Consider the following 288,358-nt stretch of genomic DNA (forward strand, 5'->3'; position numbering starts at 1 on the left):
CTTTTGGCCTTTAGTTGAGCGTTCGCCGCTGTGAGGAAGGCTTTGGGTTCTGTACCCTAGCCGAGACATACCAACGTCTTTAAAAATGGTAGTTGCTACTCCTGCTTAGCGCTCAGCATATTTGGAGTGGGACGACTGGTTCGCCCGTTGTCAGTATAATGTGACCGGGTGGGGTGTGCTGCTGGGTGTCTTCGGCAGTATGCTTCAGTGAGGAAGCACTATAAATCGGCAAGGAGACTTAACACGAACATACCGCAGCCTCCCAAAACACACATACGCACTCACCACACGCATGCATGTCGCACGCACGGGAGGCCGTCCTTAAATGACCTTAGCTGTTAATAGGACGATAAAAAAAAGAAACCAAACTAAACCAAATACAGTCGAACCCGGTTATATTGAAATGCTCGGGGAATGGAAAAATACTTCAAATTAACCGGTTTTCAATATAACCGGGATCCAGCCTTTTGCCGACATATTTCAGTACCGCGTTACGTCAAACAACACACCATTGTTCAATATAGTTGTTTTTACTTTGTCAGTATTTACAATCGGTGCCAAAATGATAATAGTTTCACAGTTTATTAAAAATAATGTTAAGTTCGACGGGAGAAGTCTTCGACTGTTGCTTGTTTTTGTTGAGTTCGCGGACACACGTGAGAACAGTTTCCGGTACATCCGGGCTACTTTCCAAGAAACTACCGTCTGAAATCGGACATGTGCGTCGATGATAGATGGATTTTCACGAATTGTTTGAGGGTCGTTGTCAATATCACTGTTCTGGTTACGTTGTTATCATTTTCTGCCGGATCCCTAAGAATGGCCTCGTCATTTGTAATTGTCTCGCGTGTAGTTGAATGAGAGTCAATTTCGATGTATATATGTATCAGTAGCCAAAATAAGCTGTGTCCCTCAAGGTATTTTCGTAAACAAATACAGATTCATGCTCATAACGAACGCAGTTAATGATTAAAAGTCACAATTTATTTGTATTGTGTAAATCAGAATTTCATTTTACCTATCTATTGATCGGACGCACGTACCGTAACGGCCGGTAATTATATAATCTACATTTTTTGTAAGCCTGTCGTGGCGACTTTCAATTTAAGCGATACATAAACAATGGTTTAGCATAGCCGGGGGCAATAATTTCCTTTCAAATAAAGCGATTTCAAAATAACCGATGAAACAATACAAAGACAAAGAAGGCATTTGGACGGGGATTTTATTTCACTTCAAATTAAACGATATTTCAATATATCCGATTTCAAATTAAGTGGGTTCGACTGTACTATAACCTACGAAGCAGCAGTTTTTTTCTTGCTCGAAAGCGACTTATTGATGATAGACTGAAGGGCAAAAAATGGCATCTACCGTACCTAAGTCAGAACGAAAACCAAACTGGCCATCCGTATTACTGTAATTGTCAGCCCATTGCACTAATCTGGTTTTCAGAATACAGGTAAATAGTTTCAGGACATTACTAAGTAAACTAATTCCAAGGTAGCTACCAAGGTCTGATGTGTTACCTTTTTTCAAAATAATTACAATCAGGGCCTTAGATAAGAATACACGTTCTTTCCTTTTTTTCAGTTTCTCAACAGCATCTTCTATCTCAACTACCAGGATTTCATAATCTGATTTCTCGATTAAAGTATTTGAATCTTCGATTTCCTGTATATCACCATCTTCTGTAGAAGGAATAGTTAGAAATTTTGATAACATTCGTCAATACAGGCGTTAGCCTTTGATTTTAACCTTTTTTGAATTTCTTGTCAAATAACTTGGGGTTATGAACGTTGATATAGCCCATCATATAACACTGCACGTTCAAGTAAATTACGGGTTAGTCTACGCTCCGTTATCTTATAAACCCCTTTACTAGATACTAGGCGCTCTTGATTTACACTCGATGGGTCGGCGTTTTCAACTCCCGCATGTAACACCTACCCTGCTAAAACTTGAAATCATTGTCAAACCAAGGTTTGTCACTGAGCTGTCTCGGACCTTGTCTGTGATCTTGCCTCACAACGGGATTGTGGAATGAAGAGGTGTCATAAGATCAGTGATGACGTCAATAAAACCAGAACAAATAACAATCCTTTATACCCTGACTAATAACTCGTATCATTATCCACCACTAAATTCTCAAAAAATATGACGATTGTTGACTATTATAGCATGGCTCTTTTCAGTGTCATGAGTATTCCAACGAAACAACTTATGACTACAACGTACATGCGTATCGACGTTGTTTTATCTATTCAGATACCAGCGTTGTTACATATAAACGGGCGTGGTCTGAAAAAGTGTTACAACTGCATGTAATAAATTTGGTAATGCAAGACAAAAAACCTCGTTGTTACAATATAATCAACAGCGCTACAGCCCCGTGAGGCCACAATACGTAAAGCCATTAGGAAAAGAATCCGGGTGTCCATTCAAAATTTCAATGCCATGTTTATGTTCGATAGAGAACGACTGACATGATCACATGAAAAATTAGGAATATTAAAGTTAAAATCCTTCTCTGTCCAGCACTCGTGTAGGCATACAATGTCATAGGTACTAATGTAGTTCGGTGAGCTTATGTTCTAGTCCCTCTTTAATGTTCCATACTAGGTTTTTTAGCCCCGACACGTCCCCTGTACTACCCTCCTGTCTCCTATGCGTTACTGGGCATTGAGCTAACCTTCCTGTGCTTCCCCACTTCCCCTTGGCGCGAGGTTGTACCCGCGACTGAAAATGTGACTGTTCCTGCTGACCTGAAACAGGGAGGGGTACCTCCACCTTGTTATCATATAGTCTGTCCTTCACGAGGCCCGCACGACCCCCTCTATCCCTTGGCCTGTCTGAACAATGGGTATAGGGTTCGACGTCATTCCTGCAACTCCGCGGATATCTGTATACATGTACTGTAAACGTGGAAATTTAAGCCAGTGGGAATTTACGCAAATTACGCGGATCCCTTTTGATCGCGAAAATTTCCCCCGCGTGTATTATTTTGATATCAATTTGAGTATACTCGAACTACAAACGAAGGTTGGTCAATCGCGAAAATTACCCCCACGCGTATAGTTTACGTATCGAAATCGCGAAATTAACCTCCCGCGAAAATAACCATGTTTACAGTACCCCAAGAGGAGTACCCTTGAGCGTCTTGGGGGCTGCTCTCATGATCTCTTGATCTTTAAACATGGTGAAACGTGCCATTATAAAACTCTCTGGGAACCCACCAACGTTTTGGTCCGATTCTATGGACACGGTCAAAATAGATAGCGGTGTTCACTTTCAAATTGATGACCTGGTCTTCCATCAGATCATTTGCATGCACATGAGAATAATCTCTCTGTTGTTTGACTTGCTTTCATACGAGGTTGACTACGGAGAATATTGAAGAGAGCTTATCAGAACAGGTAAAATAGATCTTGTAAAGTTCTAAAGATATATTGACGATAAACAAAAACATGTTGATCAGATATACCCAGTAGAACTTGAAATCAAGGACACTACAATCTTCATCAACAGTCGCGTACCGCGATCTTTACTTACGCTGTAACCAGCAGGGAAAGCTTACAACTAATCTATATGATAAGCGTGATAATTTTAATTTCCTAAATGCTAATTTTCAATATCTAGAAGTTACATCTCTCTTTTTTTCTACCTACGGTGTTAATATGCCCAAGTTGATTCTATATTCACTGACTGTTCCCGGGATCACGATTCCCGTGACAGAGTACAAGTTGATTCTATATTCACTGACTGTCCCCGGGATCACGATTCCCGTGACAGAGTACAAGTTGATTCTATATTCACTGACTGTCCCCGGGATCACGATTCCCGTGACAGAGTACAAGTTGATTCTATATTCACTGACTGTCCCCAGGATCACGATTCCCGTGACAGAGTACAAACGGAACAATTAACAACACAAGATATCTAGATCTAGGGTTAATTAATACTATAGACACAGTTTATAGTGGACTTCGTGATCTAATTTGGAAATAGTCTATTTACAGGATACAAAACCAGACTTGTTCGATTATGTTTTAGTATGTCTCGTCGATGAGTCAGAAGACGCTTACCTTCAGGAACACCTTATCTGATTCTCCTTGTACTTTAAATGATCTCCATGCAGATATCTGGCTTTGTTAATATTTTGCCCTAGTTTTTTTTAGTTTAAACAATACTTTATTTGAGAATAAGTTGAACAAGACAATAAATCAAAACTGTACAAGAGGCATTTGATAACAAGCTTAGAGATCATGTACATGTAAAACCATCTCCTTTATCGATTTGAATTAGAATTACGGTTTCGTTAAAGCCACATACTCACGAAGAAACATATAGGCCTATCAATGTTTACATTTTGAGCTTTTTACAGTTTTCGAACTTGATACATACCTAACAGATTATCGTGAATCACAAACTGATAGTATACGGGGAATTCCAAAAAAATAATAACTGTGGCTGCCGGACCAAGTTTCTCTGAAAATTAGTCCCACAATGCAACGGTGGGTTTTACAGTCCATACAAAATGGCGGAACGCCGCAAGCGTGAAACTGCGAAACGCAGACAGATTCTGACAAAAAAAGACACAAAAGTGTGTGGAATCGGCAAAACCCGAGTTATTCCTTAGGAAAGGAAATGATTCGTTGGAACTTCACGAGATAAGAAAAAGGTATAGACTCGAATTCTGATTTTTCCGGACGTCTATTGGATTGCTGGTTGGCTTTTGAACATTGTCAACTTCACGGATTTAAGATTTTATCGATGTTTTGTTGTATGCATATTGCTACATTTTAAAGATAATTAAGTATTTAAATGTAAACTATGTTTGTTTATTTTGTTCAGTTACCTGGGTATTACGCGAATATTCTGTTAATATGTTTAAATGAAAGCATTATTAGGCAAAGCTCACGTATGCTTGATATGTTAGCAACGGCCATGTGCAGTGCACGTTGTTATAGCCTCGTTCTCGGCTCGTTATAAATATAAATGCGCCGAGTTATTTTTATACACTGATGTCTCAAGGACTCCCCAGGTCAAGTGTCCAGGCCAGTGGTCATTTTAATGTTAGGAGAGCATAAATGAGCATCTTGGATTGCCATTAATACACGTGTGCAACTAGAAGTTTAGGTTGTTCGGAAGTATGTGGCTTTAATATGTCGGTATTCCCTGTTGTATTTATAGAAATTATTGAAACATGCATAACATTTTGAGTACATGTATCTGTAATCTTATCTTTCATTAATAACCCAGATAGACCACAGAGAATTGATAATAACACTTTATTAGATATGCAACTTTGAGATTGAATGTTAAAGATTGCATATTAACATTCAGTTTCCTATTTTTGTTTATTTTGATTATCATTTAAACTTTTCGATTTCCGGAAACCATTCTAAACGATTTAGGCAAGAACTGATGCCGTCGATTCTTGTAATTATGACGAAGTATTTCCATAAAAAATAATTTGAGGCAATAATAGATTATGTTTATGTTTGAGATGTGTTTCGGTAAATATTTACATTTCCGATGTGTGTTCATTATATAACTTAATAACGAAAACATTGTTTACAAGTTTGTAAACATCAAATATGACGCGAAGGAATATATTGTTCAAAGCCAGACCGGTGCACACATGCGCAATTAGTGTAAATGTGCAATGACTATTTTCGTTTCTGTTTTGCACGGAAGCCAGTTAGGGTCACAGTAAAAAAAATATATATATATTATGTCGTGATACTTAAGTAGCGATTTCTGAGTATCTCGTAATAATGACATAGCTAATTCGTTACTACGAGATACTAAGTCGTTATTACTTTCGTTCGCTGTGACCCTAACTGGCTCCCGTAGTTTTGACTTTTTTTTCCAAATAAAATATGAATGGAATATGATAGAATTAACTAAACTATAAAGATGAAAAAATTGTTTAAAATATATTACCGGATTCGAATAAAAACGGTGCTACTGTGGAACTTTATTTGTTTTTTTCCCTGTAGGTGACAACCTTTCCCGCCAAAAATTGGAATCAGTTGTTTAGCGATTCCGGTAATTGCCCGGCTATTATGTCTATTTGTCTAACCCCGAAAAAAGATTGCCAATTTAATCTTTTTATGCATTAAATAAAAACACATGTTAACATGTAAATGTAAGGAATGCTTTTTGTTTTTATATCGTTTACTTGTGTGTAAACTTTATCAATTAAAAGATTTTTCAACAAAATATCTGTAAAAAAAAATCAGTTTGCACACCAGTAAACGATAAAAACAAGACTTATTCCTGAACGCTTATAACTAGATCTGATTTAGTACAACATTTACATTAGTCCAGTAATTGTATACACCCGACAAGTGTAGAACATGGTATATGGAGCAATGTCCGGTAACCGGTTTATTGTATATACTTGTACTAGATTATTACTTGATTAAGCTTGTGAGGTATGTACAATATACTAATACAGAAACTAGTAAATATAAAATTATATAATCATTAAGCATGCTGCGTTCTGATTTGTCGGTGATTTAACATAAGATACAAGCTAGGGTCATATAGACGCTTAGCCAAGCTAAACGCCTTAATCAATTTGGGTTCCTATAATACACACATGTGTAAGCCAATTTAACATTTTGCAGAATTCATTGACCTATCTTCAAGTTCTAAATGTATCCTTTTGTATAATGTATCTAATACAGGTCACATGACATGGGTTGTCGTATTTTGTTCTGTCCCTTTGTCGCTCTTATCTAAATACAATTTCTGTTTTCAAGTCGTCCGTCGTGCGGTGTTCGTCCGTTAACAATTTCCATTTTCGACTTTGACGGGGGACAGAGTGGCGGGTCCAAAAGCGGTCAAATTGACTCAAATTTAAAAAAGAGGAAAAAAACAGAAAAATCAATATAAGATTGAATCAAATACTCTTCATAGATGGAAGGGTCTTAATGTGATTTACCAAAATTGTGAATTTCATAACCTTTGGGCTTCAAGTTTGTCCCTAGAAAGGAGGTAAAGTTTACTATAGTTTATACAGGGAAATTAAATTTTGACAATCATTTGTTTGATTTCTATTGGAGTTCATTCTAACTTGGTGAAAATTAGCAATCTGGAATGTAAGTTTGATGGTATGCCAATGTTTAACCTGACTAACCCCCTGGGCTGCATGGGGTGGAATAAATCCTAAACGCGTTTTGATTGGTTGACACAGTGACCTTTGACCCAAACTGCAATTGTTATTAACGTCATCAGTAATCGAATGACGACGTCACATCATCGGGTACTTGCCGTCACGCGTAAACCTTATTTGCATACGCGAAATTACACTTGGCCACGTTCCCCTTTGATTTAAGCCGATATCATTGTGGTAGAAACAGGTCGCACGATTCGTGATTTTTGAATATGGAATTTATTTCACACCCGTAAGTTATTTTTAAAAGTTACAAAAGACACTCTCTAAAGCTCGTGTTTTTTGTAACTTTAAGTTACTCGAGTGAAATAAATTCCATATCCAACAACCACTCGTGTAACCTCTATATACATAATAGATGTAAGCCGACTTGCTATACATCCTTGTTTAATCTGTGAAAAGGCATGCCATTAAGAATTCTGATATAGGTTAACGCGGCAGAGGAGTACATGAATTGATATACTTATTAATATTGCTACATGTTTGCCGACATATTCAGTACATGTACATGTACATATACTTTTTAGTTTTTTGTTTTTTGTTTTTGTTTTTGTTATTTTTGTTTTTGAATTAATATAAATCATATAATTAAGTAAATGCACTCTTTAGTTTCGGGCAAATCCATAGTGCTACGGACCTGCTCTAAACTATACCCCCACGGCCTTCGGCCGCTCGGAATATTGTCCAGGGCCTTCGGCCTCAGGGAATATTGTCCAGGGCCTTCGGCCGCTCGGAATATTGTCCAGGGCCTTCGGCCTCAGGGAATATTGTCCAGGGCCTTCGGCCTCAGGGAATATTGTCCAGGGCAGGTTTGTAAAACCACGGATTGCCCTCAACCAAATTCTGTATTTGTAAAGAATAATATACTGCAATACTAGTACCGGCATGGATTTATAAAACAGGGCTTACTGTTTTGGTTTTTATATACAAATGTATTATCATATTTGAGGGATATTTGTTGGAACTTTAAATTGTTTTAAAGGGATTTAAAATGTTTTTAACAGTGTTTGGAAATACCCTTTGCATTGAGCTAAACGGTTCTCATACACAGTCTCAAATTTATATTGGAAAGCGCAAGGGAGTAAACAAGGTTTTTTTGATAAGTTGTGCTATTGTTGTAACATAAATGGAAATTTGTATTAGATGAAAATTTGAAACAGGGAACAAATACATTGGAGTACAAAAACGAAAGCTATTCAATTGAAACTTTGACAAAACAGTGAGCAGACATCTGATTGGATGATTAGACGAACGAAGTCACACCCTGGACCAATCAAGGTAACACAGTGAACCACGGGTGTGAACACGTACAGACAGACCAGGATACACTAACAGTAAGCATGATACCTGTATAGTCGCTAGCCCGAGTTTCCTCTGGACCCTGACACCATGTCTGGTGTAGGCATACATGGTGTCAGGGCCAGAGGAAACTCGGGCTACATAGTCGCTTGATATTGGACTAGATCGAGGACAAGCATGTCTTTAAAAACTCCACAGCGATTCCGACCATTGGCGACAGTAGAATAAAACGTCATGTTTATACGTCTTAAAACTATGATGATGGAATTTTCCCAACACACAATGATATATCCGCAGATATTCCTTGCTTTGCTTTTTCCTGTTGGTGTCGCCTTGACGTCCGTCTTTTAAAAAAACTAATGTAACAAGAAAAGGTGCTGTATAAAGAACAAAAGATATTATAGCCTTCTCTCACCGTAGTGGAGTGATTTCATTGTCCGGGGTCGTGTTTCTAAAGCTCGAACACCATAAGATATCCCTGTGGGTAACTTGACTGAAGCTGCTGTCGGAGAAAACTAGTTAAATCAGATAAATACATGGCACACAACATATCCGAAGGGAAGAATTACCATAAACGGAAATAAACTGTTCCCGGTCGGACGTAGTAAACACAAACCAAATTACAATTACTCCAATCCTCCGTGCCATAATGACGTCATACCATGCTAAGGTGGCAATATTAAGAGGAAGAAAAACCCTGTGAATGGTTATGGAAAGGCTATTGTTTTAGACGAATTGTCTACTTCTAACCAAACAATAGGACGGGGGTGTAAGTTTGACACGTCTCGTCTTTCACGGGGTTGGAATGTGTAACGGTTAGTTAAGGGATGCCTATTTATCATAAGGTTTTGTGGAGCATGTAGTATATATATGTATTACCTAGGTTATCAAGTGTACTGTGCTGTAGTACAGTAGATTATATACTCTCCAGGGCGACCGACCGGTTCTGTACACTGACACTCAAATTTGAAAAATATTTCTATGGAGCAAACATTTTGATGCTTCGAATTGCGGTTAAACTGTAATTGATTAATTTCCAAGGCTTAAAACAAAAATTTAAACAATTACAGACACATACTTTACACAGAAAGATTAATACACATTTATTTAAGACAGAAACTTTAATGTAGTAACTCTACTTTTGCCTGTTTTTCTCTGGCTGCAAGAAGACAATTGTTTTCTGGAATACAAAGGATATTGAATAGTTTACCGTTGAATATCACATATATGTACTATACGAGTCATTAAATTGTCTTCCTTCGTCATTTATTTTACTAAGTTATAAATCTAATTATGTGTTGTTGATCCGAAGGTTAAATATTTGACTCCTATCGTAGCTGCACTGTGTTGAAATATCATCTAATAGACGAGTTATCACTATGATTATGTCAGAGTGGCGCAGTGGTATGAGCTGCCGGTATTTCTGGCTAGGCGATTAGGTGCCGTATATATCTTGAGTTCGAGGTCCGGTCAGGCCACGAGTGATAACATGCCGTCGTCATGTGTGTCTCTATACTCTATATACATCACGAGTATGACAGAATGTTGATATTTTACATGAAAGGTGAAAGCTTGCCATACTGAAATTAATCAGTAAATCGGTCTGTTTCTCATTTAAACATTTCCTGGTGTCGAAATAGCAGGAAAATCAGTAATAAAACCTTTGATGTCGTGTAAAGGTGTCGTTACGTTTGACAAGATAGCGTCGCTTGAATCTTGTTCATGTCGGTAAGTTTTTTCGATATCAATAAAAGTTCAAACGACGCAATGTTGTCAAACATATGCGAATTTGAGTGCCTTCCATTCGGTGAATAGAAAGCATCGTTCTGTTAACAGTTAATGCCAAACGTTATTTAATAACTATTGTATTGTGTTTAAGCATTGAAATTGTTTTTGTGTGGTATTTATGATCCATTTGAACGCCAGAGCTTTGTCAGCAAACACAACAATACTCGATAGCTCTTGAGTTCATATCGATTATAAATACCATCAAAAACAATTAAACGCTTATATTTACATTCCTCTTACTTAAAACCATTCGCTAAAAGATCATATCTAAAATTCATGATTCCAGCCTTAACGGCAATCAACACAATTTTTGGCCAATAGAGGAACGCCAGGAACATTGTCGCGTGCTTCGTCTCAAATGATAAATCTAGGGGAATTTAAGGAACAAATCTACCTGCTGTCTCGGTTGCTTTACCAGGATATCTATCGTTTCCTCCCGTTTTCTGTTCTTTCTTTCTGAAATTTGAGTTCTTTGTTGATCTCCCCAAAGACAGCCGTTCTCTTACAACCCTACCTGTGTCTATGGGGACACCAACAGCTAGGGTTGAAAGAGAGCCATAGACATCCGTTCTCTTACAACCCTAGCTGTTGGTGTCCCCATACACACCCGTTATCTTACAACCCTAGCTATTGGTGTCCCCATAGACACCCGTTATCTTACAACCCTAGCTGTTGGTGTCCCCATAGACACCCGTTCTCTTACAACCCTAGCTGTTGGTGTCCCCATAGACACCCGTTCTCTTATAACCCTAGCTGTTGGTGTCCCCATAGACATCCGTTCTCTAACAACCCTAGCTGTTGGTGTCTACATAGACACACGTTCTCTTTCAACCCTAGCTGTTGGTGTCCCCATAGACATCCGTTCTCTAACAACCCTAGCTGCTGGTCCCCATAGACACCCGTTCTCTTACAACCCTAGCTGTTGGTGTCCCCATAGACACCCGTTCTCTTATAACCCTAGCTGTTGGTGTCCCCATAGACACCCGTTCTCTTACAACCCTAGCTGTTGATGTCCCCATAGACACCCGTTCTCTTATAACCCTAGCTGTTGGTGTCCCCATAGACATCCGTTCTCTTATAACCCTAGCTGTTGGTGTCCCCATAGACATCCGTTCTCTTATAACCCTAGCTGTTGGTGTCCCCATAGACATCCGTTCTCTTATAACCCTAGCTGTTGGTGTCCCCATAGACACCCGTTCTCTTATAACCCTAGCTGTTGGTGTCCCCATAGACACCCGTTCTCTTATAACCCTAGCTGTTGGTGTCCCCATAGACACCCGTTCTCTTATAACCCTAGCTGTTGGTGTCCCCATAGACACCCGTTCTCTTATAACCCTAGCTGTTGGTGTCCCCATAGACACCCGTTCTCTTATAACCCTGACTGTTGATGTCCCCATAGACACCCGTTCTCTTGCAACCCTATCTGTTGATGTCTACATAGACACCCCTTCTCTTTCAACCCTATCTGTTGATGTCTACATAGACACCCCTTCTCTTTCAACCCTAGCTGTTGGTGTCCCCATAGACACTCGTTCTCTTTCAACCCTAGCTGTTGCCAGGCCCGGTTTCATATCAATGTTCCTTAACATTGAAAATTCTACAGTAAAGCATTATTGGAATTTTTTTCTCACAAAATAAGAAAATATTGATGAAACTTTATTGACGAGACTTTAAACCGAAGTCAGGACAATTGATACTTCCAAATACCTCTGCATGGTTGCGGATTTTATTTAACGTGACTCTAGCAATGTAAAGAAATGGCTAAACAAATAAACAGTTCCAGTAAAAGGGCACGTGTGTACGATAAACTGTGAATAACAACGCTAAGACGTGTCAAGGTCACTACTAATGTTACGGTATTAACAGGTGGGACTCTATCACGTGACCTACAAATGCATTTATGTCAAGGTGCTTCATCAAATATCGAATACAAATTAAATAACATTTGCCAATAAAATGTCAAGGTGATGTCAGCGCGTCCTCACGGGAGCTGTACGTAGTCAACTTTGATAAGTGCATTTGACCTGTCATTTCCGGCATTAACTCTTCAGTTGCATTCACTTCAGTGATCGATTTGATCGTTAATGCACACTGGTGTTTTATCTACATACTAGTACATAGACCCTGGTGTTTTATCTACATACTAGTACATAGACCCTGGTGTTTTATCTACATACTAGTACATAGACTCTGGTGTTTTATCTACATACTAGTACATAGACCCTGGTGTTTTATCTACATACTAGTACATAGACCCTGGTGTTTTATCTACATACTAGTACTATAGACCCTGGTGTTTTATCTACATACTAGTACATAGACCCTGGTGTTTTATCTACATACTAGTACATAGACCCTGGTGTTTTATCTACATACTAGTACATAGACCCTGGTGTTTTATCTACATACTAGTACATAGACCCTGGTGTTTTATCTACATACTAGTACATAGACCCTGGTGTTTTATCTACATACTAGTACATAGACCCTGGTGTTTGATCTACATACTAGTACATAGACCCTGGTGTTTTATCTACATACTAGTACATAGACCCTGGTGTTTTATCTACATACTAGTACATAGACCCTGGTGTTTTATCTACATACTAGTACATAGGACCCTGGTGTTTTATCTACATACTAGTACATAGACCCTGGTGTTTTATCTACATACTAGTACATAGACCCTGGTGTTTTATCTACATACTAGTACATAGACCCTGGTGTTTTATCTACATACTAGTACACAGACCCTGGTGTTTTATCTACATACTAGTACATATACCCTGGTGTTTTATCTACATACTAGTACATAGACCCCGGTGTTTTATCTACATACTAGTACATAGACCCCGGTGTTTTATCTACATACTAGTACATAGACCCTGGTGTTTTATCTACATACTAGTACATAGACCCTGGTGTTTTATCTACATACTATAGACCCTGGTGTTTTATCTACATACTAGTACATAGACCCTGATGTTTTATCTACATACTAGTACATAGACCCTGGTGTTTTATCTACATACTAGTACATAGACCTTGGTGTTTTATCTACATACTAGTACATAGACCCTGGTGTTTTATCTACATACTAGTACATAGACCTTGGTGTTTTATCTACATACTAGTACACAGACCCTGGTGTTTTATCTACATACTAGTACATATACCCTGGTGTTTTATCTACATACTAGTACTATATACCCCGATGTTTTATCTACATACCAGTACATAGACCCTGGTGTTTTATCTACATACACAAACTAGTAAATCTAATTGAGGTGTTTTCTGGGTGTTTCTGTATTGCTGTATTTCAAAATTATCTTAATTCGAAGGACTTATAATGGGCCGCAAATCCCAACTTTACAAATTTTGTCTTTGAGTAAAAAAAATGAGATTTGTCTTTTTTAAACTTTATTTCTTTCCCAACTGGAAAGCTAGTTTTTCAGCCTGAATCAATCATTCTTGTCGGGCCAGGTGGGTGTACGCAGAGTGTATTACATTGGGACGAAATCGCAGTACGCTGAGAAATCCCACTTTAGCTTTGACAGTGCCTTTGGTAAAATAACATTTCTTTGAGGAGGATGGCATGTCAAATTATAGCCGATAGAATGCTCTTTACTCATTGATACAGGATGTTAGTGGACATTACCTTTAGGTTGTCTTGGAAACCAGTAGACAGAGGAGCCACTCTATGCTGTACTATTGAATTTTTTTTAACCTTAAATTTTACGCACTAAACAAATCGTATGCCATCTCCGCAAAATTAGGCAATAATTATCATTTCAACATCCCATGATAATTTTGATAATTTATGTAGTACAAAATAAGTTATTTACGCAAATCATGAATCACCAGGCCCGGCCAGGATTTTCGAAAGGGCGGGTGGTCCAGTAATTTAGTAATAATGCGAGCGCCGTAGGCGCGTGCCGATTTTTTTACGAGGGGTCTGAGGGGCCGCCCAGCGGGTCCAGGGCAGCGCCCTGATAAGGGGTTCAAGGGGGTCTAAGCCCTCCGCGGAAAATGAATATAGCACATTTCCAATAATTCGGGATCAGGCGCGGATCCAGGAGTTTTCGAAAAGGGGGTCCAGTAATTAAGTGATCATGCGAGCGCCGTAGGCACGATCCGATTTTCCCCCCCTTTTTGCGAGAGGTCTGGGGGCCGCCCAGCGGGTCCCAGGGTGGCGAAGCCCCCCTGTGGATCAGCAATCGAAAGGGGGGGGGGGGGGGCAGTAATTTAGTGATAAAGCGAGCGCCATAGGCGCGAGCCGAATTTTTTTTGTATTTCCTCGTACCTGTCGGTAATTAGTATCAATCTATTCACGTTAAAACCGCGCATTTTTATTCATGTTGTGTTTCTGTCTTGTTCTCATTATGAACTCAATTAACTTCACAAATTATCATCAACTTATTGAATCTATGTGATGAAGTTAAGCAAAATTTCGTATTAAGATATAAATATTGACTTACCAGGCTATTGCAGACGACCGACACACAGGTCTGAGGATTGATATACTAGTATAAAGGTCGGAATGTTCCGGATGTACAAGATACAGTTTTTATCGTTGCCTTCAAGAAAACATTATCGGTTCGAAAATATACAGATATTTATCGAAATGAATATATAAATTCGTGTTTTTTCCCCTTTTTTAGATTTTGGATGTCAAAAAGTGGGGGGGGGGGGGGGGGGGGGGGGGGGGGGGGGGGGGGGCAAAAAGATATGTTTGCCCCCCCCCCCCCCCCCCCCCCACTGAAAAAAGTGGGGGGGGGGGGGGGTGCAATTGCCCCCCCCCCCCCCCCCGCTTCCTACGCCACTGCCTAGTTAGTATTAGGTCGACAATTTCGCCTAGCGCCTGTAGACGTAATACTCCCCATTAGAAGTAACACACAATTTAGAAGTCGCTTCCCAGAAATGGACAAGTCAGCGTTACAAATATGACATGATAATTAATACGCCATCGATTTGACAATGACACTTCATAGGAATGTGATGTCTAAAGGTAGGGTCACATAGAAGTATTGTTATAGTATTATATTTTGCATTGAATACATTACTTTTTGCACGAGTAAGATTTTAACAACATAAGTATTTCTGGGTACTTACAATGTATTTGTCGTATTTGCTTTATCTGTTTGTTTGTTTTTTTGCTTTTGTTTTTGTTTTTTTGTTTTTGTTTGTTAGTTTATTTTTTCTCTCAAAACATGGAGTCTATTATCATATGTTTGAGGACCAAGCACATTCACCAAGAACACTGGCCTTGTGTTCTAGAACAACTAAGAACGTTAAACTACCGTCCAAAAACACTCGCCTACACAGTAGACATGTGTCATGAAGTTACCGCCCGGCAATCGCCAGTTCAAATAGTAACGATTATCATTGCAAACATAGCAACGCTCTTGGTCCGGATTCGTCCTCTTCCTTTACCACTTCTTACGGAATATTTCAACATTGTTTGATCACGTATCAAATACCAATTCACAAACAATGACAAAACTTTGTCCTCACTGCACAACTGGAAATATCCACGCTTGACACACCTAGCACCACTAATGGTCTTTGTAATCAAGATTTCCGTTACCGACTCGAGTCAACATACTGTGCGGTATTTCGAATGGTACAGATATTTCCCAGTTTGTTTAATCAATAATAAGCAACACCGACTATAAAAACATGTTTCATTGGATACCAAACGCCGTTGATTTATGGTCAGATTCTAAAGCAAAATCAACACCATCAGTGGTGTGATAACAAGACGTTGTCGGTATCAGGTGATTGGTATCCCATAATAACAAAAATCACGTGCAGAACGCAAGACAGCCAAGTCCAAGGTCATTGGGTGCAATGAAGATAAACATATTTTTCATCGGTTAGGAATGTGACACATCTAAATCAAAGCGTGCAGTAGCTATGATTTGTTTGTGTTTCGGGGTTGGAAGGGTTTTTCCTTGCATAACGCAATGTATGAAGTTGTATCGAAAGTCACGCGTGTTATTTTTATTCAATTCAAACATTAAAATTTATCACATTAAATGATAGAAAACAGCATTTACTTTCTCTGAACCAATGCAGTTACCAAAATAGATCTCTTAAAATGAAACTGTTATATCTTAAGATTTTACCCCAACGAAAGTTTTAAAATTTCAATTCAGAATCGAAAATTGCTGTAGAAACGGCGGACGAAGGCGTTTGTCATGACTGAATTTCAGAAGTGCTAGTATCGTATCACATGAGGCGGGAGGACAAGAGTCAAAATGTCACTGATCCTATTGCTTTCATAACTCTATGAATGTAACTTAATCAAGGTTCATGTAAATAGTAAATTGAGTATTATTTTACCAGAATGTTATCAATATTCTGTTGCAATTAGACAGAAATAATTTGACAAATTGTTAATACATGTATGTATCATGGCTATCCATGGGTCTTGATTTTGACGTTTAATTTGTTAAGCTACCTGTTAATTTCGGCAAAACATGCGTAAACTGCAAATTTCAGGTGGACAAAGAAAGCTCATGCGGATCACAAATATTGCGTAAAATAACAATTAATGTCGTTATGCTCACAAATGTCTATAGCAGGTAGCACTACACAAACACAATCACAAACACGCCAAAGAGCTAAAGCACTAGTTAACACGTTATTTGAAGCGCCAGCGCGACATTTTACCGCACCTTAACGCCTTCGCGCCTTGTCGCGGTTTAAATACATGCCAAGACAACATCTTGTCTAATAAATCTCGCTAGTGGTACCGTTTGAGAACGCGCCAAAGCAATAGCGAGCCCACGCGACAAGCCAAGTTGTCATTTATTCGTGGAGCAATGTTGATCCAGTATTTTACCGCATTATATAAGATATCTTATATGTTTATGAGATATCTTATATGTTTATGAGATATCTTATGTGTTTATAAGATATCTTCGCGACCACGATCGGCTAGGCACGAAGCAGATGTCGTATTCGAGCAAACATGAATATATGGCAATTATAAATCTGTTTCAAACCATTGTATGTAGTTTCAGCTTCATCAGGCTCGGCTCCTTCATCCAGTGGAGGAGAGTTCATTATCTCAAATTCAAATTTCATTCTTATATAATCGAATTATATAAGATATCTCATATAATTTCCTTTATGTAATCTATAACATATCTTATAAAATATATAAGATATCTTATTTAATTTTCTTTTATCTTATATCTTTTATTAGATATCTTATAAAGAAAAGTATGTAAGATATTTAATTTATTATAAGATATCTTATAAAGTATATATAAGATATCATATAAAATATAAGATATCTTATGAAGTTTATAAGACATGTTATATAATTATATAATATCATATAATTTGGTAAAATCCTGGATCAACGTACAAATGTTGCTCGTGAATAAATGATAACTTGGCTTGCCATAACAAAGCGCCACCACGATCTATATGACCGTATAAACCCTGAATCAGCGAACAAATAATTGAACGAATTTCATTTTTCATAAGTCGAGTTCGAATGAAAAGATCTACCTTCTTCTCAAATGTACTATAGAAACATCATTTAAAGACAGACATGTCATACATTAAAATCTTTGTTTTATAAAACAAAATTTATAAAGCTCAAACGAGAAAAAATGCGACTTATTCTTTGTTATAATTATCAGTTTTTGTCATAATTATTTTATTTCAGGATTTATGTATCTTTTTAACTATACGCAATATTATTATGAAGATGATAAACATGCCGACTGGAGCCTATGAATTAAATTATGAGCATACTGCATGTATTTGTTGAATATGTGAGGAACTATCGACAAATGACTGATTTGTACAATATTAACTATAGAACTTGTATTTTTGACAATTATTTTCAGCTTTATGCCCAAGTTGATTATTATTCTTAATTCAAATCGTGTCGGTGTTTCTCTCATATACTGTACGGTACCTATACCGGTATACCGTGTGTTTCCCCGGGTACTCCGATTTCCTCCCACAGTAAGACCCCTCGCGCGCTTCTATCCGGGCCAACAAGCGTGATTAAAATCAGTTCATGCTACTTGTTTCGCAATCGTTGTAAAATAAGTAAAGTTTACATATAGTATCCTGATATCGTAAATGAAAGTGCGCGCACCCTTAATAAAACGACATAATATGCATAGAGTGATCTCCCTTTACCGGTTGTAAGATTGAATGTGGGAAATTTGAAGATGGCGAAAAGAAAGGGAAAAGAGGAGGACAGGTTGTCGTGTACTTTCGTTTTCGATGGCACATTGCATTCAAGAGTACGAGGATCACTGGTTATTGAGCTTATCAAGTATCTTCTTTACGAAAGACAACAGATCCCTCTGCCAATCGACTACGTGAAGCAGGAACTGAAAAAACTCTCAGAAAGTCGTCCTGAAAACGATCAACAGGTGCGCGTGCTCCACTAGTACTGTAGCAAATGACCTATGGCGATTTAAGATCTACGGAGTATTTTGTACTAGTGCATTTACTTAATCAAAATATCTTAAATTACTCTAGGCAGTTTAAGTTATTAGGCAGTTAAATTTGGGACTCGACACATCATGTTACTTTCTCTACAATTCTGATTAACGTTAGTTATAGGCCTATATTGATCATGGTTAGAAACTGTATTACAATTAGATTATATACGGTACTGTACGTATGTTGCTCTTACGATTCTTTGGTGGCATATGTGCTTTTGGTAAAAGATGAGATGAAACCATCACATATTATTAATCTGAACACAGACATTTGGTGTATTATATATATTTCCATCTGAAAATGGGATATAGATGTGACATTGAAATTTATTACAATTTATTATGGTCATTTGTGTGTTATTTAAGTTTATTAGTTTGTATCAACCATAATGTATATAAAGACATTAATCTGAATTCTCAGACGGATGAAGGGAGATAATTCCTATCAAATTTGTAAACCAGAAACACTTTTTAAAACTTCCCAAAGGAAAAAAATCTCAATGCAATGCAGTCCACTGTTTTAGGTTAAAGTATGAGGATAGTATTTGTACAGACCTGGGGTATAAAACTCATGACTGACCCTGACTTTTCTTTTTAAAAAAAAGATGATTTCAATCAATTAAAAAATGAAATACATGTATAATTAATTAGATACTGTTCCTGTACATGTATTCACCACAATGGGGTTTTTTTGTGGATATTTTTTCAAATATATAATTTTGCTATGTAGAGAAGAATATTATCTTTTATGCAATTGATAGAATTTATTTGTATTAGTTAATACTTAATCACTGATCATGATAATGTCAGCTGTAAATAATTTATACTCTCAAAGGTTTTAATTACAATATATATATGTCAATTACTATTGTTTTTGATATACATTACCTACATATGTAGGTACTTGCATTGTGTCACTAAGATGGCGATATCGTCGAGGGTAATATATAGGGATTCAGGACGTTTGTATTGTTATGAACGTGGCGGATGGCGGTATGCAAGGGTGGCGAACTTAACGAGGGAATTATATAGAAGGGAAATCCGTTCTAGGGGTGTAGGTGGCGGTATGCGAAGGTGGCGGTAGATTCGGGTGGCGATAGGTCGAGGGTACACTGTATGTGATTATATCATGTGATTGAAATTGTATTCTCTGTGTCTTGAGAAAGGGGCGGATTGCCATAATTTATCAGAATCCCCAAACCAGCTGACTGTGGTAAGGCTTACTTCCGTGCATCCTAAATTCCTTCCTTGGAAGTGATTGCATGTGTTGAAATTTTCAAGCCAATTAACCGTACATTTACAGAACCCCTTTAGACAGATTGATACATTACTACAACTATATCTTTTAAGCTGCCCTTTAGTGTAAACAATATGAAAGTATTAATGATAATTTGTCTAAAATTTGGGTCCAAAATCGAGAGTCTTTGTCCAAAATAATCAAGGTTGGCAAGTGTGTCAATTTCACTAAGGCATGGTGTGTAATATATACTTTACCAATCTAGCATTGTGACATGTATGTATTTTATTTCCAATTACTAATAGTGTAGAAGATGAGCCATTGTTATTACTGCTTAATCTATATTTTATTTTGTTTACCTTTCAGAATGGCACAAGAAAACCAAAAAGTCGACAATTAAACAAATTAGAGATGAAAAGAGCCACAAATACAGTGAAGAATTTAGATGAGCTATCATTGCATGTGCTGCAAGTTTTTGAGGTGTGTCCGGAGATCCATCAAGTTCTACTGATGTTTGGAGGAACATCTGTAAGTCCAAAGGAATCATATCTGGTTAATCTACCAGGGATTAACCCAGAAGCAGAAGGTCTCCCTCTGAAAACTTGTGTTAGATCCTTGTACAGACAGCTTGTATCACAAGACATAATGGGTAGCTCTAAGCAAATCGGACCAACATGTTTGAGGGTGTTACTTCATGCCCCAAGGGATTCAGGAGTAGAATGGTTCCTTCCCAAACCAACATTCAGAGTACCAATGAGGGGAAAGCAATATGTTTTGAATATTAGTGGCAAACATTCACCGTCCTACAGTCAAAATATCACTAAAGATGAATATGAGATAGAAATATCAGGAATTGAACCATTGGAATGTTCCAATATGAGTATACCTCTTGAAGATGGCATTGATGACACTCTGTCATTCTTTTCGAACAAATGGCTTCATGATAGCACAGACAGTTACAATAATCAGTCCGAGGACAGTGTGTTAACAAACGGTACACCCTCGACGGACGTGATCACTCAAAGTGTTGAAAACATGCAGTTTAATGATGACCTAGGTCAAAGTGCAGATGAACAGTTATTCACGTCGAAAGAAGAACAATACATGTGGTTCCAGGCACCACTTGTGGTGAAAGGATACAAAGACAGGACTTCAAGGCAGGCCTCCATGACTGATGGCTTGATGTAAATTGTAGTGTTGGCCATATACAATATTCAACATTAAGATATAAAGAACAGTGTTGGATGCAAACACTTGTATACTACTTATAACATATGTATATCTATTTAAGTTGTGACAGAATTCAAAAGTACTAGCTAGTGTTTGCAAGATATGATATTCATATACTGAAGTAGGACATCAGAATTGTGTCAGATTCTGATTGTGATATGATTTTATGATTTTAATGTAGTGTTGATAAGATATATAAAACGAAAACCACTATAAATATCATGACTAATAATTTTGAAGGGAATTCTACTGATGACAGAATAATGAAACGAGGCATTTATAAAGACTGCAATCACTGATGGTTTAACTGATTTGATGTAAAATGTATTAATGACAGATTTTGAAACCCTGACATCAAAACATTCCTTGTGACTGTTGTTTTGTATTGGTGTCAATTCTGTGTCCATGACAGATTATGAAAACCTGGTTAAAGTGTCAATTCCTTGTCTATGACAGATTCTGAAAACCTGGCACTCTGTGACTGTTGGTTTGATTTGAAATTGTATAGGTGGCATGACCTTGATACAAGGCACCAATTCAGGTCACTATGACTGTTGGATGCTAATGGATAAGTATAAATACTCACAGGATATTCTGTTACAATGAACATAGGTCATCTATGACTGTTGATTTTATCAGTCGATGTAATTTGTTCAGATTTAAGACGCTACCATCATGACTGACAGTACTGGTTTTTTAGTGGAAATTCATCTACATTTTCTTGTGGCACAAGCAACCAGGCAGGCCTCTTGATATATATTTTCCAGAAAACAGCATTGGTGACAGGATTAATAGCTCTTCAGTAAAATAGGAAAAATATACATCTAAATATGTATATATAATATTGAAGACATAGTGTGCAAGATGTATTAAAGCAGTCACCAACTGTGTAAGTGTTTCTGTTTTAGTTTCTGATCTATCCTCCTTAATACTCTTGGGGTTACATTCACTTTTGCTCCCTACACCCCCGGATGGGAAGCCTATATATATGAAGGTGACATAACTATATATAGATGGCAGGAAAAAGAAACCTGAAAAAACTCAAAACTCATTCTTTTCTTTTGAATATAACAGAGAAGCGACATTCCATTCAACGTATGATAAAATATTCTGTATGATATGCTTGATGTCATGCATCAATTGATCAAAGTAGTCTTTTCTTATCAACAGGATTGAATATAACCCGAGGGTCTCCTGGAGTATCAAGGATTTATTATTTGTGTATATTTTTAATCTCACCATGAACAACTGACATCAGCTTGGCCTCTAAACACTGGATCTGAGTTTGACAATTTGTAGCTCGTAATTATCAATACACATGTTAAATAAATGCAATAGTATATATTAAATGGTGTTTATCTTATATTGCATGTTAATTATTAGCTCACTTTAGCCTATGATCATCAGTGGATTGAAAGTACTCAAGTTGCTGTTCTCACTGGGTTTATTTCCTGTGAATAGCCAAGGATACACTTGTTGTAGTTGGTGACTACCATGCTGAACAGCATATGTGAGGCTCGTCACATGCCATCCAGAACAATTAGGGTAAAGTGCCTTTCCCAAGGACACAACCAAGACAGTACAGACCAGCTGTTTCTCAGCTTTCTGAGAAACAAAAACCAACACGGGTAGAGAATGTCACCTCAGGTGTCTCGGATCTACACATGAGGTTACGTGGCCAGTGCTCTAATCGATTGAATTCACAAGCCAGGTTAAACTTTTTATAAAACAGCATTGTGTCAGATCATTACACATGGGGATACGGCTTAGATATCTCACATGTGTGTTCCTTGTGAAAAGACCTTTCCATTAGAACTACATTTGTAGACCTGTCAACTTTGACATTGACCTTTGACCTATTTTCAAAAAACTTAAACAGTATATTAACCACACGATAGGGCTTTCATATTTGATGTCAGATATATAAAAGGTAAATTATGTCTGTGAAAGAACAAGGAAAACTCATTCCTGCTGAGTATCCCGAAAGGAATCAAACCTGGTTCTCTGGTGTGATAATCCATACATAGTTCTGTACCTATTTGCCAAAGATGCATGCTCAGTCAGCTGAGCGAAAAAGATTGTATGCCTACAATGTATAAATGTACAAGCCACACCTATCTGCTCCTTTAACATGTCCAAAAATATTTGTAAATCTTCTCAAGTTTCATAAGATCCAGCTTGGTACCAATATTCGGTCAATCAAAATCAGTTACTATGGTAATGCTTTAGAAGTTTCCAAATCAAAATTGCATTTTTTTTCTTAATGTCATCGGTTTGTTATCCTTACATAACATCCACAATTTCCTGAAATCATACATGCTCACAATACTGTAATTATTTAACTAAAAAATTCATGTGTACATGTATGATCGATTATTATTAGCTCACCTGGTCCAAAGGACCAAGGTGAGCTTATGCCATACCGTGGCGTCCGTCGTCCGTCCGTCCGTCAACAATTGACTTATTTGACTTCTTCTTCATAACCGCTGATCGGAATTTGAACAAATTTGGTCAGAAGCATCCCTATGGGTAGGGGACTCAAAATTGTACAAATGATGGGGCTGACCCCCCTGGGGGCCTCTGGGGCAGGGCCAAAAGGGGTCAATTTGGCGCTATTGATATAAACGACTTCTTCTATGAAACCAAGCAATGGCTATCTCTCATATTTGCCTGGTAGCATCACTATGGGGTGGGGATTCAAAATTGTACAAATGATGGGGCTGATCCCCCAGGGGCCTGAGGGGCGTGGCCAAATGTGGTCAATTGGGCTATATTGATATAAACGACTTCTTGTCTGAAACCGAGCAATGGCTGTCATTCATATTTGCTTAGTAGCATCACTATGGGGTGGGGATTCAAAATTGTACAAATGATGGGGCTGACTCCCCAGGGGCCTGAGGGGCAGGGCCAAATGTGGTCAATTGGGCTATATTTTATATAAACGACTTCTTCTCTGAAACCAAGCAATGGCTGTCGCTCATATTTGCCTGGTAGCATCATTATGGGGTGGGGATTCAAAATTGTACAAATGATGGGGCTGACCCCCCAGGGGCCTGAGGGGCGGGGCCGAATGTGGTCAATCCGGCTATATTGATATAAACGACTTCTTCTCTGAAACCAAGCAATGGCTATCGCTCATATTTGCCTGGTAGCATCACTATGGGGTGGGGATTCAAAATTGTACAAATGATGGGGCTGACCCCCCCAGGGGCCTGAGGGGCAGGGCCAAATGTGGTCAATTGGGCTATATTTTATATAAACGACTTCTCTGAAACCGAGCAATGGCTGTCGCTCATATTTGCCTAGTAGCATCATTATGGGGTGGGGATTTAAAATTGTACAAATTATTTTTTTTTGATGGGACAAGCATCGATATTCTTGTTTCATATCTCATGAAACCAGGTGAGCGATACAGGCCCTCTGGGCCTCTTGTTGATATCATCTTCAAGCTCTTCGTTTTTAATGGAGAAAGTGCTGATAACTTGTTTATTTTACTTTAAATAATTTCGATGTCTGTCGCCTTATTCAATGACAATCCGGCGTATTAGTAACGCTTTTGGTTCATTTTTTACTCATTGCAGTGTAACTTCCGGTATACGCTGAGCAGCTCAATGTTTCGTAAGGTAGACACCGTTACATTGAGTGATCATGGGGTAGTCAAATATTTTCAAGGTTGATTTGCGGTGAAGTGTTGTAAGTAGATATAAACTATGTATACTTATCTATCTGGCGTTCTTTGAATGATACAGCACATGGCTAGCGCATCGTTTCGGGATTTTGAGTGACACGATTTGAGAGATTTAACCAAACCGGGCCAAACGGTTTGTAATCACTGATGAACCCTTTCACGAATGTTTTGATGTGGTATATTTGTTATGGGATAGTTACAAAAACATTAAAACAGATATTTCAATACCAAATTATTTGAATCATTATCAGATAAAATGGCTAAGTTTATGATTGGTACATAATCAGAAACTATAGAATTCAGAGAGCTTACCTAAAATATTTTTTTGTGAAGCAGTTACAATGATCATTATTTTTGTGTTTATCTATGTCGTGCAAGGTTTTTTCAAAGGATCAAAATAGTGTTGTATTAATAATTTTCATGATAAAAACGGCTAGTTATATTCATGTAAAATGTTATATTCTAGGGGAAAAAAAACAAAAAACCTGGCACGACATATATGTAGATGAACACTGACATAAAGATATTGTAACTTTAACACAAAAAAAATCAAAATTTAGATAGGCTCTGTGAATTCTTTAGCTTTACATTACACACAAAAAAAGGCGTGCAAGTTATAACCAGACATATATGTAAGCATGTTGCTAACCCATGTAAACTTATTCCAGGTGTCGACACACTCGATCTATATATATAATAGCTAGTTACTTGTGCATGTGTGTTGCTATTCAGAGCAACCGTTCGTTGACTAGTCAACTTTTCTCACATTTTCATACAAAAGTTTTTTCCAATTACTGATCAACATTATATATATTTAGTCATTCATTGATATCAACTAGTTGGCATAAATATATCATATTATATACTCTTAGGATTTCATTATTATAATTGATGATATTGAATATTTACGCTGACATAATATGGGGAGTACGAGTGTCATGATCCACCTTAAACATAGGCACTTTTATCTGGTAATTAACAAAATATCCATTATAACTCTGGTTGTTAATTACCTGATACAAGTGCCTATGCACTTGTATCATGTGTTTTACAACACTTACGTATGGGCCTGGAGTCATGTTGAGCCATGTACATGTACATACAAAATGTATGCCTGTGACTCACCATAACATCTTTTCTGTTTATCATGCCTGTCACAAAAGAGAAGACGGATTAATATAAGTACTTATTAATCAGTACTTCTTTCCGAATTTTCTGTTATTCTCTGTTTATGTGTTGTCTTATTATCATTTTGAACAAATAAATACTGTTTAAACCAAGTGCCTATGCCTTAATATACATCAATTAATAACCACAACACAAAATTAAGTATTCATATACATATATTACATTCTGAAACCTTATAGTAATTGGGGTTATCGATGTATAAAAATGGAGAAGAGGCCGATAACCTAGATTTCAAATAGCCAGAATTACCTATATATATATATAAAGACAAGGGAATCAATGATTGCCATTGTCATAATAATTTTTTCTGACTATTTTAAATACGCCCCTGCACTTGTATGTTACTGCTGTAGGTACTGTTCTATACGTATACAGTACAAATTTGTTGATGATGTTGCAAAAAATAAGCAAATATGCCAGAACTTCTTACGTACAAAGCAAGCAGCTTTCAAGTCAATGTTGACATCAGAACCCTTTGGAACATGTTGTAGGTAACGACCAATCATATTTTTGCATTATTTATCCAAGATATAAAACACGATGTATAAGCCTATTAAACTTTTAAGTTGGTTTTCCCCATCCTGATGAAAAAGGTGCATGTACATGTTAACATCCAATATCCCTAATATGCAGGATACGTACATAACAAGTGCCTGTGTCAGGAGCATTATGTCTTTACATGCTTCTGCTCTTGGTCATGGGGGTCATCTAGGTGAAGCTGTGTGTCATGTACTGAAAGTAGATCACTGTTACCTACATATTGTAATTTGGATACATTAAAGGACAAACTTGTTTGGGCTTCATCTTCACTTTTTGTCATTTGAGCTTGTTACTTTGGGCATGATGCATAGGTTGACTTGCATTGAACTTGAACTGATATCGTCTGCTAAGATATATAAGTAATACTGTATTCCTGTATTCATTTACATTAATACCATCAAATGAAATTTGAATGAAGCAAGTCTGTCAAACAGTTATAATTAGTGTGTAGAATTAGTACCAACATGAATTCATCATCTATGCATTTTTGGCATAAATTTCATATATATTATGGTGATTGACTGAAATTCACAGAAATGTTATTATTGCAGATTGGAAGACGAGCAGTAAGAACATGAGTTTAACAGCAGCTGTGTGTGGGTGTGTAACCAGGACAACAATCAGATGGCATCATCCCAAGATTTATAGCTGGCCAGCAGTGCTAATAGTCAGGTGATTATATACAAAAAAGTGTCCACGATCAGTGATCAAACTACAATTAATTTTCATCAGTCCATTTCAACTGTGTTGTTAAAAGCAACGAGTCACACAATGTTAAATTGATATCTCCAGAAGTTCTGTAAGATCTATCAAAATGAATACAGGACTTTGGACTTACCATTTATATAATATATATATTAAAAAAAAAAAGAACTCAGTAATGTAATATAATGTAATAGTCTGTCATACGAGTGAAATATATGTTATACATGTATCTAATTATAACAAGAAACCATTCAATTTTCTTTTTTGGACTTAGAAAATTTTTGCGTTAAGTTTTTTGGTGTTGAAAGGGACGAAAACATCACTTTATAATTGTACTAGGGTGCTGATATTTGGCAATAGAGTCCCTCTAGAGTTAAAATATCCCCTGCTGGAGTTAAACTTAAAGATTGTTTTGAAAAAAACCCCAGATTTTTCAAATTTTTGTGTTAAGTTTTTGGTGCAAGTGTTAAAAGGTTTTAATACATCACTTTATAATTGTACTAGGGTGCTGATATTTGGCAATAGAGTTCCTATGGAGTAAGACTATCCCTTCCTTTATATTGCGAGTGTTGGAAGGCATAAAAATACATGGTATTAGGTTCCCTGTGGAGGTTAAACTATCCCTTGCAAGAGTTAAACTGAAAGATTTTTTTTGGGGAAAAAACAAATTTTAAAATTTTTTGTGCAAGTATTGAAAGCTATGAACACATCAATTTATGATTGTACTATAGGGTGCTGATATTTGGTAAAAGAGTCTCTCTGGAGTTACACTTTCCCTTTTCGGAGTGAAACTGGGGGAAAAAAATGTGAAACCGGTCCGCATTTTTCAAGGGAGACAACTCTCATTAGGATATTTTATCAAAAAAATGAAGAAATAGGTTCAAAAGCATTTTAATATATTTATTCAATCTACAACAGCATAGCTTGTCTCGCGAATGTTTGTCAATAAATAATTTACATTTATATATAAATTGGTATGGTTTTGAAAATTGCATGAATACACAAAACACAATCTGCTCAAGTAAACAATATAAATATTATTTATGCAATTTGCGAAACCATACCAATTAATATATTTTAATAATTTATTGACAAACATTTGCAAGACGAGCTATGCTGTTCTCCAACAGCTCTTGTTTTCTGGAGTTGACACTTTGCTGTTACTTGTTACTTTGTGTGGCTTTATCATATTCGACTACTACTATTGAGTTTGAACCATGTGTCAAAATTTTTATTACCAGTAGACATGTGTTATTTGTATTTGTCATTGCAAATTTGCATAGTTAACCATTTTTCTGACATTTATTTGCTACCGCTTGCAACATTAATTTGTAATTTAGAATTTGGCTTTGTGATAATAGATAACAGTGTTAATTTGAACCCCTCATGACATCCTTGATGTACCTGTATAAGATTTTACTGTGTATCCAGTTAATACAGGTATTACAACTACAACATCCTTGACATACCTTTGTGAGATTTTAATGTATAAGATGTTACAGGTATTTCCATTATGACATTATTGAGATGCCTGTGTACCATTTTTATTGTCTAATATGTTAAAGATATTCCAACTATAATATCCTTGGCGTACAGCATATCTTTACAAGATTTTACTTCGCAAATGTGTATTACAGGTATTCCAACTACAACACCCTTGATATGCCCGTGTACAATATCAATGTGTGTACTGTTACAGGTATTCCCATTATGATGTTCTTGGTGTACCTTCAAATGCCACACAGAAAGATATAAAAGCTGCCTTCATAGATAAATCAAAAAAGGTAAAGTATTTTAATACAGAGGAGCTTACAATACATGTGTTTTGAGCATGTTTTTTTTTTATCATAGAGATAGTTTATAGTGGAAGGAGTCTAATTTTAATTTTACTGAGTCTTTGCTTAATGTTTAGATGTCATATCAACTTAATATTATATTAATAGGTCCTTTACACACTCCAATAGATATCATTGTGAGGTAATGTACAATGTTAAAAAAAAATCTAATTAACTCACCCTTTAAAGAGCTCGTCGATTCAGGTTAGCACATATTATCATGGATGTACATTTGTAGTTGATAATATTGTTGACTTTTGCCCGTCGGAATTCCTCTTTCTCTGGACCTCTCTGTTGTGTTTCTTATGATTGCATTTAGTATGTTGTAATTTAGAAAAGGAACATGGATGTGTATGTGTAGAACATTACCTCTTCACTGCAGTACCATCCTGACAGAAACTCCGATCCTAATGCAAAGAAAATGTTTGCCAAATGTGCTGAAGCCTATGAAATTTTGGGGAAAGAAAAATTGAGATCCGAGTACGATGCTACATTAAGGGGAACATCAAACCATTCTTGGCAGTCGGCAGGAGCAGCCCCAGATCCATTCCAATCTGCAACAGGCTTTAATCCCAGACAGAAGAGTCGCCCTCGAGGTTCATACTCTAATAGGACTGGATATGATAGGTAAAATAACTAGATCTCATGTACATTTGTTAAACTGTAATCTAGAAGAATGGTATGCAGAACTAAAAATTTGGTTATTGTTTTATTCTCCTTCATCAACTATTGATCGGTTTGTTACAATCAGTTAGCAGTTGATCCTGTATCAGAATTTTCACATTAGAATTACAGATTTATTGTTCAATTGTTATGAATGAAAAGAAAGTGATCAAACAACAGACTAATAATATCATATACAGAGTATTGCTCAAATAGAAAAGATGTTAGGTATTTTTCACTTCAATCAATTGAACTTGACAATGATTTCAAAGTTTATAAAATCCTTTATAGCTAAGGGGAGAAAACTCTAGTTATTTTTATATTCGTTGAAAAAAATCCTGCCGTTTGCCAAATCATTTAAGTGATTATTTTATTATTTCATTTGTAGTTTTGGCTGGAATCCTTATGCCTCATATGAGGACGTATATTTTAGGAAAGGACGTCATAGAGAAAAACAGTATTGGAAAAAAGACTATGACAAAAAGTCAAAAAGCATTGATCCAAGAGAGGCTGAAAAGAGAGAGAAACGAATGTGGCGTTATATTGGCATAATTTTAGGTGTATTTGTGACGATGCAATTCCTTGTAGAATCTTCCCGTGCTACTAAGAGGTAAGTAACATTAATATGTAAGGCTGCTACTAAATATTATCACCAATACTGATTTTGCAATTGTTTATACTAGACTGGAGTAATGCTGCTCTGTGCTAAGTTCTATACCTTTCAGTATGTGCACTGGTTTTATTAATAAGTCATGTTTCATTGTAGAAAGTTCTTGTTTTTCACAGAATTAAGCGACACCGGGAAATCGAAAAACGCATTAAGGAAAGGGAATTTCTAGCAAAATTAAAGAAGTCAGGTAATGTTTCAGTTATGTGTCTTTGGGCAAAAATGAGTACACATTTATATATATGGATGGGGTGTTCTCTGAACGCCAACATTTTTTTAAACAATAGATAGGTGTTGTTTCAGGAAACAATGGGGATGCAATTATATACTGTTTCATATAAGTTGTCCTTTTTTACCTGTACAGTCAACTGAGATTTACATGTGTTTCACTAGGAATATATCATAAATATATTTTTCCCCAGCTTTTTGTACATGCCCACATTCAATAAATGGTAACAAATATATGATACAATGTACCATGTAATAACATCATGTTTTTATATATATGTACTTATACAGATCACATTTACTAGAAATGTTCAAAGAGTTAAATATAGTTTACTTAGCTTGATCCTCTAAACGTTGTTTGATCAAAGGTAATAAACTGAGGAGCAAGTCGCATCCATATAAAACCCAATCCAAGTTCAAAAAGTTCCTGTTTTACAAACTCTAGCTAATTAGATTTTGGATAAGCTTTTTCAATTTCTTGAGACAAAAATCTGTAAATTTCATTCAAAATACAATATGTACAATTATCATGATTTAACAACAAACTAATATTTTATGTGATTAAAAAACGTGGTTATTTCTTAATCTTAAAAACGGAGATAGATTATCGCCTAGTCGGACCCCGGAAGAACTAAAAAATACAGTTGAGAATACACCATCTTTACTTACTTGGGCCTTGATACAATTGTACAAATTTTTAATAATTCGAAAACATTTGCATCGATGTTATTGATATTATTGATCAAAGATTTATTCCAAAAAAGACCAATTCGCCATACACTATCAAACGCCTTTTCAAAATCTATAAAGGCGCAAAACAATTCTTCGAAACCCTTCCTGATTTTCGAGAATGAGTTCAATTTTATTAGCATATTCATTTAAACGGGGATCGAACAAACTAAAAAAATGTACCATTATTTTTAAAAACAGGAATAATAGATAAGAAAAATAATTTAAGTAATGGGTATACCTTTGATATTAGTATTGTCACATCAGAGAAGATTACTGAGGCTGACATCAATTCTGTGAAAGGAACAGAGCTCATCGAGAGCGAAGATGACGATGATGATGGAACTGACCCGGAAGTTTACATGCGTCACAGATCACGAGGCCCTCGAATGCCTTGACAACATGAAACGTGTGCACATGTGCTGTGCGTGCATACATGGTGTTGCACATTGGAAATACGACCCCACATAATACGAAACCCGTATAGTACGAAAACATTTGAGGGGTCCCCTGAAATTCGTCATAGCCGGGTTGGACTGTATACATAATCACGTTTTGAAAAGTAGGAAATTTAAAAGTAGGAAAACATCTTCTCTTAATATTTATTTTCAAAAATTCCAAAGAAACTGTTAATGTTATATATCTAAATGGAGTTCATTTGAAAATCGTACGCTTTGCATAAGCATCTAGTATTTGTAAACTACAAGACAAAAACACATTACGTTATAAAGATGGCAAATATAAATGATATATTAGCTATTTAAAAGTGATTTTCTCCTAAGCTTAGCATGAATCAATATCTTCCAAAATTCCGTTACTTTGTAAACCGATGGTCGGTAATAAAAGTATGAGTAGATATATTGTAACTCTTGATTCTGAATAAATTGACACAACAATATAAGATGATTTTCATCTACATCTTAATAACTTTCACATGGCGTATCTACCAGTATTAAAATTCAACGAATGTGCACTCAACTTATATGTACAGAGTGTATAATTATATGTATATTGCTGTTTGGATATACTTTTCTATATAAAGCTGTATATATTTCACTATTTCATTTATCGCATTAAACATTTTTTGGGGAAAATAAACAGTTATAATTAAAGACTTTAATTTTAAGACTGTGATAAATTCAAATAATAATTTTTGACATAAAAATCATATTCAGAAATATAATATTGTATTGCATTTTTTTTAGAAATGATATATTAAACTTTAGAAAAAAATACACATATAAGTATATGATGTTTAATTTAAAATCCTTCAATTTACCTACAAGTGAGTATCAACAGTAAACATTTACAGGTAAATTTACCTGTTGACATTGAGACTCCTTTTTGGAAAAAGACTATAATCACTATCAAAACAAACTGCCCTACAGGTGAATTCAAAATGTTGGCGTTCAGAGATACACCCATATGGATATGGTATGGCAATATTGTGGATACTAATGAAATTTTGGTTATAGGCTGAAAGTTCAGGTCATCAATAGAAGTTGTTTCTTGTAGAACTTAATTGTAAATCAGTGGATTTGATATAACTTTAGGAAATATTGGAGTATAGAATATCTCACATGTTGAGTGGTGCTACATAACTAAGCAGCTTAGGTATGTTGATTTTAATTTTAAAATATCGTAGCTATCAAGGTATTCAATAAGATTGTCTTTAATTGAAAGATTTACACTGTATACAATAGCCAAGTGTGTAAGAATACCTGGTACTGTGAAGTTTGTATATCATAGGGTTTTATGACCAAGGTTTAGGTTTTCTATGTAAAAGAAAATATTTATGTAGCTGACAAACTCCGTACAAAAAAATGAAAAAAAAAAAAAATCAGTGTTAGCATATTCAACTCTAATAGAAATGAAAAGGTGTTATGGAATTCTTAATCAGAGAACAAATTAGCTGAAGCAATTCATTACAAAGTTCTTTGACTGATGTCACATGATTTTGTGTCATTGTGATGCCCTGTTTAAAAGACCTTTTTTTTTAAATTTTCAGATGAAAAATAGCCTGAATACTTTGGCTGGAGACATTTTAGTTGGCAGATGTGTAATGTGTATTCCTTTGGCTTCTACACAATTATAAAACGTGGTGATGAGAGTGTTTAAACATAGGAACATATTTGACCATAGATTCTGTGCTCCTTCTTTTCAGACAAACTTTAGATATAATGCTTCATCTTCTTATGCCTATGTACCGTATGTGTAGAATCTGTATTCTTATGAATACTTCAAAGTTAACAATTTACATGTAACACATTCTCAGACACATTACGGCATCAATGGATTTGTGAACCTACAATATATGCAACATAAAAAATTAACAAGAACTGCATTTAAGGGCAGTTAGCTTGTGCCTTAGTTTAGGAATGACAACCAGAATTTAGATACTTATGCATATCAAAATTGTTTTGTATGGCTGCATTGCCCATCTGTTTAAAATTTGCTCTAAACTTGTTTGGCTGCTCTCTCAGTTTTCTTATTACTTTAAACTTTGGTTTTCATATGACTTGCTTTCCAGAGAAGCATTAATTTTGAGTTCAAATAGTAGCCCCCTTCTTTTTTTCAGAATTTCAATTTTTTCTGGGTATGTCCTCTTTCAGTATTGAATTATTTATTTTATTCTTGTTTTTTTTTTTTTTTTTTTTAAATAATTCATTTTGATGAATTTTGATGTACTTTGCTACAAGAATGTACTGGATAATCTTCCTTTGGCAAAGCACATACATATATTGTTCATTGTATAGCTTTCTTAACAATACAATATGTTGGTTTTAATTAAGTAAGGATCATCAATTGACTTAAAGACTCTGTGTATGAAATGTAAATTTATTCCTGATCATTCTTGATTTGCTAACTAAGTTTGAGGGGAAACATGTTGTTATAGATGTATAAAAATTGTTAATTTGTGATAAAAGCATCTTGAAGGAACTATTTATTAAAAAATTGAATTTAAGAATTGTTTACTTTTTGAGTCTTTTGAATCAGAAGTGTACATTTCTGTACATTCCTAATTGGGTCATCTGACCCGAAGAGACCTATAGTCATCTGGCATTGAAGGTGCATTGACCGTCGTCGTCCACCGTCAGCTGTCTGTCGTGCATAAACCTTTCACATTTCCACCAGTGGGATTCAGCTCAAACTTACCAGAAATGATACTGAGATGGTTCTTATCAAGTGCTGTTATTATTTTGGTTGATCCAAAGTCCAGGATGGTTGCTATGGCCAGCAGTGACATTATACAGATGACTTGTATGTAAATCAACTCTGAGGCCAGAAGAACGATGTGGTATTCCACAACACTATCAGATTCATGCAGTCATGGAAGTTGAACTAAAGGATACATTCCCTTTAATATGTAAATAACAATGTACCATGATATAAAAATTCCCCCTGGACATCTTTAGAAACACAAATCATCTGGAGTAGTAAGGGAGAGGAAGAAAGTGGGAAAGGGAAACTGACATTAGAATTCTGGGTAAGAAATCTATTACAACAGTACAGAACCATATGGTACCAAATCAGAATGTATATATAGACCTTGTCGACGGGATTTGCTAAGTTACCATGTTTATTTTTCTTTAATATAGAGCGACAATTTGATCTTAAGCTCTGGCACATTAAACTTTGCCTTGGCACTTGGTATTTGTCATTGTTTCAAGTTTAATCTCACCTTGTCCAAAGGACTGGGTGTGTATCGGAGCATCCTTGGGTGAAGGGGAACCAATAGGTCCGGCTCCCCTTGAACTATAGCAGGGGCAGGGTCCAATAGGGACAAGAGGCCTCAACAGTCATCTGACAAACATTTACAGCAGAGACACACCCCTCACACGCTACTCCATAACCCTTTGGTGGATTTCATCCAAATTTGGTGTGAAACATCATTGGCGGAAGGCAATCATATTTCATATAAAGGAGGCTGGTCCAATCCCTAGGGACAGAGGGGCAGGGCCCAAAAAGGAGAATTTTGCTAAATTTTGCTTTGAAACCCTACACCTCCTTAACCCTTGGGTGGGTTACATCCAAATTTGTTGTGAAACATCATTAGGGGAGGGCAATCATATTTTATATAAATGAGGCTAATGCAATCCCTGGGAACAGAGGGTCGACACCCAAAAAGGGGAACTTTGCTGAAATTTTGCTTTAAAATGCTACTCCTTAATTGAATACAACCAAATTTGGTTTGAAACATCATAAGGAGACAGCAATCATAATTTTATAAATGAGGCTGGTTGGGCCACATGGAACAGAGTGGTGAGGCCCCAAAACGGGAACTTAGCCAAAATTTTGCTTTAAAATGCTACTCCTTCTTAATGCCTTAATTGATTACAACCATATCTAGTGTGAAACATCATTGGGGAAGGGCAATCCTAATTGATATAAATGAGACTTGTCCGACCCATGGGGACAGAGGGCTATTGACAAAAAATGGTAACATTGGTGAAATTTTGCTTTTAGATGCTGCTCCTCCTTTATCCATAATAGATTAAAAACCAAATTTGATCTGAAGCATTACTTGCTGCGTATAGACAATTTATGGTAATGATGCTAGATTGAGGGGTATGTCCCTGCTGTAAGTGTTTGTGAGATGACTGTTAATTAAGGCCCATGGGCTTCTTGTTTTTTTATGTTCGTTAATTTCTTTTTTATTTAGGTATGATCCATGCTCTAAAAAGTTTATATTGCTTATAAATTACTAGGCTCAATAAGTTCTTTTATACAATTACAACATGTAGAAATATAGTTTATCATTTGCCAGTAGATTTGTTGGAATCTATTGTTTCAAATAAAAGTACTTTAAAGTGTCCTGAAATTTGAATATTTACAATACATTTTATAAGTTGATGGTCCCAATAAAAATATAGACCGACATGTTCTTGGGATATGTATTATTGTCCCAATTGAAAATATAGACTGACATGTTCTTGGGATATGTATTATTGTCCCAATTGAAAATATAGACCGACATGTTCTTGGGATATGTATTATTTTGGTGTGACATTATGACATGCATGTTGTTGCCTAATGTACATTAAGAGCACTTTATTAAAGTCCTACTTCTGCTTTTTGGATATGGATATTGTTTTCTTAGCATGTGAATTTTAGTTAAATTTCTGCAGTATTACTGAATCCATGGCACTCCATTTCAGATTCTTAGGTGGCATGTTGAACCTTAAAAAAGCATTTTCTCTTTTGGGCCCTTGGTCCCATTCATCTTCACAATATTGAAATGACAGATCACTTGAAACTTTACACAAACATTGGATATATAAATGTCTGTACAGGTACCAGTGTTTTAAAAGCACTCCAACTCACCGTGGTTTGTGTAATATGCAACTGATTATTTTTCATAAAGCATCAATATAAAACTGGATAAAAACAAACAACTTTAATTACCTCATCACCAGATAAAATTATCTTCATGATAATGTAATATTTACACTTATGTACATCATCAACATTGTTTATCAAAATATCATAAACCTCTGACTTTGTATAATAAGACAGTAAAAATTTACCGATGTATCTGTGACATTTTTTAGTCTATTAATTTCTGATATCTTCAGCTGTGACATTTACATTTGTATACAGCTATAAAAACAGGTATCTGACATTAAGTCTACAAAACCTTGGAGTCTGTGACATCTATATAACATTACTATGAGTCTTGAGACCTACAGTTTATATATTTTTCATCACTTGACAGTTCCAGTGTCCATCAAATAGTCCACCTTCAATATAGACAACTTCTAGTTCTTCTGGAAGTCATCATATTGATGAAGAATTAAAAACAAATCCCAACTCTGAAATAGAAAAACAGAGAACACATTATGTCAAAAAGTAACGTTCATAGAGCCACATTATTCTTACTCTCCTACACACAGAGTAACTATACGGTACTGTACATCACCTACACACAGAGTAACCATACGGTACTGTACATCACCTACACACAGAGTAACTATACGGTACTGTACATCACCTACACACAGAGTAACTATACAGTACTGTACATCACCTACACACAGAGTAACTATACGGTACTGTACATCACCTACACACAGAGTAACCATACGGTACTGTACATCACCTACACACAGAGTAACCATACGGTAATGTACATCACCTACACACAGAGTAACCATACGGTAATGTACATCACCTACACACAGAGTAACCATACGGTACTGTACATCACCTACACAGAGTAACCATACGGTACTGTACATCACCTACACACAGAGTAACCATACGGTACTGTACATCACCTACACACAGAGTAACCATACGGTACTGTACATCACCTACACACAGAGTAACCATACGGTACTGTACATCACCTACACACAGAGTAACCATACGGTACTGTACATCACCTACACACAGAGTAACTATACGGTACTGTACATCACCTACACACAGAGTAACTATACGGTACTGTACATCACCTACACACAGAGTAACCATACGGTACTGTACATCACCTACACACAGAGTAACCATACAGTACTGTACATCACCTACACACAGAGTAACTATACAGTACTGTACATCACCTACACACAGAGTAACTATACAGTACTGTACATCACCTACACACAGAGTAACTATACAGTACTGTACATCACCTACACACAGAGTAACTATACAGTACTGTACATCACCTACACACAGAGTAACTATACGGTACTGTACATCACCTACACACAGAGTAACCATACGGTACTGTACATCACCTACACACAGAGTAACCATACGGTACTGTACATCACCTACACACAGAGTAACCATACGGTACTGTACATCACCTACACACAGAGTAACCATACGGTACTGTACATCATAACATGTATAAACTAGTAACTGTATTAAAGTTGACAGACAGGAAAATATATGACATGGGTTTCATTTTTCCACAGAAATTTAAAAGGCCAGGGCTAGAAATAGGGGGTAGCCAGGCATGATTATCTAGGAGTTGATTTCTGACAGCTTCATAGGTATAAAAACACTGGTAGGTGGATAAAAAATAACAAAAAAAACAGGTATAGGTACACAACATAAGTGTTTGATGATGACATGTCAAATTAATTCTGAAATGATGTCAACTAAATTCATAATAAACTACACAGTTAACAATATAAATCATCATTTTAAATAACTTACCTTTACCAATAATCCAAATGTTGTCTTCCTGTTAATTATTGATTATCTAGTTCCATGTCTGTAAAAACAAAAAAAACTTATGTAAAAAATCCTCAATTATAAACCGATAGGAAGGAAAAATTGCACAAATTTGTAATTATACAATGATCATGTAGATAACTTCATTGTCTTGATAGTTCATTATCACATACTCCAGTTCCTAAAATGGATTAGGGAAGCAAAGTTTCTATCAGGGAGACTGTATGTATCGGGAGACTGTATGTATCAGGGAGACTGTATGTATCAGGTGACTGTATGTATCGGGAGACTATGTATCAGGTGACTGTATGTATCGGGTGACTGTATGTATCAGGAGACTGTATGTATCGGGAGACTGTATGTATCGGGTGACTGTATGTATCGGGTGACTGTATGTATCGGGTGACTGTATGTATCAGATGACTGTATGTATCGGGAGACTGTATGTATCGGGAGACTGTATGTATCAGGTGACTGTATGTATCAGGTGACTGTATGTATCGGGAGACTGTATGTATCAGGAGACTGTATGTATCGGGATACTGTATGTATCGGGAGACTGTATGTATCAGGTGACTGTATGTATCGGGTGACTATGTATCGGGAGACTGTATGTATCGGGAGACTGTATGTATCGGGAGACTATGTATCAGGAGACTGTATGTATCGGGAGACTGTATGTATCGGGTGACTGTATGTATCGGGTGACTGTATGTATCGGGTGACTGTATGTATCGGGAGACTGTATGTATCGGGTGACTGTATGTATCAGGAGACTGTATGTATCAGGACACTGTATGTATCGGGAGACTGTATGTATCGGGAGACTGTATGTATCAGGTGACTATGTATCAGGAGACTGTATGTATCGGGAGACTGTATGTATCGGGTGACTGTATGTATCGGGTGACTGTATGTATCAGATGACTGTATGTATCGGGTGACTGTATGTATCGGGAGACTGTATGTATCGTGTGACTGTATGTATCAGGAGACTGTATGTATCAGGACACTGTATGTATCAGGTTACTGTATGTATCGGGAGACTGTATGTATCGGGAGACTGTATGTATCAGGTGACTGTATGTACATGTATCAGGTGACTGTATGTATCGGGAGACTGTATGTATCAGGTGACTGTATGTATCAGGTGACTGTATGTATCAGGTGACTGTATGTATCAGGAGACTGTATGTATCGGGAGACTGTATGTATCGGGTGACTGTATGTATCGGGAGACTGTATGTATCAGGTGACTGTATTATCAGGTGACTGTATGTATCGGGAGACTGTATGTATCAGGTGACTGTATGTATCAGGTGACTGTATGTATGTATCAGGAGACTGCATGTATCAGGGAGACTGTATGTATCAGGAGACTATTTTTACAATATGTATCGGGAGACTGTATGTATCAGGAGACTGTATGTATCGGGAGACTGTATGTATCAGGAGACTATGTATCGGGAGACTGTATGTATCAGGTGACTGTATGTATCAGGTGACAGTATGTAACAGGTTGACTGTATGTATCGGGAGACTGTATGTATCAGGAGACTGTATGTATCAGGTGACTGTATGTATCAGGAGACTGTATGTATCAGGGAGACTGTATGTATCAGGAGACTATTTTTACAATATGTATCGGGAGACTGTATGTATCAGGTGACTGTATGTATCGGGAGACTGTATGTATCAGGAGACTGTATGTATCAGGAGACTGTATGTATCAGGTGACTGTATGTATCAGGAGACTGTATGTATCAGGTTACTGTATGTATCAAGAGACTGTATGTATCGGGAGACTGTATGTATCAGGAGACTATCAGGGAGACTGTATGTATCAGGTGACTGTATGTATCAGGTGACTGTATGTATCAGGTGACTGTATGTATCAGGGAGACTGTATGTATCAGGAGACTATTTTTACAATATGTATCGGGAGACTGTATGTATCAGGAGACTGTATGTATCGGGAGACTGTATGTATCAGGAGACTATGTATCGGGAGACTGTATGTATCAGGTGACTGTATGTATCAGGTGACAGTATGTAACAGGTTGACTGTATGTATCGGGAGACTGTATGTATCAGGAGACTGTATGTATCAGGTGACTGTATGTATCAGGAGACTATGTATCAGGAGACTGTATGTATCAGGGAGACTGTATGTGTCGGGAGATTGTATGTATCAGGGAGACTGTATGTGTCGGGAGACTGTATGTGTCGGGAGACTGTATGTATCGGGAGACTGTATGTATCAGGTGACTGTATGTATCAGGTGACTATGTATCAGGAGACTGTATGTATCGGGAGACTGTATGTATTGGGAGACTGTATGTATCGGGAGACTGTATGTATCAGGTGACTGTATGTATCAGGTGATTGTATGTATCGGGAGACTGTATGTATCGGGAGACTGTATGTATCAGGTGACTGTATGTATCAGGTGACTGTATGTATCAGGAGACTGTATGTATCAGGGAGACTGTATGTATCAGGAGACTATTTTGACAATATGTATCGGGAGACTGTATGTATCAGGTGACTGTATGTATCGGGAGACTGTATGTATCAGGAGACTGTATGTATCAGGAGACTGTATGTATCAGGTGACTGTATGTATCAGGAGACTGTATGTATCAGGTTACTGTATGTATCAGGAGACTGTATGTATCGGGAGACTGTATGTATCAGGAGACTATCAGGGAGACTGTATGTATCAGGTGACTGTATGTATAAGGAGACTGTATGTATCAGGTGACTGTATGTATCAGGAGACTGTATGTATCAGGTGACAGTATGTATCAGGAGACTGTATGTATCAGGTGACTGTATGTATCAGGTGACTGTATGTATCAGGTGACTGTATGTATCGGGAGACTGTATGTATCAGGAGACTGTATGTATCGGGAGACTGTATGTATCAGGAGACTATGTATCGGGAGACTGTATGTATCAGGTGACTGTATGTATCAGGTAACAGTATGTAACAGGTTGACTGTATGTATCGGGAGACTGTATGTATCAGGAGACTGTATGTATCAGGTGACTGTATGTATCGGGTGACTGTATGTATCAGGAGACTATGTATCAGGAGACTGTATGTATCAGGGAGACTGTATGTGTCGGGAGACTGTATGTATCAGGTGACTGTATGTATCGGGTGACTATGTATCAGGAGACTGTATGTATCGGGAGACTGTATGTATTGGGAGACTGTATGTATCGGGAGACTGTATGTATCAGGTGACTGTATGTATCAGGTGATTGTATGTATCGGGAGACTGTATGTATCGGGAGACTGTATGTATCAGGTGACTGTATGTATCAGGTGACTATGTATCAGGTGACTGTATGTATCAGGAGACTGTATGTATCAGGAGACTGTATGTATCAGGTGACTGTATGTATCAGGAGACTGTATGTATCAGGGAGACTGTATGTATCAGGAGACTATTTTTACAATATGTATTGGGAGACTATGTATCAGGTGACTGTATGTATCGGGAGACTGTATGTATCAGGAGACTGTATGTATCAGGAGACTGTATGTATCAGGTGACTGTATGTATCAGGAGACTGTATGTATCAGGTTACTGTATGTATCAGGAGACTGTATGTATCGGGAGACTGTATGTATCAGGAGACTATCAGGGAGACTGTATGTATCAGGTGACAGTATGTATCAGGTTACTGTATGTATCGGGAGACTGTATGTATCAGGTGACTGTATGTATCAGGTGACTGTATGTATCAGGTGACGGTATGTATCGGGAGACTGTATGTATCAGGTGACTGTATGTATCGGGAGACTGTATGTATCAGGTTACTGTATGTATCGGAAGACTATGTATCGGGAGACTGTATGTATCGGGAGACTGTATGTATCAGGTGACTGTATGTATCGGGAGACTATGTATCGGGAGACTGTATGTATCAGGTTACTGTATGTATCGGGAGACTGTATGTATCAGGTGACTGTATGTATCAGGTGACTGTATGTATCAGGTGACTGTATGTATCGGGAGACTGTATGTATCAGGTTACTGTATGTATCGGGAGACTATGTATCGGGAGACTGTATGTATCGGGAGACTGTATGTATCAGGAGACTGTATGTATCAGGGAGACTGTATGTATCAGGACAATTTATGTATTTATTTATCGTAGATTGTACCGGGTAAGCCCAGGGATCAATACATTTTATAAACTTTCAATGTTTGAAGGTAAGTTCATTAAACGACATTAAAATGGCAGCTGGTAGTCTTTTTAACTGAACTTCACCAACAGACATTGGGTTTCTGGGATGTTTGCAAAAAAGAAATGACCATGACCCATATTCAAGGTCACAGGGGTCAAATTTGTTTAAAAATCAAAGCAACATCTTCTGATTAACCCAAGTAAAAGCCAAGAGGCATGATGTTTGGCTGATAGTTTTTTTTATAAAGACAAAGACAAATCACTATAAACAATATCAGGTAAGAGATGGAGGCCCATTGGATGCCAGGTATACCCATCAAACCATCCTGCTTTAAGTCATATGGCTCAACTCTCAACAATGAAGTTTTCATTGAAATGGTTTATCTTTTAACAGATTAAAAAACCCTCATATGGTAGTCAGGTATGAGGATGCCTTATAATTAAATGAGTTTGTCCTACCCAAGGATCTCTTACCTTCACTGTGCTGTACAGTATTTAAGTACTTCAACTGTTTTGCCCTTTCTGAAATTAATATAAACGGTTTGTTCAGCAGATGTTGATAATAACATAAAACACTTCCAAGCTTTTAAAATATTCTTTTAACATGGATACAGACAAGGTCATTTTATAACAATCACTGAACAATGCTATACAAATGTAGTGTCCTTAACTGAGTGAATTTTAAATCACTTCGTGGAGTCTTTCGATGTCTTCTTGAAAGATTCAGATCATATTTATTTGTATTTGTGGAGTAATACAGTTTTCTAGAACAGAACAAAATACAGCAGTATTCCTTAACATGCTTCCAATATTTATGCTGGTACATGTAGTTACATTGTATATAAGTTGTGTCCATGCAGCCTTTGGCCTCAGTTTAGATATCAGCACTTTTGATCAAATGATATAACTACCTCTAAATGATACTAAATCAATGTTTAGTTATACTACACCAATATTTGTGATCTCTTGAACATAACTTTATTGACTACCTTGCTATTCGCTGTGATTGAGGGAAGTCCAAGTTTAGAGTATGTTGTGACATCAAGTAACAATTTTACACTATTTTTTTTTTAAACATCAAACAAGAGGTCCAATGGTCCTGAATTGCTCACCTGATAATCACTTCTCTGATGATTTTCTGCTTTTTAATTTTCAATTTTTTTTTTCAATTTTTCTTTTCAATTTTTTAAAACTTTTTTAAACAGTACTGGACATAATACATTTTCAATTCTTTTTCCATACACACACTCATTACATTTCTTGTCATTATCTGAAATTCAACACTATGTTTAAGACAATATTATCTTAATGATCTATTGTGTAACTACTTATAGTTGTGATATGTACTGTTTTTAAGAAAGAAAGAACAAGAAATATAAGGAACTAAATGAAAGGCAGAAATAGAACCAGCACTAAGATTGAAAAGTTGAATAACAGGGAGAATAGCTACATATAGTGACTGATTGACTTTGATGTATCTAAAAAGAAATAAATGAATCTATACTTGAATTCCTGGGTAATGTCTCTCATTTTTATTGTCATATTAAAGCTGATACTGTAGGGGACTTTAAACAGATGTGTGTCAACTATACATCTGAATTATAGTAACCAAGGGCATTAACTCTTACAGACAACACAACTATCAAATTCCAAAAGTTTACTATAACATTGTAGTTAATTAATATGATATCAGTAAGACTATAAGAAGTGATCACAAGGCAAATAAAGCTATGCAGAGGAGCTATGAAGAGGAACAGCATTGAAAACATATACTTGTATCTCGTAAGATTCTGAAAACAGGAGCCTCTAAACATGTTTGTAAATCACCTTGAGACCAGTAATCTTTCCCATTTTTTCCAATCATTATATAAGATGACAGAATAATTTTCAAAGCTGATTAAGACAATCACTTCTCTGTTGATTCTCTGCTTTTCAGTTAATCAAAAGCATGTTTCTGTTCATTAACAAATTTAACCCCTGTGACCCTGACCTCAAGGTAATTTTGCTGTCATACTTTGTTGGCATTATCCCAGGAACCTACCATCCAAATATCTTCATTAGGGTCCCTTTAGTTAATCAGTAGAAGTCAATTGAGGCTTTTCACAAATTTGATCACTATGATCTTGAATACAGATCAAGGTTTTTTTTTATGTCGGTATCATCCCAGGGAACTACCAGTAATATATATCTTGCTCCTTAGGCTTGAATGACCTTGAATATGGGTCAAGATAATTTCTTTTTTGCAAAGTTGTCTGTCTTCATCCCAGGAACCTACCAGTCTTAGACAAATATTATTATAACCCTTAAATTTTCTGAGAATTTAACGTCGACACTGGACAGATGTCACACGGATGACAGACGATTGAATGCTGCACCACAGCATCAGCTCACTTGGCCCTTAGGCCAGATGAGCTAAGAATGATAAACTGTATGACAAGTATACAACTTGGATACATGTAACTATTGTAGAATTGATCAACTGACCATCTTACCTCTAGATACATTGTTTTTATTTTCGTCAATGTCTTCTATATGTGAAGATGGTGGTAATATAATGTTGTTATTGATACTGCAAAAAAAAACCAAAAAAACATGCAATATTAAAATATCTTTTCATTTATAAAAATTGCAAATTAAATACAATATCTTTTTTTAAAGTTGAAAGGCAACAAACAGTGAATATATGTTACACTATAACTTGGGAAATGCTGATTAATATATTTATACTTATCTCACCCAACAAGTCGATACACAACAAATTTATTTAGGTAATGTAGATTCCATATTAGGTATTATACAAAGAGATATAAAACATATGGTAAGGATGTAAATAAATGATACTTCTGTTTTGTAAACTGATTGAAAGATAAATTCAAAACACATGTACTACATACAAATCTAATGCTTTGATAGTTTTGCGACCGTGAATTGTGTTGACTTTAGATCATATATTTCAACTAACCTTTCTTTATGTCGAGCGATGACAACAATGACAACGGTCAACAATGTCATGACTGTCAACATGTCCATGAACATCCTATAAGGTGTCGTGATGGTCTCCTCATCCTCCGGCTTAAACTTTATCCCACGACGAACATCAAAATATTCTTCTTCACTTATATTACTACTGAAATTCAATAATTGGCAAGGATCACAATAAACGATGATGTATTAGTTGTTTGATTGATTATTAATAAACATCAAGTGCAAGTCTGTTCTTATGTGCAGTATTTTGCATATCGCTATGTATTTTGTTGGTGTCAATTTATCCACAAGCTTTTTATATATAGATACTGTTAAAATTTGATGATGCAGCAACATTTGACATCTATATATTTCAACTGACAAAAATATGCTGGTAATCATTTTATAGTGAAAACACAGAGAAAAGTATCTTAACTATATAATCCCTTATTCAATAAAAAAAAATCAATTTCAAAATTCCAGTTACCTCTGAAATTTATATACATGTACAATAATGTAAACATGCCATTGCTTACATGTAGATATCCATTCAAATACCAATGAAATAATAATGGGACAATATGAAAAATAACAAACTTGTGCACCAACAAAATAATTACATTAAAAAAATTGAAATTAACAGATCTTTGAAGTAGAATCAGTTTTTTTTTATCTGATATGTCAGAGCAATACAAATGTTGCCATTCTACACATTTGAATACTCTCTCTCTCCTTTTTTTTTTTTTTTTTTTTAAATTTCCACTGGTGTAAGACAAGGTTCTCCAATTTGGTCATTATGTTTTTGTGGAATAAATAAATAGATTGTAAAAAAAAATAAAAAAAAATAAAAAAAATAAGAAGGACTTGACTGGAATATTTTGATTATGTAACATATCATCTAAATAACGGTTCTTTATCAGTATCTGTCAAAGAAAATATCAAACAAGCGGAAACAAATTCTAGTTGTTGGTCTAGAGTTTGGTGTGGGTGTCTTAATACACTGTAGGGTACTCATACTTAAAAGTTATTATGCTCTAAGTAATTTTGACACAATACCATTGCAGTTATAATATTATTATCAATTTCAATAATGTATCTAGATATACTATCTAAAGGTGCATTACTTGCTTATTTCAAATTGTATTTGGTTTTCAGCTGGTTAAAATTAAAAAGTTTACTGCAAATATTCACCACTACAAGCATAACTGCATGGGTGGGCTGGCATAAAGTTGATTGAAAATGGACAAATAAAAATCCACTTTGATGTTCATGACCTTAAAGAAGCATGATGAAGGTTAAAGTGAAATTAAACAGTACCTGTAATATGTCGACCTACTATCAAATTCTTCCCAAAAGGAGGTATTAGGTCGATGAGCTTTGGTAAATAAGCTGGAGTTGGAGACATAACTGTTATCATAGGACTTTCTGGACTTCGGGTTGCCAAGGACTTGATAAGCCTCCGAAACTTTAGTGAACTGCATCTGTGCATTAGCGTGTGTGCTGACATCCGGGTGGTGCTGAGCATGGTGAAAAGAAAATTAAAGTGTAGTACATATCAGATGTCAACAAGAATTTTTAAAAGGGCATATATTTATCTTTATCAAACAGGTATCAATTTTCTGAAATATTAATCATCTAATTAAAACAATTAAAATAAATCATTATGGTTGTATACCTTATACTAAACAATTAAGGACCCAAATCGAATCGCTCACCTGCAATGCAGTGATCTTTTCACATATGAATCCCGCAGTTATTTGAAAGCATGTTACAGGGCCAATATAATGTCTCTCGGCACTTTGGCTAATCAGAAGTCATTAAAGATTTAAGCATACTTGACCGACGTGATCTTGAATGTGTGTCAGTGTCATTCATTTGAACAAACTTGGTAGCCCTTCATCCCAGAATGCTTCCGACCTAATATCAACTCCCTGGGACTCTCAGTTATTGAGAAGAAGTCGTTTTAAAGATTTTAGCCTTTTTGACCCTTTTCACCTTGAATGAAGGTCGAAGTAATTCATTTCAACAAACTTGGTGGCCCTTCATCCCAGCATGCTACATATATATACAGACCCAAAATCAACTCCCTGGGACTCTTGGTTATTGAGAAGAAGTTGTTTAAAGATTTTAGCCTTTTTGACCCCTGTGACCTTGAATGAAGGTCAACGTTATTCATTTGAACAAACTTGGTAGCCCTTCACCCCAGCATGCTACAGGCCCAATATTAGGTGTTTGGGCATAAGCTCACTTGCCCCTCGGGCAGCTGAGCTAACAATTAGTGACAAAGTTATACTGTTTTTTACCTTTTTGGATAACTGTATGTAGGCACTCTTGATTTCCTGTTGAGTAGCAGATTTCTTTATTCCCAGTGTTTCATAGTAACAACTTGAGGATCTGTAGCATACAATATTAATACATGTATATGACAAAATAAAAATAATGATAATATATGTCTTGCAAATCATTAAAATGCTTAATAACATATTAACTTTAAAGTTGCATTTGAGAAAAAAAAGTCTTGAAATGATTGAACTAGACCACTCAACATATATAAGGAAGCTACATGTATATTCTTCATTTAAATCTCTGTATCAGTTGAAGTTAAATCTCTTTACTTGAGGAGTAGAGTATGATTTTAACTCCCATTTCCCACATGACTATGTAGGGATATTTCACTCTGAACAGTAAATAAAATGTAGATTAAATGTGTTTTGTTTGTGTGTGTGTGTTTTTTTTTATGTTTTTTTTTTTTTAATCGAGTCACTAATTCTCTACATGCTGATCATGATGATGCACTGATCTGAGTCATGATGCAGGAATTGGATTTACATTTGGTCAAACCAAATCTGATGTCTTTTCAAAGGTTTTTCATTGACCCAAATGATTTTTTTCCAGGGAAATGTTCATTACAGAACAATATTTTTTTCTTATTTTTTTTTCATTAACAAATTTGCTATGCCCATTGCTTCAAAATGTTCACATGTTTGCCCATTTAATTTGCATATTCATATTTACTGCAAACTGCAACTTTTAAATTCAATGACAATCTTTCAACATGAATTGAAACATATGTTTTCCCTATTCCAATTTCACACATGAAACACTGAATTGCAAATTAAAGGACTTTAATTAACAAGACAACAGCTAGGCCATGAATTCAAGGACTTAACACGACAACAGCTAAGCCATGGCCAGGATTCAAGGATTTTCAATGCCACATTGCAAAATTATAAGACAATTTAATCATTATAGACCCATCCAATCCTTGGCAAAAACAATATTATAAGGGAAACTACATTTTAAAACTATAAGATGATTCTAGACCCATCCAATCTTCTGGCAAAACCAATATTATTATGGAAACTACATGTATTTTCAATCTTTAAATTATAATATTAGTGAGATTTTTATGTTAAATTACATGTATTCATAACTTCAACATTCCAAAGAGTCCACAACTACATGTAAATCTTAATTTCATGGATGTACTACCAGGGTAGGAACATGCTTCAACACATTAATATGTCCAAATGAAATCTAAATTTCAACACACTTAATCTCCAGAATGGAAATTTCTGAAAATTGTCAACTATATATGATTTCAATGTTAATGCCCCATATCATCTAAATGTTACTTTAAACAGAAGGGTACATCTATTCATTATATTTTTACAATTGAAATAATGAAAACAATTAAATCTATAAAAGGGAAATTTGCAAGTGAAAAATATTACTTTTTCTGATTGACCAATTAAAACACTACTTACAAACGACCATGGAGAAATTAAAAGCTGACCCGGTAGATTTTAATTGCTATGAAAATCTAAAAAATGTGATAAACATAATATCTAACAGCTGCACACTTGTGAAATATATCAAAATATTAGCTCCACTCGTGAAAAATATCTGGTATTACTGAAGACACTGTCAGATATATCCTCTATCTGTTTGAATTGTAATGGAAAGTACATCCTCCAACACTCATCTCTCTGCCTATCAAAACTGTCACTGAATGGCACATTCAAGGACTTTTCAATATCAAAGACCATGATTTAATTAAAACTTGAATTTCAAAGACAGGAGTATATATATATATATGTATGTGTAAGTACCCTATAACTGGCATAATAAAATTTATAAGTGTATGTGTAAGTTTTGTAACTGTTGTAATTTATAAGTGTATGTGTATAAGTATTCTGTGACTTGTGTAATCTATAAGTGTAATGTTTAATTACCCTAGCTGTGACTGTTGTAATTTATAAGTGTATGTATGTATCAGTATTCTGTGACTAGTGTAATTTATAAGTGTATGTGTCAGTACCCTGTGACTAGTGTAATTTATAAGTGTTTTATAAGTGTATGTGTAAGTACCATGTGACTGTTGTAATTTATAAGTGTATGTGTAAGTACCCTGTGCCTGTTGTAATTTATAAGTGTTTTATAAGTGTATGTGTAAGTACCCTGTGCCTGTTGTAATTTATAAGTGTATGTGTATAAGTATCCTGTGCCTGTTGTAATTTATAAGTGTTTTATAAGTGTATGTGTCAGTACCCTGTGACTAGTGTAATTTATAAGTGTATGTGTCAGTACCCTGTGACTAGTGTAATTTATAAGTGTATGTGTAAGTACCCTCTGACTGTTGTAATTTATAAGTGTAAGTATCCTGTGCCTGTTGAAATCTATTTAGTGTATGTATAAGTACCCTGTGACTGTTGTAATTTGTTGTAATTTATAAGTGTATGTGTATAAGTATCCTGTGACTGGTGTAATTTATAAGTGTATGTGTATAAGTATCCTGTGCCTGTTGTAATTTATAAGTGTATGTGTCAGTACCCTGTGACTGTTGTAATTTATAAGTGTATGTGTGTAGCGGAACTGGACCGGATCGATCATCGGCGACCAGGTAGCTCAATTGGTAGAGCATCCGGCTAGTGTTCGGAGGGTCCCGGGTTCGAACTCCGGTCTGGCCGCTACATTTTTCCACTCCTACTACATTTGGTGCCTGTGACCAAACCTTGTTTCAAGTGAGGTGAATACTTGACAAGGAGATATACCCAAACCTGTGTTGTGAGCTGTGAAGTCTTCGGGGTCGAAGACTTAAAAAAATAGGAGGGAAGATTGTAGCGGGAACTGGACCGGGTCGATCATCGGCGACCAGGTAGCTCAATTGGTAGAGCATCCGGCTAGTGTTCGGAGGTCCCGGGTTCGAACCCCGGTCTGGCCGTGCATTTTTCCACTCCTACTACATGTGTATAAGTATCCTGTGACTGTTGTAATATATAAGTGTATGTGTATAAGTATCCTGTGACTGTTGTAATAATATATAAGTGTAAGTATCCTGTGACATGTAATTAAATTAGAAGTGTACCTCGTTTTGAATCCGCAGTAGTATTGCCATGACCTGCAATGTCTCGCCAGGAGAGTTGCAGCTCCATTATATATCCTCATGGCCCCACTCCTACCATCTTGTTATGTACATGTATACTAAATTAAACAAAATCAGAAAATTACACATGTACAAATTAAAATGTTGATAGTCATGCAGTTCATCAGTCATTGTTGGTGATTTATCTCAGTACTTAGCTTCATGTACAAATAAACGTGTATCTTCATAATAATTTCATTAAGTGATCTATCAAGCTACATTAACATCACAGATAAAATAAGAACGATATTTAACAATCAAGTTGACGTATCGTGACCCTCGCTATTTGATACATGGCCTTGGTATACCGATAAACCGCTGGTCATAAAATATATTTCACGTTATAGAGATATACTGTAAGATCACGTAAGCAGATCCACCCTGGCAAAATCTACAAATTGATCATCTGGTGAAAGCAAAACATTACCTATACACTTGTACATCCTCCTTCTGCTGGGAGAATGGCTGGTGTCACCTTGTTTACGTCTAAGTCAAACACACGCTTTAACGGTATACGCCGTTGATAACAAACGTTTTTGAGACTTTAAAAATGTTATACAACAAAAATATCTTAAGGCATTTTGTAATATATCAGCAAAAAAAAACAATATTAAATATTCTTTTCGAAAGATAACTCACAAAGCAAAACAGCATATAATAGTCTATATTATTTAGTACAAATAAAAGCGCAAAATTGCATCATGTAAGTTCCTGCCACTCACTGTTAGAGGACCAACAACTGTACAATATGTTTACGTATAGATTCTAAGCCTGTATTTCCGTTTCTGGTTATACAGGCATAAGTGACGTATATGTCTCTGTAAATATTGATTCTTTTCGTTTATTCAGTCAGAAAAGTGAGCCAAAGATAATTGAAAATTTTCCGAAATAACGCAAATATAACGTGTGTGCTTCCTTAATCAATTGCTAGTTGACTGCAAGTCTCTACAATGTTTGTTAGATACAGCAAAAGAAAGCCGACAAGCGTGAAAGCGTATTTTTGACACTGACTATTACATGATAACCTCTGAGATGTCTGTCGACTGTGTTTTGACAACAAATGGTAAGTCGGATTGTCTTCCAGTTAGCTGCTAACATGATTTAGCATATTTTGCCGTAATAAATGTTCATTAATAACAACAAAATGTCACTGCAAGACGTTGTAGGGAACGCTTAATATTATCCCGAATTTCCTCTGACCACCACACCATAACCAGAGACATATATCTGTATATATGTCTCTGCCATAACTGACCATGTCTGCAGGACATGAGATACAAGAAACTTTATATAATTATCTTACGTCGAGTATACACACCATAAGCTCGAAAGAGCTTGTATTTCGACAAACATGACTTAAAACAGATATACAAACAACATAAATATATCACACCACTAGTTAGATATGATAATAGCCACATATTAGCTTAGATTTAAATTGAAATACAGAAGAATAAAATAAAAACTTGAGACAAAATATTACGAGACACAAAGCGTAATATATCAAGTGCGGAAACATCACAAGTCACATTTCTGAAAGCACTCATACAGAGTGTATGGAATAAATAAACATAATAGCGTACACCACAGGACAGAGGTTAAGCATGGTGTCAAGGCCAAGGGAAAATCAGGCTACTTAAAGCTAGGTTTTGCCTAAAAATTATATAAATATATTAGGCTAGTAGCCTAATATATTTATATAATTTTTAGGCAAAACCTAGCTTTAAGTAGCCTGAGTTTCCTCTGGACCTGTCAGCTGAAAGGCTGTAATAGCAGTTGTAAAACCTGTTCAATGAATAAATAAACCTGGTCCTGACAGTTACATTTCCAGACATGGTGTCAGCTAGCGCTAGGGCCAGAGGAAACTCAGGCTAAGCTGTAAGCTGCTAAAGGCTAACATAAGTTGGGTTGTCTTTAGCTAGCTGCTCTAACCTCTGCCAGATCGGGGATCACTCTACCAACACATGTGCCTGTGTCTGTAATATCACTTTTAATTCATTCAAATGAAATTAAAATCACCTGCTCTTTGTCTGCATATCATATACTTGCTGGATATACGTACTGTTTAGCATTTTTTGCCATGCTGTTTTTTTTATTAATACATGTATATATCTAAACTCACTGGTACAGATCCTTTATCTCTCGCTTTGCTGGAGTGAATCATAGTGATTGGAAGGCAGGAACGGGGACCAGAGCTTTGATCTTAATTTGCTCGTCCAAGTTTCCCCTGGCTCAGCTAGCTGACACCACAATTGTCATGTCTGGTGTAGGGCCAGAGCACCCTACTATATGAAAACGTGGAATTCTCCAACACTGTTTGGTGTCGCTAAGATTTAGATGCAAACACAATAACATCAACAGACAGAATAAAACACTGATAGATAGGCGTTTTTGGGTAAGTAAATATCTCATTTATCCATATATATAAGGTAGGTGTAAAAAATATGTTATGTCACGCCCGATTTTATTGTGTTTGCACCAAAATCTTAGTGACACCAAACAGTGTCGGAGAATTCGAACTCCACGTTTTCATATAGAAGCTATATATATACTTGTATATATAGTGCACTCTGGCCCTAAACCCGACATATAGTGTCAGGTCCAGAGGAAACTTGAGCCAATTACCTGAACATGTTGTAGCTGCACCTATAATGTTAATGTCAAAACTTTTGAAAGGAACAATTTAGTCAAGTTTGTTTACTTTTTTATCATGTCAAAATTCTTTCATGAAATTGTACTTTAATCTGTACTCCTTATAATATACTATACATGTCAATATATTGATACAAGCTTATATTTTATATTCATTTTTGAAAAATCGATTGGAAGGGGATCTTAATTGTTTCACCTCTTGTTGTAGCTGGCTTTGTTTTATACCACTGCAGTTGTTCAGGAATACAATATATGTTATAGAATGCTCTGAGGGATTCAAGGTTCATGAACAAATAATGTTTTGGGTTTGCTGACACTGATTCTTGTTCCATAAATATAGAACTATATAATATTACTTACACTGGGTCATTTAATTATGCATGAAAATACAAAAACTGCAAATATGATTTTGTTGCCATGGCTTTTTAACATTAGTATATTTTGCAGGGTCCATCAGATGTGAGCTGTACCTATTGCTATGAGTGAGACATGAAGTCACTGGCACCAATTGTTGGTCTAACTAGACCGGGGAAGAATCTATATATTAATACAACATGGTTTCTCACAAGGTAATTGTAAATTAGATAACTATAAAAGCACTCTTTTTCATGGTTTTCATGATTATGCTTATTGCTGTGATACTAAAAATAATAGTATTGACTGAGACTGAGAAAAATGTTTGAAGGAAATCAGATTCTTCAGTAATTTCTAAATATATTGCCATTAATTGGTTCAAACTAAAGTATTATATTTGATGGTATTGATTGATGTATTCTGAAAATTTTACTTTCAGGTCCATGTCAACTCACTATGATACCTTGGGAATTAAAAGGAATGCCTCAAATGATGATATAAAAAATGCTTTTGTAAAGTTATCTAAAAAGGTATGGTTTACATTGTGATATCATTAAGTCATATATGTATAGTGAGCTTAGAAAGTCACGTAATTATACTTTAATTATTAGTAGTTATGATTTTAATGGAAGCAGTATACAAGCTCAACAGATTTACCAGAGAGTATAGAAAGTCATTGACAAAATTGTTTTTTTACAGCATAGTTTTTCTTTTTCAAAAAGAATGATCTTTCCTTGTATAGTACCATCCTGATGTCAGCGCCCACAAAAATACAGCACAGAAGTTCTCGGAGGTTGCAGAAGCGTACGCTGTCCTAGGGAATGACAAATCCAAGAGGATATATGACAAAGTACATAACTCAGTGCCATCCTCCAGTTACTCAGGAAACTACGGTAGCGGAGGAGAACGTGTCGTATACAGATCTAGTGATCCAAATGATAACAGCTTTCACGATCTTAGGTATGTACATGTATTGCTGGCAATGCTACTTTTCTTTCTGTACATATATTGCTGCCAATGCTACATTTCTTTCTGGCCATCATGGGAAATTGTCACTTGGTGAAAAGTAGTGATTAATTAAGCAGCGAGAGCAAAAAATTAGGGGAAAAAAAGAACCCATGTAATCGCTGAAGATTGTATCTTCACATGAAAAAGGACCTTAATTTAACAACACATTACAGAAAGAGGCTATACATTCTAACATTCTCACACGGACATATATTTACATTCTGCGTTGCATTTGTCCATATGTCGTTAGTAAACCAAATTGCATTAATGAGGCTGTATACTACAATTTACAGTGATTCGGTCAGTGTATAGGCATATAGCTCCAGGTGTTGTAGGTTAAACAATGACTGCCAGTTAGGCCTACTTTCGGCCTAGAGAACTTTTGAATGCTAGCATTTATTTACAGATGCCACAATGAAAAATAAATCAACGTCACAAGTGATGAGAGTATTATTTTATAATTAAAAAAAAATGTAGTCAACACAAAATTACTGCAGTATTAGGCCCATTCTTGATCCATACGAAATTATCAAATTGTAAATGTTGTCACACTCACAGGTACTCGTTTCTGAATTTTCAGAAATGCAGGACACGCCAACATTAAACGTCAAGTAGATATCTATTTATCAAAAAAATATTGTAAAAAAATCGGGAGTATGGACATGGTTTCCGGTTATGTATACTGGATTTTAGTTTTGTGGTTATTCACTGATATCTAAGGCCTTCCTTACAAAATCAAGACCCTGTGAAGTTGAAAATTGTCTGCTAAGTTAACATCACTGATGTGACCATTTAGAATTTAAGAGCTGATATTTGCCTGAAAATAACGTAAATCCAGTTGATAGATCGAAACATAAGTGTTTCCGCGTAATCGAGTCTGCCCTGTGCAATGCCCGTTCAACGCTGTATCACTTCTAAATGTTAACTTATATCATTACGCAGAAATGCAATTTTAAACAATCAGAAATTATGCAATTGTGAACAATTTGACGATACCTACAGACGTATATGAAATATAAAATAAAGCCAAATTTGTGCAAAAAACATTTTATGTGTTTGCTATTAATAACGTCATGAGGGACTATATTATTCCTTCTGGAAATTTCGACTGTTCCAGTATTTGAACTTGATGACGTCAGTGATAGGGTAAGCGGCAAATTTAAATGCGTCATAACCTACAATAAATAAAAAATCTTTATGAATGTAAATATAAGCATTGAACTGTTACCAAATGGTAGTATACAGTCGATATGAATACAATGTGGGTGACAGATAAATATTTCATGTCGCCCTAACAGGCAACATTCTATTTATCTGTCACCCAAATTGTATTCTTATTGACTGTATACTACAATTTGGTAATAGTTCATTGCTTAAATAAACATACCAACTGAACATTCTCACACAGACATATAAACATACATACCAACTGAACATTCTCACACAGACATACAAACATACATACCAACTGAACATTCTCACAGACATATAAACATACATACCAACTGAACATTCTCACACAGACATAAACATACCTACCAACTGAACACTCTCACACAGACATATAAACATACATACCAACTGAACACTCTCACACAGACATACAAACATACATACCAACTCAACACTCTCACACAGACATATAAACATACATACCAACTGAACATTCTCACACAGACATAAACATACCTACCAACTGAACACTCTCACACAGACATATAAACATACATACCAACTGAACACTCTCACACAGACATACAAACATACATACCAACTCAACATTCTCACACAGCTATACAAACATACATACCGACTGAACATTCTCACACAGACATACAAACATACATACCGACTGAACATTCTCACACAGACATACAAACATACATACCAACTGAACACTCTCACACAGACATACAAACATACCCACCAACTCAACACTCTCACACAGACATATAAACATACATACCAACTCAACATTCTCACACAGACATACAAACATACATACCAACTGAACATTCTCACACAGACATACAAACATACATACCAACTGAATACTCTCACACAGACATACAAACATACATACCAACTGAACATTCTCACACAGAAATATAAACATACATACCAACTGAACATTCTCACACAGACAAATAAACATACATACCAACTGAACATTCTCACACAGACATACAAACATACATACCAACTGAACACTCTCACACAGACATATAAACATACATACCAAATGAACATTCTCACACAGACATACAAACATACATACCAACTGAACACTCTCACACAGACATATAAACATACATACCAACTGAACACTCTCACACAGACATACAAACATACATACCGACTGACCACTCTCACACAGACATATAAACATACATACCAACTGACCACTCTCACACAGACATATAAACATACCCACCAACTGAACACTCTCACACAGACATATAAACATACCCACCAACTGAACACTCTCACACAGACATATAAACATACATACCAACTGAACATTCTCACACAGATCAGCATATAAACATACACCAACTGAACACTCTCACACAGACATATAAACATACATACCAACTGAACACTCTCACACAGTCATACAAACATACAAACCAACTGACCATTCTCACACAGACATACAAACATACATACCAACTGAACATTCTCACACAGACATATAAACATACCTACCAACTGACCACTCTCACACAGACATATAAACATACATACCAACTGAACACTCTCACACAGACATACAAACATACATACCACCTGAACACTCACACACAGACATACAAACATACATACCAACTGAACACTCTCACACAGACATACAAACATACATACCACCTGAACACTCTCACACAGACATATAAACATACATACCAACTGAACACTCTCACACAGACATATAAACATACATACCAACTGAACACTCTCACACAGACATATAAACATACCCACCAACTGAACACTCTCACACAGACATATAAACATACCCACCAACTGAACACTCTCACACAGACATATAAACATACCCACCAACTGAACATTCTCACACAGACATACAAACATACATACCAACTGAACACTCTCACACAGACATATAAACATACATACCAACTGAACACTCTCACACAGACATATAAACATACATACCAACTGAACATTCTCACACAGACATATAAACATACATACCAACTGAACACTCACACACAGACATACAAACATACCCACCAACTGAACACTCTCACACAGACATACAAACATACATACCAACTGAACACTCTCACACTGACATATAAACATACATACCAACTGAACATTCTCACACAGACATATAAACATACATACCAACTGAACATTCTCACACAGACATACAAACATACATACCAACTGAACATTCTCACACAGACATACAAACATACCCACCAACTGAACACTCTCACACAGACATACAAACATACATACCAACTGACCACTCTCACACAGACATATAAACATACATACCAACTGAACATTCTCACACAGACATATAAACATACATACCAACTGAACACTCTCACACAGACATACAAACATACATACCAACTGAACACTCTCACACAGACATACAAACATACATACCAACTGAACACTCTCACACAGACATATAAACATACATACCAACTGACCACTCTCACACAGACATACAAACATACATACCAACTGAACACTCTCACACAGACATATAAACATACATACCAACTGAACACTCTCACACAGACATACAAACATACATACCAACTGAACACTCTCACACAGACATACAAACATACACCAACTGAACATTTTCACACAGACATATAAACATACATACCAACTGAACATTCTCACACAGAAATGCAAACATACCCACCAACTGAACATTCTCACACAGACATATAAACATACATACCAACTGACCACTCTCACACAGACATACAAACATACCCATCAACTGAACACTCTCACACAGACATATAAACATACCCACCAACTGAACACTCTCACACAGACATATAAACATACCCACCAACTGAACATTCTCACACAGACATATAAACATTCATACCAACTGAACACTCTCACACAGACATACAAACATACCCACCAACGGAACACTCTCACACAGACATATAAACATACATACCAGCTGAACACTCTCACACAGACATACAAACATACATACCGACTGACCACTCTCACACAGACATATAAACATACATACCAACTGAACACTCTCACACAGACATATAAACATACATACCAACTCAACATTCTCACACAGACATAAACATACATACCAACTGACCACTCTCACACAGACATACAAACATACCTACCAACTGAACACTCTCACACAGACATACAAACATACCCACCAACTGAACATTCTCACACAGACATATAAACATACATACCAACTGACCACTCTCACACAGACATACAAACATACCCACCAACTGAACACTCTCACACAGACATATAAACATACATACCAACTGAACACTCTCAAACAGAAATATAAACATACATACCAACTGACCACTCTCACACAGACATATAAACATACATACCAACTGAACACTCTCACACAGACATATAAACATACCCACCAACTGAACATTCTCACACAGACATATAAACATTCATACCAACTGAACACTCTCACACAGACATATAAACATACATACCAACTGAACACTCTCACACAGACATATAAACATACATACCAACTGAACACTCTCACACAGACATACAAACATACCCACCAACTGAACACTCTCACACAGACATATAAACATACACACCAACTGAACACTCTCAAACAGAAATATAAACATACATACCAACTGACCACTCTCACACAGACATATAAACATACATACCAACTGACCACTCTCACACAGACATATAAACATACATACCAACTGAACACTCTCAAACAGAAATACAAACATACATACCAACTGAACACTCTCACACAGACATATAAACATACATACCAACTGAACACTCTCACACAGACATACAAACATACATACCAACTGAACACTCTCACACAGACATACAAACATACACCAACTGAACATTTTCACACAGACATATAAACATACATACCAACTGAACATTCTCACACAGAAATACAAACATACCCACCAACTGAACATTCTCACACAGACATATAAACATACATACCAACTGACCACTCTCACACAGACATATAAACATACCCACCAACTGAACACTCTCACACAGACATATAAACATACCCACCAACTGAACACTCTCACACAGACATATAAACATACCCACCAACTGAACATTCTCACACAGACATATAAACATACATACCAACTGAACACTCTCACACAGACATACAAACATACCCACCAACGGAACACTCTCACACAGACATATAAACATACATACCAACTGACCACTCTCACACAGACATACAAACATACCCACCAACTGAACACTCTCACACAGACATATAAACATACATACCAACTCAACATTCTCACACAGACATATAAACATACCTACCAACTGAACACTCTCACACAGACATACAAACATACCCACCAACTGAACATTCTCACACAGACATATAAACATACATACCAACTGACCACTCTTACACAGACATACAAACATACCCACCAACTGAACACTCTCACACAGACATATAAACATACATACCAACTGAACACTCTCAAACAGAAATATAAACATACATACCAACTGACCACTCTCACACAGACATACAAACATACCCACCAACTGAACACTCTCACACAGACATACAAACATACATACCAACTGACCACTCTCACACAGACATACAAACATACCCACCAACTGAACACTCTCACACAGACATACAAACATACATACCAACTGAACACTCTCAAACAGAAATATAAACATACATACCAACTGACCACTCTCACACAGACATACAAACATACCCACCAACTGAACATTCTCACACAGACATATAAACATACATACCAACTCAACATTCTCACACAGACATACAAACATACATACCGACTGACCACTCTCACACAGACATAAACATACCCACCAACTGAACACTCTCACACAGACATATAAACATACACCAACTGACCACTCTCACACAGACATATAAACATACATACCAACTGAACATTCTCACACAGACATATAAACATACATACCAACTGACCACTCTCACACAGACATACAAACATACATACCAACTGAACACTCTCACACAGACATACAAACATACCCACCAACTGAACATTCTCACACAGACATACAAACATACATACCAACTGACCACTCTCACACAGACATACAAACATACATACCAACTGAACACTCTCACACAGACATACAAACATACCCACCAACTGAACATTCTCACACAGTAATATAAACATACATACCAACTCAACATTCTCACACAGTCATATAAACATACATACCAACTGAACACTCTCACACAGACATACAAACATACATACCAACTGAACACTCTCACACAGACATACAAACATACCCACCAACTGAACACTCTCACACAGACATACAAACATACATACCAACTGAACACTCTCACACAGACATACAAACATACCCACCAACTGAACATTCTCACACAGACATACAAACATACATACCAACTCAACATTCTCACACAGTCATATAAACAAACATACCACCTGAACACTCTCACACAGACATATAAACATACATACCACCTGAACACTCTCACACAGACATATAAACATACATACCAACTGAACACTCTCACACAGACATATAAACATACCCACCAACTGAACACTCTCACACAGACATACAAACATACCCACCAACTGAACATTCTCACACAGACATACAAACATACATACCAACTGAACATTCTCACAGACATATACACATACATACCAACTGAACATTCTCACACAGACATATAAACATACATACCAACTGAACACTCTCACACAGACATATAAACATACATACCATCTGACCACTCTCACACAGACATATAAACATACATACCAACTGAACACTCTCACACAGACATATAAACATACATACCAACTGAACATTCTCACACAGACATATACACATACATACCAACTGAACACTCTCACACAGACATATAAACATACATACCAACTGACCGCTCTCACACAGACATACAAACATACATACCAACTGAACATTCTCACACAGACATACAAACATACATACCAACTGAACATTCTCACAGACATATACACATACATACCAACTGAATACTCTCACACAGACATACAAACATACATACCAACTGAACACTCTCACACAGACATATAAACATACATACCAACTGAACATTCTCACACAGAAATACAAACATACCCACCAACTGAACATTCTCACACAGACATATAAACATACATACCAACTGACCACTCTCACACAGACATATAAACATACCCACCAACTGAACATTCTCACACAGACATATAAACATACATACCAACTGAACACTCTCACACAGACATACAAACATACCCACCAACGGAACACTCTCACACAGACATATAAACATACATACCAACTGACCACTCTCACACAGACATACAAACATACCCACCAACTGAACACTCTCACACAGACATATAAACATACATACCAACTCAACATTCTCACACAGACATATAAACATACCTACCAACTGAACACTCTCACACAGACATACAAACATACCCACCAACTGAACATTCTCACACAGACATATAAACATACATACCAACTGACCACTCTCACACAGACATACAAACATACCCACCAACTGAACACTCTCACACAGACATATAAACATCAATACCAACTGAACACTCTCAAACAGAAATATAAACATACATACCAACTGACCACTCTCACACAGACATACAAACATACCCACCAACTGAACACTCTCACACAGACATATAAACATACATACCAACTCAACATTCTCACACAGACATATAAACATACCCACCAACTGAACACTCTCACACAGACATACAAACATACATACCAACTGAACACTCTCACACAGACATACAAACATACCCACCAACTGAACATTCTCACACAGACATACAAACATACATACCAACTGAACATTCTCACACAGACATACAAACATACATACCAACTGAACACTCTCACACAGACATATAAACATACATACCAACTGAACATTCTCACACAGACATACAAACATACATACCAACTGAACATTCTCACACAGACATACAAACATACATACCAACTGAACACTCACACAGACATATAAACATACATACCAACTGAACACTCTCACACAGACATATAAACATACATACCAACTCAACATTCTCACACAGACATACAAACATACATACCAACTGAACACTCTCACACAGACATATAAACATACCCACCAACTGAACACTCTCACACAGACATACAAACATACATACCAACTCAACATTCTCACACAGACATACAAACATACCCACCAACTGACCACTCTCACACAGACATACAAACATACATACCAACTGAACATTCTCACACAGTAATATAAACATACATACCAACTCAACATTCTCACACAGTCATATAAACAAACATACCACCTGAACACTCTCACACAGACATATAAACATACATACCACCTGAACACTCTCACACAGACATATAAACATACATACCAACTGAACACTCTCACACAGACATATAAACATACCCACCAACTGAACACTCTCACACAGACATACAAACATACCCACCAACTGAACATTCTCACACAGACATACAAACATACATACCAACTGAACATTCTCACACAGACATATAAACATACATACCAACTGAACACTCTCACACAGACATACAAACATACATACCAACTGAACATTCTCACACAGACATATAAACATACATACCAACTGAACATTCTCACAGACATATACACATACATACCAACTGAACATTCTCACACAGACATATAAACATACATACCAACTGAACACTCTCACACAGACATATAAACATACATACCATCTGACCACTCTCACACAGACATATAAACATACATACGAACTGAACACTCTCACACAGACATATAAACATACATACCAACTGAACATTCTCACACAGACATACAAACATACATACCAACTGAACATTCTCACACAGACATATAAACATACACCAACTGAACACTCTCACACAGACATATAAACATACATACCAACTGAACACTCTCACACAGACATATAAACATACATACCGACTGAACATTCTCACACAGACATATAAACATACCCACCAACTGAACATTCTCACACAGACATATAAACATACATACCAACTGACCACTCTCACACAGACATACAAACATACCCACCAACTGAACACTCTCACACAGACATATAAACATACATACCAACTGAACACTCTCACACAGACATATAAACATACATACCAACTGAACACTCTCACACAGACATATAAACATACCCACCAACTGAACACTCTCACAGACATATAAACATACATACCAACTGAACACTCTCACACAGACATACAAACATACCCACCAACTGAACACTCTCACACAGACATATAAACATACATACCACCTGAACATTCTCACACAGACATATAAACATACCCACCAACTGAACATTCTCACACAGACATACAAACATACATACCAACTGAACACTCTCACACAGACATACAAACATACATACCAACTGAACACTCTCACACAGACATATAAACATACATACCAACTGAACACTCTCACACAGACATATAAACATACCCACCAACTGAACACTCTCACACAGACATATAAACATACATACCAACTGAACATTCTCACACAGACATATAAACATACATACCAACTGAACACTCTCACACAGACATATAAACATACATACCAACTGAACACTCTCACACAGACATACAAACATACATACCAACTGAACATTCTCACACAGTCATATAAACATACATACCAACTGAACACTCTCACACAGACATACAAACATACCCACCAACTGAACACTCTCACACAGACATATAAACATACATACCAACTGAACATTCTCACACAGACATATAAACATACATACCAACTGAACACTCTCACACAGACATATAAACATACATACCAACTGAACACTCTCACACAGACATATAAACATACATACCAACTGAACACTCTCACACAGACAAACAAACATACATACCAACTGAACACTCTCACACAGACATACAAACATACATACCAACTGAACACTCTCACACAGACATATAAACATACATACCAACTGAACATTCTCACACAGACATACAAACATACATACCAACTGAACATTCTCACACAGACATACAAACATACATACCAACTGAACACTCTCACACAGACATACAAACATACATACCACCTGAACACTCTCACACAGACATACAAACATACATACCAACTCAACATTCTCACACAGACATACAAACATACCCACCAACTGACCACTCTCACACAGACATACAAACATACATACCAACTGAACATTCTCACACAGACATATAAACATACATACCAACTGAACATTCTCACACAGACATACAAACATACATACCAACTGAACATTCTCACACAGACATATAAACATACACCAACTGAACACTCTCACACAGACATACAAACATACCCACCAACTGAACACTCTCACACAGACATATAAACATACATACCAACTGAACACTCTCACACAGACATATAAACATACATACCAACTGAACACTCTCACACAGACATATAAACATACATACCAACTGAACACTCTCACACAGACATACAAACATACATACCAACTGAACATTCTCACACAGACATACAAACATACATACCAACTGAACATTCTCACACAGACATATAAACATACACCAACTGAACACTCTCACACAGACATACAAACATACCCACCAACTGAACACTCACACAGACATATAAACATACATACCAACTGAACATTCTCACACAGACATATAAACATACACCAACTGAACACTCTCACACAGACATACAAACATACATACCAACTGAACATTCTCACACAGACATATAAACATACACCAACTGAACACTCTCACACAGACATACAAACATACCCACCAACTGAACACTCTCACACAGACATATAAACATACATACCAACTGAACACTCTCACACAGACATATAAACATACATACCAACTGAACACTCTCACACAGACATACAAACATACCCACCAACTGAACACTCTCACAGACATATAAACATACATACCAACTGAACACTCTCACACAGACATACAAACATACCCACCAACTGAACACTCTCACACAGACATACAAACATACCCACCAACTGAACATTCTCACACAGACATATAAACATACACCAACTGAACACTCTCACACAGACATACAAACATACATACCAACTGAACATTCTCACACAGACATATAAACATACACCAACTGAACACTCTCACACAGACATACAAACATACCCACCAACTGAACACTCTCACACAGACATATAAACATACATACCAACTGAACACTCTCACACAGACATATAAACATACATACCAACTGAACACTCTCACACAGACATACAAACATACCCACCAACTGAACACTCTCACAGACATATAAACATACATACCAACTGAACACTCTCACACAGACATACAAACATACCCACCAACTGAACACTCTCACACAGACATATAAACATACATACCAACTGAACACTCTCACACAGACATATAAACATACATACCAACTGAACACTCTCACAGACATATAAACATACATACCAACTGAACATTCTCACACAGACATATAAACATACATACCAACTGAACACTCTCACACAGACATACAAACATTCATACCAACTGAACACTCTCACACAGACATATAAACATACCCACCAACTGAACATTCTGACACAGACATAAACATACATACCAACTGAACACTCTCACACAGACATACAAACATACCCACCAACTGAACACTCTCACACAGACATATAAACATACATACCAACTGAACATTCTCACACAGACATATAAACATACCCACCAACTGAACATTCTCACACAGACATACAAACATACATACCAACTGAACACTCTCACACAGACATACAAACATACATACCAACTGAACACTCTCACACAGACATATAAACATACATACCAACTGAACACTCTCACACAGACATATAAACATACCCACCAACTGAACACTCTCACACAGACATATAAACATACATACCAACTGAACATTCTCACACAGACATATAAACATACATACCAACTGAACACTCTCACACAGACATATAAACATACATACCAACTGAACACTCTCACACAGACATACAAACATACCCACCAACTGAACACTCTCACACAGACATACAAACATACCCACCAACTGAACATTCTCACACAGACATATAAACATACACCAACTGAACACTCTCACACAGACATACAAACATACATACCAACTGAACATTCTCACACAGACATATAAACATACACCAACTGAACACTCTCACACAGACATACAAACATACCCACCAACTGAACACTCTCACACAGACATATAAACATACATACCAACTGAACACTCTCACACAGACATATAAACATACATACCAACTGAACACTCTCACACAGACATACAAACATACCCAGCAACTGAACACTCTCACAGACATATAAACATACATACCAACTGAACACTCTCACACAGACATACAAACATACCCACCAACTGAACACTCTAACACAGACATATAAACATACATACCAACTGAACACTCTCACACAGACATATAAACATACATACCAACTGAACACTCTCACAGACATATAAACATACATACCAACTGAACATTCTCACACAGACATATAAACATACATACCAACTGAACACTCTCACACAGACATACAAACATTCATACCAACTGAACACTCTCACACAGACATATAAACATACCCACCAACTGAACATTCTGACACAGACATAAACATACATACCAACTGAACACTCTCACACAGACATACAAACATACCCACCAACTGAACACTCTCACACAGACATATAAACATACATACCACCTGAACATTCTCACACAGACATATAAACATACCCACCAACTGAACATTCTCACACAGACATACAAACATACATACCAACTGAACACTCTCACACAGACATACAAACATACATACCAACTGAACACTCTCACACAGACATATAAACATACATACCAACTGAACACTCTCACACAGACATATAAACATACCCACCAACTGAACACTCTCACACAGACATATAAACATACATACCAACTGAACATTCTCACACAGACATATAAACATACATACCAACTGAACACTCTCACACAGACATATAAACATACATACCAACTGAACACTCTCACACAGACATACAAACATATATACATACCAACTGAACATTCTCACACAGTCATATAAACATACATACCAACTGAACACTCTCACACAGACATACAAACATACCCACCAACTGAACACTCTCACACAGACATATAAACATACATACCAACTGAACATTCTCACACAGACATATAAACATACATACCAACTGAACACTCTCACACAGACATATAAACATACATACCAACTGAACACTCTCACACAGACATATAAACATACATACCAACTGAACACTCTCACACAGACAAACAAACATACATACCAACTGAACACTCTCACACAGACATACAAACATACATACCAACTGAACATTCTCACACAGACATATAAACATACATACCAACTGAACATTCTCACACAGACATATAAACATACATACCAACTGAACATTCTCACACAGACATATAAACATACATACCAACTGAACACTCTCACACAGACATAAACATACCCACCAACTGAACACTCTCACACAGATCAACATATAAACATACATACCAACTGAACACTCTCACACAGTCATATAAACATACCCACCAACTGAACACTCTCACTATCTAGTTATGTTACCCAGATTAATATTTGCAAAGACAGATTTGCATGTACATTTGTAGGCAAAGTGAATTTAGAGATATGCTGCTCTTCGTAAGATAACATGTTGCGCAAGGTCATCTGACTAAATTAATTCAAGGTCAGCGTGGACATCAAAACATGACAGTTTGCACAGGAAATGAAAAGATACATGAAAGTAGCAAATAACAATGGGTAGCATATAGAAGACATGGCGTAAACCCAAAAGAATATATTATGTTTGGTGCATTATCTGATATGAAGAATCTATTTGTAAATGAATCGGTCCTAAGGTATCGGCACATTTGGACATTGATCAGTATGATTGTCCATCTTTTCAATTGTGCATGAATGTACGATATTGTTGTGTTTACTTCAGGCAGCGGAGGTATCAGCAGGTTAACTACCATAAAATGCAGTTTTCACAGGACAGAGCAAGCCAAGATCAATTTTTTGCCCGAGGACAAGCGTATATGGCAGTAACATTAGGTGTGTCTCTAGGATTTATGACCTTCATTCTTGTGTAAGTACAATCTTATCAAACCTGTATAAGTGTTGTTTGTGTGCAATAACCACCCTCTTGTATACGGTATGTGTGGGCTTTTACAGTTCAGTCCCTCAGGTGAAGATCAGAGGAGCGTGACTCGATGTTTCTTACCTGAAGGCTAGCAGTTTGTGTTTCTCAAGAAGCTTAGAAACGAACCAGTCTGCCATGATATGGCATTGTCCTTGGGCAAGACACTTTACTCTAACTGCTCTTGATGGCAAGGGTTGTTGTATTTATTGCGCCGATGTTCAGTGAGGTAGCCACTAGCTACTACAAGGAGGTCCTGCCTCAAAATCACCTGGCAGTTCACAGGGCATTAAATCTAACAAACAATGCCTAGATGGTTGACTATATTTACTTGTTTATGTGTAAGACAAATTATAATCATATGTGAGTCCATTGATTTTCCAATAGCTAGGGATTGAACTTCAAATTTGTACATATGGATCACTGACAGTACTTTTCTGATTGAGCTTGAGAAACTTGCTAATTTGGTAAGAAACAACTAGCATTTATCAGGATGACACATGCAGATGAGCCTTGTACACAATATTTTTAGTTGTTCATATGTAATCAGTCCAAAAGGAAAATTGAATACAATGTATGTTGCAATTTTTCAAAGTGAATGAATTTGCTGGTGATAATGGTGACTACCTGTACTTCAACAAAATTATTCACCTCACTGATAATATGTTAATGTCTTTGTTGAACTACTCTCAATTGAATGAAACTTAATATTATTAGCATTTACATTATTGTGAAAACAAGCTAAGTTTCAGTCACTAATGTTAGTAAAATATTACAATATTTAACTTGGATGAGTTTAACTGAATTTTTCAAATATGTGTAAAAAAGTGTTAAGAAACATCTAGATGACAGATAATCTTTATTTCTGTACTCAATTGATAATAATTGCAAAGAGTCAATAATAATGAATGTGCTGTGTTCTGATTTTAAAGGAGCACTGAATTACTTTTCTTTTTCTTTCCCAAAGGGTGCGAAAAAACACATCAGAAAGCTTACAGGTACGGGAGCAACGAGCATTGGAGATGCATCAATTAGTTACTGGGTATGTATTACAGTAGGGTGACTATGTATTACAGTAGGGTGACTATGTATTATAGTAGGGTGACTGTATTATAGTAGGGTGACTATGTATTATAGTAGGGTGACTATGTATTATAGTAGGGTGACTATGTATTATAGTAGGGTGACTATGTATTACAGTAGGGTGACTATGTATTACAGTAGGGTGACTATGTATTACAGTAGGGTGACTATGTATTAGAGTAGGGTGACTATGTATTACAGTAGGGTGACTATGTATTACAGTAGGGTGACTATGTATTACAGTAGTGTGACTGTATTATAGTAGGGGGACTATGTATTACAGTAGGGTGACTATGTATTATAGTAGGGTGACTATGTATTACAGTAGGGTGACTATGTATTATAGTAGGGTGACTATGTATTACAGTAGGGTGACTATGTATTATAGTAGGGTAACTATGTAGTATAGTAGGGTGACTATGTATTACAGTAGGGTGACTATGTATTACAGTAGGGTGACTATGTATTACAGTAGGGTGACAATGTATTACAGTAGGGTGACTATGTATTACAGTAGGATGACTATGTATTACAGTAGTGTGACTGTATTATAGTAGGGTGACTATGTATTATAGTAGGGTGACTATGTATTACAGTAGGGTGACTATGTAGTATAGTAGTGTGACTATGTATTATAGTAGGGGGACTATGTATTACAGTAGTGTGACTGTATTATAGTAGGGTGACTATGTATTATAGTAGGGTGACTATGTATTATAGTAGGGTGACTATGTATTACAGTAGGGTGACTATGTAGTATAGTAGTGTGACTATGTATTATAGTAGGGGGACTATGTATTACAGTAGTGTGACTGTATTATAGTAGGGGGACTATGTATTACAGTAGGGTGACTATGTAGTACAGTAGGGTGACTATGTATTACAGTAGGGTGACTATGTATTATAGTAGGGTGACTATGTATTACAGTGGGGTGACTATGTATTACAGTAGGGTGACTATGTATTACAGTAGGGTGACTATTTATTACAGTAGGGTGACTATGTATTACAGTAGGGTGACTATGTATTACAGTAGGGTGACTATGTCATACAGTAGGGTGACTATGTATTACAGTAGGGTGACTATGTATTACAGTAGGATGACTATGTATTACAGTAGGGTGACTATGTATAACAGTAGGGTGACTATGTATTATTGTAGGGTGACTATGTAGTACAGTAGGGTGACTATGTAGTACAGTAGGGTGACTATGTATTACAGAAGGGTGACTGTATTACAGTAGGGTGACTATGTATTACAGTAGGGTGACTATGTAGTATTACCATTCTTCACTACGCTGAGCTACTGACCTATAGCTATTGGCAGTAATTATGTAACTGGGTATGTATTATAGTAGGGTGACTATGTAGTATTACCATTCTTCACTACGCTGAGCTATTGACCTATAGCTATTGGCAGTAATTATGTAACTGGGTATGTATTATAGTAGGGTGACTATGTAGTATTACCATTCTTCACTACGCTGAGCTATTGACCTATAGCTATTGGCAGTAATTATGTAGGGTCATCCTAACCTTGTCAGTAGATAATCAAGCTATTATTGGAGGTGTGTGGTTAGATCTTAACCTGGGCAGTTGGTGTTTCTCAGGAAACTGAGATCATAGACCGTTGGGACGACTGCCATGGTCATTATAATGTGACGGGCTGAGGTTAGTATACTGCTTGATGTCTTCAACAGTATGCTTCAGTTTGGTAGCAGTATTAAGTTGACATCAGTTTTGCCCTGTCACAACGATACAAACATACTGCAGCCCCCCCCCCCCCCCCCCCCCCTCCAAAACACATATACATTAACCTTACGTATACTCATGCATCTGACAGACAGGGGAGGCCATCCTTAAATGACCATAGGATACACCATGTTGATAGTTGATAGGAGGTTAAACAATACTAAACTAAACCATACTTTTTGTGCTGGTTGTATCTTAAGGTCAGCCACTTTACCAAAATTGGTCATGATAGAATATAATTGGTCTCTCACTTGTTCTTTGAAGTAGCCACAAGTTACTACAATGAAGCCCAGTCTATAAATGACCTTGGGTGATCATGGGCCAATATATCCAGCATGCAAACAGTCATCAGACATGGAAAATGTGTTCAATACATGATTTATTTGTAGACAAGTAAGCATGTAGCTGTAAACTGAGTGGTTAAATATTGCACTGATTTTATATAATATTAATTTTCTTTTCTTTTTATTTCTAGGAAAAGTGTTTTACCATTTGAAAAGGTAAGTTGTTGTCTTTGTTATACTGATATGCCACGTAGTTGTATAGCTTTTGACAACATTTTTCTTGTTGTCTCCTCGACGTTATATAGTTGAATGTATTGTCTTTCTGTCTGTCTGTCTGTCTGTCTGTCATACCCTTTGTCATCACTCAGGTGTTCATGTGTATTTGTAGATTTGTATGGTACAATTGTATTTCAACGGTATGTTATATTACCTTGGACAAATTTGAATATCAATATGATCAGTTAACATGCAGTTGTAAATGTTTATCAAAACTAGAATTTTGCCATAAAAATGTTCATCATCACTGATTTGAATGATGCTTCATAGGTAAGTTTCACTGGGGACATTCATGAACAGGTACTTTAAATTAGTTATTAACTTTAAGTCTGACTTTATTGGTCAGATGTCAAGGTCAATAGAACTTCAGTGAACATTAACAGGTACTGTATAATAAAAATGATAAGAGTACAAGATAATAAAGTTTCATGTTATGTATTGTCGCCTTCAACATGATTCTAATATTTACTAACCAGGAATGTTGACACAGTGACCCAAAAGTCAGAGGTAATGAAATTGAAAATCAGAAGCATATCAATTTCCGTGGTCAGTTTTGTCCAGAATTGGTTGGTACAGGGTAACTTTTCTTTCAAGATATTGATGAAACTTTATACAAAAGTCAAGACTTTTGCAAATACAGTAAATCTTTATTTCTAACTCTGCTTAAATCAAAGAAAAAATCAGTTTTGTAAGTAAAATTCTAGGGATGTGGGGGAATACAAAATTATTGGATTACAGACATGTGTTTATTCCATTGCAGATGAATCTTGACAGACCAATAGAAAGATCACAAGAAAGAGCATCAGAAAGGCTACGAGAGTTTAAAATCTAAGGGAGATAACTGTGATTTTTATAGCAGCTAACTTGGGTGAGAAGTGTTTTCCAATATCTTATATAAACTCCAGTTACACAGACATCAAAAATATAACTATATCATTATAATTAGTGATATTTAGATATTGTTTATATCTACATCTATGCTCAAACTTAGTTCCTCAGCAAAGTTAAGTGTGGCTCGATATTATAGCCAGCTGTTTTAATCATTGTTCAAATTTGAATGATCAGTTATCAGTTTCCCTGAGCTAATCAGTGATTGATTTATAATAAAAATTATTAAAGGAAATGCTATGATTTCTTTATACTCTTCTGATTCAACAAAGCTATTGCTATCATCTGCCTTGATTAGTATGATTATGGAAGTTATTCCCCTTCAACCACTGAATTTGTTGCTCCAGTAGAAATTGTTGGTGACATGGTTGAAATGATAAATGCTAGAAACACATAATATATATATTTATCATTGTATATAGTAAAGTATCCCTCAACTCAATATACCTATAAACAGTGACCTGTAAATTGGATATGTTTGTGAAGTCAAGCATTAGTATACAGGGTTGACACATGTTACCCTATTAGACAGGTGTATTGATATGGACACGTGTTACTCTATTAGACAGGTATATTTATTTGGACACATGTAACCCTATTAGACAGGTGTATTGATATGGACACGTGTTACTCTATTAGACAGGTATATTGATATGGACACATGTTACTCTATTAGACAGGTGTATTGATACATACACATGTTACTCTATTAGACAGGTATATTGATATGGACACATATTACTCTATTAGACAGGTGTATTGATATGGACACATGCTACTCTATTAGACAGGTGTATTGATATGGACATGTGTTACTCTATTAGACAGGTATATTGATATGGACACGTGTTACTCTATTAGACAGGTATATTTATTTGGACACATGTTACTCTATTAGACAGGTGTATTGATATAGACACATGTTACTCTATTAGACAGGTGTATTGATATGGACACATGTTACTCTATTAGACAGGTGTATTGATATGGACACATGTTACCCTATTAGACAGGTGTATTGATATGGACACATGTTACTCTATTAGACAGGTATATTGATATGGACACGTGTTACTCTATTAGACAGGTATATTGATATGGACACATGTTACTCTATTAGACAGGTATATTGATATGGACACGTGTTACTCTATTAGACAGGTGTATTGATATGGACACATGTTACTCTATTAGACAGGTGTATTGATATGGACACATGTTACTCTATTAGACAGGTGTATTGATATGGACACATGCTACCCTATTAGACAGGTGTATTGATATAGACACATGTAACCCTATTAGACAGGTGTATTGATATGGACACATGTTACTCTATTAAACAGGTATATTGATATGGACACGTGTTACTCTATTAGACAGGTATATTGATATGGACACATGTTACTCTATTAGACAGGTATATTGATATGGACACGTGTTACTCTATTAGACAGGTGTATTGATATGGACACGTGTTACTCTATTAGACAGGTGTATTGATATGGACACATGTTACTCTATTAGACAGGTGTATTGATATGGACACATGCTACCCTATTAGACAGGTGTATTGATATAGACACATGTTACTCTATTAGACAGGTGTATTGATATGGACACATGTTACTCTATTAGACAGGTGTATTGATATGGACACATGTTACCCTATTAGACAGGTGTATTGATATGGACACATGTTACTCTATTAGACAGGTATATTGATATGGACACGTGTTACTCTATTAGACAGGTATATTGATATGGACACATGTTACTCTATTAGACAGGTATATTGATATGGACACGTGTTACTCTATTAGACAGGTGTATTGATATGGACACGTGTTACTCTATTAGACAGGTGTATTGATATGGACACATGTTACTCTATTAGACAGGTGTATTGATATGGACACATGCTACCCTATTAGACAGGTATATTGACATGGACACGTGTTACTCTATTAGACAGGTATATTTATTTGGACACATGTAACCCTATTAGACAGGTGTATTGATATGGACACGTGTTACTCTATTAGACAGGTATATTGATATGGACACATGTTACTCTATTAGACAGGTGTATTGATATAGACACATGTTACTCTATTAGACAGGTGTATTGATATGGACACATGTTACTCTATTAGACAGGTGTATTGATATGGACACATGTTACCCTATTAGACAGGTGTATTGATATGGACACATGTTACTCTATTAGACAGGTATATTGATATGGACACGTGTTACTCTATTAGACAGGTATATTGATATGGACACATGTTACTCTATTAGACAGGTATATTGATATGGACACGTGTTACTCTATTAGACAGGTGTATTGATATGGACACGTGTTACTCTATTAGACAGGTGTATTGATATGGACACATGTTACTCTATTAGACAGGTGTATTGATATGGACACATGCTACCCTATTAGACAGGTATATTGACATGGACACGTGTTACTCTATTAGACAGGTATATTTATTTGGACACATGTAACCCTATTAGACAGGTGTATTGATACATACACATGTTAGTCTATTAGACAGGTATATTGATATGGACACATGTTACTCTATTACACAGGTGTATTGATATGGACACATGCTACTCTATTAGACAGGTGTATTGATATGGACACGTGTTACTCTATTAGACAGGTATATTTATTTGGACACATGTTACTCTATTAGACAGGTGTATTGATATAGACACATGTTACTTTATTAGACAGGTGTATTGATATGGACACCTGTTACCCTATTAGACAGGTATATTGATATGGACATATGTTACCCTATTAGACAGGTGTATTGATATTGACACGTTAGTTTATTAGACAGGTGTATTGATATTGACATGTGTTACTTTATTAGACAGGTGTATTGATATGGACACATGTTACCCTATTAGACAGGTGTATTGATATTGACACGTGCTATCCTATTAGACAGGTGTATTGATATGGCCACGTGCTACCCTATTAGACAGGTATATTGATATGGCCACATGTTACTCTATTAGACAGGTGTAATGATACATACACATGTTACCCTATTAGACAGGTGTATTGATATGGACACATGTTACCATATTAAACAGGTGTAATGATATGAACACGTTACCCTATTAGACAGGTGTGTTGATATGGACACATGTTACCCTATTAGACAGGTGTATTGATATGGACACATGTTACCATATTAGACAGGTGTAATGATATGAACACGTTACCCTATTAGACAGGTGTATTGATATGGACACATGTTACCCTATTAGACAGGTGTAATGATATAGACACATGTTACCATATTAGACAGGTGTAATGATATGAACACGTTACCCTATTAGACAGGTGTGTAACAGATTTATATAGACAAGTTTTGTCCTATAAGACAGGTGTGTAACAGATTTATATAGACAAGTGTTATTCCTATAAGACAGGTGTGTAACAGATTTATATAGACAAGTTTTGTCCTATACATGTAAGACAGGTGTGTAACAGATTTATATAACTAAGTGTTATTCCTATAAGACAGGTGTGTAGCAGATTTATATAGACAAGTGTTATTCCTATAAGACAGGTGTGTAACAGATTTATATAGACAAGTGTTATTCCTATAAGACAGGTGTGTAACACATTTATATAGACAAGTTTTGTCCTATAAGACAGGTGTGTAACATATTTATATAACTAAGTGTTGTCTTATAAGACAAGTGTGTAACAGATTTATATAGATAAGTTTTGTCCTATAAGACAGGTGTGTAACAGATTTATATAGACAAGTGTTATTCCTATAAGACAGGTGTGTAACAGATTTATATAGACAAGTTTTGTCCTATAAGACAGGTGTGTAACATATTTATATAACTAAGTGTTGTCTTATAAGACAAGTGTGTAACAGATTTATATAGATAAGTTTTGTCCTATAAGACAGGTGTGTAACAGATTTATATAGACAAGTGTTATTCCTATAAGACAGGTGTGTAACAGATTTATATAGACAAGTTTTGTCCTATACATGTAAGACAGGTGTGTAACAGATTTATATAACTAAGTGTTATTCCTATAAGACAGGTGTCTAGCAGATTTATATAGACAAGTGTTATTCCTATAAGACAGGTGTGTAGCAGATTTATATAGACAAGTGTTATTCCTATAAGACAGGTGTGTAACACATTTATATAGACAAGTGTTATTCCTATAAGACAGGTGTGTAACACATTTATATAGACAAGTTTTGTCCTATAAGACAAGTGTGTAACAGATTTATATAACTGAGTGTTATCTTTTAAGACAGGTGTGTAACAGATATAATTACAAATTACTGTTTTGGACAGGCGTGGTTGTAATGGGGTTATATAGACACATTACCTTTTGGATAGGTGTGGTTGTAACAGTGTTATATAGACACAATACCTTTTACAGCGTGTTGTAACAGAAAAGTTTTGGCATCAGTGTTGTAACACATGTATATAGACAAGTTTGTCCTTTAAGACAAGTGTGTGTAACAGATTTATAAGACAAATTATCTTTTAGACAGGTGTTGGTTGACAGATATTAGAACAAATTACTGTTTTGGACAGGCGTGGTTGTAATGGGGTTATATAGACACATTACCTTTTGGATAGGTGTGGTTGTAACAGTGTTATATAGACACAATACCCTTTTGGACAGGCGTAGTTGTAACAGTGTTATATAGACACATTACCCTTTTGGATAGGTGTGGTTGTAACAGTGTTATATAGACACAATACCCTTTTGGATAGGTGTGGTTGTAACAGACACAATACCCTTTTGGATAGGTGTGGTTGTAACAGTGTTATATAGACACATTACCCTTTTGGATAGGCGTGGTTGTAACAGTGTTATATAGACACATTACCCTTTTGGATAGGCGTGGTTGTAAGCAGTGTTATATAGACACAATACCCTTTTGGACAGGCGTGGTTGTAACAGTGTTATATAGACACAATACCCTTTTGGACAGGCTAGTTTTAACAGTGTTATATAGACACATAACCCTTTTGGATAGGCGTGGTTGTAACAGTGTTATATAGACACATTTCCCTTTTGGATAGGCGTGGTTGTAACAGTGTTATAAAGACACAATACCCTTTTGGACAGGCGTGGTTGTAGCAGTGTTATATAGACACAATACCCTTTTGGATAGGTGTGGTTGTAACAGTGTTATATAGACACAATACCCTTTTGGACAGGCGTGGTTGTAGCAGTGTTATATAGACACAATACCCTTTTGGATAGGTGTGGTTGTAGTAGTGTTATATAGACACAATACCCTTTTAGACTGGCGTGGTTGTAACAGTGTTATATAGACACATAACCCTTTTGGATAGGTGTGGTTGTAACAGTGTTATATAGACACAATACCCTTTTGGATAGGCGTGGTTGTAAAAGATTGAGACATATGTTTCCCTGTAAGACCTATGTGGTTATACAAGTAATACTGAAAGACAGGTATTGGTTATACAAAAAATATACCAAATTCATATAAACACATATGTTACTCGACAAGTGTGGTTGTACCAGATATAGACACATGCTAAACTATAGGACAGGTTTGGATTTAACAAATTCATATAGACAGGTGTAACAGTACCAGATTTAAATAGACAGGTGTGGCTGTACCAGATTTATATAGACAGGTGTGACAGAACCTAATTTATATAGACAGGTGTGACAGTACCAGATTTATATAGACAGGTGTGGCAGTACTAGATTTATATAGACAGGTGTGGCTGTACTAGATTGATATAGACAGGTGTGACAGTACCAGATTTATATAGACAGGTGTGGCAGTACTAGATTTATATAGACAGGTGTGGCTGTACCAGATTGATATAGACAGGTGTTGTTGTACCAGATTTATATAGACAGGTGTGACAGTACCAGATTTATATAGACAGGTGTGGCTGTACCAGATTTATATAGACAGATGAGGCTGTACCAGATTTATATAGACAGGTGTGACAGTACCTGATTTATATAGACAGGTGTTACAGTACCAGATTTATATAGACAGGTGTGGCCGTACCAGATTTATATAGACAGGTGTGGCTGTACCTGATTTATATAGACAGGTGTGGCCGTACCAGATTTATATAGACAGGTGTGGTTGTACTTGATTTATATAGACAGGTGTGGCTGTACCAGATTGATATAGACAGGTGTGGTTGTACTTGATTTATATAGACAGGTGTGGCTGTACCAGATTTATATAGACAGGTGTGGCTGTACCTGATTTATATAGACAGGTGTGGCCGTACCAGATTTATATAGACTGGTGTGGCTGTACCAGATTTATATAGACAGGTGTGGCCATACCAGATTTATATAGACAGGTGTGACAGTACCAGATTTATATAGACAGGTGTGACAGTACCTGATTTATATAGACAGGTGTGGCCGTACCAGATTTATATAGACAGGTGTGACAGTACCAGATTTATATAGACAGGTGTGACAGTACCAGATATATATAGACAGGTGTGGCCGTACCATATTTATATAGACAGGTGTGACAGTACCAGATTTATATAGACAGGTGTGGCAGTACTAGATTTATATAGACAGGTGTGGCTGTACTTGATTTATATAGACAGGTGTGGCTGTACCAGATTGATATAGACAGGTGTTGTTGTACCAGATTTATATAGACAGGTGTGACAGTACCAGATTTATATAGACAGGTGTGGCAGTACTTGATTTATATAGACAGGTGTGGCTGTACCAGATTGATATAGACAGGTGTTGTTGTACCAGATTTATATAGACAGGTGTGACAGTACCAGATTTATATAGACAGGTGTGGCTGTACCAGATTTATATAGACAGATGAGGCTGTACCAGATTTATATAGACAGGTGTGGCAGTACCTGATTTATATAGACTGGTGTTACAGTACCAGATTTATATAGACAGGTGTGGCTGTACCAGATTGATATAGACAGGTGTGGCTGTACCAGATTTATATAGACAGGTGTGGCTGTACCAGATTTATATAGACAGGTGTGGCTGTACCTGATTTATATAGACAGGTGTGGCCGTACCAGATTTATATAGACAGGTGTGGTTGTACTTGATTTATATAGACAGGTGTGGCTGTACCAGATTTATATAGACAGGTGTGGTTGTACTTGATTTATATAGACAGGTGTGGCTGTACCAGATTTATATAGACAGGTGTGGCTGTACCTGATTTATATAGACAGGTGTGGCCGTACCAGATTTATATAGACTGGTGTGGCTGTACCTGATTTATATAGACAGGTGTGACAGTACCAGATTGATATAGACAGGTGTGGCTGTACCATATTTATATAGACAGGTGTGGCTGTACCTGATTTATATAGACAGGTGTGACAGTACCTGATTTATATAGACAGGTGTGGCCGTACCAGATTTATATAGACAGGTGTGACAGTACCAGATTTATATAGACAGGTGTGGCTGTACTAGATATATATAGACAGGTGTGACAGTACCTGATTCATATAGACAGGTGTGACAGACCTGATTTATATAGACAGGTGTGGCTGAACTAGATTTATGTAGACAGGTGTTTATTAGTTATCAGTTGTATGTAGACATATGCTACCCTATGAGAAAGGTGTGGTTGTACGAAAAGTAGACAGGTGTGGTTCCTGTAGCACATCTTCACCAAGATTTCTCATATGTTTGCTCTCATCATTCAACACGTCAAATGCCAAATAGACACAGGGCTGATGTCCAATTTGCAGTTAGTTTGTCAAAATCTTCATTCCAAAACCTTATCAGAGGGAACATTAAAGAAACAGATTAAATTGTTAGATAGTCTTGATACAGGTATAATCAGTATGTTGTTGACATTTGAATGTTTCAGCTATGTGCACCTGTCTAACTTGTCCCTAGTGTATATTTGCCATGACCAAGTCTGTACCCTATGGGCCATGTATGTCACGCGCTGCTATGCATGTGACTGTTAATTGTTTTATTGTTTTCTGCAGGTGCAACTCCCAGAGGCATGCAACTGGCTTGAACAGGTGTGAGGCTGATTGGCAGAAAACAAACTTTGTCTCTGGCAACTCAACAGCTTGTCACTCACTCTCCAGGGATCTGAATTAAAACAGGGAAAAATAAATTTTGAATCATGACCTAGAGAGAAACTCTCTGCCTTGAAAGAATTTAAACAATAAATTAATTTTGGAATTCCAAATCGTGATAATGATATGCTGCATTTGTTAAACATATCATTCCTGTATGATATTAATAATGTTCAATATGCAGATTATGAGTTCTAATATGATGATTATAGTAATTTTTTGTTTTATTTCATTATGTTTTCTTAAGCTATTTAAATAAGATATTACATATGCATTTACAGGTTTAACATTTTAAGGAAGCAAAATTAACAGTATTTGATACCATGGCCAGTAGCTACATGTATATATACTGTTCTTACAATGTACATAATTAGAGAAGTCCAGAAATAGGATCTTCTATATTACACGTAGATACAATCAAGAATAAAGTGATCTTTTTCTGATTGACAAAATGAAGATTTTACTGGTACTATTATAATGCATTTCACAAGGTGATTAAAAATGTTCATGGTTTTGTGACAAGAGATATTAAAAGTCTTTCAGATATTTTTTTTAGGGATTATCAAGTGTGAGTATCTGAGAGAGTAATTCAAGAATGTTTTAAAGGTTGTGTGAGACAACTCCAAACAAGAGCCTTTATTTTTAATGTACATAGGGTGCAAGATTGTGTATATACTGAAACATGTGACAGAGAATTAAAATTATACTCACTATCATATTGTGGCTGTTGTGTACTTCCTATACTTTTGATATTACTACAGCTACATGCTCTCGATGTGAGAGAAGATTTTCTTGGTGGACTGAGTGACTTATACAACATTGTCATGTTGTCAGCATTGTCACATATCTAGCATTCCATTTATCTGTCACCCAGATTGCATTGATATTGACAATAAATACAACCTAAGAAGGGTTTAATTAATTTCAAAATGTGTCGCTCAAGATGACTAATGTGTCTTGGGGACGTCCAGTTTGGATATCAGCAGAACAGATGAAGGGAACCACCAAGGTGTCGTAAGGTATTCATAATTAGGAACATAGTGTAGATTCAAGTAAAGCTCCCAAGATTTTATTGACTACAATCCACCGCGAAAGGGAAACCAAGTACTATTTGATACCTTCACACCACCTCAAATCAACGTCCATCCTAAACGTTCCTCCATCGTCATTGGTTTGATTAACTTCAATAGATTTACCTCATTCATCTCAGAAAAAAGACCTTTTTCTAGCTAAGGAATTTTGAAGCAATATTTTATGATTGGGTACTGTCTGCCTCCTCAAGCCGTGTCTTCAGACTCCCATTCTTCCATGATGAATATTCTAATTTTATCATGTGCAAACTGTGCATACCTCGTCGAAACGTTCTCCGGTTTGGGAGTTAATATGCATTGTTCAATGATCTTGTCACCTCTGCCTGTTTGACTTGACACACTCTTAATTCCATCAGTGACCTGTCCTGGATGGTTTATAAAATGTATATTGTCATAAAATATATATAGCGGAACAAGCTAAATGTAATAACTGCAAATGAAATGTCTACATGTACATACTGAAACCTGTATTATCTGAATTTTGTAAAGCTGTAAGGCACTGTAAATATATCTGTTTTAAAGGATTAGCATTTTACTATGATCGTCACTATAGGCATCACCGGGAAAATACCAGAAAACTTATCCAGGCATAGCAGACTTTAAGGAAAAGTTCCATGGAATGGGAGATATTAGGACAAGCCGTGGCCGCTTAATGCTTATTTTGGGAGAAGTTATTTCATATGATTTGAACAGATTCAATTTCAACTGTTTAATTTATTTTACAGGTTTCAAACACCAACTTGAAGTCGCACAAATCCATATTGACATAGTATTACAATGTAGCTCAACGTCACAGCAGGATCTGGAATAACCATGCACATCAAATTCAAAATTCTGTCTGCCATTGTTATGATAGATGTGATTTATTTTAGAATGACAAGTTATGATTAATGATATAAAAAAGACAATTCCAGCTAAGGCTTTCTACAAGTTCTTTTGTTTTTAAATTTAAAACCAATGCTTGATTGATGCCGTTACTTGAAAAACCCTATATCACACCTTGATAACTTAGCAGTAGTGCAGCGCTTGGAAGAACCAGCACGTGGATAAGTGATTTCACATTGTTATAGGGAACAACCAACCAATTGAAAAAAAAATTTTTTGAAAACGTTGAGCCAAGGATAAAATGTCTGGCAGCCACTGATTGGCCAGTATGTTATGAAGTGAGAAAATAGATATGTAGCCTGATAGGTAACTAACAATAAGAAATGTTGATATATTTCCCAAAAGTTCACGTAATAATAGTAAACAGGTAAACATTTAAGATTTTTGAGAATTTTTACTGCGAAATTCACCTATTTTCAAAATGGCTACCCTGGAGAAAATTTGAGCTGAAGGACCCAACTTTTTTTTTTTGATTAGGTGTTATATCGGACCCTAAACTTTTGTTATAAACCATAATCGTCATATTCAATTCAAGAATTTGAATGAAATAATCCAAAACGTTAACACTAAGGTCTATGGGAAAACAATTGGTTGGTTGGTCTCTACATAGACAGCACGTGGATAAGTGATTTCACATTGTTATATAGACAGCACGTGGATAAGTGATTTCACATTGTTATATAGACCCGGGAATAAGACATTTCATCATGTTCCACACAACTACGTGATTAGTCGGTATCACTTTGGTTCATTTTAATGTACTTGGTGAAAGCAATATTAATCAGTATTCCAATGTTTGGTGTTACGTGAATGAGCACTGTTACAATGTGTGGCGTAACTACTTAAACAGTATTACAATGTTTGGTGTTACGTGAATGAGCACTGTTACAATGTGTGGCGTTACTACTTAATAAACAGTATTACAATGTTTGGTGTTTCTACGTGAATAAGCAGAACAACAATGTTCAGCGTTTCTACATGGACAATAAGTATTACAGTGTTTAGTGTTTCTACGTAAACAAGCAGCATTACAATGTTGAGGCTACTACTTGAATAAGCAGGTAATAACAATGTTCGGCGTTTCTACGTGAATAAGCAGCATTACAATGTTTGGCGTTTGTACATAAATAAGCAGTAATAAAATGTTGGCGTTTGTACATGAATAAGCAGTATTAAAAGGTTTGGAGTTATTACTTGAATAAGAAGTATTATAATGTTTGGCATAACTACGTGAATAAACCATGTTTGGCGTAAATCAGCGATATTACAATGTTCGTGTTATGTGAATTAGCAGCATTTCAGTGGTTGATGTTACTACGTGAATAAGCGGTATTGGAATGATTTTGGCCCTACATAATTACACTGTTAGAAATCCGTCTTTTACAAAGACTAGTAAGTGGTCGCAAAGAGTATGACTTTTTTTTAAATCCTGCAGTATACATGATAATGTATACAGCCAATTCAGATCCGGCACAGGGAAGATACATCGGGGTTACAAATTATACCTCATTTACACAAAAACAAAAGTCATCACCTGGTTCAATAATTGTTTACTCTTTCGTTTTATTGTCATTCCCGATGAACACTACAGGTGAACTGAACAATTTTTAATTCCACAGACAACAATGCTACTGACATAGAGAATGATTAACAAAATAATGAATTTATAATATGAAATCGGCGAAGAGCATCTGATGAAAGTCACAACATGTTAAATATCAAAATCACTTATTGTTGTTTAGTACATTGTAACATGTTACAGTGCATTTCACATACCCTTTGTATGTATACAGGTCAAATGTATATTCAATATACATTCATATTTATTAAAACACATGTACATTAGATATAAACACACATTTAATATACATATGTATGTACACATACACTCTTTTTGTAATGTATATTAATATGTACAATATGCATTAATATCATGTATTATGTACTTATGTACAAACATAAATGCATGTTATGTACCTCCTTACATTGTAGGTTATAAATTACTGTTATAACAACAAAATTGTCAAATTGTAATGAGACTGACCTGCTTTGTTTTCAAGAGCTCTAATGCAATAAGCGTAAACAACATACAGTATATCTAAATCAGACTCCATTAACATAATGTCATATAAAACATACGTCACATACGTGTATGTCATACATCCATATTGTATGTTAACGTTGTACCAACACAAACGCTTTATCAACCAGTTAAAACCAATGCTCGTTTTCCATAAATCATAAGAACTATACATATAAGACAAAATGATCTAAATCAGTCGACCTGCTGATGTCCACCCTCCCCGACAAGATGAGACCAAAGTGACACTCTTGATGATTGTCACTATATCTTGGATCTTGATGTACATATACATCTTCTATTCACTTAAATGCACTTTTGATTTCAGTCATTATGATATTTTACCAACCAAAAATGCAAAGTAGCTGTTATCTTGCATAAATATTTGAATTACTATTATTTATAAAATATTTTTGATTCAGATTTAATTTTTGATCTGTAGTATACAGGTTTATGCTAAGTTGCTGTCTTCTGTTATTGTTATAGAGTTGCTGGTATTTTAAGTTTCATCCCAAAACACTCGATTTCACTGGCGAGGGAACTGTTTTATCCTTTAACACCCGAGTCCACTGGCGAGGGAACTGTTTTATCCTTTAACACCCGAGTCCACTGGCGAGGGAACTGTTTTATCCTTTAACACCCGAGTCCAGTGGCGAGGGAACTGTTTTATCCTTTAACGCCCGAGTCCACTGGCGAGGGAACTGTTTTATCCTTAAACACCCGAGTCCACTGGCGAGGGAACTGTTTTATCCTTAAACACCCGAGTCCACTGGCGAGGGTACTGTTTTATCCTTTAACACCCGAGTCCACTGGCGAGGGAACTGTTTTATCCTTTAACGCCCGAGTCCACTGGCGAGGGAACTGTTTTATCCTTTAACACCCGAGTCCACTGGCGAGGGAACTGTTTTATCCTTAAACACCCGAGTCGATTGGCGAGGGAACTATGTCACCCCATAACATTGGAGTCCACTGGCGAGGGAACTATGTCACCCCATAATACTGGAGTCCACTGGCGAGGGAACTATATCACCCCATAACATTGGAGTCCACTGGCGAGGGAACTATGTCACCCCATAACACTGGAGTCCACTGGCGAGGGAACTATGTCACCCCATAACACTGGAGTCCACTGGCGAGGGAACTATGTCATATATAACACTGGAGTCCACTGGCGAGGGAACTATGTCATATATAATATTGGAGTCCACTGGTGAGGAAAGTCCATTGATGAGCAAACTATATCACCCCATAACATTGGAGTCCATTGGCGAGGGAACTATGTCATATATAACATTGGAGTCCACTGGCGAGGGAACTATGTCATATATAACATTGGAGTCCACTGGCGAGGGAATTATATCACCCCATAATACTGGAGTCCACTGGCGAGGGAACTATGTCAAATATAATATTGGAGTCCACTGGCGAGGGAACTATATCATATATAACATTGGAGTCCACTGGCGAGGGAACTATGTCACCCCATAACATTGGAGTCCACCGGCGAGGGATATGTCACCCTTTAATATTGAAGTTCACTGGTAAGCGAACTATGTCACTCTATAATATCGGAGTCCATAGTTATGAGCTGATATAATAACGTTTGAACCAGAGTACTTTTTATCTGGCCTGATGAATCAAAGATTGGACAACTTGGCATATAGTAAGGTATTATCACTACAGACGGTAAAGTCCATGAAGTGCCAAGGCAACGACACTCATAATATGAAATTACATCAATTAACACTTGATGTATACGGTGTCGTATAATTCAAATCGTTAGTTTGACCATTGAACTTACAAAATTGACAAAGTGCACATGTTTTCATGTTGACCATGCAAAGTCCAACGAAGTGAACTTGTCCTAACCGTGAAACAAAATGTAATCTAAATCGACATGAACGTTTTTCGATAGCATGATACATAAACATACATTGTATAGAAATATCATAAATCAGTAAATTTGTCGATTAAAAAGGAGTTTTAAACACCATTGAAAATTTAAACAGATTTGGAGCATTACCGTATTTTGATAATAAAATCGCAAAGATTGCAACCATTCGAACATTATACTAAAATTATCAGAACGTTGCCATAGCAGTGGTATGTACAGTTATCTATTTAAAGCTTGTGAAAATATATGCATTTTTTTTTGAGAAATGAATACCTTACAGTTTTTCCTACTGCACGCCCCTTAAAATCTTTTTTTCCCCACTTGGTAATTAAGTAATCTAAGCATCGACCTGTCATTACTAAGGACGACACCTGTTACCATTGTAGTAGCTTTTACAATTTTGTTGGATCAATCTTGCAACTTGTTCTCAAGCTAGGAACTGATACCACTGAATACTTTTTGCCTTCAATAAAAGTGTCTTAATTATGAAGAGTTGAAATTAAAAAAATATAAGTCATTTTAATGACGCTATACACATTGCTTGTCTTAAAAAAATAAAACCGGTTATAAAACAATGCTACACAATGGAAAGTTTGAACATTGGTATTGTTTTACTAGAGGGTGACGACGGAAGTGACATTAATTTTATATTTTGTTATCAAAAGGTCAGTTCCTCTGATCCTGTCTCCTTCGTCAGTTATCGTAGTAATGTTTACAGGGTGTTTTAATCAATATAAACAGCTTTGGCACTAACTACAAACAATGATACTCAATACACATTACAAATAAGTACACACTGATATAATTATGTGTATGTCGGGTTACTGTATGGTCATACCTAAGCTTTCCAAAATCTAATAGTCACAATGAAACAATTTATTATATAATAATTCAATATAAAAATTATACGGGACTCTTCAATGAATATATATCTGTAAACAATTACACAAATAAGCGTGCTTTTGAAAAGCTGAAGGGCGGAAGGATATGTGTCAATGTTGCATGCATGCACACGTCACCAAATTGTCTCGCTATGCAATACAATACGTCCATAGTCTACACACATAGGTAGCACAACAATGCTTTATTCCATATCATTATCTTTCATTGTTCCGTAACTGTATAGTTCACGCACTCACCGTGAGGTTCCACTAGAAAAACTGTATGCCCCTAACCCCCCAATATTTTCACACTTGTCGTATTTCAAAAATTGCCTCTGTGCGGCAGTCATTAGCACGTGTAACTAAAGTCTTCGCGTGTAACTGAAGTCTTCACGTGTAACTTAGATCCACACGTGTAACTAAAGTCTTCGCGTGTAACTGAAGCCCTCTCGAGTAACTGAAGCCATCACATACACCTATAACGTCCGCACGTGTAACTGAAGGCCTCACGTGTAACTGAGGCCCGCACGTGTAACTGAAGTCCTTTTGTGTAACTTACAATCGCACACTTGGACTAACAGACTGTCAGCTACCAATTCACAATATGTTAGTGTAACTAGCAGCTCATCACTACAAACACTTCCTCATACACGCCGAATCCTTCCGTGTATAGCTAACATATGTTCATCTGTACCTAGCATGTTCTCATCCGGAGGTATCCGCCGTAACTAGTCATACTTCCATAGGCTATCGCATTATTAGTTCTTGTCCGTAGTCAATAGTCCTCATCTGTAGTTAGCATGTTCTCATCCGGAGGTATCCGCCGTAACTAGTCATACTTCCATAGGCTATCGCATTATTAGCGGTATCTAATAGCTATATATATAACACGTTCTTGTCCGTAGTCAATAGTCCTCATCTGTAGCTAGCATGTTCTCATCCGGACGTATCCGTCGTAACAATTCAATTAGCGGTAGATAATAGCTATATATAACACGTTCTTGTCCGTAGTCAATAGTCCTCATCTGTAGTTAGCATGTTCTCATCCGGAGGTATCCGCCGTAACTAGTCATACTTCCATAGGCTATCGCATTATTAGCGGTATCTAATAGCTATATATATATATAACACGTTCTTGTCCGTAGTCAATAGTCCTCATCTGTAGCTAGCATGTTCTCATCCGGAGGTATCCGTCGTAACAATTCAATTAGCGGTAGCTAATAGCTATATATAACACGTTCTTGTCCGTAGCCAACATCATCTATACCTAATACGTTCTACGTTTCTGTCTGTAGCCTACATGGTCCTCACCATTTAGCATCACTGCAGCCGAATATGGTTCTGTGGCCATGAATTTTAAACAAAGGAAATTCCACGCGAAGATAGTACTGGCCACTGTTCTACACTGTTAGGACTGGCAATTTGTACATTTTAATTAAAATAACCGTCGACACATGACAGTATTAGTGTTAGTACTGACACACATGATTGATACTTGACAGGTGATTGCTTCCAGTATCCGGTACGATATGTGACGTAATGACTCTGTATGATGCAGTGTAAACAACAGGGCTTCCTTTAGTACGTTTCTTGATATTGTATTTTAAGGAATTTACAACACACTGCTAAACTGTCACACATATGCAATATATAGACACTGACGACGCGTTTAAATGAATGTGTTTGCTAACTTGGTTTCAGATAATGGCTGAATGGATTGGGACCTTTCCGGTTTGGATTCTGTGGCAGAAAACTAGTATTATCTGAAACAGAATACATATTGACGTTGAATGATTGAAATACATAGAGAATAAAGCTTCCTAAAACACTAATGCAATCACATGTCTCGCTTAAATTTTGATAAGAATATGAAGACAATGGTCTTCAATACATACTGAAGATAATATACACATGTCGGCTGTTCTCGTCAATACACAAACTCTAGATAGTATACACATGTCGGCTGTTCTCGTCAATACACATGCTGTAGATAGTATACACATGTCGGCTGTTCTCGTCAATACACAAACTGTAGATAGTATACACATGTCGGCTGTTCTCGTCAATACACATACTGTAGATAGTATACACATGTCGGCTGTTCTCGTCAATACACAAACTGTAGATAGTATACACATGTCGGCTATTCTCGTCAATACACAAGCTGTAGATAGTATACACATGTCGGCTGTTCTCGTCAATACACAAACTGTAGATAGTATACACATGTCGGCTATTCTCGTCAATACACAAACTGTAGATAATATACACATGTCGGCTGTTCTCGTCAATACACAAACTCTAGATAATATACACATGTCGGCTGTTCTCGTCAATACACAAACTCTAGATAGTATACACATGTCGGCTGTTCTCGTCAATACACAAACTGTAGATAGTATACACATGTCGGCTGTTCTCGTCAATACGCAAACTGTAGATAGTATACACATGTCGGCTGTTCTCGTCAATACACATACTGTAGATAGTATTCACATGTCGGCTGTTCTCGTCAATACATAAACTATTGATAGTATACACATGTCGGTTGTTCTCGTCAATACACAAACTGTAGATAGTATACACATGTCGGCTGTTCTCGTCAATACACAAACTGTAGATAGTATACACATGTCGGCTGTTCTCGTCAATACACAAACTGTAGATAGTATACACATGTCGGCTGTTCTCGTCAATACACAAACTGTAGATAGTATACACATGTCGGCTGTTCTCGTCAATACACATGCTGTAGATAGTATACACATGTCGGCTGTTCTCGTCAATACACACACTCTAGATACTATACACATGTCGGCTGTTCTCGTCAATACATAAACTGTAGATAGTATACAAATGTCGGCTGTTCTCGTCAATACATAAACTGTAGATAGTATACAAATGTCGGCTGTTCTCGTCAATACACAAACTGTAGATAGTATACACATGTCGGCTGTTCTCGTCAATACACAAACTGTAGATGGTATACACATGTCGGCTGTTCTCGTCAATACACATACTGTAGATAGTATACACATGTCGGCTGTACTCGTCAATACACAAACTCTAGATAGTATACGGACGTCGGCTGTTCTCGTCAATACATCAACTGTAGATAGTATACACATGTCGGCTGTTCTCGTCAATACACAAACTGTAGATAGTATACACATGTCGGCTGTTCTCGTCAATACATAAACTGTAGATAGTATACACATGTCGGCTGTTCTCGTCAATACACATACTGTAGATAGTATACACATGTCGGCTGTTCTCGTCAATACATAAACTGTAGATAGTATACACATGTCGGCTGTTCTCGTCAATACATAAACTGTAGATAGTATACACATGTCGGCTGTTCTCGTCAATACATAAACTGTAGATAGTATACACATGTCGGCTGTTCTCGTCAATACACATACTGTAGATAGTATACACATGTCGGCTGTTCTCGTCAATACAGAAACTGTAGATAGTATACACATGTCGGCTGTTCTCGTCAATACCTAAACTGTAGATAGTATACACATGTCGGCTGTTCTCGTCAATACACATACTGTAGATAGTATACGGACGTCGGCTGTTCTCGTCAATACACATACTGTAGATAGTATACACATGTCGGCTGTTCTCGTCAATACACAAACTGTAGATAGTATACACATGTCGGCTGTTCTCGTCAATACACATACTGTAGATAGTATACACATGTCGGCTGTTCTCGTCAATACACATACTGTAGATAGTATACACATGTCGGCTGTTCTCGTCAATACACAAACTGTAGATAGTATACACATGTCGGCTGTTCTCGTCAATACACAAACTGTAGATAGTATACACATGTCGGCTGTTCTCGTCAATACACACACTCTAGATACTATACACATGTCGGCTGTTCTCGTCAATACACAAACTGTAGATAATATACACATGTCGGCTGTTCTTGTCAATACACATACTGTAGATAGTATACACATGTCGGCTGTACTCGTCAATACACAAACTCTAGATAGTGTACGGACGTCGGCTGTTCTCGTCAATACATAAACTGTAGATAGTATACACATGTCGGCTGTTCTCGTCAATACATAAACTGTAGATAGTATACACATGTCGGCTGTTCTCGTCAATACACAAACTCTAGATAGTATACACATGTCGGCTGTTCTCGTCAATACACAAACTGTAGATAGTATACACATGTCGGCTGTTCTTGTCAATACACATACTGTAGATAGTATACACATGTCGGCTGTTCTCGTCAATACACAAACTGTAGATAGTATACACATGTCGGCTGTTCTCGTCAATACACAAACTGTAGATAGTATACAAATGTCGGCTGTTCTACACATGTCGGCTGTTCTCGTCAATACGCAAACTGTAGATAATATACACATGTCGGCTGTTCTCGTCAATACACAAACTGTAGATAGTATACACATGTCGGCTGTTCTCGTCAATACACACACTCTAGATAGTATACACCTGTCGGCTGTTCTCGTCAATACACAAACTGTAGATAGTATACACATGTCGGCTGTTCTTGTCAATACACATACTGTAGATAGTATACACATGTCGGCTGTACTCGTCAATACACAAACTCTAGATAGTATACGGACGTCGGCTGTTCTCGTCAATACATAAACTGTAGATAGTATACACATGTCCGCTGTTCTCGTCAATACATAAACTGTAGATAGTATACACATGTCGGCTGTTCTCGTCAATACACATACTGTAGATAGTATACGGACGTCGGCTGTTCTCGTCAATACACATACTGTAGATAGTATACACATGTCGGCTGTTCTCGTCAATACACAAACTGTAGATAGTATACACATGTCGGCTGTTCTCGTCAATACACATACTGTAGATAGTATACACATGTCGGCTGTTCTCGTCAATACACATACTGTAGATAGTATACACATGTCGGCTGTTCTCGTCAATACACAAACTGTAGATAGTATACACATGTCGGCTGTTCTCGTCAATACACAAACTGTAGATAGTATACACATGTCGGCTGTTCTCGTCAATACATAAACTGTAGATAGTATACACATGTCGGCTGTTCTCGTCAATACATAAACTGTAGATAGTATACATATGTCGGCTGTTCTCGTCAATACACATACTGTAGATAGTATACACATGTCGGCTGTTCTCGTCAATACACAAACTGTAGATAGTATACACATGTCGGCTGTTCTCGTCAATACACATACTGTAGATAGTATACACATGTCGGCTGTTCTCGTCAATACACATACTGTAGATAGTATACACATGTCGGCTGTTCTCGTCAATACACAAACTGTAGATAGTATACACATGTCGGCTGTTCTCGTCAATACACAAACTGTAGATAGTATACACATGTCGGCTGTTCTCGTCAATACACACACTCTAGATACTATACACATGTCGGCTGTTCTCGTCAATACACAAACTGTAGATAATATACACATGTCGGCTGTTCTTGTCAATACACATACTGTAGATAGTATACACATGTCGGCTGTACTCGTCAATACACAAACTCTAGATAGTGTACGGACGTCGGCTGTTCTCGTCAATACATAAACTGTAGATAGTATACACATGTCGGCTGTTCTCGTCAATACATAAACTGTAGATAGTATACACATGTCGGCTGTTCTCGTCAATACACAAACTCTAGATAGTATACACATGTCGGCTGTTCTCGTCAATACACAAACTGTAGATAGTATACACATGTCGGCTGTTCTTGTCAATACACATACTGTAGATAGTATACACATGTCGGCTGTTCTCGTCAATACACAAACTGTAGATAGTATACACATGTCGGCTGTTCTCGTCAATACACAAACTGTAGATAGTATACAAATGTCGGCTGTTCTACACATGTCGGCTGTTCTCGTCAATACGCAAACTGTAGATAATATACACATGTCGGCTGTTCTCGTCAATACACAAACTGTAGATAGTATACACATGTCGGCTGTTCTCGTCAATACACACACTCTAGATAGTATACACCTGTCGGCTGTTCTCGTCAATACACAAACTGTAGATAGTATACACATGTCGGCTGTTCTTGTCAATACACATACTGTAGATAGTATACACATGTCGGCTGTACTCGTCAATACACAAACTCTAGATAGTATACGGACGTCGGCTGTTCTCGTCAATACATAAACTGTAGATAGTATACACATGTCCGCTGTTCTCGTCAATACATAAACTGTAGATAGTATACACATGTCGGCTGTTCTCGTCAATACACATACTGTAGATAGTATACGGACGTCGGCTGTTCTCGTCAATACACATACTGTAGATAGTATACACATGTCGGCTGTTCTCGTCAATACACAAACTGTAGATAGTATACACATGTCGGCTGTTCTCGTCAATACACATACTGTAGATAGTATACACATGTCGGCTGTTCTCGTCAATACACATACTGTAGATAGTATACACATGTCGGCTGTTCTCGTCAATACACAAACTGTAGATAGTATACACATGTCGGCTGTTCTCGTCAATACACAAACTGTAGATAGTATACACATGTCGGCTGTTCTCGTCAATACATAAACTGTAGATAGTATACACATGTCGGCTGTTCTCGTCAATACATAAACTGTAGATAGTATACATATGTCGGCTGTTCTCGTCAATACACATACTGTAGATAGTATACGGACGTCGGCTGTTCTCGTCAATACACATACTGTAGATAGTATACACATGTCGGCTGTTTTCGTCAATACACAAACTGTAGATAGTATACGGATGTCGGCTGTTCTCGTCAATACACATACTGTAGATAGCATACACATGTCGGCTGTTCTCGTCAATACACAAACTGTAGATAGTATACACATGTCGGCTGTTCTCGTCAATACAAATACTGTAGATAGTATACACATGTCGGCTGTTCTCGTCAATACACATACTGTAGATAGTATACACATGTCGGCTGTTCTCGTCAATACACATACTGTAGATAGTATACACATGTCGGCTGTTCTCGTCAATACACATACTGTACATAGTATACACATGTCGGCTGTTCTCGTCAATATACAAACTGTAGATAGTATACACATGTCGGCTGTTCTCGTCAATACACATACTGTACATAGTATACACATGTCTGCTGTTCTCGTCAATACACATACTGTAGATAGTATACACATGTCGGCTGTTCTCGTCAATACACAAACTGTAGATAGTATACGGACGTCGGCTGTTCTCGCCAATACCCATACTCTAGATAGTATACACATGTCGGCTGTTCTCGTCAATACACACACTCTAGATAGTATACACATGTCGGCTGTTCTCGTCAATACGCAAACTGTAGATAGTATACACATGTCGGCTGTTCTCGTCAATACACAAACTGTAGATAATATACACATGTCGGCTGTTCTTGTCAATACCCAAACTGTAGATCGCATACACATGTCGGCTGTTCTCGTCAATACACAAACTGTAGACCCCCTCCCCCCTCCCTTTGAAAATCCTGGATCCGCGCCTGGTAGACAACACACATGTTGGCTGTTCTCGTCAATACACATACTGTAGATATACACATACCAATTAACAACGTACGTTTTTATGTTTAGTCGTACTTACTTTTTAAACCCATACAATCTATCCATTCATCATGAGTTATTTTTCTGTTGTTGTCCTCATCGCAATAGCGAATGAAGTTTCGACTACATTTTCTCGTGTCCTTCCGTTTCGGTATTTGCTGCCGGAACTGCTTTAACTCTTTACGTTCTAACATCTGAAATATATAAATTCATTCTAATTGTTGAAAACAGTAGTTATTGTAGTTTACAAAATGTCCATACTGCAAAGGTTGCTTTTTCGACCGACTAAATTTTCGTGGTTTTATTAAAAGTTTGAAGCAAAAAAGTGGCATTTCCCCCGTATATGTGTATGTTGTTACTAAGTAGTATCGAAAAAAAAGTTTATGCATTTAATTGAAGTAGTCTCCCTTTGACTCACCTTTAACATGGTGTAAATCTAAGGTACATACAAAAATGACAACAGTGAATGGGACCATTAATTAAATTTGAATACAGAATATAAACTTAATATATAACAATAATAAAGCGGGAGTAAAATCATGGATATAAAGCTGAATCATATCGCTGTCATGTCCTAGGAGTCGTCAGTGATGCTGGGGACTAAGAGTCTGAGCTATATTTATATATACCGCAATATTTTATAAATTACTTCAACTAGTCTAGTTTTAATTTCTAAATATTTCTTTTGTGATTATTAATAGAATATACAGTTATATCTGTGATTAATTCCCTTACACTGATATTTTAGTATAGTAATATTCAATCTTCTAAATTTAATTTTAGATCACCTACTTCATTGTACCATTTTAATTCACACTATATTAGTGTATATTCTGTCAATTTTTACCTTTTGCTATATTAGCATTGTATGTATATTCGACTCCTTGTGCTTTAATCATGTCCTTCAGCAACACTTGTGTGATATACAAGCGTTCATTTTAAAATCATATTTAAGCTGTGATGATAATTATATATTTATTACATTGTTATATTATATCGTTATTTTAAATTATGCCATGCTTGTGTAAATATATTTGATGCAGGGCCATGTTGTAAACTAGACATTGTCTAAATATGTTACCCTGGTTAAATAAAATATATTATTATTATTATTGTTACAAGCCAACCGGTTATAAGTATTTATATATTAAAGTATTTAAAATGCTGAAGTATCCATCCACGTAAATATGGTATATCATATACACGTCTCTTCCAGAAGGTAGAAAGTTGTAGTTATCCAAACGAATCAGTCGTGGATACATTTATTATGAAGTGTTTACAAAGGGATACGATAGTAACGTGACCCTGGGGTCAGGGTCTGTTAAGAGTAGCCAGATCACACCTGCAGACCAGTCAATTTAAAAAAAAATATGCACCCTGTACATGAGAAGTACAAATATACTTGATAGAACTATCCCGTGAAGTAATTCGACTATGGTTGAGAAGATGAATTATTTATATGACCATATCCGTAAACTGTAAAACGAAAGTAACGGTTAGATCTTGCCCAACTACATATAGATTACGATACGATAGCTATGAATTAAATCAGTGTTACTTTCCATTGTAATTTAGCACAATGGTGTCTCAAAAATTGTGAAAATAATCCGGTAATATTCAATGGTCTTCTGTTTTTATTATCGTCGTGTTTTCTGGATCACGTTCTAATAACCGACGCCACGAAATGTCATACAGCTAATGGACCGAAGTGTTATCCACTCCAAACCTCCACTTATCGACTATAGATGCCTGATTCTATAGCATGTGGCCTTCCTACGTCATCAAATTCATTTCCCGCGAAATTACTGGGAAATCTAAAACAATTCTTTATATGAAATGAAGCGAAAGAAATAGAAAACGTCTAAATAAAAGCATCGTGATCAGTATTGAGTACAACGTTAAAGTTCATTGTAAATAATTGCTACTATTTGCTAACCTAAAGCATAAGTAATTTAAATCAAATTATTTTAAAATCCATATTTCGTTTCTATTATAATCTTAAAATTTGTATCACAAGATCACTTAGAAGCTTTGCAGTACTTACTCTTCCAAACGCACAGATGTTTTGATTTTAACAAAGATGGCGACCTGAAGCTGCGAGGCGGTTTGGATTGGAATTAAATTGCGTATATTTCGGCAAGTAAACATCGTACAATGTTCCCGTATGATCAGATCATCTAATTTTGTCATTATGTATTCAGAACAGTTGTTGTTTAGTCGCTACGGTCATTAACATAAAAATTCGGATTATTATATAAATACTTATTTAATTATTATGTCTGCAAATGCAGACGGGAAGTAAGAAAAAATCATAATATTTGGATATTGGATAATTTGAAAAAGAATATCTTGAACCGATGTCACTCTTCATAAAAAGAAAGACATCAACAAGAGCCAAGAACATATCAAAACAAGAAGGACACCAAAAGGAACCAAGCGGTATCGAGATAAGGAAGACACCAAAAGGAACCAAGCGGTATCGAGATAAACATAAAGACACCAAAAGGGACCAAGCGGTATCGAGATAAGAAAGACACCAAAAGGGACCAAGCGGTATCGAGATAAGAAAGACACCAAAAGGGACCAAGCGGTATCGAGATAAGAAAGACACCAAAAGGAACCAAGCGGTATCGAGATAAACATAAAGACACCAAAAAGGAAGCATGCGGTACCGAAACAAAAAAAGATTTCTGTAAAAGGGATATCGTAAATAAAAGGAAATATATCAACAAGAAGCATTGGGATATATGAAAATAAATAAGATGACGAAATGCCAATAACAAGCATATGCGATACACTAACACATTGATTTAATTGGAATATGCTTTCAATTTCACCACTTACATTGTTTGCGTTGACATCTAAAAATTTGAATTTCCACCGTGCAGCCTTTTCCTGCACCGTTAGTTCTGGGTTGTATTCTGGTCTTTTGCTGAGGAGATAAAAACGTTTGTTGACGATCGAGTATAAATCAACTATCGCTACAATTGGCTCTAGTCTTCATACAGAGTAAAGTTCTCTCAACAAAACATGTACGTATAAATTGATTAAGATTTGAAACTTGTTGATGAAGGTTAATCCTATCCCTAATTTCTCACACTTCATTAATTTGAAGTGATATAGCACATCAAGATACGTTTCATTTGTATATTCCTGGTATTTCATCAACGGATAAAACGATTGTTATTTCCGCGTCAAATATTCTGAACGTAAGGCCTTCTAAAATATTCAATGTATCCTATTTCCTGAATAATTATATTAATTTCAATGCCGTCCCATCAAACTAACAGAATTCAAACCTATTTAAAGGTATTTCATAGAGAACTAGCGAGTGATATTTTGCCACAGGCTTACAACCCGTTAATATGGGAAACTGAATCATAATGAACCATTACAATGTATTGTACACCCAAGATTGAATTTAATTAGGATGATCATGATGAAAATATGATAATTAATGACACAAATACCGAAACTCATCATTGACACATCATTAATAATCCAGATATCAAATCAACCTTACTAGTATATACATAATATTAAGATATAATATGATATAATATAAGATTTGATTAATAACCTTCAATTCGATGTTGTTGAATTGGATTATAAGTATTGCAAAATTAATTTGATTCTAAAATGCATTTATTTGCTATTCGCTAAGAGAAACATCTGAATTGTTAGTGAGAGCTCCATTCACAACATTAACAAATTTTGTGTTGTTATATAGCTCGGTTCCTTTTTCTCCTTCCATTGAAGTTAGGGTCTATATAGCGCGATGCCTTTTCTACTTCCCTTGAAGTTTGGGTCATAAACTTTATTACGCGGTTGTTTTCTCTTGATGTTGTTTTGAAATGTTGCGAAAGGTAGCTCCGTGACTGTTGAATTATCGGATTGTGTACACGTGTTGAGAGATAAGAATGGTGTTTATCTAGTTAGTACGACAGATACAACTATCTGACTACCCTTGCAGGTGTCACCCTCTCCACCATTCTCCCAAATGTTGCAAAAGCACGCTCACATGCCCACTCATGTGAGTCGAATAGGATATGGGAGCACTTTAAGTGTCCGTATTACTTTGTGAGTGTACTTAACGTTAATATGACGTTTGGTCTAATCTGAGACAAACTTTGATATGTGTTAACGAACACACTTTTTACTACATTTCGTAAAGATATGAATCATCTGTAGACTGTTTTAATAGAAGATAATAGAAAAAACAAGTTTCACAAAAGAAATATTCACCAATCGCAACAGTAGAAACAATTCACTAATCACATGTCGAAATTCCGAAAAAGCTAGTAAATAAAGTTATGAATCCTGCAGTATGAGTTCCTTTGGTCTAAGATAACGGAGTTTGATCGAACATACAGTGTAAACAATTTATTACATTGTCAGCCTTACAACAGTAAATGGACCTATGTTTCTCTTGTAAATGACACGAATATTTGCAATCAGACAATATTTGATTTCGAAGTTAGGTTATATATTTATTTAATACGGAGGTCCCACATGATATAACACCTGGTCCAGTCGACAACCACACACCTGTTCCAGAGAACCCTCAAATCCAATAGCTTTTATACATACAATGGCGCGAGTAAATCACAACATTCGCATACCGAGAATCAACTGACAATATCGTGTTACATTCAAGCTTTATAGCCTGACCATACACCTGTGTAAACTAAGCATTCCTTCCTTTATCCTAACACCTGCGAAAACGACAGCCCGGACTCTGAGCCTCGTACCAAGCAGACACGCGAAGAGAAATGAATATCAAACGCTCGACAGAAATTGTAAACATATATTTCTTACGTCTACTTATGTGACGAAATTTCTTTAAGACAAAAATCATTTAAAATGGATTTAATATAGCGCAAACGATCGATTCTGTTGGGGTGCCTAACTACTATAGGAGCGTGCTGTACCGTACCAAGTTGACGTAACGACGTGGTAGGTTAAATGCAATTTAAAAATTGGATTCTATGATAAATTGAAATCATTCATGCCAACCTGAACAATAGAAAGTGCGACTCCGTGATAGAAGCTTAGAAGTTTGGGATTAGTGATAACTAGAGAGAGGTATCAGTTATTGTCTGAAATCATGTCCACCTTTTTATTTGCCCACTAGATAGAATGTCAAATCTAGTTGACATGAACACCTCCTGCACCCTGCTACCATTTACTATAACGATTGCAGATTAGTAATCACATCGTGTAGACTATATAATACATTAAACTGTGAAGGATCTGGACGAATCGAAAGTTCGATGGTTGTTACTCACAATAAGATAATTTAAGTTATATATTGACCGATCGTACATAAGATATTTTATTTAAATCCAACGCGACTGATATGGAAAAAAAAAATTCACTCACAACAATTTAACGTAACGGAAACGTGACTACGTGATTTTGGTTCGCATGTCACTTTTACATAGGAGATATACTGTCGTTTAAACGCATAGGGTCCAGGATATTTCCACGAAAAAACGTTTAAGAAGTCAAACATGATCTTGAGATAGCTACATCGGTAGTCTAGTTTTACCTTGGTACAACCCAGCGATACGTTGTCAGTGTTATATGTAGTAAAAATACGTAGCATTTGGAGAGAAATTACCGCGAATAAAAGCAAAAAAGTTAAATTACAATATTTATATGTGTCGATAACTGTAACATTTGATATTGCAGACGTCTGGACATCATGACATCAACACCTTCGTTCACTCAAAGACGAATTCACAGGACAGTGATTTTAGAGATGCGCCGTCCTGGTGTCATTGATGTTTTATTGGCTTTGAATGTATGGGAGCTCATCAGTCTGTCTGATCACTGGCCCCGGTTAGAAAACCTGTCTTTATTTAACCTCACCCTGACAGACAACCTGTCTTTATTTAACCTCACCCTGACAGAAAACCTGTCTTTATTTAACCTCACCCTGACAGAAAACCTGCCTTTATTTAACCTCACCCTAACAGAAAACCTGTCTTTATTTAACCTCACCCTGACAGAAAACCTGTCTTTATTTAACCTCACCCTGACAGAAAACCTGTCTTTATTTAACCTCACCCTGACAGAAAACCTGTCTTTATTTAACCTCACCCTGACAGAAAACCTGTCTTTATTTAACCTCACCCTGACAGAAAACCTGTCTTTATTTAACCTCACCCTGACAGACAACCTGTCTTTATTTAACCTCACACTGACAGAAAACCTGTCTTTATTTAACCTCACCCTGACAGAAAACCTGTCTTTATTTAACCTCACCCTGACAGAAAACCTGTCTTTATTTAACCTCACCCTGACAGAAAACCTGTCTTTATTTAACCTCACCCTGACAGAAAACCTGCCTTTATTTAACCTCACCCTGACAGACAACCTGTCTTTATTTAACCTCACCCTAACAGAAAACCTGTCTTTATTTAACCTCACCCTGACAGAAAACCTGTCTTTATTTAACCTCACCCTGACAGAAAACCTGTCTTTATTTAACCTCACCCTGACAGAAAACCTGTCTTTATTTAACCTCACCCTGACAGACAACCTGTCTTTATTTAACCTCACCCTGACAGACAACCTGTCTTTATTTAACCTCACCCTGACAGACAACCTGTCTTTATTTAACCTCACCCTGACAGAAAACCTGTCTTTATTTAACCTCACCCTGACAGAAAACCTGTCTTTATTTAACCTCACCCTGACAGAAAACCTGTCTTTATTTAACCTCACCCTGACAGAAAACCTGCCTTTATTTAACCTCACCCTAACAGAAAACCTGTCTTTATTTAACCTCACCCTGACAGAAAACCTTTATTTAACCTCACCCTGACAGAAAACCTGCCTTTATTTAACCTCACCCTAACAGAAAACCTGTCTTTATTTAACCTCACCCTGACAGAAAACCTTTATTTAACCTCACCCTGACAGAAAACCTGCCTTTATTTAACCTCACCCTAACAGAAAACCTGTCTTTATTTAACCTCACCCTGACAGAAAACCTTTATTTAACCTCACCCTGACAGAAAACCTGTCTTTATTTAACCTCACCCTGACAGACAACCTGTCTTTATTTAACCTCACCCTGACAGACAACCTGTCTTTATTTAACCTCACCCTGACAGACAACCTGTCTTTATTTAACCTCACCCTGACAGACAACCTGTCTTTATTGAACCTCACCCTGACAGAAAACCTGTCTTTATTTAACCTCACCCTGACAGAAAACCTGTCTTTATTTAACCTCACCCTGACAGAAAACCTGTCTTTATTTAACCTCACCCTGACAGAAAACCTGCCTTTATTTAACCTCACCCTAACAGAAAACCTGTCTTTATTTAACCTCACCCTGACAGAAAACCTTTATTTAACCTCACCCTGACAGACAACCTGTCTTTATTTAACCTCACCCTGACAGACAACCTGTCTTTATTTAACCTCACCCTGACAGACAACCTGTCTTTATTTAACCTCACCCTGACAGAAAACCTGTCTTTATTTAACCTCACCCTGACAGAAAACCTGTCTTTATTTAACCTCACCCTGACAGAAAACCTGTCTTTATTTAACCTCACCCTGACAGAAAACCTGTCTTTATTTAACCTCACCCTGACAGAAAACCTGTCTTTATTTAACCTCACCCTGACAGAAAACCTGCCTTTATTTAACCTCACCCTAACAGAAAACCTGTCTTTATTTAACCTCACCCTGACAGAAAACCTTTATTTAACCTCACCCTGACAGACAACCTGTCTTTATTTAACCTCACCCTGACAGACAACCTGTCTTTATTTAACCTCACCCTGACAGACAACCTGTCTTTATTTAACCTCACCCTGACAGAAAACCTGTCTTTATTTAACCTCACATTGACAGAAAACCTGTCTTTATTTAACCTCACCCTGACAGAAAACCTGTCTTTATTTAACCTCACCCTGACAGAAAACCTGTCTTTATTTAACCTCACCCTGACAGAAAACCTGTCTTTATTTAACCTCACCCTGACTGAACATAGTAGGTATCGCTGAAGAAATGTGAGACGTTTATGATCCTTCTGCAAAACTGGTCAGAGTGTCATCAATATTCCATAATCTCTGGAAATTTTGTTACTTAAAATTGTCCATTGGAAAGTCTGACCGAATTTAAGGGTATTTCCTTAAATAAGGTGGTTTTCCTTATATCCAATATTGCTTGTCTATTGAAGTTTAAGGAATTTCTTAAAGTTAAGGGACGTTGATGAAGCTAAGGTTGTATTGTATTGTGTAATTGTCTTAAGGTAAATATGTTTATGTTCGTTCTTCGCTTTCTCGACCATCAGTTAGAAGGGTGTACAACAATAGATATCAACAATAAATAGGAGCCCTAACAAAACAATGAAACACATAGCAGTAAACAAGATAATGTTACACGGGGTCAAAGGTGAAAGAATGTTCGGAAAGTCATTATGACTTTATTATCACGTGGTATAATCTTGTTGTCTTTTGATGGACTAACACATTAATTGTATACTACATTACCTTGAGTCGGTACCATTATACACATAAATATCCATTTCCTGTGCTAGCTGTTCTAGCAGGAAGTTCAGAAACCTTCGCTTCTTTGGCAGTGGACAGCCTGTGAATATATGAACTGTGGTTTCTTAAATGAATTCCTAGAATATCAAATGAATGTCACAACATCCGGTCCTAAGACGATATAACTACATCAGAAAAAAATATCATCACCACACAAATATATAAACGGAAAGCAAAGGACGGACATACTGTTTGGAGACAAATATATGATATTTCCCGTTTCCCCATTTTGTTCTCATTTGTATTCATATCAAACCTTCATTTACTGAGATGGATGAAAATCCCCGACTAACTACAGCGATTAAATAAACGATGCACACCAAGAAACCACAAAGCTAATTAATTAAACACCGGTTTATGCTGATATATCTGGAAATACATATATAAACTATTGTATATTTAGCAGCCGTTATCCCTACTTTGTATCTGATTTAAAAGTTAAGATTGTATGTTCTAATATATAAACTTATACTACACTGATTAGCATGACTGAAATGTGTGTTTCTATAGGCAGATCGGCTGTTAAAGCATAATTTGTTATCCAGGTTTTTTCATCGAAACATCGATTTAACATTGCATTTTGAATTCAGCAATCATTTTGACTGAAAAATATTATCAACTACCTTTCATCTCTCTCTCGGAGTCCATATCACAGTTAGGTTGTATCTTGTGAGTTGATGTTCCAGGAATAGGGGAGCCGGTATTCTCGTCAACACACCAACAGAACTGGGACGATTTGTGGCATTGAGCTCGATTCCACTTCCCTTCTTCAGTACAAGCGGGGATGAAAGTTCCTCCATCCGGGTCTTGTTCATGCTGTCGCGCAGCCGCAGTCTGCTCATCAACACAACTCCTCGTATCTGAAAGGATAGGTCATACCATATACCATAATTTGGTTCTATAACATGCAACACAATTTTTCATAGCTTACTAATTATAAACATAACCTTATAAGGAAAATGTGTTATAACTTTAATCAGATGTCAATGGAAAGCGAAATCCCTCAAATGATTTTTAAATGAAGCAAAGCAACACTCTCTTAGCTAAGTTGAATGTGATTGCCTTCGGAATAGTTGTCAAAAAGCTCTGTCAGAAAGCCCTTCACCTTTCTAATGGGTGTCACTGGCATGTTCACACAATTGAGACGAAAGCAACATCAAGCAAAACTATGGTGATTCCACAATGAGCCAAAATATCACCAGTATTATTCAGGTTTGTACATACTTATTGATATGGAATTATTAAGACAGATCTTTTGTTTCATATAGTACCAAAATATATTCAATAAATAGTACCCAAATGATTTTAGCAGTACCCAAAGGAATTTAATAACACTGAAATGTATTTAAAAGTACCTGAATGTATTTAACAGTACCTAAATTATTTCATAAAACCTGCATGTATTTAATAGTATCCAAAAGTGTTTGATAACACTAAAATATATTTAATAGTACCTAAATGTATTTAACAGTACCAAAATGTATTTAATAACGCTAAAATGTATGTAATAGCATTAAATGTATTTAATAGTACCGATTTTTTTATACACTGTAGTACCGAAATGTATCTAATTCTATCAAAATGTATCTAATATTACCAAAATGTTTTTAATAGTACTACCATTTTTAATAGTACTAGGTCGATACTTTACATTTTCAAAATTTGACGAAATAGTACCAAATATGAACACAGTAGTACCAAATGTGTACACAATAGTACTAAAATGTACTGAAGTAATACCATAATTTGATGGAATACTGCCAAAATACGATATATCTTTATGCGACATGACATTGTCAACGAAATAATATTTATCTATAAATGTCTTTATGACAGCGTGCTTGCTGGGAGATTAACGTTATGATGAATCTTTCTTCGCACATCGAGTTTTATTTCTTATCAAAGGCACATCAAAATTGTATCCAACACGTGATTGGAGTACTATTTTCACTAAAGACTTTGGTACCATACTGTAGGTTCGTTTTAACATTTTGTCAGAATAGGACATTAAAATTAAACATACATATTTATGTACAAACTGTTTGGTGATATTGAGTCTAAAGATGATTTTGATGATTAAGCTCTGTTCAAAATCCAAGGTGACGCCCACTATTATTTAATGGTCATAGTTTAACGGCAAACACATGTCATGTAACTTTCGTTGTTTCGTTATAATTCTTCAGATAATTTCCTTTAAATCTAATCATACAAACGATACTCTTAGTAAATCAATACAAATTAGCCAAAAATAAGCAAAGGAAACGTATTTGATTACTTGAAATATCTGATTGTATTCCTGAAAATATTTCATTTAAGTTCCCGTATCCAATTTAGGACATATTAAAAATAACAATGATGAACATCTTACTGTCTTCCTTGTCAATAGGTGGCGCTGGGGTATTGGTACGACGGGGGTTAAGCCCTGATGAAGACCATCGGTTAGCTCGCGGAGGGAAGTCTACTATAATTTCAGGCTCTGTACAATACAAGAGGGAAAACGGACTAGATAAATATATACCCGTAGTGAGGCGTCATAGATAAATCATAGCGAGTATGTATGGAAATAGGTGAAAACGTTTCTCACTAATCTACTACTGAGCAGGTGTTAAAACACACAAACACACGTGAATGAAATGACTTATGTAATATGAATATGATAATGTGGTGTCTAATCGAACTTTTTGATTGAACTCGTCATACGACTCACGCTATTAAACTAGGCTGTTCAGTACGTATTTACAGGTTTATATCAATTTAGCAAAGGGAAACACTCTGCTTGTGAGAAATGTGAAACTAGTGACAGATTCATCATTAGATGCTATCTGAAGGGATTTAGTGATTAGTACATCTCTCTATATATGTTTAGATCTCTGGCTTGACATGAGAATTTCCGGTTTCATAGTTACTGAAGGCTGGTGCACTTTGTGGCATTGCCTATTCTGAAATCGAAATCCTTTGTAGTCTTTATCATAAATGTATCAAGGAGTCTAGATATTTTTCATTAGTATTTAACTCCATATAATAGAACTAAGTTTTCACATAGGAGATTTAGTTACGTGAGTCATGTCAAGTTCAATTAAAGAGTCGATCATCGACTACCAATCCACGAGAACATAAAAATCAAGGGTCTCATATTTCATTTGTAGGGGCATATATATAAACAAAATATAATCAAATATATATAGAAAGCTAAAATGGTACTATCATCAGTCGCTGTTGTAGTCCAAGTAGGATTTTCTTGCCTAAAATTAAAAGCATATACATAGCATATTTTGTCACCGATAAACTATTCCATATAATTTTCCGAAAATATAAACACATATTTGCAAACTGTGCTTAAAATTTTGATTAAAAATAAGTTTCATTTATTTCACTGACATATTCTAGCAAAAGCTGTTTGTATTACAAATTACCAGTGTCCAAAGTTAACATTCATTTGAGATATCAAAATTTTGATTAATACATTTGTACTTGTTTAAGACTCTGGCGTTATACTGTACACGTGGAACAAATAGGTACACCCTAGCGAACGGAAATTTTCATGATTTTCCAAGTTTGTCTGATTAGGCAAAAAGTTACAAATGGTAATTCGAGTTTTCACGAAAATTTGACACAGAGGAACATTTTAGATAATACACGTCTGTACAGCTTTTCAAGTAAAGATACTTGAAATTGATAAATAAAACACAATGACCGGTTCCGATTCCAAATATATCGTTATATCTAGCATAGTCTACTGTATCACGTGACCCTTTGTCTGTTTGTGTAGAGAGGTGAACGTCATATTAACATATAAAGAACATGTAAGTCTAATGATAACGTATTTGTACTAAAATGTCGTGTTGTAGGCACATTGGCATGGCGTCACTATCGCTCTGTCACTGGTTTATTTCCTTGTTTCTAATTAAAACTAGACTTGTAATGTCCGCTCTCCTACGATACACTGCAATACAAGATCTAACAACAACCCGCAGAAGGTCATCTCAGCATGACATTTGAGCTTCAAATATGAGCCAATGGAAACTGGCAAATAACGGTATTAGTCAACCAATGAAAAAAAAGTTGTATACGAGACTTCGGTTGCGTCTGTTTAGTATTGACCACACAGTGCTTGATTTATAATACTCAAAATTTCACAAACATTATTTGTGAACTTTCTTAATAGCCACGGTCATAATAAAATGTTGCTAATCTTCTGGACGTTACACGAACAGAAAACGATTATAAAATGTCTCGTCGACAAAACGAATTATGTTGCCCACTGGATTAAGAAAATCGCCAACGTACACGTTCAAATCTTTCAAACTAAATATTTTTTTCACGACGCTGTTGCCTTAACTGTCTATCTCTCGTTAGATTAAGGAAAACCACACAGGCAGTACACACATGTTAAACTATACATTGAGGGGTTCTCGGTGATGCCGGAGTTAGCGAAGCCATATTGTGTAATGTTCCTTTCGACCATTGGAACACCTCGGACACGTATGGTAAGTATGTATACTTCCGAAAAATGAAACCACGCCGACAATTTTACAGGCGGCGCGCTGATTGGTTGAGATCAACAGTCATGCTAAGATGACCTTTTACGGGGTATTGTTAGATCTTGTATTGTAGTGTATCGTAGGGGAGCGGAAATTATAAGTCCAGGTTTAATTAGGTTGCGCTAAGAGTCAATCAGGATTCAATAAGGGGAAATATCACAGACTATGTTGCCTCATACCATTATGCGACGTGTACAACAGATACAATAATTATGGTCAACCTGCAGAGACTATTCAGTATTGATAATATAAACTTTGTACCACGTGGTAAGACATATACTAGCATATATAGTTTCTGTACCAACGTGACAAATAGTCGGTAAATTACTTACGGCCGACTACAAGAGTAGAATAATACACCACGTGACGTTGTCGGTCAGAAATAGGTAATCATCATCTAGAGAGTATACTTTATCACGTGATATTGTCAGTAACAGCTGTGATAGACTATATCGAGAACAGAAGACTGTACCATGGTACATCTGATTGGTCAGATATGCAGAATATGATGGTATAAATAATGAAAAGTGATATATACCTTCGGCGACAGGGGGCTCTGGCGTCATCTGAGGAGACTGATCTTCTTCTGAGTTCAGAGATAGAAACACACGAAAAGAAACTATTATGAACTGGGTGTAAATACCCTGTTCCTATTGCTAGGGTTGTATTGCACTTGACCCGGCCTGCGGCCTGTTAGTGTTAGTAACGTCCAGACGGACAGAAGGAGAGACGATTCAGGTCAGAATCTCACACACATCCACACTATTGTCGTACTGACTGACACCCACAGATTCTAAGTTTACACTCACCTCTTTCTCTCACAGATTCAACAGATTCAACTCATTCAATTATTTCAGTCTCCGTTCAAACGTATTGCATTCACTGAATCATCATCATTTAAAAGTTTCATTCCCTTTCACACTTCTGTTACACTCGCAAATGTTTGCCACCTTTCTCGTCCCTCCAAAAAGAGAAAAGATAAAAGCAGAACATGGTCCCATAAAACATTGTCTAAATCTGTCTTTAGGATGTCAACCCAAATGTGTCCATTTGTTAAATAACATGTTTTATTTACTTGGCAAAAGATTTTCTTTTGGAAAATATAGCAATAACAAATTCTGTGGGAAAATGTATGACAATGTAAAACAATTATCACACATTTAGACATTTTCTATAATTATTGAATAATTTTAATCAAAATCGTTTTTAAGCAAAACAAATTTGGAATAAATTTGCATGACATACAAATTGTATATCATGTCAGAGGATTTTGGAATTTGATGGAATGGCTCTGGGACTTAAGTGAAGAAGACTGCAAAAAGCGTTACAAGCCGGAGGAAGTGCAACCGCAAACCAAGCGATTCGGAACTCTATAAATGGAGTGAAATTCGCAACTCTAATTTACAATCTAGCAGATGTACAGCGTCAACATAATTTATGTAAATCTTACGATTTTCGTACAGAAAATTATTTCGAATTTTGAACGCTTTTGATTGAAAAAAATCCAAATTAAATGCAATTTATTGGGCTGTTTCTTTTGTTAGATTTACTCCATCTTGTCTGATATATGCCACCTGCTAAATCGTGCTATGATTGTGTTTTGCTTTTTTTTGTTTTCATTATGTCAAATTTTGCTTAGGCTAGTAACACGCTCAGAGAAAATGTTAACAGCGGAAAATAGAAATATAATATACAGAGATTAAACACTGTAATTTATTTTGTTCAACGCAAACAAAATCACATATCATTCTGCTAAAACATCATTTTCTGTAAATATTGTGCATATTATATACAGTATACCCCAATAAAACAAATAACGACATATCAAAAATATATAAATAATATGAGGTAATAAAGTAGATAAAACGCACAGCACATAACAGGAAATTATGCTACAGCACAATGACGTGTGGATGCATTGATTAAAATAATTACGCATTAGAAGCACACATTCTTTCATTCTAGTCTAACAATGGAAAATATCATCTTTTAAAAAAAATTACAACTATGTTCGTAAGAACTTAAGGACACATTCAATGAAAGTAGGAATAATGGATCTTTGACAATAAGCATAATCTATCACTTTTTTGTTTTAAATGATAAACTACCATTAAAAATGGTATATTAAAACTAGAAATGCATGGATGAACCAGCATTTTGATAAGCATTGTTTTCTCTTTCTGACGATTGGTTGACACATATTTTAGATAAATGTGATGTGTTTCCATTGTAGACATAAGACACATGTGATTCATTTAGAAGTCTGATCCAGTCCATGTGCGAGGAAAAGAAATGCTGTCCATGACCAAACATAATTGTAAATACATAGCGGAAGTGCAATGTTGGAGGAAGTAGACAATGAGGTAACTTCATCGTGATTACTTGGTGAAATATGCTGATGAAAATACTAATATATATACAAGAAAAGTTCAATTTAATTTTAAATAACAAATATTTTGTGTTCCAAAGTGCTCCCATCATTATAGAATATTAAAGGGAGAAAGTATGAGTATCTTACTTTTACGGAAATCTGCAAACACAAAGCGAGAAATAATTGTGTAATTATACTTAACGACAAAATAATAGTCCAACTATCCCATTCAAAAGTATATCTGAAATATTAAGCTATATAAACAATTTCACTTTCAAATACAGGTTTGGAGAGATCAAAATAATGATAACCTGAATATTCCAAGAAATGTAAAATCCGTCATTTCTTCGCAAAATTAAAAATAACCAATTTGATGGATAATATATTTGTCCAACGAGGGATGCCATGTACAAAGTTGCTATATATGATTACAGAATCGTTGGAATATGCATATTCTGCGTGGTATAAGAGGTAGGCTATGTTGACCAACAGGGATAGAGGGGCAGTTGCAAGCTGTAAAGAACAGTACGATTTAAACTAGCGTGGATAGTACTACAAGCGATAGCATAGCTCCAATAATGTAGTGACTTGCAATTTTCAATAAAGCAATTGATTGTAAAATCAATGTGTTAACTTATGTAGAGCACTTTGACCAGAATTAATTATACAAAATAATCACAGGAGTAACGCAGTTTTAAGAATTGAAAACCCGGTATCTCTATCCTTATGCTAATATGATTGGCATATTCACATATCTAAAGCTCCAAAAAAGCAAGCTGGTTGGTTTAGGACAGTAGATACTCTTAAAGCTGTTTGGCTCCTGCCGTAACGTAGAAAGCTGATTGGTTTAGGATAGTAGAGACATTTGAAGCTGATTGGCTCATGACGTAATGTAGAAAGCTTATTGGTTTAGGATAGTAGAGACATTTGAAGCTGATTGGCTTTTGTCATAACTTACAAAGCTGATTGGTTGACAAAGAAGAACTTACTGGTGTCTCCGTGTTTCGCTATTTCCGTGACACTTTGGTTACCTAAGCAAGATGAACGTGTAGAGATGGGACAAACCCAGATACATATATAGTGTATAATATTTTCCTCCTTTAAAACAAATCTAGCTGCAAACCAAACCTAAGCATAATTCTCAAGAAATTATGACCAGAAACATCCCGTTATAGACATTTTAAAAAGCAAGTTTGGATAGATCTAGCTTTGATGGGTGATATGGTTAAAGTATGTGTCGTGTAAGCTTCCAAGGAATACATTGATGGGTGATATGGTTAATGTATGTGTCGTGTAAGCTTCCAATTGATAAATATAGGTTAAAGCTGAATGATGTGAGGGTCTTATCAGCAGTTTGTAAAGGCAGAATATGTATGGACTGGATAAGACTTTTGGGTGTGTATTTTAAAATATGTTGGACAGATTCAATGTCAAGAAGTCCAACATAAATTAAAACTCACAGGCTGAAACAAATAAAATGTAAACACTGAAAAATTTAAAACATTGTAAATATCATTTGACCTTAACGTGGATCAAAACATATGAATTACAAACTCAAAGTATTCCAAACTTAAATTGTAGTAATCGAAAACTGTTTGAAGTACCTTTGGAACATATCACTTACTTTTGATATCGACGCCAAGACAACTAGACCACTCCTTCCGCTCTATTCGCTTATTTTGGTCCAGATCACAATATTTTGCAAAGTTTCTTGCACATGCACGAGGTTTTATAACTTTCTTAACCATTCGTTTTAGGGATCGAACCTCCCGTCGTCTGAGTTTGTTGTCGTTGTTTTTGTCTAGTTGGGAGAATTTCCAATCCACTACACGTTTTTCCGTTGAACCCAGTAATGGATTTCCCGGTAAGCTTCCTAAAATGTTATAACTATACATTATTCATCATGAAACATGATTGTTTTACAGTGTCACTGAAATTCATATTTACTACCTTGATTACCATTAAATACCAAAAATATGCTATATCGTCAACGGAATAAACACCGCTTATCACAAAAATGCATGAAATGACACACACAGTACAGAAATAATATCTTATTATCCCAAATATAAGAAAACTCAAACGTATGGGGGGAGGGGGGGGGGGGGGGGGGGGGGGGGGGGGGGGGGGGGGGGGGTAAATAGTGAATAGAATGTAACATTGGGTATTGTATAAAGATATACAAAAGCATATTCTAGATTCCAATCGGCCATTATTGCTCTTTGTCGGAGATGTAGCAACTTTGATATTTTAACTGACTAGGCTGAAGTGTTTTAACTGACAAGGCTTCGCAGTGTCTTTAGTATTTTAACTGACAAGCTGGAAAGTATTTTTAGCATTCTAACTGACAAGGCTGGACAGTATTTTTAGCATTCTAACTGACAAGGCTGGACAGTATCTTTAGTATTTTAACTGACAAGGCTGGACAGTATCTTTAGTATTTTAACTGACAAGGCTGGGCATTGTCTTTAGTATTTTCACTGACAAGGCTGGGAAGTATCTTAAGTGTTTTAACTGACAAGGCTGGGCAGTATCTTAAGTATTTTAACTGACAAGGCTGGGTAGTATCTTTAGTATTTTCACTGACAAGGCTTCGCAATGTCTTTAGTATTTTAACTGACAAGCTGGAAAGTATTTTTTAGCATTCTAACTGACAATGCTGGACAGTATCTTTAGTATTTTAACTGACAAGGCTGGGCATTGTCTTTAGTATTTTCACTGACAAGGTTGGGCGGTATCTTTCGTATTTTAATTGACAAGGCTGGGCAGTATACAATGTATTTAGCATTCTAACTGACAAGGCTAGACAGTATCTTTAGTATTCTAACTGACAAGGCGGGACAGTATCTTTAGTATTTTAACTGACAAGGCTGGGCATTGTCTTTAGTATTTTCACTGACAAGGCTTGGCAGTATATTTAGTATTTTAACTGACAAGACTGGGTAGTGTCTTTAGTATTCTAAATGACAAGGCTGGGCAGTGCCTTTAGTATTTTAACTGGCAAGCCTCCACAGCATCTTTCAGGCAAGCGTTTTCTTAAAACAAAACACAGAACGTATGGTATTATTAGTACATGGTAAGTACTTACCTGGTTGTGTGAACCGCTGGTATTCTTGCGTAAAGGCAGCCACTAAATTCTGGTTGAATTGTATTCTATCTGTAGACTTACAGGCTGCTCAAAAAAAGAAGAAGAAAAAAAAAAAAAAAAGAATGTATATATTTAGTTTTGAAATACAATTCTTACCAGTTATATTTTTTACATTCATATTTTAAAAATAATAAATTATCTAATTATACTTCAAACCTGAGACTAATATAAATTCCACTATTATGAGAAATCACGCAATCAGGATTTCCTGATTTTACATGACAATCTGCCTTTGTTTCAGTTTGTCCGATATCACATGACAACCAGGATTGTTTTCATCTTGTCTGATTTCACATGACAATCGGGCTTGTTTCCAGTTTGTCTGATTTCACATGATGATCAGGTTTTCCCCCCAGATTGTCTAGTTTGACATGACAATCATGTCCCCCCCCCCCCAAGATTGTCTAGTTTGACATGACAATAAGGTCCCCCCCCCCCCCCCCCAATTGTCTAGTTTGACATGACAATCAGGTCCCCCCCAGATTGTCTAGTTTGACATGACAATCAGGTCCCCCCCCTCCAGATTGTCTAGTTTGACATGACAATCAGGTTCCCCCCCAGATTGTCTAGTTTGACATGACAATCAGGTTCCCCCTCCCCCCCAGATTGTCTAGTTTGACATGACATCCGCTGTTATTAAATATATTTTGTCGTCCGTAGCATTACTGTTCTTTTCACACTTCGTGAAACATTAACAGAATGCGATAGTAGTTTACGTTATTTGACGTTACATGATGAACTGATATATCGTTAGGATAAGAGATTGTAGTTTGTTGATATCAGATAGGTGTGCTGGTAGCTATTAGTTAAGGTAGTATGGCCTCATAGATTTTCAGAAACGATAATGATTTTGTATCTCCAAATCTGTAGAAATATGTGTAAAGAAGCTTCAAACTTCAAGTGTAATTATATGTGTATATATATAGAACTCAACCCCCCCCCCCCCCCAAAAAACCCCCAACAAAACAAAAACAAAACAAACAAAAACAAGCAAACAAACAAACAACAAACAAACAAAATCAAACCAAATAAACAAAGACTCTTTTTGTTATAGTGTATAAATGCAATGAAATATAAGCCAGTATCTTATCTGAATGTTGCGTTTGATCAAAACATATAATTTGCTTAATTAAAAAACGATTGAAACAGAGTAGCAAAGGAAATTAAAAATTTCTCCCGTTCTTGGAGTCAACAATCTCACCAAATAGAAACAACAAAATAAAGTATACATTTCTTGGATTGATTTAAAAATCATGCTTGTCGAAAATCATGTTCTTTTCGTCAAACATGGCACTAGTAACAATGTAACGGTGATATTTGTCAGTTGTCAACATCTAAGGTAGTGTAAGTTTATTTAAAACGCCATGAGATGAAAACAAAAAGGTAAATATCTGTAGCGTATACAAAAACCTGCACCTTATTACAGGTGTTTATAGGGGTTACGTTACAACACACTGACAGCACTGTAACAGAATCTGCTCAAACGGAAACAAGCCTTGTATATCATATATAACACTTAGCAAAAACTGTATCGGAGTCTCAACGGAAAGGTAGGCATAGTGTCACCCAGTACTACATCAGTGCTATCACCTCAAAAGATGTAACCTAAACAAAGGTCCTAAATTATCCTAATTGTCTGTAACTGCGTGTTGCCACAGTAACACAATAGCCATAGTTCTTTTTTTTCTAATGAAAAAAACTTTCTTATTACGAAATTAAATATTTAAAGGTGTGTAATATGGCGATTGTTCCATAAAAATATCCTATCTTAATTGACTTGCTATTTGCTATTTTACCTCTTTTCTTTCGCCGTGTGGATGTTCGTCTTCTATCTGTTCGGCGCTTATGTTTCTCTGATTTCTGTGGTCGTCTTCTCTTTCCTAATGAAGAGTGATGTCATAGGTTATACTTTCAATGTTCATAAAATAACACTGGAGTATAAACTCTGTATAAGAATTGTTTTCACTCTGAATGTTTATTGTAATAATTAATCGAAAAGGAAATAACAATTAAATATTTTTCAAGATACAGAAAAAATCATCACATACCAACTTAGAATACAATAGTTTGTTCGAAAACACATTTTTCTTCTTTCTTTTTTGTTTGTTTTAAATTCCAGATTCGCAATTTACTGAGTTCTTAAAGTTAATGGAACCGAGCACGCTCTCAGCACGCGCGATGTAATAACTTTTATCTCCTTGCTATATGTCGGTAATTGATTCATTTATAATACTGTATTACGTCATCTATGATTGACGAGGCGATATATGATGAAATTGACATCTGGTTTATCACAGTTTCGAAGTAGAGAAGATATAAGTGTGTGTTCGTCTCAGCCATTGGGTAAATATTTGGTATGTTTAGTAGGCTGTAATCTACGTCTTTACATATAAAATCAACATTAAAAACTCATTTGTGAGTGGTTCCGAACCGATATCAATATATATTCCCAGCATGTAGCTCTTCTTGTTTGATGAGATAGGAATCCGACTGCCGTGTTTAAAATGATATCGTACGATAGGTAAATGGTTGAATGTTTTATCATCGGAGGGGGGTGGACGGGAATATATGATGCAATGTTATGTTTATTAGTTTGTTGTGTGTTACTTTCGGTTATACATATAAGGTTCCATCATGATTATGTTGGGTGCAGTAGAGATTACTTATAAACAATGCTATATGCATTTACAGATCCAACAGAGCAATCTTTACAACGAAGTTACTGTAAAACAGGATTCACGTTTCAAGGGAGAAATATTTTGAGGCTCTCTATTAATAAACGTAGGAAGGGAAAATTAATAAGACATTACCAGTGATATCATTTGTCACTTGTGACGTTGTCAATATTTCTTTGTGACGTCACAATAAATGATATAACACATGTTGTATATAAAATGAGTAGTTGATGGTGATAAATAGCAGCACTTTATTGTCAATCATATGTAAGTAAGCGGGGTGGGGTGGGGTGAGATGGGTACAGAATGGTTAGGGAAATTATACCTAAATGCTTATGATTGAGGTCAGAGCCGAGGATCAAAGAATTTTGCCAAGGTTCTGAGGTTAATTTATGCACTCAACTGTATAATTTCCTTATATGCATTTCTGCGCTATGACTTTCTTTCTCGCAATCTTAACATGAGAAGAAAACTCAATGCTTTTGCGAAAACAAGAAAACATTGCTGAGATAAGCCAATTCTATCAATTCAAATGATTATTTTAATAATTAAGTTAATAAACAGTATAATATCATAAGAATAAGCAAATAAAGGAACGAAACGTTTGTAAAGAGTACAAATAGCCAACTTCACTGTTAAAGAATCCAGTAAGTATTCGTGAATGCAAAAAAAGACACCATTTGTACTTACAAAACAAGATACGCTAGTATTTTTTGATGGGTGGAAGATCATCGTAACCTTAAATAAGGTAAAGCAGTAAACAAAACAGCAGCATACTTATTATCACACCTGCTAGTGACTTACGTTTACATGGTGCGCTTTTGCCGCTTATTGATGTACCCGCTATAGGTTTGCCGTCATTTGTCACACACCAGCAGTATCCGGTGGCGGCATGGCATTGAATCTCGGTATATGAACCATCCTGTTTACATTCCGGTATAAAGATACCAAGGGTTGGTTTTCTCGCTATAGCTTGGGCCTCTTCCCTTTCCTGCATGCATTTTGTTTTCGGCACCGTCGACAATGCTGAAATGGTAAAATATGTAAATTTTGATATCAACACCAGCTGTATACGCTCTGTACTAGAAACTTACATCGATTATTCACAAGAGAGTAACATGAGCTCGAAAGAGCTTGTATTTCGACAAATGTAGTTGGATTGGTGCTATTAACACCAGATATGTAAGTTTCTTTGGCTAAGATAAAAATATGGTTTATATGTGAATAGTAAAAGGTTCAAACTTACAGAGGTTCAAATGTGAACAGTAAATAGTTTGTCTGTGAGGGTAAACTTAAAAAGGCTCAAATATGGACAATAAATGGTTGGTTTGTGGGGTTTTATCTTACTAAGGTTCAAATTTGGACAGTACTTGGTTGGTTTTACTGCTTTAACTTACAAAGATTCAAATGTGCATAATCAATAGTTGGTACGAACACGCACAAAGATCTGCATAGTTAGTGGTTGATTTGACGGTTTTAACTGCAGTACTTTTGCTTAGAATTATTATCAATGCTATTATCATAATACTCAAAAATGATTGAGATAGAACGACGCTACAAAAGGTGATGAGTAAATGTTTTGTTAATGGGATTAACACGGATAGTGTAAATATACACAATGGAATCTTATCATTTCATATTTTAGATCATATTGTTATAAATGGTGAGTAGATTTATAGATATGTATTGTATAAGTAATGATTTGTCCCTTTCCTACATTGTATCGGGACATTGCGATGTGAATACTTCTATCTGTTATCAGAAAACACTTGTTTTTAATTACGTATAAGTAGCTGGAGCACGCCTTAGCGTAAATTGTTAAGTAAATTAATCTAATTATATACTGTGACGGATAACTGAGGTTACCTGTTTGAAGTGCGAATAGTCCATTTAGTGTCAGGATAGTAAGTAAAAATGATCCACTGCACCCAACTGAGTTAAAAATGCATCTATTGGCATGCTGACTGGAGAGCTGTGTTAAAAGCATGATGTCATTCACCAACCTTTGCTCACTTATAACATAAACGTATTCCACATACTGCGTAATAGTATTGTTTATTGCTTCCAATATCTAAAAATAAATCCACTCTGCGTAGTGGATCACGTGGCAGCAAACGAAAACTAGGATTTTAACGTGTGATGATTTCAGTAAGAGAAATCCTCAAAAGACATCAGGGAAATAAATTTGCTTTGGTGATCCAAATTAACACTTTTGAAGTGAAGGTATACAAAGATACCACAACAGTTATACATTATCTATCTGATGTAGACAATCTTTGGGGAAGATGGAAATGTTCATCTGTTTCATCTCTATAAAACTTGTGAAAAAAAGCGTATTCTGTCGAAAATATAAATCCTTTTGTCCAATTGGTGAAATGAAAAAAGGTAAAGTCGAAACTACATGTAGAAACATTAACTATGATGAAATATCAATGAAGGTGATCCATATCTAATATCCAGAAAGGGAAATCTCAATCTGAAGACACTTATGTACAGTCCTTAATTCCCGAATTCCAAATTATAACGTTAGAATATCACAAACTTAAATCAACATCATTAGAAAATCACAAACTTAAATCAACATATGCGACCGTGCCAGTGTACAGACTGTGAGTGCCCACAGTGCCACTTTGTTACACGAGATCTCGGTAGTACCAGGTAATGTGACACAGGGGGGTGCACGTGTAGCACATTACTATGCACAGACACATAACCGAAGGTAGGCTGGGTTTTGTTAGTGATCTCCTTACTGCTTAACACGTCATTTCATGGCATTGGAACTGGCCAACTCAAAGAGAATGAGAGACAATATAACGTATTCTACATTCAAACGAAGTTAAAGGGAGAAATTTCGTGAGAACACGTATATTAAAACAGAGTCAGGCAGTGTACAGTTAGCTAGGAAAATCGGTAATATATCCGCTAATACTTCAGTCTGACACCGGTCACATGCTTCAGGGTAAGTCAACACAAATCTTGCCGACAATTTTAATCGGGATGAGGGTTTGAATAAGGCCGGTTAAATTGAATTGGTGATATAAATGTGATGTTAAAATCTCATGACATATATGTATAGACTTCTAAGTAGCGAGATCGCTATGTGTATGATACAGAATGTGCGCCCAGGTGTTCTAAATGGCTGTCTCTTGACACCTTGACATCTCATTACAAACGACAGTGCGTGCGGTATAATTTGCAGAATGCCATACAGGTAACAAAATTAATAATAACAGTAACAAATTAGTGACAATCAATTCTAATTCATTACTGATAATTAATATTAATTCAAATGTATACAATAAGCTTAATGCATAAAATAATTATGTCTAGCCGTGAAATATGTGTATGATTATTCCATATAGTGAAATAATCATATAATCAGACTTTCGCTCACAGGTATTGAATGATATATGTGTCACATCAAATTAATTGAATTGAGCTTTTATTTTTAGAGCATTCGATAAAAGCGTATAGTTTCGATATATTTGAATAATAATTATGTATTAATTTTTAAAGCAAAATTAAATTTCACAGATAAAGTGTTACTGGTTTCATTGCGCATTATTAAAATCTTTTCCAAGTTCAGTGTTATCACGAATAAACGGATGTGTGTGTGGCTCCAACTCTGCACTCTGATACCCCAGCATGGTGACATATTTATTCGAAATGCAGTGCTCAGCTGTACAAACAACTACCAATTATATATTGTTCACATACACTGAATAAGACATACACCCAAATACATGCAAAACATTAACATTACAATTAATGGTGTGCTTCTTGGAAGATTCAAATAACCATGACTGCCTGATATTTATTTCATTTTGGTCTTTCCTTCAATAAAATTTTACATCAGTTAGGCAAAGTTAGATTTTCCTTTAGTAACTGCATTCTGGCGTTTCTCCCTAGTAATATCATAAAGTCTCACAAGTAAAAAAGCTGTGTAGGTTTATTCAGTATCCCTCAATTTATTAATATTTTGATATATCAAAAGTTGTTGTGAGAGGGTGTCTTGAAAACCTTTTACTAATTATGGCTATGGCAGGTGCTTTAATGGACTTACAATGATTACTGAACCTTCTTGTAGAACTTGTCTTCACTCCGTACATCACTTTAACCAAGGACATAAGATGATTAATATCGATATTGAATTTTCACAGAAAATTTGTGTGAGATATATTTTACAAACCAAATTGTATCAGATTATGCATTCAAGATGCAAATAAACATCAAGAAAGCTAAAAGGAAACTGCATTTATTATTAATATATGTTAAATATTATAAGGAAACTCTCTAATATTTAATACTTAATATTTTCAACCAGTTGTATTACATGTATATCAATTTTGACCTCGACATTTTGTACTTTACTGTACCGTGTATTAAACACAGATGGCATTGCAAATAATAGGATATATCATTTACTATTTGCTTTAAATCTAAGGGAAAAACATTAAGAATAGATTTAATCATTAAAAATTCAATGTATATCCATGTTAGTCCAGTAGATCATCAGTACATTAATAACCGGTGCCATTTCGACGTCTCCATAGCTGACATATGTCATAAAATCATATTGACTTTCAAAATATATGATTGAGTGGAGAATTTAAAAAGAGACATGGATTTGACACTTGTCTAAAACGTCCGTTCTTATAAGCATCCGGCGTCTTGTTATCGTCCGTTCTTGTTACCGTGTTACTGGATTCTTGCCGGAGGCATTTGCATATCATAGTGAAATGGAGCTTATTTTTTTGAATGTTAACATATGTATGAAACAAAGCATTAACAGTTTCTTTCGCACCTAACACCTAAATCAAATATAACGGAGTCACACCATATTACGTCGCAGGTGCAAAATTAAATCAAGATATCTTTATTTTATTCATACAAATCCATAATTTCAATTTAGGTTTAGCATTCATCATTTCCACTCCCTTTCTTTAAAGTGTTGGTCATTAAACTTTGATTATTTAGAAGCATGATATATATTTTTTAGATAGAGATAAACAACAATATATTAATTATGGCATGGCTCTGATAAGTACGCCGCTGATTCAGCTGACTAGATACACGTTTAACATAATGGGTTGACGGGAACTAAGACTAAGCTTACCATATGCATTTGAAATTGACATAGGATCGCCATGGTACAAACTTGGTATAACAAATTATTGAATTAATTAAATGGAAAAAAATCAAGATCGGTGAATATTTCATCATCTCTTATGGGTCATCTCTTATGGGTCATCTATATAGGAGAATAATGTTAAAATTTAATCACGAATAAATAGCTTTAAATTTACACAAAACTAGACACGTCATAAACCAAAATGTTTGTCTGGACATGGAGTTTATTATGTCATGTAATATACCAAAATGATTGTTTAGACATGGAGTTTATTATAGTCATGTAATATACCAAAATGATAGTTTAGACATGGAGTTTATTATAGTCATGTAATATACCAAAATGTTTGTCTGGGCATGGTAGTTTATTATAGTCATGTAATATACCAAAATGTTTGTCTGGACGTGTAGTTTATTATAGTCATGTAATATACCAAAATGTTTGTCTGGACATGCAGTTTATTATAGTAATGTAATATACCAAAATGTTTGTCTGGACATGGAGTTTATTATAGTAATGTAATATACCAAAATGTTTGACTGGACATGGAGTTTATTATAGTAATGTAATATACCAAAATGTTTGTCTGGACATGGAGTTTATAACAGTCATGTAATATACCAAAATGTTTGTCTGGACATGGAGTTTATTATAGTAATGTAATATACCAAACTGTTTGTCTGGATGTGTAGTTTATTATAGTAATGTAATATACCAAAATGTTTGTCTGGACATGGAGGTTATTATAGTAATGTAATATACCAAAATGTTTGTCTGGACGTGTAGTTTATTACAGTCATGTAATATACCAAAATGTTTGTCTGGACATGGAGTTTATTATAGTAATGTAATATACCAAAATGTTTGTCTGGACATGGAGTTTATTATAGTAATGTAATATACCAAAATGTTTGTCTGGATGTGGAGTTTATTATAGTAATGTAATATACCAAAATGTTTGTCTGGACGTGTAGTTTATAACAGTCATGTAATATACCAAAATGTTTGTCTGGACATGTAGATTATTATAGTAATGTAATATACCAAACTGTTTGTCTGGACATGGAGGTTATTATAGTCATGTAATATACCAAAATGTTTGACTGGACATGGAGTTTGTTATAGTCATGTAATATACCAAACTGTTTGTCTGGACATGGAGTTTATTATAGTAATGTAATATACCAAAATGTTTGTCTGGACATGGAGGTTATTATAGTCATGTAATATACCAAAATGTTTGTCTGGATGTGGAGTTTATTATAGTAATGTAATATACCAAACTGTTTGTCTGGACGTGTAGTTTATTATAGTAATGTAATAAACCAACATGTTTGTCTGGACATGGAGTTTATTATAGTAATGTAATATACCAAAATGTTTGTCTGGACATGGATTTTATAACAGTCATGTAATATACCAAACTGTTTGTCTGGATGTGTAGTTTATTATTGTAATGTAATATACCAAAATGTTTGTCTGGACATGGAGTTTATTATAGTAATGTAATATACCAAAATGTTTGTCTGGACATGGAGTTTATTATAGTAATGTAATATACCAAAATGTTTGTCTGGATGTGTAGTTTATTATGTCATGTAATATACCAAAATGTTTGTCTGGACATGGAGGTTATTATAGTAATGTAATATACCAAAATGTTTGTCTGGACATGGAGGTTATTATAGTAATGTAATATACCAAAATGTTTGTTTGGACACGGAGTTTATTATAGTCATGTAATATACCAAAATGTTTGTCTGGACGTGTAGTTTATTATAGTAATGTAATATACCAAAATGTTTGTCTGGACGTGTAGTTTATTATAGTAATGTAATATACCAAACTGTTTGTTTGGACATGGAGGTTATTATAGTAATGTAATATACCAAAATGTTTGTTTGGACACGGAGTTTATTATAGTCATGTAATATACCAAAATGTTTGTCTGGACGTGTAGTTTATTATAGTAATGTAATATACCAAAATGTTTGTCTGGACGTGTAGTTTATTATGTCATGTAATATACCAAAATGTTTGTCTGGACATGTAGTTTATTATGTCATGTAATATACCAAAATGTTTGTTTGGACATGGAGGTTATTATAGTAATGTAATATACCAAAATGTTTGTTTGGACACGGAGTTTATAACAGTCATGTAATATACCAAAATGTTTGTCTGGACACGGAGTTTATAACAGTCATGTAATATACCAAAATGTTTGACTGGACATGGAGTTTATAACAGTCATGTAATATACCAAAATGTTTGTCTGGACATGGAGTTTATAACAGTCATGTAATATACCAAAATGTTTGTCTGGACATGGAGTTTATAACAGTCATGTAATATACCAAAATGTTTGTCTGGACACGGAGTTTATAACAGTCATGTAATATACCAAAATGTTTGTCTGGACATGGAGTTTATAACAGTCATGTAATATACCAAAATGTTTGTCTGGACATGTAGATTATTATAGTAATGTAATATACCAAAATGTTTGTTTGGACATGGAGGTTATTATAGTAATGTAATATACCAAAATGTTTGTTTGGACACGGAGTTTATAACAGTCATGTAATATACCAAAATGTTTGTCTGGACACGGAGTTTATAACAGTCATGTAATATACCAAAATGTTTGTCTGGACATGGAGTTTATAACAGTCATGTAATATACCAAAATGTTTGTCTGGACATGGAGGTTATTATAGTAATGTAATATACCAAAATGTTTGTCTGGACATGTAGGTTATTATAGTCATGTAATATACCAAAATGTTTGTTTGGACATGTAAGTTCTTAAAATCACCACTAATTTGCTGTAGAAGCTAACAGTTTCTTCTGCACAGTTAATTTGTGGTAAGATATAGCATGGAATAATTCTACGTCATATAAGAAATCAAATCTTAAGCACACAATAGGAACATTCGCTTGGTCGGATTTGACGTTATGTACATAAACAAAACTCTTGTTTATTTTTTACTTTGAAATGCAAATGCGGCTGTGAATAATAAAACACAAATGTGGCATAAAGGGAGGCATTTCAACTAATCAATATGCTCATATATCACAATTTTAAGACATCTGATTATCGTAAGAACGACGTTTTATGACAAATTGTAAAAATGGTGAGTTTGGGACCATTTTCAGAAATATGCATCTTTTACCCCAAACGAAGCAGTTGAACTTTTTTCCAGAAACAGGCACCTGTCATGTTCAGAGTTCTTAATTGTGTTTAATAAGAGCATTTTTGATGTTTGAAATGCCTCTTTTTGTGCCATATTTGTGTGATATTATTCAAAACCGCCATTTGCATTTCATGGTAATAATAAAATCAGTATTCATACATATTTTAAAGCCAAATTTGGTCAAACCAATGCTCCTATTGTGTGCTTAAGACACCTGTGAGCAAACCGGCATGGCCATGTTTTGCAACAACAAGGCCCATAGTTTGCCCTGATACATACGTAAAGTTGATTAAGTTACCTCTGTTAAATTACATCAAAGTATGGATTTATCGGCTTATAAAATATTACTGACATCACTGGATTTGCTATTTAGATGACCCTTAAAATGTTGCATTGATACTCCTATGAAAGTACGTCATTGTGGAACATCTTTAAATTCTGAATATATTAGATAAAAATGCACTAAGAAATATGGAATATATATTCGGAATGACGCATTGCACTAACGGTTTATCACATAGTTGACCTGTTCTGCCAAGTAGTATGTTACAAATATACACATGCAATCACACCAAATGAAAGAAATCACGCGACTGTATAGGTGACGAAAGACATACCATCCGAGTCGAAGTATGTACATGTGTCATATAGGGAAGTCAATTGAGGTTTTGTTTATCGTACTTTCACATTTATTTAAGTTAAAACCAGTCTTACACTCTTATCGAACACTAGCCTAACGGTATGTTTGCTTCAAATTACCAGTATTTAACTCAGCTTAATTAACAATATAACATGGTCATTCATGTAGGATAATCCGTGTCCTATGATGCTATTATTTCTTAAAGATAATTTATATCGTTTGACCATTCATAAATATCTGCAATAAAATGATATCATTAAAGTGTCATTATCATTAAATTACATGTATTTATGGACACTTCAGATGAAACAAATACGAAAGATCTAGAATTGCTCACAAATAGCAAACAATGCAACTTATCAATATATATATAAACCGTTAATTACTGCAAGGGTAATATTTCCTTATACCCGTGGTACATATATGCGCGCTCTCCTTTGTTTTTGAGAGGAACGGGTTGTATATAATACATTGCTTTTGTTTAAGTGTGCCAGTCATTCAAGACAATTATCATCATGAAAAACAAAATATAAATCAAAATAAGACAAAATGCCATGTCTTTGTTCGAGTAGCGTATTACTTACATTGGTAGAAAGAGTCGACATGCTTTTATTTTGGTGAAACGATCATTTTTGAAATGTAGAACAGTCACCTAGCTATTTGATTTAAATACTTGTTAATAAAAGTACAAATTAGCTACAATGTAAAAATACATTTGACGAATGAATGTTATAATTAAAACAAAAGCCCATCGGAAGGAGCTATTGAAAGATGTTAAAAAGAACAGAAAAATGAAATGATTCATTTTTGATTATATATTCAGATATACAACAAATCTCAGTTAATCTAATTCAATTAATTGTTTAATGCATTATAAAACTCTTGACACCGAGTGAGGATTTAGACAAATTAATTGAACGATCATGTGACCATTAATGTCGATTGGATATAAAAATAACTGATTGAAATTTTGCTAAATTTGCTAAATGCTACTATGCTAATTTAGAGAAATGTTATTACAATCTGTTTTATTGATTTCGTTGACAAATCTATGACATTTATATTTCTTAGCAATGAATGATTTGAATTAATTAAATTTAAAAAAGAATAAATGTTTTAGAAAAGTACACCGGACCTTTTAGCATAGGTACCAGCCGTTCACCTTACAGTTTGAATTGCGCGGTATAATGCTATTTTTTTAAAGAATTAATTGAAAACACTTACATATATTCATGTAACTTATATTTTTGTATAACAAATGTACTGTTTGTTGACAGGGCTTTATGAATTATCTAGCGAATGTGTTTGGGGACACTATGTGTTATGCGACAAACGAAAATCCTTAGCTTCGCTATTGCATTATCCAATATTCAATTACAAATACCGATTTACAAGCCAAGACGAAAACACAGTATTTCGCTAACACACTAAAAAGATCAGAACTGCAATTGTTATTACATTGTGCTATTGTAAATTATTTTGGTTAATAAGACGCAGGAGCACGAGACAATTTATGTCATCAGTTTACTGTCACGTTAAGAGTATTGACTGAATTGATAGATATTCTTCATTAATTTATGTTTATAAATTAAATTTAAATTTAAATTTAAATTAACGGATTGATATAAGTACGTAAGTACTTCTTTCCGAATTCTCTGTTATTCTCTGTTTATGTATTATCTTATTGTCATTTTGAACAAATAAATACTGTTTAAACCAATGTTTATAAAGTCATAAAGATAATTATCATTATGTCTCATATTCATCATTTTCTAGCCCAAAATCCAAAATGACTTCAGGAACCTTTAAACGAAATTTCTTTTTATTATACCATAAAGCACTTTTATCCTACAGTTTTGCTATGTTTTAATTCATAAAAGAGATAATTTTGAATAGTCTTCAAACCTTATTCATGAAATGTAGAAGCTTTGATGTGACAAGCACATTTGTAATAGCTGACATAAGCTTCGTCCTTCCATTCACTTAATGAGCGTCATTAATGTCATATAGCTATCCTCACCACACACAATTACAAATAAAAGCCACTACTTTTGCCGTACAATAACGAAATAAAAGCCAAAATTATATATAATTACAGCTTATTCCTAGAAATAGCTTGCAAAGATACTATAATTGAAACAATTACCCATTTCGAAACCTCCTGACGTAGACGTTTATTTGAAAGGGTACTTTGATAGTATGTTTATTTGACTGTAATATGTTTCCATACAAAGCAGTGAAAGGTGTTTCTGGAGAAGGAAATAGATTCAGCTAAATATGATACGATGTCAATTAACCAAGATAGTAAATATGTAATTTCTACAATTAAATGGGAATGTCACCTTGGCCTGGTTAAATTGGCTGATGTGTCGTCTGTCTGCTAGCTTTCTGTCAGGAAAGGTATTTATTTTACACGTTGTAAACCAAATAGAATAGTTATAATGAAACTTTTCTGTTTAGCGATATTTATTGCATTCATGGCCATTAATGTATGTGTATATTTAAGAATTTCATTTATTTTTATTTTTCTGTAAATAAGGCGTATGTCTCTCTCATAACGATAATTTGATAATTGATTTAAGATGGATATGTTTGCGACACCCCGAGGGGTCGTATCGCTAGTATTAACACTGCTTACCCGAGAGTAAGCTCTATACAACCTGACAGACAACTATTAAAGCTTTTTCAAATAGATGAAACGTGAGGGATCATTCGGGCTAAATGAGGATCACTTTGATGTCACATAATTAATGTGTCAACACCCACGCCGATCAATACGTTATCTGGTCCTGGACAGGTATGGCGTCATGTACGTACTGATGTAGGAGTGAATAGGCATGCGTACAATTCGGATTGATATCTTTATCTTGTTATTTAAGGTGTATCGCTAATATGTCTTTAAGGTATGGAAGTCTAAGCTCTGTTGGCAGCGGTAACGAGAAGCGAGGTGAAATGTTTCCGTTATAAGGTTAGAGGTTAAGACATTGAATTGTCAACATGGCTCATTAAGCAGCCATGCCCTACGTGGAATCTTAAGTAGAAACCAAGATGCAGTAAACAGACTAGAAATGAGTACGTAAATTACTAATTTTCCATCCGTTTCTGAATAAAAAATGGAATATCAACATGTATATGAGGACAAATCCAAGGTAAGATAAAAATGATTTACACGAAGATCACCAAACCGAGCGAGTAGAATTAAAACAAGTGTTTCACTTCTTCAACGCAACACGAAATGTAAATCTAGGTCATGTCCAAATATGGTCGAGTTCTCAGAATGATAATTGAGTTGGTAGCAACGTAAGAGTAAGGTGGAGATATGTTTTTGGTAATTCAAACAATAACTGTAAGTTAAATAGAGTAATAAATAACCTGTGATACGTGTAGAACTACAGTAACGAGCCCTGTATCCCGAAGGACATACGGAAAGCAAGTCAACTTGCATTGGTTTACTAGTTTGACAAAATGTTAAACATCTTTTAGTGATGTTGAATGATTACATGTACTAACGACATACCTGAACATACCCCTTTACTTTTGACCCTGACACGTCTGTTTTCACAACGTTTGGCTCGCTTTAGATCACATCGTGAGGAATATGTTATGCCATCTGACCCACACACTGGTCTCCGTCCCTTCCCTGTACAGTCGATACTACATTCTGTGTTCCGTAGTGACCGAAATAATACCTGTAACAAAAAAGATCTAATATAACAAACACTATTTAATATATCAAAAACGATTTGATTTAGCAAAACCTGTTTGATAAAACAAAAGTCATTTAACATAACAAACACTATTTAATATAACAAAACCATTTGATATAACAAAAAAACATCTAATATAAACAAAAAAAATAATATACACAATACATTTAATACAAAATTATTTAATAAACAAAAACCATTTAAACTATTTAATATAGCAAAAACATTTATTTAACAATAACCATTTAATATACCAAAAACTATCTAATATAACAAAAACATTTAATATAACAAAAACGATTTAAGATAACAAAAACTATTTAATATAGCAAAAACTATTTAAATTTTATATAACGAAAACATGCAAGATAACAAAAAACATTTAAAATAACAAAAAAACATTAAATATAACAAAAACATTTTATGTAACAAAAACGTTTAATATAACAAAAACATTTAGCATAACACAAACTATTTAATGTTATTATTATTCTAAATAAGGTCTCGATTGTCTTATAGCCTCGGTCCGGAGTTCTTCAAATAAATATTTCTGTACGATTTACTGGAAATGTACTTATTATAATCATAACTGCATGAAATATGTTCCAATACACAATTGGCCAAGTCACAGACATAAATATAACGATTAAACTTATCATCCTGATCATCAAAGAGTGTTTAACAATCAATTATTTGAGGGCCAGAAAACAAGGATAAATAACCCATTATACGGATATGTTTACAATTGTCTATATCAACTCATTGTAATAAGATTCCAAATTTGTTCCAAACATTCTTTTCAACACGCGTGTACAACAGGAATCAACAGGATATGTGCAATGGTCGTGCAGTAAATGAAAAGGGTTTATAAGTACACTGATGTAACTATGAGACTGAAAACTAGGCCTAATATAAGGAGAGCATGAATCAAAAACTTCATATCTTCGAAATATAGTGTTTCTAATTATCAAATCGAATATCATTTTCAATCTATATCACAGATCTTTCATTCAATTAGCATTAGTCAGGTGGCATCAGGTTATGGGTGTACCTAGCGGAATCAAGGTTAAAGAATGTGTATACGTTCAATTGTAAAATTACACCCGAACGCCACAGACATTTTACTGTAGACTTCCCTCTTATTAGTCATGGAATATACTACTCGTACCGAACATAGGTCCATAACGATTTGGTGATAGTAAACATTTCATTATATCAAAAGTGCACATATATACATACTACACAAACACAGCTATCAATATAGTATGTATATTGCATTACAACGCTATACAAATACTTATGTTTTTTAAATGAAGAAAAAAATACCCCAATCAGTTGCTGCATGTACTACTGTTAGCCTCTTGGATTACAACGTATCACATAGATCAATGAATAAATTAAAATGATGAAACGATTTTGAGAGCCCGATATTCGCTGTGGTGTTCAGCGTGTTTTTACAATCCCACGTATGCTATTTCAGAACAGGTCTCTAACCTACGATTTAAATCTTAAAGATAAAATATTTCTGCACATTTTTCTGTACTGTCAGTACAATCTGGGTCTGTAAGAGTGAGCACCCTCTGTTGAGAATTACTAACACGAGAGTACAAAGGATGTTTTATATTACGTGACAAAATACCTCCAGCATTACAGCAGTGTACCGTAGTCAAGATAATAAAAACCATATACATATTATTCTAGTGTAAAACTGCTTAGTTGATACTAGATATAGGTTTGAAACAGCCCAATAGAGATTACCGTAGCCATGACATGTAGTCAATGGTTACCATGTAGTCAATGGTTACCATGTAGTCAATGGTTATCATGTAGTCAATGGTTACCATGTAGTCAATGGTTACCATGTAGTCAATGGTTACCACAATTGAAAACAAGTTGAGAGTTAGAAGCAGTAAAGACAAAGTGAATTCAACTACACCATACAGATGTTTCGTCCTTCTAAGACCCGTCATTAAACTACACCATACAGATGTTTCGTCCTTCTAAGACCCGTCATTAAACTACACCATACAGATGTTTCGTCCTTCTAAGACCTGTCAGTGATGCCTAAAAGGCAACCGAGGAAACTCAAAGTTTAATGAAGTATTAAAATCTAGATGGGGAGTAGCAAGGGTCTCATAATTCAATAAATATCATAGTTTCATTCAAGTTTGAGTTCAAGGACTTCTGTCTATTATGAACAGCTCTACTGCCATCAAAATCAACAAAATTGATAAGCTCTTTAACATTGAATCACGTTTTGTTCGGTCCATTCTGAAAATATTTATGAGTACCTGTTTTTGAAGTGTTACTGAAACCCTTAATATTAATGGATTAAATACAGATTTGCATGTTTGTGTAATTGTCATCGAAAATTCCACGCATTATGGCCTCATCATGCTTGTTTCATTAAATAAAGAAAACAATAACCACCGAAATGACAATATGCAAAAATTTAAACAGAAAAGGAAATCTTCATGTAAATATTATTAACTATATACAGTGACAATCAATATTACTATACAGGTGAGGAGTTTTTCCAGCATGTTGATAAATCCAATATCTAATTATGCAGACAAACTTGAAGAGGTTGTTTTGTTTATATTTATCACGCTGTGTCGGTATCACCTTTCCCTACCTGTCTAGATTATAACCACGACAGATGGATAAGATAGGAGGTTAACACTGCCTCTGTTTATCATAGAACGCCATTTACAGGGTTAGGTAGGTCCGATCTGAAATCCTATTCACACGCATCTCAGTCATTACCCAATATCAATAATAACGGTAGTATAGTCATGATTCATTGACCAGCCTGTGTAATCGTCAATATTTCTCAATCAATACGAATCTGTCGTTTATTATGGTTGATTACCTCAACAGATTAATACCGGTATCAACTATAAACCATTTAAACTCGATTTACCATACATTTCGGGTTCGTTCGCGCCGGAACATTTTATTTGAATTTTTTCTTTCTCACTCTCGAGAAAAAAGGTAAATTTTCAACACTGCAGAATTTTGTTAATAAAATGCAGGTGCGTGCTTCAAAACTTACAGCACCAGGGTATGCCTTTATTTATCTGGATTGACGTAAGGAAAATGAATATTAAACAAGTTCTTAAGCGTTTCACTCGTGTAAACACCGATTCCTTCCTTAAAGTGCTTCATAATTAGTAGTGATCGTGTTGAGTATGAGATGCCATTCTAAGTCAGGAGTTCTATAATAATCCCTTATAGGACCTTATCTCTAATTGAAGACACCTGCACGAGATGGTAGCAACTTTGTTTGGTTGCTTTCTCACGTTGTACAAATGCGCACCTGTGAGTTGAGGATGGTTCGACAGTGATCATAAACCTCTTAATTATGACACGAGAACAATCGGCCATCTTCTGTCATAACATCACACCTTTTCAAGTATTTACATCCGATAAATTATAACCGTATCATTTTTTTACTTTTTTTATTTTTTTTGCGGATGGGTTAGATTTGCATCTTTGGAGTAGAATGAGTTTGAACATCTGTGTGTAATACCGAAAGGTAAGATTAGGATCCTATCTTATCTCGTGAGATTTTAAATATCTAGTTTAACTAAGACGTTCAAATCTTTTTAATAAAGAGCGTGTTTGAAGTGTACGAAGTTAAACTGTGTAAGAAGTCTGTGTATGATATTTTGACAGCCCGGATCCACAGATGATATCAAAGACGCTCTGATCTACGTTGGAGTTAGCAAACATCTCATAAACATAGGCAGTCCACAAAAAAATCAAAAAAATCCACAAATCATATATACTGTGATACGAGACCAATGGACAACGAATTCTTAATCGTTAAAACATTCCTGTATGGTTAAACCTTGTGACATAAACTTAGGATCATAAAAAAGAAAAATACTAAAGATAATCTTAATTGGTATGAAGAAAACCTGACGTTTCTAATTATACAAATTTCAGTTTTGTGTGTTCCATTAACGAAATGATGGACGCCCCACTGCGCGTGCGCGTCACGCACTCATCTACACCATCATTTCTTAAAGAGACATGATAGATACTGTAGTCGATTTCGGTGTATTGGTTATACAAATATAAAGGGAAAAAAGACAAGTATAATTCGAAGCGATGACAGTAAGATTGACAAGGAGGCCTCCGTGTTTTCCCTAAAAACTGTTGACGATAGGAAACAGTTTACATTACTGTATGTCTCAGTAGTAGCCATTCATATGAAAGGAACACGAGCGTTTAAACGAAACCGTAATTATGACGATCCATAAAACGAGGACAAAACACAGCAGACAATACCGACATGATAACGAAACCGTAATTCTAACTTTGGACCGATAAAACGAAGGTAAGAAACAGCAGACAGTACCGACATAAAAAACCCAACATAATTCTAACCTAAGGATCGGGAAACACGAAGGCCCTTGGCAAGTAAAGAGTTTTCCCTCTCAGGTTGATATCCCCCTTAACTCACTTCTAAGTGGGAGGGGGGCTTCGTAATAGTCTTCGACTCAACATTTATCCAGTAGTAAACATCAATTAACTTCTTCCATAAAGTTAATTAAACTAAGTATTCGTCGTTGTTTCACTTCCGGAACACCTGGTCTTAAGATACGTTTCAGGATTTAAATCCATCTTTTTATTGATTTAGTGTTGGAGCTACGATTCCGTTTACTCGTTAGTATACTGCCCTTGATTTTGTATATGGATTAAGGAAACCATTCACTTCCCTCCATGGTTATGAACTATAAGTAATCTTATGACGTTTTTATTTAAGTTGTTTGTGTTGACTCAGTGCCACTACCTCTCTTTACAGAAGATCATAATGAAATCTTTATATGCTCGTTAAATAATATAAGGTATGCAAGTTCATTAACCATAATCCAACTCGGCCTGAGAACAAACAAGGGAAACCCAGATGGAGAATTTTTTATGTTGCACTTTCCTTTTTATATACGAGAGAGAGGAGCAGGAGCATGCATATATATAAATATGGCATGTACTTTTCAGGGTACAAATCAATCACTGACGATAATCATAGGAACATGAATAAGTAAAAAAAAAAAGAGTATTTTTTGCGGTGTTTGTGTATTATCAGATAGCTTCATGGCGCCTTCATACAGAACACGAGTCCGTATTTTGTAGATGTGTCATTTGCAATAAGATCGGCTTCCATAATAAAGTGGTTATTCTTTTCAAAGAAATGTTCTCACGGAAGAAATATAATATTTACGACAAGTTTAATTTGAATCCCAACTAAAGCTCAATGACTGAGATATTCCAGAGAATTAAATTACATTTTTACAACGCTTTTGTACATCAACCAAAATCCAATTCATTGAAAACATAGATCTCACTGAGAAAATTAAATTGTGGTTCTCTTCTTCTCCAAGGTGATGTAACATAATAATACGCGGAACCGTCACACAAGGCATAGATATCCATCAGGAGACACGCCCCTCTCGGGGTCATTATGGGACACACCCCTCTCAGGGACATTCTCGGGAGCTTGATTAACAAAACATTGTTGTTTTTAAGAGATAGAACCTGATACAATCAGACCTGAAGCTTTCATAATTGTGTAATTTTCCCGAAATCTGTCGCTTTCATTTCAATTTGTTAACAAGGTCAGTTTGTGTAGGTAGTATCATGACGGTAAGGCTAGACTATATTGATGAAGTAACATGCCTGCTAACGTAAACCGCCCCAAAACTGGGTGTATTTCGCTATGTATACTGATAGAAAACAAAAGTACAGACATTAACGGCTAGCTTAAAATTTCTTTTTAGTTTGTATTTATGAGGTAAATAATTGTTGGCTAGTGAATCATAAAACAGGAATAATACATGTATATGAGCAAAATAGGGGTTTATCGGATAAGCATACTAGATGGTAAAAATACTTACTCCAGTCAATTAACACCGTGATCCTGCGAAAGGCGGATCAGCAGTTTGGGAGGATGCTGAGAAATAACAATTAGATTAGAGATAAATTAAAGCGAAGTGAACGATCTTAAAACCTGTATCTATTGAGAACTTTATTAACCGTCAATTAGCGGGAACATTTTGTCGCTGTGATGAACTTGTTCCCTCAGTCATGTAAGGCACTACAAACCGTATGCTCCCACAAGTTTGTGACAGGTCCGTAAAACCTTGATATATTGATAATCCAATACAAGTGCCAAAGTAGTTATTGAACAAGATGACTGAGAAATCTGACCGATAGGCTAAACCAGCACTTTGTCAAATCCTATAAGGTCCTTGTTAGTGTTAACACCTGTGGCGGGCTTATCACTCTGTCACCACCCTATTTGTTTAAGACTGAACGACAAGCTTGGAGAGCTCATTCAATATCAATAGCCATACGGGTATATGCCGATACAGAGGAGATACCAGTACTTCACCAACACCTGCACTAGATAAGGAATCTAGAAGGGAAGTTAGAGACAGTCTGTTAGTAGGGCACAAGTTCGGACATTGTGTCAATAGGATCTCATACATACGTCATGTCAATAAGGATATCAAACTCAACAAAATTCACAGATAGTCATAGTAAAAACTTACATGTATAGGATGACTGAGTGACCGTTTACTCACAGAGTCGCTCTTATCTAGTTATCCTATCATGATGATGTGTTGAACTTTTTGATTTTATATTACTAAGATCGAATACCATTTTATGTCCAACGCAAACCTACATATACGGATCGATATACAGATCGAGATCGATGATGATGTTATAAGGGACACGATGATGATGCTATACGGGACACGATGATGATGTTATAAGGGACACGATGATGATGTTATAAGGGACACGATGATGATGTTATAAGGGACACGATGATGATGTTATAAGGAACACGATGATGATGTTATAAGGGACACGATGATGATGTTATAATGGACACGATAATGATGTTATAAGGGACACGATGATGATGTTATAATGGACACGATGATGATGTTATAAGGGACACGATGAAGATGTTATAAGGGACACGATGAAGATGTTATAAGGGACACGATGATGATGATATAAGGGACACGATGATGATGTTATAAGGGACACGATGATGATGTTATAAGGGAGACGATGATGATGTTATCAGGGACACGATGAAGATGTTATAAGGGACACGATGAAGATGTTATAAGGGACACGATGATGATGATATAAGGGACACGATGATGATGTTATAAGGGAGACGATGATGATGTTATAAGGGACACGGTAATGATGTTATAAGGGACACGATAATGATGTTATAAGGGACACGATAATGATGTTATAAGGGACACGGTAATGATGTTATAAGGGACACGATAATGATGTTATAAGGGACACGATAATGATGTTATAAGGGACACGATAATGATGTTATAAGGGACACGATAATGATGTTATAAGGGACACGATGATGATGTTATAAGGGACACGATGATGATGTTATAAGGGACACGGTAATGATGTTATAAGGGAGACGATTATGATGTTATAAGGGATACGATGAAGATGTTATTCGGGACACTATGATGATAGAAGGCATCATATTCTAGGTTGACAGGGTGTAGGATGAAGGCTTGTACAGGTCAGGAGAAACTGTACATGATATACTGTTCGGTAATGGTGTGATTAATAATGTGTTTTAATGGGTCATGGCAGGTCGGAAGGTGAGAACATAGCTAGGTCGGAAGGTGAGAACATACCCAGGTCGGAAGGTGAGAACATACATAGGTCGGAAGGTGAGAACATACCCAGGTCGGAAGGTGAGAACATACATAGGTCGGAAGGTGAGAACATACCCAGGTCGGAAGGTGAGAACATACCTAGGTCGGAAGGTGAGAACATACCCAGGTCGCAAGGTGAGAACATACCTAGGTCGGAAGGTGAGAACATACATAGGTTGGAAGGTGAGAACATACATAGGTCGGAAGGTGAGAACATAGCTAGGTCGCAAGGTGAGAACATAGCTAGGTCGGAAGGTGAGAACATACCCAGGTCGCAAGGTGAGAACATACCTAGGTCGGAAGGTGAGAACATACCTAGGTCGCAAGGTGAGAACATACCTAGGTCGGAAGGTGAGAGCATACATAGGTCGGAAGGTGAGAACATACATAGGTCGGAAGGTGAGAACATACCCAGGTCGGAAGGTGATAACATACCCAGGTCGGAAGGTGAGAACATACCCAGGTCGGAAGGTGATAACATACCCAGGTCGGAAGGTGACAACATACCCAGGTCGCAAGGTGAGAACATACCTAGGTCGGAAGGTGAGAACATACCTAGGTCGGAAGGTGATAACATACCCAGGTCGGAAGGTGAGAACATACCCAGGTCGCAAGGTGAGAACATACCTAGGTCGGAAGGTGAGAACATACATAGGTCGGAAGGTGAGAACATACATAGGTCGGAAGGTGAGAACATAGCTAGGTTGGAAGGTGAGAACATACCCAGGTCGCAAGGTGAGAACATACCTAGGTCGGAAGGTGAGAACATACATAGGTTGGAAGGTGAGAACATACATAGGTCGGAAGGTGAGAACATAGCTAGGTCGCAAGGTGAGAACATAGCTAGGTCGGAAGGTGAGAACATACCCAGGTCGCAAGGTGAGAACATACCTAGGTCGGAAGGTGAGAACATACCTAGGTCGGAAGGTGAGAACATACATAGGTCGGAAGGTGAGAACATAGCTAGGTCGGAAGGTGAGAACATAGCTAGGTCGGAAGGTGAGAACATAGCTAGGTCGGAAGGTGAGAACATACCTAGGTCGGAAGGTGAGAACATACATAGGTCGGAAGGTGAGAACATACCTAGGTCGGAAGGTGAGAACATACCTAGGTCGCAAGGTGAGAACATACCTAGGTCGCAAGGTGAGAACACATAGGTCGGAAGGTGAGAACATACCTAGGTCGCAAGGTGAGAACATACCTAGGTCGCAAGGTGAGAACATACCTAGGTCGCAAGGTGAGAACATACATAGGTCGGAAGGTGAGAACATAGCTAGGTCGGAAGGTGAGAACATACATAGGTCGGAAGGTGAGAACATACATAGCTCGGAAGGTGAGAACATACCCAGGTCGGAAGGTGAGAACATACCGAGGTCGCAAGGTGAGAACATACCTAGGTAGGAAGGTGGGAACATACATAGGTCGGAAGGTGAGAACATAGCTAGGTCGGAAGGTGAGAACATACATAGGTCGGAAGATGAGAACATACATAGCTCGGAAGGTGAGAACATACCCAGGTCGGAAGGTGAGAACATACCCAGGTCGCAAGGTGAGAACATACCTAGGTCGGAAGGTGAGAACATACCTAGGTCGGAAGGTGAGAACATACCCAGGTCGGAAGGTGATAACATACCCAGGTCGGAAGGTGAGAACATACCCAGGTCGCAAGGTGAGAACATACCTAGGTCGGAAGGTGAGAACATACATAGGTTGGAAGGTGAGAACATACATAGGTCGGAAGGTGAGAACATAGCTAGGTCGGAAGGTGAGAACATACCTAGGTCGGAAGGTGAGAACATAGCTAGGTCGGAAGGTGAGAACATACCCAGGTCGGAAGGTGAAAACATACCATAGTTCTGAAGGTGAGAACATACCTATGTCGGAAGGTGAGAACATACCTAGGTCGGAAGGTGAGAACATAGCTAGGTCGGAAGGTGAGAACATACCCAGGTCGGAAGGTGAGAACATACATAGGTCGGAAGGTGAGAACATAGCTAGGTCGGAAGGTGAGAACATACATAGGTCGCAAGGTGAGAACATACCCAGGTCGGAAGGTGAGAACATAGCTAGGTCGGAAGGTGAGAACATACCTAGGTCGGAAGGTGAGAACATACCTAGGTCGGAAGGTGAGAACATACAAAGGTCGGAAGGTGAGAACATAGCTAGGTCGGAAGGTGAGAACATACATAGGTCGGAAGGTGAGAACATAGCTAGGTCGGAAGGTGAGAACATACATAGGTCGGAAGGTGAGAACATACCCAGGTCGGAAGGTGAGAAAATACCTAGGTCGGAAGGTGAGAACATACCTAGGTCGGAAGGTGAGAACATACCCAGGTCGGAAGGTGAGAACATAGCTAGGTCGGAAGGTGAGAACATACCAAGGTCGCAAGGTGAGAACATACCTAGGTCGGAAGGTGAGAACATACCTAGGTCGGAAGGAGAGAACATACCTATGTCGGAAGGTGAGAACATACCCAGGTCGGAAGGTGAGAACATAGCTAGGTCGGAAGGTAAGAACATACCCTGGTCGGAAGGTGAGAAAATACCTAGGTCGGAAGGTGAGAACATACCTAGGTCGCAAGGTGAGAACATACCCAGGTCGGAAGGTGAGAACATACATAGGTCGGAAGGTGAGAACATACATAGGTCGGAAGGTGAGAACATACCCAGGTCGGAAGGTGAGAAAATAGCTAGGTCGGAAGGTGAGAACATGCCCAGGTCGGAAGGTGAGAACATACCTAGGTCGGAAGGTGAGAACATACCCAGGTCGGAAGGTGAGAACATAGCTAGGTCGGAAGGTGAGAACATACCCAGGTCGGAAGGTGAGAACATAGCTAGGTCGGAAGGTAAGAACATACCCAGGTCGGAAGGTGAGAAAATACCTAGGTCGGAAGGTGAGAACATACCATAGGTCGGAAGGTGAGAACATACCTAGGTCGCAAGTTGAGAACATACCAAGGTCGGAAGGTGAGAACATAGCTAGGTCGGAAGGTGAGAACATACATAGGTCGGAAGGTGAGAACATACCTAGGTCGGAAGGAGAGAACATACCCAGGTCGGAAGGTGAGAACATACCTAGGTCGCAAGGTGATAACATACCCAGGTCGGAAGGTGAGAACATAGCTAGGTCGGAAGGTGAGAACATAGCTAGGTCGGAAGGTGAGAACATAGCTAGGTCGGAAGGTGAGAACATAGCTAGGTCGGAAGGTGAGAACATAGCTAGGTCGGAAGGTGAGAACATAGCTAGGTCGGAAGGTGAGAACATACCTAGGTCGGAAGGTGAGAACATAGCTAGGTCGGAAGGTGAGAACATACCCAGGTCGGAAGGTGATAACATACCCAGGTCGGAAGGTGAGAACATACCTAGGTCGGAAGGTGAGAACATGCCTAGGTCGGAAGGTGAGAACATACCAAGGTCGCAAGGTGAGAACATGCCATAGGTCGGAAGGTGAGAACATAGCTAGGTCGGAAGGTGAGAACATAGCTAGGTCGGAAGGTGAGAACATACATAGGTCGGAAGGTGAGAACATACCCAGGTCGGAAGGTAAGATCATACCTAGGTCGGAAGGTGAGAACATACCCAGGTCGGAAGGTGAGAACATAGCTAGGTCGGAAGGTGAGAACATAGCTAGGTCGGAAGGTGAGAACATAGCTAGGTCGGAAGGTGAGAACATACCCAGGTCGGAAGGTGAGAACATACCTAGGTCGGAAGGTGAGAAAATACCTAGGTCGGAAGGGTCTAGAAAGGTGGTGTGTCAGGAATAAAATGGTTGAACAGGCCTAGAGATGCCGTTCGGCCATGAAACATCAGGGTTGAATAGGTTTGGAGAGGCTGTATGATCTTGACACACACCGGTTGAATAGGTTTGAAGAGTTGGTATGGCCATGCCACACCTGAATTAGATGGGCGATAGGTTAAGAGAATTGGTACATGGAGACGGGTATGGATTGAACAGATTTCGACAGACAGTGTGACCATAACACAGCAAAGATGTACAGACCTGAGACACAGAGCTGTGTTAAAAATGTCTAGAAGTTTGGATAGAACTAGAGGAATGGCAAAGTGAAAAAATGTCCAAGTTGAACAGGTCTAAAGAAAAAATGAGTTGGTGAGGATATGTGGAGCTGTTTTTAAGAACATCGTACCGTAGTATTGCCCCCAGTACAACCATAAACACCTTTTCTTCCATCACAACCAATCTACCACACGTGCACATCTGGTGGCCTTCCTCCATCAGCACGCTCGGCGGATCAACCAACGCATGCAGTCTCAATGAGGCACGTCGGCGAGTTATCCTTGGTTTTTGCACGTGGTCGAGGCATCTGGACGACTAAGTTCAATGCAATGCTATCTTAACTAGGCAGAAACTATATAGCAGGAATGAAATTGGCAACAAATAGATTGTTGTTATTTAAAATTTGTTAAATTGATTTGACATGAAATGCGCTACTCGTCACTATTTACTGAGATGCATTCATTATTAGTTTATAATTAAGCATTGTACATGGCGTTAAGCTGACCGGTAGAGTTCGTTAAGAGGTCTAGAAGCCAAAACTCGCTAAAGACTTTTTTGGATTACTATTGGATAGTGATAAGGTTCCTGGATAGCTAACATTCCTCGAATCATTTAGGTCTAACGAGCCCATCAGTTTTGAATCAGGCACAAAACAGCTATCACATTAAGCCAAAGTGACGTTTTGAAAAGCAAGCTATGTAAGTTGCATGACGGGATGTCATGCTTTGAACCAACGGCACACTTGTACCTGTCACACATGTCATGTCATGCACTCGGTGGAATATTGCTATGTTGAACCTTTTTCACATTAAATATAACATGTTTATTGCATTTTGCCAGTGAAATATAGAAATTAATCAAACAAATAAATTTATATTTTCACTGCAGCAATGAGCAGTGAAAATATAAGATTTTGCAGTGACAATATAAGTTTTTGGTTTTTGACCAATCAGAGCGAACCTTTGTATAAACCTCAAAGAAACTTGCCGATTTTTTCCTATCGATGCGAAGCTAGATAAATTGGTTATTTTGCTGTATTTCTGAAATATTCGGCTATTTTTTTGACAAAAATACTCACTTGACGTTAGATTTTCAAGCCCAGATTCTCTTATAACATAAGAACATGCTTAAATTGCGTTGATTAGTACTTTCAAAATTGCGACGTCAAGTTGACGTTGAGTAACGACACAAAGTGATGACGTCATTAATCGTGTTACTAATTCCCACACTTTTTCACACTATTAATTTTTCGATGTTTTTAATTTTTCTTTTTCAGCAAATAAAATGCAAGAAGAAGAAAATTAAATGGTTTCCCGTTGAATATGATATATAATTCACTCGTATGACAGAATATTTCGATATTATCACTCGTGTTCCGTACTCGTGAAAAACATACGTGGGGCAGTTGCCAGGTACTGACCGTAGGCTGGTGTTTTTTCTCCGGGTACTCCGGCTTTCCTCTACCTACAAAACCTGCCACGTCCTTAAATAACCCTGGCTGTTAATAGGACGTTAAACAAAAAACAAACAAACTCGTGAAAATATCGATAATCTGTCATACAATATATGTTACATTCGACGGGGAACCATTCAATACCTCTATTTATTATCACGATGACAATCACTATCACATGATAAGCGTATATCTACATATATATACATATTCAAAGCTTCTCCTCTGTTTATTTTCAGAATTAACAGTTATATCCTTAGGTGTGCTTTCTATTTAACTCTCGTAACTGTTTAGATATCTTAAAGTATACTGTTTAGATTGTACGTGTAGAATCAGTAAACGTACGATTCTAGGATGAAATATGGGTATATTTGATATAATTTCTTTCACGTGTGGTTTTGAAAAAAAAATCTGAACAAAGAGATAAGCTAATGGGGTGTAATTAACGTCTATGAAAAATGTCAACATATTAAATGGTTGTCTTTCCATCCTTCATCACTGCCACTAAAGAAAACGACTGCCCAGATCTGTATACAAATGCTTTAGGATGTACTAGGAGTGGGAGTTTGCACTACATAAACTAGACAGTTTTGATATATGAATCCATTATATTTGACCACAGAGTTGATAAAGAATTCTATCATGACAATCATATCCCGGGAAAGGACTTTGATAAATGTTTTTCTAATGGTATATTATATTTCAGGAAAAAACCGCATCTTTAATAGCCATATTCATTTGTACGGAGAGTTTACACATGGTACCTTATCGACGCAGGCGTTTGATATCTAACCATCCCGCCACTACGTGATGTGTGACTCCACGGGAAGGGACAGTTAGAGATAATCACAACGTGTCTTACTCATTAACAGACAAATTACGAGACCAGAAGCTGAGAGCAGAATTTATGGCGAAATGTGTGGACATAAATATGAAGTAATGTGTTCTTAATGGCACAAACACTTGTACTTTTTAACCTTCATTTGGTAGAGAGTTCAGACTGTAAAGGATTGCCGTGAAGCCTATAACTCGTCTGTGTCTATTACCGTGCACAATTATATATATCAGATCGGGGGGAGGGGGGCTACATGTAAACTGCGTCTAGTGTTATACACAGAAATTAAAACCATCCATCGTCTTTTATACAAGTGAGTGTACATATATAAATAAAATTTAAAGAACCCCTCTTATATATAATAAACTAGTGGAGGTTTCATCTTTCTACAAGTCTGAGATATGAGTGTTTCAAGTACACTGTGGGGAAATCATGCTTAATTAGTCGCACGTGCGTCTTAAACACCTGTGAATCAGAGTAATTACACTGTGTGGAACACAAAGGTAGTATTTCATCATAACAACACACTTTACATGATCTATTATTAAATGGAATACTACAACTTGTGTCATGGTTCTGACTACAGTTTAACTTATATTCCTAGGGCGCTACGTCATATATAGATATTATGTTAGAATAACCGTCACGAAATAGATTTCCGTTAGGACTGTTAACATTGTTAATGTAGATTCAAAGCATCCCAACAACTCGAGAAAGTGTTATATTAATTGCCATGTGTTAAAAAAGCAATAAACATTCTGTCAGTAGACTTGTATATTTATCATAACATATATGGCACACAAGCAATATATAGCTGTACCTCATATATCAGCCACCATCAAATCGCAAGTCGCCTTGACAAAAGAAATCTTAAATTGAATTCAGTAATTGATTTGGGTTACCCCTGATACTTTTAAAGCTAAGAAAGTCAATGTGATTTGAATTACCTTGTATGCACATATCATACGAATTAAATTCGCACTAGAGTCGCGTCATCATTTTCTGTTTTGTAACCACATCACAATTTGCTTTCGTCATCAGTTTTGACCCATTGTATTATTTTCGTGATAAAACAACAAAACGGTATAAGATCGGTCATTCCTGTATTATTCGTGATTAAAAAAACAAAAACTTACCATTGAGCTTTTTGTTAAAATAACACATAGGTGGTCTATCTATGTTACTATGTACGTATTAACACATTCATCAATCACTTGCAATAAATCCCTCACGTGCAGACGAAAGAAGGTGTTAATATATGCGAGTGTTATATATTCCCATACCTTGAAGGCAAATGATGTTTTTTTTTTTTTATATAACTCACGATGAAATTAAAAATCAGAATTGTTTATGCATATCCCTGATAAATATGCAAGCATGATCTTAAGTAGTCAGAACTATAAATATTCAGTAAGCATATCCGTGCATACTCCTCACCGATAATAAATAAATCTGTTTGTTGTAGCGGTACTTGTTTATGGCTTAGCTATATCAAATAAAGGGTGTGGTCATAGGAAAGGGATGACATAAATTAAAGGAGGACAAAATCTCTTTAGCAAAAATAAAATGAAACAAAGTAAAATAAGGGTTGGTGAACATGAAAACAGTTGTCTTTCATTTTTTGGCCACAAAAAGAAATAAATGAAATAATAAATAAATGTTTCGTGTTTATATTTACAGATGTTATATGAGGACGAGTTTGGTATGTCACATGTCTTCTCATCGTGATACTTAATACATTAAGATGCTTAGTATAATTGATCATGCAGTAATTAGCTTTATTGTCGTTTTTTTTTCTCGAGGTTTAAAAACAAATTACCCAACATTCTTTACACGTTATTCATTTTAAAGTGATGGTTTTATTGGGTCCCTATACAGACGGACCCCTTTTTACACAAGTTGATCCCTTTTGTTTACGAACCACGACGGTGAAATCAGGTACGTTAAACAGGTCAGTGAAGATAGGGGTCATTAAGGGGTGACATCACGTATATACTGCATAGAAAACAAGACACTTGAAACTTTAAAGTCGATTTGTATATTATAACCACAACATTAAAAATACCTTGTTAGAGCTGTCATAGCTATACTGAAATGAATAAACAATTATCTTGTATAGGTCGATAATTAGATGTCGATTGCGAGAGCTTTTAAGTAATTAGAAAGGAACAGGTAGAGTGAACGGCGCGAGGCGATCGAGATAGGCATCAGTGTTCTGCCATCGTATTACTACGAGAAAGTTTAATTGAATAAAAGCCTAGCTGGGAATTAAATTTGATGGAAATAAATTACGAAGATCTTGTCACATCTTGAGTGCTTTAGATTTACGGTTATTTAATAATGATATAACCTTGATGACCTTGATACACTTTGACTTTATATAAAACCCTTACCTAACAACACCGATAGCGTGAATTACGACCATGAATAAAACCCACATATTATTGGATGCGAAATGACTTAGAGAGTCGAACAATATATTACGAGACAATCTGAGCAACTTTACGTCGACTGGAATTGTACGTGTCTACCCGTGTTATCTCCAACCTAATCTAAACCGAAGCCTTTATCACACGACAAACAATACAAATAAAAAAACACACCGAAAACACCGATATTAAAACAAAGCTGTAATTCTGATACAAAATCGACAAAATTGGGACAAAATACGATAAGAAATATAAATTTGCCTGAAATTTCTTGAAAGAACAAGGGAATCCGACCAGGTGTTCCGAGAGAGTAAGCGCCTCGTGCTTCAGGTCAAACCTTGGTTAAGTCACATTTTCAATAGTGGAACTACGATGGTGACAACGGAACCAGGCATATCAGCAAGCATCGAACACGTCAAACTTCATTTCACACATAGAAATAATTTAATGGAATAAAATATTGAATGTCGACCCCATAATTTTACCTTGGTCTTCGTCAAACTGTATCGCTCAAAGGCGATGTTTCTATCCTGCTTCGACCAATGTCTTAGCCTAAGCTTGATCCTATCTATAATCTACCCATATCTACGCCGAAGCTACCCGTCTAAAGACCAGTCCTAAGCCAAGTTCCGGCTTCTTTCCTCAACGCATCCTGTTTACCTGTTTCTTGAAACATTAATAATTGTAAATTGAGATTATCTTTGCCTTGATAAAAAGTTTACAAAGAATGGCAACATGCACCTTTTTGACCTTTCAAACTTCTCATTGAAGAGAACATTCTGTATTAGGATGCTACTTCACATACCCTATTGGTAGCCTGTATGTGGTACCCAGGTGTTCGCATATTTAAATTGAAATGAATGTTTATGTACATTTAACCTGAAATAGGTTTGATATAAGTGCTTTAATGTCGTTTAAGATGATTTCCGCCCGTCATTTCGTTCGCGAAGATTTGAATTTACTTTCAATTACTATGTCACTCACATGAGCACTGCTGTACCACATTATTTCGTATAATGTACAAAGATCCAGCACACATATTACGAGAAATAAATTGCAAGTAAATTAAATAATCGCAATACATATTTATATAGTGCTTCAATCGCCTTTACTTCTAGTTACGGTCTAACCGCTTTATATGAATCGCCATTATATCTGAGACGCTTGAAGGATCCGATGATGCATATTGTACGCCATAAGAGGCGATAACTGTTTGATTATTTTGGTCTTTATTGTATAATTTAAAATGACTATTAATTGAATGATGCAGATTATGTTCATCGTACGTTTTAAGAAATTACGAATATTTGACTGATAAAAAGAGACTGTGCCGTCATACGCCATTACATTGACAGCTGTCAGACTAATACATGCGGCGCCCTTTGTACGCCTTAAAATTAATTATTTGACATACATATTGCTCTCATCGTACGCATTGAGTATTGAGAGCATAGGCAGCTATGTGATACAGACTGTCCATCGTACGCTTTAAGTGTTGAGAGTTATTTTGTTGATACAGACTGTGTCAATCGCACGCCTTAAGGATGTGCTCTTTTTGTGTAATGTATAACGAAAACATGGTCATTTCATAGCAAGATTGTATCTGAAAAATGTGTCAAAATTTCAGACTTCTTATGTAAGTAGATTTGTTTTTAGAAGAATTTAAAAAAGGTCCATTTGGCGGTCATTTTGAAAATTGCTGTTTCTGGTATTTTGTGCAAGGCTGAAATTTCACATTTTGTGAATTAATTGTTTTCACTATTTTGAATGTTTCTAATTCATGTTTGCTGTAAATCTTTGCAGTGTTCAATACAATGAAAATAGTAAACAACCAAGTGGGAAATTACACAGGTTTTGTATTTTATTTTCCCATTTTCTTGAGCACTTTAAAACATTTCCCCGAAAAACTGAATAATAACAAATATTAGTTCAGAACAAAAAGGCAAGCACACTAACCCTACTTTTTTGTATAAGTATTAGAAAGAATACCCTTTTCCCATTTGATCTGCAAAATACCTTAAAATGTGTGTCAGCAGAACTTTTTATATCAAGCGTTAAATCTAGAAAAAGTGGTGAAAAATTGGGTATTGTATACTTCAAAATTTAGGTGTAGGGGTTACATAAATTGCTATTCTGATTAAAAATAATTGGTTAGATCAATTTAACTTCTAAATTTAAAAAGAATATGCTAGTTTTTTTTTAATTCCAAGAACATTCATACACATCTGATAATACACTTTTGAGATATTGCTTTGATTTGTTGTGTGTATGGTCAAAACAGCAAATTTCACGTAAAATCACAGTATTATGTCAAATTCTAATATTTGATCCACCATATCTCAAAAACAAGCACACCGACATATTATTTTCTTTTCATTTTTTATATCTCTGTACTTTCCCCTTGAAAATGAGGTATAACATGTAGAAAGTTATTAATCAGAAAATTTTGACTTTTCACCTGAGCAGATCCTTAAGTATTGAGAGCTATCGTATGTCTGATGGATTAACAGCTATTTAGTGATGCAGTCTATGTCAATCGTGCGCCTTAAGTATTGAGAGCCATATTGGTAAGTTAAGAACTGACGGCTATTTTGGTGATGCAGGCCTTGTCCGTCGTACACATCTTAAGAACTGCCAGCTATGTTCAGTGATACAGAACGCGTCAATTATACTCCTTTAATACTGACAGCAATTAATGTCTTTATTATTGACAGTTATTTTATTGACTATAAAGCCGACAGTACTAACCGACAACGCCATCTTAACCTAAGTATAAAGCCTCACGTCCTAAGCATACCATCATCACTGAAGATATATTGAAGATAGATGCATATTACAGGACGTGTGTTTCTTTGACACTTGTCCTGTTCAGTGACGTCTGTATCATACCTAGATAATTTACTTTGGTCCACGTGTACATTACCTGATTTTTGGAAGGTGAAAGATCCAATCCAATATGTGTGAGTGAACTGATTACAAAATAGCATGTCCTGTACGCTAATGAATATTCATCAACATGTAAATCAATTTGCTATTTGCTAAATCATATTAATCACAACGCCTTAAGTTATGTCAATCTAGAGAAAATAAAACCCTGCTTATTTGTTTATTTTTTTTAAACTTTTCAATGGAACGTCTGTCAATTTTTCTGTTTTGATACACAGCTCACTGAAAATGCCTGTCAATTTATGACAAGCAGCGAAACCAGTTCTTTGAATGCGTGTGTCGTGAATGCTTATACTGACAGCGTACGTCGCCTTGTCATAAACATAACGTTAGACAGCTCATCATAATTTTATGACGAACTGTCGTAAATGCAGCCAATTCATTATAAACGTCTGTATGACTGTCGCTACTGAATATATCATTTCACTCTGTCGTTGATGAAGAAAGCATGAAATAGTTAAGTCTAATCGGTCGTCATTTTTACCGTTTAAAGATTTGTTTAATATGTCATGTTCCACGCCATCGTCTTAATTATAACTAGGACGAATTTAGTATGTGTTTCAGTCAAATCATTGCACAGACTTCATTCACCGTAAATAGCTATTGATGACGTCTTTCATCGCACGGTAGTGCCACTTTGGACACATACCTCATGGCCGATTAACTTAACACAGAGATACCAAAAGGGGTTATACCCTCACAAAGCAGACATGTTATCGTCAGCACAGGGGCTGTGTTTTATACATACAATGGAGTCAGTCACTAACAAAAGTAAGACCCCTCCACAGGTGTTCAATCATCGGCTTCGATTTCAATATCACATTTTATTTACTCCACAAATCCGAAGGTATACATTTCTGCTCACTGGAAATCGAATTGTCTCTCGGGCGCGGATCCCTAATATAGACGTAAGAGTTTCCTTTTAATTGTGTTCGCTAATGTCTCAATTCTCCTTATTCAGAACTCGGTCGTAAAACGTCCCGGTTCCCTACCGCCCCGGTGTCTCTGGTCTATATGAATCCTGTTGTGTTATCACTGGACACCTGTTGATCAGGTGCTGCACGTGTATTTAAAACAAACACGTGTTGTTTGTATGTCAGGCTTACTTTGGATTGTCCTATTAGACTTATCTGAGTTAGAGTCGACATAACGTAGTATCTGTTAAGGGTTAGTATATATCCTGACGGACCGTTCGGAAATACCAAAGGTCTTGTTTTATCCAGTAAATAACACACTGGAGAATCGTACCGTTACCTAGCCGATTACCTAAACGTTTCCACAAAGGTTAGATCTATTTTCGGTGTTATAGTTGGCGCTACGTTAAAGCTTTTTGGTATATACATTGAAATCCATTAGATCGCTTCTGAAATGCTGTTACGGCTCTATAGAACATTTGGAGGTGTTTTTTTTTTTTTTATTACGTACCCTTTCCCGAATGTTTGGTAATCTTCTATTTTTACATACGAAAACTATTTTTATCGAAATAATGATTCTCGCAAACATTTTCAAATCAAATGCAACTGCTGAAATGAAACTCGAAAAACATAATTCAACAAAATAAAATGTATCTGACGAATTAATGTTTGATAATATGATAATTGCTTTGTTTCTCGATTATTACCTATTGTTTTTATCGATAAAGCGTTAAGCTGAAACTATTCTACGCCAATTATGCATTTAGTGGTTTACATGGGCTAGTGAAATGTAGTGAATATGATATATTAAACCATATCAACAGCAGTATTTTTGAGCTATACAAAGGTAAGCAATTACAGAACACAGACATTAGATATACCATGACTGTACAATATCAAGTTTATTTCGTCAAAACAAACGGATTAATATGTTTGTACTTTGATGTTTGTATCCAATAGCAGTTGTGATTAAATGCATGTAGAAATGTCTACACCTTTGAATGCCAGTTTGGTCAACCAGTCGCCCAGAAACTGTTGTGTAAATTGAATGCGACTGAGACATGTCTGAAACTCTCGCCAAATCACGTGTAGCGTGTGACCTTACGGAGTATTTGTAAGCCAGTGACGTGTCCTCCGAAGTACTAGATGGCTGTTCAAATTTGGCTAACACGTGCACATATTACGAAATGCACATTGTTCACCTTTAACTTGTCTGTTATTTGTAGTTTAAACTCCTACCGCCAAACAATGAAAACGTACGACAAGAAGACTGGAATTATCTAAAGAATGGAACGATAGCTTTGCGCCACTTTATTTGCCTTTATTACTTTTTGATGTTCATTTTCGCCGCTCTCAAGAAAGTTGTCTTTTCTTCATTTCTCCTAATATTAAGACATAGTGTGTTATTTTGATTGCTATGCATGCTTATGATTTTATTTGGTACAAAGAGAAATAGATGGAGTAATTAAAATTGATCAAAATACCTAAATAAAGAAGTTATAATCACAACCATAGACTTGGAAGACATACACAGGGAAGTTGGTATGACAATTTACCTTAATGTCGAAGATGGCCCAATATAGATGTAAAATAGAATATTGTTACGCAATATTATCAATTGCACTTGAATTGAGCACACGGTGTCGAATTCCTGCAGCAATCAGAGCATATATTAATTATGATTCTTCCTCTAATTAAATGACCTTTCCCAATAGAGTGGCATTAAAGCATGTAATCAAAGACATCATGGCGCTATTGATGTCAGTTGCTGTAATATACGTGGTGCTTGTAACACATTAGTGTATAACTAAATCTCATAAAACATAGCATTTCCTTGTAATTAAGGAAGCTTCATACCTGTCTGCCGTGCGATAAATAACGAGTTAATGTATGGAGGTGATCAATATGGTGCGACACAGTTTTACACGCTACACCTCCTACCTTCTGCATAGAAGGTTGACAACATACACAGAACATAGGCATTCAGCCTTAATGGAAACAAAATACGACCGGTGTCATCCACAGAAGACTCGATATTTATAATGTAAAACAGTTACAATCGGAAACTACTTCATTTTTTGTACTATTATCTGGTCATGATTTTAGAGGTAGAAGATCCAAATTTAAGTTTGTGATTGTCCCATTGTTTCTGATTACAGAAGTGTTCTTTGAGTTACTCTGCGGAGGGGACCAAAGCAAGGCATCAAAGCAATTATCAGCACTATACCAGTAATGGTCAACAGGTCAAGCATAATTACGAATTACGGTTTTGTACTCTATTTCGGATATGGCTTTTTATAGAACGTTACACCATTTTAAATTATAGATATATTAAAGTACATGGTGTGCGTAAGCACAAGTACTCTTGACATCGTACATCAAAGCGCAACGTTTCTAAGAGCCAATCCTAGCTATGCTGACAAAACAATGACTGGTTTTCAATCCTATCAAGCTAAAATTGCAATGATCAGCGTTCAGTACTGCCCGTATTGATTTAGCAATGAACAACGATCATCAACAACAGATTTGACAGATTAACGTTCAATACTGAACATATCGATATCGAATTGACCAGTGTTAGATGTAAGCTGCTATAGAAATTATTAGAGTTCAAGATACTGATAAAGCAGTACTCACTCTTCAAAACTTATATATTGATAAAGCAATCAGAAGCGTTCGGTATTAACATACTGATTAAATCATAATCAAACATTTAGTACTATACATATTGTTATAGAAATCAGTCTGATTTAGAAATTATCAACGATCAATACTAAACATATTGATATAGCAATCAGACTGATTCAGAAATTATAAACATTAAATACTTTCCATATTGATATATAACATTGATTAGTGATCGATACTAACAACTATGGCCTATACTGATATAACAATGATGGTCGGTCAGTACTACTGTACCTGCAATACGGCCCATACTGATATAACAATGATGGTCGGTCAGTACTACTGTACCTACAATACGGCCCATACTGATATAACAATGATGGTCGGTCAGTACTACCTACAATACGGCCCATACTGATATAACAATGATGGTCGGTCAGTACTACCAACAATACGACCCATACTGATATAACAATGATGGTCGGTCAGTACTACACACAATACGGCCTATACTGATATAACAATGATGGTCGGTCAGTACTACCAACAATACGGCCCATACTGATATAACAATGATGGTCGGTCAGTACTACACACAATACGGCCCATACTGATATAACAATGATGGTCGGTCAGTACTACCTACAATACGGCCCATACTGATATAACAATGATGGTCGGTCAGTACTACCAACAATACGACCCATACTGATATAACAATGATGGTCGGTCAGTACTACACACAATACGGCCTATACTGATATAACAATGATGGTCGGTCAGTACTACCTACAATACGGCCCATACTGATATAACAATGATGGTCGGTCAGTACTACACACAATACGGCCTATACTGATATAACAATGATGGTCGGGTTTGGCACCAGTACACTAATACATGTTTTGTTTATCAGGTCCTGGAGCATCGGTAGACAAATAATCATCGTAACTTATCAAGGTGGACGCATGTTTTCTTGTTGAAGTTATCAATCTGCAACTAATTTAAACTATTCAAAATAGTTAAAGATGCCACCAAATAACCTTTACATGTAGGTTATCAGATATAAGAAAACCAAACGTACCTTTACATGTAGGTTATCAGTTATAAAAAAAACCAACGTACCTTTACATTTAGGTTATCAATTATAAAAAACGAAAGTACCTTTTTATTTAGGTTATCATTTACAAAAAAACAAAGTACCTTTAAATTCAGATGATCAGTTATAAAAAACCAACGTAACTTTACATCTAGGTTATCAATTATAATAAACGAAAGTACCTTTTTATTTAGGTTATCATTTATAAAAAACCAAAGTACCTTTAAATTTAGATGATCAGTTATAAGAAACCAATGTAACTTTACATTTAGGTTACCAGTTATAAACCCCCCAAAGTACTTTACATTTAGTTTACCAGTTATAAACCCCCCAAAGTACTTTACGTTTAGGTTTTCAATAAAAACAAAACAAGTACCGTTACATCTAGGTTATCAGCTATAAAAACATGATGTTCTTTTTTGCATTAAAAGCTACATTGTACATGCTAGTAAAGACTATAGATGAGATTTGTTTAAAACAATGCAGAAATATTAGGACTGTTTCAGCAGATATTTATCAACACAATCTATTAATAGGCAAGTGTTTCGTCACAGAATTAATCTGGACTCAAACTGTTACTCGTGCCAAAAACAATGTGAACCAAATTAAGCTATTTAAGGTAGCACCGACTTGTTGGGATTCTAAATACTGGACCAAGAATTGATGACGCGGTTAGAGCCAAGATTACAACTTGGGTAAATCTTATGAATGTGACTTTTCAACATGTGACACGAAGGTGAGCTACGCGACGCCAAAAGCATTTTGGGACCATTGAACATTATAAATATTACAGATGGTACATTTAATACAAGTCTCCTACATTGGTAAAAATGACTGCATTGGTAAATAATTCATGCCAAATATCAGACGAGTAGTTTTAGATATAGAGGTGTACAGATATATCACGCTAGCCTAAGATAGTGCTTAACTGCCACACGAAAGGTAGTGGGTAGGTGATAGATAGTAATATATTCTGTAATATCAACAATATCACTATTTAACGTTTGGGTCAGGTGAAAGGTTGAGTACATGCAGCAACAATGTATTAGATATATAATAAAAACATCTAGGTGTACTCCCTGTTCTATTACAGAGGTCGGGTGGTGTAATTATAATGAGACGGCGGTGCGTAACCGGCATGCCACAGACGTTTTAGTTAGAGGTGTTGTAGTTCATTCATGCCCCTGGCCTTGAATTCGATACACCCCCGGTAGCTACAATCGTCGTATCTGGTAACGTTCTCGTCATCGTCAGACATTCCTGCAGAGATGTATGGATATTGTTTCGTTTTCATGGGACCATGGTAAACTAGGGGACATGTTAGTACTGCGTGGTCCCCATGGGTCCTCAGCGGTATAATGACTAACAGTCTATGGGGTTCAATACTGAAACTAAATATGTTTAATTAGGTTGCATGGTCAGGCATTGATGTCATTCATACCTCATGCAGGTTTTGATTAGTTCATGCTTTAATTGCAGAAATAATAAGAAGCCCCCCCTCAAATATATACAATTGTGTGAGCCCCACTAACACCGGGGCACTTACTTCCTACAGTAGTAATCAGTATTCTCGTTAAAGCACTAATTACACTGTTTACACCATGAATGATGATAACAAAGATACAATTTTTGAGGTGAGGCACAATGCACCTGATGGTGTAAACTATAAATATTTTCATAAGACATGCTTTTGTACATGTACGTTATATATTACCTTTGTTTTGGTACATGCAAGTTATAAATTACCTTTGTTTTGGTAAATGTACGTTATATATTACGTTAGTTTTGGTACGTGTACGTTATATATTACCTTTGTTTTGGTACATGTACGTTATATATTACCTTAGTTTTGGTATGTGTACGTTATACATTACGTTAGTTTTGGTACGTGTACGTTATATATTACCTTAGTTTTGGTATGTGTACGTCATACATTACGTTAGTTTTGGTACGTGTACGTTATATATTACCTTTGTTTTGGTACGTGTACGTTATATATTACGTTAGTTTTGGGTACACGTACGTTATATATTACGTTAGTTTTGGGTACACGTACGTTATATATTACCTTAGTTTTAGTACATGTACGTTATATATCACCTTTGTTTTGGTACGTGTATGTTATATATTACCTTTGTTTGGGTACATGTACGTTATATATTACCTTTGTTTTGGTACGTGTACGTTATATATTACCTTTGTTTTGGTACATGTACGTTATATATTACCTTTGTTTGGGTACATGTACGTTATATATCACCTTTGTTTTGGTACGTGTACGTTATATATTACCTTTGTTTGGGTACATGTACGTTATATATTACCTTAGTTTTGGGTACGTGTACGTCATATATTACCTTTGTTTGGGTACGTGTATGTTATATATTACCTTTGTTTGGGTACGTGTACGTTATATATTACCTTAGTTTTGGGTACGTGTACGTCATATATTACCTTTGTTTGGGTACGTGTATGTTATATATTAACTTTGTTTGGGTACGTGTACGTTATATATTACCTTAGTTTTGGTACGTGTATGTTATATATTACCTTTGTTTGGGTACGTGTATGTTATATATTACCTTTGTTTGGGTACATGTACGTTATATATTACCTTAGTTTTAGTACGTGTACGTTATATATTACGTTAGTTTTAGTACATGTACGTTATATATCACCTTTGTTTTGGTACGTGTACGTTATAAATTACGTTAGTTTTGGGTACGTGTACGTTATATATTACCTTTGTTTTTGTACGTGTACGTTATATATTACATTAGTTTGGGTACGTGTACGTTATATATTACCTTAGTTTTGGTACGTGTACGTCATATATTACCTTTGTTTTGGGTACGTGTACGTTATATATTACGTTAGTTTTGGGTACGTGTACGTTATATATTACGTTAGTTTTGGGTACGTGTACGTTATATATTACGTTAGTTTTGGGAACGTGTACGTTATATATTACGTTAGTTTTGGGAACGTGTACGTTATATATTACGTTAGTTTTGGGTACGTGTACGTTATATATTACGTTAGTTTTGGGTACGTGTACGTTATATATTACGTTAGTTTTGGGTACATGTACGTTATATATTACCTTTGTTTTGGGTACGTGTACGTTATATATACCCTTTGTTTTGGTAAGTGTACGTTATATATTACGTTAGTTTTGGTACGTGTACGTTATATATTACCTTTGTTTTGGTACGTGTACGTTATATATTACCTTTGTTTTGGTACGTGTACGTTATATATTACGTTAGTTTTGGTACATGTACGTTATATATCACCTTTGTTTTGGTACGTGTACGTTATATATTACCTTTGTTTGGGTACATGTACGTTATATATCACCTTTGTTTGGGTACGTGTATGTTATATATTACCTTTGTTTGGGTACGTGTGCGTTATATATTACCTTAGTTTTAGTACGTGTACGTCATATATTACCTTTGTTTGGGTACGTGTACGTTATATATTACCTTTGTTTGGGTACGTGTACGTTATATATTACCTTAGTTTTGGTACGTGTACGTCATATATTACCTTTGTTTGGGTACGTGTATGTTATATATTACCTTTGTTTGGGTACGTGTACGTTATATATTACCTTAGTTTTAGTACGTGTACGTTATATATTACCTTTGTTTGGGTACGTGTACGTTATATATTACCTTAGTTTTGGTACGTGTACGTTATATATCACCTTTGTTTGGGTACGTGTATGTTATATATTACCTTTGTTTGGGTACGTGTACGTTATATATTACCTTAGTTTTGGTACGTGTACGTCATATATTACCTTTGTTTTAGTACGTGTACGTTATATATTACGTTAGTTTTGGGTACACGTACGTTATATATTACCTTTGTTTTGGTACGTGTACGTTATATATTACGTTAGTTTTGGTACGTGTACGTTATATATTACCTTAGTTTTGGGTACGTGTACGTTATATATTACCTTAGTTTTTGGTACGTGTACGTTATATATTACCTTTGTTTTAGTACGTGTACGTTATATATTACGTTAGTTTTGGTACGTTTACGTTATATATTACCTTTATTTTGGTACATGCACATTATATATTACCTTAGTTTTGGGTACGTGTACGTTATATATTTCGTTAGTTTTGGTACGTACACACATACGCACTCACCACACGCATGCATGTCGCACGCACGGGAGGCCGTCCTTAAATGACCTTAGATGTTAATAGGACGTTAAACAAAATAAACCAAACCAAACCAAATATATATTACGTTAGTTTTGGTGCATGTACGTTATATATTACCTTTGTTTTGGTACATGTACGTTATATATTACCTTTGTTTTGGTACGTGTACGTTATATATTACCTTTGTTTTAGTACGTGTACGTTATATATTACCTTTGTTTTGGTACATGTACGTTATATATTACCTTAGTTTTGGTACGTGTACGTTATATATTACCTTTGTTTTAGTACGTGTACGTTATATATTACCTTTGTTTTGGTACGTGTACGTTATATATTACCTTTGTTTTGGTACGTGTACGTTATATATTACGTTAGTTTTGGGTACGTGTACGTTATATATTACCTTGGTTTTGGTAAGTGTACGTTATATATTACCTTTGTTTTAGTACGTGTACGTTATATATTACCTTAGTTTTGGTACGTGTATGTTATATATTACCTTTGTTTTGGTACGTGTACGTTATATATTACGTTAGTTTTGGGTACACGTACGTTATATATTACGTTAGTTTTGGGTACACGTACGTTATATATTACGTTAGTTTTGGGTAAGTGTACGTTATATATTACCTTTGTTTTAGTACGTGTACGTTATATATTACCTTTGTTTTAGTACGTGTACGTTATATATTACCTTTGTTTTGGTACGTGTACGTTATATATTACCTTTGTTTTAGTACGTGTTCCTTATATATTACCTTAGTTTTGGTACGTGTATGTTATATATTACCTTTATTTTCTCGATTTGTAAAATACAGTTTCGCGTACATGTTGACACTTCCCTTCATTCATTGTTACCTGATGAATAAAGGTAAGAGTATTTCACGGGTAATGTGTGTTGCTGTTATAATACGGTCACATATCCATTATCCATCAACAAACCATAATCACGTTTTCCTTTAGATATTCATGCTAAAAATTGTTTTAAGATAAATGCAGTATCAGCTCATCATGATAGGAAATCGGCAGTGGTATTGTAACGTTACAATGGCCGTCGGTTTACATTCACTCTGTTCTTTGTAAAATATCAATTACTTTAAATGGAAGATTATATCAATTATATGTAATTTTGAAATCAAAACTAAAATTAATGAGAAGAAATACTACTACTAAATACTTGTGTCCGTCAATGTGACTGTTGTTTGTTTGCTTACCAAGACAAATTGTTTTTGATAAGTTACCACAGAGAGATAGTACTGCTGTAGCACAAATGTTCCTGTCATTGTTGTGTACAACAGGTATGCATGGAGAATGCATTAGGAAATGTACACGTACTTTCCCGTATCGCATGTGGGAATTTCTGTATCAGTGTCGCTTGCACTATCTTACCAGCCTGTTACTACACAGTTATTTGGTGGTGACACATGTTTTACTTTAGGAGAGGGCGATGATATTAACACAAAAAACTGCTATTAAAGCAGACTTCCTCGTATGACAAACACAAAGAGACACATCCTGACCTACAAATGTACATTCTGTATTGCGTGACACGGTCATATGTCAACGTTAACAGATAGTGGCATTTAAAATAATTAAACACTTTGTGGTAGATAGTTGTTGTAGATAAGACAGGTTTGACAGAGCGCCACATGGGGCCGTGTGGCCTTTTTGTTACCAAACAAGGCCTCTTCACACCTTACGAGCCAGACAAACACTAGATTGCGTAACAGGTCTATTGCGATACCCGTGTACGCGTGTGACGGGGTAGTGGCGTCTCACAGTAGGAATCCACGTAAAAAAAGGTTGTGTTATGACCTGTATCATCATGCTGGTGAGACACATTCCTGTGCCGTATTGTCACAGGTGTGTTGAGGAATCGTGCACTACACACCATAACGGACCACTAGGCTAGATTGATCACTCTATATAACAATGTAACAGAAATTGTGCTTTGATAAGTTATATCTATTGATATAGTATCTATATTTATCGTCGACATATTTTTACACTAGACCTAAGAGATGATATATTTTTTCGACCTTCCTAAACTCGTCAGTGATGCTGAGGGTAGATGTCAAAATTGTAGAAATCTAGAACGGAAAATAACATTTGACTTAAACGTATGTCAAAATACAGAACCATGTAATTAATATGTTTTTTGTACAACTCATTGCTATAGTTGTAAATTGTGATGCATTACAGTTAATTTTGCTTGAACCATAATAAACGTTTTACAAGATTGTTATAAGCCGGTGGCCATAAAAAGTGCCATGGTGACAAAGAATGACTTTTAATGAAAAATTTATATCTATGGTGTAACAAGATTTATGATATATTTGACATTGCTAAATTTAACAAATATGCCAGTTTAAAGCAGCAAAATTTGATCCTATATCACACACGATAGTGAATTTTGTCAAAGAAGCACATCTCTTTTGCCTTCATTCGTTATCAAAATGTTGTGCAGTTATCCATTGCATACCAGGGTAGGTAAAGTGAAAGGCATGCATCAGACAGCAGAGCGATAGGTGTAAATCTATCCGACAACAGTCACAATAATGCCTTCCTCAGACGATGGATATAAAAAGTAATATCGAGATATATTAGGGATTTTCTACACATTAATGACCTATCGTTTAACTATTTACTCTCAGTTTTGCTTCATTCCTTTGCGATAAAAAGTTGTTTTCTAAAGTCGTTGGCTTAGGATATTTCTATTGGGTTCCTTTCTTTAAGTTTTGTCATGTTGACCATTGCAAAGAAAAGTACACGCGATTTAGATACCAACAAAGTGGAGTGTGAAATACCCACTATCATTTTAGATAAATTTGAAACTCTCCTAATCTTTTCAGAAATGTACGTTCTGCTATGTGGGTTCTTAAAATCAAAGACCAAAGAACTTTTTTCCCTATTTCAAAAATCGAATACAGGGTTTTAAAGGATCATAGAGGGAAAGGTTAAACATATTAAGACCATTTTGCATGGATTCATTCACAAAAATAACCAAAGTAGTAGTTCAGGATTATCACTATGAATTCTCTACTTAAAACGTATTCTGATAAAGTTTAAAAATAAATATCTTGTTTTCATCTTCGACCAAAACTGAATGATGCATATTTTCAGACAATGAAGAGTTACACGTATCTGTTGATTCTAGTAGTTAGTATCTCTACAAAATTATAATTTTCTGTTCCAATAGTTTATTGTCAATCTGTCTTCAGAAACTAAAAGGTGATACTGCCTCGTTAATACCTCTTAAGACAAAGATATATCCTTCATAATACAAGTTGTCCAATTGGTGTGTTTAAGATGAAGAGATCTCCTTTGTTGATATGTGGTGACTCGTCGCTACGTGTTTTGCCAAAGTGATGTCTTCCCTGGTATATGGTGTCCTGTTACTGCTTTTTTGCGAATTTAGGCACCATTTGTAAAAACAAGCAAAAACGTTTTGTGGAAGTGTTCTCAGACAAGATGCCGTCTCCTGCTGAAATTTGGTGTTCAATCTCTGTATATTCCGACAAACGTGTCTGTTCTTTGCTGCTTTGTGGTATTTCGTCGCTGCATCTTCAGACAAAGAGGCGTCTTTTACTGATCTGCAGTGTATCATCAGTGTCTCTGTCCCCAGAATTAACATAATATAGCAGTTATCTAGGAAAACAGCTTAAAACTGACAATGAACTGACAATAAAACCGACCCTACAAGCACTAAAATTTATAAAGTATAAAATGACTGTAGTCAGCTTTCACGAAGAAAGAGGATAATCCATAGAATATAATCATCAACATTTAATATGCGTCCGCATCCCATACAATCTGAATTATATATTCATTGTTGCAGTATATTGTGCATAAAAGAATAGTATACGTCACGCCCATCAACAGATAACGTCTTTAGAGTGTACTGTCCGTAATAAAAAAAAATACTATCAGAATGTACCGGGAGGATAACTACGTCGTGTTAAGGGCTGGTTCGTTCAGCAACAACATGAGGAAATGCGCGAACCTGATCTAAACCCATCTCAACTTTCAAATAACTTCATCTCATATTTGTTGTACGTGTCATTCACATTTTCAAAGATGATACGATCAAAATGCTTTCCCTTTATAATGAGTTTTAATGTTGTTTAATGAGGTGAAAATCGACCCCTATATTATTGTGGAGCATACAAAATGCAAGCCTTCCCGGTTTACTGAGGGATCTCTCTCACTGAAGGAGTCTGACGTAGGTCATGTCTGGCACCTTAGTAAACACATCCCTGATACATCATTGTCTGGCCTAAAAGTCCAGATCTATAAAAGAAATCCGAAACCATTAAACAATATAAATGTATGTGCTGACCAAGGTATCCATTACTCTACTGTACTACTTTCATTGTCGAAATTTGCAGTCTCTAAAACGGTTATTTCATGTAAAAAGTCTTTGTTTAACAACAATGATATTTATTAACCCACATTTCGTTTACAACGACAAACATTGACAATTATATGCCAGTTTATGGAGAAACAGCAAACAGGTGTATGCTTATTTAACAACGGTCAATGTATCTAATATGAATGTCATCATTTTGGAGACAGAAAGCTTCGGTCTTCAATTTCTCTAGGTATTCCATGGAATATATTTATTATAAAATTTAAGGATACTTTTCTAAAACGATGCATAAATTTACATTAAGGAATATTTGCCGTTTTAATTTCTGCTGATTCAAAGCCTAATAGATATCAAAGATACCGTGTGCGTCACACAGATTTGATAGCAGGTAATGACATGCATTCATTTTAATGCAGTTTTTTTTACTTATGTTACTGCAGTTCATGTCACAGTTAAGCAATGCCAACCCAGTCGAACTCGTTATCATGGCATTTTGCTTTTAATTAAGACGACAGTCTCATCATGACTGACATGATTGAGACAGGAATGTGGGTTCATTCACACAATGTCTACAAGAAAATTACCTTACTGATTAGCACACGACTCTTAAAGCGATTATTACATGTTGAATTTTATATTTAAATATTCACAAGTACGGCAAAATCATAATACAAATAGCAGGCTTTCTCAAAGAATTAAAATCAATAATATCCTGTGATTAGCTAATCTCGTCTCGACACAAATGCCAGCGATATATTGAGTTTGGATGTGCTAATACCACCGAAGTACTCAGATGGCTCCTAACCCGGATTTGACCTAGATTTTCATGGCGGGTGTCGCCAATAAATCAGAAGACGCCCACCCTTCCGGAACATCTGGTATTATTACTTTTGTATTATTTCAACAGCTATTAATGGAAATCTAAATATCTGTCCTCGTTTTTTCGAATTTCAGTAAGAATCAGGGTTTCGTGTGTATGTCAGTAAAACATGGGTTACTGGGTAAAATAGCTCTCTAAACCAGGCCCATTGATAACGTCCTATACGACACCAGGAAAGAATTAATAACAAAACACATTTTACACAGTCTAGTAAGAAAACACGCCGTTCATACATTTAATTCTATTCGGCCGATCCATTCATAACACTTCATATATACTTCAAATTAGCAGGTAAATGTACTTTGTGTATCATAAGGGAATAAACATGTCAACACTATAATTACATTTATGTAAACGGCTGAAGAAATATTAACGCATTGATATTCATAAGGTTTTTTGATGTCTATAATGAAAGTTTTCTCGCGGTGGCCGAGTGGTTAAGGTGTCCCGACCATTTATCACAAGCCCTGTGGGGCAGTTGCCTGGTACTGACCGTAGGCCGGTGGTTTATCTCCGGGTACTCCGGCTTTCCTACACCCCAGATCCTGGCACGTCCTTAAATGACCCTAGCTGTTAATAGGACGTTAAATAAACCAAATTCTTTCCTTTGTTATAGAGCAGAATGTCGTCTAGTTAAGCTCAAATCAAGACAAAGACAACATATTATTCAATCAAACTCCGTCCTTGAGAATCTTGAAGATTCTGACAACGCTCTTCTCTGGAGAAATAACATGGTTTTATATAAACCCAAGCCCTTGTAAAACAACAGGTTTATATTTATTAGCTCAACCCTGGACAAAACAACGCGGTCCCTGTTAAAGCACTTCATTAAGGAAACAACATGGTTTCTTATAAAGCTCTACCCAGAGAAACAATATTTCTTTTAACCATAGCCAAACAACATGGCTCCCGATAAGGCTCTACCCAAACAATCTCTAACAACATGCTGTCCAATAGAGCTGATATGTAGACAAACATCATACCATCTTGTTAAAGCGATCTCTCAAACACCAAAACTACCCTAAACACTCTTAAAAGTCTATCGTCTCAACCTGTTTTAGGACCTTGTTGTCGACCCGCACTATTAAAATCGCTATGTAATGTTGTACTAATTTCAACTTGTACCGGAATTATGTTTTGTTATTCCTGAGTCGTGGCATGATATTTCTGTTGTATATAGGATCGGGTGAAAGTTTCGTAACACCCACTACTATCGTTACACTAAAACATGAGAACACAAGTTTCCATTGGTATATACAAGACTCACAAATCAGATATCTTACAGGGCGCTATGACTTTTAAACATGCAACATAAAAAAGAAGATAATATGTTTTCGTCCACAGAAAGTTGAAGAAAGCTGTTCCTTGGCTTTGATTGATATATATGTCTTTATACAGTTTAGTCTGCACTCAAACAATCTGAATTACATAACAGGGAATTTTATCATTATAAACAAGAACAAATTAATATATTTCAAGATAATGTCTAAATGTGACTTTTCGAGGTAACAGAAGTATAAGCATTTCATTGTATATAATATGATCCAATTTCCCTAAAAATGTGTTTAAATGTCATAATTTGAATTTTCTTTTTGTAGTTCACCAGGTTCGAACGCCAGCAATACTGACTGAATGAACACTCCAAATATTTACCTATACATGTAATGCATACAACTTCTAAAGTAAAAATTAACTCATTGAAATGATGTATAGTCAATGTTCCTAAACTAAAGTGATAAATTGCTATTCTATCCATAGCATAATTAGAAGAAAACGCAAGACAAACATCTCCCTTCTGGAACAAGGAGACGGAACAAATTCATTTTCAAAACAACATGTTGTAAACATAAGCATGATATATTAAAAAGTTCATAAAACAATTAGACGTTTCTCATCATACATAGGTGCAATCCGTGACAACAAGCGGATTTCCGGAAATCATCTTCGCGATGAATACTGTCAGTGTCATATGTGACTGTTTATCAGTACAGAAAGACGTATGTTTATTGCACAATTATAAGAATGACAATTTAATTATACATCATAACATCGAACTTTTTTTTAAAACTGTAAACTGTAATGTGTGGAAGACCTTTCATGAGATATACGACGTCATGTCTTTGATTACCTCCTTCTATGTATTTATTTTGCATCAACTAATGACTTGTGCACAGTTATCTGTTACTGGGATCCACGATAGTGTCATGAAATTTAACTTAAGGGCTGCAAAATCATTTTATTTGCAAATCAGTAAAATCAGAACAAGTCACTAACGACACAGTGAAATAACATCCCCGTTTGCTTATATCTGGCGTGATTTGTTTCCATTAAAACAGTCTTTATCTTAACGAAACACGAGACCGATCAGGTTGTTAGGGATTATTGGAGACAGATTGGTGATATAATGCAGGAGTTTGTTATTTCTATGTGCTGTATTGTGTTATAGTTTTATATATAATCAGTCAGTGCGGCTTACCCCCCCCCCCCCCCCTGATTATTAGTGTGAGGACGTAACGTAACTAGATCTTGATCTAGACTTGCATGCTGATTTGGTAAACGTAGAAGACGTTTATTTTTACGAAACACGTGGTCTTTGTATTGGGTTGGTGGAACGTTACAGCGTGCTCCTGCATAGCTCTACTGTGTTGGTGGTCTCTTCAGACTATACATCAGCACAAACATGTCATAACTTTGTCCTTTACTGTCCCATCATGTTATTAACAAAAGTGCATGCTACACAACGAGCTTTAGTATGTCCATTGGTCGGCTCTCAATGTACATTCATATTAAGCGTAAAAAGAATCTTATCATTTTAGCCAATGAACCTTCACTACTTGTGTACGCCAGGAAAATAAATCAGTTTTCTGTCAGCAAAATATGCTCGATGCAAAGAAATAATTATGCTTTTCCATTGTATTTGAGTTGTTTATGAACATATGAACATCACATTTGTTAAGGAGGCCTACATAAGGTGAAGACGAGACCATCGTATATTTACATATTAATATACACCCAGAAAACATTAACAACTTTAAATCGTTTGCCGACTCGAGCTATATCATTTATACATGAATGTAAATATGTGAAAATGAAAATTTGCAAGAGGTAATACAGGAACAAAAAGAACAGAATCCACGAGGGGTATATTACACTGTCGTAGGGGTAAACAGGTAGGAAATGAACACTCGAGTAAGTGGACGGTACAGCCGAATGACAAAGCATAACTTCATTCGAAATATACTTGAAAGGGATTGGATGTACTTGAGCCATAAGCACAGCTGTGGGACAATCACTACACCTGTTTATATCTACAGAAGGTAAAAATACTGCATCGGCTTCATCAGTGTTTAAGTACCTAATTTGTGTCACTGAGCTGGGTTGTCAATAACTTAATATCACTTGTAAAGTTCCAGTTGGTCGCCAAGATTATAGAAAGGGGTTTTCGGCTCAATCAACCAATATGTACTATTTAAAACCCAATCTTAAATACGATACCCCTCATAGGTGTATCCTTAGTGCGTTCTTAAAAAAGACTTCAACTCAAGAAAAAAACAAATAAACCAGGAAAAACAAACTCTACAATCGAAATATTTTATCAACTCGACCCTCGAAATCACTGCCAAGTGAGGGTGATATGTTTAGGTGTAAACGTGTGAGAAAATGGATATTTTGTGTGAGTGTGCGATTAATTGTTTTTTTCTGCAGGCTTATTCCCACCCAAGAACACCACTACAATGAAACATCGCCAGCAGTCGGCGGGTATACCCAAACATGAAAGGCAAACTTTACCGCTAACCTGGATTACTTATAAAGCCATCTACTATATTTAATCGTCTATAAAATCGTCTGACCTGTGATATACACGTGTATACTGAGGCCAACTATGTTGTGTCTAGCACCTTTAGATCTATAAATAGGAAGATCATTTGCAGTAATAAATATAATACAATAAATATATGGTGTCAAAAATTATGCAAAAAATATGAAATAAAATATAACTATACTGTATCGAAAGCCATACGTTATTTCAGTAATATTGTAATATGTATTTTTGTAGCAGAAACCATATAGTCAGTGATACAATTAACTATCATTGCCAAAGCCATACAATATTTCAGTAATATTGTAAAATGTAACTGAAGTAAAGGGTGTTGTTAGGGGTCATACATATATCAGATTTACAAATCACGATACACAATGAAACCATACACCAGGAAATAAGGTCAATAACAAAATTGAAATTTTCCTGTGTAGATTGGACCTTTTCAAGTAGAAATCTAGTTTACCTAAAACATCATTACATGTGTATTGAGAAGTAAGAACAGGTTTTAATAGATATGGCTATACAGCTGTATATCATAAACTGCATTAACGACCGTGAAACTAAACTCCTTTTTTGTGATATGATCATCTTTGTTGTACTCTAGATAAATGTCAGAATTTGGAGACGACGACTTCATGATATTTCTAATTTCGAGTTCTTATTAATAAATTATTAGTTCTCGAAAACTGTCTTATAATATATCTATTGTGTTATAGATGGAATTATGTTGAATGGGGAAACTCACATGAACCGTATACAACAGGTCAATCTTCATATATTTCTAAATTTAATTGGGTTCATATCATTTTCCCAAAATAGCATTGCTAATGTCCCCAAGTTTAGGTTCTGTTGAAGATTATTGGAGAATGCCAACAACCCAGCATATTTACACCTCCGCATTAATAACTTTTAAACAGATTGGTAAATCAATCCACTTATGTTTTCTTAAAGCATGTGCTCTCACTATAGGTGTTACATTTGACATTCCTTCGGTAATTCATTCGGGCTATGTGAAATAAATCCGGATTGATTTAGTATGAAGGTGTTAGTGTTGGCGGTATAAATTATATATATTCGTCACAGTTGCCAACTCCAAACGTATGCATTTGATGCATGTGGCTGTGTGGAAATAGTGGGTGAAGATAAACTCGTGTGTCTCGTAATGATAGTGGATTTATGTCACGTTTAGAAGACTTAAACAATAAACCCATTCTGTTATTTGAATGCCTAATCGATTATTGCATATACTAATGTACTAATTATATTATGTATGAATGGTTCTCTGCATTTTTGAATCGATATTTTGTTTATCTCGAGCATATTTGACCCTGGACAAATGTATCTCTATATGAGTGTCCAGTTGTTAGAATGAAGCTGTCTAGTCTCTTCATAAGCGTTGTTACTTCACAGACAAGTACTCTCTTATATCAACAAGGAGCTTTATTTCGCATTTCCTCTTCGTCATATGACATTTTGAACTCGTGCATACCACAGCAGCTCCACCTTATTACAGCATCGGTTATAGAATTCATTTCCGTGATGTAAGGGTAACACGTCACTACGCCCCCAGCTATGAATAGATACAATTAGACTAGGCCCTTCTGGCCAGACTCATCATTTAAACAACATTGTTTGTACGCCTTAGTGAATGGAAGGTGTGTTGTTCTTTGAAGTCATTTGGAGAGTCTAAAGGTCGCAAACACTTACAGGACCAGGCCATGTATCGAAGAGGGATACATTATATCATATCATCCAATAGTGGATTTCGAGGCATATATGGCGTAATTATATCGAAACTTTTCGGAACTTAAGAACTATTTTGCTATGGTTGATGTAATCGTAATGTTACCCAATACATAACGGTCACTAATGGTTTCGTGAGGTATCCATTTTGTTAAAAAGTCTTAGGGGTGCATTTATAGCCACATATATCAGTAAGGACTAGAAGCCAGTATGTTGGATTGAGATCATCAACATAGAGTATAGGATATCAGTAAGGACTAGAAGCCAGTATGATGGATTGAGAACATGAGATATCAGTAAGGACTAGAAGCTAGTACGAGGGATTGAGAACATCCATATAGAGTATATGATATCAGTAAGGACTAGAAGCCAGTATGATGGATTGAGAACATGAGATATCAGTAAGGACTAGAAGCTAGTACGAGGGATTGAGAACATCCATATAGAGTATGAGATATCAGTAAGGACTAGAAGCCAGTATGATGGATTGAGAACATCAATACAGAGTGTAGGATATCAGTAAAAACCAGAAGCCAGTATGATGGATTGAGAACATCCATATAGAGTATAGGATATCAGTAAGGACTAGAAGCCAGTATGATGGATTGAGAACATCCATATAGAGTATAGGATATCAGTAAGGACTAGAAGACAGTATGATGGATTGAGAACATGAGATATCAGTAAAAACTAGAAGCCAGTATGATGGATTGAGAACATCCATATAGAGTATAGGATATCAGTAAAAACTAGAAGCCAGTATGATGGATTGAGAACATCCATATAGAGTATAGGATATCAGTAAGAACTAGAAGCCAGTACGATGGATTGAGAACATGAGATACCAGTAAGAACTAGAAGCCAGTATAATGGATTGAGAACATGAGATACCAGTAAAAACTAGAAGCCAGTACGATGGATTGAGAAGATGAGATACCAGTAAGAACTAGAAGCCAGTATAATGGATTGAGAACATGAGATACCAGTAAGAACTAGCAGCCAGTATAATGGATTGAGAACATGAGACCTAAAAGTCGGTATGATTAATTAAGGACCCCAGTAAAGCTCAGACACGAGATGACGATAGTTGGTGTTCGATGAGCAATGTAACGCCTACTGAAACTGTCTGTGAAATCCTAAATGTTTGGACGGTGAGAGTTATACACATATACACTTGAGGTTGACAAACGTTGCTAACAACCATGCAAACACAAACACACAATATGGAATATATTGACAAAACTGTCCCATCCCATGTCTCTCCGCCACGTGTTCCAAATGCCGACAGATGTATCGTCTACCTCTCCTCAGATCATCCCCATGCCGAAAGAGGTATCGTCTTCCTCTCCTCAGATCATCCCCATGCCGACAGAGGTATCATCTACCTCTCCTCAGCTCATCCCCATTTCGACAGAGGTATCGTCTTCCTCTCTTCAGATCATCCCCATGCCGACAGAGGTATCGTCTTCCTCTCCTCAGATCATCCCCATGCCGATAGAGGTATGTCTACCTCTCCTCAGATCATCCACATGCTGACAGAGGTATCGTCTACCTCTCTTCAGATCATCCCCATGCTGACAGAGGTATCGTCTACCTCTCTTCAGATCATCCACATGCTGACAGAGGTATCGTCTACCTCTCTTCAGATCATCCCCATGCTGACAGAGGTATCGTCTACCTCTCCTCAGATCATCCCCATGCCGAAAGAGGTATCGTCTTCCTCTCCTCAGATCATCCCCATGCCGACAGAGGTATCATCTACCTCTCCTCAGCTCATCCCCATTTCGACAGAGGTATCGTCTTCCTCTCTTCAGATCATCCCCATGCCGACAGAGGTATCGTCTTCCTCTCCTCAGATCATCCCCATGCCGATAGAGGTATGTCTACCTCTCCTCAGATCATCCACATGCTGACAGAGGTATGTCTACCTCTCTTCAGATCATCCACATGCTGACAGAGGTATCGTCTTCTTCTCCTCAGATCATCCCCATGCCGACAGTCAGAGGTATTGTCTGCTTCTTGTCTCATCTAATATACCGACAGACGGATCGTCTTTCAATCATCCCTCTTTTCTGCCTCTCGTCTAATCATCCATATATACCGACTGACAACGATATCTTTTTCTTATAAAAAATGAATGGGAAAACATTGCTCGTTCAAAAAGATATTATAAAATGACCGAAATGGAACAAAATTGCTGGTTATTTCATGGTTTGAATTGCTTAATAGCTGGTTATTTCATGGGATGACTTGCTTAATTGGTGCTTACAAGATATGTTAGAGGACATTACGGACAGTTTGAAGTACCTTGTGATTGTAATGTAAACCGTTTTTCCCTTCTTAAGCCGAGACAGCAAACACTGATGTGTCCAGGCCGATGAAAGTGACGGTAGTCGTGTCGAATTACGTCTTGTATTTGTACTTAGGATTCAAATATTTGCGTTTTCCACCCCTGTGTTTGACTGTGAGGCGGTGAGCTATGTTCGGAATGCGACATACTGATAGAAACCGTGCCCGATAGGGGGCGTGTGATATGTGTGATGACACCTTAATATAGCAGGTAAATATATACTGCAGTTCTGTCGTGCTACATTTAGTCCTGACCAAATATACCTTAGATGTAATACCCCGATATAGATGTTATATATATATAGCATGTTTGCAGGCCTTACACCATCGCCATTTCCAGCTCCAGGAAACGGTCACGGTCTTGGCATCGGAACATTCCTGAACAAAACGTATGGACATTCGAGCCTTCCGGGTAGACACGACAATGAGATTGATGAGGCAAAAATACTCTGTCTGTGCACAATTTTATTAGACCAAAACTTTCTTAACATAATTTTATTAGACCAAAACTTTCTTCAAACGTGATATTGGCGGCACGTCTACAACACCCGATCCTTTTAGCAATGCTATTGTAAGGCTGGTCAGGTCAGCGCTTTATCTTTCATTGCATTCTATTGGCGCTTCAAAGGTAAGCACTAATATAATGTTGTGATCTTTTAGTGCTTCCGAGGTAGATCCAAATACAAGTTATTCCGTTTAGTCAGTTGGATGAAGAATGTTGAATTTGATCCAAGCGTAATGTAGACTACCCCCTAACTGATGTTATTAAGAACTAGTATTTGCATTTTACCATTATGGTCTATTCCCTTGAAACATTTCTGTCTGAACCTTTGTGGGCAAGTATGACTAAAATAGCTTTCCCTTCAGACATTATCCGAACCCCAATCTTAATGCTTGTTTGAACCATTTTTTTCTCTCTCGTAGTTCAACAGTTAAAGGGGTCAACCAAATCTTGGTGAACTCAACATTTTCCTTGTTGAAGATATAAGATTACTGCCCGTATTGTTATGCTACATGTAACACCCCATCCCCCTCCCACCACCACCACCACCACCACCACATTTCCTCATACTACCAACGCCGCGCGAGGCCACACCTTATGGTCACGGGCACAAGCCACAATTGGTGGTGTAAACCTGCTGTGTAATCTAACACGTGCTCTTGTCACCGTTCACACGCCATCTGTATTGGGTGTTCGTATTTATGCATGTCAGCCCAACATGTCAGAAATATAATATCATTTTCTATCCGCTTCGTAAAGCTTAACCTCTCTCCGAAATTTTGTTTGTGAACGTGTAGTTCATCCTCATAGGACCTTCTTTACGCTTCAGATATTCAGACTCTAAGTTTGAGTACGATATTGCTATTTAATCAGGTAAATGTCAGAAATTCGATTTTTATTTTATACATAACAACACTTTTTCTGTGTCCTTTTGATTCTTTCTGATATGAACTGAAAAATATGCATATACCTACACACGTAGTAAATATTTCAAGAAACTGCTGTGTCAGTGGTGGCTGTTTTAGGAGTTTAACGCTCTCGCAACAGCCAAGGCGATGGCAGGTAGAATTTGATAAGGTCTATTATAAGGTCTATTATAGCGAGATCTGACCAAGACCTCTATGTGCCCGTCCGTATCTAAACAATATCTATATGTAAAATAGTTTTCCCTAGAAAAAGATGTGATCAGCTGCCGCCATTTCAATACTTGTAATAATATTTGTCCTTTGGTTTTTGTCCACCATTTTTCTGTTGGTGGTCAAGTGGACAACTTTTCTCTCATATGACCTTGGTAGTTTTCACGGACACAATGTGACATTTAGGGATTTAAAGGATTTAAGACTAATGAAAAACGTCTGTGTCTTAGATTTGGAATAAAAAAATTTCAAATCATGCATTTCACTGAAATATTCGTCAGAGAGTTCGAAATCCCTTTATTTTTGTCCTTAGAGCTGTCGTTGTTCAATGGCAAAGAACAACATAAACGTTTAGTAAGGTGACAAGTGTAATAACATTTCTCCTGCCAAACACATTTTTGATGAATTATTTCCTGAATATCACAACCTCAATAACATGATTTGGCGAGTGTGACACTGTTACTGACGCCAGTAGGTTCGACGTTACATGCCACCTCCAGGCCAACACGTGCTCACGTTCATTGTGTATTCTGTGGGAAGGATTGAGTTACAAAGGTGATGCACATTTCACCCTCGGGCACAATATGTAAGTATACATCTACAGTAGCAGTTTGTATCAAACTCGTCTTTAACATCGAACAAACCAACATTTATTGTCAAATATTAAAATGAGTTTTTTCTTATATAATGCACCTTATTCTTTGAAAATTCATTAGATGAATTGTACATTTTGTTGAAATGTGGACCTCCCCGCAAACCTACATGGACATGTTTGTCAAATTGTACTTTTATACATGAAAATTCATTGACATATTCAATTAAGATTTTCATATAGACATGTGGCCGCTGTCAAAATTATTGTCGTTTATAACATACTAATTTTAACGCTAAACAGGGTGTCAGTCACTGGCATTTACCTAGCAGCAGTATAACCACACCATGCAATGTACGTGGGAAAGGCATTTACCTAGCAGCAGTATAACCACACCATGCAATGTACGTGGAAAAGGCATTTACCTAGCAGCAGTATAACCACACCATGCAACGCACGTGGAAAAGGCATTTACCTAGCAGCAGTATAACCACACCATGCAACGCACGTGGAAAAGGCTGTTAGGGATCTGTTTTTAGAAGCATATATACAAAATAAAATGATAAAAGCCAAATATAATGTAAATTTAAGATTCAAGTAAATAAAATAGAGTTCACAAATGTAAACAAAACATCCCCGCGATGGCATTAGCGATGTCACACAGTGAAGTTACCGTATGTAAACGGGGAAATCTAAACCTTGGTGGAAGGCAGGAGTAACATCATTCAGATAAAAGCAACCTGTCAACAATACAAATTTTACCTTTGATTCCCTAAAATTTCTCAGTAGATTCAGAGTATACTATAGACTAAATTACCTTTATAATGAAAGGCTGTCATCACCTCTCCCATATCCTTACAACCACAAAGGCGAATGTAAGTTTAATGGGCGGATAATGGCTCCATTTCTGACGAAAATTCATCATAAATTAAAGACCTTTAGACTTCTTACTTTTGAACAATGTTGGTATGCTACACGGTAATTATCACAGGTAAATGAGAAGATGAGGCTCTCAATCATTCCACCAGAACTTCACCAACCACAGAATTCAGAACGATGCCCAAGAATTGAAAAAAAGTATTTTATTACACCAAAATACTTTCAGCAATACAAAGTCCACTTTATGATATTAAAATCTTGAAGAAAAATCAGATTATGGATCTCAATCCCTGCCGTTCCGACCCTCCACCTTGCACATGCGCGCACAGACCGTGACGAACACAATCAAATTCAAAAGCTTCCCAATGCATCCGTCAGGTAGCTGGAGAGTCTCCTCTTTGACCTTATCTAGTTTCGTCACTTGTAGAAGCGTACAAATAGCCCATACATCCTGGACGTCTGACGTTCTTAATGTCATATACTAATGGGCGAATATATAATTCAATATCTTGTATATTATCAAATTTATTGCCGGGCCACCGGGTGGAGGAGAGAATAGTCGGATAAATCAAGATGGGTGTACCGTAGGAAATTGCGTTAAACCATGACGTGTCAGCAACAGTCCAGTTCTTTCAATATTTTACCTGTGTGTTATCCTCCTTCAAACAGTGTAACCAACACATATATTCAACAATATAACTCTCTAAAACGGTTAAATGTATATAGAATTATTTAGCAACCAATTGGATAGTTCTGATAAAGTCATTTTTCTTTTGAATATCGAGCCGAACTGTTGCAACAGCTTTCGTTTTCATTTCTCCAACAAGGCAAAGTCACAGACGATGTCATCATTTTTGGGCGTTGAGCCATTGGTCATGTTTTGCTGGTTTTAACGAGAATGTTTGTGTGAAACGTTTAGATACATTGTATGTACACATAGAAGCACACTCCTTTATTCGACGAAGCTAATTCGCCCTAGACATGTTAAACACGGTTCACCTGTTTACATGTGCAACAACAAGGAGGATTTCAAAAGACCTAAGCACGTGCATGGTTATTAACCAATGAACAGTGTTTGCACGTTGCCGACATAGTAAAATATGCCATAAATTCATTTCTCATATTTCATTGTCTGATCATACTTATATATACATTAATACACTCTGTATAACGACCACCGTGCATGTTCATACTTGTATATACATTAAAACACCCTGTACAACGACCACCTTGTGCATACATGAATTTACCGTGTTACCAGTGCCAATAAGACATTCCGTGGCCTGTATGATAACGAGGTATGATGTTTAGTGAAGTGCTATGATGTAAGAGAAGTCAGATCGTAACGAGGTGAGTTATGCGTTGGCGATTTCTCTCCGGCATTAACACGATTTGGCAATCAACAGTACAACGTAATAATAACATAACTATCCGGCAGACAATCCAATCACTTCATTTTAAAACTAAATACAGACTACAGAAAACAGACATTTTAATTACTTAATTAACCTTAACTAGTGTGTACATTTCATCTCCGCGCGGAACAGTTACTGTTGCCGGGTTCTCCTAGGCTTCCGACATCCCACAGATAATCTACAGCATTTGAGAAAAAAACGATAAATGTGTTTGTCTCTTATCTGTATATAACATCTCGGTATTTCTGAGTTCTGGATGAAACAAAATTAACCTCCCGGTAATAAAATTTAAACAAACATGTGTGTTTTCCAGTAAAATATTGTAAGCTGGAATTGAACAGAAAATTGTTGAAGGCTCTACACTTCAAAGACATCCGTTCAGTAATAAAATATATTGGCAACGCTTTATGGCCATTTCTTAAATTACAAAATGTTGTAACCACTTAAAATGAAAATTGATGAAGGGAAGCTCCAGATTTGGAGATAAATTATAATTAAAGAGCTTATCTCTATCTATCGCTTTATCTGAAACTGGTATCTTGCCATCCCTGACAGATGTTGGGCTGGTGTGAAGTCTTTTTCTGTTTCTTTTGTCGCATTGATCATACCTGCTATCCCCCTTTCTTATCATCAAAAACTGCATATTCATCGCCATTCCCATCTAATCTTGATCATCAACACGATAATCGAAAAGATATATGAAAACTATTTCCCTTTTTAACCACCGATAGTAAAATGACATTTCACATCAAACAACCTTTTTTATAAATATTATATACGAATGAGAAAGATCCGTCATTTTAGGCGCGTATAAATGCTGTGATGGTATGTGAGAATTCTCCACAAAGGGATTGGGAGTTTTTTTTAGAGCCGATGTGTGATCGCTGATGTAAGTGTAGATAGACCATGCTGTGTAATGTAGTATTTACAAGGAAGATTAATCACGTCACTGTGTCGTACAATGCTAATTACAGGTGCGCGCTTAATATACGGACAATTACCGTACAAACAATTTGGACACTAATGTTCTGGAGGTGGACTAAGAAACTTGTATACCAGGCAAAAAGAGTTTAGGATATGTATGCTGACATACCTATGCTCCTTGTTATATCCCCATAGAGCTAGCTACATTGGCAATTTTATATCGAATGATTAAACATCGAAGTTAATTAAGTATTCCAAAGATATATCGAAAAAGATAAAAAAAAAATACTGCACGAATGGAACACGTCTAACAGTAGATTTGAAGTTCCTGAGATTTCGTTATCTATACTTAACACGTCTAACAGTAGATTTGAAGTTCCAGAGATTTCGTTATCTATACTTAACACGTCTAACAGTAGATTTGAAGTTCCAGAGATTTCGTTATCTATAATTCACACGTCTAACAGTAGATTTGAAGTTCCTGAGATTTCGTTATCTATAATTCACACGTCTAACAGTAGATTTGAAGTTCCAGATATTTCGTTATCTATAATTAACACGACTAACAGTAGATTTGAAGTTCCAGAGATTTCGTTATCTATAATTAACACGACTAACAGTAGATTTGAAGTTCCTGAGATTTCGTTATCTATACTTAACACGTCTAACAGTAGATTTGAAGTTCCAGAGATTTCGTTATCTATAATTCACACGTCTAACAGTAGATTTGAAGTTCCAGAGATTTCGTTATCTATAATTAACACGACTAACAGTAGATTTGAAGTTCCAGAGATTTCGTTATCTATAATTAACACGACTAACAGTAGATTTGAAGTTCCAGAGATTTCGTTATCTATAATTCACACGTCTAACAGTAGATTTGAAGTTCCAGAGATTTCGTTATCTATAATTCACACGTCTAACAGTAGATTTGAAGTTCCTGAGATTTCGTTATCTATAATTAACACGTTTGAGGTCACTGATTTATATCGTGGATAGGAACCATCCATCATAATTAATAATCTATATACTTGCACAATTAAATGCGCCGCTGAATAAATATCTATTAAAAAGACACCAATGTATATGTATATCCTGATAAATATTGATACAATGTATATAAACGTGGATAATTAATTTTCTGAGACGGTATTTATTTAAGGTAATAATTAAACAATCAGAACTAATAGAACCTGTAATGGATCAAATTGTGTCAGTTCGATAATTTCTGATATTTCCCGGTATAAGATATATATTTTTTAGATAAAGCTATGTGACAGAATTCTAGACCTGTTATTATGATATATCGCCGGCTGTAATCTAATACACTTTTTAATACAATGATCGTTTTGACATGTTTATATCTCGAGATTATGAAATAACGTAAACACATATCCGTTTATATAGGATGGAAGGGGAGGACCCCCCCCCCCCCCCCCCCCCCCCCTAATCATCCTACCTACATCTTATATATATCTGCCAGTCACCCACACTCTCCACACACAGTAGCTATGTGTTGAAGGGCGTGGTGATCACACATGGCACATACTGCCTGTTGTGCAGAAAGACAAGAGACTGAGGAGGGGGTGTCTGATACAATTATCCTCAAACTGATAAACATGTAATTAGTGTCGGGTAAAGCACGTGCTTCAGAGGTACGAGGACTTGTTTCATCAACAAGGGATAAAGTGTAGTAACTTTTACGTAAATCAGAATGATAACTGCCAAGATGTCTGACTATCTCTTAGGTGCAATACCCGATATCTCCACGTATATATCTGTCTAGATACCATATATATCTGTCTAGATACCATATATATCTGTCTAGATACCATACATATCTGTCTAGATACCATATATATCTGTCTAGAAACCATATATATCTCCACGTATATATCTGTCTAGATACCATATATATCTGTCTAGATACCATATATATCTGTCTAGAAACCATATATATCTCCACGTATATATCTGTCTAGATACCATATATATCTGTCTAGATACCATATATATCTGTCTAGAAACCGAATATATCTCCACGTATATATCTGTCTAGATACCATATATATCTGTCTAGATACCATATATATCTGTCTAGATACCATATATATCTGTATAGATACCATATATATATATATGTCTAGATACCATATATATCTGTCTAGATACCATATATATATATGTCTAGATACCATATATATCTTCACGTATATACCTGTCTAGATACCATATATATCTGTCTAGATACCATATATATCTGTCTAGAAACCATATATATCTCCACGTATATATCTGTCTAGATACCATATATATCTGTCTAGATACCATATATATATGTATAGATACCATATATATCTGTCTAGATACCATATATATATATGTCTAGATACCATATATATATGTCTAGATACCATATATATATGTCTAGATACCATATATATATATGTCTAGATACCATATATATATGTCTAGATACCATATATATCTTCACGTATATACCTGTCTAGATACCATATATATCTGTCTAGATACCATATATATCTCCACGTATATATCTGTCTAGATACCATATATATCTGTCTAGATACCATATATATCTGTCTAGAAACCCTATATATCTCCACGTATATATCTGTCTAGATACCATATATATCTGTCTAGATACCATATATATCTGTCTAGAAACCATATATATCTCCACGTATATATCTGTCTAGATACCATATATATCTGTCTAGATATCATATATATCTGTCTAGAAACCATATATATCTCCACGTATATATATGTATAGATACCATATATATCTGTCTAGATACCATATATATCTGTCTAGATACCATATATATATGTCTAGATACCATATATATCTCTCTAGATATCATATATATCTGTCTAGATACCATATATATCTATCTAGATACCATATATATCTGTCTAGATACCATATATATCTATCTAGATACCATATATATCTGTCTAGATACCATATATATCTCTCTAGATATCATATATATCTGTCTAGATATCATATATATCTTCACGTATATATCTGTCTAGATACCATATATATCTGTCTAGATATCATATATATCTCCACGTATATATCTGTCTAGATACCATATATATCTGTCTAGATACCATATATATCTGTCTAGATACCATATATATCTGTCTAGATACCATATATATCTGTCTAGATATCATATATATCTTCACGTATATCTTTATCTAGATATCATATATATCTCCACGTATATATCTGTCTAGATACCATATATATCTGTCTAGATACCATATATATCTGTCTAGATATCATATATATCTGCCTAGATACCATATATATCTTCACGTATATATTTGTCTTGATACCATATATATATATATCTTCACGTATATCTTTATCTAGATATCATATATATCTCCACGTATATATCTGTCTAGATACCATATATATCTGTCTAGATACCATATATATCTGTCTAGATACCATATATATCTGTCTAGATATCATATATATCTTCACGTATATCTTTATCTAGATATCATATATATCTCCACGTATATATCTGTCTAGATACCATATATATCTGTCTAGATACCATATATATCTGTCTAGATACCATATATATCTGTCTAGATACCATATATATCTGTCTAGATACCATATATATCTGTCTAGATATCATATATATCTGCCTAGATACCATATATATCTTCACGTATATATTTGTCTTGATACCATATATATATATATCTTCCTGGATGTATCTAATATAGGTCTAATAAAATAAGACGCTTATTAGAGTTTAGAAAATCTTAACTAACAAAAGTTTTTTGGTATACTTTATTGATTCAAAATGCGTTGTTTTGTAATTTTGTATAAAGAAGGTCCGGGACAATTCCTGGATTGTCAGGAGATCTAGATATCGTACATTATATGATGTAGATTACTGTGTCCGTGCCAATCGGGGAAATATTAGTCATTATACACCCCTATGAGAAAACAAGCCAACACTTATAAGGGCGAACAAGTCTTTCATCCATCATGTATAAAGACAGCGTCTTGTTGGCTTGATTATTATACAGAGTCTAAATTTAGTTCATCAGTAAATAGATGCACATGAAAATGTGTTTGTATTTTTCGACAAAAGAAACCATCGTGATTTTACAGACGTAATAATGATCTAAGCATATTCTTTATCATAACAAAAGATGGTAGTACCATCAAAATAGTTATAGTTTCCGACACCGACCTACTGTTATCACAAACAATGAAACTATCCTTAAATGTTAAGCATCCGACCGGACCTGTTGTTTATAACAAACAATTAAACTATCCTAAACATTCAGCCTCCGACCCCGACCAATCATACATAACAAACAGTCAAACTATCCTTAAATGTTCAACCTCCGACCCCGTCATATTGTTATCACAAACAATTAAACTATCCTAAATGTTCAGCCTCCGACCCCGACCTATTGTTATCACAAACAATTAAACTATCCTCAATGTTCAGATTACGACTCCGACCTGTTGTTTATAACAAACAATTAAACTATCCTTAAGCGTTCGGCCTCCGACTCCGACCTATTGTTTATAACAAACAATTAAACTATCCTTAAATGTTCAGCCTCCGACCCGACCGGTTGTTTAAAACAAACAATTAAACTATCCTTAAATGTTCAGCCTCCGACCCGACCTGTTGTTTAAAACAAACAATTAAACTATCCTTAAATGTTCAGCCTCCGACCCGACCTGTTGTTTAAAACAAACAATTAAACTATCCTTAAATGTTCAGCCTCCGACCCGACCTGTTGTTTAAAACAAACAATTAAACTATCCTTAATGTTCAGATTACGACTCCAAACTACCTTAAATGTTCAGCCTCCGATGGATCTACCCTTTAATTGTCAGCCTCCGAACCCGAACTATTGTACCTGTCCTTTATCACACTACAATCAATCTGCTATGTACATATTTTATTTCGTGCACACTTTTGTTCAGGTACGTCTTCTTCATCAGCACATGTATTTTGTTCGCGCTCGTTTTTATTTTTGGCAGAAATGGAGATATCTACTCTGTCCGTTTTAATTCTTGTTTAACTACTTATCCGTTTACCTTTTTTTGTGTGTGCGTACGGACAAAAATTACCAGACATTTTAACTTATTTTGACAAACGTATGTACATGGCGTCACCATTTAATTTTGTATTTATTTTCAGATTTTTAAGTAACACATCAGCTGAACCGACCTCGGCGTGACAGCTGTATGAACGACCAAGGTCTGGGGATCAGGGACGGTCAGGGGTCGGGAATATATAGGTACAATATGTATGTACACCTGTTGGGTATGATACAAGAACAGCTTATAATGCTCGTTTGTAATAAATTGATACATTTCTCTAGCTATGGAACGGATAGACCAAAGGCTATGATAACATTTTTTTGTATTTCAGTGTCAAAGTCGGTGCTTAAGAAAATCTATATCGATATGGGTACAAGTCACTTTTTGTTCGAACAGACACAGTTTTTCTTTCAAAAATTAATTTGGGATATTTTATTAATAATTGATTCAATTAGAAGGAGTACACAGTATTGCCATATTTCCCCCAATCAAACCTTACGCGACTAACGTATTTAAAACACACACGAAACGAAACTGGTATTTCCTCCAATATACTCCTATAAAAAAGCTTTTAGTAATACAAGCTATCCCGGTCTGCTCCCTAACATCTGCTGGTCGTGTATGGTAGTGGGCCTATGTACCTGCTGTGTGTATTATGGCCGGTAGATCATTGTTTATAAACGTAAAACCGCTGTACGTACTACTACACGTTGTATAAAGGTAAGCTACAATATCGTATGATGTCTAGTAGAACTGCCGACGTACGTTCAGAACATTTTATATCGTTAACATCATCCAGGAATCTTCATGTGTAATTACAGAGAAAAATACAGTTCTGTGTGCTCCAAATAAGAAATACTTGTAGACAACAGAAACGTCGAAGGATCCGAATCTTAAACTCATTTGTATTAGTTTGTGGTATCTACACTGACACATTAACTGTATGTATGTGTTGGACATTGTGTTATGCTGTACGATATGAAATAGGATTTCCAGTCAAATTTCTCTAGAATCTAAACACGTTCTTCATACCCAATACGGATAAATGTGATGAGTTTTTTGGTTATTTCTAAAATTATGAAATAAACTAAAAAGAAATCAAGAATGACAGAAGAAAAGAATGGCTCATCCCCGTGGTATCATAGTCTAATAGAATAAATCACAATACCACTCGAGAATCAGCTAGATTATCCCTAGTATCCCGTACTGATACGTAACATGTCTTAGTCTAATACATGTATAATAAATCACAATATCTCTGGAGTATCAGCTAGACCATCCCCAGTACTGATACGTAAAATACTATCCTTAATTTGTGAAAAAAATCAAAGAATACTCAGAAATTATTTACACTTTATATAAGTGTCTTTTTCAATGGAAATACACTATAGCTAAATGTTTGATAAATTGTGGCGACACTGTTTATAAGTGTTTTCTATTATATTGGAAATACACTAAATAAATGTCTGATAAATCGTGGCTACACTGTATATAAGTGCATTTTACATTAGAAATACACTATAATTAAATGTCTGATACATTGTATCTACACTGTATCCCCACTGGATTAAACCTTGCATGACAGTTTTCCCAGTAATCATAAGATATATTACAACTTAGTTATGTTACATGCAATTACATATCTTATAGATTTGGAATAATAGAATTCTTGTATTTGATAGGTTTAAATACAACATATAATAAATGTAATTAGGCGTCTCTTTAAACGTTATTACACATATTCTTACCTGTGCATTAAACCCGTTTTATGTCCTGTTTATTACCTGTCTAATTAGGAGACCTGTTACCTATAGTTAAGTGCCATATATATAAAGCAATACATTTTTTTCACATTTCATATCGCCAATATAAGTTGTCTTTTTTTGTATATTTCCATCATAATTGTATTATGATATTTACTTATATTTCCCGGTTAATAAAAACATGTGATTAGATGTCTAGATAACTTTAATTGTAAAGTAAATTTATGTCATTCAATGCATATCAAACTCCGTACTCATGGAAGAAAAAATGTAATTCAGTGTATCAGGTAAACCTTAATTACAGATGAACAACTTAAAATGTTGTGTCAGGTAAACCGTAATCACAAATTAAACAATTATTAAGATTTTTAAACTGTAATTTCTATAAAATATGTAGTAAACCGTGCACTAAGAACCTTAATTACAAAACTGATAATCTAATAAAGTATCTAGCAAGTCGTAATTATAAAAGTTATAATCTAATAAAGTATCCAGCAAGCCATAATTTAAAAAAAACTTATAATCTATTAAAGTATCCAGCAAGTCGTAATTATAAAACTTATAATCTATTAAAGTATCCAGCAAGTCATACTTATAAAACTTATAATCTATTAAAGTATCCAGCAAGTCGTAATTATAAAACTTATAATCTATTAAAGTATCCAGCAAGCCGTATTATCTAGCAATTCGTAATTACAAAAGTGATATAAAACAATTGCCTTACCTTTCCAGTCTCCTGAATTTCCGACACAGAAAGAGCCGATTCTGACGAAGTAATACTTTGACAAATGACGACAATCACCAAACTCCACAATGCCGTATTAAATCCATACCGATACATTGGGGACATGGTTGAGAGAAAAAGGGGCCCTAGACACAAAACAGCTCGTCAAATTATCCTTGGCATTACAGAATTACCCGTACATATCTAAGATAGATAAAAATCCACCAGAAACTGACCGTAACATGGTTATTCCTTTTTAACCCGATTCATTCCTAATTGGTTCTGTTGTGATACACGCAGTATAACTTCCTTATAGTTACGTCAATTGTATTATAACGTTGGTGACTGTTTAAGATTTAAAGGTGAGAGGCTTTATCATACCATCATATCGTTGATATATTGATAACATCTCTACATGGTAAATCGTGCCGGTAATAATCCATTGACGCTCCACAACACCAGACAGCTGACGAGGTAAAAAGCCCTGGCATTTATCGTCCGATTTAATACTTAATCCTGGGAGTACATGGAGAGCAGACGATTCGCTGTGCCGTGTGCGATCCTCGTGTTTATAACCGGCCCACTATACAACGTATAACAAATATCTACTCATCCGGCCAGCACCGCGTGTATTAATATAACAGCTATATATATTTATCTCTTCTATATATATTAATCAGGGAGATGTATCCCACGTGACCACACACCCGATAACGTAATTCTTCTTCACACATAAGAATGTAACCGTCTGTTTCAAATCTATCATACAATGCATGTGTTTTTTCCAACTTTTTCCGGTATGACGTCTATCGTTAGTTTTCTGTTTGTCGTTTAATTAGTGGTATGGATTGTGATCGAGATCGTTCACTGTAGGCATATCAAATAATCTAAAGCCGTTTATGTTTACAATAGAATAGGTAATGGGGGGGAATGCTGTAGAGCTACAATAGTATACGTTCCTACTGTAATCAGAGCGTTATACCAACTGGTGTTGATAGAGAATTAGTGAAAGTGTTATAATTCCTTTCCACACCATATAAGTTAACACTCGTGAGTCTTTGTGACGTGGGACTGGTGAGAAATGTTAATAATCGACTACTAATCACATACACCTTGATTCGTCACTCGCGTATTTAGTGAAACACGTTTAATGACGCCCAGTTGAAATATTTCGCCATGTACATCAGAGAAATTAAATAAATGGTGATAAATAATACATGTACACAACACTGTTTACATTCAATTAATTCTTTCAACTTTAAAACAAATTTGATTGGGCGGATTAAGCTAAGAAAAAATGAGCACTAGATATTTCAACTTATGAATATATTTTCTACCAAAACCTAATACTACATACTATTTCACAGTCAAATATTCCATTGTCATTCAGAAGATAATCAGTCACTGAGTTATAATTGGTATCACAAGTCCAGCAGTTAAAACCGAAATATCAATCACCAAAATCATTAATATTGAGATAACTTATATAATCAACCTATTCAAGGCATTTAAACAGTATCTACAGTCAAATTTGCGACCTGCATTAGTAGAGACAAGATGTAACTGGAATCTTGGAAGCATTTGTAACAAATAAAGAGAGTTGGTGTCTCTTAACATGTTAATCAATTATTACATTAAATGTATCATTATATTTCCCCCCAAATATCTAGTCAATATAATTCTAACATAAATCACAAGATGTCAAACAAGGAACACATGTCATTGAATTTGGTTTTTGGTCCATTTTTGATCAGCGTCTTATTAACAGCCAGGATCATTTAAGGCGTGTCTTAAGGAGGTGGAGGAAAGTCGGAGTACCCGGAGAAAAACCACCGGACTATGGTCAGTACTAGTCAACAGCCCAACGTGGGTTTGAATATAACTGATCAGATATCTAATACAAATCACATGTTAAACAATATAAATCACATGTTTATTGATATAAATCGCAGGTTTATTAATATAAATCACAGATTTAACAATATAAATCACAGATTTAACAATATAAATTACATGTTTATTAATATAAATCACATGTTTATTGATATAAAACACATGTTTATTGATATAAATCGCATGTTTATTGATATTAAACACAGGTTTCACAATATAAATAACGTGTTTGACAATATATATCACAGGTTTATTAATATAAATCACATGTTTATTGATATTAAACACAGGTTTCACAATATAAATCACAGGTTTATTGATATAAATCACATGTTTATTGATATAAATCACAGGTTTATTGATATAGATCACAGGTTTGTTGATATAAATCACATGTTTAACAATATAAATCACAGGTTTATTGATATAAATCACACGTTTAAAAATATTGATATAAATCACATGTTTATAAATTTAAATCACAGGTTTATTGATATAAATCACATGTTTATTGATATAAATCACATGTTTAACAATATAAATCACATGTTTATTGATATGAATCACATGTTTAACAATATAAATCACAGGTTTATTGATATAAATCACATGTTTATAAATATAAATCACAGGTTTATTGATATAAATCACAGGTTTATTGATATAAATTGCAGGTTTATTGATATAAATCACAGGTTTATTGATATAGATCACAAGTTTATTGATATAAATCACAGGTTTATTGATATAAATCACAGGTTTATTGATATAAATTGCAGGTTTATTAATATAAATTGCAGGTTTATTGATATAAATCACATGTTTAACAATATAAATCACAGGTTTATTAATATATATCGCAGGCTTATTGATATAAATCACATGTTTAACAATATAAATCACAGGTTTATTGATATTAATCACATGTTTAAAAATATAAATCACAGGTTTATTTATATAAATCACATGTTTAACAATATAAATCACAGGTTTATTGATATAAATCACATGTTTATAAATATAAATCACAGGTTTATTGATATAAATCACAGGTTTATTGATATAAATCACAGGTTTATTGATATCAATCACAGGTTTATTGATATAAATCACAGGTTTATTGATATAAATCACATGTTTAACAAAATAAATCACAGGTTTATTGATATAAATCACACGTTTAAAAATATAAATCACAGGTTTATTGATATAAATCACATGTTTAACAATATAAATTGCAGGTTTATTGATATAAATCACAGATTTATTGATATATATCGCAGGTTTTACAATATAAATCACAGGTTTAACAATATAAATCACAGGTTTAACAATATAAATCACATGTTTAACATCATAAATCACAGATTTAAAAATATATATCACGGGTTTATTAATATAAATCACAGATTTAATAATATAAATCACAGATTTAATAATATAAATCACAGGTTTAACAATATAAATCACAGGTTTATTGATATAAATCACAGGTTTATTGGTATAAATCACAGGTTTATTGATATAGATCACAGGTTTATAGATATAAATCACAGGTTTATTGATATAGATCACAGATTTATTGATATAAATCACATGTTTATTGATATAAATCACAGGTTTATTGATATAAATCACAGGTTTATTGATATAGATCACAGGTTTATTGATATAAATCACATGTTTAACAATATAAATCGCAGGTTTATTGATATAGATCACAGGTTTATTGATATAGATCACAGGTTTATTGATATAGATCACACGTTTATTGATATAAATCACACGTTTATTAATATAAATCGCAGGTTTATTGATATAAATCACATGTTTAACAATATCATTCACAGGTTTAACAATACAAATCCTAGGTTTAAAGGTCACGGTACAGCTGTATTTGTCAGAAGTGTTAGGGACATCGTACAGGTGTATGGTCATTACATAACTTGTCAGTGATGTTAGGGGCATTGTACAGCTGTATGGCAATATTTGAATTTAGGGCATCGTACAGCTGTATGGTTATTACAAAACTTGTCAGTGATGTTAGGGGCATTATACAGCTGTATGGTCATTACAAAACTTGTCAGTGATGTTAGGGACATCGTACAGCTGTATGGTCATTACAAAACTTGTCAGTGATGCTAGGGGCATTGTACAGCTGTATGGTCATTACAAAACTTGTCAGAGATGTTAGGGGCATTGTACAGCTGTATGGTCATTACAAAACTTGTCAGTGATGCTAGGGGCATTGTACAGCTGTATGGTCATTACAAAACTTGTCAGAGATGTTAGGGGCATTGTACAGCTGTATGGTCATTACAAAACTTGTCAGTGATGTTAGGGGCATTGTACAGCTGTATGGTCATTACAAAACTTGTCAGAGATGTTAGGGGCATTGTACAGCTGTATGGTCATTACAAAACTTGTCAGTGATGTTAGGGGCATTGTACAGCTGTATGGTCATTACAAAACTTGTCAGAGATGTTAGGGGCATTGTACAGCTGTATGGTCATTACAAAACTTGTCAATGATGTTAGGGGCATTGTACAGCTGTATGGTCATTACAAAACTTGTCAGTGATGTTAGGGACATCGTACAGCTGTATGGTCATTACAAAACTTGTCAGAGATGTAATTGACATCGGACAGCTCTATGGTCATTTCAGAACTTGTTATATGGTACAGCTGTATGGTTATAAGTGATGTTAGGAGCAGCGTACAGCTGGGAAAATCAAATTAAGGTAATTATGATATACATGAACCAACATATGAACCATCTAATTACGTACGATATTGGATAATTTTACAAGAATCTGACATGCGTCTGTACCGGTTTACAGTGACGACATGTGTGTATCCTGTACGTGCTTTACATGAATGTATTTCTGTTGATATTAACAACACGTTATAACTGTTATCACCATACGACAATTAACCCAATTGTACTAATAACAGTGTCGTTAACGTCATTTCCGTCAATACGTATCACACTCAAATTTACACACACTGAAAACAAACAACTTAAGTAAAAATGATTTTCTCTTCAAGTATCACCTATATATAAATGCAGACATAAGAAGCAAAGTGTATTCCTCGATCTGATAACTCAGAGGAGAGGACATTTACTCGCTGAGATCCAAGAACAATGTCTATCTGATAAATATATATATATAAAAAATCATAGAATAGACAATATACAGTACTTGTTTAGTATAAAACAGTACTAGTATAGTTTGTAACAGACAATCTACAGTACTAGTTTCTAACAGACAATATACAATAATTGTATAGTTTGTAAAAATACTAGTATAGTTTCAAACGGACAATATACAGTACTAGTATAGTTTGTAACAGACAATATACAGTACTTGTATAGGTTATAATAGACAATATACAGTACTAGTATAGTTTTTAACAATACTAGTATAGTTTATAATAGACAATATACAGTACTGGTATAGTTTGTAACAGACAATATACAGTACTTGTATAGTTTGAAACAGTACTAGTCTAGTTTGTAACAGACCATATACAATACAAGTTTAGTTTGTAACAGACAATATACAGTACTAGTATAGTTTGTAACAGACAATATACAGTACTTTGTAGTTCTAACAGGCAATATACATTGCTAGTATAGTTTACAACAGAAAATATTCAGTACTAGTTTAGTTTGTAACAGACAATATTCAGTACTAGTTTAGTTTGTAACAGACAATATACAGTATCTGTATAGTTTGTAACAATACTAGTATAGTTTATAATAGACAATATACAATACTTCTATAGTTTGTAACAGACAATATACAGTACTAGTATAGTTTGTAAAAATACTAGTATAGTTTGTAACAGACAATATACAGTACTAGTATAGTTTGTAACAGACAATATACAATACTTGTATTGTTTGTAAAAATAGTAGTATAGTCTCAAACGGACAATATACAGTACTAGTATAGTTTGTAACAATACTAGTATAGTTTATAATAGGCAATATACAGTACTAGTATAGTTTGTAACAGACAATATACAGTACTAGTATAGTTTGTAACAATACTAGTATAGTTTGTAACAGACAATATACAGTACTTGTATAGTTTGTAACAGACAATATACAATACTTGTATTGTTTGTAAAAATAGTAGTATAGTCTCAAACGGACAATATACAGTACTAGTATAGTTTGTAACAATACTAGTATAGTTTCAAACGGACAATATACAGTACTAGTATAGTTTGTAACAGACAATATACAGTACTTGTATAGTTTGAAACAGTACTATTATAGTTTGTAACAATACTAGTATAGTTTGTAACAGACAATATACAGTACTTGTATAGTTTGTAACAGACAATATACAGTACTTGTATAGTTTGTAACAGACAATATACAGTACTTGTATAGTTTGTAACAGACAATATACAGTACTTGTATAGTTTGAAACAGTACTATTATAGTTTGTAACAATACTAGTATAGTTTGTAACAGACAATATACAGTACTTTGTAGTTTGTAACAGACAATATACAGTACTTGTATAGTTTGTAACAGACAATATACAATACTTGTATAGTTTGTAACAGACAATATACAATACAAGTTTAGTTTGTAACAGACAATATACAGTACTAGTCTAGTTTGTAACAGACAATATACAATACAAGTTTAGTTTGTAACAGACAATATACAGTACTTGTATAGTTTGAAACAGACAATATACAGTACTGGTATAGTTTATAATTGACAATATACAGTACTAGTATAGTTTATAATAGACAATATACAGTACTGGTATAGTTTGTAACAATACTAGTATAGTTTATAATAGACAATATACAGTACTAGTATATTTTGTAACAATACTAGTATAGTTTATAATTGACAATACACATTACTAGTATAGTTTATAACAGTACTGGTATAGTTTGTAACAGACAATATACAGTACTTGTATAGGTTATAATAGACAATATACATTACTAGTATAGTTTTTAACAGTACTAGTATAGTTTGTAACAGTACTGTTACAGTTTGTAACAGACCATATACAGTACTTGTATAGGTTATAATAGACAATATACATTACTAGTATAGTTTTTAACAATACTAGTATAGTTTATAATAGACAATATACAGTACTTGTATAGTTTATAATAGACAATATACAGTACTTGTATAGGTTATAATAGACAATATACATTACTAGTATAGTTTTTAACAGTACTGGTATAGTTTGTAACAGACAATATACAGTACTTGTATAGTTTGAAACAGTACTAGTCTAGTTTGTAACAGACCATATACAATACTAGTATAGTTTGAAACAGTACTGTTACAGTTTGTAACAGACCATATACAGTACAAGTTTAGTTTGTAACAGACAATATACAGTACTAGTATAGTTTATTACAGAAAATATACAGTACTAGTATAGTTTGTAAAAATACTAGTATAGTTTCAAACGGATTATATACAGTACTAGTATAGTTGATAACAGACAATATACAGTACAAATATAGTTCGCAACAGACAATATACAGTACTAGTATAGTTTACAACAGACAATATACAGTACTAGTATAGTTTACAACAGAAAGTATACAGTACTAGTTTATTTTGTAACAAACATTATACAGTAGTAAAGTTTGTAACAGTACTAGTATAGTTTGTAACAGACAATATTCAATACTTGTATAGTTTGTAAGAGACAATATACAGTACTAGTTTAGTTTGTAATAAACATTATACAGTAGTATAGTCTGTAACAGTACTGGTATAGTTTGTAACAGTACTAGTCTAGTTTGTAACAGACAATATACAGTACTTTGTAGTTTGTAACAGACAATATAGAGTACTAGTCTAGTTTGTAACAGACAATATAGAGTACTAGTCTAGTTTGTAACAGACAATATAGAGTACTAGTCTAGTTTGTAACAGACAATATACAGTACTAGTCTAGTTTGTAACAGACAATATACAGTACTAGTCTAGTTTGTAACAGACAATATTCAATACTTGTATAGTTTGTAAGAGACAATATACAGTACTAGTTTAGTTTGTAACAATACTAGTATAGTTTACAACAGACAATATACAGTACTTATATAGTTTGTAACAGACAATATTCAATACTTATATAGTTTGTAACAGACAATATACAGTACTAGTATAGTCTGTAACAAACATTATACAGTAGTAAATTTTGTAACAGTACTAGTATAATTTGTAACAGACAATATATAGTACTAGTATAGTTTGAAATAGGCAATTAACAGACGAACTGTTAAATCTAAATCGGCACATTGTTTTGGATACCTTTGTGGCGAGATAAATTTCAGACTGTGCGTTTCTGCGTTGACAACGTGATGTGGTGATCGATTCTAATTATTGCTGAATATGTGATTATAAAATTTGACCGTGAGTCTATATGTACAATGTAATACACATATTTATGACGCTTCATGTAATTGTTTATAAAACAAACAACTAATTAACAAATGGCGAAAAAGAAAAGCTAGCGAACTGTAATTCTTAAGTTATTGTATAATGGTCAAAATGGATAGGGTTTTTGTCAACCCTCATCAGGTCTGGAAATAACAGCCCATTATATGGGCGGTACAATTATTAACAAAACCGAGAACCCTTGATATCGGTAACTGGTAATTCTTCACTCACAAAGAACCTCAGAATTGTACATGCTGGCCCGTTGCATGATCGTAAGAGGCGACTAAATATTGGATCTTATCTTTCAAGCAACTTTCCTCTCCTGAATGTCTTTGCTGACAATGCCTCACTCTTGGCCTTTAGTTGGGTATTCGCCACGGTGAGGAAGGCTTTTGGTCCCGTCTGGTTCAGACATACCTGAGTACCTAAAACGGTAGTTACTACTCCCGTGTAACGCTTAGCATTTTGAAAGTAGGAAGACTGGTTCACTTTTGTCAGTATAATGTGACCGGGTGGAGTGTCCTGCTGAATGTGTTCGGACGTATACGTCAGTGAGGTAGTACTTAAAAGTCGGCATCAGTTCCGCGCTATCGCAAGGACACAAAAAACAAACATACCGCAGCCTCCGCAAAACAAACTCACTACACGCAAGGGAGGCCGTCCTTAAATGCATTAGCGTAAAGAAAGTATTTCAGGTGTTCAATAGAAATCCACCAAATCTGACAATAAGACTGGATGATCCCGAAAGTAATGGTATCAGGTACCACCACAAAATGTAAAGGCGGATACACTTAAAGCCAAGAAATCAATATTGCTGAATATGAGTATAGCCAGGTTTATCGTTTTAAATTAATATATCTAAATTAGTAAATCAGCCACAAAAACTACAAGGTTTGTCACGATAGATTTATATTAAGAACGATTAATCACCTTATAAACCTGTTTGTCCGGATTTGAAAAAAAAAAAAAAAGGTATATGTATGATCATAATCAAATGTGTTGGGCACGGTGACGTTTATTTAGATGTACAAAACATAACACAATAGACACGTATCAACATAGTAAGCAACTGATATTGTCATTATATAATGATAAAATCTGGTACCACTAAACTTAGGTACATCTGTTTTAAACAATGCAATACAAAATGTTGTCAATCACTGATTCAACCAAAACCAAGGTGAACGAACTGATGACATTACAACCGATCCCTGTCTATGTTCAGCCCGTTTTATTAGAACCAACACATGTTACAGACTAACCCATTGCTGCAATCTCCAATCTAACAAGAATTCTCCATTATATGATAACGTTAGTGTAAAAAAGACTGATGGCTGACTAATCAGACCGAGCCTTGTATATGTATATTAAGAATAATTAATTGTGAATTGACAATGACTAATCTCTTAGACTAGCAGATGTGACCTTGAAGTACGTGTAGGAAATGACGTGAGGTCCGGTTTGTGAGCCTGTCTACTTATATCCTGCATGTATCGATGGTAATGCTATCGAGAGTGGACTCTTGGAGTGTTTGTGCATGACACATCTCTGTGTGTCATCTACGTACTTCACATGTAAACTGTGACAACGATACACTAAAGTATTGACTGTAAACTGTGACAACGGTACACTAAAGTAATGACTGTAATCTGTGACAACGATACACTAAAGTATTGATTGTAAACTGTGACAACGTTATACTTAAATATTGACTGTAATCTGTGACAACAATACACTAAAGTATTGATTGTAAACTGTGACAACGATACACTAAAGTATTGACTGTAATCTGTGACAACGATACACTAAAGTATTGATTGTAAACTGTGACAACGTTATACTTAAATATTGACTGTAATCTGTGACAACAATACACTAAAGTATTGATTGTAAACTGTGACAACGATACACTAAAGTATTGACTGTAATCTGTGACAACGATACACTAAAGTATTGATTGTAAACTGTGACAACGTTATACTTAAATATTGACTGTAATCTGTGACAACAATACACTAAAGTATTGATTGTAAACTGTGACAACGATACACTAAAGTATTGACTGTAAACTGTGACAACGATACACTAAAGTATTGACTGTAAACTGTGACAACGATACACTAAAGTATTGACTGTCAAATGTGACAACGTTACACTAAAGTATTGACTGTAGACTGTGACAACGATACACTAAAGTATTGACTGTAAACTGTGACAACGATACACTAAAGTATTGACTGTAAACTGTGACAACGATACACTAAAGTATTGACTGTAATCTGTGACAACGATACACTAAAGTATTGACTGTAAACTGTGACAACGATACACTAAAGTATTGACTGTAAACTGTGACAACGTTACACTAAAGTATTGACTGTAATCTGTGACAACGATACACTAAAGTATTGACTGTAAACTGTGACAACGATACACTTAAATATTGACTGTAAACTGTGACAACGTTACAATAAAGTATTGACTGTAAACTGTGACAACGTTACAATAAAGTATTGACTGTAATCAGTGACAACTATACACTAAAGTATTGACTGTAATCTGTGACAACGATACACTAAAGTATTGACTGTAAACTGTGACAACGATACACTAAAGTATTGACAGTAATCTGTGACAACGATACACTAAAGTATTGACTGTAAACTGTGACAACGATACAATAAAGTATTGACTGTAATCTGTGACAACGATACACTAAAGTATTGACTGTAAACTGTGACAATGTTACACTAAAGTATTGACTGTAAACTGAGACAACTATACACTAAAGTATTGACTGTAATCTGTGACAACGATACACTAAAGTATTGACTGTAATCTGTGACAACGATACACTAAAGTATTGACTGTAAACTGTGACAACTATACACTAAAGTATTGACTGTAATCTGTGACAACGATACACTAAAGTATTGACTGTAAACTGTGACAACGATACAATAAAGTATTGACTGTAAACTGTGACAACGATACACTAAAGTATTGACTGTAAACTGTGACAACGATACAATAAAGTATTGACTGTAATCTGTGACAACGATACACTAAAGTATTGACTGTCAAATGTGACAACGATACACTAAAGTATTGACTGTAAACTGTGACAACGATACACTAAAGTATTGACTGTAAACTGTGACAACGATACACTAAAGTATTGACTGTAAACTGTGACAACGATACACTAAAGTATTGATTGTAAACTGTGACAACGTTATACTTAAATATTGACTGTAATCTGTGACAACGATACACTAAAGTATTGACTGTAAACTGTGACAACGATACACTAAAGTATTGACTGTCAAATGTGACAACGTTACACTAAAGTATTGACTGTAGACTGTGACAACGATACACTAAAGTATTGACTGTAAACTGTGACAACGATACACTAAAGTATTGACTGTAAACTGTGACAACGATACACTAAAGTATTGACTGTAATCTGTGACAACGATACACTAAAGTATTGACTGTAAACTGTGACAACGATACACTAAAGTATTGACTGTAAACTGTGACAACGTTACACTAAAGTATTGACTGTAATCTGTGACAACGATACACTAAAGTATTGACTGTAAACTGTGACAACGATACACTTAAATATTGACTGTAAACTGTGACAACGTTACAATAAAGTATTGACTGTAAACTGTGACAACGTTACAATAAAGTATTGACTGTAATCAGTGACAACTATACACTAAAGTATTGACTGTAATCTGTGACAACGATACACTAAAGTATTGACTGTAAACTATGACAACGATACACTAAAGTATTGACAGTAATCTGTGACAACGATACACTAAAGTATTGACTGTAAACTGTGACAACGATACAATAAAGTATTGACTGTAATCTGTGACAACGATACACTAAAGTATTGACTGTAAACTGTGACAATGTTACACTAAAGTATTGACTGTAAACTGTGACAACGATACACTAAAGTATTGACTGTAATCTGTGACAACGATACACTAAAGTATTGACTGTAATCTGTGACAACGATACACTAAAGTATTGACTGTAAACTGTGACAACTATACACTAAAGTATTGACTGTAATCTGTGACAACGATACACTAAAGTATTGACTGTAAACTGTGACAACGATACAATAAAGTATTGACTGTAAACTGTGACAACGATACACTAAAGTATTGACTGTAAACTGTGACAACGATACACTACAGTATTGACTGTAATCTGTGACAACGATACACTAAAGTATTGACTGTCAAATGTGACAACGATACACTAAAGTATTGACTGTAAACTGTGACAACGATACACTAAAGTATTGACTGTCAAACTGTGACAACGATACACTAAAGTATTGACTGTAAACTGTGACAACGATACACTAAAGTATTGACTGTAAACTGTGACAACGATTACACTAAAGTCTTGACTGTAAACTGTGACAACGATACACTAAAGTATTGACTGTCAAATGTGACAACGTTACACTAAAGTATTGACTGTAAACTGTGACAACGATACACTAAAGTATTGACTGTAAACTGTGACAACGATACACTAAAGTATTGACTGTAAACTGTGACAACGTTACACTAAAGTATTGACTGTAAACTGTGACAACGTTACACTAAAGTATTGACTGTAATCAGTGACAACGTTACACTAAAGTATTGACTGTAAACTGTGACAATGTTACACTAAAGTATTGACTGTAAACTGTGACAACGATACACTAAAGTATTGACTGTAAACTGTGACAACGATACACTAAAGTATTGACTGTAAACTGTGACAACGTTACACTAAAGTATTGACTGTAAACTGTGACAAGGATACACTAAAGTATTGACTGTATACTGTGACAACGATACACTAAAGTATTGACTGTAAACTGTGACAACGATACACTAAAGTATTGACTGTAAACTGTGACACGGATACACTAAAGTATTGACTGTATACTGTGACAACGATACACTAAAGTATTGACTGTAAGCTGTGACAACGTTACACTAAAGTATTGACTATAATCTGTGACAACGATACACTAAAGTATTGACTGTAAACTGTGACAACATTACACTAAAGTATTGAATGTAAACTGTGACAACGATACAATAAAGTATTGACTGTAAACTGTGACAACGATACACTAAAGTATTGACTGTAAACTGTGACAACGTTACACTAAAGTATTGACTGTAAAGTGTGACAACGGTACACTAAAGTATTGACTGTAAACTGTGACAACGATACACTAAAGTACTGACTGTAATCTGTGACAACGATATACTAAAGTATTGACTGTAATCTGTGGCTACGACAAACAGCAACATTGGCTGAGAGCCGATATCGGAAAGGTTGTCGGAGACAAATATAATTACCTCGGTTATTCTTTCATAAAAATAATTTGTGATGACCAAATGTATGAAATAACACCATAAATTACCCAAAAACTTACATAAACTATCAATGACAGACAAACGCATTAAGAAGTGAGGTTCTTGTTTGAAAATGTTGTTTACTGAAATTGTATAACGACGTTAGATTTATTGTTCATTACAGCATATCGATATTTTCAACACATACAGGGTGTTTCAGAAAACATGTCCCCAATCTAAACCTCAATCAAAACTGTAGTATATAACTTCATTCACAAATATCATTTTCATTTTCATATACAAGGCAATTTTAAAAAGTCATCATTTTACATTGTTTTTAAAACCATGCGTCGAAAGTGGATATTAATACAACCACAATGTAACAATTGATTAAAGTACAATATATCATAACACATACTTTCATTTCATTGCTTTTTGCAACGATAAATCAGTTTAATTAATTGTATTACGCCACGTGTTTAGGATTTTCCAGTGAGGGAAATATCTCGCGGCAATCAGAATGAAAGCTATCTGTATCAAATGCCGATAAACATTATTTTTTGATGCAACTCCTTAACTCGGAAGAGGATAAGTTTGCATATAATAATTGTAAATTTGAATCATGTCACATAAAGTAACGTTTTACCCGGCACTTCCTCATGCACGATGTAATGTGACATATTTTGCCCGGAGGTTGTGGATTCCAGACGTCAATGTATTTCAGAGGTGTGCTTCCGTTCAGAGGTAATTTACTGTATATATTGTTGATTTGTCGGTGAACAGACTGCCGACGTCGGAAACTCTAACGATATGGGGGTTCAAGAGATTGACGAGGACCACGGGGAGGACTGAGACATATTTCCTTGCACGATATGAAGTAATATGTGCACTGTGACCGTTATCTCCACCCTAGTTAGAGGAAGTCACTATGACCGTTATCTCCACCCTAGTTAGAGGAGGTCACTGTGACCGTTATCTCCACCCTAGTTAGAGGAAGTCACTGTGACTGTTATCTCCACCCTAGTTAGAGGAGGTCACTGTGACCGTTATCTCCACCCTAGTTAGAGGAAGTCACTGTGACCGTTATCTCCACCCTAGTTAGAGGAAGTCACTGTGACTGTTATCTCCACCCTAGTTAGAGGAAGTCACTGTGACCGTTATCTCCACCCTAGTTAGAGGAAGTCACTGTGACCGTTATCTCCACCCTAGTTAGAGGAAGTCACTGTGACCGTTATCTCCACCCTAGTTAGAGGAAGTCACTGTGACCGTTATCTCCACCCTAGTTAGAGGAAGTCACTGTGACCGTTATCTCCACCCTAGTTAGAGGAAGTCACTGTGACCGTTATCTCCACCCTAGTTAGAGGAAGTCACTATGACCGTTATCTCCACCCTAGTTAGAGGAAGTCACTGTGACAGTTATCTCCACCCTAGTTAGAGGAAGTCACTGTGACCGTTATCTCCACCCTAGTTAGAGGAAGTCACTGTGACCGTTATCTCCACCCTAGTTAGAGGAAGTCACTGTGACCGTTATCTCCACCCTAGTTAGAGGAAGTCACTGTGACCGTTATCTCCACCCTAGTTAGAGGAAGTCACTGTGACCGTTATCTCCACCCTAGTTAGAGGAAGTCACTGTGACCGTTATCTCCACCCTAGTTAGAGGAAGTCACTGTGACCGTTATCTCCACCCTAGTTAGAGGAAGTCACTGTGACCGTTATCTCCACCCTAGTTAGAGGAAGTCACTGTGACCGTTATCTCCACCCTAGTTAGAGGAAGTCACTGTGACCGTTATCTCCACCCTAGTTAGAGGAAGTCACTGTGACCGTTATCTCCACCCTAGTTAGAGGAAGTCACTGTGACCGTTATCTCCACCCTAGTTAGAGGAAGTCACTGTGACCGTTATCTCCACCCTAGTTAGAGGAAGTCACTGTGACCGTTATCTCCACCCTAGTTAGAGGAAGTCACTGTGACCGTTATCTCCACCCTAGTTAGAGGAAGTCACTGTGACCGTTATCTCCACCCTAGTTAGAGGAAGTCACTGTGACCGTTATCTCCACCCTAGTTAGAGGAAGTCACTGTGACCGTTATCTCCACCCTAGTTAGAGGAAGTCACTGTGACCGTTATCTCCACCCTAGTTAGAGGAAGTCACTGTGACCGTTATCTCCACCCTAGTTAGAGGAAGTCACTGTGACCGTTATCTCCACCCTAGTTAGAGGAAGTCACTGTGACCGTTATCTCCACCCTAGTTAGAGGAAGTCACTGTGACCGTTATCTCCACCCTAGTTAGAGGAAGTCACTGTGACCGTTATCTCCACCCTAGTTAGAGGAAGTCACTGTGACCGTTATCTCCACCCTAGTTAGAGGAAGTCACTGTGACCGTTATCTCCACCCTAGTTAGAGGAAGTCACTGTGACCGTTATCTCCACCCTAGTTAGAGGAAGTCACTGTGACCGTTATCTCCACCCTAGTTAGAGGAAGTCACTGTGACCGTTATCTCCACCCTAGTTAGAGGAAGTCACTGTGACCGTTATCTCCACCCTAGTTAGAGGAAGTCACTGTGACCGTTATCTCCACCCTAGTTAGAGGAAGTCACTGTGACCGTTATCTCCACCCTAGTTAGAGGAAGTCACTGTGACCGTTATCTCCACCCTAGTTAGAGGAAGTCACTGTGACCGTTATCTCCACCCTAGTTAGAGGAAGTCACTGTGACCGTTATCTCCACCCTAGTTAGAGGAAGTCACTGTGACCGTTATCTCCACCCTAGTTAGAGGAAGTCACTGTGACCGTTATCTCCACCCTAGTTAGAGGAAGTCACTGTGACCGTTATCTCCACCCTAGTTAGAGGAAGTCACTGTGACCGTTATCTCCAACCTAGTTAGAGGAAGTCACTGTGACCGTTATCTCCATCCTAGTTAGAGGAAGTCACTGTGACCGTTATCTCCACCCTAGTTAGAGGAAGTCACTGTGACCGTTATCTCCACCCTAGTTAGAGGAAGTCACTGTGACCGTTATCTCCACCCTAGTTAGAGGAAGTCACTGTGACCGTTATCTCCACCCTAGTTAGAGGAAGTCACTGTGACCGTTATCTCCACCCTAGTTAGAGGAGGTCACTGTGACCGTTATCTCCACCCTAGTTAGAGGAAGTCACTGTGACCGTTATCTCCACCCTAGTTAGAGGAAGTCACTGTGACCGTTATCTCCACCCTAGTTAGAGGAAGTCACTGTGACCGTTATCTCCACCCTAGTTAGAGGAAGTCACTGTGACCGTTATCTCCACCCTAGTTAGAGGAAGTCACTATGACCGTTATCTCCACCCTAGTTAGAGGAAGTCACTGTGACCGTTATCTCCACCCTAGTTAGAGGAAGTCACTGTGACCGTTATCTCCACCCTAGTTAGAGGAAGTCACTGTGACCGTTATCTCCACCCTAGTTAGAGGAGGTCACTGTGACCGTTATCTCCACCCTAGTTAGAGGAAGTCACTGTGACCGTTATCTCCACCCTAGTTAGAGGAAGTCACTGTGACCGTTATCTCCACCCTAGTTAGAGGAAGTCACTGTGACCGTTATCTCCACCCTAGTTAGAGGAAGTCACTGTGACCGTTATCTCCACCCTAGTTAGAGGAAGTCACTGTGACCGTTATCTCCACCCTAGTTAGAGGAAGTCACTGTGACCGTTATCTCCACCCTAGTTAGAGGAAGTCACTGTGACCGTTATCTCCACCCTAGTTAGAGGAAGTCACTGTGACCGTTATCTCCACCCTAGTTAGAGGAAGTCACTGTGACCGTTATCTCCACCCTAGTTAGAGGAAGTCACTGTGACCGTTATCTCCACCCTAGTTAGAGGAAGTCACTGTGACCGTTATCTCCACCCTAGTTAGAGGAAGTCACTGTGACCGTTATCTCCACCCTAGTTAGAGGAAGTCACTGTGACCGTTATCTCCACCCTAGTTAGAGGAAGTCACTGTGACCGTTATCTCCACCCTAGTTAGAGGAAGTCACTGTGACCGTTATCTCCACCCTAGTTAGAGGAAGTCACTGTGACCGTTATCTCCACCCTAGTTAGAGGAAGTCACTGTGACCGTTATCTCCACCCTAGTTAGAGGAAGTCACTGTGACCGTTATCTCCACCCTAGTTAGAGGAAGTCACTGTGACCGTTATCTCCACCCTAGTTAGAGGAAGTCACTGTGACCGTTATCTCCACCCTAGTTAGAGGAAGTCACTGTGACCGTTATCTCCACCCTAGTTAGAGGAAGTCACTGTGACCGTTATCTCCACCCTAGTTAGAGGAAGTCACTGTGACCGTTATCTCCACCCTAGTTAGAGGAAGTCACTGTGACCGTTATCTCCACCCTAGTTAGAGGAAGTCACTGTGACCGTTATCTCCACCCTAGTTAGAGGAAGTCACTGTGACCGTTATCTCCACCCTAGTTAGAGGAAGTCACTGTGACCGTTATCTCCACCCTAGTTAGAGGAAGTCACTGTGACCGTTATCTCCACCCTAGTTAGAGGAAGTCACTGTGACCGTTATCTCCACCCTAGTTAGAGGAAGTCACTGTGACCGTTATCTCCACCCTAGTTAGAGGAAGTCACTGTGACCGTTATCTCCACCCTAGTTAGAGGAAGTCACTGTGACCGTTATCTCCACCCTAGTTAGAGGAAGTCACTGTGACCGTTATCTCCACCCTAGTTAGAGGAAGTCACTGTGACCGTTATCTCCACCCTAGTTAGAGGAAGTCACTGTGACCGTTATCTCCACCCTAGTTAGAGGAAGTCACTGTGACCGTTATCTCCACCCTAGTTAGAGGAAGTCACTGTGACCGTTATCTCCACCCTAGTTAGAGGAAGTCACTGTGACCGTTATCTCCACCCTAGTTAGAGGAAGTCACTGTGACCGTTATCTCCACCCTAGTTAGAGGAAGTCACTGTGACCGTTATCTCCACCCTAGTTAGAGGAAGTCACTGTGACCGTTATCTCCACCCTAGTTAGAGGAAGTCACTGTGACCGTTATCTCCACCCTAGTTAGAGGAAGTCACTGTGACCGTTATCTCCACCCTAGTTAGAGGAAGTCACTGTGACCGTTATCTCCACCCTAGTTAGAGGAAGTCACTGTGACCGTTATCTCCACCCTAGTTAGAGGACGTCACTGTGACCGTTATCTCCACCCTAGTTAGAGGGAAGTCACCGTGACCGTTATCTCCACCCTAGTTAGAGGAAGTCACTGTGACCGTTATCTCCACCCTAGTTAGAGGAAGTCACTGTGACCGTTATCTCCACCCTAGTTAGAGGAAGTCACTGTGACCGTTATCTCCACCCTAGTTAGAGGAAGTCACTTGTGACCGTTATCTCCACCCTAGTTAGAGGAAGTCACTGTGACCGTTATCTCCACCCTAGTTAGAGGAAGTCACTGTGACCGTTATCCCCACCCTAGTTAGAGGAAGTCACTGTGACCGTTATCTCCACCCTAGTTAGAGGAAGTCACTGTGACCGTTATCTCCACCCTAGTTAGAGGAAGTCACTGTGACCGTTATCTCCACCCTAGTTAGAGGAAGTCACTGTGACCGTTATCTCCACCCTAGTTAGAGGAAGTCACTGTGACCGTTATCTCCACCCTAGTTAGAGGAAGTCACTGTGACCGTTATCTCCACCCTAGTTAGAGGAAGTCACTGTGACCGTTATCTCCACCCTAGTTAGAGGAAGTCACTGTGACCGTTATCTCCACCCTAGTTAGAGGAAGTCACTGTGACCGTTATCTCCACCCTAGTTAGAGGAAGTCACTGTGACCGTTATCTCCACCCTAGTTAGAGGAAGTCACTGTGACCGTTATCTCCACCCTAGTTAGAGGAAGTCACTGTGACCGTTATCTCCACCCTAGTTAGAGGAAGTCACTGTGACCGTTATCTCCACCCTAGTTAGAGGAAGTCACTGTGACCGTTATCTCCACCTAGTTAGAGGAAGTCACTGTGACCGTTATCTCCACCCTAGTTAGAGGAAGTCACTGTGACCGTTATCTCCACCCTAGTTAGAGGAGTCACTGTGACCGTTATCTCCACCCTAGTTAGAGGAAGTCACTGTGACCGTTATCTCCACCCTAGTTAGAGGAAGTCACTGTGACCGTTATCTCCACCCTAGTTAGAGGAAGTCACTGTGACCGTTATCTCCACCCTAGTTAGAGGAAGTCACTGTGACCGTTATCTCCACCCTAGTTAGAGGAAGTCACTATGACCGTTATCTCCACCCTAGTTAGAGGAAGTCACTGTGACCGTTATCTCCACCCTAGTTAGAGGAAGTCACTGTGACCGTTATCTCCACCCTAGTTAGAGGAAGTCACTGTGACCGTTATCTCCACCCTAGTTAGAGGAAGTCACTGTGACCGTTATCTCCACCCTAGTTAGAGGAAGTCACTGTGACCGTTATCTCCACCCTAGTTAGAGGAAGTCACTGTGACCGTTATCTCCACCCTAGTTAGAGGAAGTCACTGTGACCGTTATCTCCACCCTAGTTAGAGGAAGTCACTGTGACCGTTATCTCCACCCTAGTTAGAGGAAGTCACTGTGACCGTTATCTCCACCCTAGTTAGAGGAAGTCACTGTGACCGTTATCTCCACCCTAGTTAGAGGAAGTCACTGTGACCGTTATCTCCACCCTAGTTAGAGGAAGTCACTGTGACCGTTATCTCCACCCTAGTTAGAGGAAGTCACTGTGACCGTTATCTCCACCCTAGTTAGAGGAAGTCACTGTGACCGTTATCTCCACCCTAGTTAGAGGAAGTCACTGTGACCGTTATCTCCACCCTAGTTAGAGGAAGTCACTGTGACCGTTATCTCCACCCTAGTTAGAGGAAGTCACTGTGACCGTTATCTCCACCCTAGTTAGAGGAAGTCACTGTGACCGTTATCTCCACCCTAGTTAGAGGAAGTCACTGTGACCGTTATCTCCACCCTAGTTAGAGGAAGTCACTGTGACCGTTATCTCCACCCTAGTTAGAGGAAGTCACTGTGACCGTTATCTCCACCCTAGTTAGAGGAAGTCACTGTGACCGTTATCTCCACCCTAGTTAGAGGAAGTCACTGTGACCGTTATCTCCACCCTAGTTAGAGGAAGTCACTGTGACCGTTATCTCCACCCTAGTTAGAGGAAGTCACTGTGACCGTTATCTCCACCCTAGTTAGAGGAAGTCACTGTGACCGTTATCTCCACCCTAGTTAGAGGAAGTCACTGTGACCGTTATCTCCACCCTAGTTAGAGGAAGTCACTGTGACCGTTATCTCCACCCTAGTTAGAGGAAGTCACCGTGACCGTTATCTCCACCCTAGTTAGAGGAAGTCACTGTGACCGTTATCTCCACCCTAGTTAGAGGAAGTCACCTGTGACCGTTATCTCCACCCTAGTTAGAGGAAGTCACTGTGACCGTTATCTCCACCCTAGTTAGAGGAAGTCACTGTGACCGTTATCTCCACCCTAGTTAGAGGAAGTCACTGTGACCGTTATCTCCACCCTAGTTAGAGGACGTCACTGTGACCGTTATCGTTATCTCTACCCTAGTTAGGGGAAGTCACTGTGACCGTTATCTCCACCCTAGTTAGAGGAAGTCACTGTGACCGTTATCTCCACCCTAGTTAGAGGAAGTCACTGTGACCGTTATCTCCACCCTAGTTAGAGGAAGTCACTGTGACCGTTATCTCCACCCTAGTTAGAGGAAGTCACTGTGACCGTTATCTCCACCCTAGTTAGAGGAAGTCACTGTGACCGTTATCTCCACCCTAGTTAGAGGAAGTCACCGTGACGTTATCTCCACCCTAGTTAGGGAAAGTCACTGTGACCGTTATCTCCCCACCCTAGTTAGAGGAAGTCCACCGTGACCGCTTATCTCCACCCTAGTTAGAGGAAGTCACTGTATGCCCGTTATATCCACCCTAGTTAGGAGGAACGTCACTGTGACCCGTTATCGTTAATTACTCTACCCTAGTTAGAGGAAGTCATTGTGACCGTTTATCTCCACCCTAAGTTAGAGGACGTCACTGTGACAGTTATCGTATCTCTACCCCTAGTTAGGGAAGTCACTGTGCCCGTTATTTCCACCCTAGTTAGAGGAAGTCACGGAGTCACTGTGACCGTTATCTCCACCCTAGTTAGAGGAAGTCACTGTGACCGTTATCTCCACCCTAGTTAGAGGAAGTCACCGTGACCGTTATCTCCACCCTAGTTAGAGGTAGTCACTGTGACCGTTATCTCCACCCTAGTTAGAGGAAGTCACTGTGACCGTTATCTCCACCCTAGTTAGAGGAAGTCACTGTGACCGTTATCTCCACCCTAGCTAGAGGAAGTCACTTGATTTGCATGGCGGATGTCAGGAAAGATTGTAAAGAAGCTTAGTCTTTTTTGGGGGGGGGGGGGGGGGGGGGGGGGGGGGTCAGAGTTAGAATTACTGCTCCGTTTTCATGCCGGTATTCAAGGTTTTTTTTCAAAAAAACTACTATTGCTTAATTGCCAGGATGTTAAACTAGTCCACGAGTTGTTTTTAAACGTTTACTATAAGGGTTGGTGTTATCGATTGTTTAAATTGTTGTGGTTAAACAAGAGGGGTTCATCAAAGATTGATTTTTGAAGATTTTTTTATATGGACCAAATTTTCCCATCTATTTATTCTTTTGGAGTCTCCCTTATCGCGATTTAATCTCTCCTCGATAGAAGAATTTTTTTCTGTATATGGCCATGTCTTTGTTGAGCTGGTGAGCCATTTATTCGTATGTCTATCGGGAACTGCTTCAGCTTGGATGTATAAACTTATCATTTATTTATGATGTATTTTCCTACCTATCTATTAATAACGTTATCATCTGGTAAATGTATACGCAGGGTATGGTCGATTAAAGTGAATCTGAGCTCATTAAAGGATTTTAAAAACGGGATGACGTGGTTTGCTGTTTACGCGCACCTGAAACTGACATCTAGAACAAGTAAATGTCATACATCAATACCAGCGTTCTGTCATTAGTGGCACTAGCGCAGGATTAGGGGTGGGCTAATCGAGAGTCATCTTAACCCGATATCGGTATTTATTTATTCATAAAGGAAATCTAATCGTGATATTAAAAGGTTAATTCACAGATGTACCAAACAGGTCATATATTGACACGTAGCCTGGAATCAACTAGGACATATCTATGGCGGTAATCACGGGTCAAGGGGTAGGAAACCTCAGGTGTCAGACATATAATAAAGCTAAATTAACTTTGATTAGAAAAATCAGTGATTGATTGTCCATCAGTTTTATATTTTATTAGACATTGCTGACGACCATGTTTATTTTACTAGACATTGCTGACGACCATGTTTATTTTACTAGACATTGCTAACGACCATGTTTATTTTACTCAACAATGCCGACGACAAGCCTTACTTGACTGGTGCCATTCGCTTTTTCTTTTCAATATTTCACCAAAATTCATTAATTCAATGTATTCTATTTAAGATTAAAGATTTGTCAGATCGATAACAGTAATTTTCAATTTTATAAATTGTGTTTACTTCATATGAACTTGACTTAGGTACAGCAGAAAGGTCAACCGATGTAAGATGTTTTAGACTGCTTGTCCAAATAGGCCGGTACATAGTAAACCCAATATGTTAAGGTACTTAATGATTATGTATGCATTGGTTTCAGCAAGATGAAGGTAGTTTGCATCAATTGCGAAAAGAGCATAATTTTATTTATCAAATTTATTTTCAAGGAATATATTTTCGTGATATTATTCTATCCTGCAAAATTGCAAAAACTTCTTCGTTGAAAAATCACAGAAATACTAGTGAAACGTCAGAAATTATCATTTGATAAAAAAAACTACATGTATATGATCGCACTTCACATCAACACTAGTGGTAATATAACTTATGTGTAGGCCAATCACAACTGCGCTCTCCATTCACTGCATTGCAAATTTCCAATATTTTTGTTTACTTGTAAAGGAAACAATGGTATAGTTGTGTTAACCGATTTCATTGTGCAATATATGAAATCGACGTGTTCGATACCTGTTGATATGCCTGATGGTTCCGTTATTACTCTTAAGGGACACATGATCGTATTAGGGACACATGATCGTATTAGGGACACATGATCGTATTAGGGACACATGATCGTATTAGGGACACATGATCGTATTAGGGACACGTGATCGTATTAGGGACACATGATCGTATTAGGGACACATGATCGTATTAGGGACACATGATCGTATTAGGGACACGTGATCGTATTAGGGACACATGATCGTATTAGGGACACGTGATCGTATTAGGGACACATGATCGTATTAGGGACACATGATCGTATTAGGGACACATGATCGTATTAGGGACACGTGATCGTATTAGGGACACATGATCGTATTAGGGACACGTGCTCGTATTAGGGACACGTGATCGTATTAGGGACACATGATCTTATTAGGGACACATGATCGTATTAGGGACACATGATCGTATTAGGGACACGTGATCGTATTAGGGACACGATATCGTATTAGGGACACATGCTCGTATTAGGGACAGGTGATCGTATTAGGGACACATGATGTTATTAGGGACACATGATCGTATTAGGGACACATGATCGTATTAGGGACACATGATCGTATTAGGGACACATGATCGTATTAGGGACATGCACGTGATCGTATTAGGGACGCGTGATCGTATTAGGGACACATGATCGTATTAGGTACACATGATCGTATTAGGGACACATGATCGTATTAGGGACACATAATTATATTAGGGACACATGATCGTATTAGGGACACGTGATCGTATTGGGGACACATGATCGTATTAGGGACACATGATCTTATTAGGGACACATGATCGTATTAGGGACACGTGATCGTATTAGGGACACGTGATCGTATTAGGGACACGTGATCGTATTAGGGACACATGATCGTATTAGGGACACATGGTCGTATTAGGGACACATGATCGTATTGGGGACACATGATCTTATTCTCTTTGTACTTTTTTGAAGGGTTTCAATGCAAATCCGTTATATCTTTATCTTTTTTGTAAATGTAGAATTGTGTCTGTATTGTCTGTTTTTTTGCTATACCTTTTCTCCACACAATACATTTTGTAATATAATGTTCACTGGGTGAGAATTCTGTTAGCATACCTTACCAGGTTAAGACAACGCTTAATTTACGTTAAGTAGACATTAAAACCACACTGTTTTGGTGTTAAGACGTGAACGTCTTATCATTTTTACCCTTTTTATATTGTTTTTGTCTCCAACTATATACAATAGATGGGGAAATGAATGGCTTCACTCTAGATATCTTAAATACAATGCAGTACACGAACGTGACTCAATTTGTATCAGTTTTGTATCAGACGCTGATTGGTCTATACCGATCACGTGTCATTAGTTGCACACTGTGACAGTAATAAACCATCCTATTGCACCCTGGTGTGAGTGTGTTTTGACGTTACGTCAGCCAATCAGATTTGTCAGATACATTTCGTCAATTTGCGCGAGAGTGCAATATAATGTGTTATCAAATATGCGGGTATTTATGACGTTGTGGTGAATATTATGGAATAAGACACATGTACCTTTCACAATCTGTGCTCTGGCTTTCGATACCGACATGTAATGGAACAGTTATGCCACTTTGTTTCTATCGACTCACTGAAGATGATATTATTTGTAAGGTGTATTGGTGTTGTCTGAATGAGATGGATAGTGGTCAGTCCAGATTGTTTATCCTTAACGATCCTCCTCTGGACAGGGAATGCATTTATAATACATGGGCGATTACCAAGTTTAGCCAATCCATTTTTAAAGCCTCTAAATTAAGTGTTAACCGATGAACATTCTACATTAAGGATACTTACATTTACCTGTTTTCAATTCAGATGTCATATCAAATTTATTCCCAATATATGCCGCTTTAAATTGTAATTAGTTTACATTGCACTTATAACTACATGACACGCCGTCGTGGTGCACGACCCCAGAGCAACATTCAAACATATCCTCAAATGACGTCACCATCCGTGTCATAGGTCACCTTGATTATCATTAAAAGCGAAATGGATGCTTTTGTCTGGAGATTAATTATACAAAAATGTACGTACAACGAGAGATTCATGTGTCGGCTAACAAGTATAAACTTGACTGCTACTCAAGGAAACTGCACAAAACAAAAACTTTTAAAATAGATATCACATTAAGAAAATAATCAAGAAATAGACATGGACATATATATGTATATGTCAAGACATGTAGACAAAAAGATTATTATAACTAAAAACAAGTCAAGTATGTAATACCATGGCGTGATAACGGTACCAGCATAAAACACATTTGACATCAAGCTAATGAGGTTATGATGACTTTCCCATGGTCGCCACAAACTCTCGAAACCCTATATTGTACAGCTAATGCTTTAATTTCTACACATTTTGAATTTACTGAACTTATCCTGTTTGACAGATTGCGTATAAATACGTGTTTACGGATTATATAAGGGGAGAGGACTCTGTATGATTTGTCTTAAGAGCAACCCAATTAATCAGCCCCTGTGATCGGCTACAACAAGATTCAAACTTTAAATACAGTAATTGTCGATTGCATTTGTGTCATATCCTATCAAATCAATAATGGGATTGAAGTCTGCGTTAGCGTGCCAGTTACAGACTCTCAGAGTTTACCATATCTGCTACACGAATGGGCCAGTTCTGTTTCCTTATACATGTATACAAATACCTCCCCGAATGGGCCAGTTCTGTTTCCTTATATAGAAATACCTCCCCGAACGGGCCAGTTCTGTTTCCTTATATACAAATACCTCCCCGAATGGGCCAGTTCTGTTTCCTTATATAGAAATACCTCCCCGAATGGGCCAGTTCTGTTTCCTTATATAGAAATACCTCCCCGAACGGGCCAGTTCTGTTTCCTTATATAGAAATACCTCCCCGAACGGGCCAGTTCTGTTTCCTTATATAGAAATACCTCCCCGAATGGGCCAGTTCTGTTTCCTTATATAGAAATACCTCCCCGAACGGGCCAGTTCTGTTTCCTTATATACAAATACCTCCCCGAATGGGCCAGTTCTGTTTCCTTATATACAAATACCTCCCCGAATGGGCCAGTTCTGTTTCCTTATATACAAATACCTCCCCGAATGGGCCAGTTCTGTTTCCTTATACATGTATACAAATACCTCCCCGAATGAGCCAGTTCTGTTTCCTTATATAGAAATAACTCCCCGAATGGGCCAGTTCTGTTTCCTTATATACAAATACCTCCCCGAATGGGCCAGTTCTGTTTCCTTATACATGTATACAAATACCTCCCCGAATGGGCCAGTTCTGTTTCCTTATAAATGTATACAAATACCTCCCCGAATGAGCCAGTTCTGTTTCCTTATATACAAATACCTCCCCGAATGAGCCAGTTCTGTTTCCTTATATACAAATACCTCCCCGAATGAGCCAGTTCTGTTTCCTTGTAGACTGAGTATCATTTTAAAGACGCCAGGTTTCCCTAGGGTATTACCCATACCATACCTTACAGTGGCGAACGCTTATATAAAGACCAAACGTGATTCAATGTCAATGAGTATATTAGGAAGGAATAGCGGTGTAGAAAAAACGAAATCCACATCATACAATGTCATGTACGCCGCAAACTTACCTGGGTAGTATACATTAAAGGCCAGTAAACAGTTAACATCCTTCTTGGCGATATTTCCAAATCAGATGTGAAGTTAAAATAAGAATACTCTAATCAATACGATAAACGAAAGCACTATTTTGCAGTATATTTTAATACAATATTAGAATTTGATTTTCGTTCTGCTATAGGGCGATGAAAATCGCATTTTTAGTTTGTTTGTAATTGTTGATATTTTAGTTTGATAATAAACATATTCATGTTTACCTGGCACCCTATATATCAATATACGTACACATGTTTGTATACATATCTATTAATATCAATGTGTAATTGTAGTGGCCATCTTTCCAAACTTTTAATATTTATCAAAAAGAACATATGTTCCAAGCCAGAGTTTATATGTTAATGACTAAACTATAATTATATTATTGCGTGAAATGCTTAACCCAATGGAGAGCACTTAGATAGGTATGTTAATTTAATAAAATATTTTGAAATGTGTGTTACTAAAGGGAGAGCTGGGATAGGTATGGAATCTAATAATATATTTTGAAATGAAACACTATTGTACTTAACGTTATCACATTTTAAAAAACAACGGCATCAAACCACCGTTAGTACCACTTTTGAAATTAGGTACACAGTTTACATTTTTGCACGATAAAAAAAGAAAGCTTCGATCGAAGACGTCAATTTGAATACAAATCATCTTCTATTTTGATTAAATTTGATATGAATTAAAACAAGCTATCTTTTCAGACGCGCCTGTTCCTAAATCCCCCCGACATGTGATCTACCGGTATGTTCAGTCATTGGAGGACTTTTCAATCGCTGTCAGATTTAATTTGGCCAGGATTTATTAGCATTCCTTTGAACGAAACATTGGATAAGAACCAGATAAAGGTTTTCGGCTGGAGTTGGAGTTATTCCTGGTCGGATGTCGGCATCAGTAATGTGGCCAAGTGTTTCACTGTTGGAGCGAGATGGCCTTTGTTAACTACGTTTCAAGATTAATTAATGTAATGACCGTGGAACCATCAAGCTTACCTATAAATAGATACATGTACATCTCTATATACCAATTACTCATTTATTTTACCACTTACTCATTTATTTGGTACACCTCTTCATACCACTTACTCATTTGTTTGGTACATAGGTACACCTCTACATACCACTTACTCATTTATTTGGTACACAGGTACACCTCTACATACCACTTACTCATTTATTTGGTACACAGGTACACCTCTACATACCACTTACTCATTTGTTTGGTACACAGGTACACTTCTACATACCGCTTACTCATTTATTTGGTACACCTCTACATACCACTTACTCATTTATTTGGTACACCGGTAAACCTCTACATACCACTTACTCATTTATTTGGTACACTTCTACATACCACTTACTCATTTATTTGGTACACAGGTACACCTCTACATACCACTTACTCATTTGTTTGGTACACAGGTACACTTCTACATACCACTTACTCATTTATTTGGTACACCTCTACATACCACTTACTCATTTATTTGGTACACAGGTACACCTCTACATACCACTTACTCATTTATTTGGTACACAGGTACACCTCTACATACCACTTAATCATTTATTTGATACAAAGGTACACCCCTACATACCACTTACTCATTTGTTTGGTACACAGGTACACCTCTACATACCACTTACTCATTTATTTGGTACACAGGTACACCCCTACATACCACTTACTCATTTATTTGGTACACAGGTAGACCTCTACATACCACTTACTCATTTGTTTGGTACAAAGGTACACCCCTTCATACCCATTACTCATTTGTTTGGTACACAGGTACACCTCTACATACCACTTACTCATTTGTTTGGTACACAGGTACACTTCTACATACTACTTACTCATTTATTTGGTACACAGGTACACTTCTACATACCACTTACTCATTTATTTGGTACACCTCTACATACCACTTACTCATTTATTTGGTACACAGGTACACCTCTACATACCACTTACTCATTTATTTGGTACACAGGTACACCTCTACATACCACTTACTCATTTATTTGGTACACAGGTACACCTCTACATACCACTTACTCATTTATTTGGTACACAGGTACACTTCTACATACCACTTACTCATTTATTTGGTACACCTCTACATACCACTTACTCATTTATTTGGTACACAGGTACACCTCTACATACCACTTATTCATTTATCTGGTACACAGGTACACCTCTACAGACCACTTACTCATTTATTTGGTACACAGGCACACCTCTACATACCACTTACTCATTTGTTTGGTACACAGGTACACTTCTACATACCACTTACTCATTTATTTGGTACACAGGTACACCTCTACATACCACTTACTCATTTGTTTGGTACACAGGTACACCTTTACATACCACTTACTCATTTGTTTGGTACACAGGTACACTTCTACAGACCACTTACTCATTTATTTGGTACACCTCTACATACATCTTACTCATTTGTTTGGTACACAGGTACACCTCTACATACCACTTACTCATTTGTTTGGTACACAGGTACACCTCTACATACCACTTACTCATTTGTTTGGTACACAGGTACACCTCTACATACCACTTACTCATTTGTTTGGTACACAGGTAATTCTCAATATACCACTTACTCATTTGTTTGGTACACAGGTACACCTCTACATACCACTTATTCATTTATCTGGTACACAGGTACACCTCTACAGACCACTTACTCATTTATTTGGTACACAGGTACACCTCTACATACCACTTACTCATTTATTTGGTACATAGGTACATCTCTACATACCACTTACTCATTTGTTTGGTACACATGTACACCTCTACAGACCACTTACTCATTTGTTTGGTACACAGGTACACCTCTACATACCACTTACTCATTTGTTTGGTACACAGGTACACCTCTACATACCACTTACTCATTTGTTTGGTACACAGGTAATTCTCTACATACCACTTACTCATTTGTTTGGTACACAGGTACACCTCTACATACCACTTATTCATTTATCTGGTACACAGGTACACCTCTACATACCACTTACTCATTTATTTGGTACACAGGTACACCTCTACATACCACTTACTCATTTATTTGGTACACAGGTACACCTCTACATACCACTTACTCATTTATTTGGTACACCTCTACATACCACTTACTCATTTATTTGGTACACCTCTACATACCACTTACTCATTTATTTGGTACACCTCTACATACCACTTACTCATTTATCTGGTACACAGGTACACCTCTACATACCACTTACTCATTTATTTGGTACACAGGTACACCTCTACATACCACTTACTCATTTATTTGGTACACAGGTACACTTCTACATACCACTTACTCATTTATTTGGTACACCTCTACATACCACTTACTCATTTATTTGGTACACAGGTACACCTCTACATACCACTTATTCATTTATCTGGTACACAGGTACACCTCTACAGACCACTTACTCATTTATTTGGTACACAGGTACACCTCTACATACCACTTACTCATTTGTTTGGTACACAGGTACACTTCTACATACCACTTACTCATTTATTTGGTACACAGGTACACCTCTACATACCACTTACTCATTTGTTTGGTACACAGGTACACCTTTACATACCACTTACTCATTTGTTTGGTACACAGGTACACTTCTACAGACCACTTACTCATTTATTTGGTACACCTCTACATACATCTTACTCATTTGTTTGGTACACAGGTACACCTCTACATACCACTTACTCATTTGTTTGGTACACAGGTACACCTCTACATACCACTTACTCATTTGTTTGGTACACAGGTAATTCTCTACATACCACTTACTCATTTGTTTGGTACACAGGTACACCTCTACATACCACTTATTCATTTATCTGGTACACAGGTACACCTCTACAGACCACTTACTCATTTATTTGGTACACAGGTACACCTCTACATACCACTTACTCATTTATTTGGTACACAGGTACACCTCTACATACCACTTACTCATTTATTTGGTACATAGGTACATCTCTACATACCACTTACTCATTTGTTTGGTACACAGGTACACCTCTACATACCACTTACTCATTTGTTTGGTACACAGGTACACTTCTACATACCACTTATTCATTTATCTGGTACAACTCTACATACCACTTACTCATTTGTTTGGTACACAGGTACACCCCTACATACCACTTACTCATTTATTTGGTACATTTCTACATACCACTTACTCATTTATTTGGTACACAGGTACACCTCTACATACCACTTACTCATTTGTTTGGTACACAGGTACACTTCTACATACCACTTACTCATTTGTTTGGTACACAGGTACACCTCTACATATCACTTACTCATTTGTTTGGTACACAAGTAAACTTCTACATACCACTTACTCATTTGTTTGGTACACAGGTACACTTCTACAGACCACTTACTCATTTATTTGGTACACTTCTACATACCACTTACTCATTTATTTGGTACACAGGTACGCCTCTACATACCACTTACTCATTTATTTGCGTTTACCATTTCAGCAATAAAGTCTGTCTCTTCATCGCATTACAAAATGATTGCATAAACCTTTTATTGTCGCAGAAGATGGAAAATATTTCCCCTTTTATCAAATGATATAATGTATTCATTTAAAGCATGAACTGTTTATGAGTTTATATAAATATTATCTTAATATGTTAACAAATTCCATGTTCAAATGGAACTCCATGCAGACATCCACTACGTCGCTATCTTTGTATTGCAAGGCTCTTAACGAGAAAAAAATATCTGTCTGATGAATACAATAGAACGTCCGATGACGTCAGTTTTCAGACATTCTGGTCCTAATCAGCTAGCTTGTCTGACAAATGAGTCTTCCATTACTGTCAACTACCCATACTGCACAAAATCGCGCGATGTTGAAATTCCTTCACGGTGACATGTGTAGACACCAAACAACTTGCTGTTTTGCTCGTGAACCATTTACAACACGGTTCCTGTGGGGATCATCCTTGGTACGCGCCGGTGTGTTCTGAGGTCTCTTTGATACTACCTCGGCTCTCGTCTTGAGAACGTGACATGTTGTGAAAAGAGTTTAGCCGTGCGCTCCTTTATTATGTTCTTACCAGTTGTATCGGTATAAATCTGCTGGATTCGTAATAGAACGCGCTATAACAGCAGAACCGAACCACTTGTCGTGTATTGTTTTTTTAGGCATAGCCGTATAATTTTCTTTTGGCCCCGGATATGACGCGGAAGGTGGTGCTACTGGTCTAGATGAAGTATGTGATTGGTCAATATAGCGGTAAATGCAAAATGCAGATATGCAGTTAAAGACGAAACAAAATTAAGATTGAATGCAAACTGAATAAGTGGATGTATCTATTCAAATGACATATTAATGAAATTATATTCCTGATTCAAATGAAATCTTACTATCGTCAAAAATGATTCAAACTGACATAATTTTGTTATCCGGTATAAAAAACGCATTTATTAATTAGTTCGTTAATTTATTTCACCAGCAGTTTTACATTATAACCACCAGCATTAAAACTATGCCGTTTATCTTTTTTAAAGATATTTCTTGTTCAGATCTAAGATGGCGGGACTGTGATTCTTCATTTGTCATGCAAATGTATTTTTTTGTTAAAAGCGAGACGCTGAATCTCATTTGTTATGATTTTTAAAAAATCATGTATGTCAATGTCCGACGGAAATATTTAGGCATTGATTTTAAATCCGTTAGGTTTGAGAAAAAAGGATAATAATATGCTTTTTGCGATTCAAGCAAGCGACGGGCGCCATCTTGGGAACTCAATTGAGATTCATTTGTGTTCCAGTACAAACCAATAAAGGAACATACGGTTATGTTTATCAGATGGAAACAGACTTAGTGAAATATCCTACGACAGTGACATTTAAGTGAATTATCTGATGACAATAATAAGATGTTTTGAAAATAATACCGGTCTATTGTGACAGAAACGGTGTACGGTATCCGACCACAAGTCCACGTATATGGAGGTTTTTGTATCTGGCTCGTTTTTCTACCATTCCTATTTGCATAAAATGCAATACGTGTTTATCACCTAACCGTATATAAACACTGTCATACGTCATTGGATCATAATTATATCATTCAGTCATAACACACATTCATCTATTGGTTCTCACGCAGACGTTATATAAGGGAGCGACACTCCGAGGTCATATCACAACCCATAAATCAGTAAAGTTTTTACAAATATGGAAAACCTAGATAGTTTATCATGCTATCGTATAACATGGAGGTCTGCCCTTTCTGGCTCCCCTTACCTTAGATAACAGGGCACAAACCCCAAATACACATTTAATGTATCTTTGTCTGCTATCATCACCAAGCGAGGGTCTGCGTATCACCGTCGGTGGTTAAATGAGTGTAGCAATCTGTGAGGTGATGATACGTAATCTAAATAAACTCTCTGTTGTTCTGTCTGGACTTGTCTTTTCTTTCTCTGTCCAGATCTATCTTTGTCTTTTTGACGTGTCATTAATTAACTCCATTTACCACAGGATTTTTGTCTGTTAACAAATTTCTCCTTTTTTACAGATAGTTTATGTTTTTGGTTAACAATTGTTATTTTGTTGAAATATCTAATAACCGTTTTAGTCCATTTGGTGGCATATGTTCAATTCGTTGAATATGTAAAAAAATATTAAAAAAAACAAAAACCCATATAACTGCTGTGTTAAGTGGACAGGAAAGTCTCGACCCGATGATGGTCTGGTAATAGATAGAGTATATGCTGAGCAATATATATAAAAAATATGGACATCACAGCTTGATCTATAGATGACTGTGAAAATCACTAAGACAATCCAGGCAAATTAGGATGTTTTAAATATATATAGATATATCAAGGGGTCCTCGTTGGTGATCCGTGGTATAAGGTTAATCACCCATATTTGTCCCGAACCCCAGCTGGAGTTCGTTCACATTTACAACAATGTAAAATGACATATCAATATAATAATTAATCGATATTATCATTATTGTGTCATATACTTAGAAAACCAATAAACATATTGACTTGCAGAGAGTCACTAGAGATTTTCACACTACGGGTGGCTGCGGTCTGTGCTGTCGTGGTTGTGATTTGGGGCAAGAAACTTTACCCATTGCTCTTGATAGCACGAGACGGGCCTCCTGTATGTAGTTCGGTGCGGTTGTCACCAACTACTACAAGGAGACCCCGCCTCAAAATAAGCCTGGCTATTCAAGGGACGATACACTCAGTAAACAAGCTGACATCAGTTTATCGAGGATTATATTAAATCAAAGTGTTTTGTAATAGAAGAAACAACACTGATTGTACATGTGACTTTTAACACTAATTGTTTGATTGAGTAACCATTTTTTTGTTAAGTTAAGTGCGTTATCAAGATATGAATACGGAAGCGAGACTAATGGCAGGTACCGTTTTTTACTGTCAAATCACCTTTTCGCTAACGAAAAATTGAATATTCTGTTGACTTTCATATGCTTATTTGTTAAAAGTTAATTCACCTTAACGCTGCTGCATTCTGCGTATGCTGCCCCATGCACAGTCACAATCCAACAGGACCGCTGCAACCGGAAGTGAATAACACAATGTCTTTTTCTGTCCGAGATGCCAACTATGGAAGCACGCATCTAAAAACCGGAATTTGTTATGGTGTGAAAAACTAAATTTCTAATCGATATAACATATGATATGTAATGTTCACTGGTTAGTGGTTATGTCTACTTTTCAGTCTTAACGTCTAAAATGTTTTACAAGCTATTGTTACCTATTGTAAACGTAATAAAATCCTCACATTATTTAATGTGACGATATGCAGTTATAACGGAGGATTCACATGAAATATTACTACGAGTTCTCACTTTAATCATCAGCATCTCCTCGTCATATGGCAAAAGTGTACACAGAGTAAATGTAAGTAGTTGTTTTAACTTAATAGATATACATTTTTTTGTAATACACATAGTGACTTTGAATGTGCTTTCTTATTATTACATGTCAGTATGAAAAAAGTGAAATAGCAAAATAGATGAATAATGTTTGTTCCCAGGCTAAAGTAATAAAAGAACAGAATAAGAACACCTATCCCGGGAAAACCACAAGGGCCAAGGAGACCAGGTAAGGTCAGGATCGAATACATACAGGACCCACACGGTCTCAAAACCTGAGGAACAGGCGATAAGGAATTGTGAAGCAGGTATATGTTGTCATTCATGTATCTTTTTTTTAAATTTTAAATCATAAAACATCTCGTCATTGAAAGTCACACACTGAAAATGTTATTGACATGCATATCGACATTACCGTTAACAACAGAGGCCTCCTGTGGGGCAACAACAACCTCCTTGTAAAACGATAGGATGGTAATCCTCTGTTGCTGTCGCCAGTTTTTCCATTTTCCAGGTATCATGCAGGAGGTCCACAACACCCGCCGAGCTCATATAAGTTCATCGATGGAAGAGATAATCATTTATACAAAGGCTTTGGTTTACTTCTCTACCGAATGAAATAAGCAAAGGTTCCAGCTTTGTTCTCTTCCTTTGGAAAAGAGAAGCATTTGTTTTGACTGGTATCAGATGTACTAACCTCATCTCTTACTACATCTTTTATAATTTGGTTTAAATCCCATATTCCATGTCCCATCTACATATAAACTTTGTTGTATTTATAAAAAAAAAAGTACAACTCATTCGAAACTCATAGTTATTACACACTGCACGATAATTCTCATCAGAGTGCCTTGTACATCAGAATACTACATTGTACATGTACACTGACCATTGATTTGGATAAAACATGTAAGGTCATTTATAGTAATGACGTCACGATTGCATTACGTCATGATCACCTATATCCTTGTTCAAGATAATTTGATTGGGTGTCTGGTTTTTGAATACACACTTTACATGAGAGCGTTACTAATGTTCGATCACCTGAAATCATGTTCGAGTCCGGAGAACAGGATCTTGTGAAATTGTATCGCAAAACTAAGCTAAACTAATATCTAAAATATCAGCTGTTTGATTTTAGAGCAACGACGGACTAAGAGGGGAAATAAGTTGTGATTCAAGTGAGGACATTTGTTGTGAATGTGTGTGCATAATACAAAGGTAGGCATAAAGGAGAGCGGGAAAACGAGATGTTTATAAGTTGGATGCATGTATGATATTTTTATGTCATAATAAAAAAAAACGCAATTGTACATATGTAATTGACAACAATTTGTATGTAATTATGCTTCAATAAAAATACGATGTCCATTGAATGCGTCAATAGTGATATTAAAGTATAACAAGTAGAGTAGGAAATTTAAATCTTCGCGTCATAACAAATTACGGTTGTTAGATGCTTGCTTCCATAGTTAGTATCTCCAGAGACAGAAAAATGACTGTGCGTGGAAAAGCATGTGCAGAATATAACAGTGTTAAGGTGAGTTAAATAAGCAAATGAGGAATGAATCGCAATTTCTGGTTAGAAAAGGGTAATTTTACAGAGAAATACGCAGGTGGCATTTTGATGTTAACGCCGCTATATCGTATCAAATGAGGACGTGAGTCATGTTGGTACCTACTATAACTATCGCCTTCAGCCACGTATATAGCTAATATAGTGGAATACCGACATAATAGTGAATTCAGGACCTCTCCCCGACAGGATTAGCGTGGGCGGAGAGGCTGAAATATGAGACGTGTTGTTATTTTAAATTTTTGCTCTTATGATGTAATCAATGTATACATAAACTCTTAACATCACAGTATCTAGATGCTTTATGATTATGGAGTTATCTCCCTTTGTCTATAATAATTAATATTGTTACGATTGTTAGATTGCATTTATTAATGGGTGACAGATAAAAAGGTCGCGGGTGCCATGAATATGTATCTGTCACCCAGATTGAATTGAGAATAGTTAAACTTTACATTTAATGTGATTTCTTATTTCAAGTCATTGAAAGGATTTTGAATTCCTCGCCTTAACTTCCTTGACCACAAGAATCAGAACAGCCAAGTTCGAGGTCACAGAAATCAACAAATACAATGATGCAAACTAAAACTGACCTTTGATTATTTATTTTTCTTAAAATAGTATATAAACTTTGCTTGAAATGTCTTTTGGTGAATGTTTTATAGCACAGCAAATACAAGTCTGAATGTGACGTCACTATAGGCCTTCGCGCGATCAGAAAGCGTGATGCTGTAGACTCATTCACAATAGTCCATTCACACACTGGAGGTTAAAGGAGCACCCAAGAACAATGCATAAGTGGAAGAAATGGTGTTGCCAAGTTTGTTTGAAGATTTATATTTGTGTTCTGTGTCAGAGGTAGTGGTTCATTCGCTACAACAAGCGCCGATTCTGAATCTGTATTCTCGTTGTTCCCAGAGACAAGTTTCGTTGGGGATCTAGTTCTAAACAGTATGTTTGGGATGAATAATGGTCCACAGTGATGCACTAAACAGCTTTGACTGAATTGTTGACAGTGCCTTTATACGACTGCAGTGAACTTTCGGACTAGTGTGAACTCATAAACATTATGTACCTCGCCTCGAATCGTCATTGAGACATTGTATTGCAGTAGCCAATAAACAATGCAGAGTGCAAGGTATGAAAGACGCCGAATTACAGATTTCAGCTAGAAAGTTCGCGAAAGTCCTCTTTGCCAGAGGTTTGCCAATAAACCAGATTTTGATGGTACGACATTTTTTTACTACTGATTACAAGATACAAGAAACTTTATTTAACGTCGCATACATATAAACAAAGAACATTAGCTCGTGCGAGCTATTATTGCGACATTGAAAAGGTTTATAACTTTTTTGTTTTTGTTTTTTTCAGTGGACTGTATCGGAGTTAAAGTCATCCTGGTGGTTCTTTGGTTGTTTGTTTACTTTTGACGTGGCATATTCCCCGCTTTTATCGTTTGCAAAGGAGAAAAAATTGGTTCTAAACTGAAAAGGTGTACACCCTCTCATCACAAAGTGGATAGTGAGATTGTACCAAGTGTGGTGACGAAGGACTATGGGACACGTTGGAGCAGCTGAACAGTAAGAATTCAGCACACAGGTCGCAGTTTTTAATTCCTTGTTTCTCGCAATAGCGGTATTTCTGTGCCAATCAGCAAGGGATGTGTTGATCCCCATCTTCATGGCCGTTGGTGGTGTTGTTGGTGGTAGCCTTTGGTCTGGTTTCTTCGTTGAAGTTTGAAAATGCAGTTGCCAGTGTTTGTTATCCTTTAACTTCAATGTTCAACTCTTCAGTGGGATAAAGTGTGTATAGACATGTTTTGACAATAAGATTACTAAAACAATTTAGATCTAGAATATATGTATTTTTTTAAGTCTGTTTATTTGCAGCGAGTTGTCAACTGACCAAATATCCTTCCTGTAAAATTGGAATAACAGGTGATTGATCGTGATTATGAAAACATCAATTCATTCGTTTCAATTTTGTTGTTGGTTTACATCATGCGAATTAGTCAACAAATCATGGCAACTTTATCATCTACGTACCTCGAAACATCTTAACATCCCATTTTGTTTTGCTCTTTGTGGTAGATGTATGTCGAGACTGAAACAGATTTTCAACCTGTTCCGCGGTAGTGTACTTTAACCGTTTTGTTGGTTGGAGGTTAAGTGACCTGTTTCCCTGGGTTTCTCTCCCTTTATGTTTTCTTCCCTTATCTTGTTTATCTATTGTATGGGAGGTTTGTGATGGCATGACTGGATGTTCTACTCTTGGTAACTCCTCAATTGCTGCCCGACTGAGTCGACCATGTCGTTTCAGAAGATTGACGACTGAACTTGCCGTTGCTTCCTCATATGTTTCATTCTCTTCCCAGTCCATATTAAGCAAACGTTCTTCACCACTATCAGCGAGGTCACTGAACGCTGAAGCATTCAGTTAGCAGTTTCGCTGTTAAATCTAGGTAGAATAACCAACAAACAGCACATTCTCAAACAAGGAGTAATCGGGGGCATGTCCATTTTTAGAATAGGGCAGATAAATAGTTTTGAAGTAATCATTTGGTTTTAAGAAGGACCCAAACATTGATTTTATTAATGGATTTTCCAAAGATATTTTGGATGTTTTACTGGATGAATCAACCTGCTGTGAAGCTCTCTCGTGTGACGTCTGCAGGACTACGACGGCCATATTGTTCATTTGGATTTTGTACACAGTGTATCACTACGTCTGAACGGCATATATACACACATAGATGCAGTCAAGATTAATCATTAATGTAACGGAACACAGTCGTGCCAAATGTAGATATATTAAATTTCTATACAAATATTATTTTTAGATAATTTTTCTCTGATTGGGAGCTTGTCTGAGAAATGCATGCAGATTCGGTATCTAGCTAAAAACCCCGTATCATATATTTTATTTGTGTTGCATTAAATCATCAGAGATATTGTATTATCACTTTCGTTTTTTATTTTGTTTTGTTTTATTATTGCGCTTGATTTCTATGAAATTCAATAATCATATTTTCATTGGCATCATCCTATATACATGCATGATGAGAATTGTCATACAGAGGTTCCCTTACGAGTGTAGGTTGTTCATCATTTTTATCATACGCGAGTTAATTTTCTAATTTTGAAAAGACACAAGCTTTCGCGAGTGTCTTTTCAAAATTAGAAAATTTATGGACTCCAGTTGGATAAAGAATATAAGCAATCATCACGAGTCGGGATAATTGTTTCTCCCATAACTTCCTTCCTTACAAATGTAAGCTGGTCGAGTTCAAATTCTCCCAACGTACCAACTAAAGTCTGTGAACCGAATTACTACGTGACAAAGCATAGTTCGTAATGAAGGAAAGCTTATTATCTAATTTAGATGTTGAATAGCATTGTCAGATTCAATTATCGGTCCTTTCCTGGATATCGTAGGTATGCCTTTACTGGTTATTGTGATGTTAAATGTTCATTCTGAGATTTATTCATTGAAGACACCATGCATTGTAACAAACATTTCGGAAACCGAGCTGGTGTGCTGAGCAATATGTGTATTTCGCATTTGGCAATGTGTTTAATCTTTTTACGAACACGAGACAAATATTACAAAACGAACTTTTACATTTTTGTGTTTTGGATATATATTCATGAAAAAGTTAAATGGAATAATAATAAGGTGTTTAGTTGTTGTTTTTACTGTTAGTACAATACCCGTACCGAATGACACCAGTCTAGCTACAGTACTACTATGCACTGTACCAGGGAAAGGGGAGCTCTAGGTTTGGGCCTACGTTAGATGCCGCGACCGTTCCATTCACATGGCTACGATTAGGGACAGCAATTTAACCATTTTGTCGTACATTTTATCAATTAATTCATGGCTATCGGGTCAGGGTATAGCGAGAATCACGGAGTGGTTAGGTGTCAGTTTTGGTCGGCTATGACCAATGCAATATCCCGCTTCCGTGCGTCGTCTATTTTCCCGCGGTGTGTAAACAAAAACAAAAACGCACTGCTTCGAATTTTATCACGTGCCATATCATTTGTCAAACAAGCGTAATTATGGAATGAATAATATTTCTCCATAGCAAATGTACCTCACAAATGTATTTGATATTTTGTTTCTATTGTCTCTCGAACAAAGCCACATCTGATACACACACTGTACTTCTGGACTGATAATGGACACAGACAGAAAGAGGCGAGGGCATCACCTTCACGCCCAGAATCGTGTCTTAATACGGTTACCTGATATTATTTTATCGACACAAGCTCTGATTTGAGCTCCGTTGGCAACATATTTACATAAACTGCAGGATTTCTCCATTTCGGAGATAGAACTATCAAAAGGTTGACTGGATTGGATTTCACAGTAACTTTTAAATCCAAACTTAAATTTCCAATGTTTATTGCGATACCAATATGTCAAACTAATTAGCCAACCATGTGATGTCATGAAGAACATTTATTGTGCTCATAAAATATGTTAATATTTTAATTTTAATGTGATCTGTTGTTCTTGTATAATATTTTTTACAATGATCGATCTGTTTTAGGTAAATACGACGATTTATCAACTTGAGAAAGTGATATTTCCTGAGGCTGCAGGCCGAGGAAAACATTACTGTACCTTCGAGGGTTGATTAATCGTCATAATCATCGGAGAACGGATTGATAATTATTTTATTATATGACATTTCCGTCAATATTTTAGTGATATCAAATTAACAGTCCCCGTCATTAGATTGGATAGAAAGATAGAAAGAATGTGGGTGATCGATAGGAGGTGAGAATTACAATAATCTAAAGACAAACTCAATCATGAATTCAAAATTCATTTATAGTTTTAATATTATTTTAAACTCAACTCGGTGAATATGAAAATTGTGCATAACAGGGGTTCAGAAGTATATTTTGAGACATGACGCTGTAAAACCCGTTTAAGACATTTTGTCGCAGCTTGAAAAGCGTTTCTTTTTTAGCTTTTGGATTCAATACACGATGTGCGCGCGATAGAATAATTGTGTGATTGTATTGTGTGATTGTATTGTGTAATTGTGTGATTGTATTGTGTGATTGTGTGATTGTATTGTGTGATTGTGTGATTGTATTGTGTGATTGTGTGATTGTATTGTGTGATTGTATTGTGTGATTGTATTGTGTGATTGTATTGTGTGATTGTGTGATTGTATTGTGTGATTGTATTGTGTAATTGTGTGATTGTATTGTGTGATTGTGTGATTGTATTGTGTGATTGTATTGTGTGATTGTATTGTGTGATTGTATTGTGTGATTGTGTGATTGTATTGTGTGATTGTATTGTGTGATTGTGTGATTGTATTGTGTGATTGTATCATTGTATTGTGTGATTGTATTGTGTGATTGTATTGTGTGATTGTGTGCTTGTCTGTGTGATTGTGTGCTTGTATTGTGTGATTGTATGGTGATTGTATTGTGTGATTGTATTTGTATTGTGTGATTGTATTGTATTTGTGTGATTGTTGATTGTGTATTGTGATTGTTTGTGATGTTGTGTGATTGTATTGGGGATTTTTTTGTGATTTTATTGTGTGATTGTATTGTGTGGTTGTATTGTGTTTTATTGTGTGATTTATTGTATTGTGTGTGATTGTATTGTGTGATTGTATTGTGTGTGTATTGTGTGATTGTTTTTGTGTGATTGTGTGATGTTTGTGTGATTGTATTTGGTGGTTGTATTGTGTGATTGATTGTGTGATTGGTGTGATTTTATTGTGGGATTGTATTGTGTGGATTGTTGATTTGTGTGATTTATTGTGTGATTGTGATTTGTGGATTGTTGGGGGATTTGTATTTTGTGTTTTATTTTTGTGATTGTGTGATTTTATTGTGTGATTGTATTTGGGGATTGTGGATTGTATTGTGGTGATTGTATTGTTTTGATTTTGTGATTGTATTTTGTGATGGTGATTGTATTGTGTGATTTTGGGGTTTTATTGTGATTGTGTGATTATTTTGGATGTTATTGTATTGTGTGATTTTATTTGTTGATTTTGGGTGGTGTATTGTATTGTGTGATTTTGTGGGTATTGTGGATTTGTGTTTTATTTGTATTTTGTGATTTTGTGATTGGATTGTGTGATGTGTGATTGTATGGTTTGATTGGGGATTGTGTGATTGTATTGTGGATTGATTGGTGATGGTTTGTGTGATTGTATGTGTGATTGTGATTGTGGTGATGATGTGTGGTATTGTGTGATTGTATTGTTTGTGTTGTTTTGAAAGTGTATTTTTTGTGATGGTATGTTTTTGGATTGTATGGTGTGATTGTATTGTGTGATGTGGTTGTTTTGGTGATTGTATTGTGTGATTGTATTGTGTGATTGTATTTTGTGTGTTTTATTGGTATTGTGTATTTGGGATTGTGTGATTGTATTGGTGATTGGGGTGGTGTGATTGTGGGGATTTTTGGTTATTGTGTGTGGGATGTATTGTATTGTGGTTTATTGTATTGTGTGATTGTGTGATTGTATTGTTGATTGTTATTGTGTGATTGTGTGATTGTATTGTGTGATTTTGTGTTTTATTGGTGTTGATTGTGTGATTGATTTTGGGGATTTGATTTTTGTGGGGTTTATTGGATTGTGTTGATTGTTATGTGTGATTGTATTGTGGGGATTGTATTGTGTGATTGTATTGTGTTTGTGTGATTGTATGGTGTGTTGTATTGGTGTGATTGTATTGTGTGATTGTATTGTGTGATTGTGTGATTTTATTGTGTGATTGTGTGGTTTATTGTGTGATTGTATTGTGTGATTGTATTGTGTGATTGTATTGTGTGATTGTATTGTGTGATTGTATTGTGTGATTGTGTTTGTTTGTGATTGTATTGTGTGATTTGTGTGATTGGTAAATTTTGTGATTGTATTGTGTGATTGTTATGTGTGATTGTATTGGGGGAATTGTGTGATTGTATTGTGGATTGATGTGTTGTATTGTGTGATTGTGTGATTGTTGTGTGATTGTTTTTGTGATTTTATGTGTTTATTGTGTGATTGTATTGTATTGGGGTGATTTATTGTGTGATTGTATTGTGTGATTGATTGTGTGTGATTGGGATTTTGTGATGTATTTGGGATTGTGTGATTGTTTTTGTTGTGATTTTATTGTTGGGGTGATTTGTGATTGTGGGGATTGTTGTGATGGTATGTGTGATTGTGGATTGTATTGTGTGATTGATTGTGTGGGTTGTATTGTGTGATGTATTGTGTGATTTTATTGTGTGATTGTATTGTGTGATTGTATGGTGATTGGGGATGTAGTGTGTGATTGTGTGATTGTATTGTGTGATTGTATTGTGTGGTGTATTGTGTGATTTGTTATTGTGGTGATTGTGTGATGGTGTGATTTTATTGTGTGATTTTATTGGGGTTTTTTGTTGTATGTGTGATTGTATTGTGTGATTGTATTGTGTGATTGTGTGATTGTATTGTGTGATTGTATTGCGTAATTGTGTGATTGTATTGTGTGATTGTGTGATTGTATTGTGTGATTATGTGATTGTATTGTGTGATTGTGTGATTGTATTGTGTGATTGTTGTGATTTTAGTGTGATTTGTTTGTGTGATGTGGTGATTTTATTGTGTGATTGTGTGATTGTATTGGTGATTGTGTGATTGTATTGTGTGGATTGTATTGTGTGATTGTGTGATTGTATTGTGTGATTGTGTGATTGTGTGTGTTGATTGTGTGATTGGTATTGGGGATTGTGTGCTTGTTTGATTGTGTGGGATTGTGTGATTGTATTGTGTGTTTTATTGGTTATTGTTTTGATTTTTTGTGAGTGTATTGTGTGATGTATTGTGTGATTGTATTGTGGATTTGGGGATTGATGTGTGAATTGTATGTGTGATTGTATGTGTGTTTTGTATTGTATTGGTGTGATGTATGTGTGATTTGTGATGGAGTGGGTGATTGTGGATTGTATGGTGAGTATTGTGTGATTTTGTGAAATTTTTGTGTGATTTTATGTGTGATTTATTGTGTTTATTGTATTGTGTGAGTTTTGTGATTGGGATTGTTGGTGGATTGTTTGGTGATTGTTTGTGATTGATTGTATTGTGTTATTGTTGATTGTATTGTGTAGTGTGATTGTTTTTTGTGATGTATTTTGTGATTGTGTGATTGTGTGGATTGTATTGTGTTGGGTTGTTATTTGTGTGATTGGGATGTGTGATTGTATTGTGTGATTGTTTGTGTGATTGTATTGTGGATTGTATTGTGTGATTGTAGTTGGGGTGATTGTAGGTGTTGGATTGTGGATTGTGTTGATTGTGTGATTTGATGTATTGTGGATTTTATTGTGTGATTGATTGGTGATGTTGGTGATTGATTTTGTGTGGATTTGTATTGTTTTGTATTGTGTGATGTGATGTATGTGTGGATTGGTGATTGTATTGTGTGATGTGGTTGATTGTATTGTATGTGTATTGTATTTTTGTTTTATTGTGTGATTTTTGTGATGATTTTGTGATTTTGTATTGTTGTGATTTTTTATTGTTGTTGTATTGTGTGTGATTTGTGGATTGTGTGTGATTGGGGATTTTGTGTGATTGTGTGTGTTGTATTGTGTGATTGATTGTTGGTGATTGTATGTGTTTTGGGTTGTTTGTGTGATTGATTTTGTGTGGTGTATTGTGTGATTGTTTTGGATGTATTGTGTGATGTATTTTGGATTGTATGGGTGGGTGATTGTGTTTATTGTATTGTGTGATTGTATTGTGTGATTGGTGATTGTATTTTGTGATTTGTGTATTGGATTGTGTGATTGTATTTTTGTGTGATTGTTGTGTTGATGGTAAGTGGGGGATGTATTGTGTGATTGTGTTGGGTGTATTGTGTGATTTATTGTTGATGTGTGATTTTTTGTATTGGGTGATTGTATTGTGTGATTTGGTGATTGTATTGTATTGGTGGATTGTATTGTGTGATTGATTGTGGATTGTATTTGTGATGGTGTGATGTGATTGTGTGTTGTATGTGGATTGTTTGTAGTGATTGTATTGTGTGATTGTATTGGTGATTGTGGTGTATTGGTGATTGTGTGAATTGTGTGATTGTATTGTGTGATGTATGTGTGAGATTGTGTGTGTATTGGTGATTGTATTGTGTTTTATTGTGTATTGATTGTGTGATGATGTGTGATTGGTGTGATTTTATTGTGGATTGTATTGTGTGATTGTATTGTGTGATTGTTTTTGTGATTGTGTGATGTGTGTGATTGTATTGTGATTGTGTGGATATTGGGTTTGTGATTGTATTGTGTTTAATTGTGTATTGTTTTTGATTGTTTGTGTTTTATTGTGTGATTTTATTGTGTGATTTTATTGTGTGATTGTGTGATTGTATTGTGTGATTGTATTGTGTGATTGTATTGTGTGATTGTTTGTTGTGATTTTGTGATTTTATGTGGATTGTATTGGTATTGTTGTGATTGATTTGTGTGGGGTTGGGGTGATTGTATTGTGGTTTATTGTATTGTGATTGTGGTTTTGTGATTGTATGTGTGATTGTGTGTGTTGTTGATTGTGTGAGTTGTATTGTGTGATGTATTGTTGGGGGATTGTAGTTGTGGGTTGTATTGTGTGATTGTATTTTGGATTGTTATGTGTGATTGGTGATTGTATTGGTTGTGGGTTGTATTGTGATTGTATTGGGGGTGATTGGTGTGATTGTATTGTGGTTTTATTGTGTGATTGTATGTGTGATTGTGGGTTGTATTGGTATGTGTAAATTTTTGTATTGGGGTGATTGTATTGTGTGATTGTTATTTTGTGGATTGTGTGATTGTATGTGTTTATTGTATTGGTGATTGTATGTGTGATGTGTGTTGTTATTTGTGATTGTTTTGTGATTGTATTGTGTGATTGTGTGATTGTATGTTGATTTTGTATTTGTATTGTGTGATTGTATGTGTGATGTGGGGATTTGGGGTGATTGTATTGTGTGATTGTGTTTTGTATTGTGTGATTGTTGTGTATTGTGTGATTGTATTGTGTGATTGTGTGATGGTATTGTGGGATTGTATTGTGTGTTTTATTGTGTGATTGTAATGTGTGATTGTATTGTGTTGATTTGTATTTTTTTGTGATTGTGTGATTTTATTGTTGATTGTATTGTGTGATGTTGTTATGTGTGATTTTGTTGGGGAATTGTATTTTGTGATTGTTATTGTGGTTGTTGTGTGATTGGGGATTGTGTGATTGTGTGTGATTTGTGTGATTTTATGTGTGATTGGATTGTTGATTGTGTGATTGTATTGTGATGTATTGTGGTGATGTGTATGATTTGTTGGTGTATTGTGTGATTGGTGTGATTGGTGTATTGTGTGATTGGTGTGATTAGTGTATTGTGTGATTGGTGTGATTGGTGTATTGTGTGATTGGTGTATTGTGTGAAATTTTGGTATTTTTTTGATTGATTGGTTGATTGTGTGATTGTATGTGGTGATTGTTTGTGATTGTATTGTGTGATTGTGGTGTATTTTGTGATTGTTGTGATTGTATGTGTGATTTGTATTGTTTTGATTGTATTTTTGTGGTATTGTGTGATTGTATTGTGTGATTGTGTGATTGTATTGTGTGATTGTATTGTGTGATTGTATTGTGTGATTGTGTGATTGTATTGTGTGATTGTGTGATTGTATTGTGTGATTGTGTGATTGTATTGTGTGATTGTATTGTGTGATTGTATTGTGTGATTGTGTGATTGTATTGTGTGATTGTATTGTGTGATTGTGTGATTGTATTGTGTGATTGTATTGTGTGATTGTGTGATTGTATTGTGTGATTGTATTGTGTGATTGTGTTGATTTGATTGTATTGTGTGATTGTGTGATTTTATTGTGTGATTTTATTGTGTGATTGTATTGTGTGATTGTATTGTGTGATTGTATTGTGTGATTGTGTGATTGTATTGTGTGATTGTGTGATTGTATTGTGTGATTGTATTGTGTGATTGTGTGATTGTATTGTGTGATTGTGTGATTGTATTGTGTGATTGTATTGTGTGATTGTTATTGTTTGTGTGGGTTGTTTGTGTGTTTTGTGTGATGATTGTGTTTATGGGGTTGGTTGGTGATTGTATTGTGTGATTGTATTTTGTGTTTTATTGTGTATTGTGTGATTGTTTGTGTGATTGTTTGTGTGATTGTATTGTGTTTTTGTGTTGATTTTGTGTTGATGGTATTGTGTGATGGGATTGTTTGTTGATTGTTGATGGTATGTGGTTGATTGTGTGGGTTGATTGGGGTTTTTGATTGTATTGGGATTGGGATTTTGTGATTGATTTTGATTTATTTTGTGATTGTATGTTGATGTTTATTGTTGTGTGATTGTTTGTGTGGGTTGTATTTTGTGATTGTGTGATTGTATTGGTGATGTATTGGGGGTGATTGTTATTGGTGATTGTATTGTGTGATTTTATTGTTGGATTGGTGTTGGGTGAGTGTTATTGTGTGATGTATTGTGTATTGTGTGATTGTGTGATTGTATTGTGTGATTGTATTGTGTGATTGTTATGTGTGATTGTATTGTGTGATTGTATTGTGTGATTGTATTGTGTGATTGTGTGATTGTATTGTGTGATTGTATTGTGTGATTGTGTGATTTTGTGTGATTGTGTGTTGTATTGTGTGATGTTTTATTCGTGTGATTGTATTGTTGTGATTGTTGTGTGATTGTGTTGTTGTATTGTGTGATTGTGTGATTGTATTGTGTGATTGTATTGTGTGATTGTATTGTGTGATTGTATTGTGTGATTGTGTGATTGTATTGTGTGATTGTATTGTGTGATTGTATTGTGTGATTGTATTGTGTGATTGTATTGTGTGATTGTGTGATTGTATTGTGTGATTGTATTGTGTGATTGTATTGTGTGATTGTATTGTGTGATTGTATTGTGTGATTGTATTGTGTGATTGTGTGATTGTATTGTGTGATTGTGTGATTGTATTGTGTGATTGTATTGTGTGATTGTGTGATTGTATTGTGTGATTGTATTGTATGATTGTATTGTGTGATTGTATTGTGTGATTGTATTGTGTGATTGTATTGTGTGATTGTATTGTGTGATTGTGTGATTGTATTGTGTGATTGTATTGTGTGATTGTATTGTGTGATTGTATTGTGTGATTGTATTGTGTGATTGTATTGTGTGATTGTGTGATTGTATTGTGTGATTGTATTGTGTGATTGTATTGTGTGATTGTATTGTGTGATTGTATTGTGTGATTGTATTGTGTGATTGTATTGTGTGATTGTGTGATTGTATTGTGTGATTGTATTGTGTGATTGTATTGTGTGATTGTATTGTGTGTGATTGTGTGATTGTATTGTGTGATTGTATTGTGTGATGTATTGTGTGATTGTATTGTGTGATTGTATTGTGTGATTGTATTGTGTGATTGTATTGTGTGATTGTATTGTGTGATTGTATTGTGTGATTGTATTGTTGGATTTATGTGGGTGTTTTTGATTGTTTTGTTTTTTGTGTGATGTTTTTGATTGGATTGGTATTTGTTTTGTGTGATGTATTTTGATTTATGTTGTGATTGACGTATTGTGATGTTTTGAGGATTGGTGATTGTTTGTTTATTTATTGTTGAAAGGATTGTTATTGTGTGGTGTATTGTGTAGGAGTATGTTATTAGTGTTATTTGTTTGTTATTTGGATTATTGATGATGGGATTGTGGTATTGGTATTTATTGTTATTATTTGTATTTAGTGGTGATGTTGCGATGGTATTGTTGTGTTTTCTTTATGGGATGTATTTTATTTACAGATTGTGGAGTATTTGATGTATTATTTTTTATATTTGAGTAGGTGAAGGATTTAGTCGTTTTGGGAGCGTTGATTGGATTTGGGTGATTTAAATTTTATTTTGTGGGGGGGGGGGGGGGGGGGGGGGGGGGGGGGGGGGGGGGGGGGGGGGGGGGGGGGGGGCCCCATTTGGTTGATTGTATTGTTGATTGTGGTGATTGTGGATGCGTTGTGGTTGTTGTGATTGTGTGATTGTATTGTGTGCTTGTATTGTGGATTGTTGTTGTTGTGTGCTGATTGGTGATTAGTGTTGTGTGATTGTATTGTGTGATTGTATTGTGTGATTGTATTGTGCTGGCAATTGTACGCAGGCTGGGCGATCGTAATGAAATGTGTGCGGTAGCTATCGTGACTGATACCAACTCAGAAACTGATTACAAGTAATGTTAAAACGTTCGGAACGGTTTTGATATAAAGATGATATATACATATTTTTTTGTGATATCCTTCATTGATTCATGTATGTCAGCTTAATTCATCTTAGAGTCTCATATATCTCCTTGATTCCTAGAAAAAGAGTAACCGGTAAGACATTAGGACTATTTTGTGGGTTGCTTAGTGATGGTATATTGACTCCTCGCGAGTTCAGTGGGGGTTTTTTTTGTTTTTTTTTTTACAATTTCCGACAGTTCCATTTAACTTGAAAGGATCAAATATTTAGTTTTGCATTTAGTACTTATCATACTATTTAGAGTTTAGAGCAGACATTGCATTGTACTGGTGTATGCTTAGATATCCGTGGTTGTATTAACAGATACTTCATTATATATACAGTCTGCAATAACAAGTCAATAATGATATATTTCGTGTCACCAGTAAATGTCTTTGTCAGGGAAAGTATAGTTTAAATCCAAGTAGATTAATTATTAAGTCTTGGTTTTATTTATAATGTATAATATATACGATCTGAAATCAAGGGTGTGGCACACACACAATAAAACACTTTCAAAGGAATAACTTCACTTTCATTTAGATATATATATATATATAACACAAATAATCGTAACAACGCTTCTCCAACAGCACAGTGGTCTCGGCAATGAGTTGCAGCACTGGTTCTGATAAAGCTGGTATTCTCTCTCTATCAGGGCCTTACACAAATATAACCATTTATCTTAACAACAGCAACATTTCTGTCCGAGGTTACTTCCCCTTTGAATAAGTAATATTTGTTCTTCAAATATTTGATTACGTAAGAAATCGTCGTAACAATAGCGATTGATGGCCAATTGATCGACTCTTACTTTTTGCCTGATATAATTCCCATTTTGAATTTACTGCCTATGTATTCAAACACATGTAGCCATGCACTTTCAACAGCAGGTGAAAAGTCTTCTCCCATCAACTCCCTAAAAGAGTCCCGAATGGCCGGCCAGAGGTGCTGTAATACAAAAGAAAAAGTTTCCAAGAGCTATATAAATTACATTACAGTGTTCAAAGAGGAATAACTCTGACTGGAATCGTACGCTTTTCAGTAAACAGGATTAGATGAAGTTTTCTTTAGAAGCTTTTGCTCTTTGTTTTACCACACACAGATTTGAAATCAAATTGATCTGATGTTTTTGTTATCTTAGTACGAAAGCCGGTTGGGATCATTTTCGAAGGAGAACACAATATTGTTACACGCTATTACGCGATGTAGGGCGTTTTTTCGCGTATTAATGCGAAAGAAATATTAGTTTCTCCTTCGTATGTGAACCAACATTTTTAAGTATTGATGTCATATTTTTTAGTTTCATTGGGGTATGAAAAAAACATTGTTTGCAAACTCCGCGTAGCGGATTCTTAAAATAGTTTCAAAACAAATTATTGTCATACCCCTATGAAATTAAAAAATAATTGATATCAACGCTTATAATTAATTTTTGAAATTGATTTTCAAAATTAAAACATGTTTTATATACAACTGAACTGATCTTATTTTTCTTCTTTCTTTTTCACAAATCAATACGCAATGTCAATGGCCGTATTGTGACGTCATATATTTCGTGCCATTTTCGGATTTTTTTTCATAGAGGAATGAACAAAAATCTCAACCAATCAGAAAGCAGCAGTCTGCGTAAAAACACTGGTCAATTAATTATTATTCAATGATTCACTACGAGGAAAGACACCTGTATGAATACTGCTTCCCTCGAGGAATCTACATCAAACATGGAACCCGCACCTAACAACTCTATATGTTATACAATGGTTCCCTCGAGGTAACTTGACCTGAATGGGCACTGATTCCTTCAGGAAATCGACCTCAAACATAGAACCCGCTCCTTACATCCCTACAAACAATTGTTCCGTCTGACAGCTCTATGTCAAAGTGTTCCCTTTAGGGAATCTACACCAACAACCTCTACATGCAGAACACGTCTATGTACAGTGATTCTCACAGATAATATACACTCAACAACTGTATGTACAGTCATCAGTGATTCCCTCAGGTAACGAACACGTAACACCTTTATGTACGGTCATCAGTGATTCCCTCAGGTAACCTACACGTAACACCTTTATGTACGGTGATCAGTGATTCCCTCAGGTAACCTACACGTAACACCTTTATGTACAGTCATCAGTGATTCCCTCAGGTAACCTACACGTAACACCTTTATGTACAGTCATCAGTGATTCCCTCAGGTAACCTACACATAACACCTTTATGTACAGTCATCAGTGATTCCCTCAGGTAACCTATACGTAACACCTTTATGTACAGTCATCAGTGATTCCCTCAGGTAACCTACACATAACACCTTTATGTACAGTCATCAGTGATTCCCTCAGGTAACCTACACGTAACACCTTTATGTACGGTCATCAGTGCTTCCCTCAGGTAACCTACACGTAACACCTTTATGTACGGCCATCAGTGATTCCCCAAGGTAACCTACACGTAACACCTTTATGTACAGTCATCAGTGATTCCCTCAGGTAACCTACACGTACCACCTTTATGTACAGTCATCAGTGATTCCCCCAAGGTAAGCTAGAAGTAACACCTTTATGTACGAGCATCAGTGATTCCCTCAGGTAACCAACACGTAACACCTTTATGTACGGTCATCGGTGATTCCCTCAGGTAACCTACACGTAACACCTTTATGTAAAGTCATCAGTGATTCACTCAGGTAACCTACACGTAACACCTTTATGTACGGTCATCAGTGATTCCCCCAGGTAACCTACACGTAACACCTTATGTAAAGTCATCAGTGATTCACTCAGGTAACCTACACGTAACACCTTTATGTACGGTCATCAGTGATTCCCTCAGGTAACCTATACGTAAAACCTTTATGTACAGTCATCAGTGATTCCCTGAGGTAACCTACAAGTAAAACCTTTATGTACAGTCATCAGTGATTCCCTGAGGTAACCTACAAGTAACACCTTTATGTACAGTCATCAGTGATTCCCTGAGGTAACCTACAAGTAAAACCTTTATGTACGGTCATCAGTGATTCCCTCAGGTAACCTACAAGTAACACCTTTATGTACAGTCATCAGTGATTCCCCCAGGTAACCTACACGTAACACCTTTATGTAAAGTCATCAGTGATTCACTCAGGTAACATACACGTAACACCTTTATGTACGACCATCAGTGATTCCCTCAGGTAACCAACACATAACACCTTTATGTACGGTCATCAGTGATTCCCCAGGTAGCCTACACGTAACGGCTTTATGTACAGTCATCAGTGATTCCCTCAGGTAACCCACAGGTAACACCTTTATGTACAGTCATCAGTGATTCCCCAGGTAACCTACACGTAACGGCTTTATGTACAGTCATCAGTGATTCCCCCAGGTAACCTACACGTAACAACTTTATGTACAGTCATCAGTGATTCCCCAGGTAACCTACACGTAACACCTTTATGTACAGTCATCAGTGATTCCCCAAGTAACATACACGTAACGGCTTTATGTGCAGTCATCAGTGATTCCCTCAGGTAACCTATACGTAAAACCTTTATGTACAATCATCAGTGATTCCCTCAGGTAACCTACATATAACACCTTTATGTACGGTCATCAGTGATTCCCTCAGGTAACCTTAATGTAACACCTTTATGTACAGTCATCAGTGATTCCCTCAGGTAACCTACACGTAACACCTTTATGTACGGTCATCAGTGATTCCCTCAGGTAACCTTAATGTAACACCTTTATGTACAGTCATCGGTGATTCCCTCAGGTAACCTACATATAACACCTTTATTTACGGTCATCAGTGATTCCCTCAGGTAACCTTAATGTAACACCTTTATGTACGACCATCAGTGATTCCCTCGGGTAACCTACATATAACACCTTTATGTACAGTCATCAGTGATTCCCTCAGGTAACCTTAATGTAACACCTTTATGTACAGTCATCAGTGATTCCCTCAGGTAACCTACATATAACACCTTTATGTACGACCATCAGTGATTCCCTCAGGTAACCTACACGTAACACCTTTATGTACGACCATCAGTGATTCCCCAAGGTAACCTGCACGTAACACCTTTATGTACGACCATCAGTGATTCCCTAAGGTAACCTACACGTAACACCTTTATGTACGACCATCAGTGATTCCCCAAGGTAACCTACACGTAACACCTTTATGTACGGCCATCAGTGATTCCCTCAGGTAACCTACACGTAACACCTTTATGTACAGTCATCAGTGATTCCCTTAGGTAACCAACACGTAACACCTTTATGTACGGCCATCAGTGATTCCCTTAGGTAACCAACACGTAACACCTTTATGTACGACCATCAGTGATTCCCTCGGGTAACCAACACGTAACACCTTTATGTACAGTCATCAGTGATTCCCTCAGGTAACCAACACGTAACACCTTTATGTACGACCATCAGTGATTCCCCAAGGTAACCTACACCTTACATGTCAATGTACAACGATTTTCTCAGGGTACCTACACAACAGGCAAAGATTACTCTACCTATTGGTGTTTTATACACACATTTGTAGATTCATCGAGTTTTGTTTAAGATGATCATCATCTTATATAGATAATCCCTCGGTGAACCTACACATAACTCGCCGTTATATGATGATTCTCATAGAGAAGTTACAATACCCATGTATATACAGTGATCCCCCAGGGAGCTTGTTGATATATCTAAACTACAATGATATCACCAGGGAACCAAGAGCTACCAATCTGGAGATTTGTAATTTGCTATTTCTACATGGATAATAGACTGGCCTTTATTTGGGATGAACATTCCCTGGAGGAACACCGCAGCTTAGACTAATTTGAAAGTAATTTTTGTCCTTTGCTGCAGGCCAATGAGTACGGAAACATCCCCCGCAACGAGTACTTCACAAGTAAATGCGGATTAGCATTAATTGTTGTACTTCATTTATAAAACTGAGATTTTTTCCATGTTCAGTTTCGCCATAAGCCTACTGTGTAGGTTGTACAGATCCAAGGTAATGATACGTATTGCTTTTACAAATTCAAATCATTCTTAATGTTTTAATGTTTTCTAGTCGTGACCTTAATGGTACAAATATGAGTTATACTTTCCATGGTCATACGTATAATGACGGGTGTCTAGGGGATATCAACTGTCAAGGTCATATGAGGACGGTTGTCTAGGGGATATCAACTGCCAAGGTCATATGAGGACGGTTGTCTAGGGGATATCAACTGCCAAGGTCATATGAGGACTGTTGTCTAGGGGATATCAACTGCCAAGGTCATATGAGGACGGGTGTCTAGGGGATATCAACTGCCAAGGTCATATGAGGACGGTTGTCTAGGGGATATCAACTGCCAAGGTCATATGAGGACGGTTGTCTAGGGGATATCAACTGCCAAGGTCATATGAGGACGGATAATAATAAAAGAAAACAAAACGCTGATTTGAATGAAAGAAGTTATGGTTATGTGTTCCGAGTACTTACCGGAACCATGTCGGTCTTGACGTTGTAGGTGGCGTGACGTTCTCCCATGGCGATCAGTACGTTTGTGAGAAAGACTGAATCCTCCAAACTTTCCACTGCAGCACCCAGTCCTTGCATCACGATAGTAGCGTGGCGTGTCAGCTTTTCCTGGTCGAATTCCATCTTGTCCTCCGGATTGTCAGATTTCATTAACTTGTAGAACAATTTCTTTAGACCCTCGTTACTCTCAAATAACCTGTCAATTACAAAGTGTTTTCACCATCAATACCGAGTCCATACCAAATACAACATAATGCTTTCTATTTGTAATCTTTTTTTTTCTAATGTAACATCTTCATGCTAGTGTAGTGGCATAAAGCTGTTGTTATCAATTGTCGCCTTAAAGAGAAAACTTGAAAATTTTGATAAAATAATCCAACATTCGATTCTTGTTCGGGTAACATTGAATTCAATCAAAAGCGTCGATGACTCGCACCACACGGAATAAATGAGCTAAATTTTGATAAATTCCATAAGGCACGAACACCGATGTCACATTCTTTATAAATAACTTTAAATTGTCCCCAAAATAATCTATGATAAAAAAATCAATAATTTCGTATTGAAATGTAAGTAATTGTTACTGAATCTGAAATAGATTGTTAGAAATGCTATTGAGAGTACAACTTCGTGATTTCTTGAGCGCTGGAGACCGCTAAATAAACGACATGAATCAATATTAGATATGGGAAGAACGTGTTGACAGATGGACAGATGGGACAGATGGACAGATGGGACAGATGGACAGATGGACGGATCCAAACATAAACCCAAAAATTTTACAGCGAATATAGGAAATATATTGAAATAACTTAAAATATATACGAGCATAGAGGAAATCAACAGACAACACTGGTCCAGTCAGAAACATATTAAATGATTGTACCTCATGTTCGTTGCCAATTGCGGACATACTACCGTATACGCAGTCAAAATGAGGTACAATCCTTATTTACATCAAACAAATCGTTTGATTACAGTACAAAGAAAATAAAAATCAGGGTACGTTGCGACGTTTGTACAATTGTACATGTAACTATACGGCCGTCATGGTTGCTAAGATAAGACACCAGTATCGTTAACAAAATTAATAGAGACATCTCAACATTTTTGTTTGATACCGTTTACGTTTTAAATTAATTGATATATTCACAATCCACACTTTTCGTCTCAGATTAACTAAGGTTTTCAAGCACAGCGTGCATTGACACAGATTTAGTAGTGGCGTTGTCAAATGTTCTCTAGGAACTGTACGCTTCACCCATTTCCGCAATATTCAGTTTAGTTTTTGACAAATTACTCACTTGACGTTAGCTTTTTGTGCAGAAATCATCGGATAACAGAAGAAAACGCGAAAAATTGCGTTCATCGGTCCTTTCAAAATGGCGCCGTCTAATTGACGTTCCGATAGCGTCACAAATAGACGACGTCATAATTATGTTACCGATTCTCGCGCTTGATAATCCGCTGAGCCTTTTTTCACTGCGCATATGCTAACTTATTCGCAATCAGAGTTTACTAAGCTGAAGAAGGGAGGGATGTAAATATAATGTAGTATCTCGTGTATTTAAAAGCCATTTCCCGAATATACCGAGATCTATTGGTTAGCAGGTGGTGAGATACAATCTTTTTGTTAATAACTACAAAACTTTGTACTAGAGTAATGTCTTTAAATGTCTTTGAATGTTATACTAATTAACTGTCATGTTAACTTTATTTTTATCCGGTGTATCATCTTTCTTCTTCACTAAAGAGTTGATTGACATTCGAAATGCCCTTTTATAGCCTATTCGGGATATCCAGGTTTAATGAAGAGTGGCCTAGATTGTGAGTATACTGATATACAAAGTCTTACGTTACTTTACTGTCAATAGATACAGTGATAACGATTGGTAATTGGCTATGATATCGAACAAAGGGAAACATTTTGGTAATGATTTATTAACATTAACTGTTAATGGTAACTAAGTATCCATTATTTACTATAAATAGCCGGATAATAATAAAACATCCTCCAAGGTATGACAATGAATTTGTCACTTTGACCTTACAGTGAAATATTGCATTGCCACTGTGATTTATGGTGATTGTACCTTGTTGCTTCGGTGTTATGATCACCATGGTACTTACATTGAGAACGTGACATTACATGGACATAATTAAGGTTTGCATGTCATACAAGACGCTTATCTTTGTATGTCTTCCATTCGTTGTTTGTTTTAACTCGTTTTATTGACTTCAATATCAGATTAGTGTGTGGCGTTACTTTTGGTCAGACCTGAACAGTGAGAAATATAACACCAACGATCGTATAATATTGGATCAATTGAGTTTCTATAATTCATTTATTTGGTTTAGTTTGGTTTATTTTTGTTTAACGTCCTAGTAACAGACAGGGTAATTTAAGGACCTGTCTGGTTTTGGAGGTGGAGGAAAGCCGGTTATCCGGAGAAAAACCATCGGCCTACGGTCAGTACCAGGAAACTTCCCCAGGTGGGTTTCGAACTCGCGACCCAGAGGTGGAGAGCTAGTGATAACTCGTCGGGACACCTTAACCACTCGGCCACTGCGGCCCTTACACATATAATGCAAATGGCTCGATTCAAATTCAAATATCTACTAATATTTATATGGGAACTACTACTGACTAGCAGAGTGATAGTGGTCAGTATTCCTTTGGGGCCGGCAAGAGCAGGTTACTTATACAGTAGACGTCCAGGAAGGGGGCAGGATACTTATACAGTGTACGTCCAGGAAGGGAGCAGGATTCTTATATAGTAGACGTCCAGGAAGGGAGCAGGATTCTTATACAGTATACGTCCAGGAAGGGGGCAGGATCCTTATACAGTGTACGTCCAGGAAGGGAGCAGGATTCTTATACAGTAGACGTCCAGGAATAGGCGTTGTGTTGAAGCAGAGTTGAGAACTCATTTACTACGGTCCAGCAGTGATCATGAAAAATAATAGTCCCATTTTATTAATTATTCATAATGTGTGTTAAGCATACAATATATCAGAGGTACATATAGAGTGAACGACGAGCCAATCAGTGAATGTCCCCAGTACCACAAGCTGCGGCCACACTTCATGCATGTGATATACATTTTAAACTGGTAAATTACTATCTAAGAGGAATATTTCTTAACCGCAAAACAGAATATAACTCATTTGGGAGCTCAAGCCATTGTGAATAGTATTGTTACGTTATGCAGTCGTTGTGAATCTCCTTTTCGTATCTAGAACTCTTGGTTTTTTGGCATATGAAGAAGAGCTCGTTTTAATTTCCACTGGACTTTGTTGTGTTTATAAGTAAAGGAGAAAATATAATCAAAGACGGATCTGTTCTGTTGACAGGGATTTCCAACCCGAAAGTGAGAGTTTTGCTGCCTAGTTCTAGACAAGCCTCGTTCTGAGCAGGTGTTAATATCTTTTGTGCGACTTTCGAACAATCCTCTGGGTTGAGATATCAACGACAGGTTAAATTATACTCAGACCTTACACCGTGGTCATATCCACCAATCTAGAACAATAAGACACTTCTAAATAAAGCCGTGTCTTCACCATGATGTGAAGAACTTGGTCCTGACCCAGGAACAATTCAAATCTCCCTGCTGGGAGAGCTAGGCGTCACATGGAAACCTAGCGGCATGAGATACTTACAATAGTTCCATGTTTAATGTCGATAAATAAACCCCTGTTTTAGGCATATACCATTGTCTCCAGGGGATACTGTTATCGTAGTCTGTCTAACCCTTATACACTATAGACAGGCACAATAACCATTGAAAAACACATACCAAGTAAAATAAAAGGAAAGGGAAACTATTGAATGACATATGCCTACATCAAGCATCAGATGCAGGGTGAGGAATAGGTAGATATTAAAATAGCTTTATTACATGTACATCAGGGTAAAAATCCTCACTGTGTTTCCTTACAGCAAATTTAAATATCCATAAGAACGAATACATAGGTCCATAGGCCACCTAGGATGTGTTGTGGAATGATAAAGATGGAGACCTTTCATCTAAACAGCCAATAAAACGTATAATTGTCTAACTTCTGAAGGTTCACACATTCAGCATCAAACCCTTCCCCCAAAAATAATCCACACCATGTGTATGTGAAAATATGTATAAAGATGTATTTTACAGAATAATGATTCAAAGATAAGCAGATAATGCAACCACAAAGCGAAAATTGGTAATTCTGAGGCCTGTGAAATAATGTGTTGTTCATTGACAATCCTGTCAAAACAAAACAAAATATGCAATTCTCTGAAAAGTCGCTTCGCATTTTAGTGAACAACTCACTTTAATTATATACGGGGACTCTCCCACCCATTCAGTCAGATAGTTCGCTATAACAAAACGAGATTAAAAAGAAAACTTTGTAATTAATTGAAGGGATGCTTACCTTATCAACAAGAAGCATTTTGTATACGAATGGATAACGTGACCCTCTCGTAGACGTCCTAGAGGACATCATCACGCATTTTTATCGCGAAAATAACAGCAACTATATAGAAATGTTAAGGCTTCTTTTAAAGAGTATAGAAATGTATCATGAGAGATCACTAAGATATTATCTGGAGAAAGATGAATGACGCGAGAAAGCTCTCCTGTGAGAGGACAATGATTGTAATGCATAAACTACGTCTTGTCTGAATAAAAAAATAAGTTAAAAAAAAGTTAAAAAAAAAATATTATCTAAACTTGGCAATCCTTACCTGAAATTTAAATTTAGTTGGTTGCATAATAAAACTTGAAATTATAACGTTCAACCAAAAATGACCCTGGTGAAAAAAATCACTTTTTTTCTGATTTGACCAATCGAAGCACTGCTTACAAACGACAATGGGATGGCTTTAAAGCTGCCCCGGTAGATTTTCTATGAAAGGTAATAAACAGAATGTCCAACAGTATCTTCAATAATACCAGATATATTTCACTCATGCAATATCAATCTATTAATCCCACTCGTGAAATACATTTGGTTTTAATGTAATTTATCATCTATGAATTTGTTTACACCGTGTTCCTATCGGTGCCCTCATACTTCCTCGCCACTTTTCATCCTTATACGGATATAACTGATGTTTGATAATTATCCTCAAACATCAAAAGGTTCATCATCATAGTTCTGTAATATAACAGTTGTAATATCGATGTAAGTCAGCGGTCTTTTATTTACACCGAGAGGATCCATGCTGCCAACTATCCACAAAGACACACATAACACAACAGGACATCAGGAATGATTCACTGTCTTCAGTTCTTACCCCGGATATTATTTCATAGGAAGAACTTACCAAAGCGTCGAATTATATGAATATAATAATATTTCAAAGCTTCTTACAAATCAAAGAATCACATAACAGTATTTTTTTACACGGACTCTCAACAGTCTGAACAATTTAGCTTCCGTTGTCGGAAATGACGAATATAATCAAACAGAGCTGGATGTAATCATGGCTTTCCTTTACATGTTGTGTTTGAACAAAGAAGGAAAGTTGAATAAGACTATTCCATTGATTCAGACGCCGATGAAATTGATGAAATGACATCCCTCCCTATCAAACTCCCTCGTTGGTAGGGCGTAAGAATAGTATGTCTTGCCCCCGTTGCATGATTGTAGAAGGCGACAAATCTTTTCTCTTATTACTGATCAATTTTTCTTCTTCCTAATGTCTCCCTTGACACTGCCTCACTGTTGGCCGTTAGTGGACCGTTCGCACCTGTGAGAAGGCTTTGGGTTCTCTCCCCTGTGAGGAAGACTTTGGGTTCTGTCCCCTGTGAGGAAGGCTTTGGGTTCTCTCCCCGTTTAAGATATTCCAGAGTCTACACAATTGGTAGTTACTACTTCTGCTAAACGCTCGACATATTGGGAGTTGGGCATGCGGTTCGTAAGCTGTCAATATAATGTGGCCGGTTGGGGATTTCTGCTGGATGTCGTTGGTAGTATGTTTCAGTGAGTTAGCACTATACAATCTGCACCAGTTCCTTGCTATCATAAAGAAACAAAATACAACTATTGCAGCCTCCAAAAACACACACGCGTTTGCTACGCACATCTCGCAAACCGCCCTTAAATTTGTTCAAAAGACGTTAAACAAAAAACAAAAAACAAAATAAAAAACAAACAACGACATCATTTGTCCCCTTTGCATACCGCGGTGGCTTACTGGGTATGATTCGCCTAGTCTTTTAACTTCATAGCCGAGTTGACATGCCAGGAGAGACTCACCAGACGGTTGTTATTTATGGTTAAAAATCAAGTTTTTTTACGGCGTATATATAAAACGAATGCCGAAATGCAAGAGCAAAAGGTGCTGAATTATTTGTTACACATTGACCAACGTCTGAGCTTTAAACTTGCAAGCTTTAATTTGAAATTTCTAATTAAAAAAAAAAAGTCACCCAAAAAGCCTAAGAAACAAAAGGGAAATAGCATACAATCAACTCATTTGCTCTACAAGGACTTGTATACAGTGATACCGACCTTTGATGTTAAAACCCTAAACCCGAAGAAGTTAAAATATGGTGTTCCGAGGACGAGATTACCATATACAGGTACGATCAATATGGCGGAAATCGTCAATTAAGGCTGGATAGTTACTCTAAGTGGATACATCTATATGGTTATTACCTTCAGATAAACATAAAATGTATCGTGAATCCAATCATTTTACAGCCATTGGTTGAAAGCGAACATAAATATTGGACTAGTTTTAAATTGTGTGGCGCTGACGTATTTATGATAAATCTTCACGTATTTCTGACAGAGAATGTCATTTTCCTAAATAGGAATTTAAGTAAAAAGTCGTCCATCTCTTTAACTGATACATTTGACGCCATTACCATCAGGAAAGTGCATAATTTACCAGACTTTAATAGTGTACTTCTTATATCACGAAATAATCAATGTTACATCATACCATCTACCTAGTCTACATTTATATTGAAAAAATTACGTGTAATTTCAATTTGTAGTAGGAAAGGGTAACGTTATTCTCGAAAAGGACATATGTATTAATGATCTTTCTAATGTATAATTATGAATTTATATCAGTTAAATGACAAACATCCTTGGACATTTCAGGCTAGCTTGACACAGGAAGCGCTGGACTGCAATGCCCTCTCCGACACGTTAACTACATACACAATGTAAAACAACAAACAATATCGGTAATATAACAAAGCCATAACTCAAACTTAAAATCAATTCAAATATAAATATTGATTAACATGGAGACTTCTGAAACAGTTCTAGGAAATAAGACCAGGTGATCTGGAAGAGCATACGTCTTCTTCATCGATGACACCCGCCATACAAATCTAGGTCACGACAACACCCGCCATACAAATCTAGGTCACGGCGACACCCGCCATACAAATCTAGGTCACGACGACACCCGCCATACAAATCTAGGTCACGACGACACCCGCCATACAAATCTAGGTCACGACGACACCCGCCATACAAATCTAGGTCACGACGACACCCGCCATACAAATCTAGGTAAAAGTGGCTAAGTCTCCAAATCAAATAAAACAACGAATTCACTGGGTATATCAACAAACATCAAACACGTCTGACTTCATAGTAATTAGTTTACTCATTTATTTGGAATACAAATCAACGTTGCTGTTTAATAACGACGCATACCTTTTCTCTAATGTAAGGCTAAGTGATTTACATTTATGAGCACAGTAGAGCACACAGGCAACACTTAAGATATACCAAATATTAGGATAACAGGACAGGGTTAAACACATCAGTTAATACATAGTCAGTTCACTTGTCGTTAGAAAGTTATTCGTTACCATTTAAGTAACGTATTTATAACGTATTTCAACAGGAAACAAAAACCCATTGAAACGTCAATGGTTTTATATTCATAGAGCGAAACAATTACAATGTTGATATTTTAATAGGAAACTAGCCATTACAATGACATTGTAATAAAAACAACTTACTTCGTAATATTTCAAAAGGAGTGAACCCCGTTACAATGTTAATACTGTAATATATACCCACTAGAACGTTCATACATTGTATTTTTACCAGTAGAGAAAACTCAATGTTCTCATATTTCTGTTACAACGTTTGTTTAACTTTGGTTACATAACAGTTAACGCAACTCCACCACTTCATATAGATCAGATCGTAAAATGATAGGCATCTACAATCTACTATAAGGTTAACCGTCATATGACTTTGGATAATTAGTTTGAACTTTAACCTTCCACAATTTATCTTAGAAATAAATAAGTTTATCATATAATATATTGCATATTTTTGTAATTCTTACATTGTCTTTGATTTTATAAAACAAAAATGACCTATATGTAAACAAATCTGTAACTCGAACGCCAACTCGATGTAATAAAGACATTTAACACAAACATGGTTTACATAGCGACATTTTAAAAAAGTGGAAAAATATAGCACTATGTGTTATGAAAGAAAAGAGTCTGTGTTATCGAAGATGTCCGTCGTATCTATTTGGGGTAAAATCAAGTAATTCCATGTTTATAACTACATCCATAGTAGGGGTAGTGGTTAACTCGAGGCACACAGACGTCGTAGATAAGATGTTGTAGGCATCATACTGGAAAGATAGAATTGTACCTAGTGGGTTATGATAATGTTACGTGACTAGTCTGAAGATATATAATTACTGTTATTTTTCTATAGATGAGGGAGGTGCGTAAGACCGATAACGTAATATATTACACAATCCTCAATATTTAATAAAAAATAAAGTATACCCCATGTGTTTGTTATGAAGAAATGTCAAAATCTGGATAAGGAGATGCAAAAAACCAATAATGAAATCAATTTCATAATTTTCAATATTTTGTTTAAAACCAAATAGTTAAAAAATATGTGTCACTATCCCAATCAAATAAAACAAGACGTAATTAAAAATATTTCACCGTATCTTGTAATTGTTTTCTACAGTATTTCAGTGGATTGAATAAAATAGTTAATGTACAAGTAATTATTTTTAACAAAGAATATAATTTTCAACCAATTATTAACATGCATCCAGGGCAGTATGTCCTGTAATTATTTGACAGAATAGATCAATATCTTACTTCCATGTGGTTGATATCGAGATTGCCGGTTACTGTGCGTGTCCAGCGAAAACCTACTTACAGCGGAGCGATTGAAGGACAGAGTGTGTATGGTTATTAGATATGGGCAGTGTGACGGTTCTAGGATTAGTGTTAATATAAATAATGAATGTGATCTATAAAGTCGAAATCGATAGACGCCTCAGATGAAATGTCTTTGATTTGTTAAGCGTTTAATACCAATATTCCGCGATTAATAATTAAAGATGTAGCTTGAAGGAGAATCAGAGCATTGATTTTGTTGAACATTCTTATGACCTTTGGCATATACATTTGGCTGTCTTACTCAGTATATTAAAGCTAAGCACAGGCGATGAAACGGGCGTGTAAAGCCACTCTTTTAAAGTTCTAATCACGAATACTTCAAACACAAAGATCGATTCTTCCGCTATTATTTTTCAAAATCACCTTTTTATTACACAATTACACGTTTAATTCAACGTTTAAGTGCAGCAGTTCAAAAGACAGATTTTATACCTATAAATGACGCATAAATGACTCAGACTTTGATAAACAAAAATAACAAAGAATTCCACATTCAAACGAAAACATAAATAAACAAAACGAAGGCAAAATACGAGCAAGATTTCGATTTGTACGGAGTCCCTTGCCAAATTACATTTTAAAAAACATTAAATCATGAAATAACATTTCAAAAGAAAAAAAACCTAAACATTCAAAATAATCACATGAAGTCTTTCTGAAATTCTTATAAATCATTGGAAGAATGTTAGTTCATATATCATATTTATCACCAAAAGTGTTTTAGTCTGAACACAAATTTGTATTTGAACATGGTTTTATGAATACGAACCAAGGTGTTCCGAAAGGATACATGTTTTCTGCTTCTAAGTAAACCCGTGGTTATGTCACATTCAAACCTTGATAACTAGGGTGTTGCCAACAAAAGCACTAAGCATTTTAACAAGCATCGGACACATTGGCCTTCATATTTAACAAGGAAATAGAATATATCCGAAGGTCTCTCAAAGCCATGCGCTGCGAGTTTTTCTGTCACTGTCACTGAAGCCGTGATAACGGGAAAACGCCATTGCATATAGAATCAACTAAAACCTGTCAAAGCCGTAATTAGAGGAAACAGGGATATTACTATCTAGAAATGGAAGTTCAAATCAACAATCATCAAGTTTATTAAACAGCTGATTTGTAAGATGTCCCTGCTGGCTACGTTGTAAGTAAAGATCGAATTAGGCTGCTGATGTCGAAGAGTCTGTAGAGTCCTTCATTTCAAGTCCGCATGGTTATCCCATCGAAATGGTCAATAAAGTTGTTTGTTATCTAAAGAAGGTCATTATGTCTGTATGTGGAAAGTGAAGGACTTTATCAGGCCTTCCTTAACAAGAGAGGGGTACAGTTTGTTTCCATGCGTACTCCAATTGTCTGGTGGAAGATCAAAACAGCGTCGCAAACATGTCGACCAGAAATTCAATCAGTCTCCAAATTTTATCTTCGGTGTTCTTCCATTGGTTTATTTTCCAGTATTGGTCAATACTGTGAGCATGTATCGTAACAACGCGCACCTTTCTTGGAAATGAAAGCTCTTGTCGTAAGGGAATAATGCACTCAACAATGCAGTTGTAATCGTCCAGGTACTGAGAATATAGCAAGTTTTAATATAGCAAAGTCAATGAAGCAATTAATCTAAACTCGAAATAGAAACACTGTGCTCTAGATGAACCAGTGAAGTATGAATCATATGCATGATAGTCTGTCATAACTGGATACTATAACCATCAAAATATCAGTAGATTGAAAGGGGAAAACACATCCTTGCCGATGATAGAGACGTTGTTAGGGAGATGGTTATTCATAATAAATAACTTATGACTTATCCAAATTGTCCCGTTCTGGTTCTGAAATTCCCATTTGTGAATGCATATCTCAATTTATGATCGTCTTGGGTAGAATTAAATGAATGAGCGGTTTTATCTATTTTATTGTTTAACCGTTTCAGATTTCAAGTTTTAGACTTTTTGTAGCCTCCCCTTTAGACACACCTGGTCTTATATCAGTCTAGTATTGTTTAGGTTAAGGTATTTCGTTTGCATGTTTCTTATTCTCTTGTGGTTATTTGACAATATAGTTAATTAGCATTGTCAGTTCAGGATGGGAAATTAAAATCTATACAAAGCTTTGTAGAAATGAGACTGGTCATAAACTACATTTCCGCTTCACAAGGTTATGTTCACGACCTTTTCTTCTTTCTTGGTTTCACATATGCACAACAAAAAAGTATAGGACCATATGCTGACGATATATGTAGAAATGATTAGAAGAAATGCCAAATATAAACTACATCATACACCTGTGTCGTCCTTCTAGGACTCGACTGTCATGAAAGGGATATCATACAGCTGTGTCGTTATTTTTGAACTCGACAGAGATATTAGATACATCATACAGCTATGTCGTCCTTCTAGGGCCCGACAGAGGTGTTAGGGACATCATACAGCTATGTCGTCCCTCTAGGGCCCGACAGAGGTGTTAGGGACATCATACAGCTATGTCGTCCTTCTAGGGCCCGACAACCACATGTTGTCAGCCTCTTTGCCCTCGTATACATGTATGTTTAGAACTTGCGTTATTGTCTCTTCAAGTTTTCCTTGTTTGATATATCATTATATATGATATACTAACATGTAGCATCAATTGAGAAGTGAACATTCGCTAGGGCTGCCTTCTGTGAATAAACAATACCAAAGGTTATAAAATAATGGAAAAATTGACATTTAAGAAGGACGGGGCAATGATTATCGAATTCGTTAGACTCAAGACGCCTGGGCGCAAGTTTACACGGGGCTGAACACCTGACATATACTCTGGTGTTCACATTCATCTTGAGATGAATATTGGTGTTTGTAATTAAGTATTGTAATTATATAACACTCACATATCGCTTTTAGGATGCGAAGTGGATGATGAAAGACTCCTATCTTGAAGCAAATTGAATATCATTTTAAACCTATTTTGCCGATGTCGTCGTTAACAAACCACTGTTAGGCTAGAACATCGTCAGTCACGTTAATTAATCCTTGGAGCCAGTGTAATGACGTATACGACTACAAATTAGTTACTCTTTTTCAGCCAGAGAGAAGTTCATTGGCTTGTAAACCAAACGAACTAACTTGATTTATCATTACAGTAGACTGCGCCATTATAGTGACACGGAGATGAAAAGTAATTGTATGGATATGACCGTCTATCAAATATTATGTCAAGATTTGAAAAGAAAACCATGGTAGTCACATTTACGACTATTCAAGTAGCTGTGTACAAAATAATGAAGGGGAGGGGTATCCGATACATATTCTACATGTATGTCTAAATAAACGAACAGTGACAGCGGTTCAGAATATTGATCAGTTGTGGACCATTGATATAGGAATCAAAGGTCCTTATTTTTTTGTATATTAGATCTGAAACCTGTTTCTAAAAGAATAGAACAGGAAATGTGCATTGGGGCATTGTGACGTCACAATGATTATGACGTCGGAAATGAACGCAATATTCATTGACTGGAAACATGCCAATATCTCAAAACTTCTACGTGATCATGTTTTATGAGAATTTAGAAATAAAGACCATATCTAGTGTTGTATTTTTTCAGTTATCCATGATTTAAATAAAAAAATAAAAATATAGAGTTTATTCACCTCTTTATATAAGCATTAATTATAAATATGTGGTATTTTACATTAAATATTCATGATTCGACAGACATTGCTTCTATTCAACTACAGTAAATTGATCAAACAAACAAAAAACGTATGAAATGATCAGTGAAATATATTGATTTGATCGTCTGAGATAGTGGTCATGTTTTACACGGGGATTAATGATGGAGCAATGGTTATGAGGTTAGAAATACTTCTCATAAACATCATATGATACATATTTAATATAAAAAAATGATTTTATTGAAGTATATCTATTGTTACTGGCCCTGACGCTGGAGAGACGTTCCTAGTACTGTATTGTCACGTACATGTATATTTATTACAGTATTTAGTTGATCACACGTCGTGCTAGGAGAAGCGCACCAAGTCACACTTTACACAGAAATACCTATGGAACGTCTAATATCACACCACGGCGATAAAGATTGGACGTTTCCTAGGCAAACACGAATAGATATCCAATCAATTCTTACTTTGTATCTATATGATAAAACCGTATCGTGAGTTAAGCATCAGAAACTAATTGTTGGTTCATTAAATCCATGAGAATCATAGTGTTCACAAGTGTTAATATTCAGTAGTGATAACTATGTTTACACCCACGGCTGTACTTATACAATTTGATTAACCAAGATTAACATGACTGGTGTCTCGTCAATATAAGCAGGAAACGCTTACCCTTCGGAACACCTTGTCTTTTTTTTGTACATTATATTGAGTCTCGATATAAACCTATATTTTGTTAGTGTTTTTTTTATTTTTCTATTCTAATAATTGCGGTTTAGTTCATATGTATGTAATAACGTGTATCCTTGAAATTGTGTTTCTTATTCAGTGTTACTCCTACAGTCAGGTTTGAGAATAGAAAATGATCATGAATGAGTAGAGACAAAAAGTAAGCATATTATTACAAACATAAGCAAGGCTCTTAATAGTCTATAATGGTAATGATGTTATATGTCTACCGAATACTTACGGTCGATTTAGGGAGTGTTGGTGTATCGAAAACGTCTGAGAAACACCCACACGCATGTGTCCGGGACCTATGTGACTTGATATACCACACTTTATTAGCCTTTCTTTTAAGAGAAAGAACAGTATGAGGTCGTTTACAGATCAATACTGTAAAACAACATCCTCGTCTCAAAATAATACCCCGCACATCTGCTGGGAAATCTGACACAACTTAATGATGATGAAAGGTGATATTCCGGCAGTGTATCCTTGGTAGAGGATTTTGGTCCATCTTATCGTCTTAAATACAAGTAATTAGGTATCCATGTCCCTGATAAGGCATAAGTACCACATAATGGTTATGAGATGGATTTATATCGGACGCGAAGTGCCATAAGAACGAAAAGGCTGTTCAATTTGCAATACACACTTAAATATGTGCGTCATACCAACATTCGCCTTGTCGTTTGATAAATAAGGGGACATCGTCATTAAAGGTAAGTTTTTATGAACATCGTCACTTTATATTAATGGCAAAAGCCGATGAGACTTTGTGGGTTTGTTTCAATAACAGTCTCTCATTACATGTACCATGCCAATATTAATAAAGATGACTTTATTAATTAGATAAATCACACAAACTCTATTATACAACAATACTATCTTTCCTTGAATATCCCAGTGTGCAACAATGGTGCATCGCTATATGTCATATGGAATATCACATGTTACACCTGGTGTATCACCATATGTATCATGGAATACCACATGTAACACTCGGTGTATCGTCTTAGTCACATGGAATATCACATGTAACACCAGGTGTATCTCCATATGTCACACGGAATATCACATGTAACACCCGGTGTATCGCCATATGCCACATGGAATATCACATGTTACATCCGGTGTATCGCCTTGTGTCACATGGAATATCACAGGAAACACCTTGTGTATCGCCATATGTCACATGGAATACCACATGTAACATCCGGTGTATCGCTATATGTCACATGGAATACCACATGTAACACCTGGTGTATCGCCTTGTGTCACATGGAATATCACAGGAAACACCTTGTGTATCGCCATATGTCACATGGAATATCACATGTAACATTCGGTGTATCGCCATATGTCACATGGAATATCATAGGTAACACCCGGTGTATCGCCATATGTCACATGGAATATCACATGTTACACCTGGTGTATCGCCATATGTCACATGGAATACCACATGTAACACCCGGTGTATCGCTATATGTCACATGGAATATCACATGTAACACCCGGTGTATCGCCATATGTCACATGGAATATCACATGTAACACCCGGTGTATCGCTATATGTCACATGGAATATCACATGTAACACCCGGTGTATCGCCATATGTCACATGGAATATCACATGTAACACTCGGTGTATCGTCTTAGTCACATGGAATACCACATGTTACACCCGGTGTATCTCCATATGTCACATGGAATACCACATGTTAGACCCGGTGTATCTCCATGTGTCACATGGAATATCATATGTTACACCCGGTGTATCGCCATATGTCACATGGAATATCATATGTTAAACCCGGTGTATCGCCTTGTGTCATATGGAATACCACATGTAACACCCGGTGTATCGCCTTGTGTCACATGGAATATCACAGGAAACACCAGGTGTATCGCCATATGTCATATGGAATATCATATGTTAAACCCGGTGTATCGCCTTGTGTCATATGGAATATCACAGGAAACACCCGGTGTATCGTCATATGTCACATGGAATATCACATGTAACACATATGCATTATCACAATTATTTACCGGAAATGCTGTACCACGAGAAAATATGAACGGACGAACGGAGTGCCGACATGATTATACCAATATGATTCATGAAAACCGCATGAGATTTACTCAAACGTTTTTTTTCACGAAATGTTTATTAATTTTTAATCATGTATCGGAGTTGCCTTTCCTGGTCACGATGTTATCAAACAGCTCTGAACATTAATTATTGAAGATCTGTTACACATTCCTGTTTATTCAGACAAGGACATTTTAATCATCTTTTTAGTCGTTACACATTGATGTACACATCAACAAGTCTGTATTTACTTAACAACATCTATAATGATAATTGTCTGTTTGGAGAGATGACAATTACACAGAGTGGCAGTGGCGTACGAGTGAAGTTTGAGTGGGTACCTAGAGACCTGAGTGCGACTTCGTACTAATCTAAATAATTGGAACTCGCTTTATAGACAATACAGTCCATTATTAGCGGACATAAAGTTAATATGACAAATTACACTAGTTAATAGGTTGTGCTGTCACAACCTTGATAATCGGTGTCATAAATGTTTGTCACTTAATAAAAGGCAAAACCATTACATATACAATTTAGTTGGTAGTTTTATTCAATGTGCTTTCATTGAACTAGTTTTCTTCATGTTAGTATCGAATCAAAGTACCTCAAAAGGAAATAAAACCAGATTAAGCAATATGAAGTAATTAGTAATATATAGTGTTATATACCTTGCGGTATGCAATAAAGATACATTAATAAGGCAATGTATCTAAATCATACGGCCATTAGGTACAGTTAAAATTAATTCAGTTACACAATATGTCGCAGATTAAAACCATATTCCAAAGTATTCATAAAGGTCTTTTAGAATTATGTACATGGAATGTCCTTACAACCCCTTAAGGAACAATCACAAATATGCAGATAATGTTTTAACCTAATACTATGTCGTTGACATATCCATGTTCTATTTGTTGTAATGTTGGAAATACGACGTCACTTATGTTAACTTTTACCGTAGTTCAGATTTTACTGCTAAACATCCCATCAACATAGCTATGTCAATTTAAGAGTCATTTAATAATGTCATGTCACTGAAAGGTCATGCCACAGGGACATGACATGTTTGCCGGTCCATTATACTGACGCTTTAGTGGGCCAGTCTTTTCCTTGTACATCCCGTTAAGTGCTGAGTATACTGCAGGGATTATCAAGTACAGATTTAATTAATATTACGGTCTAGAACCATAGTCCGTAGGCTGACTCATAGGGGGAAATGTTCAAATTTAAAAGCTGAAATTGAGACAGTATAAATGATAACATTACCAGGAAAAGAAAGGTTTGTTTAGGAAGATAAACACGAAATTAGTTACCTCTTACGAATCATAAGATGAGGAGATCGGGTAGAATTCTAAAATACATGTTAGAACGTCTTGCAAATAATTTTTTCAGGATTAAGTTGTTTTACCGTTAATGCTAGAAATAAAGCATCCTTTCTATTAGTTTTTTATCATTTCGATATGATAACTTAAATATAAGGTATAAGTACATCCGTACATTTAACCTATTGTTCCATGTAATGTCATTTCTGTTACTAGTATAGTGGTATATCGACAAAATATAAAACAATATTTACTTTTTGAATACCAATAGTCCAGTAGCGGCCATGTCCTCTCCCAGGATCATCCAACTCTGTTTCACCAGACGCACCTGCTCTGACGTTAGATAGGTGTCCAGTTGCTGGGATGAACGCTGCATCTTGACATTACCAGATTGACTGCATCCCATTTTCACAAAAAATCCAGAATACTTACTACAGTGTAAAGCTGTACTTAAATATGCACAAAAAGGAAAGCAGTTAGAAGATGTCACTTCATTTGTGTATTTAAGGGACAAATAGTGCCACGGGAATCAATTTGGACTTAACTGTAACATACACAACACAGAGCAGGAGAATGATAGGTTCGAGGTTATCATAACACGCCTTATTTGATTCGCCGACCTTTATACCCGAAGTAATCGAAGTGAGATCGATTCACGTGCCCGATTGTCTGTGTCTGTAGAGATGACAAATGACCGCTGACGAGAACGACAGAAAAACTCAAAGTATTCCAAGTCTAAAGATACTACTTTGGTAGATATCTAACCCGGGTCAGGCTTTCACGTCTAACTGTATTTGCTATGTATATCAATATTGAATCCAGTGATTCCTGTAGGCCTTGCTGATGGTTGTTATCCACATATAACGTTCCAAAGTAGTTCATTGTAACATATCTTCCAAATGGAAACACATTAAAATCCTTGTTATCCTAGATCACACTGTCTAAACTCCTCGTTTACCTAGATCACACTGTCTTAACTCCTTGTTTACCTAGATCACACTGCCTAAACTCCTTGTTTTCCTAGATCACACTGCCTTTCGGCATAGCAGGTCAATTAGCGTCGTTTAGGCTCAGCAGTTAAGTGTTAAATACTCGAAGCTTACAGTCAGCGCGTGCTGAAGTTCCGTTCCTATCAAACAGTTGTTAGCGTGATATTCTCTATATCGAGCATAGTCAATCAAAGAAAACTTAACGTTTATTTGACAGGAAGTAGGCAAATTTCCGATGCATTCAAACAACAATAGTTGATGTTCGAAACAGTGAACAGTTACCGTCCCGAATAGCTTTGCTTAACAACGTGCATACACGAACACAAGGCTCTAGCAAACGTATTTGGCCGATGTCGTTTGTTGTCAGGCCACAAGTGAGACCACAAAGTCGCAGCAGTCCACCAAAGGAAACAATTCATTGTTAAGTGTCTACAAAGAAGGATAATAAAACAAGAATAGAACGGAATGTTTACGTTGATATGGGTTTACCGTTTTCGTTAGGTACGTTTTAATCTTTAGACATTTGGGACCAACTCGTGCACATTGGATACCACAAAAATTAAGATAACACAATGCCTTTAATATTGACAAGCGAGAACACATCACGCCATTAAGGGCTAGGATGTTAAACGTTTCACTTTATATCATGAGCTCAAGCTTCGTTTAATTCAAACTCCATTAGGAGTAAAACACGCACGCCCTGTACAACAAAGATCTCAGGAGAAAAAACATACAATGAAAAAGGCTGTAAAATACAGAACTGTTAATCTTTTTAAAATTACAAGTATATGTCTTTGTTTCCAGATAAGTGTTTAGATTTCGGCAAATAAAATTCTATTGCGTATTTCTGTAAAATAATGCTCTTAAAATTCAGTTGTATTGAATGCAGTTTAATTAATTGGATAACTAAAACAATGAAATGGTTGCCACTTTCACGTAATGCATAGCATGCCATGATTAATTCCCCAGGTATTGTTTTGTGCTGATGTATCACACTTAAAAATCAAAGAATCTAATAGTAGTGTAATTGATTTTGTTAACGAAACTGGTGATAGTTGGCGGTAATTTTGTTGCTTCATCAGTTCACACTAGCTTGATTTCCACTAGCAAATCTGTAGCCTGCGTATTGTTAATGCTTAATAAATTAAAACATTTATATATTAGCACAATGTATTATGTACACTTTGTGTTGGTGATCCGAAGATATAGATTTGAATTTCCTGTCGTAGTTGTACCGAGAGAAATATTTATAATATATGTACAATTCGTATCCATGTATGTAAATACAATACGATCCAGGTATTCATATCATCTTATAGACGACTTCCACAATGATCATGTCAGGGTATCGGGCCGACCATCACTGCGCCATTGAAACGTTATTTTTTAAGAACGCCGATGTGGCGCAGCGGTATAAGCTGCGGGCATTTCTGGCGATTGGGTGCCGTAGATCGTGAGTTCGAGGCCCGGTCAGGGCACGAGTCAAAAAAGTTGTCTTCTTTCGTCATTTGTGTTACTATGTTATATATATATACATAACGCATGTTTTACCTCGATGATTCTATAACCATTTTGATTCATAGTAAAACACAGCAACTGAGTAGCACCTTCACTAACACACTGTTCATAGATATAAGGTAGATCATTGAGACAAAAACTCATACATGATGATTAGAACACTTCGTAATTCACTTCAAACAAATGTTCATCTGAAGAGTTATATCATGGTATATCCAGTTTTGTTATATCATGGTATGTCCAGTTTTGTTATATCATGGTATGTCCATTTTGTTATATCATGGTATGTCCAATTTTGTTATATCATGGTATATCCATTTGTTATATCATGGTATGTCCATTTGTTATATCATGGTATGTCCATTTTGTTATATCATGGTATGTCCATTTGTTATATCATGGTATATCCATTTTGTTATATCATGGTATATCCATTTTGTTATATCATGGTATGTCCAATTTTGTTATATCATGGTATGTCCAATTTTGTTATATCATGGTATGTCCAATTTTGTTATATCATGGTATATCCATTTGTTATATCATGGTATGTCTATTTTTTATATCATGGTATGTCCAATTTTGTTATATCATGGTATATCCATTTGTTATATCATGGTATGTCCAATTTTGTTATATCATGGTATATCCATTTTTTATATCATGGTATGTCCATTTAGTTATATCATGGTATATCCAGTTTTGTTATATCATGGTATGTCCATTTGTTATATCATGGTACATGTATATCCATTTGTTATATCATGGTGTGTCCATTTGTTATATCATGGTATGTCCATTTGTTATATCATGGTATATCCATTTTGTTATATCATGGTATGTCCATTTGTTATATCATGGTATGTCCAATTTTTAATCTAGTTACGTTTCCTTCTGTCCCCTTGCTATAAAAGTGATCCTCATGATTGAGTCGGCGACTATGTTATTTTACAAAAGAACACTTTGGCGTATACAATGATCAATACCAGACAATCTGTTCTGTGTCTTGGAATGATTTTGGTTGACAACGGTTCCCTGATAATCGATAGGTATTGATGTTGAAATTTATTTTCTTAACTACATGCATGAAGTTTCGATATTCAAATAGTATTATACATATGATTATTGACACAGTTATATTCAGAAGAAAAATGTCAATATTTGCTTTTTTAATTAGAGCTAGTAATGACTCGTGGTGTTCGATACAGAATCGGGATGTTAAAGGTATGCATATATATATTCACTTTTTTCTGAGAGCCATCATTGTTTCATGACTACGAACTATCGATTATTTATTCAGCAATAGTAGTTGGTTATATACACTTTGCCCACGGGACAAAGCTTGTCAAAGCATGATGTTTTATTAGGTTTCGCCATCTTTGAAACGTAAAATCCAATTCTGTATTTAGCCTACTCATTGTATAACGGTATATTAATACAGAATCTGACATATGTAGCGAGTGGGTAGTTTGTTACTGCACTGCATTCATAGCACCATAATTTTTTTTGATATTTTGAACCTGACATATGAATGCAATACAAGCCAATCAGTATATGTAAATACTAATATTTATATTGTTAATATACTGAAGTAAGTAAATATGTATTCTATTTGAAAGAAAACACGTAAAATGATTCCTTTTTCGACCAAACGAGAGTTAGTTATCAAAAACCAACAACGAGATTGATGGACCATCTTACCATATCCATGCGTGTTCAGTATCAGTGTGACATTTTGTTGGGAGTTATTAAGGTTATGTTCAGTACAATGTACAATAATTGATGCAAATGCATGGGGGAACGTAAACCATTAGAAAACAGTTGTAACCTACAAACTGTGTTGGATCTGTCACATGACGACGGGTCCTTGCTGCAGGAAGGCCTTACGAATTGTACCTGCTGCATTAGTAATTGATGATGGTAAGGAGCGAATTAATTTGGGATCTTATCTTTTCTCTTTTTTCTGATGTCTCCTTTGATGCTGTCTAATGTTTGGCCTATGTTTGGTCATTCGCTCTTGTGAGTAAAGTTTCGGGTTCTGTGTTTGACGATTGTGTGACGATTGCTTCGCTCGTTGATAGTATACTGTGACTGGATGTCTTTGGTAATATGCTTCAGTGACTATAATGTCGGCATTACTTCTACTCTATCACAAGGACACAAACACAGAGATATCTCTGAACACACACTCACAACCCATACACACCCTCAACCCCTACGAAATTCACACGCGCCACATGCACGCATGACAGGCAATGCTTAAATGAACACAGGTGTTGATAGGACGTTAAACATTACTAAACAATACGAAATCACGACTGGTACCAAAAATAGAACAAATGAAATAGTTATCAATAAATAAATAAATGATGTTCATTGTAATATGACTTTTTTTGTATTTACCTAGTTCTCAAACATTTAATTTGTCCTGTTGCGGTCATCAGGAACAGTTAGACTTCAGACTCATTGATTCTTACTATAGTATACCATAAGGTGCGAATTCGCCCAGAATGGTCAACAGTCATTTATCTTCATAGAACTATACGGTTGAGGTTTAATCCATATTGCATTACCGTGATCAGCTACTTGTATACTCGTTATTACCAGCATGCTTCAACGCCGATCAAATCACGGGCAGAAAATCGTATTCAGTAGACACAGAAAAAATTACCGTCCAAACACAAAGCTCAAATCAGCGTATCATTAGATTGGTCGCCTTAACGAGAATACTACCAGGGTACACGAATATATATCCTGTCATAATTAAGATATTTCCAATATTAATGTCCGAATCTGGTGATCACTACCCTACGTATGTTGTACATGTCTTGTTTGTTTAGTGAATTGACCACACTTGTCGATCAAAAGAGTTGGCTTAGCTGAATGTGTGCCTTTTGAGTTGATTGTCTCTGGAGACGGCTTCGTAACTATTTATTATTGGTGTTATCTTTTGATATTGTCAGCATACATAGAAACCCTTGTGTGTTATTCAGTTCAGAACGACAGAAGACTAAATAAATCTTGATATATACTTATCTGTAGTGTCAACACCAATTATAAATAATCTCTTCAATAGAAACGTTTCCACCGCTCTCTCTGATGTGGAAACGGAAGGTTGCTACATATAAGACATCATTTAACATATGATAGTACCCAATATATCTCAGATTGTACAATGCGTCCATATCTAAATCCGTTGCAATAAACCCTTATGGTTCTTCGTTTATTAGTCATACGACTGATCGTACGAAAAAAAAACAGTTTCGAATATAAGTAGAAAAACTGTTATTAAGGTAAGATGGAAAAGTGTCCATTACAAAGATATACAATTCATATGTTTTACAACAATTGCAAAAACATGTACAGCAATCGATATAAGCATCCTTCTTGGCCCGGTTGAGAGCGTGCGGGGGGTCTGAATGTGGATGGAAACCGAAGTACCCAAGGAAAACCCACGTGGTCGGGCAGGTGGCCCCATACCTTTTCACGTGCGACCAGGGAATCGAACACCTGTCACCTAGGTGAAAGGTAAGTATGTTGTCATTGTTCCCCCGATACTCAATTAACAGTTTATACAGTTTATTATATATAACTGATAATTGGTATGTTGAGAAATCGACCAAAACCATCGACTAAGATATAGGAGTGAACTTTTACTGTAATTACTATTTATATCAGATGACGTGAAACAGGAACTACAGGTAGAATCATATTGTTACTGATGGGGTTAATGACCGATGATTAGATGTGCGAAACAGGTAATGCACTTTGTCAGCTGCTTTGCATTATCGCTCTATATCTCAGTATCGTCATATACATGTCAAAATATGAATGGAATCTAACAAAAAAGGGACAATAATTTAGCATGCCTTACTTGGCCCTGTGTATCATTAGATATTAGAAAGCAATATAACTAAAATAGCCCGGTATCCCTCTTCGAGCACTCGCACTCTTTAATCTGTTGGTGCGGGTCAAAATGACTTTATCATTAAAATTTGCTGTAATCTAGCTTGAGATAGACAAACGGATAGATAGATAAACATATCAACGGCACAGTATAATAAACAAACTTATGCCGCTCAGTGTTTCAATGATAATGGTTTGACATGACAACAGAAAATGCAGTCCCGCACTTAATGATAATGGATGTACTTCTACTGGAGAGTATTACTTAAACTGTTGATGTTTACGCCACTAAACATAGATGGTTCCATTATTAAATGGACGCCGTACTTTAAGTTGTGATGGAAATTCCAAACTGTGATAGACGTAACGCGTTAATCGAGTGTGTTGCTAGAACATTGATTTTGCCAAATAAAACCAACGTTGCAGATTCACACTTAAAATGACCTACTAGGTTATACATTATGTTTTAAACATATTGATTTTTAGATTATTTCAGAAGCATGGAAGCTATTTTAGGAGAGATAAACACTGTTTTAAATAGATATATGTGTATAAATAAATACAAATATTATGATGCTGCTAAACAGTTCAAATAAAATTAGCAGAGAGGTAGTAAGCAACATGAACAGCTTAAACATGATAAACACTTTAATTGTTTTCCATTAAAAAAATAATATCCCTCCTTCTTCACTCAATCCCTGCGTCTTCAAATTGATTCGATATTCAAGGAACTGTTCCTAAGATTTCCTTGATTTCGTGAATTAACAAATGTATTCAGCATATGCAGGTTGCTGAAGACTTTGGGAAAGTTTCGTCCACGTGATCTCATTGGGTTTGTTGCTCGTTTTATGCATGACGGTTTCGTCCTCAGCTTTAAGTTTAAAAGTGTGACCGGATTTTACCTAAATTTACATGGCGGGTATCGTTGATGACGCCAAAGACGTCAACTTCTACAGGAAGTCTGGTTTTACTCTCCTTCCTTACAAGGGTATCTATGAAAATCTACATTTTCTTCATATCCTGCCCCCTACATCTTACATCCGGTTTATTATGTCTGTTAAACGGGAAATACGAGTATAGTTCATTTAATTCATCTTTAGTACTAATGTTAACATTGACAATTTCTGTGATTCAAAATTAATGGAGGAAAAGTTCCGGGTAGGCTAGAGATATTACGCTAAGTGTGTCTTGGAGGAAAGGTCCGTTATATTCCGAGTGGCTAGTGATATTGCATTAAGTGTGCCTCTGGTTGCCATTCTAGCAATTGATCATTTATTGATGATCACTAACGGATTATTATATATTTGTAATGCTGGCTTATGATAACGAAATTTTTGCATTAGGATCCAAATATAATAAAAAGGCGTCACCGGTAGAACATCAACATTGTAAATAATCCAGGTGGGCGTATGTACATTTGTCAAACAGATAGATTTCTGCAGTATGGATCAACACGTGTTTTAGGCCGACATGGATATTATGAATAAATAACAAAGCCGGGTGCTTGCCTTTAAATGAAAGAATCTAAGCAGATTAAAACAGCGTAACTAAGCTGGAAGAAATAACCATGATACTGTAAGGAGCGCAATATCTAAAACAAACCAAACTTATCTATTGATCTAATCTTCAATTATAACTCAACACAAATCTGGCTGTTTACAGTAGATAAAAGTAGATATACCTAAAGTAACGTTAGATACATTAGTAAACGTGCTCGTAAGATGATGAATGAATCGTGATAGATAACTGTGATGGACACGTGAGATCAAAGTGGTTGTACCGGAAGGTCATTGAATGTCGGCAATTAAACCTTATTATAAACGCCTTGGGAAGTCATGACAGCAGTGTTTGATTGGACCACCATTAGCAGCCTTGATTACCAAACAAATAAATCCACAGGAAACACCAAACACATACGAATACATTTTGAGATCATTAGCTACATGAATGCTACTTGCTAATGAAAAGGTAAATATATCAGAACGGGTCGTGGGCACTCATATAATCAGACCTCTCGATCGATACTACAAACAAACAACGGCAAGAACTAAATATATTTCTAAACAAAAACGAACTGTATTCCCTGACCTGACTAAAAGTACTGGTTAGAGTGTTAAAATGTTATGTATACAGTCAATAGCTATGTACATTTATCGGATGACAGATACCTATAGTAATCCTCAATCTAGGACATGTTCAGAAATATACACATGTACCTACCGGTCTTTTGAAATCCCAATATTGAACATAATGAAATTTATTTTGGGCCTCCCCTTCCAGATTTAGTACTGTCGTTCGATCTATTTCGAGTTACGCTGCTTGCCTTGCCTCCTGTGATCAATACTTTAGAACCTTAGCATCACTGACAAGGCCAAGAAGGACAAAACAGCAGTTTTGTTTAATTTTGGAACTACTGTTTCTAACTCGCAATTAGTTTTGAATGGTGATAAGTCTTGTGTGAGTCTTTAACAACCGTCTAAACAAATCAATTTAGTTTCAAAGGAGTGGACGTACCAGCGAATTCACCTGAGCCATTTTGTTTTAGTACTAAAACAAGTGGGTGTAGAATTTCGGTAACATGCCTACCAACATTCCATTTCAGTTGTTGGATTATGCTTTTGTTGTGTTAATATCTTGTCTTTTGCAAAAATCCCTAAATATTAAAATAGAATCTTCACAAGAGTTTGGGATTCTTAACGGTTACAATACAGATATACTGGTACCTATGGAGTTACAGTCACCAAACAACTCAAAAAATACAATTATAATAAAAATCTATTTATAAAAAACAGTTCTCCCGAACGTTTGACAGCATAAACAATTACCTCGATGATCGACATTAGCCTTTCTAGCTCCCAAGACTCCCAGGTTTCGGTTCTTCTACATTTGTACCCTGTTATGCCATGATTTCATTGGCGAGTATATGATAATCTATGGCGCTATCCCCTGGACCAAAGAGTCATAATGCGTCGGCTGAGTGACGACAACCTCATTTAACAATTGTACAAGCCAAACCAATCCGTTCCCTTCACATCATTGAAAGTACTTAAAGCAAGGTATGCCTCCTCGAAAAATGACACGATGTTTGATAAGAAAATTATATCGTTATTTGGTGCTGCAATTCTGAACAATTTTGTCGAATTTTGAACTTACGCAGAAGAATATGATGACGACGATTAGACAATATTTACATTTTGGCGGCAAAGCCAAGATATAAACTAAGTAAAAAGATTTGCAGTCTATGTGAGCATAATTGACACCCAAAACGTGACATCAATTCATGCCGCGCATGAATATATTCACCCACCGGCTCTATAAATAAAAAGCCTAGGACTACGTCGTTTTTTTAAATTTTAATAAAAAAATATCAAAAAAAATTTTGTATACAATATTGTTACACAAAGAATAAAAAGAATTGAACAGACAGTGTTTTTTTTCGTATTATTTCAGTGCACTTTTTTGCTTGCCAATCTGCACGTGACAAATGAATTTTGAAAAAAATAGGCTGTTCCATTTGTCGAACCCCATTGATGAAGTTGCTGAATATTGGCATTTTTATGCACAATTTTGATTTTCAAAAATAACAAAAAGAGAATGTAAATATAAGCACAATATTGCACAATATGACTTTTGTTTGCAAAGCTCTGGCATCTATATCGACCATAGACAACAACACAAAGACAGTTTGATCCTTAAATACAGAGTCCAAATGCTCAAGTAGTTATCTACAAAATGATACATGGCTAAGATGGACTAATGCATAACATGGTCATTAATGAAATAAATCGTTTTACTTCAGTAAAATTGAATAAGTAATTCTGCAATTATCAGGATTCATTTAGTAACATTAATTCGAATCAGTGAATTTGCTGTTGTCGGAGAATGACTGAACCTTCAGGAAAAAATGTAATAAATGACATTTGCCTTTGATGGAAGCGATCTTAAACAAGATGCTCAATTTGCAATGCAAAACTGATCAAATTTTTACTTCTATGAACATCACATTAATCCTACCTGCGATGCAGAAAGTTACGGTATGGTCTTTTATAGCAAACCATGGTTGTAAGCTTATTTACCTTTAAACAAAGGGCGAAAAAACTCAAATTAAATCAATCAAAATCAAACCAATTGTTGTTATAAAACAAGATTTTATTCAGCTCCAATCAATAATTTGGATTTAAAAACTACCAAAAAAATCAAACATGTTGTTTTTAATGCAAACCAATTCAAACATATAGGATAACTATCACATGCGTCTCTGTATAAACATGTCGACACAATCTGATTTCAGGTGTGTCTCAGACCTCGGGGGAACACGCCTACCTGATCATGGGCCTAATACGTTATAACAAAACAATGTCCAACATGTTTTCTCGAGAAAGGAAATTCATCAACCATTATCATCAGTAGATAGAATGTTCACTCTAGGAAGTAAAAGTCATCTTTCTATTGTGGCAAATATATAAGATATATTTGTACCGGTCCGTATTTACTGTGAGCATCTGGTATATTAGTAAAATTAATTGATTTACTTGAGTTCAATTAAAGGTTAGACGTGTTTCCGTGATGTTACGCTTCATTAATCAAAACAATGAGCTGACACAGTATATGTTTTCGTGTGGCAATCGTTAACAAGAGTTTGTTGTATCCATTTAATTTATCACTACACGCACAGTTAATATTTACCTAAACGAATATAAACTGTTGCCTGCGTCATTCCACTTTGCTATGCATTTTGATAGTGTGATGGTTGAGTAAAGACAAAACACTCCCTGCAGGTTTATACCCCATTCGTAGCTCACGGATATTCAAAGTTAAATAGACTGATATAAGTTACTATGTGCAAGCGTACAACTTTGTTGTTTTTTTAAACGCAATTCACGCACAAACAAAAATTGTTTTACAGTATGACAATCACCGTTGCTTGGGAGTATTATAAGAAAGTCTTTCCAACTCCATTTACAGTTCGCGGGACCAGTTGCCCCAGTTCCTTGGGAGCAGACACGCGTTATAACACCCAGGTAGTCTGGACATTACCTGAGTGACTTTGTTTATATTACAGATAATCGTTGTGTTATAGCCTAACAACTTATGTTTTATGTTTAGATATCTTGTATTGTCGTACATTTTCAAATTATTTCAATTAACTGTTCGCTGAAGTACATTCTCTTCTGAAAACTGATAAATAAGTCAGACAAACATCATAAACAACAGTTGCCAGGCGAATATCCCGCCTACAAGGTTACCGTGCCTAGTTACAAGGTATTGTTCAAGATTATGTACTGGACAAAACTCTATTTTCATAAGAGAGAAACGCATATTATACAGCCATAGCCATCTTGGTCAGTTTTTTTGAATAACGAAGGGTAACTTCTACAAGAATATTGCTTATCTTAATAAACAAATGCATTAATCATGTGTTAGTGACTGTTAATTCACCGAGTCTGAAACAGTAATAAATTGGTTTCAAAAAAGACTGCAGAAAACATTTCTGACTCATATGTCGATATACATACTAAAGGCAAAGCCATTGGGATATTTGAGAGTATAATAGTGGTGATAGGGATCCTCAAATCCCTTCAGAAAGATAATTTGACTGGAAATCCGCATTTGCATTCGTAGAACATTATTATTGAAACTAATTCCAACTAAATAAGAATAAGTAAGGGATAGCCAAGATACTTGTAAGGAAACAATTTGAACATGTCCATTCCTGATTTGTAAGCTTCCGCTGTATGACGAGAAATCGATAGATTAAATCGTCAAACTTGTTCTGAAACTGCTCCAGAATACCTGGGAGATAGCCGTTGGATGCTGATCTGACTCGGTGATAATTCCCTGAATCTGGTCCACTGAAAACGTATCTTATTGTCCCTTGCTTCCGACATGCCTAACTTTATCGTGGAAGTTACTTCTAATGAAATGCAACACCAACGTACGAGTAAATGACATCACATATTCAGAACTCACATACTCATAGAACGAAAAGTTGAATGATTGAGTATCTCAACTTATGCCTGATATCAGAATAAACCAAGATAGTTTTGTTCCGAAATTCACTCTACCAAATGTACAGTGCTATCACTGTTAGCATCAATTCCAAAAATGTATTTTTGAAGCACAGACAAACCATGCTTGATAAGGGGCCACTTAAACACATACCAATGCTACCTAACACACCACCACAATCGAAATACATATAACCTGTGAATAACTCAATAACATACTATTTAAATGTTAAAATACGAGAATCAAGACCATGTGAACCGCAAGAATAAGCGTCTTTCGCTGCCTCTACAACCACTCCATATAAATCTAGGTAATATCCAGATATCACGATCTTAGAATGAGAACCAGAAGGGTTACATGGAAGCAGCTTCATATCAAAAAAGTAAAATAAATATATTCCTCAGTCTTAGTGATTCATCGGGAGGTGGAACTTGTTTGGGATGGAATAAAGTCGAACAAAAAACTTCTTTAACTTGGAAATTGAAATTATATAATATGTTATCTGCTTATCGAGGATACTCTTAGCCCATTGTTGTTGTTGATGATGTTGTTGTTGTTGCTGTTGGGTTTGGGTTTGGTGTTTGAACTGGTCACAAACATATAAAGACATTCGAAATATGTCATAAACTACGTGTCTTTTACGTTATGTTCACATAACAATGATTATTGGTTTTCTTCTGTTATGTGACCATTTTGTATTAAAATATATGCTATTGATAAAATTATTGAATTTATCGTCGTAGTACCTTCCATATGTCTCTTCAATGCCAAGTATGGTTGTCAGGTGTTTGAATCTACTTTCTGATTGTAAATAAGGAAATTCTGTGATCACATGTCCGAATCATACTTTTCAAAGTGAATTAATGAATTTTGGAAATCGGTGTGAAAAATAGGATGTTTCCTCATAAAAGAGATTCGTTTCTCATCTAAAATTGAGAACAATATATACATACTATTATTATCATAAGATGATTCATCTATAGTTCATATAAGATCTGGTCTTGAAAATCAATCCAGAGTAAAACTTGAAACTTAGAGGGGGGTAACAAATATTATGATATAATTTGATTGTATATTAAGCGGTCTAATATAAAGTTGTATAATTTAATAAAGTTCATGTAAGGATATACTAGTAGTTAAAACTGGTCACATATTAAATAATAAAGAATGCTAAAAAGCTACCGAGTTAATTGAATTGCTTCTCTCCGGTACATTTTATTAAGTTGTCTTTTAAAAATATCAAATATTTACACTTTACTCTATGCTTCGCTTTGCTTCATTTCAATAATAGTATGGTTCGCAATATACCAAACTAAAATGCTTGATATTGTTTTAAATATAATATTGAAAATTAGAGAATATATTGAAGAATGAGTCTTTAGCATTTATTTTGACAAATTTCGCATTCCCTCCGTCACCTCCTGTGTATCAACACTTTAGGCACTTGGAAATACTGACGAGTTCGTCACTAACGAGTCCTATAAGGATGAGGCTGCTGTATGATGTCCCTAACACCACTGACGAGTCCTAGAAGGTCGAGGCTGATGTACGATGTCCCTAACACCACTGACGAGTCCTAGAAGGATGAGGCGGCTGTATGATGTCCCTAACACCACTGACGAGTCCTAGAAGGATGGGGCTGATGTACGATGTCCCCAACACCACTGACGAGTCCTAGAAGGATGAGGCTGATGTATGATGTCCCCAACACCACTGACGAGTCCTAGAAGGTCGAGGCTGATGTATGATGTCCCCAACACCACTGACGAGTCCTAGAAGGTCGAGGCTGCTGTACGATGTCCCTAACATCACTGACGAGTCCTAGAAGGTCGAGGCTGCTGTACGATGTCCCTAACATCACTGACGAGTCCTAGAAGGACGAGACTACTATATGCTACATTTTAATCTAGTATATGCTATACTGTATCTAATATATAATTGTCCTGCAGAAGACGCTTACTCTTTCAGAACACTCGGTCTTATTCTCCTTCCGTACTTCTTCAAATGTCTCCACATAGATCTCTATATTTGTTTGTATTTTGCCTTACATATCCATCTATACACCTGCTTTACGACTGTGTGTGTGTGATATGTGTATTGATTATCGTTATCATCTTCGAGTAAACATGTTGATCTAGTCTAATCCCATACAGTTTTGCTAATTGGCATCACGGAGTAGACAATTAAATGTATTCCGTCGCTAATAACATTTCCGCGTGATAATATAAACAAATGATAAGGAGTTCCCATTTCAGTATGCTCAGGTATCGTTCATTCATATCATTCCTTTCATTCATATCTTTATAATCAAAACTAATTATAAAGATCATTACGGGAATTCTTAGGAAAATAACTTCCTAAAAGTCATAGTGCTTTATCTGACATATCCCATGAATAAAATTCAAATCAACCGGACACGATGACTGACGTTTGATAGTTATGCTTCGAATTCAGCCACAAATATTCTAGATAATAAACTGTTTTCAATATGGTATGCTCAAAAGCTCAGACCAATATTTTGACATAAAGTGGGTTTAAAACTTGTTGATTTCCACAAGGCTATGCCAATGTTTTTATGATATCGTTCACCCACTGATCAAAATGACTGAATGATAACACAATACTAGATAGTAACACAATACTAGATAATAACACAATACTAGATAATAACACAATACTAGATAATAACATTTGGTTTGGTTTGTTTTTGTTTAACGTCCTATTAACAGCCAGGGTCATTTAAGGACGTGCCAGGTTTGGAGTTGGAGGAAAGCCGGAGTACCGGGAGAAAAACCACCGGCCTACGGTCAGTACCTGGCAACTGCCCCACGTAGGTTTCGAACTCGCAACCCAGAGGTGGAGGGCTAGTGATAAAGAGTCGGGACACTTTAACCACTCGGCCACCGCGGCCCCTAGATAATAACAACACTAGATAATAACACAATTCTAGATAATAACAATACTAGATAATAACACAATACTAGATAATAACAATACTAGATAATAACACAATACTAGATAATAACAATACTAGATAATAACACAATACTAGATACTAACACAATACTAGATAATAACACAATACTAGATAATAACAATACTAGATAACATAATACTAGATAATATCCAGTAGTTCTATTGGTTGATGGGTTGATTGGAAGCATCCACGAAATGCACTAAGATAATGCATGTTCAAATTCAAATACATTATATCACAAGTGTACAGTATATGATACATTGTGTTTATATAGTTAGAAGTACAGAAACAAAATACAGATAACACATATCAAATGACAATATGTATCATTCTAAACACCGTCGAATTTGCTTCTACAGTATGTGAAAAGGATTAAGCAAAACAATCGATTTAACAATTAAAGATATTCCCAAATGGAAAACCCATTGTTAATGTATTAAGCTTTCAAACACGTACCACACATGCTATTGACAGAGATGAAAATGGACTAAGGGCAAAAAGGCTGAAAATTAGATTACTCAATCTTTTCAATGGGAAAAATTACAAGTTTACATTACACTGATATTCTCAAAAAGGCTGAAATCCAGCCAATCGGCTGAACATTTTATCTCTGTATTGATATGCGATCTGAAGTATTATATAAATATAAGCATTTCATTTAGACTTGTACGGTGGGTATCGTCGAAGAAGCTAGTATTATCCTCCTTGTAATCTTTTTTTTTAATGTCACCATTAAAATCTATTTCGCCTTTGCTTTATCGATTATGTAATACTATCGATTTTCATGGAGACCATTGAAAAAGTACAAGGAAAATAAAACCAGGCGTTCCAGACGAGTAAGCGTCTTTTTTTCATCAACGGCATTCGCCATACAAATCAGGGTCATATCCGGTTAATTATTGAGGAAAAACAATCCTTAATTAATGTACTTCCTGTGTGAGATGGCCATTGACTGTTAGCATAGTTGATCAACATACACAGTATTTGTATATTCCGTGCTTATAGTCCAATGACGGTGTTGTATTGAATCGCATCCATAATAGGAACATGTACTGCCGGCATTGATACAAAAAATAATCGGATTTATGGTGATTCTAATCGAGATACAGCTGTTTTAGGTAGTTTGTTATTTCATAATTCAAGATGCTGCAACTCATGTGCTTCGACCAAACACAATGACAATCCATAGCCTCTATTCTTCATATCAGCTCATACATAGAGGCTCCCCAACGAGTGGACGATTGTTTATCATTTTTATCCAACTCGAGTTAGTTAATTTTCTAATTTTGAAAAGACACCAGCATTAGTGTCTTTTCAAAATTAGAAAATTAACTTACTCGAGTTGGATAAAAATGACAAACAATCGTCACGAGTAGGGGAACTTGTTTAGGCCTATCCCATAACTTCTTTACTTACAAATGTAAGCTTGTCAAGTTAAAAGTCTCCCAACGTGGCAACTAAATTCCGTGAACCGAATCACTATGCGACAAAATATAGGTCGTTATGAGCGAAAGCTTATCATCCTATTTTAGATGCACGACTCATATCTTCGGTACTTTATTTGTAATATATATACTTTTACAAAACGAATTATTAGTATGGCAATCCTTGTGTCTGTGTGATTTATTGATAGGTAACTTGTTTAAATGACTCCGCTCAAATAAATATCGAAGACGACACCGTCATCGCGAAGTCGAACGTCACCGCTGAATATTAGACTAATCATTGTCAGATTCAATTATCGGTCCTTTGCTGGATTTCGTAGGTATGCTATTACTGGTTATTGTGATGTTAAATGTTCATTCTGAGATTAATTCATTCAAGACACCGTGCATTTCAACAAAAATTTCAGAAACCGAGCTTGAGTGTTGAGTAATATGTAGCTATTTCACGCTTGTCAGTGTGTTTACACGAAATCTCATCAGTTTACTGACATGAGACAAATGTTCCAAAATGATTTTTACATTGTTGACAACGATTAGAGACAGCGATTTAACCATTTTGTATTACATTTGTTCATAGTTTTGATAATGTATTCACGGCTATCGGGATCCACTCTACTCCACTGCATACCGATAATCAAGGGGGAGGTGGGGTGTCAGTTTTGGTTGGCCAAATCGATGCAATATCTCGCTTCCGTGCGTCGTCTATTTTACCAACATCAAATTATTTTTCGTACATGTACGTCTCAAACCCTAGATTAATCGACATTTCCATGAGGACAATCCTCTCAACCAGTTATACTAATGTTGACTTCCGACAAATCCACAAAACGTGTCTATGTTGATCTTTTGAAGACAGACGACAAAAAAAAAAAGAAGAATAAGTGCGAATAGTAAAAATAGTCCGTGGTCAAAGACCAAAGGTTAGCCAATCAGATTTGTTGGGGGTCACAAATGACCAATCGAAGGCTTAGAAAGTGGTTACACAATGCGGTGTGTAAACAAATATCACGTGCCATATCAGTTGTGAAACAAATGTAGTTGTGGGATAACTCTATGTATAGATACACGCTATATAATTATAACAGTGAAGTCAAATGCACATAGCGCTAATAACAATCACTTACCTGTATTTGTGTTGATAACAATTACTTACCTGTATTTGTGTTGATAACAATTACTTACCTGTATTTGTGTTGATAACAATTACTTACCTGTATTTGTGTTGATAACAATCACTTACCTGTATTTGTGTTGATACAGAGATATATAACGAAGTACGTCATGTTGTGACGACTTAAATCAATTACACTTCTTACTAAAGGAAACATCGATACTGAAATGTCTGATTAGTGACGACTTTATTAAGTTAACAAACCATTGTGAAATAACAGATATCATCCTTCATTAACACAGATATGTTGTGTTGTAAGTGAATTAAAACTAATCTGAATGATTACAAATTCCAATAGATGTACACTATAGTCATACCATTAATAAGAGTAAACATCTCAGTTCTTTTATTTCGAAAATTCAACAGCCATGCTGTCTATATGTTTAAAAAATGTCCCTCAACAAAGCAGCCTTTTTTTAATTATTCTAGACTACTCAACTTGTCTGTACTCTACGGGTCTACGGAATTAAAAACAATATTTGCAAACAAAATAACTCACTAGGTAATAAAGTCCTCGATGTTTACTGGAACGGCCGATACAGGGAATGATAGATCAAAGTGAGCCTTTCATCACCCTTAGATCTATTCCTATCGATCAATTCCTACAGCACACTTTGGTTCTAACTGATAAATGATGTACTACACAACTTCCGTACTGTACAGATCAACACGAAAGATTGTAAATAAAAATAACTTGTCTTCGTCCGCTGTCAGTGCTAATGTATTATTATATTTTTTTTTCGTGGCTTGTAAAACATGTGTTGTCTTGTGTGTTTATTTTGACGTTAAGTTAAAATAGTGTAAAGAAAAAAAAGACAAAACAAAGAAAAAGAAAAAGAAAAACTATTTATCATGCATCAGCTGATATATAAATTCGATGCAAAACATCTGAAACTGAGCAGGTAAATAGCACAATGGTACCCCACAGAATCAAACGCAGCTGGGAAAAGGTGTTCCGGACCAATGAGGTGTTCCAAACCAAAATTTGATGGATACATGATGTAGTTTCTTTTTTCAAAATCATATTTCATGAATATTATATGTTTTCTGCTATGTAGATATTAAGAGTACACATTCGTTTTTTTTCTTTATGGACCCATAGCAAAAAAATATAATTCTAGAGTAATCCTTATCACTTGATCTTCTTTAAACAATAATTTAAGAAATCTTTTCCCTTGGAAACTATTAGCTGTGAATCAGCCAATCAAAAGCGACGTTACAAACTGCAATGTCATTTTCTTATGTTATTGGCTAATAACATTGTTACAAGCAAGATTAAATCATTAACATTTGAAACACGTGTAACGTGTCCATATTTTTCTAAAGTATAGCTGAAATGACATTTCTAAATACATGAACTATAGATATGTTGGTGACCCATTACAGCAGGTTGAATGGTACATGTTACATGGCTTACGAGGGGCCTAACGGCAACGTCCACACCCCTTTACACGGTCGCGGTTGTCTCCCCTTTAGCGCCCTTATAACCATTCACATGTAAAACAAAATCGAAAAAACATGTTTACCGAATTATAGATTTAAAAAGGAATACTTTCCAATGTTTTTTTTATTCCATGCATGACCTCTTAAACTCAAACAGTGCACTTTTAACGATCGTTAACAATCAATATCATCCCTATAGTATGTTGATACTATTAGACCCGAAGAAACATTTCAAAAGTGCGTAGTTAAATAATTAAAATTCCTTTTCGTCTAAAAAAAATGGAGAACACGGATAGAGAGAGTGTGTATTACCTAATAAAACAATAATAACAAGTAGATAGATTAGACAATTGCCCACATGACCACTACATTGTTGGAAATCACTTTTGGTGAAATATTCTAAACACGTCCTACTAATCAATGTTTATTTGTGTGTTTACTTTCGAAAACAAATAAAGCAAACGCCGAATTAAAGATTTATCAGCTCGGTGACTCATTAGTACCACACGAAAGGACTGAAAGCTAATGTCTTCCAAAACTAGGGATACTGACGTGGAAAAACACTTAACGCCAAATCATTTAAACAAAGGTAAGGCATGAACCAAAAGAAAAATATAATCAGATAAACTCGGAAACGTACAAAGGCAAACAAGACCAGGTGTTTCGGCAGGATAAGCGTCTGCATCTCTGTGTAACCCCCAAATCAAATCTAGTAATCCGTGTATGTCACATCATCAAAACCGCCATACAAATCTAGTAATCCGTGTATGTCACATCATCAAAATCAGCGTGATAACAACGGAGTCATAAGGCATGTCTTCATTGAACACGTCCGACTTAAAGCATTTCTATGTGTTTGTTTACAAATATAAAACTTCATCAAGCTCTGCTTCATAATCCTTTATAGATTTATCGTCAGTTATCCCCCTTCAATTCTGCTCGCTTACGTCAACAACTCACAAATAAGGTATTAAATACACATCTGTATATAAAACGTGAACAAAGCCTGTGTACGTAACATCCCAGGATGATAAATAGATAAGCATGGGTTTGATTATAAATTCCGAGAAGTTTTCCTGTCATTTCATGGTGGCATTTTACGTTTAATTCATCTTGTATTTCTGTCTAACAGACGCACGTTGATTCTGTTATGTTTCGATTTTACCCACTCCTCTTCTTTGGACGTTTAATGCGTTGTTTAGATCGCCAGTCTGTCATTCTTTAAACAAAGTTTGCGCATGCGTCAATGACATATTCCCGCGCCTCATTTACATATAGAGAGTGGAGCACTGTATTAGAGATTCTCCGGAATCAGTGGATAGTTTCCTGGTTTTCATTGCAACATATGAAAAACTACGGTATGGATTCTCACAATTTACCGTCATGAGGGTATATATTCTATCATTTAACACATTTTTTTAGTTTGTCAGAATCTATGTGTTAGGAAAAAATACAAAGGCATTGATATCGCACATGAAAACACTTAATTTCCCAACGAGATTATCAAGTTGGTCGTTAATCTTCCCCATGGTCTCTATCATCCTGCATCTTTCAAAACGCTGTAGTATTATTAATTTCCGTCAGCAGTCGACATTGTGCACAGAAGTCGTGATATTGGGAATAAACACTTAAATATGGAATCAACTGAGATATGTGAATACCGTAGGTAGGTGAAACAGGAATAATACAATCAAGAAATGGAAAACTAATAGTCTACTTATTGAATCTAATTACACTTATTAGAAAAAATTGTCATTGCTAAAGGTTGTATGCCAATATCGACTATATAACAAAATAAAAAGAAACAAATATATTCCGCTGTAGATTTGTCCTCTCAAAGAAACCCTCTTTGCTCAAACATTTGGTAAAACAGAAAGATGAAAATATAAAAAACCATAGCAAAAAACAACACTAACAGTATCAGTCTTCACATCAGCATATATCACAATGTCTAGACACGTTAATTACATTTCACGTCGCTAATGCGAAAAAAATGGATAGCTCTTTTAATGGAATATTAGAGCAACACACAGGGGGTTTTCAAATCATACTTGTAAGCAAAACATCGAACTTTCTATCATAATTTCAGTTGGGCGAATAATGGTTTGGTTTTGTTTTGTTTAACGTCCTATTAACAGCCAGGGTCATTTAAGGACGTGCCAGGTTTTGGAGGTGGAGGAAAGTCGGAGTACCCGGAGAAAAACCACCGGCCTACGGTCAGTACCTGGCAACTGCCCCACTTAGGTTTCGAACTCGCAACCCAGAGGTGGAGGGCTAGTGTTGAAGTGTCGGGACACCTTAACCACTCGGCCACCGCGGCAACGGGCGAATAATGGTAAAATTTCATGAAACACATATCTATAATATCTATTTAATGCCATAAGCTATCCTGTCCCTTAGCCGAGGTAATGACCTAGTGCTATATTGCCTGCTAAATTATAGTATGACACACAGCGACTTGCAAACCAATTTGATAGTTGATACTGTCATGTTGTGTTAATAGAATATTTTTCTTTTACATTTTTGTACGAATGTCATATGACCTTCATCTGTACTAGTAAAAGTAAAATCAATATCATAAAAAATAACCGTTCTTAAAAGCCTTATATAAGACACGCCTACTTCAGCTTAGTAACCATAACTCTCTCTCTCTCTCTCTCTCTCTCTCTCTCTCTCTCTCTCTCTCTCTCTCTCTCTCTCTCTCTCTCTCTCTCTCTCTCTCTCTCTCTCTCTCTCTCTCCGTCAGTTAATTGTAAACAATACGTTTATATTACAATATATAAGGTTCTGATCAATATAAACTTCAAGAAGACTCATTGTCTTTATTTATTGACACAATTGAACAATAGTCACTGTCAAGGTGCTATGTAATCAGCTATCCTTTGTACTAGCTCCAAATGTCCATGTTAACGCTGCCATTTGAGTTTAGTTAGTTTTCGAAATTGATTAAAATCTAACAATAGCAGAAGATATAAAGGGAAGTGGATGTTGCGGGCACACGTTTTGAGGACATTACATAATCCGTTTTTGAATTCATATAGCGATTATCAAAAGTCTTATTCTCTTGATATTTTTCAAGGATCTCCGTGTGAATTTATTGTTCATAGTTTGCCATTATTTTGTCTGTGTCACTTCTCTGTCAGCTTCTCTGTTTATCTACACCTGGATGTCATTGTAATGTATGTGTCCCAAATCACGTCATGACAATGACAGTAAAACACTTTAACACTTCTTTTGTGTCGTTTATTTGTAGATGCATTTTCGATATAAGGTCCACTGCACTTTTTAAGAAAATTTTGTAAGGTAACACTTGTTCAAATCCCGTGTGTTTAAGTTGTTGTTTTTCGAGTTTCCCTAACTATCATCACAACTACCTCAGAATACAGCTAACACAGTAGGACAGTGGGAACCTTCAATATCAGAATACATCTACCACAGTAGGACAGTGGGAACCTTCAATATCAGAATACATCTACCACAGTAGGAGAGTGGGAACCTTAAATATCAGAATACATCTACCACAGTAGGAGAGTGGGAACCTTCAATATCAGAATACATCTACCACAGTAGGAGAGTGGGAACCTTCAATATCAGAATACATCTACCACAGTAGGAGAGTGGGAACCTTCAATATCAGAATACATCTACCACAGTAGGAGAGTGGGAACCTTCAATATCAGAATACATCTACCACAGTAGGAGAGTGGGAACCTTCAATATCAGAATACATCTACCACAGTAGGGCAGTGGGAACCTTCAATATTAGAATACATCTACCACAGTAGGACAGTGGGAACCTTCAATATCAGAATACATCTACCACAGTAGGGCAGTAGGAACCTTCAATATCAGAATACATCTACCACAGTAGGAGAGTGGGAACCTTCAATATCAGAATACATCTACCACAGTAGGAGAGTGGGAACCTTCAATATCAGAATACATCTACCACAGTAGGAGAGTGGGAACCTTCAATATCAGGATACATCTACCACAGTAGGGCAGTGGGAACCTTCAATATCAGAATACATCTACTACAGTAGAACAGTGGGAACCTTCAATATCAGAATACATCTACCACAGTAGGAGAGTGGGAACCTTCAATATCAGAATACATCTACCACAGTAGGAGAATAGGAACATTCAATATCAGAATACATCTACCACAGTAGGATAGTGGGAACCTTCAATATCAGAATACATCTACCACATTAGGAGGGTGGGAACATTCAATATTAGAATACATCTACCACAGTAGGAGGGTGGGAACCTTCAATATCAGAATACATCTACCACATTAGGAGGGTGGGAACATTCAATATCAGAATACATCTACCACAGTAGGAGGGTGGGAACCTTCAATATCAGAATACATCTTCCACAGTAGGAGGGTGGGAACCTTCAATATCAGAATACATCTACCACATTAGGAGGGTGGGAACATTCAATATCAGAATATATCTACCACAGTAGGAGGGTGGGAACCTTCAATATCAGAATACATCTACCACAGTAGGGCAGTGGGAACCTTCAATATCAGAATACATCTACAACAGTAGGGCAATGGGAACCTTCAATATCAGAATACATCTACCACATTAGGAGAGTGGGAACCTTCAATATCAGAATACATCTACCACAGTAGGGCAGTGGGAACCTTCAATATCAGAATACATCTACCACATTAGGAGGGTGGGAACCTTCAATATCAGAATACATCTACCACAGTAGAACAGTGGGAACCTTCAATATCAGAATACATCTACCACAGTAGGAGGGTGGGAACCTTCAATATCAGTATACATCTACAACAGTAGGGCAGTGGGAACCTTCAATATCAGAATACATCTACCACAGTAGGGCAGTGGGAACCTTCAATATCAGAATACATCTACTACAGTAGGAGAGTGTGAACCTTCAATATCAGAATACATCTACCACAGTAGGAGAGTGGGAACCTTCAATATCAGAATACATCTACTACAGTAGGAGAGTGGGAACCTTCAATATCAGAATACATCTACCACAGTAGGACAGTGGGAACCTTCAATATCAGAATACATCTACCACAGTAGGAGGGTGGGAACATTCAATATCAGAATACATCTACCACAGTAGGGCAGTGGGAACCTTCAATATCAGAATACATCTACCACAGTAGGGCAGTGGGAACCTTCAATATCAGGATACATCTACAACAGTAGGGCAGTGGGAACCTTCAATATCAGAATACATCTACCACAGTAGGAGGGTGGGAACCTTCAATATCAGAATACATCTACCACAGTAGGAGAGTGGGAACCTTCAATATCAGAATACATCTACTACAGTAGGAGGGTGGGAACCTTCAATATCAGGATACATCTACCACAGTAGAACAGTGGGAACCTTCAATATCAGAATACATCTACCACAGTAGGACAGTGGGAACCTTCAATATCAGAATACATCTACCACAGTAGGACAGTGGGAACCTTCAATATCAGAATACATCTACCACAGTAGGAGAGTGGGAACCTTCAATATCAGAATACATCTACCACAGTAGGAGGGTGGGAACCTTCAATATCAGAATACATCTACCACAGTAGGGCAGTGGGAACCTTCAATATCAGAATACATCTACCACAGTAGAACAGTGGGAACCTTCAATATCAGAATACATCTACCACAGTAGGAGAGTGGGAACCTTCAATATCAGAATACATCTACCACAGTAGGAGAGTGGGAACCTTCAATATCAGAATACAACTACCACAGTAGGGCAGTGGGAACCTTCAATATCAGAATACATCTACCACAGTAGGAGAGTTGGAACCTCCAATATCAGAATACATCTACCACAGTAGGGCAGTGGGAACCTTCAATATCAGAATACATCTACCACAGTAGGGCAGTGGGAACCTTCAATAACAGAATACATCTACCACAGTAGAACAGTGGGAACCTTCAATATCAGAATACATCTACCACAGTAGGAGAGTGGGAACCTTCAATATCAGAATACATCTACCACAGTAGGAGAGTAGGAACCTTCAATATCAGAATACATCTACCACAGTAGAACAGTGGGAACCTTCAACATCAGAATACATCTACCACAGTAGGAGAGTGGGAACCTTCAATATCAGAATACATCTACCACAGTAGGAGAGTGGGAACCTTCAATATCAGAATACATCTACCACAGTAGGAGAGTGGGAACCTTCAATATCGGAATACATCTACCACAGTAGGAGAGCAGGAACCTTCAATATCAGAATACATCTACCACAGTAGGAGGGTGGGAACCTTCAATATCAGAATACATCTACCACAGTAGGGCAGTGGGAACCTTCAATATCAGAATACATCTACCACAGTAGGAGGGTGGGAACCTTCAATATCAGAATACATCTACCACAGTAGAACAGTGGGAACCTTCAATATCAGAATACATCTACCACAGTAGGGCAGTGGGAACCTTCAATAACAGAATACATCTACCACAGTAGAACAGTGGGAACCTTCAATATCAGAATACATCTACCACAGTAGGAGAGTGGGAACCTTCAATATCAGAATACATCTACCACAGTAGGAGAGTAGGAACCTTCAATATCAGAATACATCTACCACAGTAGAACAGTGGGAACCTTCAACATCAGAATACATCTACCACAGTAGGGCAGTGGGAACCTTCAATATCAGAATACATCTACCACAGTAGGGCAGTGGGAACCTTCAATATCAGAATACATCTTCCACAGTAGGAGAGTAGGAACCTTCAATATCAGAATACATCTACCACAGTAGAACAGTGGGAACCTTCAATATCAGAATACATCTACCACAGTAGGGCAGTGGGAACCTTCAATATCAGAATACATCTACCACAGTAGGGCAGTGGGAACCTTCAATATCAGAATACATCTACCACAGTAGGGCAGTGGGAACCTTCAATATCAGAATACATCTACCACAGTAGGAGAGTGGGAACATTCAATATCAGAATACATCTACCACAGTAGGACAGTGGGAACCTTCAATATCAGAATACATCTACCACAGTAGGGCAGTGGGAACCTTCAATATCAGAATACATCTATCACAGTAGGACAGTAGGAACCTTCAATATCAGAATACATCTATCACAGTAGAAGGATACATGTACCTACAGTATCAATTTATAATCCCCCCATTGTAAATTTCCATTTTGATATGTTTATTTAGATTAATACGTTTTGTTGACAACCTAACACTTTTCATTTACTTTTAAACAAATCTGCTTGATGCCAGTCAAGGTTTACGTCAACTTCGATGTCATCATATGTACAGTCTTCAGCACCGAACAAAAATAGCATTACATGTCTACAATTTATACACTACACAAATCAAGTTAGTCGTACAAGCTATCACGTACGCTATGGAAATTCAACAAAAGATAACACAGGCCTGTACGAGTTATCTTTCCTTTCTAATGCCGTGTGCCTGACAAAGTGCAGAATTCAATCGACGACCTGCTGCCAGTTTTGTTGTTGATGAAAATCATTTCAGTAAAATAATCTCCAAATGGATCGAACAAGGAAAAAGATGTCATTGTTTGTGAATATTGTATACTTCATTCACAAAATCAGATCAAATATGGAAAACTGACTGGACAAAAAGAGGTAACGGATTATAGTAAGATCACCGTTATTGTAATAACCTTGTCTAAACTATACAGATATCCTTGCCCACATTATGCAGAAATCCTTGTTCAAAATATACAGAAATCCTGGACGAAACTATACAGATATCCTTGTTCAAAATATACAGAGATCCTGGACGAAACTATACAGATATCCATGTCCAAACTATACAGAAATCCTTGTACAAACTTTACAGAAATCCTTGTCCATACTATACAGATATCTATGTCCAAACTATACAGAAATCCTTGTCCAAACTATACAGATATCCTTGTACAAACTATACAGATATCCTTGTACAAACTATACAGAAATCATTGTACAAACTATACAGATATCCATGTCCAAACTATACAGAAATAATTGTCCAAACCATACAGATATCCTTGTCCAAACTATACTGATATCCTTGTACAAACTATACAGATAACCTTGTCCAAACTATACTGATATCCTTGTCCAAACCATAGAGATATCCTTGTACAAACTATACAGATATCCTTGTACAAACCATAGATATCCTTGTCCAAACTATACAGATATCCTTGTCCAAACCATACAGAAATCATTGTACAAACTATACAGATATCCATGTCCAAACTATACAGAAATAATTGTCCAAACCATACAGATATCCTTGTCCAAACTATACTGATATCCTTGTACAAACTATACAGATAACCTTGTCCAAACTATACTGATATCCTTGTACAAGCTATACAGAAATCCTTGTCCAAACTATACAGATATCCCTGTTCAAAATATACAGAAATCCTGGACGAAACTATACAGATATCCATGTCCAAACTATACAGAAATCCTTGTACAAACTTTACAGAAATCCTTGTCCATACCATACAGATATCTATGTCCAAACTATACAGAAATCCTTGTCCAAACTATACAGATATCCTTGTACAAACTATACAGATATCCTTGTACAAACTATACAGAAATCATTGTACAAACTATACAGATATCCATGTCCAAACTATACAGAAATAATTGTCCAAACCATACAGATATCCTTGTCCAAACTATACTGATATCCTTGTACAAACTATACAGATAACCTTGTCCAAACTATACTGATATCCTTGTCCAAACCATACAGATATCCTTGTCCAAACTATTCTGATATCCTTGTACAAACTATACAGATATCCTTGTACAAACCATACAGATATCCTTGTCCAAACTATACAGATATCCTTGTCCAAACCATACAGATATCCTTGTCCAAACTATACTGATATCCTTGTACAAGCTATACAGAAATCCTTGTCCAAACCATACAGATATCCTTGTCCAAACTATACTGATATCCTTGTACAAACTATACAGATATCCTTGTCCAAACGATACTGATATCCTTGTCCAAACTATACAGATATCCTTGTCCAAACCATACAGATATCCTTGTCCAAACTATACTGATATCATTGTACAAACTATACAGAAATCATTGTACAAACTACACAGAAATCCTTGCACAAACTATATAGAAATCCTTCGGTGACCCATGGATTGGTTTTGTTTTGTGTTGTATTGTTAAACGTCCTATTAACAGCCAGGGTCATTTAAGGACGTGTCAGGTTTTGGAGATGGAGGAAAGCCGGAGTACCCGGAGAAAAACCACTGACCTACGGTCAGTACCAGGCAACTGCTCCACGTAGGTTTCGAACTATTAAGGACACCCTCCTACCCTGTGCGAAAATGCATGCGTGTAATACTTCCCTGTTCAGAGGCTCTAGTATGTCTCGACCAGTGCACAGCTTCCTCACAGAGGCGAACAAAGAAGAGAGAATATATCCCAAATTAAGTCGCCTCTTACGATCACTTACAGCCTATCTGCAGTGTAATACCCATAGACTTACTACCGATAACAACCAATGGCGATGTTATAATAGGTATCAGTATTTTGTTGAAAATGGCAAACTTGATTTTATGTGACAGAGTACGGATAAAGTTGGGCTCATTAAGGAATTAGCACCGGTGACACATGTAAAGTAAATGTCTACCTAAAAGCTCGCGAGCGTTATTCCTACTTTCGTTTGTGGTAATTTTAAAACTTTGGCTCGAATTATTTTATATTTGCTATCTCTGGAAAGGTCACAGTATTTCTTTAAAACGAGTCATAGATGGAATTAGTTTTGAAAGACCATCGGGTTCATTTTTTCATTCGTGGTCATACGAATGTGCCAGCCCCCGTGCTGGGTATCTTCGGCAGTATGTTTAGTTTTAGTTTAAACATATTTTATTGACATAAAATGACAAAGGGATTGGTCGGTAAGTTTTGCCAACTTATTGATGACCTTTCCCGCATAAATGACATATGATAATATACAGTGGTCACATGATAATATGTACAAATATTCAACAATATGATAAACAAAAGATGATTTATGAATTGTCTTTCTTAAAAAATAAAAAAAAAAGGTTATATTTTATTAGGGATGGAAAAAGAGAGAGAGAATGAGAGACAGGCAGGAGGAGAGAGAGAGGGGGGGGTGACAATAGTTTTGTATAGCTTGCAACAAGTAAAATTAATGAACTGTGATTGTGTTTCCGATCCTTCCCGACACAGACGACACTTGTTACACTATTCACTTTCCAATCTTTCAGCTGTTTCAAATGTTCATCACATCCCGTGCGTAAGTGGCTTTCTCCTGGTTCCGTCCGCTCTTCCAGTTAACTACGTTTCTCAAGTGCCGTTTGGATCCGGAAGGACCAGAAATACAACCTACATTTTTAGATGGATTCAATTAATCCATTGTTGTCCTTACACTATTTATAAAGTACGGATAGATAGGACACTTTTGAAGCAAGTTTATGAACTAATAAGATTAAGAAAAGGAGAGGAAAAGGGAGGGGGAGTAAGAAACGGCAGCTAGTCGAATCTACCCGACCTTCTCAGGAAGTTTTGCACAGCTTTGGCGATTTTTACATTGTCATTTGGTGAAATATTAGGATCACCTTTACAAAGAACATCGATGTTGGCAGGACCGTACCATGATATTTCAGTAATAAGTGTTCTTCTTAAATTGGCATACAAAGGACAGATAAGGAAAAAATGATAGCA

The 288,358-nt window shown here is 36.2% G+C and overlaps 6 protein-coding genes across 16 annotated transcripts; 3 read left to right on the forward strand and 3 right to left on the reverse strand.

Moving 5' to 3' along the window:
* Nucleotides 1-18,450: 18,450 nt before the first annotated feature.
* On the forward strand, nucleotides 18,451-22,563 carry LOC117324320 (MAD2L1-binding protein-like). Its single transcript, XM_033880104.1, has 2 exons — nucleotides 18,451-18,681; nucleotides 20,357-22,563. The coding sequence occupies exons 1-2, from the start codon at nucleotides 18,475-18,477 to the stop codon at nucleotides 21,176-21,178; spliced, it is 1,029 nt and encodes a 342-aa protein (XP_033735995.1). The 5' UTR covers nucleotides 18,451-18,474; the 3' UTR covers nucleotides 21,179-22,563.
* A 2,242-nt stretch (nucleotides 22,564-24,805) lies between these two features.
* On the forward strand, nucleotides 24,806-34,432 carry LOC117324323 (protein tumorous imaginal discs, mitochondrial-like). Of its 2 annotated transcripts, none has more exons than XM_033880114.1 (7): nucleotides 24,806-24,913; nucleotides 27,188-27,308; nucleotides 29,041-29,125; nucleotides 29,559-29,803; nucleotides 30,228-30,449; nucleotides 30,626-30,696; nucleotides 33,472-34,432. In XM_033880114.1, exons 2-7 carry the CDS (start codon nucleotides 27,211-27,213, stop codon nucleotides 33,480-33,482), a joined length of 732 nt encoding a protein of 243 aa, XP_033736005.1. In that variant the 5' UTR covers nucleotides 24,806-24,913; nucleotides 27,188-27,210; the 3' UTR covers nucleotides 33,483-34,432. The 2 variants fall into 2 exon arrangements, with proteins under 2 accessions (XP_033736005.1, XP_033736006.1); XM_033880115.1 differs by lacking the exon at nucleotides 24,806-24,913 and adding an exon at nucleotides 24,937-25,041 and having other exon boundaries at nucleotides 33,472-33,681.
* A 2,414-nt stretch (nucleotides 34,433-36,846) lies between these two features.
* On the reverse strand, nucleotides 36,847-51,723 carry LOC117324325 (dnaJ homolog subfamily C member 18-like). 3 transcript variants are annotated; one of them, XM_033880117.1, is made up of 9 exons: nucleotides 51,678-51,723; nucleotides 51,190-51,299; nucleotides 48,125-48,215; nucleotides 47,139-47,338; nucleotides 45,820-45,984; nucleotides 45,350-45,426; nucleotides 43,332-43,379; nucleotides 38,637-38,694; nucleotides 36,847-37,276 (listed from the first exon to the last, which is right to left on the reverse strand). In XM_033880117.1, exons 2-8 carry the CDS (start codon nucleotides 51,267-51,269, stop codon nucleotides 38,672-38,674), a joined length of 684 nt encoding a protein of 227 aa, XP_033736008.1. In that variant the 5' UTR covers nucleotides 51,270-51,299; nucleotides 51,678-51,723; the 3' UTR covers nucleotides 36,847-37,276; nucleotides 38,637-38,671. The 3 variants fall into 3 exon arrangements, with proteins under 3 accessions (XP_033736008.1, XP_033736009.1, XP_033736010.1); XM_033880118.1 differs by having other exon boundaries at nucleotides 45,820-45,981; nucleotides 51,678-51,722; XM_033880119.1 differs by lacking the exon at nucleotides 43,332-43,379 and having other exon boundaries at nucleotides 51,678-51,720.
* A 458-nt stretch (nucleotides 51,724-52,181) lies between these two features.
* Nucleotides 52,182-83,155, forward strand: LOC117324324 (chaperone protein dnaJ 1, mitochondrial-like). The gene is made up of 9 exons (XM_033880116.1): nucleotides 52,182-52,309; nucleotides 54,346-54,467; nucleotides 54,692-54,782; nucleotides 54,995-55,212; nucleotides 69,839-69,982; nucleotides 71,001-71,075; nucleotides 73,344-73,368; nucleotides 74,189-74,296; nucleotides 82,342-83,155. The coding sequence occupies exons 2-8, from the start codon at nucleotides 54,388-54,390 to the stop codon at nucleotides 74,258-74,260; spliced, it is 705 nt and encodes a 234-aa protein (XP_033736007.1). The 5' UTR covers nucleotides 52,182-52,309; nucleotides 54,346-54,387; the 3' UTR covers nucleotides 74,261-74,296; nucleotides 82,342-83,155.
* A 6,880-nt stretch (nucleotides 83,156-90,035) lies between these two features.
* LOC117324321 (SPARC-related modular calcium-binding protein 2-like) lies at nucleotides 90,036-186,105 on the reverse strand. 8 transcript variants are annotated; one of them, XM_033880107.1, is made up of 15 exons: nucleotides 185,332-186,105; nucleotides 130,678-130,849; nucleotides 118,997-119,218; nucleotides 117,314-117,397; nucleotides 115,458-115,541; nucleotides 113,994-114,242; nucleotides 113,359-113,400; nucleotides 112,517-112,528; nucleotides 110,537-110,617; nucleotides 107,826-107,933; nucleotides 106,081-106,317; nucleotides 105,401-105,497; nucleotides 99,729-99,816; nucleotides 96,925-97,078; nucleotides 90,036-91,031 (listed from the first exon to the last, which is right to left on the reverse strand). In XM_033880107.1, exons 1-15 carry the CDS (start codon nucleotides 185,455-185,457, stop codon nucleotides 90,955-90,957), a joined length of 1,833 nt encoding a protein of 610 aa, XP_033735998.1. In that variant the 5' UTR covers nucleotides 185,458-186,105; the 3' UTR covers nucleotides 90,036-90,954. The 8 variants fall into 8 exon arrangements, with proteins under 8 accessions (XP_033735998.1, XP_033735996.1, XP_033736000.1 ...); XM_033880105.1 differs by having other exon boundaries at nucleotides 105,401-105,512; XM_033880109.1 differs by lacking the exon at nucleotides 112,517-112,528 and having other exon boundaries at nucleotides 105,401-105,512; nucleotides 110,537-110,584.
* Nucleotides 186,106-235,784: 49,679 nt separating this feature from the next.
* On the reverse strand, nucleotides 235,785-259,112 carry LOC117324326 (neuroglobin-like). The gene is made up of 3 exons (XM_033880120.1): nucleotides 258,403-259,112; nucleotides 241,116-241,350; nucleotides 235,785-236,570 (listed from the first exon to the last, which is right to left on the reverse strand). Exons 1-3 carry the CDS (start codon nucleotides 258,552-258,554, stop codon nucleotides 236,430-236,432), a joined length of 528 nt encoding a protein of 175 aa, XP_033736011.1. The 5' UTR covers nucleotides 258,555-259,112; the 3' UTR covers nucleotides 235,785-236,429.
* Between the last annotated feature and the right edge of the window lie 29,246 nt (nucleotides 259,113-288,358).

The sequence above is a fragment of the Pecten maximus genome, chromosome 3 (assembly GCF_902652985.1).
Source record: "Pecten maximus chromosome 3, xPecMax1.1, whole genome shotgun sequence".
NCBI lineage: Eukaryota > Metazoa > Mollusca > Bivalvia > Pectinida > Pectinidae > Pecten > Pecten maximus.

Bases quoted from the DNA above. Each gene is read 5' to 3' on its own strand.
- LOC117324320 (XM_033880104.1), top strand. From the start codon at position 18,475: ATGGCGAAAAGAAAGGGAAAAGAGGAGGACAGGTTGTCGTGTACTTTC. The intron at 18,682-20,356 runs GTGCGCGTGCTC...TTTACCTTTCAG, and splicing joins GTCCTGAAAACGATCAACAG to AATGGCACAAGAAAACCAAA.
- LOC117324323 (XM_033880114.1), top strand. From the start codon at position 27,211: ATGAGTTTAACAGCAGCTGTGTGTGGGTGTGTAACCAGGACAACAATC. The intron at 29,126-29,558 runs GTAAAGTATTTT...TCTTCACTGCAG, and splicing joins TCATAGATAAATCAAAAAAG to TACCATCCTGACAGAAACTC. The intron at 30,450-30,625 runs GTAAGTAACATT...TGTTTTTCACAG, and splicing joins TCTTCCCGTGCTACTAAGAG to AATTAAGCGACACCGGGAAA.
- LOC117324325 (XM_033880117.1), bottom strand. From the start codon at position 51,269: ATGAGGATATATAATGGAGCTGCAACTCTCCTGGCGAGACATTGCAGG. The intron at 48,216-51,189 runs GTACACTTCTAA...TGTATGCTACAG, and splicing joins TACTGCGGATTCAAAACGAG to ATCCTCAAGTTGTTACTATG. The intron at 47,339-48,124 runs GTAAAAAACAGT...CACCATGCTCAG, and splicing joins ACATACAGTTATCCAAAAAG to CACCACCCGGATGTCAGCAC.
- LOC117324324 (XM_033880116.1), top strand. From the start codon at position 54,388: ATGAAGTCACTGGCACCAATTGTTGGTCTAACTAGACCGGGGAAGAAT. The intron at 54,468-54,691 runs GTAATTGTAAAT...TTTTACTTTCAG, and splicing joins ACAACATGGTTTCTCACAAG to GTCCATGTCAACTCACTATG. The intron at 71,076-73,343 runs GTATGTATTACA...TTTTATTTCTAG, and splicing joins ATGCATCAATTAGTTACTGG to GAAAAGTGTTTTACCATTTG.
- LOC117324321 (XM_033880105.1), bottom strand. From the start codon at position 185,457: ATGTCCCCAATGTATCGGTATGGATTTAATACGGCATTGTGGAGTTTG. The intron at 115,542-117,313 runs GTAAAATAGCAA...TTTTTTGAGCAG, and splicing joins CACACGGCGAAAGAAAAGAG to CCTGTAAGTCTACAGATAGA. The intron at 114,243-115,457 runs GTAAGTACTTAC...ATAACATTTTAG, and splicing joins CCAGCGGTTCACACAACCAG to GAAGCTTACCGGGAAATCCA.
- LOC117324326 (XM_033880120.1), bottom strand. From the start codon at position 258,554: ATGGGATGCAGTCAATCTGGTAATGTCAAGATGCAGCGTTCATCCCAG. The intron at 241,351-258,402 runs GTAAATATTGTT...TGTAATTGACAG, and splicing joins GGACTATTGGTATTCAAAAA to GTTATTTGAGAGTAACGAGG. The intron at 236,571-241,115 runs GTAAGTACTCGG...TTTGTATTACAG, and splicing joins TCAAGACCGACATGGTTCCG to CACCTCTGGCCGGCCATTCG.